The following is a 236,088-nucleotide window of genomic DNA, read 5'->3' as shown; positions in this document are numbered from 1 at the left end:
GCGCTTACTATGTGCAGAGCACTGTAATAAGTACTTGTCGCCCCACCTGTGGTGCCGAGCCTTAAGGGAGGGAGAGCAGGTCAGCCCTCTGTTCTTACAGATGAGGAAACTGAGGCTCAGAGAAGTGAAGCGGCTTGCCCATGCTGGGTTCATTCAGCCATACTGAGCGTTTACTGTGTGCAGAGCACTGCACTAAGCGCTTGTCGCCCCACCTGTGGTGCTGAGCCTTAAGGGAGGGAGAGCAGGTCAGCCCTCTGTCCTTACAGATGAGGAAACTGAGGCTCAGAGAAGTGAAGCGACTTGCCCGTGCTGGATTCATTCAGTCACACTGAGCGTTTACTGTGTGCAGAGCACTGTACTAAGCGCTTGGGAGAGTACAGTATAACAGTATACGGACACAATCCCTGCCCACAACGAGCTCACAGTCTAGAGAATCCATAACGTTGTCTTAGCCACTCCATCCCGAGGCTTGTCCCAGCTTTCCGGATGGGATATTTGGCAACTGACCGATGAGCCCGTGGTTGCCGTATGGGCTAACCAACCTCGGAGCGATAAATAGAACGTGTCGTCCTCCCCGCCTCCACCGCCTTTCAAGTTTTTTCATTATAAATCCCGATGGTGGGCTAAAAAGATGGCTTTTTGGGTGTTCAGAAAGTTCTGTCCTGTTCATCAGAGCAGAAGAGAAGCAGCGTGGCTCAGTGGAAACAGTGGCTCTCCCCCTTCTAGACTGTGAGCCCACTGTTGGGTGGGGACCGTCTCTACATGTTGCCAACTTGGACTTCCCGAGCGCTTAGTACAGTGCTCTGCACACAGTAAGCGCTCAATAAATACGATTGATTGATTGATTGGAAAGAGCCCGGGCTTAGGAGTCAGAAGTCATGGGTTCTAATCTCGGTTCCTCTACTTGTCAGCTGTGTGACTCTGGGCAAGTCCCTTCACTTCTCTGGGCCTCAGTTCCCTCATCTGTAAAATGGGGGTGAAGACTGTGAGCTCCACGTGGGACAACCTGATCACCTTGTATCCCCCCCCAGTGTGTAGAACAGTGCTTCGTACATAGTAAGCGCTTAACAAATATTATTATTATTATTATTATTATTAATTATTATTATTAATTATTATTATTATCAGGGTGAATCCTCCGTCTCTGAGGGAGGCCACTAGGTGGGCAATAAGGACCTTTCTCAGGCCGTTGCAGCCTTCTTTGGGTGCAGAGGGAAAGCAAACTCGCCCATTAACATTCCCTGAATTTCCACTGAACACGTATCCCTGGGTAGAAGATTTCATTCCTTGCCACCCTCACCGTGGAAGCTCCGTAATTAACCATAATAACGGCATTTGTTAAGCGCTTACTGTATGCCAAGCACTGCTCTAAGCACTGGGCGGGGATGCAAGGTGATGAGGTTGTCCCACGGGGGGCTCCCAGTCTTCATCCCCATTTTCCAGATGAGGGAACTGAGGCCCAGAGAAGTGAAGTGACTTGTCCAAAGCCACACGGCTGACAAGAGGTGGAGCCACGCTGCTTCTCTAGCATTTCAGGTTTCTTAATGAATAAGCTTTTGTGTGCTTTCAGGGATACGGGACCGTTACGACGCTCTTTGCACGGCAGGAAACAGGAAAAGTACTTCCCAAGCGCTTAGTACAGTGCTCTGCACATTGTAAGCGCTCAATAAATACGATTGATGATGATGATGATGATGAAAAAACCCTTTGCCCTTCTTGTGCAAGTCGTCTTGAACCCACACCCCTCTGTTAATCCTGCACTTAGAACAGTGCTCAGCGCTTAGAACAGTGCTTTGCACATAGTATGCACTTAATAAATGCCATCATCATCATTATTACTCTCCAGAATATCCAGGAGGAACTCCCCGTTTGACCGTTCTGTCTACTTAGACATTTCATTTTATTTATTTTTTTTTATTTTTGGATGTGGCGTGTACTTTCCCAAGTGCTTGGTACTGTGCTCTGCACACAGTAAGCGCTCAAGAAATACGATTGAATGAATGAATGGCAGGGCAGTGGGAAACAAAGAATAGGAAGTTGAATCCAGAGTTCATTTATTCATTCATTCAATCGTATTTATTGAGCGCATACTGTGTGCAGAGCACTGTACTAAGCGCTTGGGAAGTCCAAGTTGGCAACACATAGAGACGGTCCCTACCCAACAGCGGGCTCACAGTCTAGAAGGGGGAGAGCTTGTCAGCTGGGTGATTTATGATGACAATTGTATTTGTTAAGCGCTTACTATGTGCAAAGCACTGTTCTAAGCGCTGGGGGGGGATACAAGGTGATCAGGTTGCCCCACGTGGGACTCACAGTCTTCATCCCCATTTTACAGATGGGGTAACCGAGGCTCAGAGAAGTGAAGTGACTTGCCCAAAGTCACACAGCTGACAAGCGGCGGAGCCGGAATTAGAACCCATGACCTCTGACTCCCAAGCCCGTAATAATAATAATGATGGCATTTATTAAGCACCTGCTATGTGCAGTGCACTGTTCCAAGCACTAGGGTGGTTCCAAGGTGATCAGGTTGTCCCACGGGGGGCTCACAGTTTTCACCCCCATTTTACAGATGAGGCAACTGAGGCCCAGAAAAGTTAAGCCCAAAGTCACCCAGCTGACAATGAGCGGAGCCGGGATTTGAACCCATGACCTCTGACTCCAAAGCCCGGGCTCTTTCCACTGGGCCACGCTGCTTCTCTGTGATCAAAGGACACCGGGAAAGGTGGAATTGGGCAGGGGAAAGGTTAAAAGGCGGAATAAATGAAGGGGAGTCATTGCCCAAACAGGAGTTACTGCTGTCTGCCTTAAGCAGCGTAGCCTAATGGAAAGAATACGGACCCGGGTTCTAATCTCAACTCTGCTGCGGAACCACGGGCAAGTTACCTAACATTTCTGTGCCTCAGTTTCCTCGTGTGTAAAATGGGGAATCAACACATGTGTCCGCCAACCCCCGCCCCCTGCTCCTAGACTGTGGGAGCCTTATGTGAGAGAGGGACTCATTATCTTGTACTTACCGCATTGCTTAGCACGGTACTTGGCACAGGGTAAACGCTTAACTGCCATTGTTATTAATCAGTCATTTTATTGAGCACACACTGTGTGCACAGCACTATACTATGCGCTCGGGGAAGTAATAATAATAATGGTATTTGTTAAGCGCTTACTATGTGCAAAGCACTGTTCTAAGCACTGGGGAGCTTACAAGGTGTCAGGTTTGTCCCACGGGGGGCTCCCAGTTTTTAATCCCCATTTTTCAGCTGAGGGAACTGAGGCCCAGAGAAGTGAAGTGACTTGCCCAAGTCACCCAGCTGACAGTTGGCGGAGCCGGGATTTGAACCCATGACCTGTGACTCCAAAGCCCGGGCTCTTTCCACCGAGCCACGCTGCTTCTCAGTGTACCGCGCATCCGCTTCTTCGGAACGGGGAGACAAGCTTTGGCTTTGGGACTGCCCTGCCCACTAACCTCCTCCCCTGCCTCCCCGCCACCTTCAGAGAGGCGGCTGGGATAACGGTTTTCCGGTTCCAAATTCCTCCTAAACACTGCGTTAGTACTTTTCCCACCGGGAAAACATTCAGTTAGAGGAAGCAGAATGCCCAATTTCCTCTCGAAAACTCATATTGTGTCATCGTCATCATCATCAGTCGTATTGATTGAGCGCTCACTGTGTGCAGAGCACTGTACTAAGCGCTTGGGAAGTCCAAGTTGGCAACATAAAGAGACGGTCCCTACCCAGTATTGGTCTCACAGTCTAAAAGGGGGAGACAGAGAACAAAACCAAACCTACTAACAAAATAAAATAAATAGAATAGATATGTACAAGTAAAATAAAATAGAGTAATAAATATGTACATATATATATATACATATATACAGGTGCTGTGGGGAAGGGAAGGAGGTAAGATGGGGGGGATGGAGAGGGCGACGAGGGGGAGAGACACCATTCCTGACCCTGCCACCCTGGCAGAACAAGGGACGTGTCGACAGCAGGGAATGTGGAGGCCGATCCCCGGGGCTTGGCCTCTTCCAGGATTTTACACCCCAGCTGGCATCATCTGGGGCAAGGATACAATCCCTTGCCATCACCTGTTCAGGCTGAGGAAAAGAACACTGGCTTGGGATAATAATAATAATAATAATAATGGCATTTATTAAGTGCGTACTATGTGAAAAGCACTTTTCTAAGCACCGGGGAGGTTACAAGGTGAACAGGTTGGCCCACATGGGGCTCACAGTCTTAATCCCCATTTTACAGGTGAGGTAACTGAGGCACAGAGAAGTTAAGTGACTTGCCCAAAGTCACACAGCTGACAAGTGTCTCTGATGAAGTCTGTGAGCCCCACTTGGGACAACCCAACGACCTCGAATCTACCCCAGCGCTTAGAACAGCGTTTGGCACTTAGTAAGCGCTTAACAAATACCGTTTTAGCGCTTAGAACAGTGCTTTTGCACATAGTAAGCGCTTAAGCAGCATGGCTCAGTGGAAAGAGCCCGGGCTTTGGAGTCAGAGGTCATGGGTTCAAATCCCAACTCCTCCAATTGTCAGCTGTGTGACTTTAGGCAAGTCACTTCACTGGGCCACAGTTCCCTCATCTGTAAAATGGGGATTAAGACTGTGAGCCCGCCTGTGGGACAACCTGATCACCTTGTAACCTCCCCAGCGCTTAGAACAGTGCTTTGCACATAGTAAGCGCTTAATAAATGCCATTATTATTATTATTATAAGTGGCGGAACTGGGATTTGAACCCGTGACCTCTGACTCCAAAGCCCGTGCTCTTCCCACTGAACCACGCTGCTTCTCCTAGATCCCTTCTGCACAAGGAATTGATTGCAGCGACAGTAATTTGGGTAGTGTCACCTGCACACAAACTCTTGTCTCTGCTGGTTGTGTTGACCCCGGGGCACAAGAATGATACCATCCACTCTACTGTGCATAAAATATTTTAAATCGGTGAATGGATATCCTTGCGTGACCCACGCACTTGAGTCCGTGCCTTTAAGCATTCTAGTACTCACCCCAACCCCCAGTCTCCCCACCACTTGAATGCATATCTTAATACTGGGTGTCTACCCTGATTTATAATTATTGATCAATCAGTCGTATTTATTGTGCTCTCACTGTGTGCTGTAGACTGAAAGGTTGTGGGCAAGGAATACGTCTACCAACTCTGTTGTATCGTTCTCTCCCAAGCGCTTAACACAGGGCTCCGCAAGCAGGGAGGGCGCGATAAATATCATCGATTGCAAAGTGCTGTACCAAGTGTTTGGGAGCGGACCGTATAATAGAGTTGGTGGACAAGTCGTTCCCTGCCCACAGTGAGTTTACAGTCCAGCGAGGAAGCCAGGCATTAAGACAAATGGGTAAGTCACAGGTACGGACGTGAGGACTGTGAGGCTGAGGGAGGGGTGAATGAAGGGTGATGCATTTATTTTAATATCTGCCTCCTCTGCTAGATCACTGGTTCCTCGAGGGCAGAGATGGTGCCTCAGTCTATTGCACTCTCCGAGGCACTTAGTACAGCGCTCTGTGTGCAGTCAGCGCTCAGTAAATGCCAGGGAGCCATCTGAGTCGCGTTTGATTCTGGGCATGGCTTACAACGTGGAGTCGCGCCTAGGAAGGACAGAAGGAGGGGCAGAAGGAAGGAGGGACAGAAGGAAGGACAGAAGGAGGGGCAGAAGGAGGGACAGAAGGAGGGACAGAAGGAAGGGCAGGAGGAGGGACAGAAGGAAGGGCAGGAGGAGGGACAGAAGGAAGGGCAGGAGGAGGGACAGAAGGAGGGGTAGAAAGAGGGACAGAAGGAAGGACAGAAGGAGGGGCAGAAGGAAGGACAGAAGGAAGGACTGCCTTCAAAGTGACTGTCCATCCCCTCGCCCCCTCCTACCTCCCCTCCCTTCTCTCCTTCTCCAGCCCAGCGCGCACCCTCCGCTCCTCCACCGCTGATCTCCTCACCGTAAGGCCTCGCTCTCGCCTGTCCCGCCATCGACCCCCGGCCCACGTCCTCCCCCGGGCCTGGAATGGCCCCAATCCCTCTGCCCCTCCGCCAAGCTCGCTCTCTTCCTCCCTTCAAGGCCCTGCTGAGAGCTCACCTCCTCCAGGAGGCCTTCCCACACTGAGCCCCTTCCTTCCTCTCCCCCTCGTCCCCCGCTCCATCCCCCCCATCTTACCTCCTTCCCTTCCCCACAGCACCTGTATATATGTATATATGTTTGTACAGATTTATTACTCTATTTATTTTACTTGTACATATCTATTGTATTTATTTTATTTTGTTAGCATGTTTGGTTTTGTTCTCTGTCTCCCCCTTTTAGACTGTGAGCCCACTGTTGGGTAGGGACTGTCTCTATGTGTTGCCAATTTGTACTTCCCAAGCGCTTAGTACAGTGCTCTGCACATAGTAAGCGCTCAATAAATACGATTGATGATGATGATGATGATGATGAAGGACAGAAACAGGGACAGAAGGAATGTGGGGCAGAAGGAAGGAGGGGCAGAAGGAGGGGTGGAAGGAGGGGTGGAAGGAGAGGCAGAAAGGGGGACAGAAGGAAGGAGAGAAGGAGGGGCAGAAGGAGGGACAGAAGGAATGTGGGGCAGAAGGAAGGAGGGACAGAAGGAGGGGCAGAAAGAGGGACAGAAGGAGGGGTGGAAGGAGAGGCAGAAAGAGGGACAGAAGGAGGGATGGAAGGAGGGACAGAAGGAAGGCGGGGTTAGAAGGAGGGGCAGAAGGAGGGACAGAAGGAATGTAGGGCAGAAGGAAGGAGGGACAGAAGGAGGGGTAGAAGGAGGGGCAGAAAGAGGGACAGAAGGAGGGGTGGAAGGAGGGGCAGAAAGAGGGACAGAAGGAGGGGTGGAAGGAGAGGCAGAAAGAGGGACAGAAGGAGGGACAGAAGGAAGGAGGGACAGAAGGAAGGAAGGAGGGACAGAAGGAAGGCGGGGTTAGAAGGAGGGGCAGAAAGAGGGACAGAAGGAGGGGCGGAAGGAGAGGCAGAAAGAGGGACAGAAGGAGGGACAGAAGGAAGGAAGGAGGGACAGAAGGAAGGAAGGAGGGACAGAAGGAAGGCGGGGTTAGAAGGAGGGGCAGAAAGAGGGACAGAAGGAGGGGTGGAAGGAGAGGCAGAAAGAGGGACAGAAGGAGGGGTATATATGTATATATATATATATATGTATATATGGTTGTACATATTTATTACTGTATTTATTTATTTATTTATTTATTTTACTTGTACATTTCTATCCTACTTATTTTATTTTGTTGGTATGTTTGGTTCTGTTCTCTGTCTCCCCCTTTTAGACTGTGAGCCCACTGTTGGGTAGGGACTGTCTCTATGTGATGCCAATTTGTACTTCCCAAGCGCTTAGTACAGTGCTCTGCACATAGTAAGCGCTCAATAAATACGATGGATTGATTGATTGATTGATTGAAGGAGGGACAGAAAGAGGGACAGAAGGAAGGAGGGACAGAAGGAAGGCGGGGTTAGAAGGAGGGGCAGAAGGAAGGAGGGACAGACGGAAGGCGGGAAAGAAGGAAGGAGGGGCAGAAGGAAGGAAGGAGGGACAGAAGGAAGGAAGGAGGGACAGAAGGAAGGCGGGGTTAGAAGGAGGGGCAGAAAGAGGGACAGAAGGAGGGGTGGAAGGAGAGGCAGAAAGAGGGACAGAAGGAGGGACGGAAGGAGGGACAGAAGGAAGGAGGGACAGAAGGAAGGCGGAGTTAGAAGGAGGGGTAGAAGGAAGGCGGGACAGACGGAAGGCGGGAAAGAAGGAAGGAGGGGCAGAAGGAAGGAAGGAGGGGCAGAAGGAAGGAAGGAGGGACAGAAGGAAGGCGGGGGGGGGGGGACAGAAGGCAGGCGGGGCCGTGGGGCTCGGGCCCTGCCCCGGCCGCCCAGCAGGGGGCGTCGCCCGCCCCCCGGAGGCCCCGGCCCGGCCGGAGGAGCAGCAGGGGCGCCCCCTGGAGGCCCCGCCCCCGACCGGCCCGCGCCCCCTGATTGGCTCCGCCCCCACAGGCCCCGCCCCCGTTCCCCGCCGCCGACCAATGAGCGGGCGGGGGGCGGGGCCTCCGGGGGGCGGGGCGGAGGCCGGCCTGGAGGAGGAGGAGGAGGAGGAGGAGAAGAGGGAACAGCGGGAACAAAGTTTGCGGACAGCGGAGCGGGACCGCGGCGCCAGGTGCGTGTGCGCGCGAGTGTGTGTGTGTGGTGTGTGTGTCTGTGTGTGGGTGGGGGGGCGCCCCCTGTCTCCAACCGTCTGTGTGTGTGTGTGTGTCGTGCGTGTGAGAGCACCTGCGGGCCGCCGTGTGAGTGCGGGTGTACCACCGGCTGGGGTGTGTGTGTGTGTGTGTGTCTGTGTGTGTGTAAACATGCCCAGTGTGCATGGACCCGGGGGGGGGGGGGTGAGTGACTCTGTGGGTGTGTGTGTGTGTGTGCAAGTACGTAAACGTGCCTAGTGTGCAAGAACCCGGTGGGGGGGGAGGGTGAGTGACTCCTCGTGTGTGTGTGTGTGTGTGTGTGTGTGTGTGTGCAAGTATGCAAACGTGCCTAGTGTGCAAGAACCCGGGGGGGTGAGTGACTCGTGTGTGTGTGTGTGTGTGTCTGTGTGTGTGCAAGTATGCAGTGTGTGTGTGCAAGAATGCAAGCGTGCCTAGTGTGCAGGAACCCGGGGGGGGGGTGAGTGACTGTGTGTGTGTGTGTGTGTGTGTGTGTGCGCGCGCGAGTATGCAAACGTGCCTAGTGTGCAAGAACCCGGGGGGGGGGGGGTGAATGGCTCTGTGTGTGTGGATGTGTGTGTGTGTGTGTGTGTATCTGCATGAGCACCTGCGGGCGCTCCTGTGTCTGCGTGTGGTAGTGGGTGTGCGACCGTTTGTATGGCTGTGTGTGTGTGTGCGTGCACCTGCGTGTGTGTCTGCGTGGGATAGTGGGTGTGCAACCGTCTGTGTGTGTGAGCGTGTGTGTGTGTGAGAGAGGGAGAGAATGGCTGGGGGAGTGTAAGCCTATCATAATAACAAACACTAATTATGGTATTATTATTTGTGATGTGCCAGCCACTGTACTAAGCGCCGGGGCAGATAGACGCGGGTTGGACGCGGGCCCGGCCCCACCTGGGGCTCACAGGCGCAATCCCCACTCGGCAGTCAGTCATTCATTCATTCAGTCATTCATTCATTCACTCAGCCGTATGTACTGAGCGCCTACCGTGGGCAGAACACCGGACTAAGCGCTTGGAGGGTGCAGGTGGGCCGCAACCAGAGACCAGCCCTGCCCCACGACCGGCTCACAGTGTAGACGGCGGGAGGCAGGCAGGGCGACAAAACTAGTAGACGGCCACAGTCGATCAATCAATCAATCGTATTGATTGAGCGCTTACTGTGTGCAGAGCGCTGTACTAAGCGCTTGGGAAGTCCAAGTTGGCAACATGTAGACACAGTCCCTACCCAACAGTGGGCTCACAGTGTAAAAGGGGGAGACAGAGAACAAAACCAAACATACTAGCAAAATAAAATAAATAGAATAGATGTGTACAAGTAAAATAGAGTCATAAATATGTACAGTCTCAATCCCCATTTTCCGGATGAGGGAACTGAGGCCCAGCAAATAATAATAATGATGGTCTCTGTTAAGCGCTTACTATGTGCAAAGCACTGTTCTAAACACTGGGGGGGTTACAAGGTGATCAGGTTGTCCCACAGTCTTCATCCCCATTTTCCAGATGAGGTAACTGAGGCCCAGCGAATAATAATAATATTATTCATATTATTAGTAATGATAATTAATAATAATATTATTGTTCATTCATTCATTCAATCGTATTTATTGAGCACTTAGCGCTTACGGTGTGCAAAGCACTGTTCTAAACACCGGGGAGGTTACAAGGAGATCAGGTTGTCCCACAGTCTTCATCCCCATTTTCCAGATGAGGTAACTGAGGCCCAGCAAAGAATAATAATAACGATGGTCATTGTTCATTCATTCAATTGTATTTATTGAGCACTTAGCGCTTACTGTGTGCAAAGCACTGTTCTAAATGCCGGGGAGGTTACAAAGTGATCAGGTTGGCCCACAGTCTTCATCCCCATTTTCCAGATGAGGGAACTGAGGCCCAGCGAAGAATAATAATAACGATGGTCATTGTTCATTCATTCATTCATTCAATCGTATTTATTGAGCACTTAGCACTTACTGTGTGCAAAGCACTGTTGTAAACGCCAGGGAGGTTACAAGGTGATCAGGTTGTCCCACAGTCTTCATCCCCATTTTCCAGATGAGGTAACGGAGGCCCAGCGAAGAATAATAATAACAATGGTCATTGTTCATTCATTCATTCAATCGTATTTATTGAGCACTTAGCGCTTACGGTGTGCGAAGCACTGTTCTAAATGCCGGGGAGGTTACGAAGTGATCAGGTTGTCCTCCCACAGTCTTCATCCCCATTTTCCAGATGAGGGAAGTGAAGTGGCTTGCCCAAAGTCACACGGCAGGCAAGGGGGGGAGCCGGGATTAGAACCCGGGTCCTCCCCAGCTCGTCCCTGTTCTGGACGTGGCCCACATTCCTGGCACCGGGTTTGGGCTCCCCTTGTCTACACCCACGCCAAGGAGGGTCCAGTAAGTAGCCGGTCGGCCTCTGAGCTCGGTGGAAATGAACTGAACGCTCTTCTTGTTGTCCTAGGGTCGAAGGTGGACGGCGGGTCGGGGGGCGACCCCGCCGCCTCCTCCTCCTCCTCCTCCTCCTCCTCCTCCGCCGTCCCGCTTGGCCATGGGGGGCCTCCCGCTGTGGCTTGGGGCGGCCCTCGCCTGGGCCGCGGGGCTGGGCGGCCCACCCCCTCGCTCCGAAGGTGAGTCGCTGGGTTACTGTTGGGACGCTATATATGTTTGTACATATTTATTACTCTATTCTTTATTTCACTTGTACATATCTATTCTAGTTATTTTATTTTGTTAGTATGTTTGGTTTTGTTGTCTGTCTCCACCATTTAGACTGTGAGCCCGCTGTTGGGTAGGGACTGTCTCTAGATGTTGCCAATTTGTACTTCCCAAGCGCTTAGTACAGTGCTCTGCACACCGTAAGCGCTCAATAAATACGATTGATGATGGCGCCAGGTGGGCTGGGGGGGAGCCGAGGAGGACTTTCTGGGGGCCGGGCTGGGGTTGGTCTGAATCGGCTGCTCTAAAGAAGCGGCGCGGCTCAGTGGGAAGAGCCCGGGTTTGGGGGTCGTGGGTTCTAATCCGGGTCATCATCATCATCAATCGTATTTATTGAGCGCTTACTATGTGCAGAGCACTCTACTAAGCGCTTGGGAAGTACAAATTGGCAACACATAGAGACGGTCCCTACCCAACAGCGGGCTCACAGTCTAAAAGGGGGAGACAGAGAACAAAACCAAACATACTAACAAAATAAAATAAATAGGATAGATATGTACACGTAAAATAAATAAATAAATAGAGTAACAAATATGTACAACCATATATACATATATCCAGGTGCTGTGGGGAAGGGAAGGAGGTAAGATGGGGGATGGAGAGGGGGAGGAGGGGGAAAGGAAGGAAGGGGCTCAGTCTGGGAAGGCTGGGTCGTGGGTTCTAATCCCAGCTCCACCACTTAATAATAATAATGGCATTTATTAAGCACTTACTATGTACAAAGCACTTTCTAAGCGCTGGGGGGGATACAAGTAATGAGGTTGTCCCGCATGGGGCTCACAGTCTTAATCCCCATTTTTTACGGATGAGGGAATTGAGGTCCAGAGAAGTGAAGTGACTTGCCCAAGGTCACCCAGCAGGCAAGTGGTAGAGCTGGGATTAGAACCCACGACCTCTGACTCCCAAGCCCAGGCTCTTCCCACTGAGCCATGCTGCTTCTCTGCTTTGTGACTTTGGGCAAGTCACTTCACTTCGCTGGGCCTCAGTGACCTCATCTGGAAAATGGGGATGAAGCCTGTGAGCCCCACCTGGGACAACCTGATTAATAATAATAATAATAATAATAATAATGATGATGGTATTTAAACGCTTACTATGTGCCTTCGCACTGTTCTAAGCGCTGGGGGAGATACAAGGTGATCAGGTTGTGCCACATGTGGCTCACAGTCTTCATCCCCATTTTCCAGATGAGGGAACTGAGGCAAAGAGAGGTGAAGTGGCTTGCCCAAGGTCACACAGCTGACAAGTGGCGGAGCTGGGATTCGAATCCATGACCTCTGACTCCCAATAATAATAATGGTATTTGTTAAGCGCTTTCTAGACTGTGAGCCTGCTGTTGGTGGGTAGGGACCGTCTCTATATGTTGCCAGCTTGTACTTCCCAAGCGCTTAATACAGTGCTCTGCATGCAGTAAGCGCTCGATAAATATGATTGAATGAATGAATGAAGTGGCAGAGCTGGGATTCGAACTCATGACCTCTGACTCACAATAATAACAATAATAATAATAAGGATGGTATTTGTTAAGCGCTTTCTAGACTGTGAGCCCACTGTTGGGTAGGGACCGTCTCTATATGTTGCCAACTTGGACTTCCCAAGCGCTTAGTACAGTGCTGTGCACACAGTAAGCGCTCAATAAATACGATTGAATGAATGAATGTGCAAAACACTGCTCTTTCCACTGAGCCACGCTACTTCTCATTACCTACCCCAGCGCTTAGAACAGTGCTTGATACGTAGTAAGCGCTTAACCAATACCATTATTATTATTATTACTTTCCCAAGAGGTTAGTACAGTGCTCTGCACACAGTAAGCGCTTAATAAATACAATTGACTGCTCACAACGAACTTACAGTCCAGAGGATCGTGTCTACTTACTACATCGTACTTTCCCAAGAGGTTAGTACAGTGCTCTGCGCACAGTAAGCGCTCAATAAGTACAATTGACTGACTGATCACAACGAGCTTACAGTCCAGAGGATCGTGTCTACTTACTACATTGTACTTTCCCAAGAGGTTAGTACAGTGCTCTGCGCACAGTAAGCGCTCAATAAGTACAATTGACTGACTGCTCACAACAAACTTACAGGCCAGAGGATCGTGTCTACTTACTACGTCGTACTTTCCCAAGAGCTTAGTACAGTGCTCTGCACACAGTAAGCGCTCAATAAGTACAATTGACTGACTGCTCACAACAAACTTACAGTCCAGAGGATCGTGTCTACTTACTATATTGTACTTTCCCAAGAGCTTAGTACAGGGTTCTGCACACATTCATTCGTTCAATCATATTTATTGAGCGCTTACTGTGTGCAGAGCACTGTACGAAGCCCCAGTAAGCGCTCAATAAATACAATTGATTGACTGCTTACAACGAACTTACAGTCCAGAGGATCATGTCTACTTACTACATTGTACTTTCCCAAGAGCTTAGTACAGGGTTCTGCACACATTCATTCATTCATTCAATCATATTTATTGAGCACTTACTGTGTGCAGAGCACTGTACGAAGCCCCAGTAAGCGCTCAATAAATACAATTGATTGACTGCTCACAACGAACTTACAGTCCAGAGGATCGTGTCTACTTACTACGTCGTACTTTCCCAAGAGCTTAGTACAGTGCTCTGCACACAATAAGCGCTCAATAAGTACAATTGACTGACTGCTCACAACAAACTTACAGTCCAGAGGATCGTGTCTACTTACTACATCGTACTTTCCCAAGAGCTTAGTACAGGGTTCTGCACACATTCATTCATTCGTTCAATCATATTTATTGAGCGCTTACTGTGTGCAGAGCACTGTACTAAGCCCCAGTAAGCGCTCAATAAGTACAATTGATTGACTGCTCACAACGAACTGCAGTCCAGAGGATCGTGTCTACTTACTACATTGTACTTTCCCAAGAGGTTAGTACAGTGCTCTGCACACAGTAAGCGCTCAATAAGTACAATTGACTGACTACTCACAACGAACTTAGTCCAGAGGATCGTGTCTACTTACTACATCATCGTACTTTCCCAAGAGCTTAGTACAGTGCTCTGCACACAGTAAGCGCTCAATAAGTACAATTGACAGACTGCTCACAACGAACTTAGTCCAGAGGATCATGTCTACTTACTACATCATCAGACTTTCCCAAGAGCTTAGTACAGTGCTGTGCACACAGTAAGCGCTCAATAAGTACAATTGACTGACTGCTCACAACGAACTTACAGTCCAGAGGATCGTGTCTACTTACTACCTCGTATTTTCCCAAGAGCTTAGTACAGTGCTCTGCACACAGTAAGCGCTCAATAAGTACAATTGACTGCTCACAAGGAACTTACAGTCCAGAGGATTGTGTCTACTTACTACATCGTATTTTCCCAAGAGCTTAGTACAGTGCTCTGCACACAGTAAGCGCTCAATAAGTACAATTGACTGACTGCCCACAGTAAGCTTACAGTCTAGAGGATCATGTCTACCTACTATAGTGTACTTTCCCAAGAGTTTAGTACAGTGCCCTGCACATAGTAGATGCTCAGTAATTAGTACTGACTGAAATCCCTTCTAGACTGTGAGCCCGTTGTTGGGTAGGGACCGTCTCTATATGTTGCCAACTTATACTTCCCAAGCGCTTAGTCCAGTGCTCTGCACACAGTAAGTGCTCAATAAATACGAATGAATGAATGAATACTGATGACCCTAATGATGTTTTGTCGATTTTCTTTTGTTCTGACGATTTTGACACCTGTCCACATGTTTTGTTTTGTTGTCCGACTCCCCCTTCTAGACTGCGAGCCCGTTGTTGGGTAGGGACCGTCTCTCTATGTTGCCGACTTGTGCTTCCCAAGCGCTTAGTACAGTGCTCTGCACACAGTGAGCGCTCAATCAATACGATTGAGCGAATGAATGAAAGGATAGGAGCTCGGCTGGGGCCAACTGCAGTGATGTTTATTGAGTGCTTACCGTGTGCAGAGCACTGCACTAAGCGCTTGGGAGAGTACAACAGAACAGTACTTTGCACATAGTAAGCGCTTAATAAATACCATCATTATTATTATTATTACAACAGAACAATATACAGACATATTCCCTGCCCACAACGAGCTTACAGTCTAGAGGGACGAGTTTACAGTCTTGATTCATTCATTCAATCTTATTTATTGAGCGCTTACTGGGCGCAGAGCGCTGTACTAGGCGCTTGGGAAGTACAAGTCGGCAACATAGAGAGACGGTCCCTACCCAACAGCGGGCTCACAGTCTAGAAGGGGGAGACAGACAACAAAATAAAACATATTCCTCCTACCCCACTGCTGTCTATATGTTGCCAACTTGTACTTCCCAAGCGCTTAGTACAGTGCTCCGCACACAGTAAGCGCTCAATAAATATGATTGAATGAATGAATATCAACTCATGCCTCACCGTGGCTAGTGCAAGCCTGGAATGGCCACTTCAGTGGATGTAACCCCTCCACATGGGCATAGGCGGAAAGAGCCTGGCTTGGGAGTCGGAGGTCCTGGGTTCTAATCCCGGCTCCGCCGCTTGTCCGCTGTGTGACTTTGGGCAAGTCACTTAGAGGAGCAGCGTGGGTCAGTGGAAAGAGCACGGGCTTTGGAGTCAGAGGTCATGGGTTCTAATCCCGGCTCCGCCGCTTGTCAGCTGTGTGACTTTGGGCAAGTCACTCAGAGGAGCAGCGTGGCTCAGTGGACAGAGCACGGGCTTTGGAGTCAGAGGTCATGGGTTTGAATCCTGACTCCCCCATATGTCTGCTGTGTGACCTTGGGCAAGTCACTTCACTTCTCTGAGCCTGTTACCTCATCTGTAAAATGGGGGTTAAGACTGTGAGCCCCACATGGGACAACTTGATCACCTTGTAACCCCCCCAGCGCTTAGAACAGTGCTCTTCACATAGTAAGCGCTTAACAAATGCCATTATTATTATTATTATTATTATTATTACTTCACTTCTCCGAGCCTCAGTTCCCTCATCTGTAAAATGGGGATGAAGACTGTGAGCCCCCCGTGGGACAACCTGATGACCTGGTATCCTCCCCAGCGCTTAGAACAGTGCCTTGCACACAGTAAGCGCTTAACAAATGCCATCATTATCATTATTATTATAGGTGGGGATAGAAGTGGCGTGATGCAGTTGGTCCCATTGGCCTTAAAGCATTCATTCAGTCGTATTTATTGAGCACCTACTGTGTGCAGAGCACCGTACTAAGAGCTTGGAAAGTACAATTCGACAACAGATAGAGACAATCCCTACCCAACAATGGGCTCACAGTCTAGAAGTAGGGGGGGAGACACAACAGAACAAAACAAATAGACGGGCATCGATCCCCTTGCCCCCTCCTACCTCACCTCACTACTCTTCTGTTCCAACGCAGCCCGTACAGTTCAGTCCTGTAATGCCCGCCTTCTCACGACTTCGATCACACCTGCCTCACCACCGTCCCCTCGCCCACGTCCTGCCCCTGGCCTGGAACACCCTCCCTCCTCAAATCCGACAGACTGTCACCGTTCCCCCCCCATTCAAAGCCTTACTGAAAGCACACCTCCTCCAAGAGGCCTTCCCTGACTGAGCCCCCCTTTCCTCTTCTCCCACTCCCTTCTTCGTCGCCCTGACTCTCTCCCTTTATTCATCCCACAGCACTTACATCCGTATCTATTTATTTAGATTCCTGTCCGTCCCCCCCGCTGTCTAGACCGTCAGCTTGTTGTAGACAGGTAATGTGCCTGTTGTACTCTCCCAAGCGCTTAGTACAGTGCCCTGCACACAGTGAGCTCTCAATAGCTACAACTGAATGAATCCTACTTCCAAGGTGCAGATCCGTCCTGGGGCTGAGGAGGAAAGGGCAGGCAGGGTTCTGAACTGCCCTAAAGATTCATTCGTTCAATTGTATTTATTGAGCGCTTACTGTGTGCAAAGCACTGTACTGAGTGCTTGGGAGAGTATAAGGCTCAGTGGAAAGAGCCCGGGCTTTGGAGTCAGAGGTCACGGGTTCAAATCCCGGCTCCGCCACCTGTCAGCTGTGTGACTTTGGGCAAGTCGCTTCACTTCTCTGTGCCCCAGTGGCCTCATCTGTAAAATGGGGATTCAGACTGTGAGCCCCACGTGGCACAAACTGATCACCTTGTAACCTCCCCAGCGCTTAGAACAGTGCTTTGCACATAGTAAAGCACTATGTTATTCATTACTCTATTTTACTTGTACATATCTATTCTATTTATTTTATTTTGTTAGTATGTTTGGTTTTGTTCCCTGTCTCCCCCTTTTAGACTGGGAGCCCACTGTTGGGTAGAGACCGTCTCTATATGTTGCCAACTTGTACTTCCCAAGCGCTTAGTACAGTGCTCTGCACACAGTAAGCGTTCAATCAATACGATTGATGATGATGATAGTAAGCGCTTAACAAATACCATCATCATTATTATTATTATTTGGGCCGGGGGAGGGCAAGCATGGCAGGCTGGGCCCTCGGGGACTTTGATTTCACTCTCTGGTTTGTTTCTATCCCACAGCAGCCTGCGTCCACCGGGGCTTCCGATTTGAGGTAGGTGTGTTCTTCAGTTTTCTCCATTCTCTCCGGGCCGGTATCCAGGGGGGCCGGGAGGAGGGAGACCCTCTGCTTCCAGGGGCAAATCCCTGCCCTCCGCCAGTTCATGCCAAGGACGGAGGCCCTTTTCCCCAGGAGGCCTGGCTCACTGCCCGGGGGGAGCGGGAAATGAATCTTTTCCGAGTAGATCTGCGTTCTGAGAGACTCCCGCAGTCCCATAGGGAGAAATCTGAGCCCGGGCCCCTGTGCCAAATCTCTACCGTGGCCGGTTTTCTTTATCTGAAGGCTTACTGCCCCTTCCTGCTCCGCCTGGTCTCAGATGGCATCGGAGTTGGCGTGTTTCGGGAGGCTTTCAGACGAGCTTTTTGTGTAGCGTTTCATCCTTGAAATCCTGCCGCTGGGGAGAGGATCGACGCGGTCGCCCTCTCCGCTGTGGTTGGCGGAAAAGTTGTTGCGGGCGTTTGATCGTATCAGTAATGCACCAAAGCAGCCCCGGGTGCCAAAGCCTTATTGGAAAGTCAGCCCGCACTACATCAGCTCTAATAAATCGGGTAGCGAGTCGTTGGCTGCTCTTCTTCGTGTTTAATAAATACGGGACTAAAAACAGAGCCGGCTGCTGGGAAGAGGCGCCGGCTGATGGGTGGTATTTTAAAATCAGCCCCGGGGGACTTGGCGGCCGGGAAATATCGGTGATTCCCCGGGCACCCAGGCGGTGTTAGGGATTCCCAGCCTGGAGCCGGGATTCGAGCGGGAGAGGAGGCAGGGCTGGCTGGCGGGCATCCCGACTGCCGTTTTTCCTCCTCGTCTCCGGACGGTCGAGGTCGCCGAGCCAGTTTCTTCGCCTCAAAGCAGCGGTCTGTCCGCCGGGCACACGTGGCGGGGAGATTGGTGGTTCAGCTCGCTCGGGGAAATCAAGTTGTGGCCTCTTGATGGCTGAAGGCTAAATACTATCCTATTTATTTTGTTAATGCTGTGCATTTAGCTTTAATTCTATTTGTTCTGATGGCACCCGTCCACATGTTTTGTTGCCTGTCTCCCCCTTCTAGACTGTGAGCCCGTTGTTGGGTAGGGACCGTCTCTATATGTTGCCAACTTGGACTTCCCAAGCGCTTAGTTCAGTGCTCTGCACACGGTAAGCGCTCAATAAATACGACTGAATGAATAAATAAAGGGGCATGTGGCAGGATTATTATTAGCTCGTGGCATAATGATAATTGTGGCATTTATTGTGTGCTTCTTATGTGTACATAGGACACAGTCCCTGTCTCATTCAATCATATTTATTGTTGATAACAATAATAATGATGGTATTTGTTAACTGCTTACTGTGTATCAAGCACTGTTCTAAGCTCTGGAGTGGTTACAAGCTAATTGGGTTGTCCACAGTCCTTTGTACCACGTGGGACTCACAGTCTTAATCCCCATTTTACAGATGAAGTAACTGAGGCACAGATAAGTGAAAGGACTTGCCCAAGATCTCAGAGCAGGCAAGTGGTGGAGCTGGGATTGTCCAACTGTGTGACTTTGGACAACTCACTTCACTTCTCTGTGCCTCCGTTGCCTCATCTGTAAAATGGGGATTCAATACCTGTTCTCCTTCTTACGTAGACTGTGAACCCCGTGCAGAACAGGGGCTGTGTCCATCCTGATTAATTTCTATCTCCCCGGTGCTTAGAATGGTGTTTGACACATAGTAAGCGCTTAATAAATACCATTTAAAAAAAAGACAATATGCGCTTTCATCTCACGGTCATAGTTTCGTGACACCTTGTTCTGTGCCTCAGTTACCTCATCTGTCAATAGGGATTAAGATGTGAGGCCTGAACTCTGTCTTCCTTGCTTAGCTACCCCCGTGCTTAGTTCAGTGCCTAACACATAATAAGCGTGTAACAAATGCTATTAAAAAATCTTTTTTTTAATCATCCATGGTCAGTTTTCCCCAACTATTCCGTCAGTGCTTCTGCACCAACCATACATTTATGTATTCACAATCATCTGTACGGTTCTGTATACATCGATGTACAGTACCCTAATGGTAATAACAACTGTGGTGTTTATTAAGTGCTTATGTTGCCAACTTGTACTTCCCAAGCGCTTAGTACAGTGATCTGCACACAGTAAGTGCTCAATAAATATGATTGATGATGATGATGCTTATTATGTGCCAAGCACTCTGATGTGTATGGGGCAGATACAGAATAATTAGATCAGCCCCTACATGGGGCTCATGGTCTAAGGAGGAAAGAAAACAAGTATTGAATCTCCAGTTTAAAGATGAAGAAGCTGAGGCCCAGAACATTCAGTCATTCTTTCAATCGTATTTATTGAGTGCTTACTATGTGCACAGCAGTGTACGAAGCGCTTGAGAGAGTACAATACCATAAACAGACACATTACCTGCCCACAACAAGCTTACAGTCTAGAAGGGGGGAGGCAGACATTGATATGAATAAATAAATTGGAGATATAGTCATAAGTGCTGTGGGGTTGGGAGGGGAAGAACAAAGGGAGCAAGTCAGGGCAATGCAGAAGGAAGTGGGAGAAGAGGAAAGGGGGGACTTAGTCAGGGAAGGCCTCTTGGAGGAGATGGGCCTTCAAAAAGAAGTGTTGTGACTTGCCCAAGGTCAATCAATCAGTCGTATTGAGCGCTTACTGTGTGCAGAGCACTGTACTAAGCGCTTGGGAAGTACAAGCTGGCAACATATAGAGACAGTCCCTACCCAACAGTGGGCTCACAGTCTAGAAGGGGGAGACAGAGAACAAAACCAAACATACTAACAAAATAAAATAAAAGGTCACCCAGAAGGCAAGCGGGAGCCAGGATTAGGACCCAGGTCTCCTCACTCACCTACCTTATCCACTTTTACATCCTTCAGTCTCTCGGTTATTTTGATGTATATCGTCCCCACGGGACTGTGAGCTCTTTGGGAGCAGGGATTGTTTCCATCAACTCTGTTGCGTTGTTCTCTCCCAAGCGCTTGGTGCAGTGCTTGGTGCTCAGTAAATAGCATTGATCAGTTGATTGATTGAGTGCAAGGATTGCATCTGTCAAGTACTTTCCCAAGAGTGTAGTAAAGTACTCTGCACACAGTAGGTGCTCAGTAAGTACCCCGGACTGCTGGATCGGCCTGGTGACCGTTTCCTAAGGAAGCGGTGTAATAATAATAATAATAATAATAATGGTATTTGTTAAGTGCTATGTGCAAAGCACTGTTCTAAGCGCTCAGGAGGTTACAAGGTGATCAGGTTGTCCCACGGGGGACTCACAGTTTTAGTCCCCATTTTACAGATGAGGTAACTGAGGCCCAGAGAAGTGAAGCGACTTGCCCAAAGTCACACAGCTGACAGTTGGCGGAGCCGGGATTTGAACCCGTGACCTCTGACTCCAAAGCCCGGGCTCCTTCCACTGAGCCACGCTGCTTCTCGAATAATAATAATGACATTTATCCATCGCTTACTATGTGCACGGCAACGTTCTAGGGGCTGGGAAGGTTATAAGGTGATCAGGTTGTCGTCCCACAGGGGGGCACAGTCTTAATCCCCATTTTACAGATGAGGGAACTGAGGCTCGGAGAAGTTACGTGACTTGCCCAAAGTCACACAGCTGACAACTGCCGGAGTCGGGATTTGAACCCATGACCTCGGACTCCCAAGCGCGTGCTCTTTCCACCGAGCCACGCTGCTTCTCTGTGGTTGCAGTGGTGGGAGTTTTGGAGGGAAGGCAGGGGTTGGGAGTGTTTGAGCTTGAGGGGTGATTTGTTTTAGGAGTTTGCTGGGGACCTTGAAGAGTTGCCTGGCTTTGAGTTCTCCAGCTGCAGTCCAATGGCCCGGTCCTGGGAAGTTGGTGTTGTCATTCACACAGTAAATCAGGAAGAGGTCCCGGAGCAGCCAACTGTCGCCAAAGAGCATTCTCGCGGTGTCACCCGGAGAACAAATGTGCCGGGCTGTGTGTGTGTGCCTAGCAGAAAAATCCAGGCAGCGGCGTTTCGTCCTGTTTGATGTAAATGCTGTCATCGCGAAGAATGGCCTCTTTTATCTTTCCGTGTGCTACCAGAGCATCATTTTCGAGCGCGCAACTTCCAGGAGGAAGATCATTCGGGAAATGGCTCGATTATAATTACGGGAGGCATAAAAGACAAATCTGTAGTCTGTAAATCACGGGCATTAATATTCAACAGAAGCTTAGCGCGCGGTAGAACGTGACATAACTGCGGTGTGGGTTTCAGCAGAAACTTTTAGCTTCGGAGAAACTTGAGGGACAGAGTTTCACGACCGGGACTCGCTTGGGTCATAATAATAATAATAATAATAATAATAATAATGATGGCATTTGTTAAGCGCTTACTATGTGCAAAGCACTGTTCTAAGCGCTGGGGGGATACAAGGTGATCAGGTTGTCCTACGTGGGGCTCACAGCCTTAATCCCCATTTTACAGATGAGGGAACTGAGACACAGAGAAGTGAAGTGACTTGCCCAAAGTCACACAGCTGATAATTGGCAGAGCCGGGATTTGAACCCATGACCTGTGACTCCAAAGCCCGGGTTCTTTCCACTGAGCCACGCAGCTTCTCTGGTCATGAGCGCCCAGGTCAAGGAGGGGTGCCGTTTTGGTCCAGACTAGGGCTCGATCTCCGGTCGTGACACTGGAATACCTCAAGGAACCAGAGACTGCCTGATCTCCCTGATAGTCATTCATTCAATTGTACTTATTGAGCGCTTACTGTGTGCAGAGCACACTTGGGAGTGTACACTGTAACAGTAAACAGACACATTCCCCGCCCACAACAATCAATCCATCAATCAATCGTATTTATTGAGCGCTTACTATGTGCAGAGCACTGTACGAAGCGCTTGGGAAGTACAAATTGGCAACACATAGAGACAGTCCCTACCCAACAGTGGGCTCACAGTCTAAAAGGGGGAGACAGAGAACAGAACCAAACATACCAACAAAATAAAATAAATAGGATAGAAATGTACAAGTAAAATAAATAAATAAATGGAGTAATAAATATGTACAACCATAAGCTTGCAGTCTAGAAGGGGAGACGGACATTCATGTGAATAAATTACAGATAGGTGCGTAAATGGCGGGTGGCGGGGAATGGGGATGAATAAAGGGAGCAAGTCAGGGCGACGCAGAAGGGAGCGAGAGAAAAAGAAAGGAGGGCTTTATCGGGGAAGGCCTCCTGGAGGAGGTGTGCCTTCAGTAAGGCTTTGAAGCAGGGGGAGAGTAATCGTCTGGCATCGGATTTGAGGAGGGAGGGCGTTGCAGGACCAAGGCGGGATGTGGGCGAGAGGTCAGTGGGAATAGAAGCAGATGTTGTCGAGCCGTGCCCATCCTGGGATCGGCCGAAGAAAAGTGCTGAATTTCTCCCTGTTCACGGCTCTAGGAGAAACTGCGTGGCTCAGTGGAAAGAGCCCGGGCTTGGGAGTCATGGCTTCTAATCCCAGCTCCGCCGCTTGTCTGCTGTGTGCCGCTGGGCAAGTCACTTCACTTCTCTGTGCCTCAGTTATCTGTAAAATGGGGATTAAGACTGTGAGCCCCACGTGGGACAATCTGATTACCTTGTATCTACCCCAGCGCTTAGAACAGTGCATGGCACATAGTAAGCGCTTAACAAATACCGTTATTATTATTATTACTCTTGCTCAATCAGTCAGTCCGTCAGGAATATTCACTGAGCACCGACAAGAGTGCACAGCACTGTGCCTTAGACTGTAAGCTCACTGTGGGCAGGAACTGTTTCTAGCAACTCTGTTATCAGTCAATCATATTTATTGAGCACTTACCATGTGCAGAGCACGGTACTAAGCGCTTGAGAGAGTATAATATAACAATAAACAGGCACGCTCCCTGCCCACAATGAGCTTACAGTCTGTACCCAGTAAGTGCTCAATAAATACGATTGACGTTGAAAGGAATAAAGATTGTGGCCATTATGCCTGGTAGTTATCACACTTCAAGTTGAGCGTGACATACGATACAGCTTGAAGTGCTACACAATCTCTCCCTTCGCAGTGGCCAGGGTCGTTAGCCAAGTTATTAACTGAATCAAAGATTGTATTTTTATTTCATCACATGAGGCAGAATCATCTGTGGCCTCCGCATTAATAGAAGTCGCTCGGACACATAGCAGTCCCCTGCCCTGAATATTCCAGAATAAAACAATCAGCCGGTGACCCGCGGAGAGCCTCAGAAGAGATGAGGCTAAAATAGAAATAAAGAATTTTTATAAATAAGCTTAGCATTGCCATCACATTCCGAAGCTTGATCATTCCAAGGACTTTTCAGGGCCCCTATTTGGAGAGCCAGCTATGCCACAGAGGGCAATACTGCAAAGTACCCCCAATGTGTCTTCTTGAGTAGTTTTATATATATATATACACACACACACACAGAGACACGCACACCCCCACACTCACATTTGTATATATGTTTGTACGTATTTATTACTCTATTTTACTTGTACATATCTATTCTATTTATTTTATTTTGTTAGTATGTTTGGTTTTGTTCTCTGTCTCCCCCTTTCAGACTGTGAACCCACTGTTGGGTAGGGACTGTCTCTATGTGTTGCCAACTTGTACTTCCCAAGTGCTTAGTACAGTGCTCTGCACACAGTAAGCGCTCAATAAATACGATTGATTGATTGATTGATTTGTAAGACAGGAGGAGTGTGGCTCCCCTCAGGATGAAGGTGGGGGCAGAGTATGCTGCCGACATTAATAATAATGGTATTTATAAATAATAATAATAATAATGGCATTTATTAAGCGCTTACTATGTGCAAAGCACTGTTCTAAGCGCTGGGGAGGTTACAAGGTGATCAGGCTGTCCCACAGGGGGCTCACAGTATTAATCCCCATTTTCCAGATGAGGGAACTGAGGCACAGAGAAGTTAAGTGACTTGCCCAAAGTCACACAGCTGACATTTGGCGGAGCCGGGATTTGAACCCATGACCTCTGACTCCAAAGCCCGGGCTCTTCTCCACTGAGCCACGCTGCTTCTCTAAAGTGCTTATAAAGTGCTTACTATGTGCCAGGCACTGTACTAAGCACGCAGGTTTTTCTCCAGTACCTGGGAAAGTGGTCTTAAAACCAAAGTGCTTATGTTACAACCGCTCTCCCAACTGCTTAGTACAGTGCTCTGCACTTAGTAGGGGCTCAATAAATACCACTGGTGATGATGGAGATGGCTGTTGGGAAATCCAATGGCACCGGGATGGGGAAGATGAATTGGGCCATCACACCCAGCCTGGGTTTCCGGGGCTCTTGGGGTCTTTGCCTCGAGGGCAGGGATTGTGTTTTCTTACTCTGTTGTGCTCTCCCAAGCATTTAGTACAGTGTTCAGTACTAAATAGTACTAATAGTATGAGTACTAGTAATAGTACTAATATACTAAACTAGTATAGTAAGTCTTCAGAAAATACCACTGATTGATTGAGTCTGCACGGGCCAGTGTATTTTGGGAAATCCCGTTTTTGGACCAGAATCCTCCTGAAGGCAAATCTTACATTTGGCACCACAAAGTGTGCAGAGAACCCCAGGCTGCCTGAGGTGTGTTTCCGGAGCTGCCGGGACGACGCTTCCGTGTCCTGGCTCCAAGTCCCCAGGGACCGTGATGTCAGCCCGATTCTTGGAGTGACAGATCGCACTGCCCAACCTCCGGCTCGGACACCGGCCTGGAACTGTGCCGATCAAACAGCCAAGAGATGAGCGCTGAGATCAGCCCTCGTGGGATTAAACGAGAAGCAGCGTGGCCCAGCGGACAGAGCACAGGCCTGGGACCCAGAAGGACCTGGGACCTAATCCCATTTCTACCAATTCAATCAATCAATCAATCAATCGTATTTATTGAGCGCTTACTATGTGCAGAGCACTGTACTAAGCGCTTGGGAAGTACAAATTGGCAACACATAGAGACAGTTCCTACCCAACAGTGGGCTCACAGTCTAAAAGGGGGAGACAGAGAACAGAACCAAACATACCAACAAAAGACCAATTGTCTTTTGCGTGACCAAGGGCAAGTCACTTCACTTCTCTGGGCCTCAGTTACCTCAGCTGTAAAATGGAGATAAGGGCTGTGAGCCCCATGTGGGACAGGGACTGTGTCCAACCTTACCCCAGCACTTGGGTAATAATAATAATAATAATGGCATTTATTAAGCACTTACTATGTGCACTGTTCTAAGCGCTGGGGAGGTTACAAGATGATCAGGTGGTCCCACGGGGGCTCACAGTCTTAATGTGGGCTTGGGAGTCAGAGGTCATGGGTTCTAATCCCAGCTCCGCTACTTGTCTGCTGTGTGACTTTAGGCAAGTCACTTAACTTCTCTGTGCCTCAGGTACCTCATCTGTAAAATGGGGATTGAGGCTGTGAGCCCCACATGGGACAACCTGATTATCTTGTATTTACCCCAGCGCTTAGAACAGTGCTTGGCACATAGTAAGCGCATAACAAATGCCATAATTATTATTATCATTTATTATTAATCCCCATTTTACAGATGAGGTAACTGAGGCCCAGAGAGATTAAGTGACTTGCCCAAAGTCACACAGCTGCCAATTGGTGGGGCCGGGATTTGAACCCGTGACCTCTGACTCCAAAGCCTGTGCTCTTTCCACTGAGCCATGCTGCTTCTCTGCTTGCCTGACACCTAGTAAGTGCTTAATAAATGCCATTAAAAAAAAAAAATTTCCAGCTTGGGATGTCCTTTAGTCATCTGGGAATCTCAGAATGGCAACGGACACAATCGTCTGGATTTAAGAGATGAAGGTTGGCCGATGTGAGGCTTTGGATTCTGGGCTGCCGGCTGAGAGCCAGTAAAGCCCAGGGTGGGTAGCACTGAGCTTTCGGGAACCCCAATCAATCAATCGTATTTATTGAGCGCTTACTGTGTACAGAGTACTGTACTAAGCGCTTGGGAAGTACAAGTTGGCAACATATAGAGGCAGTCCCTACCCAACAGTGGGCTCACAGTCTAAAAGCGCTTAGTACAGTGCTCTGCACACAATAAGTGCTCAATAAATACGATTGATTGATTGATTGGTAAAAGGGGGAGAGACCCCAGGCAGAAGCTGTCCATCAGGCAGACACCCACAGGCCCATCAGGAGCCAAACAGTCTCATGGCCAACAAACTCTGTCATACTGCCCCAACCCAGCCTCTGCAACCAAAACAACTGATTCTACCTTGGCTGGAAATGTGAATTTACCCCTTCTGGAAATGTGAATTTGGGGATGTTTGCAAATGAATCCTGGTTTTGCCTCCTTATATACACCGTGATTTCCTGGGTGTGGGGGAATTTTTATTCACTGAAGTAACTTTTAAGAAGCTGAGATCACTCGTGATATTGCAGTCATGCCTGAAAGTTAAGCCCACTTGAAAAAAAAAAAATTCCTCATTGCAGTCATTCCGTTTATTTTTATTACCGTTGAAGAATCCTAGCCTGCCATGACTCTCCTGTAATGTTCTTGTTCGAGTTCATTTATTCATTCATTCAGTCGTATTTATTGAGCGCTTACTGTGTGCAGAACACTGTACTAAGCGCTTGGGAAGTACAAGTTGGCAACATATAGAGACGGTCCCTACCCAACAGTGGGCTCACAGTCTAGAGTTGCTCTTCTGAGTTGGTTTTTTTTTTTAAAAGAGAGACTGAACTGTGAGCCCAGTCTTTAGAGATGGAATTGAGACCACGGAAGCACCGGCTTGGTAAGAGTCTGATGAGCCTGGCTTTTCGAGAGCCCTAGGCTGGCCATAGTCGTCGGCATCATCACTGGCATTTTCATTGGCACCATCATTATTGGCATATTCGGCAATTATTGAGCACGTGTTAAAGGCAGAGCACTCTTCGAGGCGCTTGCGAGTGCAGGTTGGAAGTAAACGATGAAATCTCAGCCCTCCACCCGCTCACGGCCTTTCTGGGGGAGACAGTTGCACACAAGTGAGGGACAAAAGGGTGGGAGTTTAATTAAGGGAGGTTAATAGTGATAACAGTAATAATAATGATGGTATTTGTAAAGCACTCACTATGTGTCAAGTACTGTTCTCAACGCTGGAGTAGATACAAGTTAATCAGTTTGGACACAGTCCCGGTCCCACATGGGGCTCACAGTTTTAATCCCCATTATAAAGCTCAGGTAACTGAGATACAGAGAAGCAATAATAATAATAATGGTATTTGTTAAGCACTTACTATGTGCCAGGCGCTGTTCTAAGCTCTGGGTAGATGCAAGGTAATTGGGTTGGACCCAGAAATACTGTGTGTGATTTGCCAGCCCTGTATTAATATTCCCTTAATAGCATAAAGGCTGTTCATAACAAAACATAAAGGTTTTGTTCTCTGTCTCCCCCCTTCTAGACTGTGAGCCCGCTATTGGGTAGGGACCGTCTCTATGTGTTGCCGACTTGTACTTCCCAAGCGCTTAGTACAGTGCTCTGCACACAGTAAGCGCTCAATAAATACGATTGATTGATTGAAAAAGGCAAATTTTAAAATAAAATCAGAATAGCACACAAGAAGTGAAATGACTTGCCCAAGGTAATACAGCAGATGTGGCAGAGCCGGGATTAGGACCCAGGTCCTTCTGACTTTGAGGCCCGTGCCCTAGTCACTAAGCCACGCTTCTTTTCACACCACCCTCAGCATTTATGTTCCTAGCCGTAATTTATTTATTTATATTGATGCCTGTCTCCCCCTTGAACAGTAAGCTCCTTGTGGGCAGGAAACATGTTCACCAACTCTCTTGTACTATACTCTCCCAAGCGCTTAGTACAGCATTCTGCACATAGTAAGGCTCAATAAATCCGATTCGACTGGCTGATTTGGACACTGCCACCCTTCGGACATTTCCTCTTGGTTTGTCAGTAATCATCACATTGTAGTACTTCACTTCTCTGTGCCTCAGTTACCTCATCTGTAAAATGGGGATTAAGACTGTGAGCCCTCTGTGGGACAGCCTGATCACCTTGTAACCCCCCCAGCGCTTAGAACAGTGCTTTGCACATCGTAAGCGCTTAATAAATGCCATTATTATTATTATTATTTGTTAAGAGCTTCTGTATCTACCAAATCCTGGGTGCAGCGCTTGGGTAGGTAACAGTACAATCTGATAAAACGTGGTCCCTGTCCCACATGAGAATCCCAGCCTAATGAGGAGGGAGAGCAGGTGTTTAATCCCCACCTACAAATGAGGAAACTGGGCCGAAGGGAAATGACTTGCCCACGGTCACACAGAAGGCGGGCGGCAGAGCCAGAATTAGAGCCCTGGTCTCCCGCTCCCATCCCTAAGCTCTAACCATTGTGCCACACTTCTTCCCCATGCCCGGTGGTTCACAGAGCCTCAATAGTAGAGGTCAGTTGAAGATGGCTCATGAAGGCCGTTGGCTGTGTGCAGGGCTTCCTTCCCCATCTGGGTTGAAGGCGTCTAGCCCCTTAGCAACCCCTATCAGTTGTTGCCAAGTTAAAGTTTCACCTGGCTGGAGAACAAAGCAGGGCTTAGGTCAGCCGTGCTTAGCCACCCAACAGATAAATCTGCACCTTTCCTTAGGAACTGGGTTGGCAGCTTCTCTTCAACTGGGGCAGCATGGCCAAGTGAAGAGGGATCTCCTCCGCCTCCTCTTTCCCTTTCCTCCTCCCCTTTCCTCTTTCCCTTTCCTCCTCCCCTTTCCTCTTTCCCTTCTTTCTCCTCCTCTTCCTCCTCCTCGCCTCCTTCCCCTTTAATAATAATAATAATAATGATGATGGCATTTATTAAGCGCTTACTGTGTGCAAAGCACTGTTCTAAGCGCTGGGGAATTTACAAGGTGACCCTTCTCCCTTCCTGCTCAACTGATCAATAAATCAATTGTATTGGAGCATTTATTATGTATAGAGGACTGTATTTCATTCTCCTCATCTCCTTTCTTCTCTCCCTCTGCCGCCTCCTCATCCTTGCCCTTTCCCCTCCTTTTCCTCTTCTTTTTCCTCCTCTTCCTCCTCCTCCTCTCCCTCTGCTGCCCGTACTCTCGTTTCTCCTCCTTATCCTTCCCCTCCTTCCCGTAGTGGTCCCTGCGGGCATTCCTCCCCACTCTGCACACAGTTGACACTCGATAAATATCACTGCTGGACTGATTCATCTACTAACTCTGTGTCCTCCTGAGCACTAAGTACGGTGCTCTGCACATAGCAAGTACTTAAAAAATTCCATCGATCGATTGATTGGATCCTAATTGGACCAGGCTCCAGGGGAGGTCTGAGCTGGCCATCCAGGACAGGAGCTTTTCAGGGAATTAACTTTGGTGTTGGCCAAGCACTGTGCGACGCGCTGGGTTGGTGCCACGCAATCACCTCAGACACAGTCCCTGACCCACATAGGCTGAGGACCGAGAAAAATCCGTCCGTCTGGCCGTCCACCAGTACCCGTTGACAACCGTGAAAGTTGCTGTTCCTGTTTTGCACCCAAGTGTACTATAAGAATAATCTTTATGGTATTTATTAAACTCTTACTATGTACCAGGCACTCTCCTGGACCCTGGGGTAGATTCAAGTTAATCATGTTGGACACAGTCCAACGTGGAGCTCACAGTCTAGAGGAAAAGAACAGGCAGTGAATCCTCATGTTGCAGATGAGGAGATTGAGGCAAAGAGAAATTGTGACCTTTTTATGGGATTTATTAAGCGCTTCCTATGTGCAAAGCACTGTTCTAAGTACTGGGGAGGTGACAAGGTGAGCAGGTTGTCCCACGGGGGGCTCACGGTCTTCACCCCCATTTTCCAGATGAGGTAACTGAAGCCCAGAGAAGTGAAGTGACTTGCCCAAAGTCACCCAGCTGGCAATTGGAGGAGCCGGGATTTGAACCCATAACCTCTGACTCCAAAGCCCGGGCTCTTTCCACGGAGCCACGCTGCTTCTCTAAAATAATAATGATAGCTTTTGTTAAGCGCTTACTATGTGCCAAGCGCTGGGGAGGATACAAGGTCATCGGGTTGTCCCACATGGGGCTCTCAGTCTTTATCCCCATTTTACAGATGAGGGAACTGAGGCATGACAAGCTGACAAGTGGCAGAGGCGGGATTAGAACCCATGACCTCTGCCATGACTTGCCCAAGGCCACACAGCAGGCATGGGGTGGAGCCAGGATTAGAATCCAAGACCTCAGACTCCCAGGCAACTTCTCACGTGGCCTAGGACCGATTTGGGGGACGTTGGTGGTTTGAAGGCCCGGCTTCGGGGAAACGTTCGACGGAGCAGGCTGCCATTCTCCCACTGCCACCGGCTGGGGAAACACCAGGGATGCCGCCGTGGGATGTATATATGTGGCTAATCCCTGTTGCCATAGAAACCGCCTCGGTAGATTAAGATGATAGCTCAGGAGAGGAATACAGAAAATTAAAATAAAACTGTCTCTTTTTTAAGATGTAATCATCAAAGAGATTTAAGGGCAATTTGGCTTGTTTTCAATAGCCAGAGTTAGAGTTCCCTGACTCCCTGGGTCATTATTTTGCAGTCTCTGCCCAAACCTGATTTATTCTCCAACGCCGGCGAGGGGGAGGGGGGGCGAAATCTGTTCATCAGTGCTGCATCTGAACTGAGTCTCTCTGGAGGGTGAGCCTGCTGTTGGGTAGTCCCTCCAGGCTCGCATCTCCTCCTGCCTTCAGGACATCTCCATCTGGATGTCCGCCCGCCACCTAAAGCTCAACATGTCGAAGACTGAGCTCCTTGTCTTCCCTCCCAAACCTTGTCCTCTCCCTGACTTTCCCATCTCTGTTGACAGCACTACCATCCTTCCCGTCTCACAAGCCCGCAACCTTGGTGTCATCCTCGACTCCGCTCTCTCATTCACCCCTCACATCCAAGCCGTCACCAAAACCTGCCGGTCTCAGCTCCGCAACATTGCCAAGATCCGCCCTTTCCTCTCCATCCAAACCGCGACCCTGCTAATTCAAGCTCTCATCCTATCCCGTCTGGACTACTGCACTAGCCTTCTCTCTGATTTCCCATCCTCGTGTCTCTCTCCACTTCAATCCATACTTCATGCTGCTGCCCGGATTATCTTTGTCCAGAAACGCTCTGGACATATCACTCCCCTCCTCAAAAACCTCCAATGGCTACCGATCAATCTGCGCATCAGGCAGAAACTCCTCACCCTGGGCTTCAAGGCTCTCCATCACCTCGCCCCCTCCTACCTCACCTCCCTTCTCTCCTTCTACTGCCCAGCCCGCACCCTCCGCTCCTCCACCACTAATCTCCTCACTGTACCTCGCTCTCGCCTGTCCCGCCATCGACCCCCGGCCCACGTCATCCCCCGGGCCTGGAATGCCCTCCCTCTGCCCATCCGCCAAGCTAGCTCTCTTCCTCCCTTCAAGGCCCTGCTGAGAGCTCACCTCCTCCAGGAGGCCTTCCCAGATTGAGCCCCTTCTTTCCTCTCCCCCCTCGTCCCCCTCTCCATCCCCCCGCCTTACCGCCTTCCCCTCCCCACAGCACCTGTATATATGTATATATGGTTGTACATATTTATTACTCTGTTTATTTATTTATTTATTTATTTTACTTGTACATTTCTATCCTACTTATTTTATTTTGTTGGTATGTTTGGTTCTGTTCTCTGTCTCCCCCTTTTAGACTGTGAGCCCACTATCGGGTAGGGACTGTCTCTATGTGATGCCAATTTGTACTTCCCAAGCGCTTAGTACAGTGCTCTGCACATAGTAAGCGCTCAATAAATACGATTGATTGATTGATTGATTGATAGGGACCGTCTCTATATATTGCCAACTTGGACTTCCCAAGCGCTTAGTACAGTGCTCTGCACATAGTAAGCGCTCAATAAATACGAATGAATGAATGAGGGGCTGACAGTGTGTGATGGCGCTTGTGTATATATATATATAAAATGATAATGATGGCATTTATTAAGCGCTTACTATGTGCAAAGCACTGTTCTAAGCGCTGGGGAGGTTACAAGGTGATCAGGTTGTCCCATGGGGGGCCTCACAGTCTTAATCCCCATTTTACAGCTGAGGTAACTGAGGCCCAGAGAAGTTAAGTGACTTGCCCAAAGTCACACAGCTGACAATTGGAGGAGCCGGGGTTCGAACCCATGACCTCTGACTCCAAAGCCCGGGCTGTTTTCCACTGAGCCACGCTGCTTCTCTATATTTTCAATCGTATTTATTGAGCGCTTCCTGTGTGCAGAGCACTGTGAGAAGCAGCGTGGCTTAGTGGAAAGAGCCCGGGCTTGGGAGTCAGAGGTTGTGGGTTCTAATCCCGGCTCCGCCACTTGTCAGCTGTGTGACTTTGGGCAAGTCACTTCACTTATCGCAGTTCCCTCATCTGTAAAATGGGGATGAAGACTGTGAGCCCCCCGTGGGACAACCTGATCACCTTGTAGCCTCCCCAGCGCTTAGAACAGTGCTTTGCACATAGTAAGTGCTTAATAAATGCTATTATTATTATTACTAAGCTCTTAAGTGCTTTTATATACATAAATATATATATATATATATGTATACACACCCACCACACACACATTAATGTGAATAAAATACCCCACTCCCAAGAGGTGGGACGAGGCACAGGAAGGATTTAGCCCCATGTAATGTTTGCTGAAGGTTTAAGAGTTCAGACTCCTCACAAAGGCCTGTCTTGTTTTGTCAAGTTAAATGTGGGGAATTGATTTTCAAGTGAATGAAATTCTTGAAAGACAGGAGGGGCTGAGGGCGATCCAGAAACGTTCGAGGTGTTTGTAAAGCTGTAACACTTCAGAACTGGTTCAGGCAGAACACACCTCACCTGGCTGGTGGATTCCAGGGAGAGAGCTTCAGTTTTTATGGATATGCCCCTTGCCTCCACGTCTCCCTGCCCTTTCTTGTCCCTGTCAGGAATTTTGTTCTCCCAGAAATTCTTTTTTTTTTTTTTTTTTTAATGGTATTTGTTAAGTACTTACTCCGTGCCAGGAACCGTACCAAGTACTGGGGTAGAGAAAAGATAATCAGGTTAGACACGGTCCATATCCCACATGGGCTCACAGTCTTAATTCCCTTTTTAAGGGTGAGGTAACTGAGGCACAGAGAATAATAATAGTAATGGTATTTGTTAAGGGCTTACTATGTGCGAAGCACTGTTCTAAGCGCTGTGGGGGATACAAGGTGATCGGGTTGTGCCATGTGGGGCTCACAGTCTTAATCCTCATTTTACAGATGAGGTAACTGAGGCCCAGAGAAGTTAAGTGGCTTGCCCAAGGTCACACAGCTAACAAGTGGCGGAGCCGGGATTTGAACCCATGACCTCTGACTCCCAAGCCTGTGGTCTTTCCATTCATTCATTCATTCAGTAGTATTTATTGAGCGCTTACTGTGTGCAGAGCACTGTACTAAGCGCTTAACCACTGAACCACGCTGCTTCTCGGAGAAGCAGAGAAGTGAAGTGACTTGCCCTAGGTCACACAGCAGGCGAGTGGCAGAGATGGGATTAGAATCCAGGTCCTTCTGATTCCCAGGAATGTGCTGTATCCACTAAGCCAAATCTTTGCTCCTCCTACCCCCTCCTCTGTGCTCTCCCTCACCGCTCCCCAGGGATTGTCTGTACCTCCCTATTCTCTCTCAGTCTATTTCCAAAGTAATCATAATAATAATGATGGTATTTGTTAAGAAGCAGCCTGGCTTAGTGGCAAGAACCCGGGCTTGCCAGTCAAAGGTCGTGGGTTCTAATCCCGACTCTGCCACTTCATTCATTCAGTCGTATTTATTGAGCTCTTGTGTGCAGAGCACTAAACTAAGCTCTTGGAAAGTACAATTCGGCAACAGATAGAGACAATCCCTACTCACTTGACAGTTGTGTGACTTTGGGCTGGTCCCTTCACTTCTCTGTGCCTCAGCTATCTCATCTGTAAAATGGGGATGAAGACTGTGAAGCCCCACGTGGGACAACCTGTATCTACGCCAGCGCTTAGAACGGTGCTTGGCATTCATTCATTCATTCAATCGTATTTATTGAGTGCCGTGTGCAGAGCACTGTACTAAGCGCTTGGGAAGTACAAGTTGGCAACATATAGAGGCGGTCCCTACCCAACAATGGGCTCACAGTCTAGAGGGCACATAGTAAGTGCTTAACAAATCATTATTATTATTCCAAAGTGCCCAAACTCTCAATCCCGGGCCTTTCTGCCTCCCCACTTGGTTTTACCATTGCTTATCTTCTTTCCTCCACCACTTTTTGATTCTGCTCTGCTTCCTAGTCCAGCCCATCCCATATTCCAGCCCTCCCAGTCAATTAATCAGAACCATCGCCAATGACCCACCCTCCCAGCCACTCACTACCTGGGATCCACCTCCGACCCCATCAGTGACCAGTGACCCAAATGGCCCGCAACTTCTTTCTCTCTATAAACCGTCTCTCCCCCTCTCCACTAAACCCTTTCCACCCAGGAAAGGATATCAACTAGACTGTAGATATCAACTAGACTGTTCTAGACTGTAAGCTCGCTGTAGACAGCGAATGTCTCTTTTTATGGTTATATTATACTCACCCAAGCGTTTAGTACAGTGCTTTGCATACAGTAAGTGCTCAATAAATGTGATTGAACGAACAAACTCCTCAGGAGCAATCCCTCTCTTGCTTGTTCAGTTTCCACCCTAATGGAAAGGAAACTTAGGATATTCCTCACTCTTCCTAGTTCTCGGGAAGCCAAAACCCCCTCAGAGGGAGCTGATTAGATTAGTCAGTGCTCTTTGCGTCTTTAGAAGGGGGACAAATCCTTTTCTATAGGCATTTTTTCATCTACTGCTTAATGAGATTCATTTTCTTATTTAAAATATGTCTTTGCTTGTCTGTAGTGAGCTCACTCCCCTCCCCTCGCCCCCTGACCCGCCAGAGTTTGCCCTCACTTCTTCCATGGCACAAATGGCATTGCTCCAATGAGCAGTGACTCAGAAGTTTCCTTTTCGCCAGCCGATCCTTACCTTTAGGGACAGACAGCAGGCCAAAGGCAAGTACCAAGCTTTAGACCAGAAATCAAGGGTACATTAAGGCATTTAGAACATATAGATCGCTCTATAGAGTCTGGAATTTTATTCCTGGAAAGAGAAAGGGAGAGAGGGAACTTGTGTAAGAGCGAGTAAGAGAGAGCGCATCTGGTGTTTGTGTTTGAAATTGTCATCACTGACGGTGACATCCTATAATAGTAATAATAATTGTGGTTTTCATTAAGTGCTTACTATGTGCCTAACACTGTACAGCGTGCTGGGGTAGATAGAGGATAATCAGGTCCCACATGGGGCTGTCCGTCTAAATACGAGGGAGAACAGGTATTGAATCTCCATTTTGCAGGTCAGGGAACTGAGGCACAGAGAAGTTAAGTGATTTGCCCAAGGTCACACAACAGGCAAGTGGCAGAGGCGGAATTAGAACTCAGGTCCTCCGATTCCCAGGTTTGTGTTTGGGGCTCATTGCAGTACAGTGCTCCCCTCTAGACTGTAAGCTCATTGTGGGCAGGGAATGTGTTCGTTTACTGTTGTTTTGTGCTCTCCTAAGCATTTAATTCAGTGCTCCGCACACAGTATGCGCTCAACAAATACAATAGACTGTTTTCTAATTGGCTTCTGGATCTCCCGGCCTCACTAAAGCCTCTACTCCCGAAGACCAATCCCTCTCTCCCGGCTGCTGCCAAGCAGGCTGGTTCATTGTGGTAATAATAATAATAACAATAATAATAATAATGGCATTTATTAAGCACTTACTATGTGCAAAGCACTGTTCTATGTGCTGGGGAGGTTACAAGATGATCAGGTTGTCCCACAGGGGGCTCACGCTCTTCACCCCCATTTTACAGACAAGGTAACTGAGGCCCAGAGAAGTGAAGTGACTTGCCCAAAGTCACACAGCTGACACTTGGTGGAGCCAGGATTTGAACCCGTGACCTCTGACTCCAAAGCCCAGGCTCTTTCCCACTGAGCCACGCTGCTTCTCTGTGATAGCCCCATAGCCACCACAGAGGCTTTCAAACACTCAGTATGAGCTTAACAAATGCCATAATTATTATTTTTACTATTACAATGCACAATCCCTCCCCACAAAGAGCTTCCACTCTAATGGCCAACCGGAGAGTATGCAGTCCAAGCAGAATGAGTGGAAGCTCTTTGTGGGGAGGGATTGTGCCTTGTAATAGTAATAATAATAATAATTATGATATTTATTAAGCTATTGCTATGTGCAAGGCACTGCAGGGGGCTCACAGTCTCAGTCCCCATTTTACAGATGAGGTAACCGAGGCCTGGAGAAGTGACTTTCATTCAATCATATTTATTGAGCGCTTACTGTGTGCAGAGCACTGTACTATGTGCTTAAGGCCACAGGTGGTAGAGCTGGAATTAGAACCCAGGACCTTCTGATTCCCAGGTCCATGCTCTATCCGCTAGGCCACGCTGCTTCTCGTGCTTCGATTGAGCTTTCCCATAGTAAGTGCTTAATAAATGCCATCATTATTATTACTATTGTTTTAGTACCGTGCATTGCGCCCGGCGGGTGCTAATTAATGATCATTCCTCAACTCTTGGGAGTGTTTTAGGTTCCAGGAACACCAGACCTGGCCATCTGCCCCCAGCTGAGGAGCGGAGCGAGCGTGGTGGTTTTCCCAGAAGCGGCCCATGGGAACGGTCTCGGAAATCCGTCCGAGCGGGCGGAGGGAGAAATATGAACTCTTGAGCAGTTGGAGTCCTGATTCCCCCTCTTTCCGCCCTTGTCATCCCCTCATTGTTCCGCTGAGGCGGGGCTCCGCCAACCACAGAGGCAGCCCTTACAACCGCCTCATTTTGGGTTAATTCTGCCAATTGACGGGCATTGTCCGCTAATTGGAGCGGAAATGTCAGGTGAAAGCTGCGTTATTCGGCTGCCGAGTCTGCCCTCCTGGCAGCGAGTGGGTGACGTTGGTATTTGTCTCACACAGTTCTGTCTTCCTCCCAGACATCTGAGACCTCTAGACTGTGAGCTCGTTGTGGACAGTGTGGACTGTGAGCCCACTATTAGACTGTGAGCCCACTATTAGACTGTGAGCCCACTATCGGGTAGGGACTGTCTCTATGTGATGCCAATTTGTACTTCCCAAGCGCTTAGTACAGTGCTCTGCACATAGTAAGCGCTCAATAAATACGATTGATTGATTGATTGATTGACAGGAATGGGTCAGTCTGTTGCTATATGGTACTCTCTCAGGTGCTCAGTACAGTGCTTTGCACACAGTAAGCGCTCAGTAAGTACTATTAAATGAATGCCTTTCATGGCTTTGCATCTGGAGCCGATCCTGTGATCCAGTCTCACGTTCTGGGACCACCTCAGAGCAAGACCCCCGGGCCTTTTTTTTTTTTTTAATGGCATTCATTAAGCACCTACTATGTGCCAGGCACTGTTCTAAGCACTGAAGTAGATACAAGAGAAGTTCCTGTCTCCCGTGGGGCTCACAGTCTTAATCTCCATTTTACGAAGGAGGGAAGTGAGGCCCAGAGAAGTGAAGTGACTTGCCCGAGATCACACAGCAGACTAAGGGCGTAGACGGGATTAGAACCCAGGTCCTTCCGACTCCCAGGACCGTGTTCTATCCACTAAGCCTCACTGCTTCAAGGCAGAAAACAGTCGGAGGACTGTGACTTATCAGGGACCATTCCCCTGGGAATCAAGGGTGTTTGGCTGCATTTTCCCATGTCGGTTCTGCCCGGGCAATGAACTGCACTTATTCTATTACCTTCTGGGCTTCAGTGGCATCAGCGCTTAGAACGGTGCTTTGCACATAGTAAGCGCTTAATAAATGCCATTATTATTATTATTATTATTATTATTATTATTATCCAGCTGATGGGTTCCGGGCCTGGGACTTTTTACCCTTTCTAATGGACCCTCGCCCGTCTCTTCCCCTCCCCTCTCCCCCAACAGCTGGTAATGCCGCAGTTTGTTTTTTTTGCAGAGTGCTGCCGTTTGGAAGTCCGATTCCTGCCAGGAGTGCCGTTGCCATGGAGAACTCGTTCTCTGCAAACCTGTTCTGTGCAGGGACCCCGGGTGTGACACGGAGAAGGTACGGTGTTGCGGGGGAGGGGGCCCGTCGCAATCCCGGGCTGGGAGGGTCTCTGGGGCAGGATCGTTGGAAGGCTGTGAGGAAGAAAACGTTCTCCTGTCTCTTGTGGTGGACACCCTCATTCATCCAGTCATATTTCTTGAGCGCTTACTATGCGTACAGCATTGTATTAAGAGCTTGGGAGAGTGCAATAAAACAATAAACAGACACATTCCCTGCTCACAACGAACTTACGGTCTAGAGACGAGTATAGAGAAGCCACTTCCTTCCAGCTCTCCCAGTTTTCAGAGTTGCCTAGTGGGTGGGGAGATCATTGGTTGGCAGCTTTGGGAGGGTAGTTTCTGGGTTGCTTGTGTCCTCTCCACTGCCAGGGAGGGAGATCCTCACTCCCAGGACATGGGGTAAGACCAAGAGCGAGGGAAGAGGGAGTTTTCTCTATTTCTTGTCCCACCCCTCCCCACTATCTGGGCCCGGCCTGGGTTCCCAGCCCATTGGGCTAGTTTGGGGGTGTTTCACACCCCCAGGGCCCAGCCCTTGGTGCCAGGTTCGATAGACAACTTCCAAGAATCTTCCCCTTCTCATGATTTGTCATCGGAAGTGAGTTGAGGGGCCTTTCCAAGTTGGGGCACAGACGGTTCCAGGGAAATGCTGCAGAGCAGTGAGCTGGGGCTCCCTTCCAGGATGGCTCTTGTGGGGAGGTCTCAGAAGACAGGATGGCACTCCTTGGGTGATGTTTGCAGGCTGGCATTCCTAGGGTGGCGTTCCCTGAATGAGGTTCCCAGGGTGTCATTCCTGAGGCGGCATTTTTCTTAATGATATTTGTTAAGCACTTACTATGGGCCAGGCTCTGTAGTAAACACCAGCGTAGCTGTGAGATAATCAGATTGGAAACAGTCCCTGTCCGACATGGGGCTCACTGTCTTAATCCCCGTTTTACAGATGAGGGAACGGAACTACAGAGAAGTTACTGAAAGTGGCGGAGCTGGGAGTAGAACCTAGGTTCTATATGTTCTGGCCTGGTGCTCTTTCCATTAGGCCATGCCGCTTCTTGGGAATTCCCAGGCCGAAGTTCCTGGGGTGACATTCCTGAGGCGGTGTTCCAGGGGTGGCATTCTTGAGGTGGCACTCCCAGAGTGGTATTCCTGGGCTGATGTTCCCAGGGAGATGTTCCTGGGGTAGCATTCCCGGGCGCTTCACCTCCTCCAGCGGGATCCTATTTCTTTTTCCGAACTGTGTGCCAAATGGCGCTTTGTAACCCATCCAGGGGGAGGTGTTGCAAATCGGTCCCGGGCAGTGCTGCCCGGAGTGTGTCTCCCGACTCCAAGGATCGTGCCGGCATGAAGGGGAAGTCCATGCGGTAAGGGGTCCTGAAGGTCTTTCGGGGTGCTGCAAGTACCTGTTTGATGTTGGGGGGACCTGCTCTCTGCGTACGCAGCTTCCCTCCTCCTCTTCTCCCCGTATCCTTTCTCCTCCAAACCTTTCCCTCCACTCCTCTCGAGCTAATACCATGCTTCCTCTTCCCCTTCCCGCATCCTCCTCCCCCACTAAGGGTCTCCTCCGCTCCCCATTCCGGGGAGGCGGATTTGGGAAGTTGGCATCGGGTGGTCAGCCTTTCCCAGCCCCGCCTGGAGCGAGCAAGGGCCCGGCTAAACTCTTCCCAAGGAGAATGAGGATGAGAAAAAGGAGGATGAGAACGGAAGTCGAGGGGGCTGGGAGGCCGTGGCTGGGTTTTCCCGGGTTACAGCTCGTCTTGTTTCCTTCCCCCCAGCACGGGACAGAGTGGCCGAGCTGGCCGTGTGGCGTGTGTTGGTGTACGAACGGCACGGTGCGCTGCCGCAGGGAGCCCTGCCCGGCCCTATTCTGTGGGCCCGGGACTGTGGCGCGGGTGCCTGAAGGCGGGTGCTGTCCACAGTGCCTGGGCACGGGAGGTAAGTATCCACGTGGCGTCGCCGAAAGGAGGTGCCCAGCTCAGTCGCCCCTCAGCAGGCTGGAGGTGCGTCCCGATGAGGCCGGAAGGGAAAGAAAGCAGACCGGAGTCCTCCCTAACGTCTCAGCCTCGCCCTCCCGCTGCTCTCCTCCCACACTGCAGATAATAATAATAATAATGGCATTTATTAAGCGCTTACTATGTGCAAAGCACTGTTCTGAGCGCTGTGGAGGTTACAAAGTGATCAGGTTGTCCCACGGGGGACTCACAGTCTTAATCCCCATTTTACAGATGAGGTCACTGAGGCCCAGAGAAGTGAAGTGACGTGCCCAAAGTCACACAGCTGGGATTTGAACCCAGGACTTCCGACTTCAAAGCCCGCACTCTTTCCACTGCTTCTCAAGATGCGCTTAGTTGGCCACTGCCTGCTCAGGGGAGGGATCCTGGGGTCTGTACTGTGCCTGACTCGCATTTTTGAGACCTTTTAGCCCCACGGTTCCCTCTTCCCGTTGGACTGGACGCATCTGGAGGGAAGGCACGGGTCTGCCTCATCTTTATCTCTTGAAATATCCTCAGTGGTCAGCACAGGGCCCTATTCATGGTTGGATGTCCTCATTTTCACAGAAAAACAGCTGGAGAGCACTGTCCAGCTGTCCTCCGCTCTGGGGTCCACCCACCTCATTGCAGGCAGGTAGACAGGCAGGCGGGGGTTGGTGCCGTCCACTCCAGTGTCCTGCGGATTCCTCTTTGGGTCCCTCCCGCAGACCCTGCCGGACAGGGAGATTGACCGCTAATAATATTGATAAGAATTCTGGCATTTGTTAAGCGCATACTATATGCCAGACACCTTTCTAAGCGCTGCTTCTCATGACTGCTTCTCGCGGCTGCTCCGACGACCCCCGCATTGGGCTCCAAAGAGTCAGTTGCCCCAGGTGGGGGGTGCTTGGGACGGTGCTCAGCACTTAGAACAGTGCTTGGCACGTAGTAAACACTTAACAAATACCATTATATATAACCAGTCCCGACTCGCCCGTGGCTTAGTGGCAAGAGCCTGGGCTGAGTCAGAGGTCGTGGGTTCTAATCCCAGCCCCGCCACTTGTCGACTGGGTGACTCTGGGCAAGTCGCTTCACTTCTCTGGGCCTCAGTTACCTCGCCTGTAAAATGGGGATGAAGACTGTGAGCCCCACGCGGGACAATCTGATCACCTTGTATCTAACCCAGCGCTTAGAACGGTGCTTGGCACATAGTAAGCGCTTAACAAATACTAACATTGTTGTTGTCCTTGAGAAGTGACTCTGCCATTGCCCCGCTCAGCTCAAGGTCCAGGCTGTCGGGGTGGGAAGGAAGGAAGTCCACAAGTGGGATGGGTTGGGACTCCGTGTCCAGGAATCATCGTCATCATCAATCGTATTTATTGAGCACTTACTATGTGCAGAGCACTGTACTAAGCGCTTGGGAAGTACAAATTGGCAACATATAGAGACAGTCCCTACCCAACAGTGGGCTCCCAGTCTAAAAGGGGGAGACAGAGAACAAAACCAAACATACTAACAAAATAAAATAAATAGAATAGATATGTACAAATAAAATAAATAAATAAATAGAGTAAAAAATATGTACAAACATATATACAGGTGCTGTGGGGAAGGGAAGGAGGTAAGATGGGGGGGATGGAGAGGGGGACGAGGGGGAGAGGAAGGAAGGGGCTCAGTCTGGGAAGGCCTCCTGGAGGAATGCCTGGCTCCAGACCCCATCGGGGCAAGCATGGCCAGCCCGGAGCGGAGGGCGGAGTGATTAGATTTGGTGTCGTGCCCAGAGTCCTGCCTGCTGGACGGCCGCCCGCTTCAGGATGGGGAAGAACGGCAGCTGAGCCGCTGTGCCAGGTGTGTGTGCCAAAACGGGACATCCCAGTGCTTCTCAGCCCAGTGCCCGTCGCTGCTGTGTCCCCAGGTATGCCAACCCACCGCCCCCTGGGAAGGGAGCGGTCCCTGAGGGCGTTTGTGGGCCTGGGTTGGGGAGGAGAACGAGGCCTCTCTCTTTCTCAAGAAAACCCCTTTCTTGGGGAAGCTGCCGCTTAGCTGGAGAGGAGGTAGCCGGCTAAACTGGGGTCGGGACTAATAATAATAATAATAATGATGGCATTTGTTAAGCACTTACTATGTGCGAAGCACTGTTCTAAGCGCTGGGGGGATACAAGGTGATCAGGTTGTCCCACGAAGGGCTCACGGTCCTAATCCCCATTTTACAGATGAGGTAACTGAAGCCCAGAGAAGTGAAGTGACTTGCCCAAAGTCACCCAGCTGACAACTGGCAGAGCCGGGATTTGAACCCATGACCTCTGACTCCAAAGCCTGTGCTCTTTCCACTGAGCCACGCTGCTTGAGCCCACTGTTGGGTAGGGATTGTCTCTATATGTTGCCAACTTGTACTTCCCAAGCGCTTAGTACAGTGCTCTGCACACAGTAAGCACTCAATAAATACGATTGATTGATTGATTCTCTAAATAATCAGGTTGTCCCACGTGGGGCTCACAGTCTTCGTCCCCATTTTGCAGATGAGGGAACTGAGGCCCAGAGAAGTGAAGTGACTTGCCCAAAGTCAACCAGCTGACAACTGGCAGAGCCGGGATTTGAACCCAAGACCTCTGACTCCAAAGCCTGTGCTCTTCCCACTGAGCCATGCTGCTTCTCTAAGTAATCAGGTTGTCCCACGTGGGGCTCACAGTCTTAATCCCCATTTTACAGATGAGGGAACTGAGGCCCAGAGAAGTGAAGTGACTTGCCCAAAGTCACCCAGCTGACAACTGGCAGAGCTGGGATTTGAACCCATGACCTCTGACTCCAAAGCCTGTGCTCTTTCCACTGAGCCACGCTGCTTCTCTAAGTAATCAGGTTGTCCCACGTGGTGCTCACAGTCTTAATCCCCATTTTACAGATGAGGGAACTGAGGCCCAGAGAAGTGAAGTGACTTGCCCAAAGTCACCCAGCTGACAGCTGGCAGAGCTGGGATTTGAACCCATGACCTCTGACTCCAAAGCCCGGGCTCTTTTCACTGAGCCACGCTGCTTAAGTGGCCTGGCCTGCTGGTCGTTCTCTGAGTTGGGGGGCGAGAACCTAACTGGTTTCTGGGGGGAATGTGGGAGGCTGACCAGGAGGTGGGAAAGTCTGAGCTGCGACCTCACCGCCCTACCTGCTTCATTCATTCAATCGTATTTATTGAGCGCTTACTGTGTGCAGAGCACTGTACTAAGCGCTTGGTTCTGCGTCAGCTGCTGCTCACAGCCACGTGGTGCCTGTGATTGTGGCTGACGGGAATCAGTCAGTCAGTTGGATTTATTGAGCCCTTACTGTGTGCAAAGCACCGTAATAATAATTATGGTACTTGTTAAGCGCTTACTATGTGCCAAGCACTGATCTAAGTGCTGGGCTAGATACAAGCTTATCAGGTTGGACACAGTCCCTGTCCCACATGGAACTCACAGTCTCCAACCCCACTTTACAGGTGAGATAACTGAGGCCCAGAGAAGTGATGTGATTTGCCCAAGGTTAAATAGCAGACAAGAGGCGGAACTGGGATGAGAACCCAGGTCCTTCCGATGCCCAGGCCTGTGCTCTAAACCACGCTGCTTCTCTGCATTAAGCACTTGGGAGAGTACAATGTAACAGTAAAAAGAAACATTCCCTGCCCACGACGAGCTTACAGTCTAGAGGGAACAGGGCCAGATTAGCCCAGGCAGCGGGCCAGGTTAATAATAATAATAATAATAATGATAGCATTTATTAAGTGCTTACTATGTGCAAAGCACTGTTCTAAGCACTGGGGAGGTTACAAGCTGATCAGGTTGTCCCACGGGGGGCTCACAGTCCTAATCCCCATTTTACAGATGAGGTAACTGAGGCACAGAGAAGTAAAGTGACTTGCCCAAAGTCACACAGCTGACATGTGGCAGAGCCGGGATTTGAACCCATGACCTCTGACTCCAAAGCCCGGGCTCTTACCACTGAGCCATGCTGCTGCTGGTTAGACCCCAGCTCCTGGTCCAGGCATCATCATCATCATCATCAATCGTATTTATTGAGCTCTTACTGTGTGCCGAGCACTGTACTAAGCGCTTGGGAAGTCCAAGTTGGCAACATATAGAGACAGTCCCTACCCAACAGGGGGCTCACAGTCTAAAAGGGGGAGACAGAGAACAAAACCAAACATACTAACAAAATAAAATAAATAGAATAGGTATGTACAAGTAAAATAAATAAATAGAGTAACAAATATGTACAAACATATATACATATATGCAGGTGCTGTGGGGAAGGGAAGGAGGTAAGATGGGGAGGATGGAGAGGGGGAGAGGAAGGAAGGGGCTCAGTCTGGGAAGGCCTCCTGGAGTAGGCAGTGAAAGGTGGAGGCTGGGCAGGGACCACAGAGCCTCGGGGGAAAATTCGAGCCCATTTAACGGACACGGGGAAGCTCAGGACTCCGGCTTTCCGCACTTCTGCCGATGGAGCGCGTTCCAGCGTTTCATCCGTAATTTGCAGCTTCCTTGATGTGTGCGGGATAATTAAGCCGGTGCATCGGGAAAAGTTCGTTATAAACCTTCTATCACCAGGGGCTTCTGGAATCAAGGGTGTTGGTTCCGCGGCTTTGTTAAAACCCCAAATAAGAAGCCAGTCTCGGCTCTGACGCTTGCCTGCTGTGTGTTCTCGGGCAGGTTCATTCATTCAGTCGTATTTATTGAGCGCTTACTGTGTGCAGAGCGCTGTACTAAGCGCCTGGGAAGTACAAGTTGGCAACGTATAGAGACGGTCCCTACCCTACAGCGGGCTCACAGGTCAGTCAACTTCTCTGTGCTTCAGTTTCCTCGACTGTAAAATGGAGATTAAATAGCTGTTCTCCCTCCCGCTAACGCTGTGAATCCGGGGTCAGATGGGGTCTGTGTCTGACCTGGTTATCTTGTATCTACCCCAGCGCTTACTACAGTCCTTAGCACATAATAATAATAATAATAATAATAATAATCATAATCATAATGGTATCTGTTAAGCACTTACTATGTTTTAAGCGCTGGGGTAGATACAAGATAATCGAGTTGGACACAGTCCCTGTTCCCCATAGGACACTCAGTCTTAATCCCCATTGTACAGATGAGGGAACTGAGGCACAGAGAAGTGAAGTGACTTCCCCAAGGTCACACAGCAGACAAGCGATGGGAGCCGGGATTAGAACCCAGGTCCTTCTGGCTCCCAGGCCGGTCCTCTATCTATATGCCACACTGCTTCTCAAGCACATTTGTTAAGCACATAGTAAGTGCTTAACAAATATCCTAATTTGCTAATTTGTTAAATATCCAGCGCTTAGAACAGTGCTTTGCACATAGTAAGCGCTTAATAAATGCCATTATAATAAATGCCATTATAATCCTAATTATTAATAAGCTCCTGCTTCCTCTGTCCCCCAGCGGCTTAGCAGCTTGGGCAGAGAAGTGCCCGTTGGAATGGAACTGAAATTCTTTGACGTCAAACGGGCCTTGTGCCAGTTCTGGGGGCTCAGAGAACACCCATCAATCCACTTCGGATTCTTTATTTTCCTTCTTTTTAGTCAGTGAATCACTGAGACCGTGCTCACCGGCACCTGGAGTGTGTTCTTGCCGTAACGTGTCTAAGGAGAAAGCGTCTGTTCACCCTCACCAGCCCACTGTTTTCCTGTTGCTACAGGTGTTTCAGACTGTCTGAAGATTTGCCCGGTGAAGGGAGTCCAGCCCCCAGGAGTAGCTAGGAGAACTCAGAATCTAATTAGTAGCATTTATCATCATCATCATCAATCGTATTTATTGAGCGCTTACTATGTGCAGAGCACTGTACTAAGTGCTTGGGAAGTACAAATTGGCAACATATAGAGACAGTCCCTACCCAACAGTGGGCTCACAGTCTAAAAGGGGGAGACAGAGAACAAAACCAAACATACTAACAAAATAAAATAAATAGAATAGATATGTACAAATAAAATAAATAAATAGAGTAACAAATATGTACAAACATATATACATATATACATTTATATGTATATATTTATGCAGCACTTACTGTGTGCAGGGGACTGTGCTAAGCACTGGGAATTAGCCACGTTTCTCCCGGTGCCAAATGGCAATTAGTCGGTCAATCCTTGGGATTTATCGCCCGGTTGCCAAGGGCAAAGCACTGAACTCAGTAGCTTCTCCAACCTGTAGCTCATTTTTAATGTCCGTCTCCGCTGAGTGGAGTTTAGTTAGAGCTCCTTCAATCAATCAATCGTATTTATTGAGCGCTTACTGTGTGCAGAGCACTGCACTAAGTGCTTGGGAAGTACAAGCTGGCAATATATAGAGACAGTCCCTACCCAACACTGGGCTCACAGTCTAGAAGGGGGAGACAGAGAACAAAACCAAACATACTAACAAAATAAAATAAATAGAATAGATATGTACAAGTGAAATAAATAGAGTAATAAATATGTACCAACATATATACAGGTGCTGTGGGGAAGGGAAGGAGGTAAGGCGGTGGGGATGGAGAGGACATTTCAGAGAATGTGTCTGTGGTATGGTACTCTCCCAAATTCTTAATACAGAGCTCTGCGCACAATAAGGGCTCCAACGACCCGAGCGATTGGTTGAAGGTGCAGAACTGCACAGCGGATAGAATGCAGTTAATGATAATAATGATAATTCAGAGCAGGGTTGGGGTCTACCAACTCGGTTGTCTTGTATTCTCCCGAGAAAGGCCGGGTGGTGGGTGAGGGTGTCCTCTTTGAGTGGCTGGACTCATTCTCCCTCTCCCCGGTTCTGTCCGTCTCCCCCGGCTGGCGGTGCAGGGTGAGAAGGCGGTCCGACTTTCAGGGCACTGCTGTCCCCGATGCCTCCCGAGAACGTGCGTCACTGCTGCCGGGACTGAGCGCCAGGTAACCCGGGGCGGCCGGGACCCCCCAACCCACCTCCTTCTCCCCCTCCGCCCGAGCCTGGCCCTCCCTCGCCCACTCCACCCAAACCGGACCCTCGCCCGGAGCCCGTCGGATGCTGGTCCCGTGGAGGTGGGTCAGCAGATGGCACGTAGTCCCCAGCCCGCTTCCGACTCCCTGCTGCCCTGCCGGCTAAGGGGGATTCAGTGGGACCACCCCTCCTTTATGTTGCCAACTTGTACTTCCCAAGCGCTTAGTCCAGTGCTCTGCACACAGTAAGCGCTCAATAAATGCGATTGATTGATTGTGGGCGGCAGCTGAGTGCGGGCGGCGGGTTTGACCCCTCCAGGGACGGCTCTGCCCACCCAGCCATTCATTCATTCATTCATTCAATCGTATTTATTGAGCGCTTACTGTGTGCAGAGCACTGGACTAAGCGCTTGGGAAGTTCAAGTCGGCAACAGATAGAGACGGTCCCTCCCCAACAACGAGCTCACAGTCTAGAAGGGGGAGACAGACAACCAAACAAAACATGTGGACAGGTGTCTAAGCGCTTGGGAAGTCCAAGTCGGCAACAGATAGAGACGGTCCCTCCCCAACAGCGAGCTCACAGTCTAGAAGGGGGAGACAGACAACAAAACAAAACACGTGGACAGGTGTCAAAATTGTTAGGACAAATAGAATTAAAGCTAGATGCACATCACTAACAAAATCAACAGAATAGTAAATGTGTACGTTAAATAAATAGAGTAATAAATCCGTACAAACATATATACAGGTGCTGTGGGGAGGGGAAGGAGGTAGGGCCGGAGGAGAGGAGAAAGGAGGCTCAGTCTGGGAAGGCCTCCTGGAGGTGGTGAGCTCGCAGTAGGGCTCTGAAGGGAGGAAGAGGGATCCCGGCCCAGAGAAATGAAGTGACTTGCCCAAAGTCACGCAGCGGCAAGTGGGGGTGGCAGGATTAGAACCCACGACCTCTGACTGCCAAGCCTGGGCTCTTTCGTTCATTCAGTTGTATTTATTGAGCCCTTACTGTGTGCAGAGCACTGTACTAAGCTCTTGGGAAGTGCAAGTCGGAGACACATAGAGATGGTCCCTACCCAACAACGGGCTCACAGTCTAGAAGGAGGAGACAGACAACAAAACAAAACATGTGGACAGGTGTCAAGTCGTCTGAACAAATAGAATTAAAGCTAAATGCACATCATTAACAAAATAAACAGAATAGTAAATACGCACAAGTAAAATAGAGTAATAAATCTGTAGAAACATATATACAGGTGCTGTGGGGAGGGGAAGGAGGAGAGGAAAAAGGGGGCTCAGTCTGGGAAGACCTCCTGGAGGTGGTGAGCTCGCAGTAGGGCTTTAAAGGGAGGAAGAGGGATCCCGGCGGCCAGGACGCCATTTCATTCATTCATTCAGTCGTATTTATTGAGCGCTTACTGTGTGCAGAGCACTGGACTAAGCGCTTGGGACGTACAAGTTGGCAACATAACATCTATACCTTAAGTGGGGAATGGGGGAAAGAGCAAAGGAAGCGAGTCAGGGCGAATTAGAAGGGAGTGGGAGATTTCAGATTGACACCCCTCTGTCAGGGACCATTTCCTGCCCTTAATCAGTCGATAAATAGCATTTATTGAACACCTACTCTGGGCAGAGCTCTCGGGAGAGTTCAACAAAATTAGCAGACACGATCCTTGGCCTCAACAATCTTGCTATCCTCCAGGTGCAGGGGACTGTACTGAGCTCTTGGGAGCATATAACAGCATTATTACTATTATTACTCCTCCTCCTCCTCCTCCTTCCTCCTCCCTCCTCCTCCTCCCCCTCCTCCTCCTCCTCCTCCTCCTCCCCCCTCCTCCTCCTCCTCCTCCCCCCTCCTCCTCCTCCTCCTCCTCCTCCTCCTCCTCCGCGTCCTCCTCCCCCTTCTCCTCCCCCTCCCCCCTCCTCCTCCCCCCCCTCCCTTTCCTCCCCCTCCCTCCCTCCTCCCCCCCCCCCCTTCCTCCTCCTCCTCCTCCTCCTTCCCCTCCCCCCCCTCCTCCTCCTCCTCCTCCTCCTTCCCCTCCCTCCTCCTCCTCCTTCCCCTCCCTCCTCCTCCTCCTCCTCCCCCTCCCCCCTCCCACTCCCCCTCCTCCTCCCCCTCCTCCTCCCCCCTCCTCCTTCCCCCCTCCTTCCCCCTCCTCCTTCTCCCCCCTCCTCCACCTCCTCCTCCTCCTCCTCATTCTCCTCATTCTCCTCCTCCTCCCCCCCCTCCTGTTCCTCCTTCCCCCCCCCCCTTCCCCCCCTCCCCCTCCTCCTTCTCCTCCCCCCCCTCCTCCCCCCCCCCCCCACCACCCCGGGGCCCTCGATGGGTGGGGGAACAGCTGTCTGGGGGCTTGGGTGGAGGCTCCCTTCTTTGATCCCTTGGCCAGGAACTGGCATTTGAGGAAGTGGAGCGTGGGGCCAAACAGACCCACAGCTGGGGCCAACCGGGACGGACGAGTGTGGCCGCGGGGCCCTTTCTCCCCGCCACTGTCCCATCCTCAGCTCCCGCCTTCCCTGTCCCCCGTGCAGCACGGAGAGCAGTGGGCTGAGGGGCCTTGCGTCACCTGTCAGTGCGTCGGAGGGGAGACTCGCTGCCGCCGGGCGGCTTGTGTGCCACAAGCGTGTGACCAGGTGACTGGGCAAGAGAGCGGGCAGGGGGTGGGCGGACGTTGTGCGGGCCCCTTCCCGAAGAGCAGGTGGCCACGCTCTTCCCTGGGAGGGGGAGGTTGTCTGAGGACGGTCTTCTTGCCTCTGCCCCCCTCCCTGCCGCCTCGGGCACAAGGGGGAACAGGTGACCAGACGGGCCGCTGCGGATGGGCCGGGGATTTATGTGTTAATAATAATAATTATAATAGTGGTATTCAAGCACTCACTGCGTGGTGTAGTGGTTAGAGCACCAGCCTGAAAGTCAGAAGGTCATGGCTTCTAATCCCTGCTCTGCCATTTGTCCTTTGTGACCTCGGGCAAGTCGCTTCACGTCTCTGGGCCTCAGTCCCCTCATCTGTGAAATGGGGATTAAGACCGTGAGCCCCATGTGGGACAGGGACTGTGTCCAACCTAATTTGCTTGCATCCATCCAGCGCTTAGTACAGTCCCTGGCGCATAGTAAGCACGTAACAAATACCATAATAAGAATAATTTTTATTATTCTTATTTTGGAATAGACTTTTAGACTGTGAGCCCACTGTTGGGTAGGGACTGTCTCTATATGTTGCCAATTTGTACTTCCCAAGCGCTTAGTACAGTGCTCTGCACATAGTAAGTGCTCAATAAATACAATTGATGATGATGATTATGTACCAAGCGCTAAGGTGGATGCAAGCAAATCGGGTTGGACACAGTCCCTGTCCCATGTGGGGCTCACAGTCTCATTTCCCATTTTACAGATGCGGTAACTGAGGCACAGAGAAGTGAAGTGACTAGCCCAAGGTCACACAGCAGACATGTGGTGGAGCTGGGATTAGAACCCATGTCGTTGTAACTCCCAGGCCTGGGCTTTCTTCACTATGTCATGATCAGCATCCCGTGCTGTCCTAACAGAACTTGGCACAGAGGAAGAGGAAGGAGTCAGTCAGTCGTTATTTAGTGAGCGGTTACTGTGTGCAGAGCACTGTACTAAACGTCAGGGAGAGTACGATAGAAAACTATAACAGAAACAGTCCCTGCCCACAGTGAGCTTGCAGTCTAGGGGATAAGCTCACAGTCTAGAAGCAAAGCTGAGGCTATTTCATAGGGTCCCCTGAGCCTCCTCGCTCACTCACTCCCCTGCCTGCCCATCCAATCTCCAATCTCCACCCCCTGCCCTCTCATCCAGGGGCAGAGCCCGGGGCAGCGGCCCGGAAAGTGCTGCGAGCACTGCCAGCCTTCTGAAGGAGCCTGTTGGTCCGACGGTGCCCTCAGGAGCCCGGGTGAGCTGTGGGCCGGGCCGGCCTGTGACTTCTGCTCCTGCGAGCGAGGCCGGGTCACCTGCCAGCCCGTGGAGTGTGCCCGCGGGGACTGTGCCCAGGTGAGGAGCCGGAGTTGTTCTGTGGGGAGACCGGGCGTATCTGCCAGCTGGATCAGCGCCACACAGGAGGAATTGTACTGGGGCTCAAGATGCGTGGGAGGAACAGACTCTGGCCATTTGTTCCTCTAAGGGGCTGGATTGTGGGGCTGGGGCTGAACTGGGCTGAACTGGGGGGGTGTGGAGGGAAGAAAAGGAATCCACTGGGGCTGTGCACCCAGTCAGTAATGGGGAAGAGACCCGGTTTGCTCTCTAGAACCGTTTGGGTGGGGGGGGTGTGTATGTGTGAGAGAGAGAGAAGAGCATGTGAAAGAGAGAGTCTGAAAGAAGGAGAGTGAGAGAAAGAGTTGTGAGAAAGAGACTGTGAGAGAGAGTGTGAGAGACTGAGAGTGAGAGAGTAAGAGTGTGAGAGAAAGAGAAAGCGTGAGAGTGTGAGAAAAAGTGAGAGAGAGAAAGCGTGAGTGTGAGAGAAAAAGTGTGAGAAAGAGAAAGAAAGCATGAGAGAGTGTGAGAGAAAAAGTGTGAGAAAGAGAAAGAGTGAGAGAGTGAGAAAGAAAGAGGGGTGAGAGAAAGGAAGGAAGAGAATATGTTCGGTTTTTCAGTATTTGTATCAGCGTTTGTGCTTTTGTGGTACCTTGTGGGTTTAGATGTGTGTGTTTTGTCTGTGTGTGGTATGCACACATGCATGTTTCATCCAGGCTCCCCATTTAGCTGTAAATTCTTCAGTGCAGGGACTATGCCTTACCCTCTTCTGGGAGCTTCCCCAGTGTTTGGCACAAAGGAAGCCGCTCAGTACGTGGAGAGGAGGAGGAGAAGGGCCAAGGAGGAAGAAGATGAAAATGATGCCTGGGGATCTGAGCAAGGATCCCCAAGCTCCTCTCTGTGTCTGAGGTTTCTGTTTGCTGGATTGAGGCTTGGTTTGACAAGTCATTCATTCAGTCGTATTTATTGAGCGTTTACTGTGTGCAAAGCACCCTACTAAGCTCAAAGTCAGGGAACACGGCCACCAACAGCCAGCTCCTTCCTGGTGCTCTTCGGTGTTTAAATCACAACGACCCTCTCCACCCGCTCCGAATGTCTGCCCTCCACTGGGGGGGCCCGGCCCAGTGGATCGAAGTGAAAAGAAGCAAATGTAGATGCGGATTTGTAATTATGGGATTCATTAAGCGCTCACTATGTGTTGCACTGAACTAAGCCCTAGGGAGATACGGGCTAATCAGGATAGGAAGGAGAACAGGTATTGAATCCCCATTTTGCCTATGAGGGACCTGAGGCACAGAGAACTGAAGTGACTTGACTCACAGCAATAATGTGGTGGAGCCGGGACAGAGAGACAGACGCAAGGTTTCTGTGTCGAGCGGCATTCATTGGGGATGGTCAGCGGAGCCTTTCTGCCCTGCAGGGTGAAGAACGAATCCACTTGGCAGGAAAATGCTGCCCCGAATGCCTTCCCCGGCGGAGACACTGTGCATACGAAGAGGTCACAGAAGTGGGAAGTGCCCAGGTAATCCAGGCAACAATGACTGGTGTTCTCTCGACCCAAGGCCATTCTGCGGTCAAATGCCCTGAGTTTCCCAGGAGATAAGCCTGACCCCTGCTTACCAGGTCTTTAATAATAATAATGTATAATAATAATAATGGTATTTAAGCACTTATTATGTGCCAAGCACTGTACTAAGTGCTGGGGTGGATTCAAGTAAACCAGTTTGGACACAGTCCCTGTCCCATGTGGGGCTCACCGTCTTAATCCCCATTTTGTGCTGGGGTGGATTCAAGTAAACCGGGTTGGACACGGTCCCTGTCCCATGTGGGGCTCACCATCTTAATCCCCATTTTATATCTAAGGTAACTGAGGCCCAGAGAAGTGAAGTGACTTGCCCAAGGTCACACTGCAGACAAGTGGCGGAGCTGGGATTAGAACTCAGGTCCTTCTCACTCCATGTTCTATCCACTAGGCCATGCTGCTTCCTAACGCCACTGGAAGAAGCCCCATTTTTCAAGCTCCTTTGTGACTCGGGCTAGTTCTCTGGCAAAGGAAAGAAGCGGGGATAGTAGCAATGGTATCTATCAAGCGCCCACTGGATGTAATGCACTTTGCGGAGCACTTGGCTCAGCAAATCCCCATTTTACATGTAAAATTTTACATTTTAAATGGGGATGCAAAATCCCCATTTTACAAGTGCTGAGCACTTGGCAAAGTCCAGTGAGAAGAAGAGAGCATTCTCCACTGAATTGGTTGACCTTCAGGGTGTCTCCCCTCATTTGGGCCTTCTGCCCAGGATGAACCCACGAATTCTGAGGCTCGTGGCAGGAATTAATAATGATGGTATTTGTTAAGTGCTTACTATGTGCAAAGCACTGTTCTAAGCACTGAGGGGGATACAAGGTGATCAGGTTGTCCCACGTGGGGCTCACAGTCTTAATCCCCATTTTACAGTTGAGGTAACTGCGGCACAGAGAAGTTAAGTGGCTTGCCCAAGGTCACTCAGCTGACAATTTGCGGAGACGAGATTTGAACCCACGACCTCGGACTCCCAAGCCCGGGCTCTTTCCATTGAGCCACGCTGCTTCTCTAAAGTTAAGTGACATGCCCAAAGTCACCCAGCTGACAAGTGGCGGAGCCGGGATTAGAACCCATGACCTCTGACTCCCAAGCCCGGGCTCTTTCCATTGAGCTACGCTGCTTCTCTAAATTTAAGTGACGTGCCCAAAGTCACACAGCTGACTAGTGGCGGAGCCGGGATTAGAACCCATGACCTCTGACTCCCAATCCCGGGCTCTTTCCATTGAGCCACGCTGCTTCTTTAAAGTTAAGTGACATGCCCAAAGTCACCCAGCTGACAAGTGGCGGAGCCGGGATTAGAACCCACGACCTCTGACTCCCAAGCCCGGGCTCTTTCCATTGAGCCACGCTGCTTCTTTAAAGTTAAGTGACATGCCCAAAGTCACCCAGCTGACAAGTGGCGGAGCCGGGATTAGAACCCATGACCTCTGACTCTCAAGCCCGGGCTCTTTCCATTGAGCCACGCTGCTTCTCCTGCCACGCTGCTTCTTTGATTTGGTTTGAGGATTTGGTTTGAGGCCTACAGCTCTTCTCCCCAGTGGCATTGTCCGTTCCTCTTGGGTTTCCAAGTCCCTGGGAGTTGCCTTCAGGGAAGAAGTGAAGGCCCAAACCTGCCTTGGTAGCCCTCCTTTTATTCACAATTCCCTCAACCTCAAACCCCCTGATTTTCCTCCAGTTGAGCAGGGACTTGGCTATTCACCTGATCCGTCCACCTTAGTTGAAGTTATTATTATTAGCAATAATAATAACAGTAGTGATGTTAATAATAATAATCATAATGATGGCATTTGTTAAGCGCCTATTATGTGCAAAGCACTGTTCAAAGCTCTGGGGAAGTTACAAGGTGATCAGGTTGTCCCACAGGGGGCTCACAGTCTTCATCCCCATTTGACAGATGAGGTAACTGAGGCCCAGAGAAGTGAAGTGACTTGCCCAGAGTCACACAGCTGACCGTTGGTGGAGCCGGGATTTGAACCCGTGACCTCTGCCTCCAAAACCCAGGCTCTTTCTACTGAGCCGCTATTTAAGCACTTACTGTGTCCTAAGCCCTGGGGTAGATACAGTTCATTCAGGTGGGACCTGCTGAGAGCTCACCTCCTCCAGGAGGCCTTCCCAGACTGAGCCCCTTCCTTCCTCTCCCCCTCGCCCCCCCTCCATCCCCCCCATTTTACCTCCTTCCCTTCCCCACAGCACCTGTATATATGTATATATGTTTGTACATATTTATTACTCTATTTATTTATTTTACTTGTACATATCTATTCTATTTATTTTATTTTGTTAGTATGTTTGGTTTTGTTCTCTGTCTCCCCCCTTTTAGACTGTGAGCCCACTGTTGGGTAGGGACTGTCTCTATGTGTTGCCAATTTGTACTTCCCAAGCGCTTAGTACAGTGCTCTGCACATAGTAAGCGCTCAATAAATACGATTGATGATGATGATGATGATACAGATCCTCTCTCAAATGGGGCTCACAGTCTTAGGGCTGAAGGATTCTTTTAACAGCTCCCTCATTGAGAAATGCGGACTACTGAAGTTCCAATGAATTTCTCCTGACAACGCGCCAATTCACGTGGGCACAAAAGAGCCCAGAAAGGTGCCATCCACTGACTGTTCCTCTTTGCCCTTAGTTGACAGTCTCCGACTTGAGCGACGCGAGACACATCCCGGTAAGTGCATCCCGCGGCCGGGCCGAGCCGGGGAATTGGTGGAGATGGCCGGAAGAGCAAGGAAGCACCCAGCATGCTCTGAGACACTGAGTAATAATTAATAATAATGGCATTTATTAAGCGCTTACTATGTGCAAAGCACTGTTCTAAGCGCTGTTGTAACATTTGTTAATAACTGCGGTGTTGGTTAAGCACTCACTATGTACCAGGCACTGTACAAAGCTCTGGGGTCGATACAAGATAATTGGGTTGGACGCAGTCCCTGTCCCACATACGACTCAGTCTTATTCCCCATTTTACAGATGAGGACCCAGAGAAGTGAAGTGACTAGTCCGAGGTCACAAAGCAGACAAGTGGCAGAGCCGGGATTAGAACCCAGGTCCCGGGCTCTGTCCGCCGGGCCACGCTGCTTCTCCACCTGTTCCGCCCCTCGACCCGGAGTGTGTCGGGGTGGGGAGAAGTTGGGTTTGGGTTTAATGTTAGCACAGGGTTGCGCAGTGCCTGAGAAAACTGAGACACCAAGATGTTAAATGACTTGCCCAAGGTCACGCAGCCGGCCTGCGCCGGAGATCCGGGGTTAAAACCCAGGTCTTCTGCCTCCTAAGCTCCCTTCTAGACTATAAGCTTGTTGTGGGCAGGGAATGTACTTCCCAAGCACTTAGTACAGTGTTCTGCACACAGTAAGCTCTCAATAAATTCGATTGATTGATTGATATATTGTACTCTCCCAAGTTCTGAGTACAATGCTCTGCACGCAGTAAGTGCTCAATAAATACAATTGACTGATCGACTTACGTGGCTCAATGGAAAGAGCCCGGGCTTGGGAGTCGGGTATGGGTTCAAATCCCGGCTTCTCCAATGATCAGCTGTGTGACCTTGGGCAGGTCACTTAACTTCCCTGTGCCTCAGTTCCCTCTTCTGCAAAATGGGGATTAAGACTGCGAGCCCACTATGGGACAACCTAATCACCTTGCATCCTCCCCCGCGCTTAGAACAGTGCTTTGCACATAGGAGGCCTTCCCAGACTGAGCCCCCTCCTTCCTCTCCCCCTCCTCCCCCTCTCCATCCCCCCCCGCCTTACCTCCTTCCCCTCCCCACAGCACCTGTATATATGTATATATGTTTGTACATATTTATTATTCTATTTTATTTGTACATATTTATTCTGTTCATTTTATTTTGTTAATATGTTTTGTTTTTTGTCTGTCTCCCCCTTCTAGACTGTGAGCCCGCTGTTGGGTAGGGACTGTCTCTAGATGTTGCCGATTTGTACTTTCCAAGCTCTCAGTGCAGTGCTCTGCACACAGTAAGCGCTCAATAAATACGATTGAATGAATGAATGAATGAATTGTAAGCGCTTAACAAATTCCATTATTATTATTATTATTATTATTATTATTATTACTGACTTCTCTTCAGCATATCTGTCCCGGAGGGCCCCCTGTGATGGGATGGGCCCGTGTGGGATGTAGGACTAAGTACCCAATTCCTCGGTGCCTTCTCTGCTGTCTCCTACAGGAGGGGGAGACGGGGCATCTGGGTTCGTGCCAGATATGCGAATGCCAGGACACCCAGGTGATCTGCTACCAGCCCTCCTGCCCACCATGCACTGTGGGCACATGGGCCATGGCGCGGACGGGACATTGCTGTCCAGAATGCACGGCAGGTGGGTACCATTCTGGGGATATCTGCAAGGGCCAAGCGTGCCCAATGCCCGCGGCGAGAGGGAGCTGAGGGTATCCCAGCAACCCGGACGGTGATGGACCGTTTTATTTTGCTCCCTCCATTGATTCGCCCATCAACCCCTGAAGACGGAAGACTCCTGGAGTCTGGTCTTTCGGTAAAGAGGCAGGGAATGACCCTCAATGTCTCAAACGCAAACGTTTGCCGGCATTTTCCTATCATCCGCCGAAGCCAAAGCGCTGCTCTCCCCAGCCTCTGTTCTCAGCTTTCAGCAGTAGAAATGAATTTCTTCAGAAAAGCAGGGAAGACTTGAACGGTTCCTTTCTGGAGCTGCGCTGGGGCTGGGTGGTCCTGGTCAGTAAGTGGAGGGAGGGGGCATCAAGACGCTCAAGAATCAGGGGCCAAGGTACTTAGAGGGGCACAGTGAGGGGCACTCTGCATGTTTCTTCCCAGCCCATCGTTTTCTGCCACGTTTTCCACTCTGGCAGCCACTCTGACTCCATCCGGTTTGCCCGCATCCTTTGGGGGCTTTTTCCGTTTGGAGGCTAGCACGTGACAAGGAAGACGGCCTCCCGTTTTGATTCTGTGGCCGTTCCTCCAACCCACCTTCAATAATTACTGAATGAGTGAATGAATGAGAGTACAACACAACAATATAACAGACGCATCCCCGTCCCACAGCGAGCTTACAGTCTAGATGCATGCGTAAGCACTGTGGGACCACTTGTCCCATCCCTGGTCTTGCCTACAGTGCCCTGTCACTCATCCTGCTTGGCCTGTTCTCGGTCCCCGGAGTACTGCGACCGCTGCCGCGATGCCGCGAAGCTGCTGCAGGACGGACGCTGTGTGGCCACCTGCCACCCGGGCTTCTACCAGGAGGGTGGTGCTTGTTTAGGTAGGCCGCCGAGGGGGCGGGAGGGGGCTCCTGAGACAGTCTCAGTCTTAATCCCCATTTTACAGATGAGGAAACTGAGGCACAGAGTCGCCCAAGTCACACAACAGATGAGGGGCGGAGCCGGGATTAGAACCCAGGTCCTTCCAACTCCCAGGCCCGGGCTCTATCAGTTAGGCCGTGCTGCTTCTGATTTTGATCCGATTTTGGTGAGCAGCTGAGGCCCTGAGTTTGGTGGGGGAAAGAGGCGACCCTAATGAGGTTTCGGATGGGTTCAGTTGTTCGTGTGCTTCTCGGCCTCTGTAGCCAGCGGCGGGGGCTTGCTGACTGTGGGGTCGCTCTGGACTGAACAGAGATTTCTTATTTCTCTGCTCCCTGGATTTCTCCGCTCCTTTTCTGGCACTGGCTAGCCTGCCAGAAGGACTGCCTCACCTGCACCAGTGGCTTCCAGTGCTCCTCCTGTCCGGACTCCCGGCTGCTGAAGGAAGGGCGTTGTGTGGCCACCTGTGGGGACGGTTTCTACCAGCATCACCGCTCCTGCGCAGGTAACCTCGGGCGGGCACGGTTGAACTCGCCTCTCCTCAGCCTCCTGGAAAGATGGGGTGGTAACTGGGGGGACTGGGAGCTCCGCCCTTCAGGGACATCAGAGGTCACGGAGTGGGTGGTGGGGAGGGACAACATTGCCGACACCTCTCCCTTCGGAGCGGGGCAGTGCGGTGAACCGCACGTCTCGTACTTCCAGAAGTCCTCGGGGAAGGGCCCTGAGCGGCCCACTGAGCCCCGTGGGCTTTAATTAGGCATAGTTTGGTGCACCCCTGTCATTATGTAATTTAGTCACATTCCTTCGAAATGAGGTACGTTGTGCCTAAATAAAAAAAAAAAAAGAAAATGAAAAGCAAAGGGTAATCTTTCCCCTAAATGCTGTAGAAGTACATCATGCTTAAATTAGGGTAATCTTTTCCCTAAACGCTGTAGAAGTACATCATGCTTAATTTTTTTAAAAAAGAAAATGAGAAGCAAAGGGTAGTCTTTCCCCTAAACACTGAAAGTACATCATGCTTAATTTTTTAAAAAAAGAAAATGAAAAGCAAAGGGTAATCTTTCCCCTAAACACTGTGAAAGTACATCATGCTTAATTTTTTTAAAAACAGAAAAGAAAATGAACAGCAAAGAGTAATCTCTCCCCTGAACACTGTGCAAGTACATCAGGCTTAAATTTAAAAAAAAATGAAAATGAATAGCAAAGGGTAATCTCTGCCCTAAACACTGTGGAGACGGAGTCAGGGAATCGGACAGAGGAAAGGAGCCAGGGCATTTGGGAAGGGGGTTGGAGGGTGAAGCAGCTGGCTACAAAAAGATCTGGCTCCAAAGCCTAAAAAGATTGAATGAGAACATCAGGCAACAAGAAGTGGGCTTCCCAGACTTTCAGCCCTACTTTTGTTCCCATTTCACTTGGTTTCGTGGTCCTGGGGGTGAACCCAGGGATTGGGGTGGGGTGGGGACTCAGGGGTCCTCAGGACTCTAGGTCATCAGGAGCGGTAGCTAGGAGAGGGATGGATGCGGGGAGATGAGGCTTGGGCCAACGCCAGGCCCATGATCTACCCAGTAGGCCATGTTGCTCTTCAGGGACTCTGTTTCCCTCTTTCTTTACTTCCCCTTCCCAAGAGGCCTGGATCCACGCACTAACCCCTTCACGTTTGGCCTCGGGAGGGAAAGCGGCTTTGAGCCTGGCTGAAAATTTCAGCTCCCCATGCCCGGCCTGTGATGACGCAGAAGACCGAAGCAGGCTGGCCTAAAGCACATTCGCTGCATCCCCGAGGGGAAACACAGACAATCTTCCCAGCTGCCGTTTGCTCCGGGCCTGCGTCACTGTGTGCGGTGGGGGCGGGTGGGCAAGCGGCATCCCCAGAGACCCATCGTGTTATCAATCAATCATATTTATTGAGCGCTTACTGTGTGCAGAGCACTGTACTAAGCGCTTGGGAAGTACAAGTTGGCAACATCTAGAGACAGTCCCTATCCAACAGTGGGCTCACAGTCTAAAAGGGGGAGACAGAGAACAAAACCAAACATACTAACAAAATAAAATAGATAAATAGAATAAATAAATAATACCGTTAGCGGCTTTGGCCCTGCCCATTGAGCTCGAGACCCCACACCCATCCCTGTCCGAGTCTGGGGTCTGGCTGAGAGGCCACAGCGATCCTTACCTTCACCCTAACGTAGCTTTGGGGGAGTCGGCTGATCCAGGTTCTAATCCCAGCACTGCCGCTGGCCTACTCACGGCAAGTCACTTAACCTCTCTGGGCCTCAGTTTCCTCACTGTAAAACGGCTTCCCCTCTCCGAATTGTATTTTAACGTCTGCCTCCCCTGTAGGCTGTAATAATAACAATAGTGGTGTTTGTTAAACACTTACTGTGTGCCAAGAACTGTTCTGAACACTGGGGTACGTACAAGGTAAGCCCGTTGTTGGGCCGTATGTTGCCGACTTGTACTTCCCAAGCACTGCGAACAGTGCTCTGCACACAGTCAGCGCTCAATAAATAATAATAATAATAATGGCATTTATTAAGCGCTTACTATGTGCAAAGCACTGTTCTAAGTGCTGAGCACTGTTCGAATGAATGAAGGTAACCAGATTGGACACTGTTGCTGTCCCACATGGGGCTCGCAGTCCTAATCCCCATTTTTCAGATCAGGTAATTGAGGCACCCAGAGAGGACTTGCTGCCGGGAGACAAACGGCAGAGGTGAGAGAAGCCCAGCCGCACTGAGCACCCCCGGGCAACCCCAGCTAAAAAACGTTGATCTTTCAGAAGTTCCCAGTTTTTCCAAGCAAGCCTGAACGAAGTTATCTAAACTGTGACTGTGTAATGGATGAGGGAGCAGAACTCTGGCTCTCTGCCCAAACCGGCCTGCACGGGCCCCAGCCCCCTCCACCCGCTCTGACCCCCAGCTCCTCCGCCCCCCGCGTCCCTCCTCTACTGAGCCGTCCTCTGCACTTGGGCACGTATACATACCCACACACATACCCACCCCACCCCCTGCTATCTCCGGAAAGATCGGATCCAGGCTCTGCAGCTCAGCCAGCAAAATCCGAGACCCCTCCCCACTCACTTCCCTCTTTTAGCTTTTCAGGAGGGTGAAGGCATTCCTTGGGGGGTCATGAGAAAGATCCAAACAGGCCAGACTCAGCGTCGAGGTTGCCGGTTCTCCCAGCAGGGTGAGAGCTGACTTGGCATTCATGGGGACACGCTCTCAAGGATAATAATAACAACGATGATAATAATAACTGTGGTATTTGCTAAGCGCTCACTGTGTGCCAGGTACTAAGCGCCGGGGTGGCTACAAGCCAAATCGGGTTGGACACAGAACCTGTCCCTTAATCACAACCTTAATCCCCATTTTGCAGATTAGGTAACCAATAATAATAATAATGGCTTAGTGGAAAGTTCATGGGCTTTGGAGTCAGAGGTCGTGGGTTCTAATCCCAGCTCTGCCACTTGTCAGCTGTGTGACTTTGGGCAAGTCACTTCACTTCTCTGGGCCTCAGTTCCCTCATCTGTAAAATGGGGACTAAGACTGTGAGCCCCATGTGGGACAACCTGATAACCTTGTATCTTCCCCAGCGCTTAGAACAGTGCTTTGCACATAGTAAGTGCTTAACAAATACCATTATTATTATTATTATTATTATTATTAAGTGCTTACTATGTGCAAAGCACTGTTCTAAGCCCTGGGGAGGTTACAAGGTGATCAGGTTGTCCCAGGGGGGCTCACAGTTTTAACCCCCATTTTACAGATGAGGTAACTGAGGCACAGAGAAGTGAAGTGACTTGCCCAAAGTCACACAGCTGACAGTTGGCAGAGCCGGGATTTGAACCCATGACCTCTGACTCCAAAGCCCGGGCTCTTTCCACTGAGCCACACTCAGGGAACCAAGGCACAGGGAAGTTAAGTCACTTGCCCAGGGTCATACAGCGGACAAGTGGCAGAGCCGGGATTAGAACCCAGGTCCTTCTGATTCCCAGGCGCGTGCTCTATCCACTAGGCCATACTGCTTTTCCAGGAAACAACTGGAGGAGTGAGGTGGTTTAGTGGAAAGAGCCTGAGAGTCAGAGGACTCATCAACTCGGCCATTTGCTTGCTGTGTGACCTTGGCTGTCATTGAGCAAATCGCTCACATTGCTCTGCCTCAGTTTCCTCATCTGTAAAATAAGGATGAAATATCTACTCTCCCTCCCCATTAGGCTGCGAGCCTCAGTGTGGGATAAGGACTGTGTTCGGTTTGATTATCTTGCGTCTCTCTGAGGGCTCATTGTGCAGTGCTTGGCACTTATTAAGTGCTTAACGGTTGCCACTCATTCATGCAGTTGTATTTATTGAGCACTTATTGTGCGCAGAGCACTGTACCAAGCGTTTGGAAAGCACAAAGTACAGAGAAAGTACAGAGAAGCAGCGTGGCTTAGTGAAAAGAGCACAGGCTTGGGAGTCAGAGGTTGTGGGTTCTAATCCGGCCTCCGCCACTTGTCAGGTGTGTGACTTTGGGCAAGTCATTTGACTTCTCTGTGCCTCAGTTACCTCATCTGTAAAATGGGGATTAAGACTGTGAGCCCCACTAAGGGCAACCCGATAAACCTGTATTTCCCCCAGCGCTAAGAACAGTGCTTGGCACATAGTAAGTGCTTAACAAATACCATCGTTATTATTATTATAATAATTACAAATCGTCTAGGGAAGTCCAGCTCCGTGTAGCTAGTAAGTCCTTAACAATTGCCACTTTGCCAGGGAAGTGAGGAAGACTTGTTTTGCCTGGGATTGGGAGAGAGGGGAATAAATATCTGCTCCTGCCTCTGGCCTGGAACTCCCATCTCTCCTCAAATCCGCAGACAATTACGCTCCCCTTCTTCAAAGCCTTATTGATTTTCCTTCAGGAGGCCTTTCATTCATTCATTCATTCAATCGTATTTATTAAGCACTTACTGTGTGCAGAGCACTGTACTAAGTGCTTGGGAAGTACAAGTTGGCAACATATAGAGACGGTCCCTACCCAACAGTGGGCTCACTTTCCTATCTAATCCCCCCTTTCGCCACTTTTCCCATTCCCTTCTGCGTTACCCTGACTTGATCTCTTTATGCATCCTCACTCACAGCCCCACAGCACTTATGTCCATATCTTTAATTTCTTTATATTAATGTCTGTCTCCCCCTCTAGACTGTAACCTCGTGGTGGGCAGGGAACGTGTCTGTTTACTGTTCTGTTTTACTCTCCCAAACATTTAGTACAGTGCTCTGCATGGAGTAAGCCAGTAAATATGACTGCATGAATTAATGAATGCTCCAGCAGAGATGTGTGCCCCTCTTCGGCCCCGGACCCTAAAAGAGCAGGGCCCAAGGGGTGGTCTGACCTCTCGTTGGTTCGGCCTGTGCTTTTACTAAATGGAGGCCGCGGGAAGACGTGGGCCCTGTCAGAACTGAAGTGCCGTTGGAAATTCAGTCATTTAATTGTATTTATTGAGCGCTTACTGTATGCGGAGCTCTGTACTAAGCTCTTGGAAAGTACAGTTCGGCAACAGATAGAGACGATCCCCACCCAAATACCCTATCATGAGTGAGCGGTGGCCAACAACGGGCTCACAGTCTAGAAGGGGGAGACAGACAACAAAACAAAACAAGTAGACAGGCATCGATAGTCTCAAAATAGATAAATAGAATTATAGATAAATGCACATCATTAATAAAATAAATATAATGAATATGTACAAATATACACAAGTGCTGTGGGGCAGGGAAGGGGGTAGAGCAGAGGGAGGGCTCAGGGGTTGTTAAGAGTAGTTGTTACTATGTGTCCAACACTGTTCTAAGCACTTGGGTTAATTAGTTTGGGCACCATCATGGGGCTCACAGTCCAAGTAGGAAGGAGAACAGGAGAATCGAGACAGAGAAGTTAAGCGACTTGCTCAAGGTCACACAGCAAGCAATTGGCAGAGCCGGGATTAGAATCCACGTTCTCTGACTCGCGGGCTCGTGCTCTTTCCACTAGGCCATGCTGCTTACCTCCCTTTCTCCTTCCTTCTCCCTCCCTTCCTCATTTCTTTCCCATTTTGTTGTTTCTTTCCCTCCCTTCCTGCTGGGAGAGGCAGGGGCGGTGGCGGGGGGGCTTCAGAGCCCCAGTAGCAACCCTGCGAGAGGCCCCGAGACGAGCCTTTTCTCTCTGGCTCCCAGTCACACAAGCCAGCACACGCCTTGCTAAGCAACAGCAAAGCGCAGCCCCGTTTCAGCTAAAATGTGGAGTGCTTTACTCGGAGATAAAGGGGCTGAAATGGCACTTTTTACTATTCAGGCAGCACAGGATCCAGCATGCAGTCACGGGGAGACATTCCAGCCGGAAGGCAGGGCCTTTCTCATAGTTTATAACCCAAATATAACCTCAGTTGGAGCCCTCCCAGCTAGGGAAAGGGAGGGTGGGCTGTAGCCTGCCTTAAGTCAGCATTTATTGAGCACCTACTAGCCCACTTCCCCGCTTCAAAGCCGTACTGAAAGCTCACCTTCTCCAGGAGGCCTTCCCAGACGAAGCCCCCTTTTCCTCAGCTCCCCCTCCCCATCACCCCAACTCACTCCCTTTGCTCCATCCCCCTCCCCGGTCCACAGCATATTTATAATTCTAATTCTATTTATATTCTATTTATTTTTAGTAGTGATGGATATATATATCTATAATTCTATTTATAATGGTGCTACTGATGCCTGTTTACTTGTCTTGATGTCTGTCTCCTCCCTTCTAGACCGGGAGCCCGTTGTGGGCAGGGATTATCTCTATTTGTTGCTGAATTGGACTTCCCAAGCGCTTAGTACAGTGTTCTGCACACAGTAAGCGCTCCATAAATATGATTGAATGAATGCAGAACCCGTATGAAGTGCTTAGGAGAATGCCACAGCATTAGCACATGCCTTCAAGGAGTCTGCTAATTCTCTTGTATTATAGTCTCCCAAGCATTTAGTACAGTTCTCTGCACATAGTAAGTGCTCAATAAATGCAGGTGATTGATTGATTTCAATGTAGCAGCAGAGGTAAATGCTAAGCTCCTTCTCTAGACTGTAAGCTCGTCGTGGGTAGGGAATGTGTCTGTTGTCAAATTCTCCCAAATGCTTAGTACAGTGCTTTGCTTACAGTAAGTGCCCAATAAATGCGATTGAATGAATAGAATAATTTACAGACAGGAGGGTGAAAGAAAAGTAGCATAGAGAAGCAGTGTGGCCTAGTGGATAGAGCCCGAGTTTAGGAGTCAGAGGTCTTGGGTTCTAATCCTGCCTCTGCCACTTGTCAGCTGTGTGACTTTGGGCAAGTCATTTAACTTCCCGGTGCCTCAATTACCTCATCTGTAAAATGGGGATTGAGACTGTGAGTCCTACGTGGGACAACCTGATTACCCTGTATCTACCCCAGTGCTTAGAACAGTGCTCAGCACATAGTAAGCACTTAACAAATACCGACATTATTATTATTATTAAAAGGGGAGATGGACCTAAGTTAGTCCTTAAGTAGTAGGGTATCATGGCATAATGGATAGAGCACGGGCTTGGGAGTCAGAAGGTCATGAGTTCTAATCCTAGCTTTGCCACTTGCCTGCTGTGTGACCCTGGGCAAGTCACTTTACTTCTCTGGGCCTCAGTTACCTCATGTGTAAAATGGGGATTGAGACTTTGAGCCCCATGTTGAACAGGGACTGTGTCCGACCCGATTTGGTTGTATCCACCCTAGTGCTTAGTGCAGTGCCTGGCACATAGTAAGTTCTTAACAAATGCCATCAGTATTATTATATGTACAAAAATGTTATATAAGTAAGATAGGAGGGTGTGAGTCCAACACTGGTGGAACAGAAGAGTTGAATAGGTGGTGGTTGGGATAGAACCTGGTGTCATCCTCGACTCTGCTCTCTCGTTCACCCCTCACATCCAATCTGTCACCAAAACCGGCGAGTCTTAGCTCCGCAACATCGCCAAGATCCGCCCTTTCCTCTCCATCCAAACCGCCACCCTGCTGGTTCAAACTCTCATCCTATCCCGACTGGATTACTGCATCAGCCTCCTCTCTGATCTCCCATCCTCCTGTTTCTCCCCACTTCAGTCTATACTTCAGACTATGAGCCCACTGTTGGGTAGGGACTGTCTCTATATGTTGCCAATTTGTACTTCCCAAGCGCTTAGTACAGTGCTCTGCACATAGTAAGCGCTCAATAAATACGATTGATGATGATGATGCTGCTGCCCCGGATCATCTCTGTGCAGAAACGCTCTGGGCCTGTTACTCCCCTCCTCAGAAATCTGCAGTGGCTACCAGTCAACCTACGTATCAGGCAAAAACTCCTCACTCTCGGCTTCAAGTCTGTCCATCCCCTCTCCCCCTCCTACCTCACCTCCCTTCTCTCCTTCTCCAGCCCAGCCCACACCCTCCGCTCCTCCGCCGCTAACCTCCTCATTGGGCCTCGTTCTCGCCTGTCCCACCATCGACCCCCGGCCCACATCCTCCCCCTGGCCTGGAATGCCCTGCTCCCTCTGCCCATCCGCCAAGCTAGCTCTCTTCCTTCCTTCGAAGGCCTACTGAGAGCTCACCTCCTCCAGGAGGCCTTCCCACACTGAGCCCCCTCCTTCCTCTCCCCTTCCCCATCCCCCCGACCCTATCTCCTTCCCCTTCCCACAGCCCCTGTATATATGTTTGTACAGTTTTATTACTTTATTTTACTTGTACATATTTGCTATTCTATTTATTTTGTTAATGGTGTGCATCTAGCTTTACTTCTATTTATTCTGATGACTTGACACTTGTCCACATGTTTTGTTTTGTCGTCTGTCTCCCCCTTCTATCAATCAATCAATCAATCAATCAATCGTATTTATTGAGCGCTTACTATGTGCAGAGCACTGTACTAAGCGCTTGGGAAGTACAAATTGGCAACATATAGAGACAGTCCCTACCCAACAGTGGGCTCACAGTCTAAAAGGGGGAGACAGAGAACAAAACCAAACATACTAACAAAATAAAATAAAATAAATAGAATAGATATGTACAAGTAAAATAAATAAATAAATAAATAGAGTAATAAATATGTACAAACATATATACATATATACAGGTACAGTTCTAGACTGTGAGCCCGTTGTTGGGTAGGGGCCGTCTCTATACGTTGCCAACTTGTACTTCCCAAGCGCTTAGTACAATGCTCTGCACACAGTAAGCGCTCAGTAAATACGATTGAATGAACGAATGAACCTGGGAGACAATAGATTAATGAGGGGAGGTTTCCTAGAGGAGATGGGATTTCAAAGGGCTTTGAAATCGGGAAATGCTGGGATATGTCAAGTATGAAAGGGGAGGAAGTGCCAGGCCGTGCCAGGGGACGTGAGGAAGAGAACCATAGCAGGAGAGACAGCAACAAAGGGAGAAGGTTAATTTGCGAGGAATGAAGAGGGCAAGCCAGGGGGTGGTGGGAGAGGAGGGAGGATAAATAGAGGGGAGGAAGCTGATTGATGGTGAGGTGAAGTGTTTTGGCTTGATGTGGAGAGGAATGGGTTAGCCATTAGAGATTTCTGAGAAGTGGAGAGGTGTGTGTGGAATGGTGTTAAATAATAATAATAATAATAATGATAATAATAATAATGTCATTTGTTAAGCGCTCACTATGTTTGAAGCACTAAGCATTAAAGAAAAATGATCCTGGCAGGGTAGTGAAGCATGGGATGGGAGAGGCTGGAGGCAGGGAGGTCTGTAAGGAGGCTCGGGCATTAATCAAGCTGGGACATTTCCCAGCTCCGCTTTGCCCTTGGAGGGTTTAGCTCTTTTCCTAATCTTCCTTGAGTAAAACTCCCAACAGATGCTTCCAGGAGTCAGCCTGATGGGGCGATTGGTCAAAAAGCCCAACTGGTCCTAGGAGGGGTCAATAGGAAAAGGATACCCAAGCATCCCTCCACTCTACTCTGTCCTGCTTAGATATTATTGAGGTATCTGTGTCTGGCTAATAAAGTTTTGTGTCTGGTTATTTGAGTTCTGTGTCAGATTATTCGAGCTCTGAGACGGTATCCCTTTATTAAGTTCTGTGGCTGGTTATTGGAGTTTTCTCTCTGGTTATTAGAGTTCTGAGACCGGTCATTAGAGTTCTATGGCCATTTCTATGTCCTGCAGTTTGATTTCTGTATTCAGTTATTAGAATTGTATGTCTGGTTTTAGAGTTCTGTATCGAGTTATCAGGGTTCTTTTCCAGTTATGAGAGCTCTGACACCAGTTATTAGAATTCTATGTTTAGTTATTATTGTTCTGAGACTGGTTATTAGATTTTTGTGTCCAGTTATTAGATTTCTGTTTCCAGTTATTAGACTTTGGTTTTTAGCATTCTTTGCCTAGATATTAGATTTCCATTTCCAGTTATCAGACTTCTTTGTCTGGTTACGAGAGTACTTTGGTTATTAGAATTCTGTGTCCAGTTGTCAGTGGTTTTTGCCTCAGCGTGCTGTGTCTGGTTATTAGAATTCTGTGTCCAGTTATTAGATTTCTGTGTTCAGTTATTAGATTTCTGTGTTCATTTATTAGTGGTCTCTGCTAATCAGGGTATTCTCCGTGTTTCAAAGGCGAAATGTGAGTGTGGAGAGAATCCAGGGAAAAGTAAGAAACATGATTAAAGGGGCGGAAAATCAGCCTGAGGGGAATGGTTATCCTTGCTGATCTTTCAGGGGCCTTTCCGTATCCGGATTTTAGGTTTAATGCAGAGTGAACAGCCTCTACAGGAGAACATTCCTCGAGGCTAAGGGAAGATCAGTGAAAGGAAGTGGGTTTGTGAAGAGCCGCTCAACTCCTGCTGGCCCTTCCCCCATACAGCTTGTACTTCCCAAGTGCTTAGTACAGTGCTCTGCACACAGTAAGCGCTCAATAAATACGATTGATGATGATGATGATGATATGGAGAAGCAGTGTGGCTCAGTGGAAAGAGCACAGCCTTGGGAGTCAGAGGTCGTGAGTTCTAATCCCAACTCCACCACTTGTCAGCTGTGTGACTTTGGACAAGTCACTTCACTTCTCTGTGTCTCAGTTACCTCATCTGGAAAATGAGGATTGAGACTGCGAGCCCCACGTGGGACAACCTGATCACCCTGTATCCCCCCAGCGCTTAGAACGGTGCCTTGCACATAGTAAGCGCTTAATAAATGCCATCATTATTATTATGGTGCAGTTGACAGAGCAGGGGCCCGGGACTCGGAAGGTCATGGGTTCTAATCCGGGCCCTGTCACTTGTCTACTGTGTGACCTTGGATAAGTCACTTCACTTCTCTGTGCCTCAGTTCCCTCAACTGTAAAATGGAGATTGAGACTGTGAGCCCCACATGGGACAGGGGCCATGTCCAACCCGGTTTGCTTGTCTCCATCCCTGAGCTTAGTACAGTACGTGGCACATAGTAAGTGCTTACCAGATACCATAATTATTTTTATTGGCATTATTTACCAGGACAAGGATTCTGGGGTGATTAATTGTGGTATTTGTTAAATGCTTACTACGTGCCAAGACTGTACTAAGCACTGGGGTGGATACAAGATAATCAGGCCTACATGGAATTCACATTCTAACTAAGAGGGAGAACAAGTATTCAATTTCCATTTTGCAGATGAGGGAATTGAGGCCTAGAGAAGTGAAGTGATTCACCCTAGGTCACACAGCAGACAAGCGGCGGAGCTGGGATTGGAACCCAGGTCCTCTGACTCCTAGTCCCGTGCTTTTTCTGCCAGGCCACACTGCTTTCTTTCCTCACTCCTCCTGCATCCTCTCATCCCATAGAGTCGAGATTCTGGCCATGTTCCTCAAGCATCACCCTGCTAATAGTAAAACTGACTGTGTTATTTGCTAAGCACTTAGTATGGCCAAGCAATGTTCTAGGTGCTGGAATAGATACAAGATCATCAGGCGAGACCCAGTCCCTCTCCTCCATATAATAATAATAATAATGGCATTTATTAAGCGCTTACTATATGCAAAGCACTGTTCTAAACTCTGGGGAAGGTTACAAGGTGATCAGGTTGTCCCACGGAGGGCTCACAGTCTTCATCCCCTTTTACAGATGAGGGAACTGAGGCAGAGAGAAGTTAAGGGACTTGCCCAAAGTCACACAGCTGACAATTGGCGGAGTAGAGATTTGAACCCATGACCTCTGACTCCAAAGCCCGGGCTCTTCCCACTGAGCCACGCTGCTTCTCTAAGTAGGGGGAAGAACAGGTTGTTAATCCCCGTTTTACAGATGAGGGAACTGAGACACAGAGCAGCAAAGTGCCTTGCCCAAAGTCCCACAGCACGCAATAATAATAATAATAATAATAGCATTTGTTAAGTGCTTACTATGTGCAAGGCACTGTTCTTTTAGACTGTGAGCCCACTGTTAGGTAGGGACTGTCTCTATATGTTGCCAATTTGTACTTCCCAAGCGCTTAGTACAGTGCTCTGCACACAGTAAGCGCTCAATAAATACGATTGATGATTGATGTTCTAAGCACTGGGGAGGATACAAGGTGATCAGGTTGTCCCACATGGGGCTCTCAGTCGTAATCCCCATTTTACAGGTGAGGTAACTGAGGCACAGAGAAGTTAAGTGACTTGCCCAAAGTTACACAGCTGACAAGGCCCTGCTGAGAGCTCACCTCCTCCAGGAGGCCTTCCCAGACTGAGCCCCTTCCTTCCTCTCCCCCTCGTCCCCCTCTCCATCCCCCCATCTTACCTCCTTCCCTTCCCCACAGCACCTGTATAGATGTATATATGTTTGTACATATTTATTACTCTAATTATTTTACTTGTACATATCTATTCTATTTATTTTATTTTGTTAGTATGTTTGGTTTTTTTTTTCTCTGTCTCCCCCTTTTAGACTGTGAGCCCAATGTTGGGTAGGGACTGTCTCTATATGTTGCCAAATTTGTACTTCCCAAGCACTTAGTACAGTGCTGTGCACATAGTAAGCGCTCAATAAATATGATTGATTGATTGATTGACAAGAGGCAAAGCCAGAATTTGAGCTCAGATCCTCTGACTCCCAAGCTTATGCTCTTTCCACTAGGCCACCTGCTTCTCCCTCTTGCCTCTTCCCCCTCCAGCCTCCTCTTCCCCCACAAATAGAGACCCCAGGGTCCAGTCGACGGCTACCGGGTCAGGCCCGTGTGCCAGCAGAAGTCAATCAATCAATCAATCAATCGTATTTATTGAGTGCTTACTATGTGCAGAGCACTGTACTAAGCGCTTGGGAAGTACAAATTGGCAACACATAGAGACAGTCCCTACCCAACAGTGGGCTCACAGTCTAAAAGGGGGAGACAGAGAACAGAACCAAACATACCAACAAAATAAAATAAATAGGATAGAAATGTACAAGTAAAACAAACAAATAAATAAATAAATAAATAGAGTAATAAATATGTACAACCATATATACATATATACAGGTGCTGTGGGGAAGGGAAGGAGGTAAGATGGGGGGGATGGAGAGGGGGACGAGGGGGAGAGGAAGGAAGGGGCTCAGTCTGGGAAGGCCTCCTGGAGGAGGTGAGCTCTCAGCAGGGCCTTGAAGGGAGGAAGAGAGCTAGCTTGGCGGAGGGGCAGAGGGAGGCCATTCCAGGCCCGGGGGATGACGTGGGCCGGGGGTAGACGGCGGGACAGGCGAGAACGAGGTACAGTGAGGAGATTAGCGGTGGAGGAGCGGAGGTTGCGGGCTGGGCTGGAGAAGGAGAGAAGGGAGGGGAGGTAGGAGGGGGCGAGGTGATGGACAGCCTTGAAGCCCAGGGTGAGGAGTTTCTGCCTGATGCACAGATTGATTGGTAGCCACTGGAGATTTTTGAGGAGGGGAGTAATATGCCCAGAGCGTTTCTGGACAAAGATAATCCGGGCAGCAGCATGAAGTATGGATTGAAGTGGAGAGAGACACGAGGATGGGAGATCAGAGAGAAGGCTGGTGCAGTAGTCCAGACGGGAAGTCCACAGTCGTGAAGACTGTGCCCCGGGTGCCGAGGCTGGCCTGACTTTTTGCCCTCCCCGTCCACAGTTTGCCACCGGTCCTGTGCAGCGTGCCGGGGCCCCACGGGCAAGGACTGCCTGGCCTGCCGAGACCGGGCCCGGGTGCTGAAAGCTCACGCCTGTGAAAGTCGCTGCGGCCGGGGGTTTTACCGGCAGGATGGCGTCTGTATCGGTGAGTCTTGGCTTCCGAGCCTGGGGTTGCCACCCGCTCTGGTTCACTCTTTAACTCTACTCAGTCAATCAGCGGTATAATAATAATAATAATAATGGCATTTATTAAGCGCTTACTATGTGCAAAGCACTGTTCTAAGCGCTGGGGAGGTTACAAGGTGATCAGGTGGTTCCATGGCGGGCTCACAATCTTAACCCCCATTTTACAGATGAGGTAACTGAGGCACCGAGAAGTGAAGTGACTTGCCCAAAGTCACACAGCTGACAATTGGTGGTATTTATTCTCCCCCTCTAGACTGTAATCTTGTTGTGGGCAGGGAATAATAATAACAACGATGGCATTTAAGCGCTTATTATGTGCACTGTTCTAAGCCCTGGAGAGGATAGAAGGTGATCAGGTTATCCCACGCGGGGCTCACAGTCTTAATCCCCATTTTACAGATGAGGGAACTGAGACACCGAGAAGTGAAGTGACTTGCCCAAAGTCACACAGCTGACAATTGGTGGTATTTATTCTTCCCCTCTAGACTGTAATCTTGTTGTGGGCAGGGAATAATAATGATAACGATGGCATTTAAGCGCTTATTATGTGCACTGTTCTAAGCACTGGAGAGGATGGAAGGTGATCAGGTTATGCCACGCAGGGCTCACAGTCTTAATCCCCTTTTTACAGATGAGGGAACTGAGGCACAGAGAAGTGAAGTGACTTGCCCAAAGTCACACAGCTGACAATTGGTGGTATTTATTCTCCCCCTCTAGACTGTAATGTTGTTGTGGGCAGGGAATAATAATAACAACGATGGCATTTAATTGCTTATTATGTGCACTGTTCTAAGCACTGGAGAGGATACAAGGTGATCAGGTTATCCCACATGGGGCTCACAGTCTTAATCCCTTTTTTACGGATGAGGGAACTGAGGCACAGAGAAGTGGTGACATGCCCAAAGTCACACAGCTGACAAGTGGCAGAGCTGAGATTTGAACCCATGACCTCTGACTCCCAAGCCCGGGCTCCTTCCACTGAGCCAAGCGAGGCTGAGGAATGTGCCTCTAATCATAAACAGGAATGTGCCTGTTTATTATTATTATTATTCATTCATTCATTCAATCGTACTTATTGAGTGCTTACTGTGTGCAGAGCACTGTACTAAGCACTTGGGAAATGCAAGTTGGCAACATAGAGAGACGGTCCCTACCCAACAGCGGGCTCACAGTCTAGAAGGGGGAGACAAACAACAAAACAAAACATATTAACAAAACAAAATAAATAGAAGAGTAAATATGTACCAGTAAAATAAATAGAGTAATAAATCTGTACAAATATATATACAGGTGCTGTGGGGAGGGGAAGGAGGTAGGGCGGGGGGATGAGGAGGGAGAGGAAGGAGGGGGCTCAGTTTAATTATCATTATTATTCATTCAATTCATTCAATTGTATTTATTGAGCGCTTACTGTGTGCCGAGCACTGTACTAAGCGCTTGGGAAGTACAAGTTGGCAACATAGAGAGACGGTCCCTACCCAACAGCGGGCTCACAGTCTAGAAATTATTAAACAATGATCACAGTATTAATAAATCGTATTTATCATTGTCAATACTAATTGTGGTATTTGTTAAGCACTTACTGTGTGCCAGGCACTCTATTAAATTCTGGGGTGGATACAAGCAAATCGGATTGGACCAGATCTTTGTCCCACATGGGACTCACAGTCTTAATCCCCATTTTACAGATGAGGGAACTGAGGCCCAGGGGAGTGAAATGACTTGCCCAGGCCACAGAGCAGACAAGTGGCGGAGCCGGGATTTGAACCTGTGACCTTCTGTCTCCCAGGCCCGGGGCCCATCCATGCTGCTTCCCGTTCTCTCCCAAGCGCTTAGTACAGTGCTCTGCACACAGTAAGCACTCAGTAAATACGATTGAACGAATGAATATTGAGTTCTTGCCACGTACTTACTTCCTCTTGGTGCTTACCAAGAGCACTGTACTAAGCTCTTGGGAGAGTCCAGTCCAACAGAGTAGGCCGTGCTGCTTCTCTTATTCATTCATTCAGTCGTATTTATCAAGCGTGCAAAGCATTGTACTAAGCACTTGAGAGAGGAGAATTTGACAATAAACAGACACATTCCCTAGGATGGGGCTATCAGGTGAGGTTCAGCACCTCCAAGGTCACTTGCAGGAGTTTGGGGTTGGCAGGAAGGCAAATTAATTTTGTTCTTTGAGCCGTGAACAAAGCTTGCCTAGCAGCGTTAGAAGCAGCGTGGCTCAGTGGAAAGGGCCCGGGCTTTGGAGTCAGAGGTCATGGGTTCAAATCCCCGCTCGGCCAGTTGTCAGCTGGGTGACTTTGGGCATGTCGTTTAACTTCTCTGGGCCTCAGTTCCCTCATCTGTAAAATGGGGGGGAAGACTGTGAGCCCCCCGTGGGACCACCTGATCACCTTGTAATAAATGCCATCGTTATTCAGCACTTAGAACAGTGCTTTGCACATAGTAAGCCCTTCTAGACTGTGAGCCCACTGTTGGGTAGGGACCGTCTCTATATGTTGCCAACTTGTACTTCCCTAGCGCTTAGTACAGTGCTCTGCACATAGTAAGCGCTCAATAAATACGATTGATTGATTGATTAGTACAGTGCTCTGCACACAGTAAGCGCTCAATAAATACTGTTGAATCATCATCATCATCATCAATCGTATTTATTGAGCGCTTACTATGTGCAGAGCACTGTACTAAGGGCTTGGGAAGTACAAATTGGCAACATATAGAGACAGTCCCTGCCCAACAGTGGGCTCACAGTCTAAAAGGGGGGAGACAGAGAACAAAACCAAGCATACTAACAAAATAAAATAAATAGAATAGATATGTACAAGTAAAATAAATAAATGTATAAACATATATACATATATACAGGTGCTGGGGGGAAGGGAAGGAGGTAAGATGGGGGGGATGGAGAGGGGGACGAGGGGGAGAGGAAGGAAGGGGCTCAGTCTGGGAAGGCCTCCTGAATTGTAACCTCCCCAGTGCTTTGCACGTAGTTAGCGCTTAATAAATGCCATCATCATTATTATTAGTAGTAGTATCACGGTGTCCTTAGTCAATCCGCTCGACTGCTGTAGGGCCAGCGAGGAAGTTTCACCGACAGATTGTCTCTCCGCAGCTTGCGACTCGTCATGTGAGAGCTGTGGGCCGGACAGCCCTCTCTGCCTGTCCTGCGCCGGGAGCGCAGTGATGCACGGTGGCAAGTGCCTTGCCGAGTGCCCGGGTGGTCACTACCCCGATGCCACGCGCAGATGCCAAGGTGAGAGGTCCTTCCCCAGGGTCCTTTATGTCCCCACCCTCGGGTGACCTGTGGGGAGTGTCACTGGGCGCTTCTCTGGAAAATGGGGATTGAGATTGTGAGCCCCAAGTCGGACGTGGACCGGGTCCAACCTGCTTATCTTGTATCTACCCCAGCGCTTAGTACAGTTCCTGGGACACAGTAAGCACTTAACAAATACCATCATCATCAGTCGTATTTATTGAGCGCTTACTGTGTGCAGAGCACTGTACTAAGCGCTTGGGAAGTACAAGTTGGCAACATCTAGAGACGGTCCCTACCCAACAGTGGGCTCACAGTCTAAAACCCAACCCGTAACCCAACCCCTCCAAAAAATGTTGGCGTCTCCCATCGGGAACCAAGGGTGAGCATTCGCCATCTTGCAGATGCAGCAGGGAGAAGCAGAGTGGGTCAGTGGAAAGAGCACGGGCTTTGGAGTCAGAGGTCATGGGTTCAAATCCTGGCTTCACCAATTGTCGGCTGTGTGACTTTGGGCAGGTTACTTTACTTCTCTGGGCCTCAGTTACCTCATCTGTAAAATGGGGATTAAGATTGTGAGCCTCCTGGGACAACCTGATCACTTTGTAACCTCCCCAGCGCTTAGAACAGTGCTTTGCACATAGTAAGCACTTAATAAATGCCATTATTATTATTATTATTGTTATTAACAAATACCATAACCCAACCCCTCCAAAAAACGTTGGCGTCTCCCATCAGGAACCAAGGGTGAGCATTCACCATCTTGCAGATGCAGTTTGGTTATGATGACCTTGTTGCCAACTTGTACTTCCCAAGCGCTTAGTACAGTGCTCTGCACACAGTAAGTGCTCAATAAATACGATTGAATGAATGAGTGACCCTGCACTGACTTCTTCCATTTTCTGACCCAAGTGGTATTAATAATAATAATTTTGGTATTTGTTAAGCGCTTACTATGTGCAAAGCACTGTTCTAAGCGCTGGGAAGGATACAAAGTGATCAGGTGGTCCCACGTGGGGCTCACAATCTTAATCCCCATTTTACAGATGAGGTAACTGAGGCCCAGAGAAGTGAAGTGACTGGCCCAGAGTCACCCAGCTGACAAGCGGCAGAGCTGGGATTTGAACCCATGACCTCTGACTCCCAAGCCCATGCTCTTTCCACTGGGCCACACTGCTTCTCATCCCCCTCTCCATCCCCCCCATCTTAACTCCTTCCCTTCCCCATAGCACCTGTATATATGTATATATGTTTGTACAGATTTGTTACTCTATTTATTTATTTATTTTACTTGTACATATCTATTCTATTTATTTTATTTTGTTAGTAGGTTTGGTTTTGTTCTCTGTCTCCCGCTTATAGACTGTGAGCCCACTGTTGGGTAGGGACTGCCTCTATATGTTGCCAACTTGTATTTCCCAAGCGCTTAGTACAGTGCTCTGCACACAGTAAGCGCTCAATAAATACGATTGTTGATGATGATGATGGTGGACACAGATCTGACGGTCACCATTCAGCAAAGAGATCATCAAGTCATGGTTGACCTGTCCCCCCGTTCATGAGTTCGAGGCTCAGCGGCAGGTGAAAAGTCAACCAAGTATGCTAGAAAGGAGAGAGCAAACAAAACCAAAGGCGCCGTTCTGCCACCGTTCATTCGATCGTATTTATTGACCGCACCATATTAACCCCCCTCTAATCACCTCATCTGATGAACGGCAGAAAAGAACCAGAGAGAAGGTGCAGAGAAGCAGTTTGGCCTAATGACAGAGCACCTGCCTGGGAATCAGAAGGCCTTGGGTTCTAATCCCATGTCTGCTCCGTGACCTTGCTCAAATCCACTTCCCTGTGCCTCAGTTACCTCTTCTGTAAAATGGGGATTAAGACTGTGAGCCCCATGTGGGACGTGGACTGTGTCCAACCTGATTACCTTGGATCTAGCCCAGTGCTTAGAGCAGTGTCCAGCACATAGTATTAACAAATGCTCTGCACACAGTAAGCGCTCAATAAATATGATTAAATGAATGAATGAATGAACAAATACCATTAAAATACCATTAAAAAAAGAAAGAAGGGAAGCCAGTGTCAGTCAGTCATATTTATTGAGTGCTTACTGTAATGATGGCATTTATTAAGCACTTACTATGTGCAAAGCAGGGTTCTAAGCGCTGGGGAGGTTACAAGGTGATCAGGTTGTCCCATGGAGGGTTCACAGTCTTAATCTCCATCTTACCTCCTTCCCTTCCCCACAGCACCTGTATATATGTATATATGTTTGTACATAGTTATTATTCTATTTATTTATTTATTTATTTATTTTGTACATATCCTATTTATTTTATTTTGTTAATATGTTTGGTTTTGTTCTCTGTCTCCCCCTTTTAGACTGTGAGCCCACTGTTGGGTAGGGACTGTCTCTATATGTTGCCAGCTTGGACTTCCCAAGTGCTTAGTCCAGTGCTCTGCACACAGTAAGCGCTCAATAAATACAATTGATTGATTGATTTTACAGATGAGGTAACTGAGGCAAAGAGAAGTTAAGTGACTTGCCCAATTATGACAATTGGCGGAGCCGGGATTTGAACCCATGACCCCTGATTCCCCCCCCACACACCCGCCTTACCTCCTTCCCCTCCCCACAGCACCTATATATATGTATATATGTTTGTAAATATTTATTACTCTATTTATTTATTTTATTTGTACATATTCTATTTATTTTATTTTGTTAATATGTTTTGTTTTATTCTCTGTCTCCCCCTTCTAGACTGTGAGCCCACTGTTGGGTAGGGACTGGCTCTAGATGTTGCCAACTTGTACTTCCCAAGCTCTTTAGTACAGTGCTGTGCACACAGTAAGCGCTCAATAAATACGATTGAATGAATGAATGACTCCAAAGCCCGTGCTCTTTCCACTGAGCCACGCTGCTTCTCTGTATGTACTAAGGGTTTGGGAGAGTCCAATATAAAAATAAGTAGACACATTTTCTACCCACAGTGAGCTTAATATAATAATAATAATGGCATTTATTAAGCGCTTACTACGTGCAAAGCACTGTTCTAAGCGCTGGGGAGGTTACAAGGTGATAAAGTTGAATATAAGCCAAGATGATCAAGGGGTGGGGTTCATTCACAGAGAGGAAGATCTGTCCGTGGAGACAGAGAGTGAGCAGGGTTGATGATTACATGGCCATGATGGGTGGGGGGCAGAGGGCAGAGACAGGATCTTGGTTTACCAAGGCCTCCCCTTGGTACATAGGCAATTGCCTCCCCATAGGCAATTGGCGGAGAGCTGGGATTGGAGTCTAGATCCTCTGACTCCCAGCCCCATGCTCTTTCTGCTCAGCCGTGTTGTTTCTCTGTACCTCAGTTTCTTTATCTGTAAAATGGGAGTTAAATGTTGTTTTTTCTGGTATTTGTTAAGCGCTTACTATGTGTCAGGCACTGTTCTAAGTGCCGTGGTAGATACAACATAATCAGATTGGGCACAGTCCCTGTCCCACAAACAGTTCAGTCTTAATCCCCATTTTATTATAGATGAGGAAACTGAGATGCAGAGGATTTAAATAATAATAATAATAATAATAATAATGGCATTTATTAAGTGCTTACTATGTGTAAAGCACCGTTCTAAGCACTAGGGAGGTTACAAGGTGATCAGGTTGCCCCACGTAGGGCTCACAGTCTTCATCCCCATTTTACAGATGAGGGAACTGAGGCACAGAGAAGTTAAGTGACTTAATGATGATGGCATTTATTAAGCGCTTACTATGTGCAAAGCACTGTTCTAAGCACTGGGGAGGTTACACGCGGGGCCTCACAGTCTTAATTCCCCCCGCCGTTGGGTAGGGACCATCTCTATATGTTGCCAACTTGTACTTCCCAAGCGCTTAGTACAGTGCTCTGCACACAGTAAGCGCTCAATCAATACGATTGAATGAATGAAGCCCCATTTTACAGATGAGGTAACTGAGGCACAGAGAAGTTAAGTGATTTGCCCAAAGCAAGGTCACCCAGCAGACAAGTGGTCGAGGCAGGATTCGATCCCAGGTCCTCTGACTTCCAAACCCATGCTCTTTCCGCTCGGCCGTGCTGCTTCTCGTGATCTTTCTTAGACTGCGAGCCCCACGTGAATCAGGGAGGGGTCTGATCGGCTTATCTTGTATCTATCATCATCATCATCATCAATCGTATTTATTGAGCGCTTCCTGTGTGCAGAGCACTATACTAAGCGCTTGGGAAGTCCAAGTTGGCAACACATAGAGACAGTCCCTACCCAACAGTGGGCTCACAGTCTAAAAGGGGGAGACAGAGAACAAAACCAAACACACTAATGAAATAAAATTAATAAATAGAATAAATAGAATAGATACGTATCTATCCCAGTGCTTTACCAATTCCATTATTATTATTGCATGTTCTTCTATAACACCTGTATATGTGTATATATGTTTGTACATATTTATTGCTCTATTTATTTATTTATTTATTGTGCTTGTACATATCTACTCTATTTTATTTTGTTAGAATGTTTGGTTTTGTTCTCTGTCTCCCCCTTTTAGACTGTGAGCCCACTGTTGGGTAGGGACTGTCTCTATATGTTGCCAATTTGTACTTCCCAAGCGCTTAGTCCAGTGCTCTGCACATAGTAAGCGCTCAATAAATGCGATTGATGATGATGATAACCCAGCATTCTTGTGTTTCTCCCAGCTTGCCACATCTCTTGCGCCGGTTGTACAGGACCCTCTGCCACCCACTGCACCCTCTGCTCCCCCTCGCTGGCTCTGTACCAAGGGCGCTGTCTACCCGGCTGCGGAGCGAGCTTTTATTCCCAAAACGGGATCTGCCAAGGTAACTGATAACATCCCTGTCTTCCCCACAAGCTGCCTCGTGCAGCTTCAGCTTTGGTCTGGGAGTCTTTCGTTGGAAGACCCTGACTCTGTGTTGCCAATTTGTACTTCCCAAGCGCTTAGTCCAGTGCTCTGCACATAGTAAGCGCTCAATAAATACGATTGATGATGATGATGATGATGACTCTGTACGTATTTATTACTCTATTTTACTTGTACATGTTTACTATTCTATTTTATTTTGTTAATATGTTTTGTTTTATTGTCTGTCTCCCCCTTTTAGACTGTGAGCCCACTGTTGGGTAGGGACTGTCTCTATATGTTGCCAGCTTGTACTTCCCAAGCGCTTAGTGCAGTGCTCTGCACACAGTAAGCGCTCAATAAACACGATTGATTGATTGATTGATTTGTTGTCTGTCTCCCCCTTCTAGACTGTGAGCCCACTGTTGGGTAGGGACTGTCTCTATATGTTGCCAGCTTGGACTTCCCAAGCGCTTAGTGCAGTGCTCTGCACACAGTAAGCGCTCAATAAATACGATTGATTGATTGATTTGTTGTCTGTCTCCCCCTTCTAGACTGTGAGCCCGCTGTTGGGTAGGGACTGTCTCTGTATGTTGCCAGCTTGTACTTCCCAAGCGCTTAGTGCAGTGCTCTGCACACAGTAAGCGCTCAATAAATACGATTGATTGATTGATTGATTTGTTCTCTGTCTCCCCCTTCTAGACTGTGAGCCCGCTGTTGGGTAGGGACCGTCTCTATATGTTGCCAACTTGGACTTCCCAAGCGCTTAGTCCAGTGCACTGCACACAGTAAGCGCTCAATAAATACGATTGAATGAATGAATGAACGAATGACTTTTCTCCCCTAAACCTCATCAAGGTTGTATATAATAATAACAATCATAATGGCATTTATTAAGTGCTTACTATGTGCAAAGCACTGTTCTAAGCACTGGGGAGGTTGCAAGGCGATCAGGTTGTCCCACAGGGGGCTCACAGTCTTAATCCCCATTTTACAGATGAGGTAACTGAGGCTGTGAGCCCCCCCTTTTCGACTGTGAGCCCCCCCTTTTCGACTGTGAGCCCACTGTTGGGTAGGGACTGTCTCTATATGTTGCCAACTTGTACTTCCCAAGCGCTTAGTACAGTGCTGTGCACACAGTAAGCGCTCAATAAATACGATTGATTGATTGATTGATTCATCTCAGTGCCCTTGATGCCACTGAGGGCACTAATGTCTCACAAAGGGTGGCGTTGCCCGGTGCCCGTTTTTCAGTGTAACTTGGATTCCCCGCCTTACCTCCTTCCCCTCCCCACAGCACCTGGATATATATATGTCTGTACGTATTTATTGCTCTATTTATTTATTTGAAATACACTATGACCCGGTTGGTAGACACATCCCCTGCCCACAAGAAGCTTACAGTCTAGAGGGGGAGACAAACATTAAGATAAATTTAAAACATGTCCATAAGTGCCGTGGGGCTTATGGTAGGGTGAATATCAAGTGCTTAAAGGTTACAGATCCAAGGGCGTAGATGATGAAGGCTCTTTGCAAGGAGATTCAGGGGGCAGAAAGGATTGTCAGGTATAAGAAGGGTATGGATGAATTTGTGGGTGGGAATTATCAATATTAATGTCAGTAATATAGCATTTGTTAAGCTCTTACTAGCACTGTACTAAACACTGGGGTTTGGTACTGGGAATAATTAGGTCCCACCTGGGGCTCACCGTCTAAGTAAGAGGGAAAACAAGTGTTGAATCCCTATTTTGCAAATGAGGGAACTGAGGCATAGAGAAGTTAAGTGACTAGCTGAAGGTCACACAGCAAGCGACAGAGGTGGGATTGGAACCCGGGTCCTCTGACTCCCGAGCCTGTGCTCTTTCCATAGCAAGCAGCGTGGCTCAGTGGAAAGAGCCCGGGCTTGGGAGTCAGGGGTCATGGGTTCTAATCCCGGCTCTGCCAATTTTCAGCTGTGTGACCTTGGGCAATCACTTCACTTCTTTGGGCCTCTGTTACCTCATCTGTAAAATGGGGATTAAGACTGTGAGCCCCACGTGGGACAACCTGATCACCTTGTAACCTCCCCAGCGCTTAGAACGGTGCTTTGCACATAGTAAGCGCTTAACAAATCATCAATCGTATTTATTGAGCGCTTGCTATGTGCAGAGCACTGTACTAAGCGCAAATGCCATCATCATTATTATTATTAGGCTACGCTACTTCTCTATGAGGGGGAAAATTTTTCCACCGTGAGCTATTCACATGGGGGACGGTTCCCTTAGGGAGTTATTAGAGAGCAGGTTACCATGGAGAGTTGTCAGAAGGAAGCATTTGAGATGTTCGAGGAAAACGTTAGGGATGCCAGAAGGCTAGATAAAGATTAAGCAAGGATTAAGAAGGATTAGCAGAGCAGCATAGCCTAGTTTAAAAAGCACCGGCCTCGGAGTTAGAAAGCCCTGGGTTCCAATCCCAGCTCCGCCGCTTCTCTGCTGTGGGACCCTGGGCAAGTCACTTTACTTCTCTGTGCCTCAGTTACCTCATCTGTAAAATGGGGAATAAGGCTGTGAGGCCCATGTGGAACAGGGGCCGTGTCCAACCTGACTAGCTTGTGTCTGCCCTAGCATTTAGTACAGTATGTGGCACATAGTGGAGTACTTAACAAATACCATAAAAAAAAAAACAAATCAAAAGAAAAAAAGATACGTGAATTATAGATCCTTGGTAAGTTACTAGGAAGAAGAGTTGTGGGTGACCTTGGGTTCACCTGGGACTGTGAGTTCCTTCAGTATAAAGGTTAATTTGTAAGAGGACAACCGTCTCTAAACTGCAGGCTCACCATCTAGACTCTCAGCTCTTTGTGGGCAGGGAACATGCCTACTAACTCTGTATTTTACTCTTCCAACCGCTTAGTACAGTGCTCTGCCCCCTGGAAGCGCTCAACAAATACTGTTGATTGACTGATTCATCTCAGGGCCCTTGATGCCACTGAGGGCACTAATGTCTCACGAAGGGTGGCGTTGCCCAGAGCCCGTTTTTCAGTGTAACTTGGATTCCCCACCTTACCGCCTTCCCCTCCCCACAGCACCTGGAGATATATATATGTTTGTACATATTTATTACTCTATTTTTTATTTTACTTGTGCATATTTATTCTATTTCATCATCATCAATCGTATTTATTGAGCGCTTACTGTGTGCAGAGCACTGTACTAAGCGCTTGGGAAGTACAAATTGGCAACATATAGAGACAGTCCCTACCCAACAGTGGGCTCACAGTCTAAAAGTATTCTATTTATTTTACTTCGTTAGTATGTTTCGTTTTGTTGTCTGTCTCCCCCTTCTAGGCTGTGAGCCCGCTGTTGGGTCGGGACCGTCTCTATATGTTGCCAACTTGGACTTCCCAAGCGCTCAGTACAGTGCTCTGCACACAGTAAGTGCTCAATAAGTACGATTCAATGAATGAATGAACGAATTCCCGTTCTTACCTCCAGCTTGCCATCCGTCTTGCCTGAGCTGCATGGGCCCAGGACCATCTGACTGTACCCGCTGTTGGAACCCGGAGGAGGGACTGCAGGCAGAGCGGCATCTCCGGGAGACCCCCGTGGGCACGTGTCTGTCCCGGTGCAAACCCCAGTTTTACTTGAAGGACACTGGGTTCTGTGAAGGTGGGTAATGAAAACCCACCCCGGGGGTCAAGGGGAAGACCTCTGTAGCAGGGACGTCCATCCAGTGGGTCGGGAAGTGACGCAAACTGGGCTCAGGTGAGTTAGTCGGTCATATTTATTGAGCCCTTACTGTGTGCAGAGCACTGTACTCAGTCCTTGGGTGAGTGCAATAAAAAAATAAACAGAAACACTCGCTGCCCACAACATGCTTACAGTCTAGAGGGGGAGACAGTCATTAATAGACATAAATAAATGACAGGTATGGACGTAAGTGCCGTGGGGCTGGGACGGGGGGATGAATAAAGGGAGCAAGTCAGGGCGATGCAGAAGGGAGTGGGAGAAGAGGAAAGGAGGGCTTAGGGAAGGCCTCTTGGAGGAGATATGCTTTCAATAAGGCTTTGAAGTCGGGCAGGGGTTGGGGGGAGTAATTGTCGGATTTGAGGAGGGAGGAGTTCCAGGTGAGAGGCAGGTGCACAGAGTCATTCATTCATTCATTCAGTCGTATTTATTGAGAGCTTACTGTGTGCAGAGCACTGGACTAAGCGCTTGGGAAGTACAAGTTGGCAACAGATAGAGACGGTCCCTACCCAACAGCGGGAGACAGACAACAAAACAAAAGATATTAACAAAATAAAATAAATAGAATAAATATGTACGAGTAAAATAAATGGAGTAATAAATATGTACAAACATATATATATATTTTCAAGTGCTTAGTACAGTGTTCTTTTAGACTGCGAGCCCACTGTTGGGTAGGGACTGTCTCTATATGTTGCCAATTTGTACTTCCCAAGCGCTTAGTACAGTGCTCTGCACATAGTAAGCGCTCAATAAATACGATTGATGATGATGATGATGATAGGTGCTGTGGGGAGGGGAAGGAGGTAAGGCAGCGGGGATGCAGAGGGGGAGAGGAAGGAGAGGGCTCAGTCTGGGAAGGCCTCCCATCTGAATGGTAACAATAATAGTGGTATTTGTGAAACATTTACTACATGTCTGGCTGCAGGAGTCGGAGCGCCCTGGGCATCGGCACGGGGGCTGGCCGGTGGTGCCCAGGCTTGCTCGTTCCCGGAGGGAAGGGGAAATACAGGCTCCCGGCGGGTTTTCACTGGTTGTTCCTTTCTGTTCCTGCTTGTCTGGGCCTAGCGTGTGACGGCTCCTGTGGGGCGTGTGTGGGGAGCAGCCCGCATAACTGCACCGCCTGTGCCTCTACCCACGTGCTGCTCGACGGTCGCTGCCTCGCCCACTGCCCGCCCGGGTTCTTCAGGCAGGAGGTGGCCTGTTCCGGTGAGTGCGGGCGATGGTGAGGGTGGAGGGCTCCCTGGGGCTAAGGGTCAGCCAGAACACGGTGTGGAAACCCCCCGGGGCAGCTGAGCGTGGCTTACGCTTTCCCTGGAACGTGACCAGAATGTGCGGGCAGAGGAAGAGGATTTCAGCAGATCCGCACCGCGCCTTGGAAATGGCAGGGAGACAAGGCGCCTCCAACCCCAGCCTCCTTTGGCGCAGAGCCAGAGCTGAACCCGTGGCTGTCTGAGCCCTTGGCTTACTCAGCCTGTCAGTCAGTCAGTCAATCATATTTATTGAGCACTTACTGTGTGCAGAGGTCTGTACTAAGTGCTTGGGAGAGTACACTATAGCAATATAACAGACACATTCCCTGCCCAAAAAGAGGTTACATTCTAGAGGGGGAGACAGACAATAATATAGAAAATTTACAGGTATGGGCATAAGTGCCGTGGGGGTGGGAGGGAGGATGAATAAAGGGAGCAAGTCAGGGCGATGCAGAAGGGAGCGGAAGAAAAGGAAAAGAGGGCTTAGGGAGATGTGCCTTCAATAAGGCTTTGAAAGGGAGGAGAGTAATTGTCAAATATGAGGAGGGAGGGTGTCCCAGGCCAGGGACAGGATGTGGGCGAGAGGTCAGCAGTGAGATGATGAGATCAAGTTACAGCAAAAAGGTGTCTCACTTGGTGAAAGCAGCTCTGAGCCTGTCCCTGCGGTGAGACGAAGCCTCGGCCACCTCGGCCTGAAGCCTTGTTCGAGGCCCCCGGGACTCCAGCAAAGGGAGAAATCACTCAGGACCTTTTCCGGCCCCTTCCCCCTCCGTTGGGAAGATGGGATCCCAGAAGTGACCCTCCCGCCCTCTCCCGATCAGGGGAGGATGGCTGGGAAAGAAGAGCCCTTCCGGATGACTCTGGATTCTCCGTGTCCAAGTCGTCGGAGCCTCGAGGATGTGGGGCTGGTCGTGACCTCAGCCTGCCCTCTGTTTGATCTTTACGCTCCTCAGCTCTTGGTCTTCTCCGCCTCAGGGTCGCCAGGGCGATATTTTCCGGCCCCAGCCCCAGCCTGGGCCCCAAATCTCGGCCCTGCCCCGGGCTGGGCGGGCAAGTCTCCTACCGCTTCTCGGACTGAACCTGTCGGTGCAGTGGGCCTTCAGCGGGCACCGGGGTGTGTTGGTGAGGTTGGCTCTGCCCTTGCCCGTCCCACCTCGAGGGGATGACTGGATTCATCCCAGAATGTTTGTTTTGTGGGAGGTGTGGTGGCTTAGTTACCCCCAGAGTGGGAGGCAAGGGTCAACTGGTGCTCCATTTTGCGGGTGGGAAGAGGCCGGTGACCTTTCCGAGTGTGTCTGGGCCTCGGGATCTTGGAGAGGAGAGGGTCTGGAATGTAGGGTGAGAGCATCCCCACAGTGAGGAAAACTGACCAGAGGAACCTTCGGCTGCACTGCCCCCCTGGGCCGGATCTGTGACTCCATTCGTTCACTATTCAATCGTATTTATTGAGCGCTTACTGTGTGCAGAGCACTGTACTAAGAGCTTGGGAAATACAAGGTGGCAACATATAGAGACGGTTCCTACCCAGCAACAGGCTCACAGTCTAGAAGGGGGAGACAGACAACAAAACAAAACATGTGGACAGGTGTTGTCAGAATAAATAGAAATAAAGCTAGGTGCACATCATTAACAGAATGAATAGTAAATATGTACAAGTAAAATAGAGTAATAAATCTGTACAAACATATATACAGGTGCTGTGGGGAGGGGAAGGAGGTAGGGCGGGGGGAATGAGGAGGAGGATTCCAGGGGCCAGGCCTAGGACCGCTCACTCTCAGAGCTGGAGCCGTTGCAAAGGTCATCTGGTCCAGCCCCTGCCTCGGGGCTGGAGAACCCGGAACAGCCCCGGAGAGCTGGTTGCTGTTTCCATTTTTAGGTAGGAGGGAGTTTGAATGGGGGCTCACCCTTTTCCCCTTAACTATCAAGCCCACGATGAAAACAACGAGTTTCCCCATTCTTTCCTGTCCAGTTGGGTCCATTTTAGTCAGCTGGCACAGGGAGGGGACACACTTCTCACCTGTTTGGCTTCTCTGTTCCTGGCTCACCAGACTGACCCATTGGGAGGCCGCCAATGCCCCAGGGTTTGCTGGGGCACATCGCTGTCCCAGAGCTTGGCAGTGCCAGGGCTGGTGAGCAGCCCGTCAGCTCGGTAGGTCCCCGGGGCCGACTCTGGCCACCGCTGGACCCTTCCCCTTCCCGCGACTTGGGAAATCCCGGTTCCCCCAGCGACGGACGGTCACGTGGACTTGCTGTCCCGTGTGAAGCGGGTGCATGTGGAGGCCCCAGGGCCCGGCGCTGAGATTTGGGTCTTTCCCCAGCCTGTCACCCGACCTGCCGAGAGTGCCATGCGGGCTCAGACTCCGACTGCACCGCGTGCCACCCGCACGCGGCCCTCAGTGGCGGAACCTGCCGGAATGGCTGCCGGGACGGGCAGTATCTCGACCTCGTGGGCTCCTGTGCGGGTGAGTGGCGGGCAAGACTCTTGGAGCCGGTTGGAAGCCCAGCCTCGACTGGCCGCTCCACAGCGTGGCTTAGTGGAAAGAGCGCAGGCCTGTGAATCCGAAGGGCCTGAGTTCTAATTCTGATTCCGTCACATGTCTGCTGTGTGACCTTGGGCAAGTCGCTTAACTTCTCTGGGCCTCAGTTAAGTCATCTGTACAATTATTGTGTACTAAGCACTGTACTAAGCGCTTGGGAGAGTACAGTACAACAGACACATTCTCTACCCACAATGAGCTCACAGTCTAGAGCAGGAGATGGACATTAATATAAACAAACAAACAAATAAATAAATAAATAATCATTCATTCATTCAATCGTATTTATTGAGTGCTTACTGTGTGCAGAGCACTGTACTAAGCGCTTGGGAAGTACAAGTTGGCAACATATAGAGACGGTCCCTACCCAACAGTGGGCTCACAGTCTAGAAGGGGGAGTCAGAGAACAAAACAAAACATGTTAGCAAAATAAAATAAATAGAATATGTACAAGTAAAATAAATAGAGTAATAAATACATAAAAACATATATACATATATACAGGTGCTGTGGGGAAGGGAAGGAAGTGATGGAGAGGGGGAGGAGGGGGAGAGGAAGGAGGAGGCTCCGTCTGGGAAGGCCTCCCAGAAGCAGTCAATAATTATGGTACTTGTTAAGTGCTTACTATATGCCAAGCACTCTTCTAAACACTGTGGTAGATACAAATTAATCAGGTGGGACACAGTCCCATTACCACATTGGGCTCACACTCTTAATCCCCATTTTTTTACAGATGAGATAACTGAGGCCCAGAGAAGTGAAGTGACTTGCCCAGGGTCACACAGCAGACAAGTGGCAGAGCTGGGATTAGAACCCCTGACCTTCTGACTCCCAGCCCCGTTCTCAATCTACTATGCCATGCAGCTCCTCACAATGACAGATACATACATTTGTGCTGTGGGGCTGGAAAGGAGAATTCATTGTCAGTCAGTCATATTTATTGAGCGCTTACTCTGTGCAGAGCACTCTACTAAGCGCTTGGAAAGTACAACTTGGCAACAGATAGAGACAATCCCCACCCAACAACGGGCAAAGGAATGAAGGGAGCAAGTCAGGGTGAAGGAGAAGAGAGTTGGGAGAAGAGGAGAGGGGGGTTTAGTCGGGGAAGGCTTCTTGGAGGAGATGGGACTGTGTGGGTACCCCCTTCCCTGATTCTCCTTTTGTGGGTACGCCCTGTCCTGATTCTTCCTGCGATGGTCCATCCTGTCCTCATTCTGTCTTTGAACACTGTCCTGATTCTCCCTGCGATGATGCACTCTGTCCTCTTTCTCTTTATGTCCAAACACCTTGTCCTAGTTTTCTATATGCAGGGAGCCCCAGTCCTGGTTGTCTCTGTGTGGGTACACCCTATCCTGGTACATCCTGTGTGGGTTCTCCCTTCGCATGTGTGCCATGAACCAATAGACTCCATGTGAGTACACACTGGGATACCGTGTCCTGCACCAGCTTGTACTTCCCAAGCGCTTAGTACAGTGCTCTGCACCCGGTAAGCGCTCCATCAATACGACCGAATGAATGAAAAGTGTGTAAGTACACGCTGTGAAAGTACATCCCGTGTGGGTACCTCTGTGACGGCACGTCACGGGTGGGCATGCCCTATGCCTACGACGGAGCTGGGGTTCTTTTCTGGTGGAAAAATCCAGAGGTGGTGGCCCACCAAGTTGTGTGTGTGCACCGAATAGCTTGGCCCTAAGATCCGCGCCCATGGTGGAGGCGGAGAAAGGAGGATTTCCCTCACCCCTTGGGAATGTGCCCCGCCTTACTTGTACATATTTACTATTCTATTTGTTTTATTTTGTTAATATGTTTTGTTTTGTTCTGTCTCCGCCTTCTAGACTGTGAGCCCACTGTTGGGTAGGGACTCTCTATATGTTGCCAGCTTGTACTTCCCAAGAGCTTAGTACAGTGCTCTGCACACAGTAAGTGCTCAATAAATATGATTGATTGATTGATTTGGGGAAGGATCTGACTTAGGGCACTCCTGCTGCCGTGGGGGTGGGGGTAGCTGGGCAGACTTTAATTGGGCCTGGTTCTCTTCACCTTTCCTCTCTCATCCACCGTCGCCGTTGGCTTCCCCTACCCGCTGCAGAGGCCCCTGCCCCAAGACCGGGAAGGTTTTTCTGACCCTAGTTCAGAAATGACCCTGGGTAAGGCCATTTGTTGGGGGCAAAATCAGTGCATCAACCCCACCGATTCCCCGCTGGCTCTCACATCATCATCAACCGTATTTATTGAGCGCTTACTGTGTGCAGAGCACTGTACTAAGCGCTTGGGAAGTACAAGTTGGCAACGCATAGAGACAGTCCCTACCCAACAGTGGGTTCACAGTCTCACATCACAGGAGCATCCTTCCTCCTGCTTGGGGCCACCGCTGAGAGGTGGCGGGGCGGGGGGCGGTGGATCATTTCCAGAGGCGTCCTATCGCTCCCAGACCAGCACCAGAACCCTCGGGGGCCTTCACCTATTTAGAAAAAAGAAAAACGGCGGGTGATCTATCACCCAGACCCGTTCCAACACATCCTGGGCACCGTTCCAGCCGGCTCAGAGCCGGCTCAGAGCCTCTGCATGTGGGTATTTTTTCCAAGTCTATCAAACAAGAGATACGGCTGGTGCGGTTGAGCCCCGGCAGGAGCGGAGCGCTCCCCCAGAGAGCGAAGGGGATCTGGGGGCGGGAGGGAAGGAAGGAAGGGGAGATCCAGCGGGCTGGCTCCAGGCTGATGTGTCTACCAGTCCACCCACTTACCCACCCTGCTGGGCTGACTCCCTTCCCTGCTCCCTCCTTTGAATGAAAGTGTCTTCTTTGATCTCTAGAAGAGGGAAACATTCCGGAGCTCCCAGGTGTCCTCCTGCCTTCATCTTTCCCAGCTGGAATTCCCAGCTCCCTCTTTAGAGGAGAGATTGGGGTGGGGAAAGACAGAGAGACGAGACCCAGGGGCACAAGGCTCCACCAGGCTGTGCCGACCCTCTCAGATCACCCTTGGGAGGTTCCAGGGAGGAAGGAGGCGTCCTGTTAATAATAATAATAATAATAATAATAGTAGCATTTATTAAGCGCTTACTATGTGCAAAACACTGTTCTAAGCTCTGGGGAGATTACAAGGCAATCAGGTTGTCCCACAGGGGACTCACAGTCTTAACCTGATCACCTGACAACCCGATCACCTTGTAATAATAATAATGGTAGCATTTATTAAGCGCTTACTATGTGCAAAGCACTGTTCTAAGCGCTGGGGAGGTTACACGGTCATCAGGTTGTCCCACGGGGGGCTCACAGTCTTCATCCCCATTTTGCAGATGAGGGAACTGAGGCCCAGAGAAGTGAAGTGACTTGCCCGAAGTCACCCAGCTGACAAGCTCTCCCCCTTCTAGACTGTGAGCCTGCTGTTGGGTAGGGACTGTCTCTACGTGTTGCCAACTTGTACTTCCCAAGTGCTTAGTACAGTGCTCTGCACACAGTAAGCGCTCAATAAATACGATTGAATGAATGAATGAATGGCAAGTGGCAGAGCCGGGATTTGAACCCATGACCTCTGACTCCCAAGCCCTGGCTCTTGCCACTGAGCCACGCTGCTTCTGTTGGGACCGAAACACTTTGGGGGTGACACTGGGTCTGTGTGAACGCAACTGAAGCTTATCCCAGCTCTGCCACATGTCTGCTGTGTGACCTTGGGCAAGTCACTTAACTTCTCTGAGCCTCAGTTACCTCATCTGTAAAATGGGGATTAAGACTGTGAGTCCCCTGTGGGGCAACCTGATCACCTTGTATCCCCCACAGCACTTAGAACAGTGCTTTGCACATAGTAAGCGCTTAACAAATGCCATCATCATCATCATCATTACTGAATTTTGCCTAGTGGAAAGAGCATGGGCTCGGAGGACCTGGGTTCTAATCCCGGCTCCGCCGCTCATCTGCTGTGAGACCTTGGGCAAGTCACTTTACTTCTCCCTGCCTCTGTTAACCTCATCTGTAAAATGGGGATTAAGACTGTGAGCCCTATGTGGAATGTGTCCAACTTAACTGTCTTGAGTCTGCCTCAGTGGAAAGAGCCCGGGCTTGGGAGTCAGAGGTCATGGGTTCAAATTCTGGTTCTGCCAATTGTGTGACTTGGGGCAAGTCACTTGACTTCTCTGTGCCTCAGTTCCCTCATCTGTAAAATGGGGATTAAGACTGTGAGCCCCGCATGGCACAGCCTGATCACCTTGTAATCTCCCCAGCGCTAAGAACAGTGCTTTGCACATAGTAAGCGCTTAACAAATGCCATTGTTATTATTGCCCACGCGCTTTGTACAATCATCATCATCATCAATCGTATTTATTGAGCGCTTACTGTGTGCAGAGCACTGTAGTAAGCGCTTGGGAAGTACAAGTTGGCAACATATAGAGACAGTCCCTACCCAACAGTGGGCTCACAGTCTAAAAGTACAATGCCTGGAACATAGTAAGTGCCTAACAAATGCCATTAAAATAAGAAAAAAGCATGGCCTGGGAACCGGGAATCAGGACCTGGGTTTTAATCCTGGCTCTCCCACTTGCCTACTTTGTGACCTTGGGAAAATCACCTAACTTCTCCGTGCCTCAGTTTCTTCACCTGTTAAATGGGGATTAAATTCCTGTTCTCTCTCCTACTTTGGCCGGGATCCCCATATGGGACGGGGACGGTGTCTGACCTGATGATCTTGTATCTACTTCACTGAAGCAGCGTGGCTCAGTGGAAAGAGCATGGGCTTTGGAGTCCGAGGTCATGGGTTCAAATTCCGGCTCCACCAATTGTCAGCTGTGTGACCTTGGGCAAGTCACTTAACTTCTCTGGGCCTCAGTTACCTCATCTGTAAAATGGGGATTAAGACTGTGAGCCCCCCGTGGAACAACCTGATCACCTTGTAACTTCCCCAGCACTTAGAACAGTGCTTTGCACATAGTAAGTGCTTAATAAATGCCATTATTATCATTACTATTGTTATCTACCACGGTGCTTAGTCGAGAGCTGGGCACATAGTAAGCGCTTAACAAATACCACAGTTGTTATAATCAATCAATCAATCGTATTTATTGAGCACTTACTATGTGCAGAGAACTGTACTAAGCGCTTGGGAAGTACAAATTGGCAACACATAGAGACAGTCCCTACCCAACAGTGGGCTCACAGTCTGAAAGGGGGAGACAGAGAACAGAACCAAACATACCAACAAAATAAAATAAATAGGATAGAAATGTACAAGTAAGATAAATAAATAAATAAATAGAGTAATAAATATGTACAACCATATATACATATATACAGGTGCTGTGGGGAAGGGAAGGAGGTAAGATGGGGGGATGGAGAGGGGGACGAGGGGGAGAGGAAGGAAGGGGCTCAGTCTGGGAAGGCCTCCTGGAGGAGGTGAGCTCTTATAATGCGGTGAGCAGACTGCCTCTCAGTGCCTTGTGGTTTGTGGTCTTGGTGACATGGTTAGTTGAGTCAAAGTTGAAGGTGCCCCACCCCCCCACCCTTTCCCTCCTCACAGCATTGGCGGGAAGCTGGGCTATGCTGATCATTCATTCGTTCATTCATTCATTCAATCAATCGTATTTATTGAGCGCTTACTGTGTGCAGAGCACTGGACTGAGCGCTTGGGAAGTCCAAGTTGGCAACCTGTAGAGACGGTCCCTACCCAACAACAGGCTCACAGTCGAGAAAGGGAAAACGGATATTCAATCATATTTATTTACTGATCCTGTTCAACCTACTCTGTTATTATTGTTCGCTATCACTTCACAGTCACTTCACTTCTCTGGGCCTCAGTTACCGCATCTAGTAAAATGGGGATTAAGACTGTGAGCCCCTGCCATGGGACAACCTGATCACCTTGTAACCTCCCCAGCGCTTAGTACAGTGCTTTGCACAGCGTAAGCGCTTAATAAATGCCATCATTTAATTTTTTTTGTTAATAATCATAATCATGTACCTCACTGTACCTCATTCTCGCCTGTCCCGCCGTCGACCCCCGGCCCACGTCCTCCCCCTGGCCCGGAATGCCCTCCCTCCGCACATCGGCCAAGCTAGCTCTCTTCCTCCCTTCAGAGCCCTACTGAGAGCTCACCTCCTCCAGGAGGCCTTCCCACACTCAGCCCCTTCCTTCCTCTCCCCTTCCTCATCCCCCCCCGCCTTCCCCTCCCCACGCACCTGTATATATGCTTGTACAGATTTATTACTCTATTTTACTTGTCCATATTTACTATTCTATTTATTTTGTTAATGATCAATCAGTCAATCAATCAATCGTATTTATTGAGCGCTTACTATGTGCAGAGCACTGTACTAAGCGCTTGGGAAGTACAAATTGGCAACACATAGAGACAGTCCCTACCCAACAGTGGGCTCACAGTCTAAAAGGGGGAGACAGAGAACAGAACCAAACATACCAACAAAATAAAATAAATAGGATAGAAATGTACAAGTAAAATAAATAAATAAATAAATAAATAAATAAATAAATAAATAAATAGAGTAATAAATATGTACAACCATATATACATATATACAGGTGCTGTGGGGAAGGGAAGGAGGTAAGATGGGGGGATGGAGAGGGGGACGAGGGGGAGAGGAAGGAAGGGGCTCAGTATATATATGTATATGTTTGTACATATTTATTACTCTCTTTTACTTGTACATATTTATTTTATTTGGTTTATATGTTTTGTTGTCCGTCTCCCCCTTCTATATACATGTATATCTGTTTGTACATATTTATTACTCTATTTATTTTACTTGTACATATTTATTTTATTTGGTTTATATGTTTTGTTGTCTGTCTCCCCCTTCTATATATATATGTATATATGTTTGTACATATTTATTACTCTATTTATTTTACTTGTACATCTTTATTTTATTTGCTTTATATGTTTTGTTGTCTGTCTCCCCCTTCTGTATACATGTATATATGTTTGTGCATATTTATTACTCTATTTCTTTTACTTGTACATATTTATTTTATTTGGTTTATATGTTTTGTTGTCTGTCTCCCCCTTCTATATATATGTTTGTACATATTTATTACTCTATTATTTCTTCTACTTGTACATATTCATTTTATTTGGTTTATGTTTTGTTGTCTGTCTCCCCCTTCTATATATATGTATATATGTTTGTACATATTTATTACTCTATTTCTTTTACTTGTGCATATTTATTTTATTTGGTTTATATGTTTTGTTGTCTGTCTCCCCCTTCTATATATATGTATGTCTGTTTGTACATATTTATTACGCTATTTTGCTTGTTCATATTTATTCTATTTATTTTATTTGGTTTATATGTTTTGTTTGTCTCCCCCTTCTATATATATGTATATATGTTTGTACATATTTATTACTCTGTTTCTTTTACTTGTACGTATTTATTTTATTTGCTTTATATGTTTTGTTGTCTGTCTCCCCCTTCTATATATATGTATATATGTTTGTACATATTTATTACGCTATTTTGCTTGTTCATATTTATTTATTTTATTTGGTTTATATGTTTTGTTGTCTGTCTCCCCCTTCTATATATATGTTTGTACATATTTATTACTCTATTTCTTCTACTTGTACATACTCATTTTATTTGGTTTATGTTTTGTTGTCTGTCTCCCCCTTCTATATATATATGTATATATGTTTGTACATATTTATTGCTCTATTTCTTCTACTTGTACATATTTATTTTATTTGGTTTATATGTTTTGTTGTCTGTCTCCCCCTTCTATATATATGTATGTCTGTTTGTACATATTTATTACTCTATTTCTTCTACTTGTACATATTTATTTTATTTGGTTTATATGTTTTGTTGTCTGTCTCCCCCTTCTATATATATATGTATATATGTTTGTACGTATTTATTACTCTATTTCTTCTACTTGTACATATTTATTTTATTTGGTTTATATGTTTTGTTGTCTGTCTCCCCCTTCTATACATGTGTATATATGTTTGTACATATTTATTACTCTATTTCTTTTACTTGTACATATTTATTTTATTTGGTTTATATGTTTTGTTGTCTGTCTCCCCCTTCTATATAGATGTATATATGTTTGTACATATTTATTACTCTATTTCTTCTACTTGTACATATTTATTTTGTTTGGTTTATATGTTTTGTTGTCTGTCTCCCCCTTCTATATATATGTATATATGTTTGTACATATTTATTACTCTATTTCTTCTACTTGTACATATTTATTTTATTTGGTTTATATGTTTTGTTGTCTGTCTCCCCCTTCTATATAGATGTATATCTGTTTGTACATATTTATTACTCTATTTCTTTTACTTGTACATATTTATTTTATTTGGTTTATATGTTTTGTTGTCTGTCTCCCCCTTCTATATATATGTATATATGTTGGTGCGTATTTATTACTCTATTTCTTTTACTTGTACATATTTATTTTATTTGGTTTATATGTTTTGTTGTCTGTCTACCACTTCTATATATATATGTATATATGTTTGTACGTATTTATTACTCTATTTCTTTCACTTGTACATATTTATTTTATTTGGTTTATATGTTTTGTTGTCTGTCTCCCCCTTCTATATATACGTATATATGTTTGTACATATTTATTACTCTATTTCTTTTACTTGTACATATTTATTTTATTTGGTTTATGTGTTTTGTTGTCTGTCTCCCCCTTCTATATATATTTATATATGTTTGTACATATTTATTACTCTATTTCTTTTACTTGTAATTTTATTTGGTTTATATGTTTTTGTTGTCTGTCTTCCCCTTCTATATACATGTATATATGTTTGTACATATTTATTACTCTATTTTGCTTGTACATATTTATTCTGTTTATTTTATTTGGTTTATATGTTTTGTTGTCTGTCTCTCCCTTCTATATATATGTATATATGTTTGTACATATTTATTACTCTATTTTACTTGTACATATTTATTCTATTTGGTTTATATGTTTTGTTGTCTGTCTCCCCTTCTATATATATATGTATATATGTTTGTACATATTTATTACTCTATTTATTTTGCTTGTACATATTTATTCTATTTATTTTATTTGGATTATATGTTTTGTTTTGTTGTCTGCCTACCCCTTCTAGACTGTGAGCCCGCTGTTGGGCAGGGACCGTCTCTATATGTTGCCGACTTGTACTTCCCAAGCGCTTAGTACAGTGCTCTGCACAGAGTAAGCGCTCAATAAATACGATTGAATGAATGGTTTATATGTTTTGTTTTGTTGTCCGTCTCCCCCTTCTAGACTGTGAGCCCGCTGTTGGGTAGGGACCGTCTCTATCTGTTGCCAACTTGTACTTCCCAAGCGCTTAGTGCAGTGCTCTGCACACAGTAAGCACTCGATAAATACGATTGAATGAGTGAATGAATGAATGACTCTTCAGACCTCTTCTTAAAAAATCTCATCTATTCCAGGAAGCCTTCCCTGACTAATCTCCCATCTCACCACTCTATTTTTCCTCTCTAATCGTCACCTATGGACTTAGTCCCACCTCCAAAGCACTTAAGTACTTACCCCCCCCAACCCCCCCATAAATAGGTGGTTTTGTGGTGTACTTCCCAAGCGCTTAGTACAGTGCTCTGCACACAGTAAGCGCTCAATAAATACGATTGATTGATTGATTGTGGTGGGGGGAAAGGCACCTAGCTCAGCCCCCGCCTTCCTTGAGGAGGATCTCATCTTTCCTGGAATCTGACACCAGGCCGGAGAGCCTATCTTTCCTCTGTCATTTTTGGAATTAAGATAAGGAGGATTAATTTGGCTCCCGGGACACTGAACATTGTTCCCGGAGGCTGACAAAAAGCTGTCTGTCCGACCCTCTGCGATTCCCAAAGTTCAGGAGACTCACATCTCCCGTGGGGACGCGTGGCCAGGCGCTGGGCTTGGAGGGGTGGCTGGGGGTGGGCTGGGAAACTGAGGAACCGTAGAGCATGCTGGCTCTGTCTGGGGAGGTGGGTTCTAATCCCGGCTCCACCACTTTTTAGACTGTGAGCCCACTGTTGGGTAGGGACCGTCTCTATATGTTGCCAACTTGGACTTCCCAAGCGCTTAGTACAGTGCTTTGCACACAGTAAGCGCTCAAGAAATATGATTGATTGATTATCAGCTGTGTGACTTTAGGTGAGTCACTTAACCTCTCCGTGCCTCAGTTACCTCATCTGGAAAATGGGGATTAAGACCGTGAGCCCCATGTGGGACAACAGTGGCCCAGTGGAAAGAGCCCGGGCTTTGGAGTCAGAGGTCATGGGTTCAAATCCCGGCTCCGGCAATTGTCAGCTGGGTGACTTTGGGCAGGTCACTTCACTTCTCTGGGCCTCAGTTTTCCCTCATCTGGAAAATGGGGATGAAGACTGTGAGCCCCCTGTGGGACAACCTGATTGCCTTGTAACCTCCCCAGCGCTTAGAACAGTGCTTTGCACATAGTAAGCGCTTAATAAATAAATTAATTAATTAATCCATTCAGTCGTATTTATTGAGCACTTACTGTGTTCAGAGCACTGTACTAAGCACTTGGGAAGTACAAGTTGGCAACACATAGAGACGGTCCCTACCCAACAACGGGCTCACAGTGCCATCGTTATTATTACCTTGTATCTACCGCAGTGCTTAGAACAGTGCTTGGCACATAGGAAGCGCTTAACAAATACCATTATTATTATTATTATCATCTTGGGACAGGGCAGTTTGGAAGTCAGAGACTGCATCACCCGTCTCCGGAGCCTGGGACTAAGGAAGGAGGTGGAGTGGGAAGGGAGAAGGTTTGGTGCCCTGGACCAAAGGCAGGGGTCAGAGGTCAGGGGCCTGGGAATGCCTTGATACCAAACACGTGGCCAGGGTCCTTGATGATGATGATGATGATCATCATCATCATCATCCATCGTATTTACTGAGCGCTTACTATGTGCAGAGCATTGTGCTAAGCGCTTGGGAAGTACAAATTGGCAACACATAGAGACGGTCCCTACCCAACAGTGGGCTCACAGTCTAAAAGGGGGAGACAGAGAACAAAACCAAATATACTAACAAAATAAAATAAATAGAATAGATATGTACAAGTAAAATAAATAAATAGAGTAATAAATATGTACAAACATATATACAGGTGCTGTGCGGAAGGGAAGGAGGTAAGATGGGGGGATGGAGAGGGGGACGAGGGGGAAAGGAATGATGATGATTATGATGATATTTGTTAAGCGCTTAATATTTGCCAGGCACCGTTCTAAGCACTGGGGTAGATACAAGGTGATCAGGTTGTCCCACGTGGGGCTCTCAGTCTTCACCCCCCATTTTCCAGATGAGGCAACTGAGGCCCAGAGAAGTGAAGTGACTTGCCCAGAGTCACCCAGCTGACAAGTGGTGGAGCCGGGATTAGAACCCATGTCCTGTGACTCCCAAGCCCGGGCTCTTTCAACGAAGCCATGCTGCTTCTCCTTGGGGAGCATGGTGTAGTGGATAGAGCAAGGGTCTGGGAATCAGAAGGTCACGGGTTCTAATCCCCGCTCCACCACATGTCTGCTGTGTGACCTTGGACAAGGCACTTCACTTCCCTGTGCCTCAGTCCCCTCATCTGTAAAATGGGGATTGAGACTGTGAGTCCCATGTGGGACAGGAGGGACTGCGTCCAATCCGCTTTGCTTCTATCCACCCCAGCGCTTAGTACAGTGCCTGGCACATAGCAAGCCCGTAAGAAATAATAATAATGATGGCATTTATTAAGCACTTACTACGTGCAAAGCGCTGTTCTAAGCGCTGGGGAGGTTACAAGGTGATCAGGTTATCCCATGGGGGGGCTCACAGTCTTAATCCCCATTTTCCAGATGAAGTAACTGAGGCCCAGAGTGTGAGCCCACTGTTGGGTAGGGACTGTCTCTCTATGTTGCCAACTTGTACTTCCCAAGCACTTAGTACAGTGCTCTGCACACAATCAATCAATCAATCGTATTTATTGAGTGCTTACTGTGTGCAGAGCACTGGACTAAGCGCTTGGGAAGTACAAGTTGGCAACGTATAGAGACGGTCCCTACCCAACAGTGGGCTCACAGTCTAAAAGTAAGTAAGCGCTCAATAAATACATTTGATTGATTGATTGATTGAAGGGACTTGCCCAAAGTCACACAGCTGACAAGTGGCCGAGCCGGGATTTGAACCCATGACCTCTGACTCCCAAGCCCGGGCTGTTTCTCATGCTGCTTCTCTAACTCTCTTTCTCATTCTCACTCTCGTTCACAGGCTCCTCCTCTGCTTCCCGCCCCCTAACTTTGGGTGTCCCTCTAAGTTCAGTCTGGGTCCCTTTTAAATACCGCATTTATGTAGGGACCGTCTCTATATGTTGCCAACTTGGACTTCCCAAGCGCTTAGTCCAGTGCTCTGCACACAGTAAGCGCTCAATAAATACAATTGAATGAATGAATGAATGGTTTATATGTTTTGTTTTGTTGTCTGTGTCCCCCTTCTAGACTGTGAGCCCACTGTGGGGTAGGGACCGTCTCTAGATGTTGCCAACTTGGACTTCCCAAGTGCTTAGTCCAGTGCTGTGCGCACAGTAAGCGCACAATAAATGCAATTGAATGAATGAATGGTTTATATGTTTTGTTTTGTTGTCTGTCTCCCCCTTCTAGACTGTGAGCCCGCTGTTGGGTAGGGACCGTCTCTATATGTTGCCAACTTGGACTTCCCAAGCGCTTAGTCCAGTGCTCTGCACACCGTAAGCGCTCAATAAATACAATTGAATGAATGAATGAATGAATGGTTTACATGTTTTGTTTTGTTGTCTGTCTCCCCCTTCTAGACTGTGAGCCCGCTGTTGGGTAGGGACCGTCTCTATATGTTGCCAACTTGGACTTCCCAAGCGCTTAGTCCAGTGCTCTGCACACGGTAAGCGCTCAATAAATACAATTGAATGAATGAATGAATGAATGGTTTATATGTTTTGTTGTCTTTCTCCCCCTTCTAGACTGTGAGCCCGCTGTTGGGTAGGGACCGTCTCTATATGTTGCCAACTTGGACTTCCCAAGCGCTTAGTACAGTGGTCTGCACACAGTAAGCACTCAATAAATGCGAATTAATGAATGAATGAATGAATCATTATTATTATTATTATTATTATTATTATTATTATTATTATTAACCTTTTTCCTCTTTCCTTCCTAGGCTGCCACCCACTGTGCCAGCACTGCACAGCCGACCCGCGCCACCGAGGCAGCCTGTGCCTGCGGTGTCAGAGTGCCCGCCACGTGCTGCTGGGGGACGGCTGTGTGCCCACCTGCCCCGCCGGCTACTACACAGGGCGAGGCGCCTGTACCAGTGAGTCCTGCCGGGGCAGCCCCGGGAGCGGGGGACGTCTCCACGCGGAGCCCTCCCAACCCACCCGCCGGGCCTCAGGGAGGGATGGGATGTGAGTGGGCAGAACGCCCCCCTGGCAGATATTACCAGGCCCCTCCGGGTCCCCTGAACCGGGCCCTGGGGAGGTCTGTAAACTCCTACAGGGCAGGAGCTATGGCTTGTACTTCCCAAGCGCTTAGTACAGTGCTCCCCCTTGTCCCCCTCTCCATCCCCCCCATCTTACCTCCTTCCCTTCCCCACAGCACCTGTATATATGTATATATGTTTGTACTATTTATTTTACTTGTACATATCTATTCTATTTATTTTATTTTGTTAGTATGTTTGGTTTTGTTCTCTGTCTCCCCCTTTTAGACTGTGAGCCCACTGTTGGGTAGGGACTGTCTCTAGATGTTGCCAATTTGTACTTCCCAAGTGCTTAGTACAGTGCTCTGCACATAGTAAGCGCTCAATAAATACGATTGATGATGATGATGATGATGCTCTGCACACAGTAAGCGCTCAATAAATACGATTGATTGATTTTCCAGTCACCGTCCCACAAAAAAGCAGCGTGGCCTAGTGGAGAGATGACGGGATGGGAGTCAGGAGACCTGAATTCTAATTCTGGCTCTGCCTCTTGCCTGAGGTGTGACCCTGGGGAAATAATAATGCTGGCATTTGTTAAGCCAAACTCAGTGGAGTTAAGCCTGACTCTTTCCACTGAGCCACACTGCTTAATAATAATAATAATAATAATGATGGCATTTATTAAGCACTTACTATGTGCAAAGCACTGTTCTAAGCGCTTGGGGGGATACAAAGTGATCAGGTTGTCCCACGTGGGGCTCACAGGCTTAATCCCCGTTTTACAGATGAGGGAACTGAGGCTCAGAGAAGTTAAGTGACTTGCCCAAGGTCACACAGCAGACATGTGGCGGAGCCGGGATTCGAACCCCTGACCTCTGACTCCAAAGCCCGGGCTCTTTCCACTGAGCCACACTGCTTAATAATAAATAATAATAATGATGGCATTTATTAAGCGCTTACTATGTGCAAAGCACTGTTCTAAGCACTGGGGAGGTTACAAGGTGATCAGGTTGTCCCACGGGGGGGCTCACGGTCTTCATCCCCATTTTACAGCTGAGGTAACTGAGGCACAGAGAGGTTAAGTGACTTCCCCAAAGTCACACAGCTGACAATTGGCAGAGCCGGGATTTGAACCCATGACCTCTGACTCCAAAGCCCACAGGCTCTTTTCCACTGAGCCACACTGCTTCTCTGGGGAAGTCACTTAGCTTCCCTGGTCCTCAGTTTCTTCATCAACGAGCCCCGCGGGGGCCCGGACTGAGTCAAACCTGATTGTATCGGACTTATCTCGGTGATTAGCAATGAACAAATATCACAGTTATTATTGTATTATAATTAATGTTATTATTTCGGGGTATTTTTTAAGCACTTAAAGTACGAAGTGCTGGGGTAGATACAAGCTAATCAGGGTGGACACGGTCGGTGTCCCACATGGGGCTCGTAGTTTTAATCCCCATTTTCAAAATGGGGTAACTGAGACACAGAGAAGTTGTGACTTCTTATTATGGGCAGCCTGGGGCTGAGGATATTGTGGGAGGTTGAGCCCACTGTTGGGTAGGGACTGTCTCTATATGTTGCCAACTTGTACTTCCCAAGCGCTTAGTACAGTGCTCTGCACACAGTAAGTGCTCAATAAATATGATTGATTGATTGATTGATTGATTGATTGACCAGTGCTCCCGTGGGACTGACCTCCTCCCTCTTGCTGCAGAGTGCCATCCCTCGTGCAAATCCTGCCGCGGGGAAGGCCCGGCTTCCTGTTCGTCCTGCGATGAGGCCCTCGTCCTGTCCCATACTGGCAGGTGTGTCACGGCCTGCCACCCAGGGTACTATTTGGACGAGGGACGCACGTGCCAGGGTACGTATTCCTTGAATCGGGGCCGGGGGGCTGGCGACATCCCCTTTTTTTGGACTACGTACCCGGGGGGCAGCTAGTCCTCGGGGTGAACAGTCGGCGGGGAGCAGGCAGAGCGGATGAGGCTCGGGGCCTGGACAGAGACAGGCCCACCGAGGTCAGAGGAGGAAGAGTTTGTCCTCGGGGGCCCAGAGGTTTTTTTTTTTTATGGCATTTATTAAGTGCTTACTATGTGCAAAGCACTATTCTAAACACTGGGGAGGTTACAATCAATCAATCGTATTGAGCGCTTACTGTGTGCAGAGCACTGTACTAAGCGCTTGGGAAGTACAAGTTGGCAACATATAGAGACAGTCCCTACCCAGCAGTGGGCTCATGATCAGGTTGTCCCCCGGGGGGCTCACAGTCTTAATCCCCATTTTACAGATGAGGTCACTGAGGCCCAGAGAAGTGAAGTGACTTCCCCAAAGTCACACAGCTGGCAATTGGCGGAGCCGGGATTTGAACCCATGACCTCTGACTCCAAAGCCCGTGCTCTTTCCAAGGCTCCTTGATCAGAAAAGGTCATTCCCTTAACCGGCTCTCTGGTTTGCCCAGCTTCGGGATTCCAGGCTAGGAAACGAATGGACTCGAAGAGATGCTTGCTTGGAGTTTTTCTCTAAACTGTTAGTTGCCAATGGGCAGGGAACATGTCTAGCAATTCTGTTGTATTGTACTCTCCCAAGAACCTAGTATAGTGCCCTACACACTGTAAGCGCTCAATAAATATCACTGATTGATTGATTGTTTCCCTTGGAGTAGGGGTATTCTAGTGTGGGTTGAGTGTAGGTTGACCATTTCAGGGAACCCTATTATGATCACCAGTGGATAATAATAATAATAATGACATTTTCATAATAATAATAATGATGACCTCTTTCCAAGACGCCTTGATCAGAAAAGGTCATTCCCTTAACCGGCTCTCTGGTTTGCCCAGCTTCGGGATTCCAGGCTAGGAAACGAATGGACTCGAAGAGATGCTTGCTTGGAGTTTTTCTCTAAACTGTTAGTTGCCAATGGGCAGGGAACATGTCTACCAATTCTGTTGTATTGTACTCTTCCAAGAACCTAGTACAGTGCCCTACACATTGTAAGCGCTCAATAAATATCACTGATTGATTGATTGTTTCCCTTGGAGTAGGGGTATTCTAGTGTGGGTTGAGTGTAGGTTGACCATTTCAAGGAACCCTATTATGATCACCAGTGGACAATAATAATAATGATGACATTTTCATAATAATAATAATGATGACCTCTTTCCAAGACGCCTTGATCGGAGAAGGTCATTCCCTTAACCGGCTCTCTGGTTTGCCCAGCTTCGGGATTCCAGGCTAGAAAACGAATGGACTCGAAGAGATGTTTGCTTGGAGTTTTTCTCTAAACTGTTAGTTGCCAATGGGCAGGGAACATGTCTACCAATTCTGTTGTATTGTACTCTCCCAAGAACCTAGTATAGTGCCCTACACACTGTAAGCACTCAATAAATATCACTGATTGATTGATTGTTTCCCTTGGAGTAGGGGTATTCTAGTGTGGGTTGAGTGCAGGTTGACCATTTCAGGGGACCCTATTATGATCACCAGTGGATAATAATAATAATAATGATGGCTTTTATTAAGCACTTACTAGGTACAAAGCACTGTTCTAAGTGCCAGGGAGGTTACAAGGTGATCAGGTTGTCCCACGGGGGGCTCACAGTCTTAATCCCCATTTTCCAGATGAGGGAACTGAGGCCCAGAGAAGTGAAGTGTCTTGCCCAAAGTCACACAGCTGACAATTGGCAGAGCTGGGATTTGAACCCATGACCTCTGACTCCAAAGCCCGGGCTCTTCCCTCTGAGCGACGCTGCAGGTGGAAAGCAGGTGCAAAACTCTCCTTGTCCTGCTGAGAGTACGTTGAACCCCCTGAGGGAATTGGGTGTTTTATCGACCTTTAGAAAGAAATTATCATTTGCTATCAAGAACAAGTGGATGTTGATAGCTGTTGGGATTGTCGAAAGGAGAAGCACTGTGGCCTAGTGGAAAGAGCATAGGCTTGGAAGTCGGTGGACCTGGGTTCTAATCCTGGCTCCACCCTTTGCTGGGCACTTCACTTCTCAGTGCCTCAGTTATCTAATGTATAGAATGGAGATTAAATCTGTGAGCCCCGTGTGAGACGTGAGCTGTATCCAACCTGATTAGCTTGTATCTAAACCGGCACTTAGTGCATTGCCGGGTACTTATATAGAAAGTGCTTAATGAATACCATTAAAAGAAAAACGGTGGAGCCATTAGAAGGCAAGCTTTAGCACGGATCCCTGCTATGACAGTGTCAACGCTCCTTTGACCCAGCAGTCCCCCGGGGGGCCCCTGGGCATTGACTACCTCCTTCCCTTCCCCACAGCACCTGTATATATTTATATAGGTTTGTACATATTTATTATTCTATTTATTTTACTTGTATCTATCTATTCTATTTATTTTATTTTGTTAGTATGTTTGGTTTTGTTCTCTGTCCCCCCCTTCTAGACTGTGAGCCCACTGTTGGGTAGGGACTCTCTCTATATGTTGCCAGTTTGTACTTCCTAAGCGCTTAGTACAGTGCTCTGCACACAGTAAGCGCTCAATAAATACGATTGATTGATTGACTTCAAAGGTTGCCCCAAGTCGGGAGAAACCTGGCGCACCGGCCACAGTCCAGTAGTGATTTTCCAGGTGGCAGCCTACGGCCCCATCGCCTTATGAAACACAGGATCGATTTTCGTGGCCCCGGCCAACCCCGTGGAGATAATAATAATAATAATTGTGGTATTTCTTAGGCACTTACTATGTGCCAGGCACTGTGCTAAGAGCTGGGGTGGTTACAAGCAAATCGGTTTGGACACAGTCCCCGTCCCATGTGGGGCTCACAGTCTCAATCCCCATTATACAAGTAAGGGAACCGGGGCACAGAGGAGCTAAGTGATTTGCCCAAAGTCACACAGGAGACACGTGGCGGAGCTGGGATTAGAACCCATGACTTTCTGACTCCCAGAAAGTGCTCTATCCATTATGCCACGCTGAGATGTGTTCATGCCAAATGAGATAAAGTTGGATCGGGTGTTGGGAAGGACTGTGCCTCGTTCTCACCCGTCCCGCCGTCGACCCTCAGCCCACGTCCTCCCCTGGCCCGTAATGCCCTCCCTCCGCCCATCCGCCAAGCTAGCTCTCTTCCTCCCTTCAAAGCCCTACTGAGAGCTCACCTCCTCCAGGAGGCCTTCCCACACTGAGCCCCCTCCTTCCTCTCCTTCTCCCCAACCCCCCAGCCCTACCTCCTTCCCCTCCCCAAGCACCTGTATATATGTTTGTACAGATTTATTACTCTATTTTACTTGTACATATTTACTATTCGATTTATTTTATTTTGTTAATATGTTTTGTTGCCTGTCTCCTCCTTCTAGACTATGATCCCGTTGTTGGGTAGGGACCGTCTCTATCTGTTGCCAACTTGTACTTCCCAAGTGCTTAGTACAGTGCTCTGCACACAGTAAACGCTCAATAAATACGATTGAATGAATGAGGATTTCTGACCCGACGCGTCTTTTCTTTTTCCCTCCCATATATGCTCAGTGTGCGACAGTCTGTGTCGGAGCTGCGATTCACCCACGAGCTGCACGTCCTGCAGAGACCCGGCTCAGGTCCTTCTCCGGGGCAAGTGCCTGGACAGCTGTGGTCAGCAGTATTTCCTCGACGTCGCCACCCGGACTTGCAAAGGTGAAGGGGACCATTCGCCCATCTGTCTGGGGGGCTTGCATTTCAGAGGGACTTCTGCTCCGGTCTTTATTGGCCAGGCGGATTGAGGGATTGAAGTGAAATCATTCAGGCCCCCGCAAACAAAGCATTTTCCTGAAATGTCCAGATCATCATCATCATCATCATCATCAATCGTATTTATTGAGCGCTTACTGTGTGCAGAGCACTGTACTAAGCGCTTGGAAAGTACAAGTTGGCAACATATGGAGACAGTCCCTACCCAACAGTGGGCTCACAGTCTAAAAGGGGGAGACAGAGAACAAAACCAAACATACTAACAAAATAAAATAAATAGAATAGATATGTACAAGTAAAATAGAGTAACAAATATGTACAAACATATATACATATATACAGGTGCTGTGGGGAAGGGAAGGAGGTAAGATGGGGGGGTGGAGAGGGGGATGAGGGGGAGAGTAAGGAAGGGGCTCAGTCTGGGAAGGCCTCCTGGAGGAGGTGAGCTCTCAGTAGAGCCTTGAAGGGAGGAAGAGAGCTAACTTGGCGGATGGGCAGAGGGAGGGCATTCCAGGCCCGGGGGATGACGTGGGGGACAGGCGAGAACGAGGTACGGTGAGGAGATTGGGGGCAGAGGAGCGGAGGGTGCGGGGTGGGCTGGAGAAGGAGAGAAGGGAGGTGAGGTAGGAGGGGGCGAGGGGATGGGCAGCCTTGAAGCCCAGGGTGAGGAGTTTCTGCCTGATGCGCGGATTGATTGGTAGCCACTGGAGATTTTTTAGGAAAATGGAGAGACATCCCCTGGAAAATGGCTGCTTTTTCACCCCACCTGTCTGGGCAAAACAGGTTCCTGGAATCTCATACTGCTTCCTTTTTATGTCAACTTAGTCTCCTTCTTCTCCCTGGCCCCTTCTGCCAGCCCTATGGTCTGGTGGGCAGACTCCAACTTATCCTTTCCTTACTTCCACTGGGGTATCCACTGCCCCTTCTCCACGGTACGGCAGACCGGGGTCAGGGGTCTGGGGGCCAGGGGTCCCGATGGTTTGTTCGTTTGGAACGCTGCAGCCTTGTTTATCTCCTGCTTTATACCGAGACTGGGGGCTGCTTAAGGGGGTAGGGGCATCTCCTGGCCCTGGCCAAAGCCCCTTTCCCATTCTGGGGTCTCCGAACTGCGTGAGGTCAACAAGAAGATTACAGATCCTTCTCCTGGTCAGTGGTATGGGCCTTTGGCATCAGACACCTTCATTTTACCCAGTCTGCTGCAACCTAAACCATTAGGGTGGTTACCCTTGCCCAGCCCCTCAAAGAGCATGCAGGGGTTGGCTCGCTGCCCACTCTCTGGGACCGAGGCTCAAGGAGAGAAGAAGAGGAGCGGAATGCCGGCCGCTTGTCGGCCTGCCGGGGAGGGGGACTGTGGGAAAAGTGGGTGGGAGCTGGCGGAATGGCGGGAAGAATTTTTCTTTGGCTGACGTTGGTGGCCCCTTTCGGATGGAAGTTTGCCTCACCCCAGCTCAATCCATAGGTTGATCGCTGGCCTTCTGGGCCAACGTTTGCCCCCTGGAATCGCCAGCCGGGCCCGTCTGGGACTCTGGGAAAGTCACATTCTGTGCACGCTGGGGAATGCAGCTGCAGCAGGAAAAGGGGGATGAGAGCCTAAATGCTGAAATCAGTCTCTCTCAGCTCCTTGGCCCGGTCTGGCCCTACCCTGCCCTGAGGAGGGGGTACAGGATGGCGGTGTCACCGTTGACCCATTTCTCATGGACCGGCCATTCACGCGCTGTTCTTACATCCCAGTGCGGCCGTGCTTTTTAAAGCTGCAGAAGTGGCTTGCGGGAGAACTCGATCTGTCAGGCCACTTTCAACCGGAGGAAGTAGAGCAGAAAGGAACGGAATCGGTGACTGGAATCACCCCGTTCCTCTCCTGCGGGCCCAGAGTGAGTTTGGGAACTCCCCAGAGCAGCGAGAAGAGCGGGAAGGGGCGAGATGGGGGGTGAGAAACAGGAGAGAGGAAGGGAAGGAAAGAGAGAGAGAGAGAGAGAGAGAGAGAGAGAGAGAGAGAGAGACGGATGCCATGGACAGAGGCAGAGACCGTGAGAAGCAGAGTTTAGAGACAGAGAGTTTAGAGAGGTACTACCTCTCTCTCTCTCACACTCTCTCTCTCTCTCTCTCTCTCTCTCTCTCTCTCTCTCTTTCTCTCTCTCTCTCTCTCTCTCACACACACACACACATGTGTGTTTGCACTCATCCAGTAGATCTTTAGGACTTGTTGTTGGCAGCAGTAGCTTCAGGAGAGAGTTCTAGCTGAATTCTTTCCTCCTCCCCACCACGGCCAGCTGCTGGCTCTCATTCCGCTAAGGGGTGGCTTCAGTCTCCCCTGTCACCTGCTCCCTGTGGTTTCTGACACCAGCTTTGTTGGGGGGCAAGGAATTCATTCATTCATCCATTCGTATTTAGTGAGCGCTTACTGTGTGCAGAGCACTGTGCTAAGCGCTTGGGAAGTACAAGTCGGCAACATATAGAGACGGTCCCTACCCAACAACGGGATCACAGTCTAGAAGGGGGAGACGGACAACGTAACAAAACATGTAGACGGGTGTCAAAACCGTCAGAACAAATAGAAATAAAGCTAGATGCACATCATTAACAAAATAAATAGAATAGTAAATATGTACAAGTAAAATAATTAGAGTCATAAATCTGTATACAAGTGCTGTGGGGAGGGGAAGGAGACGGGGGATGGGGAGGAGGAGAGGAAAAAGGGGGCTGAGTGTGGGAAGGCCTCCTGGAGGAGGTGAGCTCTCAGTAGGGCTTTGAAGGGAGGAAGAGAGCTAGCTTGGCGGATCATCATCATCAATCGTATTTATTGAGCGCTTACTGTGTGCAGAGCACTGTGGAGGGAGGGCATTCCGGGCCAGGGGAAGGACGTGGGCTGGGGGTCGATGGCGGGGCAGGCGAGAACAAGGTACAGTGAGGAGGTTAGTGGCGGCAGAGGAGCAGAGGGTGCGGGCTGGGCTGGAGGAGGAGAGATGGGAGGTGAGGTAGGAGGGGGCGAAGCAGGGGTGTCTCCAATAGTCACTGACCTGGAGATCAGCCTGGAGAAAGAGCCAGGAGCTGGGATGACCAGCACTGGGGGGAGTGGATGTCTCCTCTGCCCCTTTCTCCCCCTGCATCCTGTCTTTGTGCTGTTCCCTTCACTGCCCTGCACATCATAGCCGCCCCAGAGCCACAAGAGCAGCAGGTGAGGACAGAGAGAAAGGGAGAAAAAGGCCTTCTTTTCTGGCTTTGTCTCTGGCATCTCTGTAATAATAATAATTGTGGCATTTGTTAAACACTTACTATGTGCCAAACACTGTACTAAGTACTGGGTTAATAATAATAATAATGATGATATTTATTAAGCGCTTACTATGTGCAAAGCACTGTTCTAAGTGCTGGGGGGATACAGGGTGATCAGGTTGTCCCACGGGGGGCTCACAGTCTTCATCCCCATTTTACAGATGAGGGAACTGAGGCCCAGAGAAGTGAAGTGACTTGCCCAAAGTCACACAGCTGACAATTGGCAGAGCTGGGATTTGAACCCATGACCTCTGACTCCAAAGCCCGGGCTCTTTCCACCAAGCTACGCTGCTTCTCTAAGATACTTCTGGGTTAGATACCAGATAATCAGGTCCCACCTGGGGCTTGCCGTCCGCGTCGCAGGGAGGACAGGTATTCATTCATTCATTCATTCATTCAATCGTATTTATTGAGGGCTTACTGTGTGCAGAGCACTGTACTAAGCGCTTGGGAAGTACAAATTGGCAACATATAGAGACGGTCCCTACCCAACAGTGGGCTCAAAGTCTAGAAGGGGGAGACAGAGAACAAAACAAAGCGTATTAACAAAATAAAATAAATAGAATATGTACAAGTAAAATAAATAAATAAATAGAGTAATAAATACGTACAAACATATATACATATATACAGGTATCCCATTTTGCAGAAGAGGGGCTGAAGCCCAGAGACGTTAAGTGACTCTCTGCCCAAAGACCCGCAGCAGATAAGTGGCAGGGCAGCATTAGGAGGGCAGCGTGGCTCAGTGGAAAGAGCCCGGGCTTTGGAGTCAGAGGTCATGGGTTCAAATCCCGGCTCCGCCACTTGTCAGCTGTGTGACTTGGGGCAAGTCACTTCACTTCTCTGGGCCTCAGTTCCCTCATCTGTAAAATGGGGATGAAGACTGTGAGCCCCACGTGGGACAACTTGATTATCTTGTAACCTCCCCAGCGCTTAGAACAGTGCTTTGCATATAGTAAGAGCTTAATAAATGCCATTATTATTATTAGAACCCAGGACCTTTGGCTCTGCGGGAGGCCCAGAAACCCCAGTCCGCGGAGCCTGAATTGGTTTAGCCAAGGTGTCCGTGTGACCGTGTTTGTGAACGTCGGTTGACTCTGTGTCTCCCATAGAGTGCCACAGGAGCTGCAGTGCCTGCCATGGGCCCCTGGGCACAGACTGCCTGCAGTGCGGGAGCGGCCAAGCGCTGCAGGATGGCACTTGTGTGCCACACTGCTCGCCGGCCTTCTACCGAGACTCGGACACCTGCAGTAGTAAGTCCCCCGGCACGGCCCCGAGCGTCCTCAGCGCTCGCCCGCTCTGGCCCGAGTTCAGACGCCATCCCGCGCGGTCCCCAAGGAATTCCGTCCGGAGGGGGTCTGTCAGATGGGCAGCGGAGGCCGGTGTGGGCAGTGTGGCCCGAGCCCACCCTGACGGGCTCTTTTCGGTCTGGTCTTGTGTGCGGACGCCGCACTGCTTGTGGGTCGAGATGGCTGTCCCCGCGGGGAACCGGGAGGAGCGGAGGTGACAGGGAAGGGTGAGAAGGCCAGCCAGGCTCAGGACCACCCGCCCATCCCTGGGCCACAGACTCCCTCGGGCTTCCCTCCGGTGACCCCGCGTGTTTCCAGGCTGTGACGAAGGCTGTCTGCGGTGCTGCGGGCCCCGGCGGTGCTCTCTCTGCGAAGCCCCGTTCCTCCTCCAAGAAGGCGTCTGTGTGCCCCAGTGCCAGCAGGGCCGCTTCCCGGATCTCACCCGGAAGGCCTGCACAGGTCGGTTGGGCGGCGTGAGGGTCCGGGGGGGCGGGCCGGCCTGGGTGAGAAGGAGGAGGAGGAGGATGGTTTGCACTGGGCTGTGGTGATGAAGGGTGGGGAAGCCCACCCCCTAAAGAGCCCAAGCTTGGGAGTCACAGGTCGTGGGTTCTACTCCCGGCCCCGCCACTTATTCATTCAATCGTATTTATTGAGCGCTTACTGTACGCAGAGCACTGTACTAAGCGCTTGGGAAGTACAAGTTGGCAACATACAGAGACGGTCCCTACCCAACAGCGGGCTCACAGTCTAGAAGAAGAATCATGGTGGTATTTGTTAAGCGCTTACTATGTGCCAAGCACTGTTCTAAGCCCTGGGGGTGATCAAGGTTGTCCCACGTGGGGCTCACAGTCTTAATCCCCATTTTACAGATGAGGGAACTGAGGCCCAGAGAAGTTAAGTGACTAGCCCAAGACACACAGCTGACAAGTGGTGGAGCTGGGATTTGAACCCAGGACCTCTGACTCCCAAGCCCGTGCTCTTTCCACTGAGCCATGCAGCTGTGTGACTTCAGGCAAGTCACTTAACTTCTCTCTGCCTCAGTTACCTGATCTCTAAAATGGGGATTGAGACTGTGAGCCCCACATGGGACAACCTGATTACCTTGTATGTACCCCAACACTTAGAACAGTGTTTGGTGGTAAGCGCTTACCGGATGCCATCATTATTGTTATTATTATCATCCTTCCTTCCACTATCGTGAACTTGGACGGCAGAGCTAGCGACCCAGTGAGGGTCGGGCCCAGGACTCTTTACCAGCATGGCTAAGTGAATTGAATTCCTTTTCATTCAGTCATTCATTCAATCATATTTACTGAGCGCTTACTGTGTGCAGAGCACTGCACTAAACGCATGGGAGAGTACAACATGACTATATTGCGTCAATCGCTGGGTGCTCACCGGATGCTCTCTGTGTGCTCAGAGCATCGCCATCATCATCATCAATCGTATTTATTGAGCGCTTACTGTGTGCAGAGCACTGTACTAAGCGCTTGGGAAGTACAATTTGGCAACATATAGAGGCAGTCCCTACTCAGTAGTGGGCTCACAGTCTAAAAGGGGGAGACAGAGAACAAAACCAAACATACTAACAAAATAAAATAAATAGAATAGATATGTACAAGTAAAATAAATAGATAAATAGAGTAATAAATATGTACAAACATATATCCATATATACAGGTGCTGTGGGGAAGGGAAGGAGGTAAGATGGGGGGGATGGATAGGGGGACAAGGGGGAGAGGAAGGAAGGAGCTCAGTCTGGGAAGGCCTCCTGGAGGAGGTGAGCTCTCAGTAGGGCCTTGTAATCAATACTCAGTACTCAGTAGTACTACTCAGTACTGAGTAGGATACTCAGTAGTATCACCAGGCCGGAAGACGTCTCTGAGACCAGCGCTGGGGGAGTGGCCGGGCTCACATCAAAGCCCGTGCCTCAGTCCTCGTTCCTCTGGCCAAATGGCACCGCTGACCAGGCGGGCGGGCCCCTCCGGGCGCTGCGTCTCTTCCGGGCAGGATGAGGCAGCCTGATCCGGACCCTCCTGGGACCGGCCCGAGGGGCGGCCCAGTCCGGGAGGTTGGATTGCTTCTGGGGACTCTGAGGAGGCGTCAGTGACCACGCCCCCTCGGCCGCTGCCTCTGCCCCTCACCATCCTGTTGCCCCGAGCTGTTCTCCGCCGTGGCCCCGGGCTCCGTGCTGCTGGGCCAGCTGGGGGGCTCACTGTCCTGTCCTCCCGACGACAGCCTGTCCACCTCAGTGCCTGCAGTGTGACCGGGAGGAGCAGTGCCTCGTGTGCTCGGGCAGCACGCTTCTGCAGGAGGGACGCTGTGTGACCAGCTGCGGGCCCGGATTCTACCCTCACCCCCAGAGTGGAGCATGCCAAGGTGAGCGTCCACCTGGTACGGTGCTGCTGGCAGGGCCATGCCCCAAAGGTCCTGGGGGCAGTTGGTGGGTACCAGATTGGGGGGTGAGAAGGAACTCATTGTGTGTTAGTTGCCATTCTGGACACTCACCTTGGTGGTTAGAGCTGGACCACCCAACACCCTCAATTCTATCCCTGCCTCTCCCTTCTCTCCATATCTGACTCTCACTTTTCCATCCCTCACTCTCTTTCCCTCCAGTGACTCATCCGTGGATCAATCCAAATCCCGCCTGAGCTTGTCATGGGCTCGGATTCCACATGCTCAATCCGTTACTCGGCCAAGTGTTTTCTCTTGTCTCGAGAAGTTCTCTTGCCCCGATTCGGTGGGCCCTCGTGGGGTGGAATTTGGGGAACAACCAGGCCACATTGAACCTGTCCCCCTTTCCAAGGACCTGTTGATTTCAATCACATCCCCTCTCGTCTTCCGGACCACCAGGGCGGTCAGGTCTTCCACCCAACAGGAGAAGGCTAGTACAGTGTTAGTACAGCGCTCTGCACACAGTAAGCGCTCAATAAATACGATTGAATGGAAGTCTAGTGCCCACTCCTTTCGGCGAGAATCAGATAGGGAGATAGTTGGATCTCGTTTACCTTGACGCTGTCCTCCCGCCCACGTCCCGCCTCTGCCCCGGAGCCCCCTTCCACCTCACATCCGACAGATGATCACTCTCCCCACCTTAAAGCCTTAATAAAATCACATCTCCTCCCAGCGACCTTCCCCGACTCAGCCCTCATTACCTCTTCTCCCACTCCCTTCTGGACCTTCTTTGTACTTGAATTTGAACCCTTTATTCAGTTCTCCCCGCAGCCCCACGGCACTTACGTACATATCTGGAATTTATTTAGATTAATGTCTTTATCCCCCTCTAGATTGTAAGCCTGCTGTAGACAGAGAACGTTGTCTACCAACTCTCTTATGCTGTATTCTCCCGAGTGCTTAGTATGATGTTCCGCCCGCAACAAGAGCTCAGTGAATACCATTGATTAATTGAGTGTTAGGTGCCAAGGGCATACTTGGCAGCGGGGCGTGTGTGGGTGGGACAGGAGGAATTCCCAGCTGCTGTCAGGGGCGGGCCCGGCTGTCCCGGAGGGTGGCAGAGGCTTTACATCTTTCCCATGTTTGTCGTAGGTGCCCCCTAGTACTTGTGGGACTGAGGCTGGCGAGAGGAGCCCCAGACCTAATGGGAATAGTAAAAACATCCCTGGCATCCGGCTCAGGGGGCTCCAGGAGTCGCCCGCTCCTGGCTGTCATCATCATCATCATCATCAATCGTATTTATTGTGCGCTTACTATGTGCAGAGCACTGTACTAAGCGCTTGGGAAGTACAAATTGGCGACATATAGAGACAGTCCCTACCCAACAGTGGGCTCACAGTCTGAAAGGGGGAGACGGAGAACAAAACCAAACATACTAACAAAATAAAATAAATAGAATAGATATGTACAAATAAAATAAATAAATAGAGTAATAAATATGTACAAACATATATACATATATACAGGTGCTGTGGGGAAGGGAAGGAGGTAAGATGGGGGGGATGGAGAGGGGGACGAGGGGGAGAGGAAGGAAGGGGCTCTCGGACTGCTCCCCGGTCCCCCCCAATCCCCATCACGCTGTCACCATGGAAACCATTCACAGATCATCCTTTTGGGTTTGGGTGTCTTGCAGGCAACGCACACCCGCCCGTCCTCCGAGCAAACGGCTCCCTCGTCCTGGGCGCGGGGTCAACGAGGCCTCTGGACCCCTCCCTCCTCGACGTGCACGACCCAGACGGCGGTGTCGCCGACCTCCTGTTCCAGGTCCTGCGTCCCCCCACCAATGGCCGGCTGCTGCTCCGACGGGCCGGCGCGGAGAGGCGGCTGCTCCCGGGCAGCGACCCCTTCACCTGGGACGACCTCCGGGAGCAGAGCGTTCTTTTTGTGCACAGTCCGGAGATGCCCAGGTCAGCCGCCATCACTGTTGTTGGTCATTCATTCATTCATTCAGTCGTATTTATTGAGTGCTTACTGTGTGCAGACCACACAATTGTCAGCTGTGTGGCTTTGGGCAAGTCACTTCACTTCTCTGGGCCTCAGTTACCAAATCTGTAAAATGGGGATTAAGACTGTGAGCCCCCTGTGGGACAACCTGATCACCTTGTAACCTCCCCAGCGCTTAGAACAGTGCTTTGCGCATAGTAGACGCTTAATAAATGCCATTATTATTATTATTATTAGAGTTGTCTTCAGCACATTGTAAAGCTCTCCCACCCCAACCACAGAACATGTTCACCCACACACGCGCACACTCTTTTTTTCTTTCTTTCTCTCTCTTTCTCTCTCCCTCCCTCTCTCTCTCTTCCCCACTGTCTGGGATGGTGAATGTTACCTAGGCACAAAGTGATTCCAGTGGTTCATCATCATGGAGGGCCCCTGTGGAAGATATTTTAATTTATCTCATAATTCTAGATCTTGTCTGAGTGACAGTGTTGGCAATCACTCTGTGCCTAGGTAACACTCACCATCCCAGACTTGGGGGGCTGAGGGGAGGGGAAAAGAGAGAGAAAGAGTGAGAGAGAGTGCGCATTTGTGTGGTGTTTTTGAGGTGAGAGAACTTTACAATGTGCTGAAGACGACTTAATACAGCTGAAGAGAAGCAGCCTGGCTCAGTGGAAAGAGCCCGGGCTTTGGAGTCAGAGGTCATAGGTTCAAATCTCGGCTCTGCCACTTGTCAGCTGTGTGACTTTGGGCAAGTCACTTCACTTCTCTGGGCCTCAGTTCCCTCATCTGGTAAATGGGGATTAAGACTGTGAGCCCCCCGTGGGACAACCTGATCACCTTGTAACCTCCCCAGCGCTTAGAACAGTGCTTTGCACATAGTAAGCGCTTAATAAATGCCATTATTATTATTAAGCCAGCCGATCCTGAGCCCTCCGGGACCGCTCACCGTCTAACACTTGGGCCTTCGCTAAACTTTTTATTATCTTCTTTTTGCTTCTGTCTTTGGGGCCCGATCCAGACGAGGTCACTTTTCCCTGCGGGTCAGCGACGGACAGTTCTCCTCTGAGCCGGAAAGGATCGACACCCTGGCGTTCTCCACCCAGGTGAGGGCTTCCTCCTCCTCCTCCCCGCGGTCACCACACTGGACCAGAAGCCCGCAGTGGGGATGAGGGACCATTGGCAGATCCGGTAAACTTGGCTTAGGGCACCTCTGCTTTGGCCAAAAAAGAGAAGCTGTGGGGTGTATTTTGGAGGCCTAAAGACCAGGCACTTGTTCACTGACGTGGGCTGCCCCCGGTCCTGTTTGTCCCGGTTTTGGTTATACCAGTCCTGGTTGCCCTGGTCTGTGTGTGTTTGTGTGTGTCTGTGTGTGTGAGAGAGACACACACACACACACACATACAGCTTGACTCGGTAAATCCGAGTTCTGCAAAGAATCTTGCTTTGCACATAGTAAGCGCTTAACAAATACCATCATCATCATTATTCTTATTAGTATCTGTTGCCAAATTGGACTTTCCCAGCGCTTAGACCACTGCTTTGCACATAGTAAGCGCTTAACAAATACCATCATCATCATTATTCTTATTATTCTTATTAGTATCTGTTGCCGAATTGGACTTTCCCAGCGCTTAGACCACTGCTTTGCACGTAGTAAGCGCTTAACAAATACCATCATCATCATCATCATTATTTATATTATTATTATTATTACTATTATCATCTGTTGCCAAATTGGACTTTCCCAGTGCTTAGAACAGTGCTTTGCACATAGTAAGCGCTTAACAAATATCATCATCATCATTATTATTATTATTATTATTATTATCATCTGTTGCCAAATTGGACTTTCCCAGCACTTAGAACAGTGCTTTGCACATAGTAAGCGCTTAACAAATGCCATCATCATCATCATCTTTTTCTTCCAACTTCTCCAAGTGTAATGGTGTCTGTTTGACACCTGTCTACGAGTTTTGTTTTGTTGTCTGTCTCCCGCTTCTAGACTGTGAGCCCGTTGTTGGGTAGGAATCATCTCTCTGTGTTGCCGACTTGTACTTCCCAAGCGCTTAGTACAGTGCTCTGCACACAGTAAGCGCTCAATAAATACGATTGAATGAATGGATGAATGCAGCCTGTTCTCGAGGTTGGGCGGCATGTTTGTGTGTTTGTGTGCGAGCGCATGCTTGCGTGTGCTTGTGTGGCTGTGAAAGACAGAAGCTGACTCCCACCTCCTCCCCCCTCAACCCCTCAGCACTTACGCACTTATCTGTCATTTTATTTATTTGCCTTGCTGTCTGTCTCCCCCACTGCAAACTGTAAGCCTGTTGTGGGCAGGGACTGTAACTGTTTATTACATTATTTTATTCTCCCAAGTGCTTAGTACAGTGCTCTGCACACAGTAAGCGCTCTTGTATCCCCCCCAGCGCTTAGAACGGTGCTTTACGCATAGTAAGCGCTTAATAAATGCCATCATTATTATTATTATAAATACGATTGAATGAATTGGTGAATGAAAGACGAAGAGACTGACAGAGGCCAGCAGAGAGAGAGAGAGAGGTAGACAGAAACATTCGTTCATTCATTCATTCAATCGTATTTATTGAGCGCTTACTGTGTGCAGAGCACTGTACTAAGCGCTTGGGAAGTACAAGTTGGCAACCCCCGTGGTCAGGGGGTCTGGTGTCCCTTCTGGTCTCTGGCCCTCCCCTCATCCAGCCCCCATGCCGCCCGCTCTTCCAGACCTCAGAGACAACGGCTGCCTTTCATTCATTCATTCATTCATTCAGTCGTATTTATTGAGCACTTACTGTGTGCAGAGCACTGTAGTAAGCAAGTTGGCAACATATAGAAACGGTCCCTATCCAACAATGGGCTCACAGTCTAGAAGTCACAGTCTGGAAAGCAGCGTGGCTCAGTGGAAAGAGCCCGGGCTTTGGAGTCCAAGCGCTTAGTACAGTGCTCAGCGTGACTTTGGGCAAGTCACTTCACTTCTCTGGGCCTCAGTTACCTCATCTGTAAAATGGGGATTAAGATTATGAGCCCCCCGTGAGGACAACCTCCCCGGCGCTTAGAACAGTGCTATGCACATAGTAAGCGCTTAATAATCAATCAATCAATCAATCGTATTTATTGAGCGCTTACTGTGTGCAGAGCACTGTACTAAGCGCTTGGGAAGTACAAGTTGGCAACATATAGAGACAGTCCCTACCCAACAGTGGGCTCACAGTCTAAAAATAATAAACGCCATCATAAATTAAGGGGGAGACAGACAACAAAACGAAACGTGGACAGGTGTCAAGTCGTCAGAACAAACAGAATTGAAGCTAAATGCACATCGTTAACAAAATAAATAGAATAGTTTCTCCACAGGGCCCTTACGTGCTGAGGAACGAGGCCCTCCGGCTGGGCCCGGGGGAGACCGGGGCCATCTCCCCCCAGCTGCTGGACGTCCGCGATGACGACGACCACCCGCGGGATGTGGTGGTGGAAGTGGTGGACCCCCCCGCGCCACGGCCGGCTCTCCCTGTCACCGGGGCCCGCGGGGGTCCCCGTCCGCCAACTCCGACTGGACGAGCTGGCCGCCGGCCACCTGCGCTACGCCCACGACGGCTCGGACGGCCCAGCCGACGCGTTCCTCCTGCAGGCTGGAGACGGGCATTCCTTCTGCAACATCCTGCTCCGGGTGCGGATCGCCCCAGAGGTAGGTGGGGTGACCGGGGCAGAGCCCCAGCCAGTGTCCGCTGGCACCGGAAAGGGCACGGTTAGTAATAATGATGGCATTTATTCAGCGCTTACAACCAATCAATCAATCAATCGTATTTATTGAGCGCTTACTGTGTGCAGAGCACTGGACTAAGCGCTTGGGAAGTACAAGTTGGCAACATATAGAGACAGTCCCTACCCAACAGTGGGCTCACAGTCTGAAAGAAGTGTAAGATGTGTGATTGAGCTGAAGGAGAAGGAAAATAAAGCATCGACGACGAGGGTGGGATTCGAACCCACGGGTGCAGAGCACAGTGGATTAGCAGTCCATCGCCTTAACCGCTCGGCCACCTCGTCACACTGGCTATGTGCTTACTATGTGCAAAGCACTGTTCTAGTTCTAGTCTCCTCCTCCAGGAGGCCTTCCCAGACTGAGCCCCTTCCTTCCTCTCCCCCTCGTCCCCCTCTCCATCCCCCCATCTTACCTCCTTCCCTTCCCCACAGCACCTGTATATATGTATATATGGTTGTACATATTTATTACTCTATTTATTTATTTATTTATTTTACTTGTACATTTCTATCCTATTTATTTTATTTTGTTGGTATGTTTGGTTCTGTTCTCTGTCTCCCCCTTTTAGACTGTGCGCCCACTGTTGGGTAGGGACTGTCTCTATGTGTTGCCAATTTGTACTTCCCAAGCGCTTAGTACAGTGCTCTGCACATAGTAAGCGCTCAATAAATACGATTGATTGATTGATTGATTGATTGATAGTCTAATAGTCCCCATTCGTGCAGGTCAAAGACACGAACAGGAGGAGAAGGAGGGGAGACGAGCCCGGGCCGAGCCTGAGGCCCCGCTGGCTGCCGGTTAACCCCCACCTCACCCAAATGGCCACCTTGGAGAGGAAGGAGAAAGGAGGGCTATTCCAAAGACGGGATGTCTAGACCACTCCCTACTGCTTCCAACAGGAGCATGCGTGTATACAAACACACACAAACCCACGCAAGCTCCTTTTTTTCCCCTTCCTGGGTCTTTTCCAGAGGTTATTCTGGCAGATTTCAGCAAACCCCAAGCTGGAGGGCTTCCTTATCCTCAACTCTTATCTGGTGCTCGTTGCCAGCTTTGCTAAACAGTTGTCTGTGCTGTGTCTGGGCGGGAAGGAAATTTTTTGTGTGTGTGGTATTTGTTAAGCACCTGTCTAAACGCAGAGGTAATTAGTTAAGATACGGTCCCTTTTTCTTCCAACGTCTCCAAGTAGCGTGGCTCAGTGGAAAGAGCCCGGGCTTTGGAGTCGGAGGTCATGGATTCAAATCCCGGCTCTGCCAATTGTCAGCTGTGTGACTTTGGGCAAGTCACCTAACTTCTCTGGGCCTCAGTTCCCTCTTCTGTAAAATGAGGATTAAGACTGTGAGCTCCCCGTGGGACAACCTGATCACCTTGTAACCTCCCCAGTGCTTAGAACAGTGCTTTGCACATAGTAAGCCCTTAATAAATGCCATCATTATTATTAATGGTGTCTGCAGGGTCATAAATGCCATTATTATTATTAATGGTGTCTGCAGGGTCATAAATGCCATCATTATTATTATTATTAATGGTGTCTTCAGGGTCAGACAAAGTCCCTGTTCTGCATGGGGCTCACAGTTTAAGTAGGAGGGAGAACAGGTATCTCCCTTTTACAGTTGAGGAAACTGAGGTACGGAGCAGTGAAGAGTCTTAGCCAAGTTCACACAGCGAGGAATTGGCTGAGCCACGATTAGAACCCAGGTCTTTCAGATTCCCCAACCGCTGTCCATTAGGCCACACTGCTTCTCATTTCTGGGGCTTCAGCCCAGTTGGCCTTCTGTGGAGGAGGGAGTTGGGGCAGGGAGAGTAACAAATACAAATTCAGTTTAACAAATACTCTTGGAAAAAATGAAAAATTCGGGGGGGGTCTGAGGCCCAGAAGGGTGCTAGGAATCGGGGCAGGGCTCCTGTGGAGGCGGGGCCTTCCTCAGTTTTCCTGAAAAGGAGCTCGGCTCTGACTGGCTTTTCGGGCCCCAGGCCACTGCAGCCTAAGTCCTTCAGAGCCCTTCAGCGACTGGACGTAATGTCAGGTGGGGTTTTCCAATCCAGGGCTACATCGGTTATTAGCATGTGACATGTCTCTGAAATTTATGTATTGTAGTTTGGATTTGGGGTTTCCTTGTATATTGATAGATAAGACCTCTTAGTGGGTCAGTATGAAGTAGCTTAGAATGAACAACCCATTTCTAGCTCACTGTGAGCTTTATCATCATCAATCGTATTTATTGAGCGCTTACTATGTGCAGAGCACTGTACTAAGCGCTTGATCTCTAAATAGGGCATAGACCTCTTAGCTAGACACCTACATATTTGACAGGACCTGAGTAAACACACAGTTCTGAATTCAAAAAGGCACCCTACTCATTTCAGAAGCAGTCACGCAACCTACAGCACTTGCTTTAATTCTATTTGTTCTGACGATTTTGACACCTGTCTACATGTTTTGTTTTGTTGTCTGTCTTCTAGACGGTGAGCTCGTTGTTGGGTAGGGACCGTCTCTGTATGTTGCCGACTTGTACTTCCCAAGCGCTTAGTAAGCGCTCAATAAATGCGATTGAATGAATGAATGAATATCCCCCTTCTAGACTGTGAGCCCACTGTTGGGTAGGGACCGTCTCTGTATGTTGCCAACTTGTACTTCCCAAGCACTTAGTACAGTGCTCTGCACACAGTAAGTGCTCAATAAATACGATTGAATGAATGAATGAATGAATCTCTTCCAGGAAGCCTTCCCAGATTAATCTCTAATCTTCCCTACAGCCCGTTGCGTGCAGCCTGGCACTGGTGAACTCACAACCTCCCAGAGCACTTTTGTGCTTGTTCGTTAAGTGCTATCTCACAAGCAGCTCCTTCTGAAATTTACTTCAGTGTCCATCTCCCGCATCACACTGTAGACTCCTTTGTGGTGAGGATTGTGTCTACCAACAAGGTTTAACTCTCCCAGGCACTTAGTAATAGTAATAATAATAAGAAGAAGAATAGCATTTATTAAGTGCTTACTATGGGCAAAGCACTGTTCTAAGCGCTGGGGAGGTTACAAGGTGATCAGGTTGTCCCACGGGGGGCTCACAGTCTTAATCCCCATTTTTCAGATGAGGTCACTGAGGCCCAGAGAAGCGAAGTGACTTGCCCAAAGTTTTTCAGATGAGGTCACTGAGGCACAGAGGAGTCACACAGCTGCCAATTGGTGGAGCTGGGATTTGAACCCATGACCTCTGGCTCCAAAGCCCGTGCTCTTTCCACTGAGCCACGCTGCTTAGTGCAGTGCTCTTCACTCGGTAGGTGTCCAGTAAATACTTCCGACTGATGGGTGGAGAAATTGATTGGATGGGAATTAGTCAGGGAAGGCCTCCTGGAGGAGGTGACTTTATAGGAGGGCTTTGAAGAAGGGGAGGAGCAAGGTTTGGTGGTGTTGGAAGCAGGGGTCGTCTCCTCCCCGCCCAGCCAGAGATGGGGCAGATGTGGGAGAGAATGGCTGAGGAGCTGCCGAGGTGGGAGATTTCCTGCTCTTCTTCCTCCAAGCTGCCCTGGGCTGGTCTCTATCCACCTGCTTCGCCCCCTCCCCTCACTGTGGCTACGACCCTGTATATATGTATATATGTTTGTACATATTTATTACTCTAATTATTTATTTATTTATTTATTTATTTTACTTGTACATATCTATTCTATTTATTTTATTTTGTTAGCATGTTTGGTTTTGTTCTCTGTCTCCCCCTTTTAGACTGTGAGCCCACTGTTGGGTAGGGACTGTCTCTAGATGTTGCCAATTTGTACTTCCCAAGCGCTTAGTACAGTGCTCGGCACATAGTAAGCCCTCAATAAATGCGATTGATGATGATGAGGACCCTGGCACTCTCCCTGCAGCCCCCCTCCTAAAGCCCTTTACCGTGATGCATGCCAGTATAGAAAGATTTTTTGGTATGCTGGCATAGAAGCGGCCTGGTGCCTGCCAGTGGGGAAACCACCCAGAGCTCGCCAGTGGAGACCTTGGGCAGGCCAGCCAGCAGTCGGGGCTGGACTCCTGAATCCCATTCCCATGCTGGATCCCTCTGTGACCTCGTGCCTCAGTTTCCCACCCTGCCAGCTCCCTCCCCCCACCCAAGGGCATACAGTAAGAGGACTTTGGGGGCAGCGACTGGGCAGCCTGGAAGCAGGGACCTACTTTCTGATCTGTGGCTCAGTGGAAAGAGCCCGGGTTTTGTGGTCGGGGGTCAGGTTCAGGTCCCGGCTCCACCAATTGTCAGCTGTGTGACTTTGGGTGGGTCGCTTCGCTTCTCTGGGCCTCGGTTCCCTCATCTGGAAGATGTGAGCCCCCCCTCCCTGGGACCACCTGATCACCTTGTAGCCTCCCCGGTGCTTGGAGCGGTGCTTTGCACATAGTAAGCGCTTAATAAATGCCATCATCATTATTATTATCCCAGCTCTGCCACTTGCCTGCCAGGTGACCTTAGGCGAGGCACTTGACTCTTCCAGCCCTGTTTCCTCATCTGTAAAATGGGGATGATACCTCTTTTTCCCCTCTTACTTCGAATGCAGGCCCCACGTGGATCGACAGGGACTGTCTGACCTGATCTATCTGATATGTACCCCAGCGCTTAGTACGGAGTTCGGCACACAGTAAACACGTCATTATCCATTCATTCGGTTGTATCTTCTAGACTGTGAGCCCGCTATTGGGTAGGGACCGTCTCTATATGTTGCCAACTTGTGCTTCCCAAGTGCTTAGTACAGTGCTCTGCACACAGTAAGTGCTCAATAAATACAATTGAATGAATGAATGAATGAATGAATGGAGGGGGTCTGAGAGCGGCCGCAACAGATCCAGGAGCCCTGACGAGTGCATCTTGGGGTCTTGAACCCGACACCTTCTCCTCTCACCTTAGTTCTCACCGTTGGCTTTCTCCTGCAGGATGGCGGTAGTGAAAGCAGCGGGGCTCGATTGCTGGCCAACTCCGTGGCCTGGGTCCCAGGAGGAGGATTGCTGCCCATCACCAGGCAGATCCTGCGGGCCGAAGTGCCGGGTGCCAGGCCCTCAGAGATCGTCTACGTCGTCACACGGGACCACCCCGAATTTGGTACCGTGGGGCCATGGGGAGGACCCAGTCATCCCCTGCCGGTGGGGCACTGGGCTGATGCCCATCCTGGGACCCTGGAGGACCAGGATTGCCTTTCAGAGAGACATGGGGGTCCGCTCTTTTCTCCTTTCAAATCCTGCCCATGGTGGGAGACCCGGCCACTCACGGCCTGGAGACGAGGAAACATTTTGTCCTAGTCAGGGCAGCGCAGCCTGGCACAGTGTAACGGTGGCGATTAAAGACTCGGGCCCCTCTGTCAGCCTGCCAACAGGAACCAAAGCATCCAGAAAGGAACTTGGGGAGATTTCCCATGAGGCAACGGGATAACTTATGTGCCGCTTAAGGCCAGGTCCGTGAATAACGATAATATGAATAATTTTTTTAGAATGTTAGTAGTTTAATAGCATTTACTATTAAGCACTGGCATAGCTACAATATAAGCAGTTGAGATACAGTTGGTTTCCCACATGGGACTCTCAGCCTAAACAGGGAGGGAGAACAGATATTTAATCCCCATTTTGCCTCCTCTTCCCCTCCTCTCTTCCCCAAGACCTCCCCTTGTCTCATGGTGAAAACCTTCTTCCACTTCTCCCTCCACCACCTCCTCCTCCTTTTCCTCCTTTTTTCCCTCCTTTTTCTTCCTCTCCTCCTCCTCCTCCTTTTTCTTCTCCCCTCTTCCTTCTCCTCTTTTACTCTATAAAATGGTCGAGGTGCCCGGCCCTAGGATGGCCAGGACCTCACTGGGCGGTCTGTGCCCACAGGGGAGGTGGTTCTTCTTCCGACCTTGCCTGCGGATGGCCCAGCCGACGGGACAGATGGGGAGGGAGCCCCGATCCCCGCCACCACCTTCACCCAGCAAGACATCGACGACGGGTCGGTGTGGTACCGGCTCTCCGGGGCCCCGGCTAAGGCCCAGGAAGACTCTTTCCGCTTCGAGGTACTGCTGGGATCTTCCCCAGTCCTGTGGGGCCTGCTGGACCTCGCGGGGGGTCAGCTGTGGGGCTGGAGGGACAGGGATATCATTCATTCATTCATTCAGTCGTATTTGTTGAGCACTTACTGTGTACAGAGCACTGTACTAGGTGCTTGGGCGGTACAAGTCGGCAACGTATAGAGCCGGTCTCTACCCAACAACGGGCTCGCAATCTAGAAGGGGAAGACAGACAACAAAACAAAACAAGAAGACAGGTGTCAATACAGTCAGAATAAATAGAATTATTGCTATACACACATCATTAATAAAGTAAATATAGTATGTACAAATAAAATAAATAGATATTTATATAGAAATATATACAAGTGCTGTGGGGAGGGGAAGGGGGTAGGATAGAGGGGAGAAGGAGGAGGAGAGGAAAAAGTGGGGGCCCCAGTCTGGGAAGGCCTCCTGGAGGAGGTGAGCTCTCAGTAGGGCTTGGAAGGGAGGAAGAGAGCTAGTTTGGCGGATGTGCGGAGGGAGGGCATTCCGGGCCAGAGGAGAGACATGGGCCAGGGGTTGATGGTGGGACAGGAGAGAACGAGGCCCAGTGAGGAGGATAGTGGCAGAGGAGCGGAGGGTGTGGGCTGGGCTGGAGAAGGAGAGAAGGGAGGTGAGGTAGGAGGGGGCGGGGTGATGGACAGCCTGGAAGCCGAGAGTGAGGAGTTTTTCCTTGATTCGTAGGTTGACAGGCAACCCCTGGAGGTTTTTGAGGAGGGGAGTGACATGCCCAGAGTGGTTCTTTACAGAGATCATCCTGGCAGCAGAGTGAAGTATAGACTGAAGTGGGGAGAGACAGGAGGATGGGAGATCAGAAAGGAGGCTGATGCAGTATCGATAGCCAGAGGGATGGAGGAGGACTGGGGGACTGATGACCAGAAGGACCAGTGGACAGGGATGGCCCTGGGTGAGCAGCCCCAATGGAACAGAAAAGAAGGGAAGTCAGGATGGGAGCACAACTGGGAAGGGAGCAAAGTCTGCCCGTCCCCAGGACCCTGGGAACAGGAAAGAGAGCCTCTCATCATCTCTATTCCTGGCACCGTGGGCCCTGAAAACTCCTCCTTTCCCCACAGAAAGCTATAACGCCTGTCTTCCCCATAGTCAGAGGCGGGGCTGGTGGGGAGGGAGGTGGGGTCTGGTGATGAATGCTGCTTGGCCAGGAAAAGCTGATGATAATGGTAATAATAAGTGTAATATTAAGTGCTTACTAGGTGCCAAGTACTGTGATATGTCCTGTGATAGAATCAGGTAATCAGATTAGACACAGTCTTCTTCATTCATTCAATTGTATTTATTGAGCGCTTACTGCGTGCAGAGCATTGTATTAAGCGCTTGGGACGTACAATACAACAATAAAAAGAGACCGTCCCTGCCCACAACGAGCTCTCAGTCTAGAGGGATAAGTGGTCCATATGGGGATTGAACCCACGACCTTGGCGTTATTAGCACCACACCCCAAACAACTGAGCTAACCAGCCAGGCTCACAACCTGACAAGGAAGGAGAGCAGATGTTTCGTTTTCATTTTATGCGGTGCGGTGGGCTTGGGGTCGCACGGCCCGCAGACCCGAGCTCGGGAATCGTCGCGGGTGACTCCTTCCTCCGTTTCAGGTGTCCAGCCCTGCCAGGCGGCCCCAAAGCCATGCCAAGAGCCACGTGTTCCGCATCGGGATCCTGCCCCAAACGCCGGGAGCCCCCCAGCTCTCCTCGGGCTCCTCCCTCCACATGGAGGTGAGTCCAGAGGCGGGGGGTCGTCCCATTGCTGGGCAGGGGGTTCCGGGAGAGGGGCTCTGAGCGAGGGAGATCCGGGGAGAGAACAGAGTCCCCAGAGCTGCTAGCTGCCCCACTGGGAGGGGGTCCTCTAGGTGGACAATTACCCCGGGGAGACAGTCTGTCATATTTACTGAGCGCTTACAGTGTGCAGAGCACTGTACTAAGAGCTAGGGAGAGTACAATATGACAGTATAACAGAAATATTCCCTGTCCACAACAAGCCTACAGTCTAGAGGGGGAGACTCTAGACATTAATAGAAATAAATAAAATGACAGATAGGTACATAAATGCTGTGGGGCTGGGAGGGGGAATGAATGAAGGGAGCAATGATGGCATTTATTAAGCACTTACTATGTGCAAAGCACTGTTCTAAGCGCTTAGCCTTGTGGTCAGCTGCCAAGGCCACCGAGGGGAAACCTACTTAGGGAAACCGCCTCTTGGTTGACGGGTCCCATGCTCATCTCACAGGCCAGATACTCCCTTGATTACTAAGTGCTTAGAGATCAGTTTCTGAAAATCAATCAATCAATCAATCGTATTTATTGAGCGCTTACTGTGTGCACTGTACTAAGCGCTTGGGAAGTACAAGTTGGCAACATATAGAGACAGTCCCTACCCAACAGTGGGCTCACAGTCTAAAAGTGGGCTCACAGTGTAAAAACCCACCCCAGGAGGAAGGCTGCTTCCTGACATTACCAGATGACCCCCAGCCCACGCCAGTGCTGGAGCTCTGCTTTCCCACCGATCATTCAGCCTTTCCCTCTTCCTCCTCCTTCTCCCTACTGCTCCACAGACTTCCTATTTTCCTTTCCCTCTGCCCCAACCAGACCCTCCCTGTTGGGGCAGTGGGCAGCATCCCCTCCCACCGCTTTCTGGGCAGGGTGAGTGGATGGACGGTCAGAGCCGGCTGCCTTCCTTCCCCGGAGCCCGGTGATGGCCAGGCTGATGTGGTGCCTGCCAGGACAACTGCCCCACGTTTTAATGATGGCATTTATTAAGCGCTAACTATGTGCCAACCACTGTTCTAAGCGCTGGGGAGGTTACAAGGTGATCAGGTTGTCCCACGGGGGGCTCACGATCTTAATCCCCATTTTACAGATGAGGTAACTGAGGCACCGAGAAGTTAAGGGACTTGCCCAAAGTCACACAATCAGCGGAGCTGGGATTTGAACCCATGACCTCTGATTCCAAAGCCCTTGCTCTTTCCACTGAGCCATGCTGTTTTAGTCCTTCCCCGTGCCAGCCAATGGAGGTGCCCGGGCACCGGAGCCTGGGGTCCTTTCACCAGCCCCCAGGGCCGAGCCGGGCCAGGAACTTCTTGCATACAGCGATCTTCCCCCGAAACGCCTCGCCACCCAGCGCCCCACCCCAATGCCATCCCAGCCCCTCTGCCTGAGTGTCAGTGAGAGCCATTGGAGTGGCAACGGTGGGCATCTGAGCAGGGCAGCTGGTTTGCTGTGTGCAGGGTGAGATGCCAACACCTTGGCAACAGGGACAGTAGCAGCAGCAGTCAATCCAAGCTCAGGTCCAGGGGTTGGCTCTCTGTCCGGTTCTTCGGCGCGAAGGCCAGAGCATCAGCAGAGGCTTTGGAGTCAGAGGTCATGAGTTCAAATCCCGGCTCCGCCAATTGTCAGCTGTGTGACTTTGGGCAAGTCACTTCACTTCTCTGTGCCCCAGTTACCTCATCTGTAAAATGGGGATTAAGACTGTGAGCCCCCCGTGGGACAACTTGATTACCTTGTTACCTTCCCAGCGCTTAGAACAATGCTTTGCACATAGTAAGCGCTTAATAAATGCCATTATTATTATTATTATTATTATTAGCCTCACCGAGCGGCCTGGGTCCCTTCGGCTGCCTTTCGGTGGCTCTCAGTCTTTTCTGTGTTCCCGTGACTCAGTCTTCCGCCGCTGTGTCTCCGTAGGTGCGGGAAGATCGGGTGACCGTGATCCAGCCCCGCTCCCTCTCCTTCGAAGACTCCGACAGTCCGAGCGGAGAGATCGTGTACCACGTCACTAAACCACTACCACCAAATCAAGGCAAGAGCATTTAATTCATTCAATCGTATTTATTGAGCGCTTACTGTGTGCAGAGCACTGTATTAAGCGCTTAGGAAGTACAAGTTGGCAACATATAGAGACGGTCCCTACCCAACAGCGGGCTCACATTGACCAGTGACATTCACTGAGCACTTGCTGTGTGTGTAGAGCACTGTACTAAGGACTTGGGAAGAGTACAATGCAGACAGCAGCGGTGGTAGACATGATCCCTGCCCTTAAGAAGCAGCGTGGCTCAGTGGAAAGAGCAAGGGCTTGGGAGTCAGAGGTCATGGGTTCAAATCCCAGCTCTGCCACTTGTCAGCTGTGTGACTTTGGGTGAGTCACTTCACATCTCTGGGCCTCAATTACCTCATCTGTAAAATGGGGATTAGGATTGTGAGCCCCACATGGGACAACCTGATCACTTTGTATCCTCCCTGGCGCTTAGAACAGTGCTTTGCACATAGTAAATGCTTAACAAATGCCAAAATTATTATTATTAGTATTATTAAGGAGCTCACAGTTTACCTATGGGGTACAGAGCACTGTACTAAGTGCTTGGGACAGTACACAATTCCTGCCCCGAAGGAGGTTACATTCTAGACTGATTCCCACTCATTCCCCCTTCTAGACTGTGAGCCCACTTTTGGACTGTCTCTATGTGTTGCCAACTTGTACTTCCCAAGCGCTTAGTACAGTGCTCTGCACACAGTAAGGGCTCAATAAATACGATTGATTGATTGATTGATTCTAGTAGGGGATACAGGCACTAAAATATATTGCAGGTCAGGGGAAGCAACAGAGTTTAAAGATGTGAATATAAGTGCCATGGGGGTCGGGGGCCTCGAAGACGGGGAGAGCAGCCATCTGCCAGATCAGTCAATCGGTCACATTTATTGTGAGCTTACTGGGCGCAGGGCACTGTACTAGACACTTGGGAGAATACAACATAACAGAGTTGGTAGACACGTTCCTCTTCCACAGGAGCTTACAGTCCAGAGAGAGTGATGGACATTAATATAAATCCGAAGTCAGAAAGTCATGGGTTTTAATCCCGGCTTCACCATTCATTCATTCATTCGTTCAATCGTATTTATTGAGCGCTTACTGTGTGCAGAGCACTGTACTAAGCGCTTGGGAAGTACAAGTCGGCAACATATAGAGACAGTCCCTACCCGCAACAGGCTCACAGTCTAGTCTGCTGTGTGACCGTGGCAAGTACCTTCACTTCTCTGTGCCTCAGTTATCTCATCTGTGAAATGGGGATTGAGACTGTGAGCCCCACATGGCACAGAGACTGTGCCCAACTCGATTTGCTTGTGTCCACCCCAGCTCTTAGTACAGTGCCTAACAGATACCATTTTTATTATCATCATTATTATTATAAGTAAATTATGGATGTATACAGCAGGAAGCAGCATGGCTTAGTGGGAAAAGCCATGGCTTGGGAGTCAGGGGCATGGGTTCTAATCCCATGTCTGCTGTGAGCCCAAGAGGCAAGCCGCTTAACTTCTCTGTGCCTCAGTTACCTCATCTGTGACATGGGGATTAAAACTGTGAGGCCCCCATGGGACAACCTGATTACCTTGTATCTACCTCTGCGCTTAGAACAGTGCTTGGCACATAGTAAGTGCTTAACAAATACTATTATTATTATTATTATTATTATTATTATTTTATCAGTGCTGTGGGGCTGAGGGCGGGGTGAATAAAAGTTGTAAGTAGGAGGGCAATACAGACGGGAGTGGGAGAAGAGGAAATGAGCGCTTAATTGGGGAAGACCTCTTGGAGATGTGCTTTTAGTAAAGCTAAGTGTGCTGGTTGTGAAGAGGGTGGAAGTTCCAAGCAGGAAAGATGGGTGGCCAAAGAGACAAGAGTGAAGCACAGCAAGAAATTGGTGGTAAAGCGCTTAGTACAGTGCTCTGCACACAGTAAGCGCTCAATAAATACGGTTGAATGAATGAATGAAAGGAGCAAAGTGTGCAGGTTGGGTTGTAGTGGGAAAGGAGTGAGTATATGAAGGGGGAGAGAGCTGAGTGAGTGCCTTAAAACTCAAATAATAATTATGGCATATATTAAGCACTTACTATGTGCAAAGCACTGTTCTAAGCGCTGGATAATAATAATAAATAATGATGGTATTTGTTAAGCGCTTACTATGGGCAAAGCACTGTTCTAAGCACTGGGGGGTTACAAGGCGATCAAGTTGTCCCACGTGGAGCTCACAATCTTAATCCCTATTTCCCAGATGAGGTAACTGAGGCCCAGAGAAGTGAAGTGACTTGCCCAAAGTCACACAGCTGATAATTGGCAGAGCCAGGATTTGACTCCAAAACCCCGCGCTCTTTCCACTGAGCCACGCTGCTTCCCTCGGGATACGATGACGAGCCCGCCAGGAAGTCATTGCAGCTGACAGGAGACACCAGCTGTTGGTCATCTTGAAAGCTCCAGGGAGCAGGCAGATGGTTGACTCGTAAATTACTCTCTGGTGCCAGGCTGGGCACGTGTGCGAGAGAGAGAGAGATTGAGGGCATGAATTGGGCAGGGGGCCGGGATGGGCATTGTCCTGTGCATGTTTCCTTCTGCCTCAATCTGCTACTGCCTGGGCTGCCAGAGTTGGGAGGCTCCTGTTGGCCTTAGCGTCCACTTCTGGTTCTTGGGCTTGAGCTCTTGAAAGTCTGGAGCTGAGATCCACATCATCATCATCATCAATCGTATTTATTGAGCGCTTACTATGTGCAGAGCACTGTACTAAGTGCTTGGGAAGTACAAATTGGCAACATATAGAGACAGTCCCTACCCAACAGTGGGCTCACAGTCTAAAAGGGGAAGACAGAGAACAAAACCAAACATACTAACAAAATAAAATAAATAGAATAGATATGTACGAGTAAAATAAATAAATAAATAGAGTAATAAATATGTACAAACATATATACATATATACAGGTGCTGTGGGGAAGGGAAGGAGGTAAGAAGGGGGGATGGAGAGGGGGATGAGGGAAAGAGGAAGGAAGGGGCTCAGTCTGGGAAGGCCTCCTGGAGGAGGTGAGCTCTCAATAGGGCCTTGAAGGGAGGAAGAGAGCTAGCTTGGCGGATGGGCAGAGGGATTGGGGGCATTCCAGGCCCGGGGGATGACGTGGGCCGGGGGTCGATGGCGGGACAGGCGAGAACGAGGCCTAACGGTGAGGAGATTAGCGGTGGAGGAGCGGAGGGTGCGGGCTGGGCTGGAGAAGGAGAGAAGGGAGGTGAGGTAGGAGGGGGCGAAGTGATGGACAGCCTTGAAGCCCAGGGTGAGGAGAATCCACAGGTTCCATCGTGGGACTGGGATCCCTGAAATCAGACTTGGCACCCAGAGACCCAGCCTATGCCATGGCCCAGCACCCGGGCTTTGGAGTCAGAGGTCACAGGTTCAAATCCCGGCTCCGCCAGTTGTCAGCTGTGTGAGTTTGGGCAAGTCACTTCACTTCTCTGGGCCTCAGTTCCCTCATCTGGAAAATGGGGATGAAGACTGTGAGCCCCACGTGGGACAACCTGATCACCTTGTATCCCCCCAGTGCTTAGAACAGTGCTTTGCACATAGTAAGCACTTAACAAATACCATTATTATTATCATTATTATGCTGGCAAGCAGACGGCCTAGTGGAGAGAGCACGGGTCCGGGAGTCCGAAGGACCTGGGTTCTAATTCCGGCTCTGCCATTTGTCTGCAGTGTGACCTTGGGCAAGTCACTTAACTTCTTCAGGCCTCAGTTACTTCATGTGTAAAATGGAGATTAGGACCAATGGGGGACAGGGACCGTGTCCAACCCAATTACCTTCTATATACCCTAACAGTTAGTACAGTGCCTGGCACATAGTAAGTGCTTAACAAAAACTGTCATTATTATCATTTTTATTAGGTGCCTCTGTACCAGGTAATCAGTGGTATTTATTGTCATATTTATTGAGCACTTACTGTGTGTGAAGCACTGTACTAAGCACTTGGGAGAGTACATTGAGTGCTTACCATATGCAAAGTACTTCCGAGCATTCGGAAGAGTCAATCAGTGGTATCCCATTGGTGGGTAGGGACTGTCTCTATATATTGCCAACTTGTACTCTCCCAAGTGTTTAGTACAGTGCTCTGCACACAGTAAGCGCTCAATAAATGTGATAGAATGAATGAATGAATGAATGTACTATGTTGAGAGCAATGTACTGAGAGCTTTGGAGCACCAATCCCCACCCTTTACAAGCTTCCAGTCTAGTGACACTTGGCTGCGGCTTCTCTCCCCACCAGGGTCCGTGGAGTACCGAGACAGGCCGTACTCTCCCGCCCAGTCCTTCACGCAGGCAGACGTTGACGAGGGAAAAGTCGTTTACCGACCTCCGCCGGCTGCTCCGCACCTCCAGGAGCTGATGGCCTTCTCCTTCGCTGGTAACCGGCCTTGGCGTCTTCCCATTCCAGGCCGTCAGTCATCAATTGGTATTTATTGAGTGCTTTATTAAGCGCTTGGGAGAATACAATATAGCATATAACAGACACATTCCCTGACCACAGCCAAGGCAGCCCCGGGCCTGGGAGGGACCCCGCCCTCCTTCACGCAGGCGGACGTCGATGAGGGAAAAGTCGTTTACCGACCTCCGCCGGCTGCTCCACACCTCCAGGAGCTGATGGCCTTCTCCTTCGCTGGTAACGGGCCTTGGCGTCTTCCCATTCCTGGCTGTCAGTCATCACTTGGTATTTATTGAGCGCTTTACTAAGCGCTTGGAAGAATACAGTATAACATATAACAGACACATTCCCTGTCCACAGCCAAGGCAGCCTCGGGCCTGGGAGAGACCCCGTCCTCCACCTGGCTTGCCGTCAGCCGATGGCGAGAGGCTTTTCCGCGAGCTCCTCACATCCAGTTTCTTCTTCCTGCACCCCGGGAAAGGCCTCCGGCCAGGAGCCAGATCCACGGTTGCCTCAGGCGGGGATGCACTGCTTCCCTTCAGCCCAGGGGGATTTAGCCATTGCTCCCCCGGTCTCCCCTACACCTGTCTCCCTCCCCCTTGCATCGCTCCTCTCCCGGATGTGACACTCTGTTCTTCCGCTCCTCCAGGTCTCCCTGAATCGCTCACCCTCAACTTCACAGGTATGGGACCCTCTCTGTTTCTGGTAGTCTGATAGCTGTTCTTTCCTCCCGTTCCATCCCACCCCGTTCCCCTGTCCTGAATTCCTCTTTACCTCTTCTTTCAACCACTCGAGGGCTAGTATGAACCGCTAGTCGAAAAGGTATTTCTTGACTTCTCTACTATAAAAAGTATTCTTTGCAGTTCTTTGGGGGAAGAGGGCAATCAACCTCCTTTTCTCCCGTGGGATACTGGGAATTAGGCCCTGAAAACACTTATCATTCAAAGTGGTGGCGTCCATTGAGGACACAGTTCCTACCAGGCAACTCAAAGTGGCTTCTTTCCCCTGGGTTTCCCTTCCTTCATACTGCATGCAAGCACTCCCTTTGTCAAGGAGTTCTGTATGATGGAACGGGATTCCCCCATCTCCTGGGGTGTGAACATCTTTGGAAACGAGAGCGTTGGAGGGTCTGTCCTTGGATCCTCACGGAATGACTGTGTCCCTTGATTTTCCACAGAGACCTGCTCAAGGCACCCCTGTTTTGGTCTGTGCCCCCTACTTTCATTCATTCATTCAACAGTATTTATTGAGCGCTTACTGTGTGCAGAGCACTGTAGTAAGCGCTTGGGAAGTCCAAGTTGGCAACATACAGAGATGGTCCCTACCCAACAACGGGCTCACAGTCTAGAATGGGGAGACAGACAACAAAACAAAACATATTAACAAAATACAATAAACAGAATATCCTCAATCAATCAGTCGTATTTATTGAGCGCTTACTGTGTGCAGAGCACTGTACTAAGCGCTTGGGAAGTACAAGTTGGCAACATATAGAGACAGTCCCTACCCAACAGTGGGCTCTATCCACTGAGTCACGCAGTAGAGTTGCTAGACATGATCCCTGCCTATTAGGAGCTTGCATTCAAAGTCAGAGTTGTCTCTCTTGTCAAAGAAGAGCTTGGAGCCGACTCTCTGGACGACAATGTCCCAGGAATAGACCGAACGGGTGCAGCTTATCAACGTGGCCAGGATGGCATCAGTGGCAAACACGTAGAATAGTAAATCTGGAAGCTCTTCATCATTCCCAAAAGCTCTCCCCGGAGTCTTCATGGCGTCCCTGACTCCCAATCCGCCGGGTTTTGTAGAGAAGCAGCGTGGCTCAGTGGAAAGAGCCCGGGCTTTGGAGTCAGAGGTCATGGGTTCAAATCCCGGCTCCGCCAATTGTCAGCTGGGTGACTTTGGGCAAGTCACTTCACTTCTCTGGGCCTCAGTTACCTCTACTCTTCCCCCATGAGTCAGAAAGCTTGGCCAGAGCAATCCACAGGGCCCTCTCCCGCTGGTTACGTTTGCCCCTTGCCCGCACAATCCTCTGAGTCTGAGGGCTCAGAGAGAGGCAGAGGGGCCCTAGAATACTGGCTGAGCTTCCGACGTGGGGTCCTGGTTCTTTCCAGTATCGGATGGTGAGCACACGACTCCAGAGATGGCCCTGACACTGCACTTACTTCCCACCAACGGACAGCCTCCTGGGCTCCAGATCACCGCTCCGGTTCTGGAGGTTGAACAGGGGGACAGAGCCCCCCTCGGTAAGGAAAGCATCCAATTGCGGCCAGGCGTCTTTTCCCTAACCCTCTTGCCTTTGTGGGCAGGGGCAGAACAGAAGCAGGGACAGATGACATAGGGAAACCAAGCCATCACTGGCTCAATTCGCTGCTGTCACTGAGACACAAAGTGGGCCTGGTCCTTTCTCTCAAGGATCTTTCTGTCCACTCTGGAGGGCCAGTATGAACTGCTAGTAGAAAAGGTATTTCTTGCACTCTCATGCCCAAGGGAAACGCAGCGAGCCAATCAATTAATCAATCAGTCGTATTTATTGAGCGCTTACTGTGTGCAGAGCACTGTACTAAGCACTTGGAAAGTACAAGTTGGCAACATATAGAGACAGTCCCTACCCAACAGTGGGCTCACAGTCTTCCTTCTTCCTGGCCCTCCCATACTGGCTGGTTGGCCAGACCTGCCGCTCATGCGAACTTACCTCAGTGCCAAGAAGGCCAGCGGAAAACCCACAGGCCATACGGTTTTGTCACTGGGTGAGCAGAGACTTCCCCAGGGAGATTTGAATCAATCAATCAATTCATAATGTTTGAGAGCTCACTTTGTGCAGAGCACTGTACCTAGCACTTGGGAAAAGTACAACAGAGTAGACGCAATCCCTGCCCACAGGAGTTTATAGTCTACAAGGGGAGACAAGCATTAAAATAGACTAGGGATAGGGGAAATAATAGAGTATAAGGATATGTACCCAAGTGCTGTGGAGCTGGGGTGAATATCAACATGCTTAAGGGGTACAAAGGCAATACAAAGGGGAAGACAGATAGGAGAAATGAGGACTTAAGGAACGCCCCTTGGAGGAGATGTGATTTTAGGAGGGTTTTGAAGATGGGGTGAGTGGTGGACTGTCAAATATGAAAGGAGAAGTGCTCGTTCATTCCTTCAATCGTATTTATTGAGCTCTCACTGGCTGCAGAGCACTGTACTCAGCGCTTGGGAAGTACAAGTCGGTCCCTACCCAATAACGGGCTCACAGTCTAGGAGGGGTAACAGACAACAAATCAGAACATGTGGACAGGTGTCAAGTCGTCAGAATAAATAGAATTAAAGCTAAATGCACATCATTAACAAAATAGAATAGTAAATATGTACAAGTAAAATAGAGTAATAAATCTGTACAAAGATATATACAAGTGCTGTGGAGAGGGGAAGGAGGTAGGGCTGGGGGGATGGGGAGGAGGAGAGGAAAAAGGGAGCTCAGTCTGGGAAGGCCTCTTGGAGGAGGTGAGCTCTCAGTAGGGCTTTGAAGGGACGAAGAGAGCTAGCTTGGCGGATGCTCCCAAGCCGAAAGGGAAAGGATGCTGTGACGTTGGGAGCGGTATTGTCTCGAGAATCGCATGGGCCCCGGGCCATGATGGTGACCGACTGACGGTGACTCGGGAATGCTTAACGGGCATTTTTCCGCTCTCCTTTCCCCCTCATCCCATGGCCACAGGAATTCAGCTGGCAGGGAGCGAGGCAGAGCTGGCTCCTGGAGAGCTCGTCTTTGAGCTAGTGAAACCTCCCCTCCACGGTGGACTCTTGAAGTACGCAGCGGGTTTCCAAGGCCCCATGGAAGCAGGTAGGTCCCTCCTCCCGCCTACTGGGCAACTTTGGGCAAGCCGCTCAACTTCTCTGTGCCTCAGTTCCTCATCTGTACAGTGGGGATAAAGCGCCTGTTCTCCCTCTCCATTACACTGTGATTCCTACGTGGGACAGGGTTAGTGTATGATCTGATCATAATAATAATAATAATGGTATTTGTTAAGTGCTTACTATGTGCAAAGCACTGTTCTAAGCCCTGGGGGGGATACAAGGTGATCAGATTGTCCCACATGGGGCTCACAGTCTTAATCCCCATTTTACAGATGAGGTACCTGAGGTACAGGGAAGTGAAGTGACTTGCCCAAAGTCACACAGCTGACAGTTGGCAGAGCCGGGATTTGAACCCCTGACCTCTGACTCCAAAGCCCGGGCTCTTTCCACTGAGCCACGCTGCTTCATCTTGGATCTGCCCCAGATATAAATTCTGCAAATGCCCCTGTTATTATTATTATTAGAGATTAACACTGTTCTGTGGGTAAAGGTGGGTTTTGTTCTTTTTCCATTAGTACTAAAAGTCGAAATAGCTTAGTGCTCTTCTAAAACCCTAGGATGTGTCCCATCTCCTTCCCTCTTCAGGATTGGTGCCCCATGCTTATAAAGTGCCTTTAACCTAAGCGCTCAGTAAATACGATTGAATGAGTGAACGAATGAACCTCTCTGTGAGCCCAGAGGGCCCGTTTCTGACTGCGTTGGCCTCATGTTTCTGCAGTTGGGCCAATAGGGAAAAGAAACAGCAACAATCAATCAATCAATAATTCAGTCGTATTTATTGAGCGCTTACTGTGTGCAGAGCACTGTACTAAGCGCTTGGGAAGTACAAGTTGGCAACATATAGAGACAGTCCCTACCCAACAGTGGGATCAATCAATAGTATTGACTGAGCACTTACTCTGTGCAGAGCACTGTATTAAGCAATTGGGGAAGTATGATAAAGTTAGTAGACATGATCCCTGCCCTTGAGGAGCTTACAATCTAGTGAGGGAGGCAGACATGACAATAAATTACAGGCCGGAGGAAGACCAGAGCATAAAGATCCGAACATCAGTGCTACTAGGGGGAATGCTTTGGTGGCGCAGATGTGTTGAAGTGGCCATAGAGGGTGAAAATAGGGTGGGGAGATGAAAGGTTAATCAGGGGAGGCTACCTGGAGGAGGTGAGGCTCTAAAAGGGCATTGAAGATGGGGAGAGCAACGGTCTGCCGGAGGTGAAGGTGGAGGGCGCAAGCAAGCTCCCTTCTAGGCAGAAGGGAGGGAGCAAGCAAGCCGGCAGCGGGAGAAAGGCAGGAACGAGGCACGGGGAGAATCGAAAGCGTGATTCCCAGAAGTAAGCTGCATCTTGGTTTCCCGGAAGGCGATACCTTCACGTACGAGGACGTAGTCCGGCAGGCTGTGCTTTATGGGCACGATGGCTCCTCGGCCCCAGAAGACAGCTTGGAGATCTCAATCACCGGAGGCCTTACCCGGGCAACCACAGTCGTGAGAGTTCATGTCTCCGTGCCGGGCAGCGGCAGTCCGAGGCTGGCAGCCGGCTCCACCCTGACCATCACTGTGGCTACTAGGAGTTCTGTGGTCCTCACTAGGGCACATCTTGCTTACGAGGTAAGGTCCCCGCGTTTGGCCTTGTCACAAACCCCCCTCAGTCGGGCTTGGGCTGGGAAGACCAACTTAGAGCCGAGCGCTTCCTCCGGGAGAGGCAGGATGGGGGAAAGCTGCTATCTGGGACTGCCAGATTTGGGAAAGCCAGAGGGAACTTCCCCCCTCAGGACTTGGGGAAGCCCTAGTAGGGACAGGGTGGTGGCACTCCAACCTCCAGAGGGCAGGAAGCAGTGTGATCTAGTTCATTCATTCATTCATTCAATCGTATTTATTGAGTGCTTTGCACATAGTGAGTGCTTAATAAATTCATTCATTCATTCAGTCGTATTTATTGAGCGCTTACTGTGTGCAGAGCACTGTACTAAGCGCTTGGGAAGTACAAGTTTGCAGCATCATCATCAATCGTATTTATTGAGCGCTTACTGTGTGCAGAGCACTGTACTAAGCACTTGGGAAGTGCAAGTTGGCAACATATAGAGACAGTCCCTGCCCAACAGTGGGCTCACAGTCTAGAAGATCTATCTAGTAGATAGTCTATCACAGTATCACAGTCTATCTAGTGGATAGAGTACTGCCTTGGGACCTGGGTTCTAAACCTGGCTCCGGCACTTATCAATCAATCGTATTTATTGAGCGCTTACTGTGTGCAGAGCACTGTACTTATCGGCTGCGTGGCTTCGGGCAAGTCACTTCTCTGGGCCTCAGTTACCTCGTCTTTGGAATGGGGATTAAGACTGTGAACCCCATTTGGGGCACGGACTTTGTCCAAACGGATTAATATTTATCTACCCCAGCAATTAGAACAGTGCTTGACACATAGTAAGCCTTGAACAAGCGCCAACATTATTATTTACTATTATCTGCATTTTGTCCCTGGGGCTATCTGAGATTGGGCTCCCAGAGGCCTTAGAAGAACCCTGAGAAAATCTGCTGGTTCTGCCAGCCGAGGATGGGTGGGCACGCCCCCTCATCGCCTCTCCCCTGGTAGGGTTTTCCGTGGCAGCCCGTGGGGATTGGTAGCCAGCTCCGCCTGGGATGATGATGCCCAGATCACAGCATGAACCGCCCTGCCCGGAGGTCTACCCCCTTTTGCTCTTCTTGAGGGGGGGTCTTAGTTTGCACCTCTCAATCGTAGCAAGGCACCCCTCAGTTCTCTCTTTGGAGTCGGCCTCGGGGGGATGGATGTGGGATGTTTCAGGGCAGCAGCCCAGAAAGGGCAAAATCCCAGAAAAGCAGCGCTGGGTGGAAAAAGTGGAACACAAGTCAATGACGGAAGGGAAGGATTCACATGGGGCTGTTTCCTATCGACCGTCCGGGAGGCCTTGGTGTCTTTTGACTGTTTGCCTTGGGCGCCCAGGCCGGCTCTTCCCCCGACTCCGAGGTCCGGATCCAGTGTGCCGCTGTGCCCCTGCTTGGCACCCTCACCAGGACGGCGGGGCTGGAGGTGGAAGAGCTCTCCGAGGCTTCCAGCTTCACCATGGAAGACGTCAACAGCCACAGCATCAGGTAACCCATAGGCCCACCGCGTGCCTCCTCAGACTTCCCCTTTGCCGCGGCCCTTTCTGATCCTTGGGCGGGCAGGGCCCAGAGTCTCCGGTGGTGGTGGGCAACAGAGAGAAGTGGCACGGGCCTGGGAGACAGAGGACCTGGGTTCTAATCCTGGCTCCACCACTTGTCTGCTGTGGGATCTTGGGCAAGTCGCTTCACCTCTCTGTGCTTCAGTTACCTCATCTGTAAAATGGGGACTGAGGCTGTGAGTCTCGTGTCGGACAGGGCCGTGTCCAACCTGATTACCTTGTATCTACCCCGGCACTCAGAACAGGGCCTGGCACTTAGTAAGTGCTTAGCAAAGGCCGTAAGAAAAAGTCACCACCTCTCCCTGCCTGTTACCTCATCAATAAGATGGAGATTAAGACTATGAGCTCTCCCCCATAGGGCATGACCAATGTCCTACTGGTGTATCTGCACCAGTGCTTAGTACAGTACCTGGCACATATAAGCACCTGGAGAAGCAGCATGGCTTAGTGGACAGAGCACGGGCTTTGGAGTCAGAGGTCATGGGTTCAAATCCCGGCTCCACCAATTGTCGGCTGTGTGACTTCGGGCACGTCACTTAACTTCTCTGTGCCTCAGTTACCTCATCTGTGAAATAGGGATTAAGACTGTGAGCCCCCCATGGGACAACCTGATCACCTTGTAACCTCTCCAGTGCTTAGAACAGCGCTTTGCACATAGTAAGCGCTTAATAAATGCCATAAAAAAGCACCTAAATGTCGTTTTAAGAAAAAAAAAAAGAAAGGCACTGCTGATTGATTAGTTTCTGAAGCTTCTGGAGGGGAAGCGATAGGGAATGTGGAAAATGAGGACTCTGTTCAATTTCAGGGACCCGGCTTTCCCTCCTGTTTGACCCTGTCCCTGCTTAGAGTCGCCACAGTTGGCCTATTGTGGAAAATGAGAGGGAGGAGCGGGATGGGAATGGGGCTGAGGGAGGGGGAGGGTGGGGCTTGCCCAGTAACATGCCCAGAAATGCTCTGGGCATGTTACTCCCCTCCTCAAAAATCTCCAGTGGCTACCAATCAATCTGCGCATCAGGCAGAAACTCCTCACCCTGGGCTTCAAGGCTGTCCATCACCTCGCCCCCTCCCTTCTCTCCTTCTCCAGCCCAGCCCGCACCCTCCGCTCCTCCGCCGCTAATCTCCTCACCGTACCTCGTTCTCGCCTGTCCCGCCATCGACCCCCGGCCCACGTCATCCCCCGGGCCTGGAATGCCCTCCCTCTGCCCATCCGCCAAGCTAGCTCTCTTCCTCCCTTCAAGGCCCTACTGAGAGCTCACCTCCTCCAGGAGGCCTTCCCAGACTGAGCCCCTTCCTTCCTCTCCCCCTCGTCCCCCCTCCATCCTCCCCATCTTACCTCCTTCCCTTCCCCACAGCACCTGTATATATGTATATATGTCTGTACATATTTATTACTCTATTTTATTTGTGCATATCTATTCTATTTATTTTATTTTGTTAGTATGTTTGGTTTTGTTCTCTGTCTCCCCCTTTTAGACTGTGAGCCCACTGTTGGGTAGGAACTGTCTCTAGATGTTGCCAACTTGTACTTCCCAAGCGCTTAGTACAGTGCTGTGCACACAGTAATCGCTCAATAAATACGGTTGATTGATTGATTGGGGCTGGTTTGTGGAATGACCCTGTCCTAGGAGTCCCGTGGCATGAGCAGACTGTTCCCCCTCCCGCCTGGCGGTCTGCCGGTCAGTCCTCAACAACACAGCCAGCCAGCAGGCAGCAGGATGAAATGCAGACCTTCTTTCTTTCTGGAGCAGTCAGCTGGGGCCTTCCTCAACCCTTCCCGGACCACCTCGGCCCTGCTCACGTATGGCGAGTGGCCCGCCCAAATCCCAGACCTGACCCGGAGACCCTCTTTCCTGCCTGGCCTCTCACTCGCCGGATTCTTGTTTGGTCCACCCAGGTACTGGACTGGCTTTGAGACGGATGGCCATCCCGCCACCGACAGCTTCCGCTTCTCAGTCGCCGCCGCCCTTGGCCACCTGGATGACCAGGTCCTCACCATCACCATCGTGCCGGGCCGGAAGCAGCCTCCCATCCTCACGTTTGCGGACCTCATCACTGTAAGCCGCTCGCGGACATGCAAGGGGGGCTGACGACATCCTCCTTCCCTCACCGACCTGGCCTGGAGGTTGTGAGGCCCCTCCGCCTTTCACAGCTCCTCTATTTCAGCCTCCCTCTTTTCCACCTCTGCTTTTTCCACCTCGTTCACACCTCCTTCCACCTTCACAGTTCCATTATTTTTAGGCTCTCCCTTCACACCAACACTATTACAGTTTCCCTCCTCCACACCTCCTTCCACCTTCACAGTTCCATTATTTTTAGGCTCTCCCTTCACACCAACGCTATTACAGTTTCCCTCCTCCACACCTCCTTCCACCTTCACAGTTTCATTATTTTTAGGCTCTCCCTTCACACTAACACTATTACTATTACTATTCCCTCCTTCACACCTGTACCGTTTCTTCCTCCCCCTTCACACCTTCACTATTTAAGCCTCCCCCTTCGCACCTTCACTAATGCAGCCTCCCCCTTCACACCTTCACTATTGCCGCCTCCCCATTTAGACTTCCACTGTTTCAGCTTTCCCCTTTTACACCTCCATATGTCAGCTTCCCCTTCCACAGCTCCTCCATTTCAACCTACCCTTCGTAGCTCCCCTACTTCAGCCTCTCCCTTCACAGATTCATTTTTTTAGCCTCCCCCTTTTACACCTCCCCTATTTCAACTTCTCTCTTCACACCTCTCGTATTTTATCCTCCCCTTCACACCTCCACTATTTCAGCTTCCCCCTTCACGGCTCAATTTTTTCACTCTACCCTGTACACCTTTACTATTTCATCCTCCCCCGTCCCCCAACCCTTCACACTTCCTCTCTTTTAGCTTTTCTTAGTGAAGTGAACGAGGCCCAGAGGGCTCGCCCTGAAAGTGGGCACAGGCCCAGGGTGGCTGAGTTGGGTGAGGCCTGCCTTTTTACTACCAGATCCTTTGGGAGCCAGCCACGGAATTGAATGGGGGGTAAGAAGTACCACCAGTGGCTGTTTCAGGGTCTCTGAGAGCTGCAGAACATATGGCAGGATTCATTCAATTCATTCAGTCGTATTTATTGAGTGCTTACTCTGTGTGGAGCACTATACTAAGCGCTTGGGAGAATAGAGTATAACAGTAAAACAGACATATTCCCTGCCCTTAATGAGCTTACAGTCTAGAGGGTCAGGGTGACCACCAGGCCAGTGAGTGGTCTTCCAGCCCCTTCTCTTTACCGCTAACCCTGTTTCTCCCATTATTTTCTCAGGTGGACGAAGGCGGGAGAGCCCCGCTGACCTTTCACCATTTCTTTGCCACCGACTCCGACCCCATTCCAGATGGTGTGGCGGTGACCATCTGTTCTGCCCCGAAATTCGGCTGCATCGAGAACACCCGCACAGGTATCGGGTGTTCCTGACGGTCCCTTCAGGTTGTCATCTTTCTCTGGCGTTTCTGGCGGTACTCACCCCAGCCACTGACTGGGAAGGAAGCTGGGTCACGGAGACAACGCCGGGGAGGAGGTGGTCAGAGGGGTCCCGCTCCTGTTCCCCAGTGGAGTGGGGTGGCTCAGCTCTCTTGGCAAGTCACTTAAGTTTTCTGTGCCTCAGTTCCCTCATTTGTAAAGTGAGAATTCAATACCTGTTCTCCCTCCTACTTAGAACTGCCACTTATCAGCCGTCTGCTACTTCTCAGCTGTGTGACTTTGGGCAAGTCACTTAACTTCTCTGTGCCTCAGTTACCTCCTCTGTAAAATGGGGATGAAGACTGAGAGCCCCACTTGGGGCAACTTGATTACCTTGTATCTACCCCAGCGCTTGGAACAATGCTTGGCACATAATGAATGCTTAACAAATACCATTATTATTGTTATTATTATTATTATAGAACGTGAGCCCCCATGTGGGACCTGATTATCTTGTGTCTAATGTAGTGCTTAGTATAGTTCTTGGCACACAGTAAGCATTTAACAAATATTATTATTGTTATTTATCATCCAACTTCTGTCTAATGTAGCGCTTAGTATAGTTCTTGGCACAGAGTAATCAATCAATCAATCAATCAATCGTATTTATCGAGCGCTTACTATGTGCAGAGCACTGTACTAAGCGCTTGGGAAGTACAAATTGGCATCACATAGAGACAGTCCCTACCCAACAGTGGGCTCACAGTCTAAAAGAGTAAGCATTTAACAAATATTATTATTATTATGTATCATCACCACCATCATTATCATCAAAGGGACCGTGGCTGCTCCTGGCCTAAAGCCAGCTCTGACCAGGAGAGGACCCCTTCCCTTCCCTAGGGAAATGCTGGACTGAATCCCTGAGCACGAAGCAGGAAATCCAAGAAACCTCCATCATCCAGTGGCTCCTCTGTCTTCCAAATTTCCAACTGGCCCATTCCCTGCAGCCCGAGAGCCAGACCCAAGGTCTCCCTCTGTTTGCAGGAGGGCGCTTTGGGCCCGAAGGCAGCGGGGGCAGGTTGGGATCGTTTCTCGTCCGGGACATCCAGGAGCACCACGTTTACTACTTCCAGAGCGTCCACGAGCTCACCGAGCCGACCCATGATGCCTTCAGCTTCTACGTGAGCAATGGCTCCCTCCAGGCCAAGATCCACACCGTGAACATCACCATCCAGGTACATCGTGCCGGCCCGCCAAGTCTAGGGGAGAAGCAGAAGTCTGGTCCAGGGTTCAGGGATGCCGTTGGAGGGCTGCTACTAGTTGCCCCCTAAGGGGCCCACTCTGGGGGGGTCTTTCCTGCGGATGGGGTCGCATGGGGCGGGGAGGGGCCCGGCTGCCAGGTTGAAGCAGCCGCAAAGTTTCTGAGCTGGAGACGCGGGCAAACCAAGAAGTAAATCGAGAGGCTGGGATTCCCAGAGCCAGTGGGCATATATTGTCCCCGCTCAAGGATGCCAAGCCCCTGGCCCGGATTGGGCTCCAGAATCCAGTCCACAACAGATCCACTAGGAACCCCAGTCTCTGGAGCTGGACACAAAGGAAGGACAATTCTGGTCTGGACGGGCTGGGGACATTCAGGGCACAGACACTTTCTCCCCTGGCGTGTGGGACTTCGGGGAGATTTTATGGGTTTCCAAGGATATGGCTCTGTGGCCCGAAAGTGTGTCTTGGACAGGGTTTGTGGTGTGCCATCCAGATACACAGCAAGAGCTCAAGAGACAGAGGCCGTCGGGGCGATAACTGCCAATATGGTGTATGGTGCCCGTGGTCCAGCGGAAAGGGGGTTTCCCAAAGTGCCTGGGAATCCAGATGGATCTCACAGGGTTCATTTGAGGTGCCGTGGAAGTTTCCATTTGGCTAGGTTGGGAAGGTCCTCAGGGATTGTTTCCCAAACCATCTTCCATGGATTATAGAGTCAGGATCAGTCCGGGGAGAACAGGTGTCCCGGTTGTTGACATCAGCCTTGCCCTTTTCAGAGGCGGTATGTTCCTGCTGAGTGTGTGAGGGGGGTACGTATGTGTGGGTATGTATATGAGACAAATCGACTGCTGACCGTTGCAGAGGAAGAGCGACAGGTCTCCCAGGCTGACCCTGCAGCCTGTCCAGGTGTGGACCAGCTCAGGAGCGCTGATCCAAAACACGTCCATCACCCTGAAAGACCTGGACACTCCCGACGACCAGCTGATGTTCCTTCTCACCAGAGAGCCCGAGCATGGTAGGAGTTGCCAATTTATGTTGCCAATTTGTACTTCCCAAGCGCTTAGTACAGTGCTCTGCACATAGTAAGCACTCAATAAATACGATTGATGATGATGATGATGATGAGTTCACTTGGGGTCCCCTGGGGGTTGGTCCCCTGGGGAATCGGCCTTGTGGGAAAGTCCTGAGAGGATCAGCCCTATGAGAAGACCCCCAGGGATTCGGTCCCAAATAATAACAATAATAATGATGGCATGTACTTCCCATGCGCTTAGTACTGTGCTCTGCATGCAGTAAGCACTTAATAAATACGATTGAATGAATGAATGAATTTATTAAGCGCTTACTATGTGCACAGCACTGTTCTAAGCACTGGGGAGGTTACAGAGTGATCAGGTTGTCCCACGGTGGGCTCACAGTCTTAATCCCCATTTTCCAGATGAGGGAACTGAGGCATAGAGAAGTTAAGTGACTTGCCCCAAGTCACACTGCTGACGATTGGCGGAGCCGGGATTTGAACCCGTGACCTCTGACTCCAAAGCCCGGGCTCTTTCCACTGAGCCCCGCTGCTTCTCACCGTGCCCTAGTGGATAGAGCACAGTCCTGGGAGTCAGAATGTCATGGCTTCATTCATTCAGTTGTATTTATTGAGCGCTTACTGTGTGCAGAGCACTGTACTAAGCACTTGGAAAGTACATTTCAGCAACAAATAGAGACAATCCCTGCCCACAGTGGGCTCACAGTCTAGAAGCGGGGAGACAGGCATCAAAACAAGTAAATTGGCAATCCCGGCTCTGCCTCTTGTCTGCTGTGTGACCCTGGGCAAGTCGCTTCACTTCTCTGGGCCTCAGTTACTTCATCTGTAAAATGGGGATTGAGACTGTGAGGCACTGTGGGACAGGGACTGTGTCCAACCCGATTTGCTTGTATCCACCCTAGTGCTTAGTACAGTGCCTGGCACGTAGTAAGTGCTTAACAAATACCACAGTTATTATTATTATTATTATTATTATTGTTATTATTATTAAGGCCCAGGGAGTGAAGAGAGCAGGGGGAAGCCCTGTGGGAAAGTCCCCAAGAGGTTTTGGCCCTGCAAGAAGCAGCGTGGCTCAGTGGAAAGAGCCCGGGCTTTGGAGTCAGAGGTCATGGGTTCAAATCCCAACTCCACCGCTTGTCAATTGTGTGACCTTGGGCAAGTCACTTAACTTCTCTATGCCTTGGTTACCTCATCTGTAAAATGGGGATCAAGACTGTGAGCCCCCAGTGGGACAACCTGATCACCTTGTAACCTCCCCAGCGCTTAGAACAGTGCTTTGCACAGAGTAAGCGCTTAATAAATGCCATAAAAAAAAAGAAGGTCCTGAGGGAGATCGATTTTGTGGGCAGGGTCTGGGAATTTCCTTAGGGATTTCAAACTCCTCAGTCAAGGCTGGGCTTTCTGTCTGGGAGGGAGGCCAGGTCTCGGGGAGACCAGCCTGCGCCCAACACCCCCCCGTCTTCTCTCTGAGGTCCCCCTGGGCACTCACCGTCCATGCTTTAAGTCTAGAGGGGAAGACAGACATTAACAATAAATTACCAATAAGGGAAATGGGAGAGTATAAGGATCTGTACAGAAGCGAGTTCGAGTCGGTAAGCACGTTCCCCACCCACAAGAGGGTTATGATTCCTGAGTCCCTGTCTCCCTGTTGTCTCGCCCTTCAGGGCGTCTCCGCCGGAAGGAGCAACAGGCGGGAGCCTTGGCGGATGGGCGGGTCCTATCCCAGGGATCCTCCTTTACCTATCGGGATGTCGTGGATGGACTGCTGGGGTACACGCCGGACCTCCCCGCCGCCTCCGCTGACGAGTTCCACTTCTCCGTCACCGACGGCCTCCACACCGAGACCGGAAGGATGGAGATCCACCTACACCTGCCCGAGAGCCAACTCCTCCACTTGACCCGGAACCAGGCCCTGCAGCTTCCAGCAGGTTCTTCCCGTTCTTTCTTTCAGTCGTGCGTTGGTGTTTCTAAGAGGTGGAGCCCTTAGGTCATTAGGAAAATGACCCGGGCAACAGAGGGAAATATGGACCGGAGCCGGGAGAGGTTGGGAGGTCTGCGGGGAGGCCGATGCGGTCGTCGAGTCGGGATGTGACACGTGCTCAGACTGGCGCGGTTGCAATTTGAACGGAAGCAGCGTGGCTCAGTGGAAAGAGCCCGGGCTTGGAGTCAGAGGTCATGGATTCAAATCCCAATTGTCAGCTGTGTGACTTTGGGCAAGTCACTTCACTTCTCTGAGCCTCAGTTGCCTCATCTGGAAAATGGGGATTAAAACTGTGAGCCCCACGAGGGACAACCTGATCACCTTGTATCCCCCCCCAGTGCTTAGAACAGTGATTTGCACGTAGTAAGCACTTAACAAATGCCATCATTATTATTATTACTAATGGAGAGAAAGGGGTGGATCCTGGAAAGGTGGTTAGCCGTTGATCAGCTCCCCTGCGGAAGGGGGCAGAGGAATGATGGCGCCCTGGGACACACGGGAGTCGGGCTAACGTGGTCACCGTGCCCGGAGAGGGTCGCCCAGGCAGTGTCTCGCGCATGATGGAGAATGTCTCGCTCAGGTTCCACGGCGCGCATCACGGAGCGGCACCTGCATGTCGCCGACAAGGATTCCGGGGGTCTGCGCGTCAGGTACGTCGTGAAGAAAGACCCCGGCGTGGGCCACCTGCAGATGACTCAGAGGGGCCAACCGGTGTATGTCTCAGCCCTCGGGCCCGTCCGGAGCTTCACCCAGGCCGACGTCAGCAACGGTGAGGGGGAGGGCCGGAGCCCTCAGGGCTGGGGTGGGAGACGGAGCCTCTTCCCAATTCCCCCGAGAGCCCAGGCTAGTAGCCGCAGAGAAGCAGCGTGGCTGAGGGGAGAGACCTCGGGCCTGGGAATCAGAAGGACCTGGGTTCTAATCCCAGCTTTGCCGCATAATAATAATGTTGGTATTTAAGCGCTTTCTGTGTGCAAAGCACTGTTCTAAGCCCTGGGGGGAACACAAGGAGATGAGGTTGTCCCATGTGGGGCTCACAGTCTTAATCCCCATTTTACAGATGGGGGAACTGAGGCACAGAGAAGTGAAGTGACTTGCCCAAGGTCACACAGCAGACAGGTGGGGGTGGGATTCGAACCCATGACCTCTGCCTCCCAAGCCCGCGCTCTTTCCACTGAGCCACGCTGCTTCTCTGCATGAGGTAACTGAGGCTCAGGGAAGTTAGGTGACTTGCCCAAGGTCACACAGCAGACATGAGGCGGATCTGGGATTTGAACCCATGACCTCTGACTCCAAAGCCCGTGCTGTTTCCCCAGAGCCAAGCTGCCGCCGCCTGTCTGCTGTGTGACGTTGGGCAAGTCACTTGACTTCTCTGGGCCTCAGTGACCTCATCTGTAAAATGGGGGTTAAGACTGTGAACCCCACATGGGACGGGGACTGTGTCCAGCTCAATTTGCTTGTGTCCAGCTCAGCGCTTAGTACAGTGCCTGGAACATAGTAAGCACTTAACAAATATCGTGATAAAGGGCATTTTCCTTCCATCCCCTCCACTTTTCGACCAGTATTCTGAAAGCCAAGGGCCCAGCAGCCAGGGTTTAACGTGGGGTTGAACGAGCCCAACGTCACCTTCAGCGGAAAGCGCTGGGGTTTGGCTTCAAAGGAAGATGCACATAATCCCTGAGCCTGTGGCGAAAAGGCAAACGAGACACCCGCGCCCTTTTCAGGAGGGATGTGAAGCAAGCCTCACACGGCTTCGTTGGCTTTTTTTGTCCCCAGGGCTGGTGGAATACAGTCACCCGGGAGGAGAATCCGGAGGGGAATTCGGCTTTCAGTTCGATGTGGTCAACGGGGAAGGCAGCGAAGGCGGCCGGCTGGTCGACCAGTACTTCACCATCAGGGTTCTGGGTAAAAGCAGCTTCTGCCACAGGATCTTTGGGGACATTCCAGGGTTTGTATTAATGAGGTGGTGGGCAGCTGCACTGAATAATAATAATAATAATGGTATTTGTTAAGCACTTACCGTATGCCAAGCACTGTTCTAAGTGCTGGGAGAGATACAAGGCAATCGGGTTGTCCCACGTGGGGCTCACTGTCTTAATCCCCGTTTTACAGATGAGGCAACTGAGGCATAGAGAAGTTGGAGTCAGAGGTCATGGGTTCAAACCCAGGCTCCGCCAATTGTCAGCTGGGTGACTTTGGGCAAGTCACTTCACTTCTCTGGGCCTCACTTCCCTCATCTGTAAAATGGGGATGAAGACTGTGAGCCCCACGTGGGACAACCTGATTACCTTGTATCCCCCCCCAATGCTTAGAACAGTGCTTTGCACATAGTAAGTGCTTAACAAATACCATCATCATTATTATTATTATTATTGACTTGCCCAAAGTCACACAGCTGACAAGTGGTGGAGCCCGGATTAGAACCCACAGCCTCTGACACCCGAACCCGTGCCCTTTCCACTGATCCACGCTGCTTCTCTAAGGAATCCACTGAAGGAGTCCACTTTGCCGGGGGTCGGGGTGGTTGTGCGGGGTGGACTGATTGAGAAGCAGAGTGGCCTAGTGGATAGAGCACACAGGCCTGAGAGTCAGAAGGACCTGGATTCTAATCCCAGCTCCGCCACTTGTTTCTGTGTGACATAAGTAAGTCACTTCACATCTTTGTGCCTCAATAATAATAATAATAATAATAATAATTATGGAATTTATTAAGTGCTTACTATGTGCAAAGCACTGTTCTAAGCGCTGGGGAGGTTACAAGGTGATCAGGTTGTCCCACGGGGGGCTCACAGTCTTAATCCCTATTTTACAGATGAGGTAACTGAGGCCCAGAGAAGTGAAGTGACTTGCCCAAAGTCACACAGCTGACAGTTGGTGCAGCCGGGATTTGAACCCATGACCTCTGACTCCAAAGCCCGTACCCTTTCCACTCAATCAAGAGAAGCAGTGTGGCTCAGTGGAAAGAGCCCGGGCTTTGGAGTCAGAGGTCATGGGTTCAAATCCCAGCTCCTCCACTTGTCAGCTGTGTGACTTTGGGCAAGTCACTTCACTTCTCTGTGCCTCAGTTACCTCACCTGTAAAATGGGGATTAAGACTGTGAGCGCCCCGTGGGACAACCTGATCACCTTGTATCCCCCCCAGCGCTTAGAACAGTGCTTTGCACATAGTAAGTGCTTAACAGATACCATCATTATTATTTATTAATTACCTCCTCTGTAAAATGGGGATTATGAATGCGAGCACCATGTGGGACAGGGACTGTGTCCAGCCTGATTAATGTCTATCTACCCCTGTGCATAGTACAGTGCCTGGCACATAGTAAGCACCTAACAAATACCATAAAAAAAGAGCTAGGTGATCCCCTCTGTGGCAAACGTTGTCAATCGTCACGATTCAGCCACTAACCATGTTTCCTCTGCCGTTGCTTCGGTCCCCACGCTTCCAGAAGACAACCTGCCGCCCTCCATCACAGCCAACGAGGGACTGGTGTTGGATGAAAATTCCGTGAAGACCATCACGACCCTGCAGCTCTCGGCTACCGACCGGGACAGCGGCCCCGAGAAGCTGCGCTATCGGGTCACCCAGCAGCCCCAGCTCGGTCACCTGGAGCACTCGGCCTCGCCAGGTAACCCCCGCTAACCCTTCCTCTCCGGCCGCCGGCCCGGTCGGCTCTCGCTCCGGAAACGGGAAGGGAAGGAAATGTAGACCAGGCTCACACTCTACCTCAGGCGGGCCTGGACAGCAAACACAAGTTGGCTGAAATAACCTGCGCCAGCATGCCCTTTGTGGGTCACGAGTAAATGCGTTTACAGCTATCAATCAATCCATTAATCAATCCGTTGTATTTACTGAGCACTTTCTGGGTATGGAGCACTGCGCTGAACACTTGGGAGTTGGTAATAATAATAATAATAATTCATTCAATCGTATTTATGGAGCGCTTACTGTGTGCAGAGCACACTTGGGAAGTACAAATTGGCGACATATAGAGACGGTCCCTACCCAACAACAGGCTCACAGTCTAGAAGGGGAATGGTAGCATTTATTAAGTGCTTATTGTGTGCAAAGCACTGTTCTAAGCGCTGGGGAGGTTACAAGGTGATCAGGTTGCCCCACGGGGGGCTCACAGTCTTAATCCCCATTTTACAGATGAGGGAACTGAGGCCCAGAGAAGTGAAGTGACTTGCCCAGAGTCACACAGCTGACAATTGGCAGAGCCGGGATTTGAACCCATGACCTCTGACTCCAAAGCCCGGGCTCTTTCCACTGAGCCACGCTGCTTCCTCTGCTTGGTCCCAGCCCATTCATTCATTCAGTTGTATTTATTGAGCGCTTACTGTGTGCAGAGCACTGTACTAAGCGCTTGGGAAGTACAAGTTGGCAACATATAGAGACGGCCCCTACCCAACAGCGGGCTCATAAAGAGCTGGCAGTCTAGAAGCCAGAGAAAGATATTAAAATCTTTGACTGGGAGGGGAAATGGGAGAGTATAAGGATATGTTCATAAGAGCTGTGAGGGTGGGGGTGAATAACCTCACTCCCCAAAGCTCCCTTCTCTGGGAAGGAGACAACAGATGAAGAAAACCTACATCTAAAGAGAGATTACTGGAATCATATCTCCTCCAAGAGGTCTTCCCCGACTAAGCCCTCATTTCCCCTACTTCTTCTCCCTTCTGAGTTGCAGGAAGAGATGGGGTAGAAGGGGTGGGATTCATTTAGGACCAAGGTGATACAATCCCGCATAGTAAGGGTCAACAGCGATCAGCCATCAGCAGCGGGGAGGGCAGACCTTTTGACTAGGGAAAGCTGTTAGGAGAATAATAATAATAATAAAGGCATTTATTAAGCACTTAACTATGTTCAAAGCACTGTTCTAAGTACTGGGGAGGTTACAAGGTGATCAGGTTGTCCCCCGGGGGGGCTCACAGTCTTAATCCTCATTTTCCAGATGAGGTAACTGAGGCCCAGTGAAGTGACTTGCCCAAAGTCACACAGCTGACAGTTGGTGGAGCTGGGATTTGAACTCATGACCTCTGACTCCAAAGCCCGGGCTCTTTCCACTGAGCCACGAGAAGCATCTGCCTTGCTGTTTGGGGTGTCTCCCCCAACCGCGGGGCTCTCCCTAATCCTCCCTCTCAGCTCCCATCTCTGGGGCCCCCACAGAAACCCTCTAGAGCCCAATTTGAGAAGAATAACAATAATAATAATAGTATTTGTTAAGCACTTCCTGTGTGCCACGCACTGTACTGTATATATGTTTGTGCGGATTCATTACTCTATTTATTTTACTTATGCATATTTACTCTTCTATTTATTTTGTTAATGATGTGCATTTAGCTTTAATTCTTTTTGTTCTGACGACGTGACACCTGTCCACATGTTTTGTTTTGTTGTCTGTCACCCCCTTCTAGACTGTGAGCCCGTTGTTGGGGAGGGACCGTCTCTATATGTTGCCAACTTGTACTTCCCAAGCACTTAGTACAGTGCTCTGCACGCAGTAAGTGCTCAATAAATACGATTGAATGAATGAATGAATGAATGCTGAGGTGGACACAAGCAAATCGGGTTGAACACAGTCCCTGTCCCATGTGGGGCTCACAGTCTTAATCTCCATTTTACAGCTGAGGTAACTGAGGCACAGAGAAGAGAACTGACTTGCCCAAGGTCACACAGCAGACAAGTTATAACAATAATAATAATAATGGTATTTGTTAAGCACTTAGTTTGTGCCAAACACTGTCCTAAGTGCTGGGCTGGATACAAACAAGTCAGGTTGGGCATAGTCCCTGTCCCCCATGGGCCTCACACACTCAATCCCCATTTTACAGATGAGGGAACTGAGGCCCAGAGAAGTTCATTCATTCAGTTGTATTTATTGAGTGCTTACGGTGTGCACAGCACTGTACTAAGCGCTTGGAAAGTGCAAGTCGACAACAGATAGAGACAATCCCCACCCAACAACGGGCTCATAGTGTAGAAGGGGGAGACAGACAATAAAACGTTGTTGGGCAGGGACCATCTCTATATGTTGCCGACTTGTACTTCCCAAGCGCTTAGTACAGTGCTCTGCACACAGTAAGCGCTCAATAAATGCGATTGAATGAATGAACGAATGAGCAAAACAAGTCGATAGACATCAATAGCACCAAAATGGATAAATAGAATTATAGATATATACACAAGCGAAGTGAAGTGACTTGCCCAAGGTCACACAGCAGACAAGTAGCAGAGCCGGGTTTAGAACCCAGTTCCTTCTGACTCCTGGGCCTGTGGTCTAGGCCACTCTGCTTGAGAAGACTGAAAGCCCCCAGGGGACAGGAGTTCATTCATTCATTCATTCAATCGTATTTATTGAGCGCTTACTGTGTGCAGAGCACTGGACTAAGCGCTTGGGAAGTACAAGTTGGCAACATAGAGAGACGGTCCCTACCCAACAATGGGCTCACAGTCTAGAAGGGGGAGACAGAGAACAAAACAAAACATACTAACAAAATAAAATAAGTAGAATAAATATGTACAAATAAAATAGAGTAATAAATCCATACAAACATATATACATATATACAGGTGCTGTGGGGAGGGGAAGGAGGTAAGGCAGGGGGGATGGGGAGGAGGGGGAGAGGACGGAGGCGACTCAGTGTGGGAAGGCCTCCTGGAGGAGGTGAGCTCTCAGTAGGGCTTTGAAGGGAGGAAGAGAGCTAGCTTGGCGGATGTGTGGAGGGAGGGCATTCCAGGCCCGGGGGAGGATGTGGGCTGGGGGTCAACGGTGGGATAGGTGAGAGCGAGGCCTAATGGTGAGGAGATTAGCGGGGGCAGAGGAGCGGAGGGCGCAGGCTGGGCTGGAGAAGGACAGAAGGGAGGTGAGGTAGGAGGGGGCGAGGTGATGGACAGCCTTGAAGCCGAGGGTGAGGAGTTGCACACAGCGCTTACTATGTGCAGAGCACTGTACTGAGCGCTTGGGAAGTACAAATCGGCAACATATAGAGACGGTCCCTACCCAACAATGGGCTCACAGTCTAGAAGGACTGCAGCGCTCTGCCCGCAGAAAGTGTTCGATAAATACCACCGATTGATCACTCCAGGATAGGTCGCCCTTCTTCTTGTTTGCTGACTGCCTCTCCCTCCGCCCCTGCTGCTAGGCACCCCGATCAGCTCCTTCACTCAAGCCGACCTGGCTTCCTGGGGCGTCCAGTATAACCACACCAGCACCGCAGAGACCCACGCCGACGCCTTCAGTTTCACCGTCTCTGACGGCACCAACGAGGTGAGGGCACTGGCTGCATCCGGGTGCCTCCGTCTCTCTCTCAGAGAGGGGTTTCTCCAGGGCAGGGCTGTTTTGGGGGTGAATTTCTTCCCGACTGCTTTAGGGAACGGACGTATCCCAGAGGAGTGAGACCCAGCAGCCGTGTCGAACGGTGCGGTTGGCCTTGGGTGAGTATCCAATTAGAAGAGTCGGTCCGTCGGGACCGAGTGGTTCCTTCTTTGGGAAATGCCGCTGGGTTTTCCCTGCTCCCACTGCCACACGCGGAAAGGAAACTGGTGCGCCCTCAGGCTAGACGATGGTATCTAGATGGATGTGGTCAGCCAGGGGGGCATGTGGCTTTTGGCCACTCAGAAAAGCCCTTCATCCCCATCTCCAGCCATTCCGGAAAATTTTGTTTGTCAAGCAGCATGTCCAGGGAGAAAGAGCCCAGATCTGGGAATCAGGAGGCTACTCTAGTAGCTCATTTCACTTCTCTGAGCCTCATCTGTACTTTAGACTGTGAGATCCATCTGGTATAGGGTTTGCGTCCAGTCTGATTATCTTGCATCTACCCTAGGGCTTAGTGCTTGGCACATGGTAAGTGCTTAACAAATCCCATAATTATTATTATTGTTATTATTATGAAACTATTCCAAATGAGTGACACCTGCCAGAATTGGATTATTTTGACAGTGGGATTATATTAATGTTCTCACAGGAGTTGCCTCAGTTCCACCAAGAAATACAATCAGCGTGACATTCAATATAATAATAATGATGGCATATGTTAAGCATTTACTAGGTGCCAAGCACTGTTCTAAGCGCTCAGGGGAATACAAGGTAATCAGGTTTGTCCCACAGGGGGCTCACAGTCTTAATCCCCATTTTACAGATGAGGTCACAGGCACAGAGAAATTAAATGACTTGCCCAAAGTCACACAGCAGACAAGTTACAGAGCCAGGATTAGAACCCACGACCTCTGACTCCCAAGCCCTGGCTCTTGTCACTAAGCCACGCTGCTTCTAATATTTGCAGTATTTATTAAGGAGTTACCACACTGCTTAACTGATAAGCAGGCACTGTACTAAGTGCTGGGGTAGATACAAAATAATCAGGTCCCACATGGGGCTCACAGTCTAAGTAGGACGGAAAACAGGTATTGAATCCCCATTTTACAGATGAGGGAACTGAGGCACAGAGAAGTTAAATGATTTGCCCAAAGTCACACAGCAGACAAGTTACAGAGTCAGGATTAGAACCCATGACCTCTGACTCCCAAGCCCGGGCTCTTGTCACTAAGCCACGCTGCTTCTAATATTTGCAGTATTTATTAAGGAGTTACCACACTGCTTAACTGGTAAGCAGGCACTGTACTAAGCACTGGGGTCGATACAAAATAATCAGGTCCCACATGGGGCTCACAGTCTAAGTAGGACGGAAAACAGGTATTGAATCCCCATTTTACAGATGAGGCACAAAGAAGTAAAGTGACTTGCCCAAGGTCACACATTATTCAATGTGATGTATGGATTAGTGGGGTTGTGGGTTTTTTTTGGTTTTGTTTTATTTTTTAACGGTATTTGTTAAGCGCTTACTATGAGCTAGGCACTGTACTAAGCACTGGGGTACATAGATAACCGGCTTGGTTGGACCCAATCCTTGTCCCACATAGAGTTCATTGTCTTAATCCCCATTTTACAGATGAGGGAACTGAGGCCCGGAGAAGTGACTTTCCCAAGGTCACACAGCAGGCAAGTGGTGGAACCAGGATTAGAAGCAAGGTCCTCCGGCTCCCAAGCCGGGGCTCTTTCCATTAGGCCACACTGCTTCTTGGTGACTTAATCACACACCAAAAGCCCCCCACCGTGCGTGGCTACTGACCTCCCACTTGTGGCAGCGTGGCTCAGTGGAAAGAGACTGGGCTTTGGAGTCAGAGGTCTTGGGTTCTAATCCCGGCTCCGCCACTTGTCAGTTGGGCGACTTTGGGAAAGTCACTTCACTTCTCTGAGCCTCAGTGACTTCATCTGTAAAATGGGGATGAAGACTGTGAGCCCCATGGGGGACAACCTCATCACCTTGTAACCTCCCTAGGGCTTAGAACAGTGCTTTGCACATAGTAAGCGCTTAATAAATGCCATCATTATTCAGCACTTAGAACAGTGCTTTGCACATAGTAAAAGTGCTTAATAAATGCCATCATTATTCAGCGCTTAGAACAGTGCTTTGCACATAGTAAGCGCTTAATAAATGCCATCATTATTCAGCGCTTAGAACAGTGCTTTGCACATAGTAAGCGCTAATAAATGCCATCATTATTCAGCGCTTAGAACAGTGCTTTGCACATAGTAAGCGCTTAATAAATGCCATCATTATTCAGCGCTTAGAACAGTGCTTTGCACATAGTAAGCGCTAATAAATGCCATCATTATTCAGCGCTTAGAACAGTGCTTTGCACATAGTAAGCCCTTCTAGACTGAGAGCCCACTGTTGGGTAGGGACCGTCTCTATGTGTTGCCAACTTGTACTTCCCAAGTACAGTGCTCTGCACACAGTAAGCGCTCAATAAATGCTATTGAATGAATGAATGAATAATAAATGCCGTCATTATTATATTATTATTATGTCTTTGTTCACTCCACTGGGACCAGTTGGCCCCAGGGGGCACCTCCCCCGTGCTGGCAAGGTAATCCTACACTTCCTCCCTCATTGTAGGTGGGTCAGACGTTCCACATCTCCATCAACCCCGTGGACGACTCGCTGCCTGTGGTAACCAGCCCGGGGATGCGGGTGCAGGAGGGCCTGAGGAAAATCATCTCAGAGTTTGAGCTGAAAGCCACTGATGCGGACACCGAGGTGAATCCCGAACCCACCCCTCGGCCGCAGGCTGGGGGAATCCCAAAGTTCCTCGGGGCCCAAGAGCGCGTCCGACCGGGTGGACGGGGGTGGCGGTAGGGGCGGGTGAGCAAAGATTTCACAGGACGCCTCCTTCGTTTGCCCCCTCGTACGTCCACCTGAGGAGGAAAAATTCACGAGCTCGTTTTGGAGGAATCTAAATCTTTCAGTCACCCACCCCTGCTCCCTCCCTACAGGCTAGTTTTGCCCTCTGGCTAGTTGGTCAGCCTCCTCCTCAGACCCCAGGCTAGTCCTGACCAGGCAGGGGCTTGGGAAAATTGAGGTCCTGGTCTTTTCCTGTGGGCTGTCACCTTTCTTTTCCCAGCTGCTCCCTCCTCCTTCCATCAGGGCTCTCCGGGAACCTTCTTCTCCTTCTTCACGAGGACTTGGGTCATCCCACCCCTCCCCGTAGGAGCTTCTCTAATCTCCTAATCTCCTCACCGTGCCTTGTTCTCGCCTGTTCCGCCATCGACCCCCGGCCCACGTCATCCCCCGGGCCTGGAATGGCCTCCCTCTGCCCATCCACCAAGCTAGCTCTCTTCCTCCCTTCAAGGCCCTACTGAGAGCTCACCTCCTCCAGGAGGCCTTCCCAGGCCTTCCCTCGTCCCCCTCTCCATCCCCCCATCTTACCTCCTTCCCTTCCCCACAGCACCTGTATATATGTATATATTTTTGTACATATTTATTACTCTAGTTATTTATCTTACTTGGACATATCTATTCTATTTATTTTGTTAGTATGTTTGGTTTTATTCTCTGTCTCCCCCTTCTAGACTGTGAGCCCGCTGTTGGGTAGGGACTGTCTCTATGTGTTGCCGACTTGTACTTCCCAAGTGCTTAGTACAGTGCTCTGCACACAGTAAGCGCTCAATAAATACGATTGATTGATTGATTCTCTAGTAGCTCAGGTTTAGTCAATCAGTGGGAATTACAGAGCGAGTCCTTTGTGTAGAGCACTGTATAGGGTTTCAATAAGAAACTCATGTGTAAAATGGGGATTAAGACTGTGAGCCCCCAGCGGGACACCCTGATTACCTATTATTTATTTGTATTGATGTCTGCCTCCCCGCCTCTAGACTGTAAGCTCGTTGTGGGCAGGGCATGTCACTGTTAATTGTTGTATTGTACTTTCCCAAGCACTGAGTACATTGCTCAATAAGTGCTCAATAAATATGATTGAAAAAAAAAAGAATGAATAGTGAAATGTCCCGCTCTGAGTAATTCCTGACTAGGGTCTCCCACCAATCTCCCGCCTCTCTGGCTTCCTTCGGACAGGCCGGGTCAGTCACCTTCACCGTGGTGCAGCCCCCACGCCACGGCACAATCGACCGCGTCAGCGATGGCCAGCTCCCTCGCCGGACTGCCACCTTCACCATGGAGGACATCTACCAGAGTAGGGTCAGCTACAGACACGACGGCAGCGACTCGCTCAGAGACCGCTTCACCTTCACCGTGTCGGACGGCACCAACCCCTTCTTCAGGGTTGAGGAAGGAGGGAAAGAGGTGAGGGAGGGGAGGGACGTGGGCGGGGGGGTCCAGGAGCGCGGTCGCAGAAGATGCTCCTCATCTTTTCTTCGGGACTCCGGGCCTGAGTGGGATTTTCTCTCCTCCCTCCTCTTCGGATGGTCATTTTCTGAGTCTCTGCTCCTCCTTCCTGCTGTTCGGACGGTCATTTTCTGAGTCTCTGCTCCTCCTTCCCCACCCCCTGGGAGAAAGCTGAAGAGACCCGGAAGGTAAGCGGCCTGGCTTAGTGGAAAGAGCCCGGGCTTGGGAGTCAGAGGTCGTGGGTTCTAATCCCGGCTCTGCCACTTGTCAGTTGTGTGACTTTGGGCAAGTCACTTCACTTCTCTGGGCCTCAGTTACCTGTTCTGTAAAATGGGGATGAAGACTGTGAGCCCGACTGGGGACAACCTGATTACCTTGTATCCTCCCCAGTGCTTAGAACATGTCTTGGCACGTAGGACTTAACAAATACCTTCATTATTATTATCATTATTTTTATTTTTAAGCCAGGAGAGTCTGGAGGGTAAAATATCCTAGTTCTCTCAACACCGAGGGTCCTTTGCTCACCCAGCACTAAACACTGATCACCTTTGCTCACCTAGCACCAAGCAATGAGCAATAATAATAATACTGATGGTGTTTGTTAAGCGCTTACTTTGTTCCAAGCACTGTTCTAAGCACTGGGGAAGATACAAGGTTATCAGGTTGTCCCAGGTGGGGCTCACAGTCTTAATCCCCATTTTACAGATGAGGTAACTGAAGCCCAGAGAAGTCAAGTGACTTGCCCAAAGTCACACAGCTAAGTGGCAGAGGAGCCGAGATTAGAACCCACAACCCCTGACTCCCAATCCCAGGCTCTTTCCGCTAAGCACCCTTACTTCACCCAGCACCAAACACTGAGTACCTTTGCCCACTTGAGCAGCCTCGCTCATCCATCCCCGAACCCCGGGCATCCTTGCCCACCTAGCACAAGTAATTGAGGAATCCGGGCCTGGAATGCCCTCCCTCTGCCCATCCGCCAAGCTAGCTCTCTTCCTCCCTTCAAGGCCCTGCTGAGAGCTCACCTCCTCCAGGAGGCCTTCCCAGACTGAGCCCCTTCTTTCCTCTCCCCCTCGTCCCCCTCTCCATCCCCCCGTCTTACCTCCTTCCCTTCCCCACAGCACCTGTATATATGTATATACGGTTGTACATATTTATTACTCTATTTATTTATTTATTTATTTTACTTGTACATTTCTATCCTACTTATTTTGTTGGTATGTTTGGTTCTGTTCTCTGTCTCCCCCTTTTAGACTGTGAGCCCACTGTTGGGTAGGGACTGTCTCTATGTGATGCCAATTTGTACTTCCCAAGCGCTTAGTACAGTGCTCTGCACATAGTAAGCGCTCAATAAATACGATTGATTAATTGATTGATTGAATCTCCCAAGTCCTCCCTTTAGTCCAAATCCAGGAGTTGCACCCTGGGCAACCCAGCAGAGTAGAATAGGAGAACGGCAAGAATAGTTTTAGCTTTTAACTGGGTTTATTGCAAGAAACAAAAATCATTTATTTGATTGTCACTTGGACATTATTGGTATCAACCCAAGAGGTTCTCAGCCTGGGCAACCCTGTCCCAGGCGGGGTTCTGGCGTCAGGAGGGGAAAGTCATCTTACATGCCTATCAGCCCCGCTCCCACCTCCAAGCAAACCCTGTTTATCAACAACTCCTGCCACTCGTTCATGTACGCCCCACGGCTCCTCAGACTTGGGGTTCCAAGGAGTTGACAGCGATCAGAGCTGCAGCTGAACAGCTCTTGGGTGGCCCATGAACCCAACTAATTTCTTTTTTTTTTTAATGGTACTTGCTAAGCACTTTCTATGTGCTAGGCACTATTCTAAGCGCTGGGGTAATACAAGTTAATTAGGTTGGACACAGTCCATGTCCCACGTAATACTAATAGTGGTATTTATTAAGGGCTTACTATGTGCCAAGTACTGTTTTTTTTTAAATGGCATTTGTTAAGCGCTTTCTGTGTGCCAAGCAGTGTTCTAAGCACTGGGGTAGATACAAGTTAATTAGGTTGGACACAGTCCATGTCCCACATAATACTAATAGTGGTATTTATTAAGGGCTTACTGTGTGCCAAGTACTGTTTTTTTTTAAAAGGTATTTGTTATGCGCTTTCTATGTGCCAAGCAGTGTTCTAAGCACTGGGGTAGATACAAGTTAATTAGGTTGGACAGAGTCCATGTCCCACATAATACTAATAGTGGTATTTATTAAGGGCTTACTATGTGCCAAGTACTGTTTTTTTTTAAAAAAAAAACGGTATTTGTTAAGCGCTTTCTATGTGCCAAGCACTATTCTAAGCGCTGGGGTAGATACAAGTTAATTAGGTTGGACACAGTCCATGTCCCACATAATAGTAGTAGTGGTATTTATTAAGGGCTTACTATGTGCCAAGTACTGTTTTTTTTTTTTAAATGGCATTTGTTAAGCTCTTTCTATGTGCCAAGCACTGTTCTAAACACTGGGGTAGGTACAAGTTAATTAGGTTGGACACAGTCCATGTCCCACATAATACTAATAGTGGTATTAAGGGCTTTCTATGTGCCAAGTACTGTTTTTTTAAAAAAAAAAAACGGTATTTGTTAAGCGCTTTCTATGTGCCAAGCACTGTTCTAAGTGCTGGGGCAGATACAAGTTAATTAGGTTGGACACAGTCCATGTCCCACATAATACTAATAGTGGTATTTATTAAGGGCTTACTATGTGCCAAGTACCATTTTTTTTTTTAAATGGTATTTGTTAAGCGCTTTCTATGTGCCAAGCACTGTTCTAAACACTGGGGTAGGTACAAGTTAATTAGGTTGGACACAGTCCATGTCCCACATAATACTAATAGTGGTATTAAGGGCTTTCTATATGCCAAGTACTGTTTTTTTTTTTAAAAAAAAACGGTGTTAAGCGCTTTCTATGTGCCAAGTACTGTTCTAAGTGCTGGGGTAGATACAAGTTAATTAGGTTGGACACAGTCCAAGTCCCACATAATACTAATAGTGGTATTTATTAAGGGCTTACTATGTGCCAAGTACCGTTTGTTTTTTTTTAAATGGTATTTGTTAAGCGCTTTCTATGTGCCAAGCACTGTTCTAAACACTGGAGTAGGTACAAGTTAAATAGGTTGGACACAGTCCATGTCCCACATAATACTAATAGTGGTATTTATTAAGGGCTTACTATGTGCCAAGTACCGTTTTTTTTTTTTTTTTAATGGTATTTGTTAAGCGCTTTCTATGTGCCAAGCACTGTTCTAAATACTGGGGTAGATACAAGTTAATTAGGTTGGACACAGTCCATGTCCCACATAATACTAATAGTGGTATTTATTAAGGGCTTACTATGTGCCAAGTACTGTTTTTTTCTTAAATGGTATTTGTTAAGTGCTTTCTATATGCCAAGCACTGTTCTAAGCACTGGGGTAGATACAAGTTAATTAGGTTGGACACAGTTCATGTCCCACGTTATACTAATTGTGGTATTTATTAAGGGCTTACTATGTGCCAAGTACTATTTTTTTAAAAAAATGGTATTTAAGTGCTTTCTATGTGTCAAGCACTGTTCTAAGCACTGGGGTAGATACAAGTTAATTAGGCTGGACACAGTCCATGTCCCACGTAATACTGATTGTGGTATTTATTAAGGGCTTACTATGTGCCAAGTACTGTTTATTTTTAAAAATGGTGTTTGTTAAGCGCTTTCTATGTGCCAAGCACTGTTCTAAGTGCTGGGGTAGATACAAGGTAATCAGGTTGTCCCATGTGGGGCTCACAGTCTTAATCCCCATTTTACAGATGAGGTCACTGAGACCCAGAGAAGTTAAGTGACTTGCCCAAAGTCACACAGCTGATGAGTGGAGGAGCTGGGATTAGAACCCATGACCTCTGACTCCCAAGCCCGGGCTGTTTCCACTATGCAGTGGGTTAGATACAAGGTAATCGAGTGGGACACAGTCCTTGTCCCTAATGGGACTCGCAATCTTGATCCCCGCTTTGCAGATGACATAACTGAGAGACAGAAGCGTTTAGTGACTTACCCAAGGTCACACAGCAGGCATGTGGCAGAGCCGGGATTAGAACCCACAACCTCTGACTCCGAGGCTCTTGCTCTTTCCACTAGGCCATGTTTGGAGCTCACAGTTTTAATCCCCATTTTACAGATGAGGTAACTGAGGCATAGAGAAGTTAAGTGACTTGCCTAAGGTCACCCTTCCTCCTCTTCAACAGGGGACGGAGCAAAATTTCAGAGGTCACAGGATAAAATCATTTATGAACTTGGTGCAGTTTGAGATACAGGGCACATCAAGGCAAGAAAGGGCCTCCTGTATTTTTTATCATCATCATCATCATCATCAATCGTATTTATTGAGTGCTTACTATGTGCAGAGCACTGTACTAAGCGCTTGGGAAGTACAAATTGGCAACCTATAGATACAGTCCCTACCCAACAGTGGGCTCACAGTGTAAAAGGGGGAGACAGAGAACAAAACCAAACATACTAACAAAATAAAATAAATAGAATATATATGTACAAGTAAAATAAATAAATAAATAAATAGGGTAATAAATATGTACAAACATATATACATATATACAGGTGCTGTGGGGAAGGGAAGTGAAGCCAGGGCTCCATTTCAGAACACAAACCGTACCGTCACTCAAAGTTTTCATCATGTTTTTTCCTCAGCTAGTCAGGCTTCCAAGAGAGCCAGAGGGTTTGGGGCATTTCAGGAAGGGAGGATTGTGGAAGATCTCAGGGCATGCTGGGTCATTAAAACTCTGAAATGATGTGGGACTGAGGGAATGATGGAGGAGGAATGGAAACAACGTTCATCCTAAGGGACGGGCCGGGAGAGCAGCTTGCAGCACGGCTGAGAAGAAAAAGTCATTAGAAGCAGACAGAAATTAGTTTTCCATCATTCTGAGTCACAAACCGTCCCCTCCTCCATCACCCCACTGCTGCCTCTCATCCCCCTCTTCTCCAGGGAACTTTTTTCCCAACCCTGGGTCTTTCCAGAGCTGCGGGAGGCTTTCACACCGACACAGCAAGAATAGTTTTAGCTTTTAACCGGGTTTATTGCAAGAAAAAAACATCATTTATTTGATTGTCACCTGGAATTATTGGTATCAACCCAAGAGGTTCTCAGCCTTGGAAATTGTATCCTATGTTTCTCTTTTTGTATTTCCCTGGATCTTTTCCCAGCATTGGGCAGCCATTGCTGCTCTCTGGGGTTGGGGATATAGATAGGGGTAGCAGTCCAACCTCTTCCTATAGGGTCTACATCCAGGGGATGCCACCCTCTCAGCTTGGATAGAAAATGAGTTTCCATTGTTGGTCTCTTCTCTCTCCTCTTCTCTCCCTGCCTCCCCTCATTTCTCTGTCTCCCCTCCTCTCCCTCTCTTTCTCCCCTTCTTGTCCCTTCTCCTTCCCCTTTGTCCTCCTCCCGTCCCCCCTTCTCTCCCTCTTTTCCTTTCTCTCCCCCTTCTCCTTTCCCTTCCTCTCTCCCTTTCTCTTCCCCTTCTCCTCCCATCTCCCTTCTTCCCCCACTCTCTCCTTCTCTGTCTTTCTCTTCCCCTCTCCCTTCCTCTCTCTTTCCTTTCCTTTCTCCCTCCCTCTCCACCTCCCCTCCTTCCCAACCCCTTCTTCCCCCCCACCATCTCCCTCTCAGATTGTGACAGCGGCTCCTCAGAAGTTCAGAGTGGACATTCTACCCATCGATGATGGTACCCCAAGAATTATTACCAACCTGGGGCTGCAGTGGCTAGAGTATATGGATGGCAAGGTAACTCTTCCCCGCCCGGGGGTGAATCTGCGTGACTGGGCCGTGGGAAACCAGACCTGGCTCGGAGGCCCTGCCCCTCTGCTTCCCAATCCCCTGTCCATCTCGGGCTGGGCGACTCCTGGACTATGGGATCAGTCACACTGGAGCTGGGTCCCCGGAAGGGCCCTTGTTGGAAACAGATGGTGAGAGGACAACCTTTCCACGTCCCTGGCAGGCGTGAGAGTGTCCAAGGCGTCTGGCGTTACAGCATGGCCACTCTAGGGGCCGGATCGTTCTTCAGACCTGAGTCAGGCCCGTAGCCAGCTGTCTTAGAGGATTTAACAAGCCCCTTCCCGGACATCCGGGCCCTCCACCTCCCTCAGACCCGGTGTTTCGGCACGCGTGTGTTCCAGGCCTCAAACCTCATCACCAAAAAGGAGTTGCTGACCGTGGACCCCGACACGGAGGACCAGAAGCTGGTATACGAAATAACGAGCAGCCCCAGACACGGTTCCCTGCGCCACGGACTGCAGCCTGGAGCCGCGGTCACCACGTTCACGCAGGGTAAGCCGCAGGGGACGCCGGGATGGGGGAAGCTCCCTTCACACTGGCTCCCACAGACAGTGCGGACCTCCTCCTGCTCAAAAACTCTCTTAGTGGATGATTTAATCCCTCTTCGTTCAGGAAGTCAAATTCTAATCAGGTTTTGTAGAAGGATCCATCTGTCGGTCTACCTGTCTTGCATTCTCCAACTCAGCTCTCACTTGCTCCTCCGGGGCCTCACGTGACCCTTCCCTGCTTCACCTGCTCCCTCTCTAGCCTTCATTGCCTGTGAATCAGACGTTCATGTAGCTGTTGTTGAGGTTGAGGATGCTTCTTTGGAGCACCTTTGGTTCATGGAAATGAAAATATTTATATCTCTTGTCTAGTGGAAGGCGTTTTTCCTAGAACAAAGATTACAATCTTGAAGAATTAGAAAAATCCAATGGGCTCCGAACCCTCTCCAAGAGCATTTTTCCTTGAACCCTAGCGTGACCTGTGAGAAAGCACACAAGCTTAAATTCCATGGGGGAATTCTGTATTGCCAATGGCCGTTCGTGTCTCTGCTCTGTGCTGGCTCTTTATGACAGAATCCAGAGTGAAGGAACAGACCCCAACGGAGCAATTATTTTCGAATGAGTAAACTCTGGTCTTCCTGCCCCACCCCATCCTCCTTACCTCTGTCTGATTCAAAGGCACTAAGGAAAGGCATCCTCCTCTGCCACTGTTGGTACAGGGGCCTTCTTGCTCTTTGCAGATGCCAATCAATCAATCAATCAATCGTATTTATTGAGCGCTTACTGTGTGCAGAGCACTGTACTAAGCGCTTGGGAAGTACAAGTTGGCAACATATAGAGACAGTCCCTACCCAACAGTGGGCTCACAGTCTAAAAGAACACTGTACTAAGCACTTGCAAGAGTACAGTATATCAGACCTATTCCCTGTCCAAAATGAGGTTACAGTCTAGAGGGGGGAGATGGACATTAATATAAATAAATTAATAACAGATATGGACATAAGTGCTGATGGGTTCATAAAGGGGGAGAATAAAGGGAGCACATCAGGGTGACGCAGAAGGGAGTGGGAGAAAAGGAAATAAGGGCTTAGGGAAGGCCTCTTGGAGGAGATGTGCCTTCAATACAGTTTTGAAGGTGGTGGGGAGAGTAATTGTCTGTCAGAGATGAGGTGGGAGGGGGTTCCAGGCCAGAGGTGGGATATGGGTGAGGGGTCAGCGACCAGATAGACAAGATTGAGATCCAATCTAACCTTGGCTGCCAAACTAACCTGACGGCTTCACCTAACTCTGGTTGTCTCAACTAACTCGAACTGCCTTACCCAACCCCGATTTCTCTACCAGAGGATGCTGCTAGTCAGTAATAAAGCATACCGCCTACACTGTCACACCAAAAGTGCTGTCACCCTCTCTCTCACACACACACACATACACACACTCTCTACATAACTCAGGTATTCACACTCATTTAAAAAATTAATTATTGGTATTTATTGAGTGCTTACTGTGTGCAGAGCACTGTACTACACGCCTTGGAGAGTACAATACAGTGAACTAGGAAGACCCAATCCCTGCCTACAAAGGAGCTTACAGACTTTCACGCACACTATTCATCCTCAGATGTACAAACACTCACTCACCTGCACAAACACTCTTACCCACATCTACCCCCACAGTCCAGCATGAAGAGCTATTTTGCTCCAGAATCTGACATGACAATCATACGACCCTTAGGAACTCATCTGAAACGATTCTGTCACGATCCTGCGTTTTCTGCTTATGATAGTGCATTTTCCCGTCTAGGCTGTGAGCCCGTTGTTGGGTAGGGACTGTCTCTATATGTCAGCAGCTTGGACTTCCCAAGCTCTGCACACAGTAAGTGCTCAATAAATACGATTGAATGAATGAATTGTCCATAGGGGAACAAGTAATTATACGTTGTCTCAGAAGTTAGCTGCCCATCCTCTAAACAAAGTAGTTCAGTCGTGAAGAATTCCTCAGCTTACAAGTCTTTTAAAAGTCTACGAGAATTGGATAAAGAAAATAGAAGGGAGGAATAAAATTTGACGCCTGTGGGATTCGGGTTCCTGGAGGTGCTCTCTCTCTCGCAGAGGACGTGAACCTGGGGTTGTTGCGGTATGTGCTGCGTGATGAGAAGATTCAGGAGACCATGGACAGTTTCCAGTTTCTAGTGAAAGACAGCTTGCCTAATGTGGTCAGCGACAACACTTTCCACATTCAGTGGTCCCTCATCAGCTTTAAACACACCAGGTACAAGCGTCGTTTCACATTCTGGGGAGGGAAGACCGAAGGCCATTGGTGCCGTCCTGATAAGGATGATGATGATGTTTATTAAGTGCTTGCTATTTGCCAAGTGCCGGAAAAGCATCGTGGCCTACTGGATATAGCCCGGGCCTGGGAGCCAGAGGACCTGTGTTCTAATTCCGGCTCTGCCACTTGCCCGCTGCGTGACTTTAGGCAAGTCGCTTAACTTCTCCGTGCCTCCGTTTCCTCAACCGCAAAATGGAGAGTCAATACCTGTTCTCCCTCCTTTTTAGACTGTAAGCCCCAGGTAGGGCAGGGACCGTGTCTAACCTGATTAACTTGCATCTGCTCCAGCACATAGAGCAGTGCTTGTCACATGGGAAGTGCTTAACAAATACCATTTAGAAAAAAAGTGGATCCCAAGTAATCAAATCGAACACTGTCCCTGCCCCACATGGGAACAGTCTGAGAGGGAAAGTGGGCATTGTATCCCCTTTGTACAGATGAGGGAAGGAAGTTAAATGATTTGCCCCAGGTCATGCAACAGAGAAGTGGCAGAGTCTGAATTTGAACCCAGGCCTTCTGACTCTTAGTCCTGCGCACCCTTCACTAGGCCACACAGATGTCCGAGATCCTTAAGAGCAAAGATGTCTGAAGCAGCTGTATATCCAGCATGTTGTGGGCATCTGTTTATTGTTATATTGTACTCCTCTAAGCGCTTAATACAGTGCTCTGCACACAGTAAGCACTCAATAAATACGATCGAGTGAATGAATGAACGTTCCCCAGGTCATCAGAGATGGGGTCACCGTCTGTGAGGCTGCTTTCTCTTGTATTCCCAGCTACAATGTCAGCGAGAAGGCGGGCTCTGTCAGCGTCACCGTGGAGAGGACCGGGAACCTCAACCAGTACGCCATCGTCCTGTGCCACAGCAAGCAGGGCACTGCCACTTCCACCTCTAGCCCGGGCTCCAAACCCGGGCAACCGGACTTCGTGGAGTACGCTGGCCAGGTGAACCGGGGAAGGACCCGAAGCTGAGGGCTACCGGTGGAGGAGGAGGGGCCGGTGGTCACTTAACTTCTCTGGGCCTCAGTTACCTCATCTGTAAAATGGGGCTTAAGACTGTGAGCCCCACATGGGGCAACCTGATCACCCTGTATCCTCCCCAGCGCTTAGAACAGTGCTCTGCACATAGTAAGCGCTCAACAAATGCCAGTTATTATTATTATTATTATTATTAATTCTCCACCTGGCTTTGCTGAAAACTCCGAAACAGGGGCTAGAGTCTGGCTTTCAGGGGGACGGATGAGAAACAGCATGGCCTAGAGGATGGAGCCCGGGCCTGGGCATCAGAAGGACTGGGTTCTAATCCCGGCTCCGCCACTGATCTGCTGTGTAACCTTGGTCAAGTCACTTCACTTCTCTGGGGATCTGTAAATTTATTTATTTTATTTGTACATGTTTATTCTATTTATTTTGTTTTGTTAATATGTTTTGTTCTCTGTGTCCCCCTTCTAGACTGTGAGCCCACTGTTGGGTAGGGACCGTCTCTATATGTTTCCAACTTGGACTTCCCAAGCGCTTAGTACAGTGCTCTGCACACAGTAAGCGCTCAATAAATACAATTGAATGAATGAATGAATAAATACGATTGAATGAATGAAGGACCGTGAGCCCCAACCTGATTAGTTTATATCTACCCCAGCGCTTAGTATAGTGCCTGGCAATAATAATAATAATTTTAGTATTTGTTAAGTGCTTACTGAGTGTCGAGTACTGTCCTAAGCACTGGGGTAGATACAAGGCAAGCAGGTTGGACAGAGTCCCTTTCTCATGTGGGGCTCACATTCATAATCCCCATTTTACAGATGAGGTAACTGCGGCACCGAGAAGTGAAGTGACGCCCAAGGTCACACGACAGACGTGGTGGAGCCGGGTTTAGAACATGGTCCCTTCTGACTCCTGGGCCCGTGTTCTAATAATAATAGTTATGGTATTTGTTAAGCGCTTACTATGTACAAAGCACTGTTCTAAGCGCTGGGGGAGATACAAGGAGATCAGATTGTCCCACGTGGGGCTCCCAGTCAATCCCCATTTTCCAGATGAGGGAACTGAGGCCCAGAGAAGTGAAGTGACTTGCCCAAAGTCACACAGCTGACAAGTGGCGGAGCCGGAATTAGAACCCGTGATCTCTCACTCCCAAGCCCGGGCTCTTTCCACTGAGCCACGCTGCTTCTCGGAAGTCATAGAGCTCTCCCCCTTTTAGACTGTGAGCCCACTGTTGGGTAGGGACTGTCTCTATATGTTGCCAACTTGTACTTCCCAAGTGCTTAGTACAGTGCTCTGCACACAGTAAGCGCTCAATAAATACGATTGATGATGATGATGATAGAGCTAGACATGCCGGCTTGCAGCTTTCGGTCTGGGGGGAAGTGGAAAGGTCGGGACAGCCACCCACCCACCCCTTTCTGTTCGCTCCCTTCGGCAGGTGCAGTTCGATGAGCGGGAGGACACCAAGTCCTGCACCATCGTCATCAACGACGACGAGGTGTTCGAGAACATTGAGAGCTTCACCGTGGAGCTCAGCATGCCCGCTTACGCCTTACTGGGAGCGGTCACCCACGCCGAGGTGAACATCAACGACACGGAAGATGAGCCCACCCTGCAGTTCGACAGGAAGACCTACAAAGTCAACGAGAGCGCCGGAGTCCTGCTCGTCCCCGTCGAGAGGAGCGGTATGTGTTTTCCGCGGGACAGGGGACGACGAGGGATCGGGCCCAGGCACAAAAATCCGGAATAATAATAATAATAATGATGGCATTTGTTAAGTGCTTACTATGTGCGAAGCACTAAGAGCTGGGGGGGATACAAGGTGGTCAGGTTGTCCCACGTGGGGCTCACAGTCTTCACCCCCATTTTACAGATGAGGGAACTGAGGCACAGAGAAGTGAAGTGACTTGCCCAAAGTCACACAGCTGACAAGTGATGGAGCCGGGATTAGAACCCATGACCTCTGACTCCCAAGCCCGGGCTCTTTCCACAGAGCCACGCTGCTTCTCGTGGAACGGTGGAAGAATCAGTGGGGCTGGGAAACAGGACCACCAGAGGCCTTGAGTCCAATCCCAGCCTTTCTTCTTCTTCTTTCTTAATCGTATTTATTGAGCGCTTACTGTGTGCAGAGCACTGTACTAAGCGCTTGGGAAGTCCAAGTTGCAACATATAGAGACGGTCCCTACCCAACAGCGGGCTCACAGTCTAGCCTTTCCCATTCCCCACTAGCTCAGCCTTTCTGGGAGACTCTGGGATGCTTCCAGGAATTCTCAGCTCCAAATCCCCGCTGAAATAACTCCAGGAAGCAGCATGGCCTAGTGGAAAGAGCACAGTCCTGGGAGTCAGACGACCTGGGTTCTAATCCCGGCTCTACCACCCGTCTGCTGGGTGAGCTTGGGCAAGTCACTTCACTTCTCTGTGCCTCAGTTACCTCATCTGTTAAGTTTACTATGTTTCCAGCACTGGTATAGATGCACTACAACCAGAATAGACACAGTACCTTTTCCTCATTTGGTTCACCATCTAAGAGGGAGGGAAAACATCATGGCCTAGTGGGGAGAGCCCCAGCCTAGGAGTCAGAACTTGGGTTCTTATCCCAGCTCTGCTAGTTGCTTGCAGTGTGACCTTGGAGAAGTCATGTCACTTCTCTATGCCTCAGTTTCCTTCACTGTAAAATGGGGGTTTAATATCTGCTCTCCCTCTTACTTAAACTGTGAGCCCCATCTGAGACAGGGATTGTGTTTGATCAAATGAACCTGTACCTTGCCCAAAGTCACACAGCAGGCACATGGTGGAAGTGGGATTAGAACCCAGGTCCTCTGACTCCCGGGCCTGGGTCATTCATTCATTCATTCATTCAGTCAGTCAGTCAGTCATTTATTGAGCGCTTACTGTGTGCAGAGCACTGTACCAAGTGCTTGGGAAGTACAATCAATCAATCAATCGTATTTATTGAGCGCTTACTGTGTGCAGAGCACTGTACTAAGCGCTTGGGAAGTACAAGTTGGCAACATATAGAGACAGTCCCTACCCAACAGTGGGCTCACAGTCTAAAAGGGGGAAAGTACAAGTACAAGTTGGCAACATATAAGAGAAGCAGCGTGGCTCAGTGGAAAGAGCATGGGCTTTGGAGTCAGAGGTCATGGGTTAGAATCCCGACTCCACCACATGTCTGCTGTGTGACCTTGGGCAAGTCACTTAACTTCTCTGAGCCTCAGTTACCTCATCTGTAAAATGGGGATGAAGACTGTGAGCCCCCTGTGGGACAACTTGATCACCTTGTATCCTCCCCCAGCGCTTAGAACAGTGCTTTGCACCTAGTAAGCGCTTAACAAATGCCATCATTATTTATTATTTATTTATATAGAGACGGTCCCTACCCAACAACGGGCTCACAGTCTAGAAGGGGGAGACAGACAACAAAACGAAACATGTGGACAGGCGTCGAGTCATCGGAACAAATAGAAATAAAGCTAGAAGCACATCATTAACAAAATAAATAGCATAGTAAATATGGACAAGTAAAATAGAGTAATAAATCGGTCCTTTACACTAGACCATGCTCCTTCTCAGTGGTGGGGAGAGACACCTGTTCCTACAGCTCAATTTCCATAGGCATCATCATAATGCCAAAGAATCAGCCCGGGACTGTAAAAACCCTTGGGGCAGGGTGTTATTTGCAGAATCTGCCGACCGGGCAGAGGGCCGGAACTGCTGATTCTCCATGAGAGGGAAAGACTGGCTCTATAAATTATATATAAATTGCACGTTATAAATCATTTATTTATTTCTGGTGTCTGTCTCCCCCTCTAGACTCTAAGCTAGTGGTGGGCAGGTCTACCAATTCTTTTGTATCGTACTCTATCCATCCAGTGCTTACTACAAGTACTCAGAGAAGCAGCGTGCTTAATGGATAGAGCATGACGGTTTGGACACCTGTCTACGTGTTTTGTTGTCTGTCTCCCCCCTTCTAGACTGTGAGCACGTTGTTGGGTCGGGACCGTCTCTCTATGTTACCGACTTGGACTTCCCAAGCGCTTAGTACAGTGCTCTGCACACAGTAAGCGCTCAATAAATACGAATGAATGAATGAATATTTGTTCAGATTTATTACTCCATTTATTTTACTTGTACATATTTACTATTCTATTTATTTTATTTTGTTAATATGTTTTGTTGTCTGTCTCCCCCTTCCAGACTGTGAGCCCGTTGTTGGGTAGGGACCGTCTCTCTATGTTGCCAACTTGTACTTCCCAAGTGCTTAGTACAGGGCTCTGCACACAGTAAGCGCTCAATAAATACGACTGAATGAACGAATGAATGAACGGGCTTGGTAGTCAGTGGGACCTGAGTTCTAATCCTTCAGTAGACTCCTGTGTGACCTTGGGCAAGTCACTTCACCACTCTGGTCCTCAGTTCCCTCATCTGTAGAATGGGGATTCAGGCTGTGAGCCCCATGTGGGACAGGAACTGTGTCCAATCTGATTTGCTTGTATCTACCCCAGTGCTTAGTACAGTGCCTGGCATCCTCCCCTTCCCCACTGCACCTGTATATATGTATATGTGTTTGTACATATTTATTAGTCTATTTATTTATTTTACTTGTACCTATCTATTCTATTTATTTTATTTTGTTAATATGTTTGGTTTTGTTCTCTGTCTCCCCCTTCTAGACTGTGAGCCCACTGTTGGGTAGGGACCGTCTCTATATGTTGCCAACTTGTTCTTCCCAAGCACTTAGTACAGTGCTCTGCACACAGTAAGCGCTCAATAAATACGATTGATTGATTGATTGGCATATAGTATGTGTTTAACAAATTCCACAATCATTATTATTCCACATTGATCAGAGCGGGGAGGGGGGCTCCTCGTACTTAAGCATTGACCTGTAGCGCTTAGAACAGTGCTTTGCACATAGTAAGCGCTTAATAAATGCCATTATTATCATTATTATTATTATTATTATAGCCCTGCCTTGGCAGCATTCCATGGGAGGAAAGGAGCAGAGGAGGTGCATAAAGTTTGTATACAAATGAAGGGGTTTTGTGTGTTGGCTGCATTTGTAGACTCAGACACGCAGTGAATGCTAGGCAGAGATCTGCCTTCTGGAGAGGGTTATGTCTTACCTTGCATCCCTCTGCTCGCAGAGAGTGGGCAGTGAGTCTGATAAATCAATCAATCAATCAATCATATTTATTGAGCGCTTACTGTGTGCAGAGCACTGTACTAAGCGCTTGGGAAGTCCAAGTTGGCAACATATAAAGACAGTCCCTACCCAACAGTGGGCTCACAGTCTAAAAGGGGGAGACAGAGAACAAAACCAAACATACTAACAAAATAAAATAAGTAGAATAGGTATGTACAAGTAAAATAAATAAATAGAGTAATAAATATGTACAAACGTATATACTTATATACAGGTGCTGTGGGGAAGGGAAGGAGGTAAGATGGGGGATGGACGAGGGGGAGAGGAAGGAAGGGGCTCAGTCTGGGAAGGCCTTCTGGAGGAGGTGAGCTCTCAGTAGGGCCTTGAGCATTGAGCTAAATGAGCTGAGGCATGGAATATAAGGTCCGCAGGTTTGGCTGAGAGCCAGCGAGAGACCAAATTCCTCCCCCGACAACACACCCCCTGTGTTCGGCACCATCATTTGACCATTTTTATCCCTGAAGGACTAAAAGTTCTGCCGCAAAGCAGAGATAACCCAAGGTCTGGAGATCTGAGAGGGTTAGTCTGTCAGTCGTATTTATTGAGCACTTACTTCGTACAGAGCACAGTACTAAGCACTTGGGAGAGTCCAGTGTAATCGTGTCTAGTATAATTCTCTTGTATTATATGCCCCAAACGCTTAGAACAGTGTACTGCACAGAGAAAGCGCTCAGTAAATATCATCGGATGATCGATTGACTTTTAGACTGTGAGCCCACTGTTGGGTAGGGACTGTCTCTATGTGTTGCCAACTTGTACTTCCCAAGCGCTTAGTACAGTGCTGTGCACACAGTAAGCGCTCAATAAATACGATTGATTGATTGATTGATTGACTGGAAATGCCTCTAGGGCATGGCTGGCATTTCCTCCGTGCTCACGCTTTCTGGTCTTCTCCCTCCTGCCGCCCCAGGGGATTCCAGCAGCGTCGTCTCCGCCATCTGCTACACGGTCCCCAAGTCGGCCAAGGGGAGCAGCCTGTACGCCTTGGAGACTGGCTCGGACTTCAAGTCGCGGGGCTTGTCGGAGGCCAGCCGGGTCGTCTTGGGGCCCGGGGTCACCCTGGCCGCCTGCGAGGTCGTGCTCATCGACGACAGCGAGTACGAGGAGGAAGAGGAGTTCGAGGTGGTCCTGGCTGGGCCCTCCGCCAATGCCCGGGTGGGACCGGCGTCTTCGGCCACAGTTATCATCAGCGGGCCCAACGACGCCTCCACAGTGGCCCTGGGCAACACCGCCTTCACCGTCAGCGAAGATGCAGGTAGCAAATAATAATAATGATGGCATTTATGAAGCGCTTACTATGTGCAAAGCACTGTTCTAAGCGCTGGGGAGGTTACAAGGTGATCAGGTTGTCCCACGGGGTCGCACAATCTTAATCCCCATTTTCCAGATGATATCACTGAGGCCCAGAGAAGTGAAGTGACTTGCCCAAAGTCACCCAGCTGACAAGTGGCGGAGCCGGGATTTGAACCCATGACCTCGGACTCCCAAGCCCGGGCTCTTTCCACTGAGCCACGCTGCTTCTCTAGGTGCTGTTCTAAGCACTGGGGAGGTACAAGGTGATCAGGTTGTCCCACATGGGGCTCACAGTCTTCATCCCCATTTTCCAGATGAGGTAACTGAGGCCCAGAGAAGTGAAACCTCAGTGTAAGTGGTGAAGCTGGGATTTGAACCCATGACCTCTGACTCCCGAGCCCGGGCTCTTTCCATTGAGCCACGCTGCTTCTCTGCAAAGAAAACCGGGGGTCTCTGCCTCCCTCTTCCCCACACCCTTCTTTTCCCTGGGGCGGCCAGACCCTTAGGCCTCTACTCTGTGGCCATTCACTCATTCATTCATTCATTCATTCAGTCAGTCAGTCAATCATATTTATTGAGCGCTTACTGTGTGAAGAGCACTGTACCAAGTGCTTGGGAAGTCCAAGTTGGCAACATGTAGCGACGGTCCCTACCCAACAGTGGGCTCACAGTCTAGAAAGGGGAGACAGAGAACAAAACCAAACATATTAACAAAATAAAATAAATAGAATAAGTATGTACAAATAAAATAAATGAATAGAGTAATAAATACATACAAACATATATACAGATATGCAGGTGCTGTGGGGAGGGGAAGGAGGTAAGGCAAGGGGGTGGAGGGGGAGAGGAAGGAGGGCGCTCAGTTTGGGAAGGCCTCCTGGAGGAGGTGAGCTCTCAGAAGGGCTTTGAAGGGAGGAATCATCATCATCATCATCAGTTGTATTTATTGAGCGCTTACTGTGTGCAGAGCACTGGACTAAGCGCTTGGGAAGTACAAGTTGGCAACATATAGAGACAGTCCCTACCCAACAGTGGGCTCACAGTCTAAAAGAAGAGAGCTAGCTTAATAATAATGGCATTTGTTAAGCGCTTACTATGTGCAAAGCACTGTTCTAAGCACTGGGGGGGATACAAGGTGTTCAGGTTGTCCCACGTGGGGCTCACAGTCTTAATCCCCATTTTACAGATAAGGTAACTGAGGCTTAGAGAAGTAAAGTAACTTGCCCAAAGTCGCACAGCTGACATTTGGCGGAGCCGGGATTTGAACCCATGACCTCTGACTCCAGAGCCCGGGCTCTTTCCACTGAGCCATGCTGCTTCCAAAGCTTGGCGGATGGAGGGCATTCCGGGCCAGGGGGATGACGTGGGCTGGGGGTCGACGGCGGGACAGGCGAGAACGAGGCATGGTGAGGACGTCATTCTTTCGGTCGTATTTTCTGAGTGCTTACGGCATGCAGAGCGCTGTACTGAGCGCTTGAGAGAGTGCAATAGAACAATAAACAGTCCCATTCCCTGCCCACAATGAGCTTACAGTCCACATGTACCTTTTCCGAACTGTGTGTTTCCCCTCGGCTCTCAAGGCAAGGAGTCCTGGGCGAAAGTGGTCACCGCCTTCCCCTCTTTTGACTGTTGTACAGCAGCTGTTCCCCCCACCCCGTGAGAGGCTGCAGTGCTGTGGGGGCTGGGCTCCCCTCCCTCCATGGTGTTTGGGAGGAGGAAGGCCACCCCACTCTGCACGTGGCCACGTTTTGTATATATATATATATATAAATATATATATATATAAAAATATATATATATATACACACACAATATATATAGTGCTCAGTGCTGTGAGCTGAAGTCACCCCCGCCAGGAAGTTTTTCCCGAAGAACTCCTATGGTGAGAACGGTGGCAGGGCCAGACAGAGTGGAAACTAATCCAGCCCTTTCCCTTGGTTGTTCCAAGTCCTTCCTTCTCTAGGCATATATAGAGAAGCAGCCTGGCTCAGTGGAAAGAGCCCGGGCTTTGGAGTCAGGGGTCAAGGGTTCGAATCCCAGCTCTGCCAATTGTCAGCTGTGTGACTTTGGACAAGTCACTTCACTTCTCTAGACTTTGAGCCCACTATTGGGTAGGAGCCATCTCTATATGTTGCCAACTTGTACTTCCCAAGCGCTTAGTACAGTGCTCTACACACAGTAAGCTCTGAATAAATACGATTGATTGATTCTCTGGGCCTCAGTGACCTCATCTGGAAAATGGGGATGAAGACTGTGAGCCCCTCCGTGGGACAATCTGATCTCCTTGTAACCTCCCCAGCACTTAGAACAGTGCTTTGCACATAGTAAGTGCTTAATAAATAACATTATTATTATTATTATTATTATTATTATTATTATTATTATTATTATTATTATTATTATTATGCCAGCAGGGAAGACTTGAGATAGTTTAGCGAACACGGGGAAGCTCGGGACTCCTGCTTCCCGCACTTCTGCTGATGGAGCACATTCCAGCCTTTTGTTCGGCGTTTGTGATTCCTTGATGTGTGCAGGATAATTAAGTCGGAGGCTTATTATAAACCTTTCATCTTCTACTGCTGCAGAGCAGGATTGCTTTTCCTCTGCCTAGTGAGCACCCTGGGGCTCTTTTTTTTTAAATGTTATTTTTTTATTGCTTACTGTGTGTTAGACACTGGGGTGGATACAAGATGATTAGGTTGGACACAATCCCTGTCCCACATGAGGCCTCACAGTCTTCATCCCCATTTTCCAGGTGAGATCACTGAGGCACGGAGAAGTGAAGTGACTTGCCTGTAGTCACACAGCTGGAAGGAGATGGATCCGGGATTGGCTTCTTTTCTGGGGTTTTAACAAAGCCCAGGAATCGAATCCCGAGTCCAAGAGCAGCAGCGTGGGAAGCAGTGTGGCCTAGTGGAAAGATCACAGGCCTGAGAGTCCGAAGGACCTGGATTCTAATCCCAGCTCTGCCACTTGTCTGCTGTGTGACCTTGGGCAAGTCACTTCACAGCCCCAGACAAGAAGCCAATCCCGGCTCCGTCTCTCTCCTGCTGTGTTACTTTAGGCAAGATACTTACCTTCTCTGTTCCTCAGTTTCCTCATCTGGACTACGGAGATAAGATACCTGTTTTATTCTTCCCGCTTAGACTTTGAGCCCCACATGGGTCAGGGGCTGTATCTGATTTGATAACCTGATTTGATAGAGAAGCAGCGTGGCTCAGTGGAAAGAGCACAGGCTTGGGAGTCAGAGGTCATGGGTTCAAATCCCGGCTCCGCCAATTGTCAGCTGTGTGACTTGGGGCGAGTCAGTTCACTTCTCTGTGCCTCAGTTACTTCATCTGTAAAGACTGTGAGCCCACCTGGGTAGGGACTGTCTCTATATGTTGCCAACTTGTACTTCCCAAGCGCTTAGTACAGTGCTCTGCACACAGTAAGCGCTCAATAAATACGATTGGTTGATTGATTGGAGATTGAGACTGTGAGCCCCCTCGTGGGACAACCTTGTAACCTCCTTAACGCTTAGAACAATGCTTTGCACATAGTAAGTGCTTAATAAATGCCATCATTGCTATTATTTATTATTATTATTATTATTATAACCTCTTGTATCAAACCTAGTGCTTAATACAGCATTTCGCACGCAGTAAGTGCCTAACAAATATTATTATTATTGTTGTTGTTATCATTTCACTCATTGACCCAGTCGACAGTGCCCTTTCTCCGGGCCTGCTTCCCTCGTCTTGCCCTCTGCAAGTTCAAGGCTAACGATGCCTACCCAGATTCCAACTGTGCTTGCAAAGTCCCGAGGGGTTAGGAGATGGTCCTGGCAGTCTTAACCATAATCATAATCATGTTTATTGAGCGCTTACTATGTGCAGAGCACTGTACTAAGCGCTTGGGAAGTACAAATTGGCAACACATAGAGACAGTCCCTACCCAACAGTGGGCTCACAGTCTAAAAGGGGGAGACAGAGAACAAAACCAAACATACCAACAAAACCGATTTAAGGCGCTCCGTGGCAGGGCAGGGCAAGGTCACTCATTAATGTAAACTCCCTGTGGGCAGGGAACGCGTCAGTTTATTGGCTTTTTCTCATTCCCAGCGGGTCCACTATGGTCTCTTTCCCCACAGGTCTGATCGAGATCCCGGTTGTCCGTCGCGGCACCGACCTGTCCACCTCCGCGTCCGTCTGGTGTGCCACTCGCCCTTCCGACCCGCCGTCAGCCACTCCCGGCGTGGACTACATCCCCAGCTCCAGGAAAGTGGAATTCAGGGCTGGCGACACTGAACGGGTAAAGAACGCTTCCTGGCTGGGCGGGGAGAGACACCCAAGAATCTCCAGAATCAGAAAGCCAGGATCAATAAATCGATCAATAAATAATATTTATGGAGCTCTTACTCTATGCAGAGCACTGTACTTAGTGCTCCTTAGAGTTAGCGGATGTTAGTTTCAGCAGATCACTCAACCAGTGGCATTTATTGAGAGCTTCCCCTCCCCACAGCACTTGTTTATATTTGTACAGATTTATTACTCTATTTATTTTACTTGTACATATTTACTTTTCTATTTATTTTGTTAATGATGTGCCTATAGCTATAATTCTATTTGTTCTGACGATTTTGACACCTGTCTACGTTTTTTGCTTTGTTGTCTGTCTCCCCCTCCTAGACTGTGAGCCCGTTGTTGGGTAGGGACCGTCTCTATATGTGGCCGACTTGTACTTCCCAAGCGCTTAGTCCAGTGCTGTGCACACAGTAAGCGCTCAATAAATACGATTGAATGAATGAATAAATTTACAGTCTAGTGGAGAACTTTACAGTTTCCCAAGTGCTTCATATGGTGCTCTGCACAGAATAAGCGGTCAATAAACACCACTGATTGATTGATTGCTGGTTGTGAAGGGGTAGGGAATTCTAGGCAATGAGGAGGATGTGAACAGGTGTTCTCAGCTCCTTTTGGGCAGGGATCCTGTCAACCAACTCTGTCATACTCGCCCATGCTCGCCCAATATTTATGGGAAGACCCACTCCCCGGTGCCGCTCGTGACTGCGAGCTCACCTCCTCCAGGAGGCCTTCCCAGACTGAGCCCCTTCCTTCCTCTTCCCCTCGTCCCCCTTTCCATCCCCCCATCTTACCTCCTTCCCTTCCCCACAGCACCTGTATGTATGTATATATGTTTGTACATATTTATTACTCTATTTTACTTGTACATATCTATTCTATTTATTTTATTTTGTTAGTATGTTTGGTTTTGTTCTCTGTCTCCCCCTTTTAGACTGTGAGCCCACTGTTGGGTAGGGAATGTCTCTATATGTTGCCAACTTGTACTTCCCAAGGGCTTAGTACAGTGCTCTGCACACAGTAAGCGCTCAATAAATACGATTGGTGATGATGATTCAAAAGTATTTATTGAGCACTATGTACAGCCCCCACTCTGGGTTGCACCTGGAGCGTTTCCAGTCCTCTACCAGTCTCGACTACGGGAGGGAGAATCAAGCAGAGGCCTACCCATGCCATTCCTAGCTTGGTCAGTGGCTAGCAAGCGGAAGGCAATCTGCTACAAGTCATAATTCCCCTGTGCTGGGCAGCAGCGGCCCAGGAGAGACTCAAGGGCAGAGACTCAATTTTACTGTGAAGAAGGAGGCAATGGTAACCACTTCCATATTTTTACCAAGAAAACTCTATGGATCCACTACCAGAACGATTGCAGATGGAGGTGGGGCGTTTTGGGAGAGATCTGTCCATGACGTCGCTGTGTGTCGGAGGCGGCTCGACAGTATAAACCAAAAACCATGTACGGTGCACTGTATTAAACACTTGGGAGAATACAATTTATTAGAGTTGGATCGCTTCCCTCAAGAAGCTTACAGTCTCCCAAGTGCTTAGCACAGTACTGTGCAAACAGAAAGTGCTCGATAAATGCGATTGATTGATTAATTAGGATCACAGACAGAATGGTCTTTGTGACCTCCGTCCTCTTCCTCTCCCAGTCTTGCCCCTTGACCATCTTGGACGATGCTCAGAAGCCAGCGATAGAAGGCCTGGAGACTTTTGTGGTGTTCCTGAGCTCAGCCCAGGGGGCTGAATTAAGCAAACCCTCCCAAGCTGTCATCGCCATCAACGACACCTTCCAAGACGGTGAGTCCAAAACGATCACCCATCCATCCGCCTGGTTGGTGCGATCCCGCTCCCGCTCCTTTGGCACGCTTCCGCAGAAAGTTAGCCTGAATTGAAAAGGACCTTCACTCCCTGGTGACTTCCGAATGAAAATCTGCCCCCGCCCCAGGATGGTGCAACCTCGGTGTCCTCAGAGTTGGGCATAAATGGAAAATAGAAAGGAGATGTGGAGTTAAGCATGAGAGCTCCGCCTCCCCACTTTCTCTGTCTCCTGGCAGAGATGGTGGGGGTGATGATGGTATTTGTTAAGCACTTACTATGTGTCAAGCCCTGTTCGAAGCACTGGGGTAGATCCAAGGTAAGGGTTGTCCCACGTGGGGCTCACAGTCTTCATCCCCATTTTACAAATGAGGGGACTGAGGCACAGAGAAGTTAAGTGACTTGCCCCAAGTCACACAGCTGACAAATGGCAGAACCGGGATTAGAACCCATGACCTCTGACTCCCAAGCCTGTGCTCTTTCCGCTAAGCCACGCTGCTTCTTCAGGATCAGTGCCGGGCCCCAACAATTGTGAACAAACCCACCTGCTCGTGTTTTAAAGCTTCTAGAAAATGCCACTCGAGCCTCCTCAAACTTTAAGGGTCAGGGAGTGAGGGCCAAGGGGGGACCATCTTAGAATCTCCAAAGGGACCGCGTTAGGACATCTAACGGGAGGGACGGCCCCCTCCCAGACGGAGGGATTTGTGAGGCACCGGTCTTAAAGGCCTCAGGGAGTTGTCCTCAGTTGCTGTCGGGACAGTCCTCGAGCACTAAAGCGCTCCCGCTTCCCCCACCTCTCCCAGTCCCGAGCATGCAGTTCGGCAGAGATTCGTACCCAGTGAGAGAGAAGGACGGCGCCGTGCACATTCCCGTCCTCCGCAGCGGCGACCTGAACTACGAGTCCTCCGTCAGGTGCCTGACCCTGAGCCAGACGGCTCGGGTCGCGGAGGACTTCGAGGGAAGGAGCGATGCCGACAGCGCCCGCATCACGTTCCTGAAAGGGGAGAAGGTGAGCGGGCATCCCGGGGGAGCGGGCGGGCCCCCTCTCCTTCGAGTACGGCGACTCCGACCCCATCCCGGGCTCCTGGGGTACGGCGTGACATGTGGACGCAAGAAACGGTTGTGTGCGTGAGGGTGGGCACGGACACGTGACGTTGGCCACCGTGAGTGCTACCAGCACGTGTGTTCCTCAGCGTGGGGCTCTGCGGGGACGCCCACTTTGGGTTGGAAGAGAACGAGGTGTTTAGGTGGTCGTGGGTTCGAATCCCGGCTCCGCCAATTGTCAGCTGTGTGACTTTGGGCAAGTTGCTTCACTTCTCTGGGCCTCAGTTCCCTCATCTGGAAAATGGGGATTAAGACTGAGCCCCCTGTGGGACAACTTTATCACCTTGTAACCTCCCCAGCGCTTAGAACAGTGGTTTGCACATAGTAAGCACTTAATAAATGCCATTATTATTATTATTATTTAGCTTTGGGGTGACATTCTCTGCACTGCCCCATTATTATTATAATAATTATAATAATTATGTTGTTGTAATTATTATAATAATTATGTTATTATAATTATTATAATAATTATGTTATTATAATTATTATAATAATTATGTTATTATAATATGATAATGGTATTTGTTAAGCGCTTACTATGTGCAAAGCACTGTTCTAAGCACTGGGGAGGTTACAAGGTGATCAGGGTGTCCCACTTGGGGCTCACAGTCTTCATCCCCATTTTCCAGATGAGGTAACTGAGGCACAGAGAAGTGAAGTGACTTGCCCAAAGGCACCCAGCTGACAGTCGGCAGAGCCAGGATTTGAATCCATGACCTCTGACTCCAAAGCCCGGGCTCTTTCCACTGAGCCACGCTGCTTCTCTGTAATAATATTGATCTATCAGTGGTATCTTCAGTACCGTGAGCTCGTGGGGACAGGAAATGGGTCTGTTTCTGGTTATACTGTATTCTCCCAACCTCTCAGTAATAATAATAATAATGATGGTATTTGTTAAACACTTACTATATGCAAAGCACTGTTCTTTGCACACAGCAAGCCCTTATTAAATACGACTGATTGAATGAATTTATTTATTAAGCACTTACTGGACTGAGCACTTGGGAAAGTTCAATACGATGGAGTTAATAATAATAAAAATGATGGCATTTGTTAAGCGCTTACTATGTGCAGAGCACTGCTCTAGGCACTGGGGGGTTTACAAGGGGATTAAGTTGTCCCACATGGAGCTCACAGACTTAATCCCCATTTTACAGGTGAGGTAACTGAGGCTCAGAGAAGTTAAGTCCTTGCCCCCTCCTCCCCCTCTCCATCCCCCCGGCCTTACCTCCTTCCCTTCCCCACAACACCTGCATAGATGTATATATGTTTGTATGGATTTATTACTCTATTTATTTATTTTACTTGTACATATCTATTCTGTTTATTTTATTTTGTTAGTATGTTTTGTTTTGCTCTCTGTCTCCCCCTTCTAGACTGTGAGCCCACTGTTGGGTAGGGACCGTCTCTAAGTGTTGCCAACTTGTACTTCCCAAGCGCCTAGTATAGTGCTCTGCACACAGTAAGCGCTCAATAAATACGATTGATGATGATGATGACCGTCTCTAAGTGTTGCCAACTTGTACTTCCCTAACGCTTAGTACAGTGCTCTGCACACAGTAAGTGCTCAATAAATACGATTGATTGGTTGATTGATTGATTGACTTGCCCAAGGTCACACAGCAGGCATGTGGCAGAGTAGGAATACGAACCCATGACCTCTGACTCCAAAGTCCCTGCTCTTTCCACTGAGCCACGCTGCTAGGAGATGTGATCCCTGTCCACAAGGAGCTTGCAGTCTGCAGGGGCGAGTTTACAGTTTGCAGCGACTGGTGATGTTTAAGTACTTATGATATGCCACAAGTGCGGGGGGGGAAATGTAAAATCACAGCTCGGACAAAGCCCCTGTCCCACACGGAGCTCACTGTCTTTGGGGGTTAATATTTCGTCTGCAAGTCATGATTTTAAAGTTACGCAGTGGGGAATTTGAGTTGATTTCTTTGATTTCTACTGACACTTATGGGCATATCTAAGCATTACCTGTATATATGTATATATGTTTGTACATATTTATTACTCTATTTTACTTGTACTTGTACATATTTATTCTATTTATTTTGTTAATATGTTTTGTTTTGTTATCTGTCTCCCCCATCTAGACTGTGAGCCCGCTGTTGGGTAGGGACCATCTCTATATGTTGCCAACTTGTACTTCCCAAGCACTTAGTACAGTGCTCTGCACACAGTAAGCGCTCAATAAATACGATTGTATGAATGAATGGGGGAAGGAGAACAGGTATCTTATCCCCACTTTACAGTGATGCGGAGCTACGATGTGACTTGCCCAAGGTCACACTGCAGATAAGCGATAGACCTGGGATCAGAACCCGAGTCCTCTGACTCCTAGGGCGTGCTCTTTCCACCATTCATTCGTTCAGTCCTATTTACTGAGCACTTACTGTGTGCAGAGCACTGGACTAAGCACTTGGAAAATACAGTTTGGTAACAAATAGAGACAATCCCTACGCAACAACAGAAGCAGCGAAGAAGCAGCGTGGCTCAGTGGAAAGAGCCCGGGCTTCGGAGTCAGAGGTCGTGGGTTTGAATCCCGGCTCCGCCACTTATCAGCTGTGTGACTTCGGGCAAGTCACTTCCCTTCTCTGGGCCTCAGTTCCCTCATCTGTAAAATGGGGATTAAAACTGTGAGCCCCCCGTGGGACAACCTGATCACCTTGTAACGTCCCCAGCGCTTAGAACAGTGCTTTGCACATAGTAAGCGCTTAATAAATGCCATCATTATTATTATAACAGTCACCAGATCACACTACTTCTCTAAACCGTGATCCCCACGTGGGCCAGGGACTGGGTCCTATCTCATAAATTCAGTGCCATAATAATAATTGCTTTTATTCCTACTACTATGTTAATACTGTTGTACTACTGATGATTAATGCTATTGTTATCACGTCATTTGGGATCCGAAATCATGGGGTCTCGGCTCTAGGTGAAGAACTGCACAGTCTATATCAACGACGACTCCATGTTTGAACCAGAGGAGCGGTTCACCGTCTCCCTGGGACATCCTCTTGGGAACCACTGGTCCGGAGCCCGTATCGGGAAGAACAGCGTGGCCACAGTCACCATATCCAACGAGGAAGACGGTGAGATGGACACTGCTCTGGCGATTCCTGGATGGGTGGGAGGAAACAAGGCCCTTGTCTCTAAAAAGATGTTTCCTTGTTCATTCATTCATTCATTAATTCATTCATCCAATCGTATTTATTGAGCACTTACTGTGTGCAGAGCACTGTACTAAGTGCTTGGGAAGTAATAATAATAATATTGGTATTTGTTAAGCGCTTACTATGTGCCAAGCACTGTTCTAAGCACTGGGGGAGATACAAGGTGATCAGATTGTCCCACATGGGGCTCACAGTCTTCATCCCCATTTTACAGATGAGGGAACTGAGGCCCAGAGAAGTGAAGTGACTTGCCCAAAGTCACACAGCTGACAAATGGTAGAGCCGGGATTTGAACCCACGACCTCTGACTCCAAAGCCCGGGCTCTTTCCACTGAGCCAAGCTGCTTCGAAGTACAAGTTGGCAACATATATTTTCACTTAGATGATCCCCAGGGTCCGTAACTCTAGCAGGGCACGCACGGTTCCAGGGCTGCTTCAGACATTTCCTCACCCTTTCCTTTTACATGTGACGGCGTATGGAATTCCCAAACCTTGAGCATTTCTCCGGACAACCAAGTCCCCCCTTCCCCAAAGTCACTTTCCCGGGAGCCGCTTTCGGCAGGCAGGCGATTTCCAGTTTTGAACTGCTACCGTCACCCCTCTGCCCATGCGCTTTAAGGCGATTAATCTCAGTCAGTCAGTTGAATTTATTGAGTGCTTACTTGGCGCGGAGCACTGTATGGCTGCTTAGAGAAGCAGAGTGGCTCAATGGAAAGAGCACGGGCTTGGGAGTCAGAGGTCATGGGTTCAAATCCCGGCTCCTCCAATGGTCAGCTGCGTGACTTTGGGCATGTCATTTCTAGACTGTGAGCCCGCTGTCGGGTAGGGACCGTCTCTATATGTTGCCAGCTTGTACTTCTCAAGCGCTTAGTACAGTGCTCTGCACACAGTAAGCGTTCAATAAATACGACAATGAATGAATGAAATTAACATCTCTGGGCCTCAGTTACCTCATCTGTAAAATGGGGATGAAGACTATGAGCCCCAGGTGGGACAACTTGATTACCTTATATCCTCCTCAGCACTTTGAACAGTGCTTTGCACATAGTAAGCACTTAACAAATGCTTTTTTATTTATTATTATTTATTAGAGAAGCAGTGTCGGTTAGTGGAAAAAGCCCGGGCTTGGGAGACAGAGGTCGGGAGTTCTAATACCGTCTCCACTGCTTGTCAGCTGTGTGACTTGGGGCCAATAACTTAACTTCTCTTTGCCTCAGCAAAATGGGGATTAAGTCTGTGAGCCCCACATGGGACAACCTGATTACCTAAGCTACCCCAACGCTTAGAACAGAGCTTGGCACCTTGTAAGCACTTAACAAAGACCATAATTATTGCTATTATTATTACTAAGCACTTGGTATAACCATAAACAGACACATTCCCTGCTCATGACAAGCTTACAGTCTAGAGGAACTGTAAGTGCTACAGTAGGTGCTCAATAAATACTATTGACTGACTGACTCAGACCAACTTCCCAAAACATGGATGTCAAACCCTGAGCCGGGGAAGAGAGTTGGGTTTCCGGGAGTGCTCTTCCCCGAGGAATTGCTCAATAAATCGCTTTGATTGACTGATTGAAAGGGAAGTTTGAGGCGGCAGAGTCCACAAGGGAATGTTGTGGTAACTGATTAGACTGTGAGCCCACTGTTGGGTAGGGACTGTCTCTATGTGTTGCCAATTTGTACTTCCCAAGCGCTTAGTACAGTGCTCTGCACATAGTAAGCGCTCAATAAATACGATTGATTGATTGATTGATTGATTTGAAACCTGAAATAAATAAGAGCTTTGAGAATGTAACTGGACCAAATAAGACTCGTAACTGGGGAGAGGCCAGGCCAGAGGGCACCGCCCATGTTCAGCTTCTTAACATCATCATCAGTGGTATTTATTGAACGCTGACTGTGTGCAGAGCACTGTATTAAGCACTTGGGTGAGTACAGTACAACAGAGTTGATAGTCACGTTCCCTGTAATTGGGCTTAGAGGCCTGAGAGTCAGGAGGACCTGGGTACTAATTCCGGCTCCACCATGTGCCTGCTGTATGACCTTGGGCAAGTCACTTAACTTCTCTGGGCCTCAGTTCCCTCATCTGGAAAATGGGGATTAAGACTGTGAGCCCCATGTGGGACAGGGACTACGTCCAACCTGAATAACTTTCATCTACCCCAGTGCTTAGAACAGTGGGAAGCAGCGTGGCTCGGTGGAAAGAGCCCGGGCTTTGGAGTCAGAGGTCAGGGGTTCAAATCCCGGCTCCGCCAATTGTCAGCTGTGTGACTTTGGGCAAGTCACTTCACTTCTCTGCGCCTCAGTGACCTCATCTGTAAAATGGGGGATTAAGACTGTGAAACCCCCGTGGGACAACCTGAACACCTTGTAACCTCCCCAGTTCTTAGAACAGTGTTTTGCACATAGTAAGTGCTTAATAAATGCCATCATTATTATTATTATATAGTAAGTGCTTAGCAAATACCATATTATTATTATAAAACCCATAATGAGACATCCAAGAAGATGGGAGATGCGGGCAGCAGGTGCCACCTTGTTTTCAAAGCTTGACCTCAGGAGCCCAGGGAGGTCGTAGTGAGGGCTGGCAGTGCCAAAGGCCAGACTCTCCCCGCCAGCTGGGAATCAGCGGCCTCCTCTCACTCCCTGCAGCGCCTACGATCGAGTTCGAAGAGGCCGCGTACCAGGTGCGGGAACCACCGGGGCCCGAGGCGGTGGCCGTGCTGAGCGTCGGGGTGATCCGCAGAGGGGACTTGAACCGGACATCGAAGATCCGCTGCAGCACCCGCGACGGCTCTGCCCAGTCCGGCCTCGACTACTACCCCAAGAGTCGCATTCTCAAGTTCGGGCCAGGTAACGGGAGGAGGGGACCCCGGATCCTGGGGCCGCGGTGGCAGAGGGGGGAGCGGGGGCAGCTCCAGGAAGGGGACAGGCATATCTGTCATATATATATCTATATATATGATATATCTATCTATCTATATATATATATGACATATATATAGATAGATATATATATATCTATATATCTATATATATGGCATATAGATATAGTACATATCTATTCTATTTATTTTATTTTGTTAGTATGTTTGGTTTTGTTCTCTGTCTCCCCCTTTTAGACTGTGAGCCCACTGTTGGGTAGGGACTGTCTCTATATGTTGCCAACTTGGACTTCCCAAGTGCTTAGTCCAGTGCTCTGCACACAGTAAGCGCTCAATAAATACGATTGATTGATTGATTGAGGCGTGGGGGTGACTGACGGAAAAGTCGTCCTCCCTCGCCTGTGTCCCAGGCTTACTGGAGCCACAACGTAGCGTGGTCTAGTGGGTAGAGCACGAGCCTGGGAGTTAGAAGGTTTTAATTCTGGCTCCGCCACTTTCATTCGTTCATTCAGTCGTATTTATTGAGCCCTTACTGTGTGCAGAGCACTGTACTAAGCGCTTGGGAAGTACATGTTGGCAATGTATAGAGACGGTCCCTACCCAACAATGGGCCCACAGTCTAGAAGGGGGAGACAGACAACAAAACAAAACGCGTGGACAGGTGTCAAGCCGTCAGAACAAAGCTAAATGCACATCATTAACAAAATAAACAGAATAGTAAGTATGTACAAGTAAAATCAATCTGCTGTGTGGCCTTGGGCAAGTCACTTCACTTCTCTGGGCTTCGGTTCCCTCGTCTGAAAAATGGGGATTAAGATTGCGAGCCCCCTATGAGAAAGGGACCGTGTCCAACCTGATTATCTTGTATCTGCCCCAGTGCTTAGAGCGGTCCCTGGCACGTAGTAAGCACCTGGCAAAGACCGTAATCATTAGTATCATTATTATCATCATCATTATTATTAAAGACACTGTTATTATCATCATCATTATTATTAAAGACACTGGGGTGGGGCTTGGGACGGGCCCTTTAGTTCTCCACTCCAAAACTCACTGGGCACTTGACCGCAAAAAGCTACAGTTTAGCTGAATGCCAGGCTGCTATTGCCCCGCTCTGGAGGTACATGTCTCACAGCCAGCCCCCTCCCCTCTCAAAGAACACCCTCTCTGGGCTCTTCTGGGGGGGTTGTCCCCAACTTGACCACTGGCTATGGTCAGGCCTCGATGCCCCAAGGGAACCATCCCTGTTTTAGGACTGCCCCTCAGAGCGAACCTGCCTAATTCACTAACCCTCCCGGAGAAACAGTTTGGCCTCATAGATGGAGTCCGGGCCTGGGCATCGAAAGGTGTTCTGGGTTCTAACCCCGGCTCTGCCACTTTCAATCGTATTTATTGAGCGCTTACTGTGTGCAGAGCACTGTACTAAGCTTTTGGGAAGTACAAGTTGGCAACATATAGAGACGGTCCCTACCCAACATTGGGCTCACAGTCGAGAAGGGGGAAAATAGAGAACAAAACAAAACATATTAACAAAATAAAATAAATAGAATAAATATGTACAAATAAAATAAATAAATAAATTGAGTAATAAATACATACAAACATATATGCTTATATACAGGTGCTATGGGGAGGGGAAGGAGGAAGGGCGGGGGGGATGGACGGGGGAGGAGGGGAGAGGAAGGAGGGGGCTCAGTCTGGGAGTGCCACGTGGGCTAGGGACTGTGTCCAACTCGATTTGCCTGTATCCACCCCAGTGCTTAGTACAGTGCCTGGCACACAGTAAGTGCTTAACCAATACCACAATTATTATTGTTATTATTATTATATTATTTATTCTCCAGGATTCATGCTGGCTTCCCTGAGCCAAGGGGCAGGAGATATCCTGAATGAGTGACCTGTAGGAAGCTTCTTGTGAGCAGGGAATGTGTCTACTAACTCTGTTGTATCGTCCTCTCCCAAGCGCTAAGTACAATGCTCTGCATTTAGTAAGTGCTCAATAATAATAATAATGGTATTTATTAAGTCCTTACTATGTGCAGAGCACTGTTCTAAGCACTGGGGAGGTCTCATGGTGATCAGGTTGTCCCACGGGGGGCTCACAGTCTTCATCCCCATTCTACAGATGAGGCAACTGAGGCACAGAGAAGCTAAGTGACTTGCCCAAAGTCACACAGCTGACACTTATCTGCTGCGTAACCTTGGCCACGTCACTTCACTTCTCGGCCCCTCAGTTACTGCATCTGGAAAATGGGGATGGAGATGGTGAGCTCCATGTGGGACAGGGACTGTGCCCGACCTTATTATCTAGTATCTACCCCAGTGCGTAGAACAGTTTCTGGCACATAGTAAGCGCTTAACAGAGACCACAGTTATTATTACCATAATCAATGTATCCCCTCACCTGGCTTTGGGGTTGCTCTCTCCCCCAGCCCGACGGTGACCCCGTCCTTCCCTCCCCGAGCTGTCAGCAGTCCCCCTCCCCAAGTGGCACAACAAAGCCCACCCTCCCCACGTGGCAGAGTAACCATCTATCTTCCCGAGTAGCAAGCTGTTGACCTTTTCAGAAAGTCCCTGCTCTGCCACGTTCTGATGTCCGGCTTCAGGGAGAAAAATATCCCATCTCGTCTCCCATCAAGACACGCTTTTCTGGATTCAGTTTTTCAGCTGTGCTATAATGCAAGGGTCGTTTTCCTGAATAAACTCGTGTTTTTGTACACTTGTGCCTTGACTGACGCCGCACATGTGCCCCAAAATGTTCCTTCTGAGGCCCCGTTGCATTGGATCGAGATGGACACGGGCTGTCGGAAGAGCAAACATTCCCTGCTTCTGCCACCTCGTACTCTCCAAAAGGGTAGTGAAAACACATAGAAGAACTCATTATTAAAGGAGAAGACTAAGGGGGGGAGGAAGGGGATATCGAGAGTCTTGAATCCAGCACTTAGAACAGTGCTTTGCACTTAGTAAGCGCTTAATAAATGCCATCAAAAAAACCCAAAAAAACTAATTAATCCCCAGCCCTAGGCCCAAGGGACTGGAGCATGGGGTTGCCGGCTACAGCAAGGAAGGGTAGGGGGCTCAGGGAGGGGAAGGTGCTCCCATCAGGGAGGGAGCTCAGACAGGGAGGCTCAAAAGCAAGGAGAAATATCGTGAGACATCGATGTTTTTTTCCATTGGTACATGAGGGCAGGCCCCTTAACCATCCATGTCCTGAGGGCCAAACTAGAGGGTGCTTGATGATAAGGACAAACCTCCGGCCTGGGTGGCCTCCTCGTTCGAATGGAGTCTCGAAGATCTGGGAGCTGATGGGTATTTGAAACTTTTTCCGCGAGAGACGACTCCGGATCTCCTCAGTGCCCCTCTCTGCTCGGCAGGCGAGGCCCGCAACGTCTTTAAAGTGGAGATCATGTCCAACGAAGACCGGGAGTGGCACGAATCTTTCTCCCTCGTCCTGGGCCCGGACGAGCCGGTGGAGGCTGTGCTGGGAGACGTGGCCACGGCAACGGTGACCATTCTGGACCAGGAGGCCGCTGGGAGCTTGATACTGCCTGCCCCACCGATTGTGAGTATCTACTTTGCCCGTTGGGAAGCTCCGTTCTCCCTCCATCTCGAGGCCTAGCGGACAGAGCACGGGCCTGGGAGTTAGAAGGACTTGGGTTCTAATCCTCCCTCTGCCACATGTCTGCTGTGTGACCTTGGGTAAATCCCTTCCTTTTCCTAGGCCTCAGTTACCTCCTCTGTAAAAAAAAAATGGGGATGAAGACTGTGAGCCCCATGTGGGACAGGGACTGTGTCCGACTTGGTTACCTCATATCTACCCCAGCACTTAGTACAGTGCCGGGCACATAGTAAGTACTTAACAAAGACCATAAAAAAATAGAAGCCAGTCACCACACAGCCAGGACTATATCCCAGTTGCCCTGGAAGCCGGCTCAGCCCCCAGCCCCCCACCCCTCCATCACAGGGGGCAGTTGAGCGGGAGAAGAAAGTACCATATGCCTCCGCCCTCATCCCCAGCCCCACCGCCACCTCACACTTGGTCGTTCATTCATTCAATTGTATTTATTGAGTGCTTACTGTGTGCAGAGCACTGTACTATGTGCTTGGGAAGTACAAGTTGGCAACATATAGAGACGGTCCCTACCCAACAGCGGGCTCACAGTCTAGAAGGGGGAGACAGATAACAAACCAAAACGTGTGGACGGGTGTCAAGTCATCAGAATAAATAGAATTAAAGCTATATGCACATCATTAACAAAATAAATAGAATAGTAACTATGTACAAGTAAAATAAATAGAGTGATAAGTCTGTACAAATATATATGCAGGTGCTGTGGGGAGGGGAAGGAGGTAGGACGGGTGGGGATGGGGAGGAGGAGAGGAAAAAGGGGGCTCAGTCTGGGAAGGCCTCTTGGAGGAGGTGAGCTCTCAGTAGGGCTTTGAAGGGAGGAAGAGAGCTAGCTTGGCGGATGTGTGGAGGGAGGGCATTCCGGGCCAGGAGGAGGATGTGGGCCGGGGGTTGATGGTGGGACGGGCGAGAACGAGGTACAGTGAGGAGGTGAGCGGCGGCAGAAGAGCGGAGGGTGCGGGCTGGGCTGGAGAAGGAGAGAAGGGAGGGGAGGTAGGAGGGGGGGAGAGCCTTGAAGCCTGAGAGTGAGGAGATTTTGCTTTTCCACTGCAGGTGGTCTCCCTGGCCGACTACGACCACGTCGATGAGGTCACCAAGGAAGGGGCCAAGAAATCCCCCTCACCAGGCTACCCGCTGGTCTGCGTGACGCCCTGCGATCCCCACTACCCGCAGTTCGCCCTCACCAAGGAGCGCTGCGGTGAGGCGGGCATCAACCAGTCTTCGGTGCGGTTCAGCTGGGAGGTGGCCGCCCCTACCGACAGCAGCGGGGCGCGCTCCCCCTTCGAGGCCGTGACCGACAACACGCCCTTCACTGGCGTCAACCACGTGGTAGGGGCGCGTCTCCGGCCAGTGATCGTCTCTTTTCCCATTCTTCATTGCCCTCCCTGCCACTTCCTCTCCTCTTTCCTGTACAACTGGGTCTCCTTCCCCCAGGCGTTGCCATCCCTCCGCTCGTTGGAGGGAGAGGGGAACGGCTCCGCGGTCTGTCGCCTGAGGGGTCAAAGGGTGTGAGCGAGCCCCCCAGTCGTGGCCTGGATCGCTGTAGATTGCTGGAAAGGCCCGGCCCCGATGTCACCCTGCAGCCCGGCCACGGTCTGGCGGTCAGCCTCTGAGTGCCTGGAGCTTGGTGGATACCTCCAAGCCTCACAGCCCATAGCCCGATGCCCTCTCCCTCCCCAACCCAGCCCTGATCTTGCCGCCGAGAGATCCAGGGGCCGACGAGGGGCCGGGCACCCCGGGGGAGTGAGGCCAAATAACATCAACCAGCCAGTCAGTCGTATTTATTGAGCACTGTACTAAGTGCTTGGGAGAGGGCAATATAACAATATGCCAGACACATTCCCCTCCGACGACTTACAGTGTAGACGACTGGACAATGTGGACAGAGTGGACAGGACTTCCAGGTGCAGGACCCCCTTGGTGTCATTCATTCATTCAATCGTATTTGTTGAGTGCTTACTGTGTACAGAGCACTGTATATATATATAATGGCATTTGTTAAGCGCTTACTATGTGCAAAGCACTGTTCTAAGCGCTGGGGGGGTACAAGGTGACCAAGTTGTCCCACATGGGGCTCACGGTTTTAATCCCCATTTTACAGATGAGGGAACTGAGGCTCAGAGAAGTTAAGTGACTTGCCTAAGGTCACACAGCAGACATGTGGCAGAGCCGGGATTCGAACCCACGACCTCTGACTCCAAAGCCCGGGCTCTTTCCACTGAGCCACGCTGCTTCTAAATGATGGCATTTATTAAGCGCTTACTATGTGCAAAGCACTGTTCTAAGCGCTGGGTACTCACCTGAGTGCTTAGTACAATGCTCTGTGCATAGGAAGCGCTCAATAAATATGACTGATGGATTGATGCAGGGCTCAAGGGCACGGATGAGGTGAGGGAGGGAAAAAAGGCCGGGGAGATGAGAGATTACTCAGAGAAGGCTTCCTGGAGGAGGAGCTCCCCTTCTAGACTGGGAGCCCGTGTAGTAAGCGCTTGGGAAGTACAAGTTGGCGACAACTGACAACAGCCACCACAGCCGCATTGAGCAGAGGCGGGGAGGGGTGAGGGGAGGGAGCCGCCCCCCTCCAGTGGGTCGAGCGACAGGGACCGTTCTCCCCAGGTCCTGGACAGCATCTACTTCAGCCGGCGCTTCCACGTGCGCTGCGTGGCCAAGGCCGTGGACAAGGCGGGCCACGTGGGGACCCCCCTGAGGAGCCCTGCCGTCACCATAGGGACCGACAGCGCCCTGTGCCACACGCCTGTGGTGGCCGGCACCGCCAGGGGCTTCCAGGCCCAGTCGTTCATCGCCACCCTGAAATACCTGGACGTCAAGCACAAGGAACATCCAAACAGGTCCGGCTGGGATCACCGGGGGACGGGAATGGGGGCGCCGCGGCCCCGGGAAAGCCGGGCCTGCTGCCTTGCCATTCAGGGGGATGCAGAGCGTTGGCAGGAAAGGTGCCCCACACCCGGGGAGGGTAGGATAACTTGGCTAGAACAACCCTCTGGTGAAATAATAATAATAATGATGGCATTTATGATGATAATAATGATGGCACAGTCTTTTAGACTGTGAGCCCACTGTTGGGTAGGGACTGTCTCTGTATGTTGCCAACTTGTACTTCCCAAGCGCTTAGTACAGTGCTCTGCACACAGTAAGCGCTCAATAAATACGATTGATGATGATGATGATTTGTTAAGCGCTTACTATGTGCAAAGCACCGTTCTAAGCTCCGGGGAGGTTACAAGGTGATCAGGCTGCCCCACAGGGGGCTCACAGTCTTAATCCCCATTTTACAGGTGAGGGAACTGAGGCCCGGAGAAGTGAAGTGACTTGCCCGAAGTCACGCAGCTGACAATTGGCCAAAGTGCCAGGGAGTGGTATAGAAGCAGCGTGGCTCGGTGGAAAGAGCGCGGGCTTTGGAGTCAGAGGTCACGGGTTCAAATTCCGGCTGTGCCACTTGTCAGCTGTGTGACTTTGGGGAAGTCACTTCACTTCTCTGGGCCTCAGTTATCTCATCTGTAAAATGGGGATTAAGAGTGTGACCCCCCCGTGGGACAACCCGATCACCTTGTAACCTCCCCAGCGCTTAGAACATAGAACTTTGCACATAGTAAGCGCTTCATAAATGCCATTATTATTATTATTATTATTATTATTATTATTATTATTATTATTATCTATCAATCAACTATTGAGTACTTATGTGCAGAGCGCTGTACTGAGTGCTTGGGAGAGTACAATAAAACAGAATTAGCAAACATGTTCCCTGCCCCTACTGAGCTCACAGTGTAGAGGGGGAGACAGATGTTAATGAGAATAAATCCGTAATTTATAATATATAATTTAAAGATATGTACGCGAGTGCTGTGGGGTTGTAGTAGCAATAGTGCTGTGGTTGTGGTATCAATGGTGATATTCATTCAATTATATTTATTGAGCGCTTACTGTGTGCAAAGCGCTGTACTAAGCACTTGGGAGAGTACACTACAACAGACATATTCCCTGTCCACAACGAACTCAAGTCTAGAGGGGGAGACAGACTTAATATACAAAAATCAATCAATGGTAGTATCAATCAAGCCATCGTACTTAGTGAGTACTGACTGCATGCAGGACACTGTACTAAGCGCTTGGGAGAGTAGCAGCATGGCTCAGTGGAAAGAGCACCGGCTTTGGAGTCAGAGGTCATGGGTTCAAATCCCGGCTCTGCCACTTGTCAGCTGTGTGACTTTGGGCAAGTCACTTAACTTCTCTGTGCCTCAGTTACCTAATCTGGAAAATGGGGATGAAGACTGTGAACTCCCCCGGGGGACAACCTGATCACCTTGTAACCTCCCCAGCGCTTAGAATGGTGCTTTGCACATAGTAAGCACCTAATAAATAATAATAATAATAATAACAATAATGACATTTATTAAGCCATTAAAATTTATAAATAAATTATAAATGCCATTATTATTATTACTATTATTATTACAGTGCAAGAGAGCAGGAATAGGCAGCTTTGGTTCATAGGGAAGGCTCTTCCGGGAAGCACTTAGGGAAGCAGTGTGGCTCAGGGGAAAAAATCACGGGCTTTGGAGTCAGAGGTCATGGGTTCAAACCCCGGCACCGCCAATTGTCAGCTGTGTGACTTTGGGCAAGTCAGTTCACTTCTCTGGGCCTCAGGTCCCTCATCTGGAAAATGGGGATTAAGACTGTGAGCCCCCCGTGGGACAACCTGATCACCTTGTAACCTCCCCAGCGCTTAGAACAGCACATAGTAAGCGCTTAATAAATGCCATTATTATTATTATTATTATTCCGGGTCAGCTCTTAGCACACATGGGACAACCCGATCACCTTGTATCTACCCCAGCGCTTATCTGTTTGGTACAAAGTGAGCACTTAACAAATACCATTACTATTATTAGTAGTAGTAGTAGTAGTATACATGAGGGATTTCTTAGGAGGATGAAGCAAGCCAGGGAAACGTAGAAGCCAGAAAGGCCACAAGAATTAAGATCAGAATATGGTGGCCCAAAGGACAGCGATTGGCCAAAAGGGATCTAAGCCACGCACACAGTGGGCGCTCCGTAAATACGGCTGATGGAGGGAGCCGTGCTCCGGCAGGGATCGGCGACCCAAACGTCGACTCCTTCGTTGCCAGGATCCACATCTCCGTGCAGATCCCCCACCAGGACGGGATGCTGCCTCTCATCTCCACGATGCCCCTGCACAATCTGCACTTCCTATTGTCCGAGTCCATCTACCGGCACCAGCACGTCTGCTCCAACCTCAACACTGCCCGAGACCCGAAGGGCACCTCTGGTGAGCCAAGGGGGTCTCGATCTGCCCTGCCAGGCGTCCCCACCGCCCGCACCCCACCCTCGGGTGCCCCGGATGTCCACCGTGGCCCCCGCTTCGAGTTAGGCCCGCATCCTGAGGTGCCCACCTGCCCAGCACCTGCTCCCAAAAGCCTGGGTGCCCCCAGACTTTAAGGGGTTTGACTGAACGTGGTTTCTCTCCCCTCCCTCCCCTCTCTTCATTCATTCATTCAATCGTGTTTATTGAGCGCTTACTGTGTGCAGAGCACTGTACTAAGCGCTTGGGAAGTACAAGTTGGCAACATATAGAGACGGTCCCTACCCAACAGCGGGCTCACAGTCTAGAAGGGGGAGACAGAGGACAAAACATATTAACAAAATAAAATAAAGTAAATAGAGTAATAATCTATGTATATATGTTTGTACATATTTTTTACTCTATTTTATTTGTACATTCTATTCTATTTTGTTAGTATGTTTGGTTTTGTTCTCTTTCTCCCCCTTTTAGACTGTGAGCCCACTGTTGGGTAGGGACTGTCTCTATATGTTGCCAATTTGTACTTCCCAAGCGCTTAGTACAGTGCTCTGCACATAGTAAGCGCTCAATAAATACGATTGATGATGATGATGATAATAAATACGTACAAACATATGTGTGGAGGGGAAGGAGGTAAGGAGGGGATGGGGAGAGGAAGGAGGGGGCTCAATGTGGGAAGGCCTCCTAGAGGAGGTGAGCTCTCAGTAGGGCTTTGAAGGGAGGAAGAGAGTAGCTTGGTGGATGTGCGGAGGGAGGGCATTCCAGGCCACGGGGATGACGGGGGCCGGGGGTCGATGGCGGGACAGGCGAGAATGAGGCCCGGTGAGGAGATTAGCGGCTGAGGAGCGGAGGGTGCGGGCTGGGCTGGAGAAGGAGAGAAGGGATGTGAGGTAGGAGGGGGCGAGGGGATGGACAGCCTTGAAGCCCAGGGTGAGGAGTTTTTGCCTGATGCGTAGGTTGATTGGTAGCCACTGAAGATTTTTGAGGAGGGAAGTAACATGCCCAGAGCATTTCTACACAAAGACGATCCAGGCAGCAGCGTGAAGTATGCCTGGCGCACGTCATCCACCGGGCCTGGAATGCCCTCCCTCTGCCCATCCGCCAAGCTAGCTCTCTTCCTCCCTTCAAGGCCCTGCTGAGAGCTCACCTCCTCCAGGAGGCCTTCCCACACTGAGCCCCTTCCTTCCTCTCCCCCTCGTCCCCCTCTCCATCCCCCCCATCTTACCTCCTTCCCTTCCCCACAGCACCTGTATATATGTATATATGTTTGTACATATTTTTTTTACTCTATTCATTTATTTATTTTACTTGTACATATCTATTCTATTTATTTTATTTTGTTAGTATGTTTGGTTTTGTTCTCTGTCTCCCCCTTTTAGACTGTGAGCCCACTGTCGGGTAGGGACTGTCTCTATTTGTTACCAATTTGTACTTCCCAAGCGCTTAGTACAGTGCTCTGCACATAGTAAGCGCTCAATAAATACGATTGATTATGATTAAGTATGGGGCAGCGGCGTGAAATATCTCTACCCCCTTGCCCAGCGGACTAGCCTCCACCACCCTCAGACCTGGCGCAGAGCAGATTTAACATCACAGAGAGCATCACCTGTCTGAAGAGTGACCTTTAGGAGGATGGGACTCAGGTGGGACCCTGCTCGGTGACAATAAGTATGGGACTTGTTAAGCTCTTACTATGTGCCAACTTGTACTTCCCAAGCGCTTAGTACAGTGCTCTGCATACAGTAAGCGCTCAATAAATACGATTGAATGAATATGCCAAGCACTGTTCTAAGCACTGGGGTGGATGCAAGTTAGTCAGGTTGAACGTAGTTCCTGTCCCAGATGGGGCTCACACTCTCAATCCCCATTTTGCGGGTGAGGGAACCGAGACCCAGAGAAGTGAAGTGACTTACCCATGGTCACACAGCAGACGTGCGGCAGAGCCGGGATTAGAACCCAGGTCCTTCTGAATCCCAGGACTGTGATTTTGAGACTGTGAGCCCCACGTGGGACAGGGACAGTGGCCGACTCGATTTGCTTGACACCCAAATCAAATTTCCTTGATTTTTGATCACCGAAAAAAATGAACAAAAATCATTTGATCCAGTGATTAGATCAAATATCAAATCACTATCTTAGATAGTGATTCGATACCACTGCCTAGTATCTAGATAGTGCTTCGTACAGAGTCTGGCGCATAGTAAGCACTTAATATCATCATTATTCTTCTTATTATTATCATCCACTAAGCCAAAGCAGGCCGGACCCACACCAGAGAACCGCTGGAATCGGACAGTTTCTGGAGGGCTCAAGGGCGGGTGTGAACAGCTTGAAGCCTGAGAATCAGAAGGTCATGAGTTCTAATCCCCGCTCCACCACTTGTCTGCTGTGTGACCATGGGCAAATTGCTTCACTTCTGTGTGCCTCAGTTACCTCATCTGTAAAACGGTCTAGAGACTGTGAGCCCCACATGGGACTGGGACTGAATTCCAACCGAATCCGCTTGTATCGGGCACATAGTAAGTGCTTAGCAAATTCCACAGTTATTATTAGCAGCATGGCTCAGTGGAAAGAGCCCGGGCTTTGGAGTCAGAGGTAGTGGGTTCAAATCCCGGCTCCGCCAACTGTAGCTGTGTGACTTTGGGCAAGTCACTTCACTTCTCTGGGCTTCAGTGACCTCATCTGTAAAATGGAGATTAAAACTGTGAGCCCCCTGTGGGACAACCTGATCACCTGGTAACCTCCCCAGCGCTTAGAACAGTGCTTTGCACATAGTAAGCGCTTAACAAATACCATCATTATTATTATTATTAGCGCCTCTAGTCCGGTGCCCAGGACTGAGGACAGGCCTGATGTTGGGCGGGGCGAGCCCCTGGCTCCCTCTCCCAGGAGCCGGCCAGTCTCCTCTGTGTGGTCGGATCACTGAGAAGCAGTGTGGCTCAGTGGAAAGAGCCCGGGCTTGGGAGTCAGAGGTTGTGAGTTCAAATCCCGACTCCGCCACTTGTCTGCTGCGGGACTTTGGGCAAGTCACTTCACTTCTCTGGGCCTCAGTTACCTCAACTGTAAAATGGGGATGAAGACTGTGAGCCGTACGTGGGACAACCTGATTACCTTGTATCCCCCCCAGCGCTTAGAACTGTGCTTCGTACATAGTAAGCGCTTAACAATTACCAAAATTATTATTATTATCATCATTCATTGATCGGTCCAGTCGTATTTACTGAGCCCTTACTGTGTGCAGAGCACTGTACTAAGAGAGAAGCTGCGTGGCTCGGTGGAAAGAGCACGGGCTTTGGAGTCAGAGGTCATGGGTTCCAATGCCGGCTCCGCCAACTGTCAGCTGGGTGACTTTGGGCAAGTCACTTAACTTCTCTGGGCCTCAGTTGTCTCATCTGTAAAATGGAGATTAAGACTGTGAGCCCCACGTGGGACAACCTGATCACCTTGTATCCCCCCAGTGCTTCGAACAGTGCTTTGCACATAGTAAGTGCTTAACAAATACCATCATCATCATTATTATTATTATTACTAAGCGCTTGGGAGAGTACGGTATAACAACAAACAGACACATTCCCTGCCCACAATGAGCTGACAGTCTAGAGGTGGCCCTGCACACTCTCCGTTCGGCGCAAGGCCTCCGCGGGGAGCCCCCAGGGTCCCGTCCGACCCCAAACGGTCAAGCAGCATCGGGGACGTGGCTCTCCTCCCTCAGGAGCAGGATTCCTGGGCGAGGGAGAGACTGGCAGCGGCCTGGCCCTGGGCCCGGGCTACGACCGGCCCTATCAGTTGGACCCCAGGGTCCGGGAGCCAAAGACCGTCCAGCTGTACAAGCACCTAAACCTGAAGAGCTGCACTTGGACCTTCGACGCCTACTATGACATGACGGAGCTGATTGACGTCTGCGGGGGCTCCGTCACTGCCGACTTCCAGGTGGGTCTGCCCCTTCCCCTATCCCCTGGGGGTGTCACTGCCGACTTCTGGATGTGTCTGCCGCCAGAGAAGCAGCGTGGCTCGGTGGAAAGAGCAAGGCCTCGGGAGTCAGAGGCCGTGGGTTCTAATCACGGCTCCGCCGCTTGTCTGCCGTGTGACTTTGGGCAAGTCGCTTCACGTCTCTGTGCCTGTTCCCTCATCTGTAAAATGGGGATTAAGATTGTGAGCCCCCTGTGGGACAACCTGATCACCTTGTAACCTCCCCAGTGCTTAGAACAGTACAGAAACTATTCTATTTATTTTATTTTGTTAATATGTTTTGTTTTCTGTCTCCCCCTTGTAGACTGTGAGCCCACTGTTGGGTAGGGACCGTCTCTGTATGTTGCCAACTTGTACTTCCCAAGCACTTAGTACAGTGCTCTGCACACAGTAAGTGCTCAATAAATACGATTGAATAAATGAAAGAATGGAGGGGGAGACAGTGCAATATAGTGGAGTTGGTGGACTCTCGGGCCCATGCTTTTTCCACTATGCCCCGCTGCTTCTTGGTGGCCACCCAGCCCAGGAACTCTGCCCCACAACAGGGATGGCTGTGAGTTGAGCTGGTGGGCTGGGCACCCCTGCCCCCTGCCCAGCCTCCCTCAGGGAGCGAGACCTCTCCTCTCCTGTCAGGCCGGGTGTGCTTGGCAGGTGGGAGACTCCTCTCATCAGTCCTTCCTGATGGTTCATGTGCCCCTGAGCTGGTAGGGTGGGCACCAATTTCATGAGGAAAAACCTCAGCTCCCTTCTCGTCCTCCCTCAGGGAGTGAAACCTCCCCTCTCCTGTCAGGCCAGGTGTGCTTGGCAGGTGGGAGACTGCTCTCATCAGTCCTTCCTGATGGTGCTTGTATCCCTGAGCTGGTGAGGTGGGCACCAATCTCGTGAGGAAAAACCTCGGCTCCCTTCTCGGCCTCCCTCAGAGAGTGAGACTTCCCTTCTCCTGTCAGGCCGGGTGTGCTTGGCAGGCAGGAGACTCCTCTCTTCAGTCCATCCTGATGGTGCTTGTATCCCTGAGCTGGTGAGGTGGGCACCAATCTCGTGGGGAAAAACCTCGGCTCCCTTCTCGGCCTCCCTCAGGGCGTGAGACCTCCCTTCTCCTGTCAGGCCGGGTGTGCTTGGCAGGTGGGAGACTGCTCTCATCAGTCCTTCCCGATGGTGCTTGTGCCCCTGAGCTGGTGGGGTGGGCACCAATCTCGTGAGGAAAAACCTCGGCTCCCTTCTCGGCCTCCCTCAGGGAGCGAGACCTCCCTTCTCCTGTCAGGCCAGGTGTGCTTGGCAGGTGGGAGACTGCTCTCATCAGTCCTTCCCGATGGTGCTTGTGCCCCTGAGCTGGTGGGGTGGGCACCAATTTCGTGAGGAAAACCCTCATCTCCCTTCTCGGCCTCCCTCAGGGAGCGAGACCTCCCCTCCCCTGACGGGTCCGGTTTGCTCGGCAGGTGCGAGACTCGGCTCAGTCCTTCCTGACGGTGCATGTTCCCCTCCACGTGTCTTACATCTACGTGACGGCCCCGCGGGGCTGGGCATCCCTGGAGCACCACACGGAGATGGAATTTTCCTTTTTCTACGACACTGTTCTCTGGAGGACAGGTATTTGAACCCCTCTCATTTGGTAACAGAGAAGCTCCCCTCGCCTTGCCCGAGTACGGCTTTGCCCCTGGGCACACTGAGCTGGTGGTCTCTCGTTCTAGCTGGGCATCGACCGATCTGGGCCAGTAGCAGCGGAACCCTGCTTGCCCCCCGCAGTCGCTCCGAGCCTCCCGGTTTGGCATCAAGACCCAGTTCTGGGTCGTAGCGACCACTTGGTGATTTAAAATTTTGGGTTGGGATCTAGGAATTCAGACGGACAGCGTGCTCTCCGCCCGGCTCCAGATCGTACGCATCTATATCCGAGAGGATGGCCGTCTGGTCATCGAGTTCAAGACCCACGCCAAGTTCCGAGGTAACCTCCTCTCACCTGCGCCAAGGAAGGCCCCGTTGGGCTAACTGAAGCGTCCATTAAGGGTATACATTTTCATCCATAACATCAATTTATGTTTTTGGGAACTGTTACATTTTTTCCCAAGAAAATGTTTGTTGTTACCTAGTTCCAAAGTGGTTCTAGTTTGGTCAGACTGGTTCACATTGTTCTAGCGACAACAGGGTTGTCTCCTCCAGGGGCAAGATAGGCAAGAGGGAATGAGATGGATTGCAGTAGGAAGGATTCATGGTAGAACTGAGGAAGAACTTCCTGACCGTTACGATTGGAAGCTTCCTAGCACACATTGCCGAGGTTTCTGGTGGCGACTTTTTCTCAGGAGGTATTTTAGGAAGTGTGTCGGTGGCTTTCTGTCTAGGACGGTTTGTGGACAGTCATTCCAGAGGCAGGAGAACTGCGTAGTTGACCTCATGAGATGCCTTCCAACCCCACGATTCACTCTTTCTTTTCCTCCTCCCCAGTGTGCCTGTGGGCAGGGAGCGTCTCTACCAACTCTGTTATACTGTGCTCTCCCAAGCGCTTAGTACAGAGTTGGTAGAAACATTCCCTACCCCCAATGAGCTTGCAGTCTAGAAAAACCATTTGGGTGCCCGCTCCAGTTCCTCAGACTTTAATGCCCCAGACCCAACAACACAACCCCAGTTCGTCTAATTTCATCCAGTGGCTTCAGTGCCCGGGTCTGCACTCAATCCAAATTGGCCTGGAGTAAGTTTTTTGTTTTGTTCTTTTAATGGTATCTGCTAAGCCTTTACCATGTGTCAAGCACCATTCTAATCGCAGGGGTAGATACAAATTAATCAGGCCAGATATAGTCCCTGTACCACTTGGGGCTCACAATCTAGGAGAGAGAAGAGGTATGGAATCCCCATTTTACAGATGAGGAAACTGAGGCATGGAGAACATAAATGACCCAGGGTCACCCAGAAGGCAGATGGCAGAACTGGGATTAGAATCCACGACCTTTGGCTCCCAGGTCTGTGCTTTATCCACTGGACCGTGCTGCTTATCAATCAATCAGTTGAATTTATTGAGCGCAGAGCACTGTACCAAGTGCTTGGGAGTTGTCTCAGAGCTGTCTGGATGCCCCATGGGCTCATCTTCCATTAAGGAAGCAGCATGGCAAATTGGCAAGAGCCTGGGCTTGGGAGTCAAAGGACACAGGTTCTAATCCCATCTCCACCGCGTGTCTGCTGTGTGATCTCGGCCAAGTCACTTCCCTCCTCTGTGCCTCAGCTACCTCATCTGTAAAATGGGGATTAGGACTGTGAGCCCCACGTGGGACGGGGACTGGGTCCAACGCGATTACCTCGTATCCACCCCAGCGCTTAGAACAGCGCTTGTCACATAACATGTGAGAAGCAGCGTGGCTCAGTGGAAAGAGCACGGGCTTTGGAGTCAGAGGTCATGGGTTCGAATCCCGGCTCCACCCCAAGTCTGCTGTGTGACCTTGGGCAAGTCACTTAACTTCTCTGAGCCTCAGTTACCTCATCTGTAAAAATGGGGATTAAGACTGTGAGCCCCACGTGGGACAACTTGATCACATTGTATCCCCTCCAGCACTTAGAACAATGCTTTGCGCATAGTAAGTGCTTAACAAATGCCATCATTATTATAACGAGCGCTTAACAACCGGCGCTTAGAACAGTGCTTTGCACATAGTAAGCGCTTTATAAATGCCATTATTATTATTAAATACCACAATTATCACCAGGACATTTTGTCATGGAGCACCACACCCTGCCCGACGTCAAGTCATTCCTGATGGCGCCGGACCACCTGGGGGGCATGGAGTTTGCCCTGCAGCTTCTGTGGAGCGCCCAGACCTTCGATTCTCCCTCGCAGCTCTGGAGGGCCACCAGCTCTTACAACAGGTGACACAGGCCCCGGGGGCTGGGGGATGGACAGGACAGGCCACTAAGGGAGTAGAGGTTGGGGAGGGCAGGATGGAGCAGTACTCAGTACAGACCAAGCCAGGGCTCATCACCAATGGTATTGATTGAGCGCTTCCTGTATGTATTGATTGAGCGCTTTCCCTTCAAGGCCCTACTGAGAGCTCACTTCCTCCAGGAGGCCTTCCCAGACTGAGCCCCTTCCTTCCTCTCCCCCTCGCCCCCCTCTCCATCCCCCCCCATCTAATCTCCTTCCCTTCACCACAGCACCTGTATATATGTTTGTACATATTTATTACTCTATTTATTTTACTTGTACATATCTATTCTATTTATTTTATTTTGTTAGTATGTTTGGTTTTGTTCTCTGTCTCCCCCTTTTAGACTGTGAGCCCACTGTTGGGCAGGGACTGTCTCTATATGTTGCCAATTTGTACTTCCCAAGCGCTTAGTACAGTGCTCTGCACACAGTAAGCGCTCAATAAATACGATTGATGATGATGATGTAGAGCACTGTACTAAGCGCTTGGGAAGTACAAGTTGGCAACATATAGAGACGGTCCCTACCCAACAGTGGGCTCCCAGTCTAGCCCCTTAATAGTGCCAAGCTCTCAGAATTTGCACTAGCCCAAAGTGGGCCTCCTCCTCCCCCTCTCCATCCCCCCCACCTTACCTCCTTCCCTTCCCCACAGCACCTGGATATATGTATATATGTTTGTACAGATTTCTTCTCTATTTATTTTACTTGTACATATCTATTCTATTTATTTTATTTTGTTAATACGTTTGGTTTTGTTCTCTGTCTCCCTCTTCCGACTGTGAGCCCACTGTTGGGTAGGGACCGTCTCTATATGTTGCCAACTTGGACTTCCCAAGCGCTCAGTCCAGTGCTCTGCAGACAGTAAGCGCTCAATAAATACGATTGATTGATTGATTGGGCCGTGTTGAGCCTTTTCTGAGCTCTCCCTTCCGAGTCAACTCCGGCCTTCCCTGCTGATCCAGCTGTGGGTCAGCCACATCGTGTAAACTCTGAGTGACCCCGATTCGGGGATGGTCAGGGGTCTGCCCTACAGCCACCCCCCCACCGCATAACCAGAGCCCAAGCCCTGTCAATCAATCAGTCGTATTTATTGAGCGCTTACTGTGTGCAGAGCACTGTACTAAGCGCTTGGGAAGTACAAGTTGGCAACATATAGAGATAGTCCCTACCCAACAGTGGGCTGTCCTTCGCGGAGGGGAAGTGGTCCCAGCCCTAAAGCCCTGGTGGCTTCCCGTTTCCATCCGCAGGAAGGACTACTCCGGGGAGTACACCATCTTCCTAATTCCGTGTACGGTGCAGCCCACCCAGCCGTGGATCGACCCGGGAGACAAGCCCCTGGCTTGCACCGCGCATGCTCCGGAAAGGTGAGCACCACCTGCATTCATTCATTCATTGAACTGTATTGATTGAGCGCTTACTGTGTGCAGAGCACTGGACTAAGCGCTTGGGAAGTCCAAGTTGGCAACATATAGAGACGGTCCCTACCCAACAGTGGGCTCGCAGTCTAGAAGGGGGAGACAGAGAACAAAACAAAACGTATTAACAAAATAAAATAAATAGAATAAATATGTACAAATAAAATAGAGTAATAAATCCGTACAAAGATATATACAGGTTCTGTGGGGAAGGGAAGGAGGTAAGGCGGGGAGCATGGGGAGGGGAAGGAGGGGGAGAGGAAGGAGGGGGCTCAGTCTGGGAAGGCCTCCTGGAGGAGACCTGCCTGCCCTGTGTCCCTGTTAGCGGAGAAGGAGGGTGGCTTAATAATAATAATAATGGCATTTGTTAAGCGCTTACTATGTGCAAAGCACTGTTCTAAGCACTGGGGAGGATACAAGGTGATCAGGTTGTCCCACGCGGGGCTCACAGTCTTCATCCCCATTTTACAGATGAGATAACTGAGGCCCAGAGAAGTGAAGTGACTTGCCCAAAGTCACACAGCTGACAATTGGCGGAGCCGGGATTTGAACCCATGACCTCCCAAGCTCATGCTCTTTCCATTGATCCACGCTGCTCAGTAGATAGAGCACGGGCCTGGGAACCCAGAAGGACCTGGCTTCTAGCCCCGGGTCTGCCATCTGTCTGCTGCCTGGCCTTGGGCAAGTCACTTCACTTCTCTGTGCCTCAGTTACTTCACCTGTCAAATGAGGATTAAGACTCTGAGCCTCCTGTGAGACAGGGACTCTGACCGACCCAATTTACATGTATCCAACCCGGTGCTTAGTGCAGTGCCTAGCACATAGTAAGCGCTTAACAAATACCATGATTATTATTATTATTGTCATTATTATTATTATTATTAGCAGCCCCCAGGTCAGGGCCTGGGACCTTTTGGGGCACCGGGCCCCAGTGACCGGGGGAAACTGCCTTCCCTGCCTGCTGAAAGAAGGGACAGGAGGCCAGTTTTGAGGCCCACAAGGCTGGAAGTCCCGTAGACCACCCCGGTGAAGGCAAGTTCATTCTAGAAACGCTGGAATTAAATTAAGTGAGCAAAATTGGAGTATCTGTGAACCCCCTTATTGGTCTGGAAAAGAAAACCCACGCTTTAGGGAAGCGGTGTGGCCTAATGGAAAGAGCACAGGTTTGGGAGTCAGAAGATGTGAGTTCTAATCCCGGCTCTGCCACAAGTTTACCGTGTGACCTTGGGCAAGGCACTTAACTTCTCTGTGCTTCGGTTGCCTCATCTGTAAAACGGGAATTAAGACTGTGAGCCCCAGGTGGGACAACCTGATTTCCTTGTATCTACCCCAGTACTTAGAACAGTGCTTGGCACATAGTAAGCACTTAGCAAGCACCATAAGTTCTTCTTCTTATTATTATTATTATTGTTCCCTATCTACCTTTTGAGAAGCAGCATGGCTCAGTGGAAAGAGCACGGGCTTTGGAGTCAGAGGTCATGGGTTCGAATCCCGGCTCCGCCACACGTCTGCTGTGTGACCTTGGGCAAGTCACTTAACTTCTCTGTGCTTCGGTTACCTCATCTGTAAAACGGGAATTAAGACTGTGAGCCCCAGGTGGGACAACCTGATTTCCTTGTCTCTACCCCAGTACTTAGAACAGTGCTTGGCACATAGTAAGCACTTAGCAAGCACCATAAATTCTTCATCTTATTATTATTATTATTGTTACCTATCTACCTTTTGAGAAGCAGCATGGCTCAGTGGAAAGAGCACGGGCTTTGGAGTCAGAGGTTATGGGTTCGAATCCCAGCTCCGCCACATGTCGGCTGTGTGACCTTGGGCAAGTCACTTAACTTCTCTGTGCTTCGGTTACCTCATCTGTAAAACGGGAATTAAGACTGTGAGCCCCATATGGGACAACCTGATTTCCTTGTATCTACCCCAGTACTTAGAACAGTGCTTGGCACATAGTAAGCACTTACCAAGCACTTAGTACAGTGCTCTTCACATAGTAAGCGCTCAATAAATACGATTGATGATGACTTACCAAGCACCATAAGTTCTTCTCATTATTTTTATTGTTACCTATCTACCCCAGCACTTAGAACGGTGCTTGTCACATAGTAAGTGCTTAACAAATACCACTGCTATTGTTGTTATTATTATTTGAGCCAGAGCTATTGATTGCTAGATGGATGAATGGATTGATTGCCCTTTTTATGCTCGTCCTTGCATGGGAACATTCTGTCACTTGCCTTTATTGTCTCACGCCGTCGCGTCGTCTCCGAGCCCTAGCGACGCCATGGACGCATCTCTCCCGGAATGCTCCACTTCCACCTGCACTGAGCCCCTTCCTTCCTCTCCCCCTCGTCCCCCTCTCCATCCCCCCCATCTTACCTCCTTCCCTTCCCCACAGCACCTGTATATATGTATATATGTTTGTACATATTTATTACCCTATTTATTTATTTATTTTACTTGTACATATCTATTCTATTTATTTTATTTTGTTAGGATGTTTGGTTTTGTTCTCTGTCTCCCCCTTTTAGACTGTGAGCCCACTGTTGGGTAGGGACTGTCTCTATAGGTTGCCAACTTGGACTTCCCAAGCGCTTAGTCCGGTGCTGTCCACACAGTCAGCGCTCAATAAATACGATTGATTGATTCTGGTAGTGGAGCCATAGAGTTTTCTTGGTCAAAATCCGGAAGAGGTTTACCATTACCGCCTTCCGAACGGTAAACCTGTCTCCGCCCTCGACTCTCTCCCAGGCCGCCGCTGCCCAGCACAGGGGAGTTTTGACTGGTAGCAGATGGCCTTCCACTCACTATAATAATAATAATAATAATAATAATAATAATAATAATAATAATGGCATTTATTAAGCGCTTACTATGTGCAGAGCACTGTTCTAAGCGCTGGGGGGATACAAGGTGATCAAGTTGTCCCACGTGGGGCTCACAGTCTTAATCCCCATTTTACAGATGAGGTAACTGAGGCGCAGAGAAGTTAAGTGACTTGCCCAAGGTCACACAGCAGACATGTGGTGGAGTCGGAATTCGAACCCATGACCTCTGACTCCAAAGCCCGGGCTCTTTCCACTGAGCCACGCTGGCCAGGCTAGGAATGGAATGGGCAGGCCTCTGCTTGACCCGCCGTCCTGTAGTCGAGACTGGGAGAGGACTGGAAACTCTCCAGGTGCCACCCTGAGCTGCTGAAGCAGCGTGGCTCAGTGGAAAGACCACGGGCTTTGGAGTCAGAGGGGTGTGTGACTTTGGGTTAGTCACTTAACTTCTCTGTGCCTCAGTTTCCTCATCTGTAAAATGGGGATGAAGACCGTGAGCCCCCCCGTGGGACAACCTGAGCGCCTTGTAACCGCCCCAGCGCTTAGAACAGTGCTTTGCACATAGTAAGCGCTTAATAAATGCCATTATTAGTATTATTATTTTACTGCACCTCTAGGCGGTTCTCGACTTAAGACCCAGGGAATCAGCGTGGCTCAGTGGAAAGAGCCCGGGCTTTGGAGTCGGAGGTCATGGCTTCAAATCCCGGCCCCACCACTCGTCAGCTGGGTGACTTTGGGCAAGTCACTTCCCTTCTCTGGGCCTCAGTTCCCTCATCTGTAAAATGGGGATGAAGACTGGGAGCCCCCCGTGGGACAACCTCATCACCTTGTAAATTCCCCCAGCGCTTAGTAAGCACTTAATAAATGCCATAATAAATGCTTAATAAATGCGAGAGAAGCAGCCTGGCTCAGTGGAAAGAGCACGGGCTTTGGAGTCAGAGGTCATGGGTTCGAATCCCGACTCTGCCACATGTCTGCTGGGTGACCTTGGGCAAGTCACTTCACTTCTCTGGGCCTCAGTTCCCTCACCTGTAAAATGGGGATGAAGACTGTGAGCCCCACGTGGGACAATTTGATCACCACGTATCCCCCCCCAGCGCTTAGAACAGTGCTCTGCACATCGTAAGCGCTTAACAAATGCCATCAAAACTAACTAACTAAATAAATAAATGCCATTATAAAAATAAAGACCCTTCCTGTTCCCGCCCCGTCCACCCTCCTTCCCGTCGAATCGGCCAGTGGATCCCACGGCCCTCTGATCCGGCTCTCCTCTCTCCCGCTCCTAGATTCTTGATCCCCATCGCCTTCCAGCAGACCAGCCGCCCGGTCCCCGTGGTCTACTCGCTAAACACCGAGTTCCAACTGTGCAACAACGAGAAAGTCTTTCTGATGGATCCCAGCACGCCGGACGTGTCCCTGGCAGAGATGGACTACAAGGGCGCCTTCTCCAAGGGTGAGACCCTTGGAGTCCCTTCCTTCCTCTCCCCCTTGCCCCCCTCTCCATCCCCCCATCTTACCTCCTTCCCTTCCCCACAGCACCTGTATATATGGATATATGTTTGTACATATTTATTACTCTATTTTACTTGTACATATCTATTCCATTTATTTTATTTTGTTAGTATGTTTGGTTTTGCTCTGTGTCTCCCCCTTTTAGAATGTGAACCTGCTGTTGGGTAGGGACCGTCTTTATACGTTGCCAACTTGGACTTCCCAAGCTCTTAGTCCAGTGCTCTACACACAGTAAGCGCTCAATAAATACGATTGAATGAATGAATGAATGAATAAGGCACCCTCAGGCGGGTCTGGGCACCCCCACGGCTCCGCCCGAGCCCCTTCCCAGCTCCCTCTTCCTTCACACTGTCCGCAGGCCAGACGCTGTACGGCCGCGTGCTGTGGAATCCAGACCAGAACCTCAACTCGGCCTACCGCCTGCGGCTGGAGAAAGTCTACCTGTGCACCGGCAAGGACGGCCACGTGCCTTTCTTCGACCCCATGGGGACCGTCTACAATGAAGGGCCCCAGTACGGCTGCATCCAGCCCAACAAACACCTCAAGCACAGGTTCCTGCTCCTGGTACGTCGCGCCGACTCACGGGCAAACTGCCGCTCGCCCCAGTCCCCGTGGCCCCGGAGGGAGGTTTACCGGGGGCTCTCGGTTATTCTTTTGATGGTATCCGCAAAGCACTCGCTACGTGCCGTGCGTTTATTCATTCAATCGTATTTATTGAGCGCTTACTGTGTGCAGAGCACTGGACCAAGCGCTTGGGAAGTACAAGTCGGTCAACGTGGCGAGACGGTCCCTACCCAACAGCGGGCTCGCAGTCTAGAAGGGGGAGGCAGACAGTGAAACAAAACATGTTAACAAAATAAAATAAATAGAATAAATACGTACAAGTAAAATGAATAGAGTAATAAATACGTACAAACATATATGCATATATGCAGGTGCTGTGGGGAGGGGAAGGAGGTAAGGCGGGGGAGATGGGGAGGGGAAGGAGGGGGCTCAGTGTGGGAAGGCCTCCTGGAGGAGGTGAGCTCTCAGTAGGGCTTTGAAGGGCCAGGCACTGTACTGAGTGCTGGAATAGATACAAGCTAATCAGGGAATAACAAAAATAATAATGATGATGGCATTTATTAAGCACTTACTATGTGCAAAGCACTGTTCTAAGCGCTGGGGGGATACAAGGTGATCAGGTTGTCCCACGGGGGGCTCCCAGTCAACCCCCATTTTACAGATGAAGTAACTGAGGCCCAGAGAAGTGAAGTGACTTGCCCAAGGTCACACAGCTGACAGTTGGCGGAGCCGGGATTTGAACCCACGACCACTGACTCCAAAGCCCGGGCTCTTTCCACTGAGCCACGCTGCTTCTCTTAATAATGATGGTATTTGTTAAGCACTTACTATGTGCCAGGCACCGTTCTAAGCGCTGGGGTAGATACAAGGTGATCGGGTTGTCCCACGTGGGACTCACCGTCTTAATCCCCATTTTACAGATGAGGTAGCTGAGGCACAGGAAGTTAAGTGGCTTCTCCAACATCACACTGCAGACAAATGGTAGAGACGGGATTAGAACCCACATCTTCTGACTCCCAAGCCTGCGGTCTTTCCACTAAACAACGCTGAGCAATGGGTCTTTAGCCAGAAACAACGCGGAGGCTGAGGTTGTAGCATCCGTCTGCCTGCCGGGCCTTAGCTCTGCCTGGGAGCCAACTAATCAATTGTATTTACTGAGCGCTTAGTGGGTGCGGAGCACTGTACGGTCTTAATCCCCATTTTTACAGATGAGGTAACTGAGGCCCAGAGAAGTAAAGTGAGTTTCCCCAAGCCACAGAGCAGACAAGCGGCAGAGCCGGGACGAGAGCCCGGGTCCTTCCAACTCCCGGGCTCGGGCTCTGACCACTAGACCACGCTGCTTCGTTCATTCATTCATTCAGTCAGTCGTATTTATTGAGCGCTTACTGTGTGCAGAGCACTGTACTAAGCGCTTGGGAAGTCCAAGTTGGCAACATATAGAGATGGTCCCTACCCAACAGAAGGCTCACAGTCTAGAAGACTGTTGTGCTGGTGGGTCGGGTGCCATGAGAAGCAGCGTGGCTCAGTGGAAAGAGCCCCGGCTTTGGAGTCAGAGGTCATGGGTTCAAATCCTGGCTCCCCCACTTGCCAGCTGGGTGACTTTGGGCAAGTCACTTCACTTCTCTGGGCCTCAGTTACCTCATCTGTAAAACGAGAATTAAGACTGTGAGCCCCTGTGGGACAACCTGATCTCCTTAACCTCCCCAGCGCTTAGAACAGTGCTTTGCACATAGTAAGCGCTTAATAAATGCCATCATCATCATCGTGTGTGTTTGTGTGCTTAGAGAAGCAGCGTGGCTCAGTGGAAAGAGCCCGGGCTTTGGAGTCAAAGGTCATGGGTTCAAACCCCGGCTCCGCCAATTGTCAGCTGTGTGACTTTGGGCAAGTCACTTCACTTCTCTGGGCCTCAGTTACCTCATCTGTAAAATGGGGATGAAGACTTTGAGCCCCCCCCGAGGGACAACCTGATCACCTTGTAACCTCCCCAGTGCTTAGAACAGTGCTTTGCACATAGTAAGCGCTTGGTTCAGTGGAAAGAGCCCGGGCTTTGGAGTCAAAGGTCAACGGTTCAAACCCCGGCTCCGCCAATTGTCAGCTGTGTGACTTTGGGCAAGTCACTTCACTTCTCTGGGCCTCAGTTACCTCATCTGTAAAATGGGGATGAAGACTGTGAGCCCCCCCCCTGAGGGACAACCTGATCACCTTGTAACCTCCCCAGTGCTTAGAACAGTGCTTTGCACATAGTAAGCGCTTGGCTCAGTGGAAAGAGCCCGGGCTTTGGAGTCAGAGGTCGTGGGTTCAAATCCCGGCTCCCCCACTTGTCAGCTGTGTGACTGTGGGCAAGTCACTTCACTTCTCTGGGCCTCAGTTCCCTCATCTGGAAAATGGGGATTAAGACTGTGAGCCCCACATGGGACAACCTAATTACCTTGTATCTACCTCAGAGCTTAGAACAGTGCTTGGCACATAGTAAGCGCTTAACAAATACCAACATTACTATTATTAATAATAAATGCCATTATCATTATTATTATTATTATTATTATTATTATTATTATTATTTCTGTCCACCTGTCTGTCCGTGGTGTCACCTCCCCGCCTCCTTGCCCACCTTCCCAGGACCGCAGCCAGCCCGAAGTTACTGACAAGTACTTTCAGGACGTGCCTTTCGACGCCCACTTTGCTTCCGACCTGGCCGACTTCCACCTGGTCAGCAGCATGCCGGGCGTGGATGGATTTACTCTGAAAGTCGACGCGCTTTATAAGGTGAGTTCCCTCGGAGGGCCGGAGCTGCAGCCTGAAGATCTCGGAAGCATCCCCTGCCCCATGACTATGGCCCCCTCCGGATTCCGGGGGTCTTCATTCATTCACTCATTCATTCATTCATTCAATCGTATTTATTGAGCGCTTACTGTGTGCAGAGCACTGTACTAAGCGCTTGGGAAGTCCAAGTTGGCCACATATAGAGACGGTCCCTACCCAACAGCGGGCTCTCTGTCTAGAAGGGGGAGACAGACAACAAAACAAAACATGTGGACGGGTGTCAAGTCATCAGAATAAACAGAAGTAAAGCTAGATGCACATTATTAACAAAATAAATAGAATAGTAAATATGGACAAGTAAAATAAATAGAGTAATAAAACTGTACAAACGTATATGCAGGTGCTGTGGGGAGGGGAAGGAGGTAGGGCCGGGGGGATGAGGAGGGGGAGAGGAAGGAGGAGGCTCAGTCTGGTCATCTGTTGTATATAATAATAATAATAATAATAATAATGGCATTTGTTGAGCACTTACTATGTGCAAAGCACTGTTCTAAGCGCTGGGGGAATATAAGGTGATCAGGTTGTCCCACATGGCGCTCACAGTGTTAATCCCCATTTTACAGATGAGGTAACTGAGGCTCAGAGAAGTTAAGTGACCTGCCCAGTGTCACACAGCAGACATGTGGAGGAGTCAGGATTCGAACCAGTGACCACTGACTCCAAAGCCTGTGCTCTTTCCACTGCTGGGAGGGAATCCCAGGCCAGAGGGAGGACGTGGGCGAGGGTTTGGCGGTGAGATAAATGAGATCGAGGTACAGTGGCCTTTGGGGAGCAAAGGGGACAGGATGGGTTGGAGGAGGAAAGCAGCTTGGCTCAGTGGAAAGAGCCCGGGCTTTGGAGTCAGAGGTCATGAGTTCAAATCCCGGCTCCGCCAGTTGTCAGCTGTGTGACTTTGGGCAAGTCACTTCACTTCTCTGGGCCTCAGTTCTCTCATCTGTAAAATGGGAATTAAGACTGTGAGCTCCACGTGGGACAACCTGATTACTTGTATCCCCCAAGCGCTTAGAACAGTGCTTTGCACATTGTAAGCGCTTAACAAATACCATCATCATTATTATTATTATTAAATGAGCAAGGTCAGTTGGGAGGCAGAATGTGGGGAACGCTGTGGATGCAGTTTGCACTCCATGCAAATGACAACCACCACCTGGTCTGATCACTCATATCAGGCAGGAACTCCTCACCCTGGGCTTCCAGGCTGTCCATCCCCTGGCCCCCTCCTACCTCACCTCCCTTCTGTCCTTCTCCAGCCCAGCCCGCACCCTCCGCTCCTCTGCCACCGCTAATCTCCTCACCGGGCCTGGTTCTCGCCTGTCCCGCCATCGACCCCCGGCCCACGTCCTCCCCCGGGCCTGGAATGCCCTCCCTCTGCCCCTCCGCCAAGCTAGCTCTCTTCCTCCCTTCAAGGTCCTGCTGAGAGCTCACCTCCTCCAGGAGGCCTTCCCACACTCAGCCCCTTCCTTCCTCTCCCCCTCGTCCCCCGCTCCATCCCCCCCATCTTACCTCCTTCCCTTCCCCACAGCACCTGTATATATGTATACATGTTTGTACATATAAGCGCTTAGTACAGTGCTCTGCACATAGTAAGCGCTCAATAAATATGATTAATGATGATATTTATTACTCTATTTATTTATTTATTTATTTTGCTTGTACATATCTATTCTATTTATTTTATTTTGTTAGTATGTTTGGTTTTGTTTTCTGTCTCCCCCTTTTAGACTGTGAGCCCAGTGTTGGGTAGGGACTGTCTCTATATGTTGCCAATTTGTACTTCCCAAGCGCTTAGTACAGTGCTCTGCACATAGTAAGCGCTCAATAAATACAATTGATGATGATGATGATGATCACTCCTATCCCAAGTGCCACCACCGATCCCCCTACCTCCAGCACATTTTGACACCTAGAACATTTCTAAAGCGTGAGAAGCAGCGGGGCTCAGTGGAAGGAACCCGGGCTTTGGAGTCAGATGTCATGGGTTCAAATCCTGGCTCCGCCAACTGTCAGCTGTGTGACTTTGAGCAAGTCACTTCACTTCTCTGGGCCTCAGTTACCTCATCTGTCAAATGGGGATGAAAACTGTGAGCCCCCCGTGGGACAACCTGATCACCTTGTAACCTCCCCAGAGCTTAGAATGGTGCTTTGCACATAGTAGGCACATAAAAAATACCATTATTATTATTATTATTATTGAGAGCTTTAATGAAAGCCAGTGGTAAGGAGTTTCTGTTTGACACCAAGGTGGATGTGCAACCACTGGAGGTTCTTAAGGAGTGGGGAGATGTGAACCGAACTATTTTTTTTAAAAAAATGATCTGGCCATCACAGTGAAGCAAGGTTTGGGGTGAGGAGAGACAAGAAGCAAGGAGGTACTAGAAACTAAGCTGCCTGATTCTGAGCTCTTGCCCGGAAGAGAAGCAGCGTGCCGTAATGGAAACAACCCGGGCTCGGGAGTCAGGGGTTGTGGGTTTTAATTCCAGCTCCCCCCTCCATCTGCTTGGGCAAGCCACATCACTTCTCAGTGCCTCAGTTACCTCATCTGTAAAATGGGAATTAAGACTGTGGGCCCCACGTGGGACAACCTGATTAACTTGTAAATATCCCAGCGCTTAGAACAGTGCTTGGCACATAGCAAGCGCTTAGCAAATCATTCTTATTAATAATAATAATGATGGCATTTATTAAGCGCTTACTATGTGCAAAGCACTGTTCTAAGCACTGGGTACTTACTAATCAATTATTATTATTATTATTATTATTGCCCCTAGAAGATTCATTCATTCAATCGTATTTATTGAGCACTTACTGTGTGCAGAGCACTGTACTAAGTGCTTGGGAAGTACAAGTTGGCAACATATAGAGACAGTCCCTACCCAACAGCGGGTTCACAGTCTAGAAGATGACATGGACTTCTCTCTAGACTGTCCATTTTGGGCTTACAGTCTCTTTGTTGTTCTGTTGTACTCTACTACAGTATTCTTAAGTGCTCAACAAATACGAATGAATGAATTCTCCGAGCTTTTCTTGCAGCGGATTTCCAGCTTGCCCTTACAGCGACACCTGCTTCCCCGACACCCAGAAGACTCTTCCTCCCTTCAAGGCCCTACTGAGAGCTCACCTCCTCCAGGAGGCCTTCCCACACTGAGCCCCCTCCTTCCTCTCCCCCTCCTCCCCCTCTCCATCCCCCCCGCCTTACCTCCTTCCCCTCCCCACAGCACCTGTATATATGGATATATGTTTGTATGTATTTATTACTGTATTTTATTTGTACATATTTATTCTATTTTGTTAATATGTTTTGTTGTCCGTCTCCCCCTTCTAGACTGTGAGCCCGCTGTTGGGTAGGGACCGTCTCTATATGTTGGCAACTTGGACTTCCCAAGCGCTTAGTCCAGTGCTCTGCACACAGTAAGCGCTCAATAAATACGATTGAATGAATGAATGAAATGCCCGGCAGCCCTGTTCCACTTGGTTTCCGTCGCCTGCCGGTGGAAGCGGGCCACCGTTGGCACCCGGCCCCGGTCAGAGCCCGCCCAGCGACCCTCAGTTTCTCTGTTTCTGTCTCCCGCAGGTGGAGGCGGGCCACCAGTGGTATCTCCAGGTCATCTACATCATCGGCCCCGACAGCCGTACGCAGCGCTCTTTCACGTCCCCCCTGAGGCGCAGTCGCAGGGACCTGCTGGACGACTCCCTCATCTACAACAACGAGGGGGACCAGGTGAAGAACGGCACCAACATGAAGGCCCTGAGCCTGGACGGGCCGGAGGCCGGGGCGGCCTCCACCGCGGCGCAGACCGGGGCCTCGGTCGGCAGCGCCGTGGCGGCTGCCCTGCTGCTGCTGCTGCTGCTGCTGGGGGGATGCTGCCTCACTAAGAGGAACCGGCGACCGAGGAGGAAGGGGCCGGACGGGCCCGGCCCGGAGGACTACCCTCTGAACAGCAAGATGGACGTGCCCAAGCGGAACCCGGAGCCGGGGGAGAAGAACGCCGGCCGGCACTTCTGCACCGTGCGGAACGTCAATCTCTTACGGGAAAATGAGGCCCTCCACAAGGTCAGAGGCGTCAAGGTCAAGCAAGTGAACCTGGAAGTCAAGGTTCACAATAACCTACAAGACGGGACGGAAGTTTGAGGATGTGCACGCGCCCTCATCTTCTTTTTTTTTCATCTTTTTATAAATTGTAAAAAAAAATAATAGGCAAAAAAAATCACTGGTATTTTTATAATCTTCCAGAAGAAGGGAAAACGCGGCTTGGAGGACGCTACCTCACGGAGCCAAGACCCCCGCCCTGGGTTGGGCTTCCCTGCTGACCGTCACGTTCGCCCTCGCGATCGCTGGGGCCCGGAAGGCTGCCTTGGGAGACCGGAGCCTGCGGGGTCATGGGGGCCGAGGGCAATAGCCGCCAGCCCGCCGTGGGAGCTGAAATCTGTCAGGACTGGATCCCATTCCGTGCCCTTCCTTGATTCCGAGTCCAGGGGTCCAGGGTCGCTGGCACACACGTTTCCGGCCTAGTCCACTCAATCACGCTCATCCACCATCACCACTTGGGGATGGACGGAAATCTTCATCCTCTGGAGCTTTTCCCATAGAATCCAAGACCGAGATTGACTGCGCTTTCCCACAGTCGATCCAGTGAAGCGCCCTCTGACTCCCTTCCCGCCGCCCAGCTGGTGGCCGGGGAAGTTTGAAAGGAGGAACGATTTAGCCTCCGAGCTCATCCGAAAGCCGGTGCTGCCCCAGAGTTCAGACTCCTACGAATGTCCCTGCTTCCCATCCCAGCGTGCCGCCGTAATCTCTCCAGGGAGGCGGACCTGAGGGTGGGCGCGTGCCTGCCTTACCTATGAATGATCCTTGCGTCTTGGCTTGTGTCGGCAGCAGGGCCAGAGTGACCTGCCGGCCGGGTTACGTGGCCTGGAAGACTCCCCGCTGCCCTGAACTCCACTTTTGCAGATGGAGGAATCTCCAGGCCTGGCTCACCAGAGTTTCAGAAAAACACCCCGTCCTTACTGTGAAGAGTCAATTAGGGCACAGCCAAAGTCATATTCTGACTCTAGGTGAGCAGCCTTGCCTGGTGGTGGATCAGTCAATCAATGGTATTTATTGACGGCCTATGAGAAATGTACTAAACGCTCTGGAGAGTCCTCTAGACTGTAAGCTCATGTGAACAGGTAACGTGAATGCCAATTCTGTCATATTGTACTCTCCCAAGCTCTTAGTACAATGCCCTGGGCACACAATAAGCACTCAAATACCACTGATTGATTAACTCAGGGTATGATTTAGTTGGTAGACACAATCCTTGCTTTCAAGGAGTCTAGTAGGGGTGAGAAAGTCAATCAATCAATCAATCGTATTTATTGAGCGCTTACTATGTGCAGAGCACTGTACTAAGCACTTGGGAAGTACAAATTGGCAACACATAGAGACAGTCCCTACCCAACAGTGGGCTCACAGTCTAAAAGGGGGAGACAGAGAACAGAACCAAACATACCAACAAAATTAAATAAATAGGATAGAAATGTACAAGTAAAATAAATAAATAAATAGAGTAATAAATATGTACAACCATATATACATATATACAGGTGCTGTGGGGAAGGGAAGGAGGTAAGATGGGGGGATGGAGAGGGGGGCGAGGGGGAGAGGAAGGAAGGGGCTCAGTCTGGGAAGGCCTCCTGGAGGAGGTGAGCTCTCAGCAGGGCCTTGAAGGGAGGAAGAGAGCTAGCTTGGCGAAGGGGCAGAGGGAGGGCATTCCAGGCCCGGGGGATGACGTGGGCCGGGAGAAAGACACTAAAATAAATTACAGCTTAGGGGAATATAAGGATATATACATAACGTGCCATGGGGATGGAGGGGAGTACCGCAGCGTGGCTCAGTGGAAAGAGCCCGGGCTTTGGAGTCAGAGGTCATGGGTTCAAATCCCAGCTCCACCACTTGTCAGCTGTGTGACTTTGGGCAAGTCACTTCTCTGGTCCTCAGTTACCTCATCTGTAAAATGGGGATGAAGACTGTGAGCCCCTCTTGGGACAACCCGATCACCTTGTAACCTCCCTAGCGCTTTGAACAGTGCTTTGCACACAGTAAGCGCTTAATAAATGCTATCATTGTCATTGTTATTATCATCTTGGGTTGGGGGGCTCGGGTGAGGCAGAACCGGGGAGAAACAGGGTGCAGAGCTCTGAGACCTAATCAGTGAAGACTTTCTGGAGGATCTCTTTACTGGGTCCCAACTTCTACTGGAGGAGCCAATTCTTTCTCACAATTGCGCATTCACAATCAAGTCCCCAACCCAAGCTTCGAAAATGAGGCTGTGCGATAGCAGCTTCATCACATTATGGTTGTGGGGTGATCAATGGTTGTGTCCCCGACGTTGGGCAAACTCTGGCCGGGGGGCCGGTGTCTGGACCTAGAGTGAAGCCCCCTGGACCCAAGCTTGGTCCTAGGAAACGCTGCCAGCAGAGAATTGGGAAGTACAAACTTTGGCTGGCTTTGGATATCTCTCAAGCGCTTAGTAAGCCCTCGGCGATTGATTGATTGATCAGATCCCTGGGATAAGGTGCATTTAAAACTTTATAGTTGGTTTTTTTCTTGTGTGTTTCATGGCCTGCTTTGAAGTTGAAAGAGAACGTGTTTGCTCTGCTTTGCCGATGGGAAGAAAAAACAAATAAACTGGGAGGCGGGGGCTTTCAATGGGACTCCTGGGTTGGGGGGCTTGCTGGAGAAGGGGCGGGGATTATTTTGGAAGGTCTTCAGTCTGGGGGGAACACACAGAATCCACTCTCCCCATTTAACCGTTCCTCTGTGTATTTCACTCCCTGCTCTGGAAGGGAGTAATTCTTGGTGCTAACAGCCTACTGGCTGGAATTCCCCTCGACTTTTTTTTTTGTATGTCAAACGCCAGTTCACGCGTCCTTACCTTTTGACTCGGCCAACTGCACAAGCCACGATTCAGATTTTTACTAATAAAACACATTGTTTGCTCTTTGCGGCTTTTTTTCTTTCTTTCATTTTACCGTGGAGTTTAAAGGAAAATGCAGCAAACCGGTTTTAAATTTGGAGGGATGGAGCGTCCTTGGAAAACAGGCTCAGAAGAAGCCTCCCATTCGCATCTCACCCCTGCTTCCTATCAGGGTGATGGGCAACCGATTCTACTGCGGCTTTTCTTTCTTTGAAGACCAAATCACAAAACCAGTTCAGATTGTCTCAAATCCCCAGGGAGACCCCCTCCCAATCGTATTTATTGAGCGCTTACTGTGTGCAGAGCACTGTACTAAGCACTTGGGAAGTACATGTCAGCAACATATAGAGATGGTCCCTATCCAACAACGGGCTCACAGTCTAGAAGGGGGCGATAGAAAACAAAACAAAACATGTAGATGGGTGTCAAAATCGTCAGAACAAATAGAATTATAGCTATATGCACATCATTAACAAAATAAACAGAATAGTAAATATGTACAAGTAAAATAAATAGAGTAAAAATCTGTACAAATATATACAAATGCTGTGGGGAGGGGAAGGAGAAAAGGTGATAACCTTTGGCACGTCAAAAGTGGATAGAGCACGGGCTGGGGAATCAGGAGGTCATGAGTTCTAATTCCAGCTCCATCACTTGTCTGCTGTGTGACTTTGGGCAAGTCACTTCACTTCTCTGGTCCTCAATTCCCTCATCTGTAAAATGGGGATTGAGACTGTGAGCCCCACATGGGACGAGGGATTGTGTCCAACCCGATTTGCTTGTATCCACCCCAGTGCTTAATCCACTGTCTGGCACATAGTAAATGCTTAGCAAATACCATTATTAGTAGTATTATTATTCTCTGGGCCTCAGTTACTCTATCTGTAAAAAGTGGATTAAGACTGTGAGCGTCATGTGGGACAGGGACTGTGTCCAACTCAATTTGCTTGTATCTACCCCTAAGTAGTGCGTAGTACAGGGCCAGGCACATAGTAAGCCCTTAATAATACCATTATTATTATTATTATTATCATTATTATCAAAGGGGCATGTGATTAACGTTACAGTGAAGGCCTAAAGCAAATCCCGGCTCCGCCAGTTGTCAGCTGTGTGACTTTGGGCAAGTCCCTTAACTATTCCGTGCCTCAGTTACCTCATCTGTAAAATGGGGATTAAGACTGTGAGCTCCCCATGGGCCAACCTGATTACCTTGTAACCTCCCCAGTGCTTAGAACAGTGCTTTGCACATAGTAAGCGCTTAATAAAAAAAATGCCATCATTATTATTAAAGCCTCCACCCTCCGAGAAGCCCTCCAGGGTCGCACCAGGCTGCGAGGGGGTTGTGCCCGGTGGGTTGTTGGGAGACCGTGTGCCCTGGTGGCATGAGGGCCGGAGGTGAAGGTGCAGCCATGTCGGGGCGGGGGCCTAGGGAGGGAAATAAGTACAAGAGGAGCAAAGAAGGCCCACGCTGTGGGGCAAAGCCGTGAGGGAGGCCTTTGGGCCTCGCGTTCATCTCTGTCCAAAGCTTGGTTTCCAAAAGAAAGTGGAAGAGCGGCTGGTTTCCAGGCCAGGCCCCCTGGGAAGGGCCCGGAAAGAGGTCGGAAGGTGAGGGAAGATTCCTCGCAGACACCGAGCCTGACACTGATCCCTGAGGATTATGGGGCCGCTCTCCCAAAGATCTACACTGGGGATAATAATAATAATAATGGTATTTGTTAAGCGCTTACTATGTGCAAAACACTGTTCTAAGTGCTGGGGAGGTTACAAGGTGATCAGGTTGTCCCGGGGGGGCTCACAGTTTTAATCCTCATTTTACAGATGAGGTAACTGAGGCACAGAGAAGTTAAGTGACTTCCCCAAAGTCACACAGCTGACAGTTGGCAGAGCCTGGATTCGAACCCATGACCGCTGACTCCAAAGCCCATGCTCTTTCCACTGAGCCACGCTGCTTCTCCATGACTGAGGCCAGGCGGCATCCCGCCCCTCTCGCCCTGGATGCATTTTAGCTAGCGGCCACGCCTCCAGCCTGTAACTCGCAGGTTCTGTGCTGTGGAATAAACGCAACTCATTCTTACTGTATCTCCTGCTTTGGGGGGGCAGGAGAGGGAATAGGAGGAAACCCCGGAATTAACCTACCCCCTCCTTCCAGCTCACCTTCTCTGGGGTATAGGATGCCCATTGGTCCAGTTTTATACAGGATAGACTGATTTTCTGAAGGCTTATCCAGGTGTTTATTATTATTAATAATAATAATAATAACTGTTAAGGGCTTATTATGTGCCAAGCGTACTAAGCACTGGGATGGAATGCAAGCAAATCGGGTGGAACATAGTCCCTGTCTCATGTGGGGCTCACAGCCTCAATCCCCGTTTTACAGTTGAGGTAACTGAGGTCCAGAGGAGGGAAGTGAATTGCCCAAGGTCACAGAGAAGACATATGGCAGAGCCGGGATTGGAACCCATGACCTTTTCACTCCTACTGTACTCTCTCAAGCGCTTAGTACTTTGCTCTGCATGCAGTAAGCACTCAGTGAATGTGTTTGACTGTATGGATGTGAGCCCTGTCGTGATCACAAGGAGAGCTCCGGCTCGCCCTGAGGAGAGGCTCAGCTTGGCCCAGAGAGCTCTGGTCCGGCCCCAAGAAGAGCCCTGAGAAGAGGACCAGCCTCAAGGAGAGCCCTTGTCCGGCCCCAGGAGAGCCCTGGTTCATCTCATCCTATCCCGTCTGGACTACTGCATCAGCCTTCTCTCTGATCTCCCATCCTCGTGTCTCTCCCCACTTCAATCCATACTTCATGCTGCTGCCCGGATTATCTTTGTCCAGAAACGCTCTGGGCATATTACTCCCCTCCTCAAAAATCTCCAGTGGCTACCAATCAATCTGCGCATCAGGCAGAAACTCCTCACCCTGGGCTTCAAGGCTGTCCATCCCCTCGCCCCCTCCTACCTCACCTCCCTTCTCTTCTTCTCCAGCCCATCCCGCACCCTCCGCTCCTCCGCCGCTAATCTCCTCACCGTACCTCGTTCTCGCCTGTCCCACCATCGACCCCCGGCCCACGTCATCCCCCGGGCCTGGAATGGCCTCCCTCTGCCCATCCGCCAAGCTAGCTCTCCTCCTCCCTTCAAGGCCCTACTGAGAGCTCACCTCCTCCAGGAGGCCTTCCGAGACTGAGCCCCTTCCCTCCTCTCCCCCTCGTACCCCGCTCCATCCCCCCCATCTTACCTCCTTCCCTTCCCCACAGCACCTGTATATATGTATATATGTTTGTACATATTTATTACTCTATTTATTTTACTTGTACATATCTATTCTATTTATTTTATTTTGTTAGTATGTTTGGTTTTGTTCTCTGTCTCCCCCTTTTAGACTGTGAGCCCACTATTGGGCAGGGACTGTCTCTATATGTTGCCAATTTGTACTTCCCAAGCGCTTAGTACAGTGCTTTGCACACAGTAAGCGCTCAATAAATACGATTGATGATGATGATGATCCCCAAGGAAAGCTTTTGTCCGGCCCTGTGGAGGTCCTGAGGAGAGCCATGGCCCGGCTCCGAAGCGAGTCCTGTCCCGACCGCATGGGCGACCTCGAGGAGAGCCCTGTCCCAGCCCCGGGGAGAGCCTCTCCGTGTTGTGGGGGGCACCCATTTCCAGGACCCTGCCCCACAGAGACACCTTTTCTAGGCACAGGTGTCCAGAGAAACAGCCGAGGGCGATGAAGGTAGGCCGCAGAGGAGGAGGACGGTTAGATGGCCAAACTGAAAAGGCAGACGACTACCAGGAACAATAGGAGCCCGGGCGGCTGGGCCCCCGGAGAGGTGCAGAGGTAGCCCAGCAGGGCTGGCAGGCCACCAGAACCCCTCTCTCCAGCCGGAGGCCAGCGGCTCCTCCCCACCCCTGTCTCCCTCAGAAACAGGGCAGCGGCTTTCCTGGAAGGGCAAGCCCTCAAACCGCTCTGCTGAGCTGTGAGGGGGAGCCTGGCTGACCTCTGACCCTGGGGCTTTCCTATCCAAAGCTTCCTGCCTGCTGTTTGCTTGCAGAGAGGAAAGCCCCTTCCCGCCCCGGCCTTCAGCTCCAGTTGGCAAGAGCAGTTTTCTCCCCTCGCAGTATATCGCTTTTGGGGTTATCAGCTTCTCTCTGACCCCAACTCCCTGTGATTCCCATTGGTCCCTTCTCGGGAGGGAGGGGGAAGAGGTCAGAGGTCGGGGAGAGGAGGAAGACAACTAATCCAAAGCCTGGATTTCAGCTCCAGGATCTGCTGACACTCCCGCCCTGCCTTATTTTTATTGAAAAGCTTTTTCCCTGCAGAGGTTCCTTATAATTCAAAGTGATTAAAACTCACAGACTGTCACATGGTAGGTGACAATAATGACAGTGATGCACCAGAATACTTTTGTGGGAATTCTCAGGACCTATACAGCAGCGAGATTAAATCAACGATGCCTATATTAACCAGGGATGACAACAAGGTGTACGAAGGTGTATACAGATACATATATGTTTGTTATATATGTATATATGTTTGTACATGTTTATTACTCTATTTTACTTGTACAAATCTATTCTATTTATTTTATTTTGTTAGTATGTTTGGTTTTGTTCTCTGTCTCCCCTTTTAGACTGTGAGTCCACTGTTGGGTAGGGACTGTTTCTATATGTTGCCAACTTGTACTTCCCAAGCGCTTAGTACAGTGCTCTGCACACAGTAAGCGCTCAATAAATACGATTGATTGATTGATTGATTACAGAGAAAAATACCAGATATAAAGGTGTCCACTGGCGTTGGAGTACTGGAGAGCAGAGAGAGCGGACAGGGTCTGGGATCAAACAGACAGGTGGGGTTTGAGATATGGTATGGGATTTGAGAATAACACTCCTGTTTCCCCCATCCTGGCTTTAAGACTATTTTTCCCCCTTTTCCCTGCAGCTCCCGTGAGCTCCCCCAACCTCCCATATCCAGAATCTTCCTCCGACCATTTACCAGCTCCCCACAGCTACCCCAGCCTCTTTTTGTTTCACGGCCACAGTCGGCCCTTCCCTGGTGATCGCCCAAAGGACCACCACAACTGTAGAGATTTAACCAGAAGGGGATAGAAGGAGGGGAATCGGGAGAGAGGGAGGGAAAGACCGGAGAGGAGACCACCACCACCCTCCTCATCCTCTATCTCGCCTTGGCCCGCTTGCCATAGCTGCAGTGGTCTGGGGAGCTGCAGCTGGGGAAGGGGCTGGCTGCAGCCAACAAACAGGTTAAAAAAAAAAAAAGGATTTTCTGCAGCTGTGGGTGCCTATGGAGTTGGAAGTTGTGGGGGGTGGGATGCATATGATGATGATTACAGTGATGATGGTATTTGTTAAGCTCTTACTGTATGCCAAGCACTGTTCTAAGTGCTGGGGGAGATACAAGGTAATCAGGTTGTCCCACGTGGGGCTCACAGTCTTAATCCCCATTTTACAGATGAGGTGACTGAGGCACAGAGAAGTGAAGTGACTTGCCCAAAGTCACACAGCTGAAAAGCGGCGGAGCCGGGATTAGAACTCACGACCTCTGACTCCCAAGCCCGTGTGTTTTCCGTTAAGCCACACTGCTTCATATTCAACGGTTTGGGGGCTTGGGAAGGAAGGCGTGACCATAAAGATGGAGTAAGTGGGAGGGGTGCAGATTCAGGGATTTAGGAGCTGGGGAGGGGGGGGGGAGTCATGTGAAGCCAGAGGGAAATGGGGAAAAAACATTAAAAGCTGTGATGGAGGGAGGGAGAGAGGGAGGAAAGGGAAAGGGAGATGGGGAGGGGGTAATAGAAGGGATATTTAGAGACGGATGGCGATGTTGGGGGGAACTCCAGGTTAGCCTGTTGCCAGCTGAGGCACCAGGGTGGGAGTGCAGATGGATGATGGTTTCCAATGTCCACAGACGTACAACCGGCCCCCACCTTGCCCCCCGCCGGTGCGGATAGACGATCCGCAAAGATGAGCGACCGTCCACGTGAGCCGATGACGATGAGGCCGACGATGATCATGGTATTTGTTGTCCGCTTACTTGGTACCAAGCAATGTTTTCTAAGCACTAGGGTAGCTACAACAATCAGATTAGACATAGTCCCTCATGGAGCTCACAGTCTAAAGAGACTGCAGCAAAGCCTAGTGACAAGAGGAGCAGGGGCTTGGGAGTCAGAGGATGTGGGTTCTAATCCTGGCTCTGCCACTTATCAGCTGTGTGACTTTGGGCAAGTCACTTCACTTCTCTGAGCCTCAGTTACCTCATCTGTAAAATGAGGATTAAGACTGTGAGCCCCACGTTGGACAACCTGATTACCTTGTATCTAGCCCAGCACTTAGAATAGTGCTTGGCACATAGTAAGTGCTTAACAAATGCTATTATCATTATTATTAAGGCCTTCCCAGGCTAAGCCCCCTTTTCCTCAGCTCCCTCTCCCCTCTGCATCACTCCGACTCGCTCCCTTGGCTCTACCCACCCCCCACCCAATGGCCCTTGTGTATGTATGCACATAACCATAATTCTATTTATTTATATTGATGCCTGTTTACTTGTTTTGATGTGTATATATCTAATAATAATAATGATGATGGTATTTGTTGCCAACTTGTACTTCCCAAGTGCTTAGTACAGTGCTCTGCACACAGTAAGCGCTCAATAAATGATTGAATGAATGAATGAAATTTGTTAAGCACTTACTATGTGCAAAGCACTGTTCTAAGCGCTGTTCTAAGCGATCTTCCTCCCTTCAAGGCCCTGCTGAGAGCTCACCTCCTCCAGGAGGCCTTCCCAGACTGAGCCCCCTCTTTCCTCTCCCCCTCCTCCCCCTCTCCACCCCCCCGCCTTACCTCATTCCCTTCCCCACAGCACCTGTATATATGTATATATGTTTGTACACATCAATCAATCAATCAATCAATCGTATTTATTGAGCGCTTACTATGTGCAGAGCACTGTACTAAGCGCTTGGGAAATACAAATTGGCATCACATAGAGACAGTCCCTACCCAACAGTGGGCTCACAGTCTAAAAGGGGGAGACAGAGAACAGAACCAAACATACCAACAAAATAAAATAAGTAGGATAGAAATGTACAAGTAAAATAAATAAATAAATAAATAAATAAATAAATAAATAGAGTAATAAATATGTACAACCATATATACATATATACAGGTGCTGTGGGGAAGGGAAGGAGGTAAGACGGGGGGGTGGAGAGGGGGACGAGGGGGAGAGGAAAGAAGGGGCTCAGTCTGGGAAGGCCTCCTGGAGGAGGTGAGCTCTCAGCAGGGCCTTGAAGGGAGGAAGAGAGCTAGCTTGGCGGATGGGCAGAGGGAGGGCATTCCAGGCCCGGGGGATGACATGGGCCGGGGGGTCGATGGCGGGACAGGCGAGAGCGAGGTACAGTGAGGAGATTAGTGGTGGAGGAGCGGAGGGTGCGGGCTGGGCAGTAGAAGGAGAGAAGGGAGGTGAGGTAGGAGGGGGCGAGGTGATGGACAGCCTTGAAGCCCAGGGTGAGGAGTTTCTGCCTGATGCGCAGATTGATCGGTAGCCATTGGAGGTTTTTGAGGAGGGGAGTAATATGTCCAGAGCGTTTCTGGACAAAGATAATCCGGGCAGCAGCATGAAGTATGGATTGAAGTGGAGAGAGACACGAGGATGGGAGATCAGAGAGAAGGCTAGTGCAGTAGTCCAGACGGGATAGGATGAGAGCTTGAATTAGCAGGGTAGCGGTTTGGATGGAGAGGAAAGGGCGGATCTTGGCAATGTTGCGGAGCTGAGACCGGCAGGTTTTGGTGACGGCTTGGATGTGAGGGGTGAATGAGAGAGCGGAGTCGAGGATGACACCAAGGTTGCGGGCTTGTGAGACGGGAAGGATGGTAGTGCCGTCAACAGAGATGGGAAAGTCAGGGAGAGGACAAGGTTTGGGAGGGAAGACAAGGAGCTCAGTCTTCGACATGTTGAGCTTTAGGTGGCGGGCGGACATCCAGATGGAGATGTCCTGAAGGCAGGAGGAGATGCGAGCCTGGAGGGAGGGGGAGAGAGCAGGGGCAGAGATGGAGATCTGGGTGTCATCAGCGTAGAGATGATAGTTGAAGCCGTGGGAGCGAATGAGGTCACCAAGGGAGTGAGTGTACACATTTATTACTCTATTTTACTTGTACATATCTATTCTATTTATTTTATTTTAATATGTTTTGTTTTGTTCTCTGTCTCCCCCTTCTAGACTGTGTGCCCACTGTTGGGTAGGGACCGTCTCTATATGTTGACAACTTGTACTTCCCAAGTGCTTAGTACAGTGCTCTGCACACAGTAAGCGCTCAATAAATACGATTGATTGATTGATTGATTGGGGGGATACAAGGTGATCAGGTTGTCCCACATCGGGCTCACAGTCTTAATCCCCATCTTACAGATGAGGTAACTGAGGCCCAGAGAAGTGAAATGACTTGCCCAAAGTCACACAGCTGACAATTGACAGAGCCGGGATTGGAACCCATGACCTCTGACTCCAAAGCCCGGGCTCTTTCCACCAAGCCACGCTGCTTCTACAATTCTAGTTGTTCACATTGATGCCCGTTGACTTTTTTTGATGTCCATCCTCCCCGCTTCTAGACCGTAAACCCGGTGTGGGCAGGGATCGTCTCTCTTCATTGCTGCACTGTACTTTCGTAGCGCTTAGTAATTAAGATTGAATAAGTGCTGAATCCATTTTACAGGGCTGGGGAGGTCGGCTTGGCTGGGAGGCTAGCAGAAGGGCAGCGCACAGCCGGCGGAGAGGCAGAGGTGGCCCCCGGCCTTCCCACCTGGGTAGGAAGTGGGGGGGCCCCCCTGCAGCGTGATCTCCCGGATGGAAGCCTGCAGCAGAGGGATGTATCCTCCCCGGCCTGGGGAGAGAAAGGGCATCCGTCCAGCTTCGGGGAAAATCCCAATTAAGGAGAGTCCTCCTAAACCCCAAACATGGGCAGAGGATGCTGCCAAGCCGGGCTTAGGGCTGGGCTCCTCCCGCTCCATTCAGCTCCAGTGGCCGCCCCACTCGGACCTAGGCGTGAAGTCGGCCAGTCAGTTGTATTTATTCAATCAATCAATCAATCAATCAATCGTATTTATTGAGCGCTTACTGCGTGCGCGCTTGGGAAGCACAAGTTGGCAACATATAGAGACAGTCCCTACCCAACAGTGGGCTCACAGTCTAAAAGGGGGAGAGAGAGAACAAAACCAAACATACTAACAAAATAAAATAAATAGAATAGATATGTACAAGTAAAATAGAGTAATAAATCTGTACAAACATATATCATCATCATCATCATCAATCGTATTTATTAAGCGCTTACTATGTGCAGAGCACTGTACTAAGCGCTTGGGAAGTACAAATTGGCAACATATAGGGACAGTTCCTACCCAACAGTGGGCTCACAGTCTAAAAGGGGGAGACAGAGAACAAAACCAAACATACTAACAAAATAAAATAAATAGAATAGATAAGTACAAGTAAAATAAATAAATAGAGTAATAAATATGTACAAATATATATACAGGTGCTGTGGGGAAGGGAAGGAGGGAAGATGCGGGGGATGGAGAGGGGGATGAGGGGGAGAGGAAGGAAGGGGCTCAGTCTGGGAAGGCCTCCTGGAGGAGGTGAGCTCTCAGTAGGGCCTTGAAGGGAGGAAGAGAGCTAGCTTGGCGGATGGGCAGAGGGAGGGCTTACTGTGTGCAGAGCACTCTACTAAGCGCTTTGGAGAGTACAATACAATACAATAAAAGCCAACGGGCAACACCATTAGCAGACCAGGCCACAGGCCACAGCGCCCTGGGTCAGACCTCGGGCAGCCTCACTATCAATCAATCAATCAATCGTATTTATTGAGCGCTTACTCTGTGCAGAGCATTGTACTAAGCGGGCAACACCGTTAGCAGACCAGAAAACAGGCCACAGCGTCCTGGGTCAGACCTCGGGCAGCCTCACTGTCAATCAGTCAATCAATCGTATTTATTGAGCGCTTACTGTGTGCAGAGCAGTGTACTAAACGCTTGGGAAGTACAAGTTGGCAACATATAGAGACGGTCCCTACCCAACAGTGGACTCACAATCTAGAAGGGGGAGAAACTTCACTATCAATCAATCAATCAATCGTATTTATTGAGCGCTTACTGTGTGCAGAGCACTGTACTAAGCACTTGGGAAGTACAAGTTGCCAACATATAGAGACGGTCCCTACCCAACAGTGGGCTCACAGTCTAGAAGGGGGAGAAACTTCACTACTTCACTACTACTACCTCATTACTTAGAGAAGCAGCATGGCTCAGTGGCAAGAGCCCGGGTTTATGAGACGGAATGTCGTGGGTTCTAATCCTGGCTCTGCCACTTATCGGCTGTTTGACTTTGGGCAAGTCACTTAACATCTCTGTGCCTCAGTTACCTCATCTGGAAAATAGAGATTAAAACTGTGAGCCTCACATGGGACAACCTAATTACCCTGTATCTCCCCCAGTACTTAGAACAGTGCTTGGCACGTAGTAAGCACTTAACAAATCCATTCATTCATTCAATCATATTTATTGAGTGCTTACTGTGTGCAGAGCACTGTACTAAGCACTTGGGAAGTGCAAGTTGGCAACATATACAGACGGTCCCTACCCAACAGTGGGCTCACAGTCTAGAAGGGGAAGACAGACAACAAAACGAAACATATTAACAAAATAAAATAAATAGAATAATGCCATCATTATTTTTATTATTATTACTGGCCATGGTCACCGGCCGTCTCCATCCCCATGTCCCTCCCTTCTCTCTCTCTCCATCTCCACACCACCAGCCCCCATCATAACTTTTAAAGTTTTCCCCCATTTCCCTGTGGCAGCCCCACCCCACCTCCCCCAGCTCCTAAATCCCTGAATCTGCACAAACCCGCCCTGCTTAACCCAGGTCACACAGCAGACCCGTGTCAGAGCCAGGATTAGAACTCAGGTCCTTCTGACGCCCTTGCTCTATTCATTCATTCAATCGTATTTATTGAGCGCTTATGGTGTGCAGAGCACTATACTATGTGCTTAGGAAGTACAAGTTGGTGACATATAGACGGTCCCTACCCAACAACGGGCTCACAGTCTAGAAGGGGGAGACAGACAACAAAACATGTGGACAGGTGTCAAGTTGTCAGAATAAATAGAATTAAAGCTAAATGCGCATCATTAACAAAATAAATAGAATAGTAAATATGTACAAGTAAAATAAATAGAGAAATAAATCTGTACAAACATATATACAGGTGCTATGGGGAGGAGAAGGAGGTAGGGTAGTGGGGATGGGGAGGAGGAGAGGAAAAAGGGGGCTCAGTCTGGGAAAGCCTCTTGGAGGAGGTGAGCTCTCAGTAGGTTTTTGAAGGGAGGAAGATAGCTAGCTTGGCGGATGTGCGGAGGGAGGGCATTCTGGGCCCGGGGGATGACGTGGGCTGGGGGGTCGACGGCGGGACAGGCGAGAACGAGGCCCAGTGAGGAGGTGAGTGGCGGCAGAGGAGCAGAGGGTGCGGGCTGGGCTGGAGAAGGAGAGACGGGAGGGGAGGTAGGAGAGGGAGAGGTGATGGACAGCCTTGATGCCGAGAGTGAGGAGTTTTTGCTTGATGCAAAAACTCTATCCACTAGGCCACGCTGCTTCATGACTGATAGATTATCTCTGCATCCTGGTGCCACAGTGGGAGCCGGAATGCCGGGTTGGGTGGACCGTGGGCATAGTCAAAGGCTTGGGGGTTTGGGGCACTGTGGAGCCATGGGATTATGGGATGGTGAGGCCATGACGTCAAGGGACAGTGGGGCCATGGGGGCTAAGAATCTGTAGGGCCACAGGATCACGGGCCTGTGGGGCTAGCTGGGCAGCGTGGCTCAGTGGAAAAAGCCCGGGCTTTGGAGTCAGAGGTCATGGGTTCAAATCCCGGCTACGCCAATTGTCAGCTGTGTGACTTAGGGCAAGTCAATGCACTTCTCTGGGCCTCAGTTCCCTCATCTGTAAAATGGGGATTAAGACTGTGAGCCCCCCATGGGACAACCTGATCACCTTGTAACCTCCCCAGTGCTTAGAACAGTGCTTTGCACATAGTAAGCACTTAATAAATGCCATTATTATTATTATTGTTATGGAGTCCCTAGAGCATGACCCTGCCTCCTCCCCACAGGAAATAACTTACTTGTTCCTCCCTGGGTGGGTGAGCGAGGGAGCAGAGCCATGTTCCTGCCCCCTGGGCTGCTCTCAGGCTCCCACTCTCACTCCCGTGAAGGTGATTTCCGTGGAAATGTGCAGGCTCAGCAGGAGCCTCCTGGAGAAAAGCAGATCCGTCAGCTCATTTTGCATCATGTCAGCGACGCTAATAGAACTAATTGCCCTGCCCAGGGACAGGGAGGACTGTGAAAACCGCCTGGTGTCCGGGACACTCTCTACTTATTGTACCATCTCTGTGGGCCCCCAACTCGGCCTGGTCCATCCTCTCATGGCCCGGAGGGGACTGGGCCTCCTCCGGCATCCCATTGAGCTAGGCCCTGAGGTTGGGGTTTGGGGGTACATGCTCTTTCCAAAGAATCCAGTGAACCCCAAAGCCCTAAATGAGGCTGAACTCGCTCTAGTGGGACTCGCTGACTGTTCTGGAACATCCGGGCCTCTTTCAGGGCACTGAACCACCCGGCTCAGGGTTTGGGGGCCCCTGGAAGACCAGGCCAGGTGGACTCCAACCTCCTGAGCCCCACAGGCTACTCCAACGCCCAGGGGATTTGTCTTGCAAACAAGGGGAACCTTGGAAAAATCCAACTTCTTCGTTTGCTTCAGTTAGATGTGTTGGCTTTCTGTCATTTCCGGGGTGTTTTCCCTCCTTTCAGACATTTTCAGAGAATGTGACTGAATGCAATCTTCTCGATCAGAGGCTTCTGGGCCCCCGTGATGGCTTCCTCAGTGTCGTCCTCACTCTCCAGCAAGGCACCTCCATCCTGGAGGTGGCCTTGGTGAAGCAGCTGGTAGGGAGTGTGGGTGTTGTCTGGGAGTTCAGAATAATAACAATAATAATAATAATACACATTAAGTGTTTGCTATGTGCCAGGCACTGATCTAATCA

The 236,088-nt window shown here is 49.5% G+C and overlaps 1 protein-coding gene and 1 non-coding gene across 2 annotated transcripts; one reads left to right on the top strand and one right to left on the bottom strand.

Annotated features, from left to right (window-relative positions):
• Positions 1 to 10,721: 10,721 nt before the first annotated feature.
• On the top strand, positions 10,722 to 221,157 carry FRAS1 (Fraser extracellular matrix complex subunit 1). The gene is given in 75 exon segments (XM_038759168.1): positions 10,722 to 10,816; positions 17,419 to 17,450; positions 38,393 to 38,500; positions 39,765 to 39,857; positions 40,269 to 40,428; positions 42,245 to 42,378; positions 47,275 to 47,361; positions 49,909 to 50,010; positions 51,194 to 51,385; positions 52,785 to 52,886; positions 55,576 to 55,614; positions 57,133 to 57,280; positions 58,049 to 58,192; positions 58,600 to 58,734; positions 72,257 to 72,400; positions 75,554 to 75,694; positions 80,398 to 80,538; positions 84,032 to 84,205; positions 85,352 to 85,492; positions 87,855 to 87,998; positions 101,235 to 101,387; positions 103,207 to 103,353; positions 106,977 to 107,120; positions 111,560 to 111,700; positions 112,055 to 112,195; positions 113,975 to 114,115; positions 115,824 to 116,097; positions 117,153 to 117,237; positions 119,504 to 119,641; positions 119,643 to 119,834; positions 124,819 to 124,984; positions 125,746 to 125,921; positions 127,568 to 127,687; positions 129,653 to 129,767; positions 134,049 to 134,186; positions 134,854 to 134,886; positions 136,316 to 136,447; positions 137,908 to 138,033; positions 139,407 to 139,654; positions 141,009 to 141,157; positions 143,123 to 143,282; positions 144,515 to 144,647; positions 145,694 to 145,884; positions 146,768 to 146,921; positions 148,607 to 148,870; positions 149,504 to 149,692; positions 150,697 to 150,825; positions 152,366 to 152,545; positions 156,060 to 156,184; positions 158,877 to 159,017; positions 160,332 to 160,559; positions 166,270 to 166,383; positions 166,776 to 166,926; positions 169,028 to 169,187; positions 170,024 to 170,192; positions 171,670 to 171,916; positions 176,348 to 176,692; positions 180,863 to 181,023; positions 182,723 to 182,870; positions 183,692 to 183,897; positions 186,940 to 187,096; positions 189,832 to 190,032; positions 193,436 to 193,623; positions 194,743 to 195,018; positions 196,306 to 196,538; positions 198,839 to 198,999; positions 202,745 to 202,962; positions 204,438 to 204,588; positions 204,833 to 204,940; positions 206,688 to 206,847; positions 208,153 to 208,269; positions 212,432 to 212,598; positions 213,016 to 213,221; positions 215,841 to 215,987; positions 219,616 to 221,157. Coding segments are annotated over 75 exon segments (12,042 nt in total). The 5' UTR covers positions 10,722 to 10,737; the 3' UTR covers positions 220,174 to 221,157.
• Positions 120,112 to 120,193, bottom strand: TRNAS-GCU. Its single transcript has one exon. It is a non-coding gene; the product is annotated as a tRNA-Ser (tRNA).
• Positions 221,158 to 236,088: the final 14,931 nt, after the last annotated feature.

This window comes from Tachyglossus aculeatus, chromosome 17 (genome assembly GCF_015852505.1).
Source record: "Tachyglossus aculeatus isolate mTacAcu1 chromosome 17, mTacAcu1.pri, whole genome shotgun sequence".
Taxonomy (NCBI): Eukaryota; Metazoa; Chordata; class Mammalia; order Monotremata; family Tachyglossidae; genus Tachyglossus; species Tachyglossus aculeatus.
Note: the sequence above shows the minus strand (reverse complement) of the source record. Positions and strands in the feature narration are given on the sequence as shown.